This window comes from Lycorma delicatula, chromosome 10, assembly GCF_047948215.1.
Source record: "Lycorma delicatula isolate Av1 chromosome 10, ASM4794821v1, whole genome shotgun sequence".
Taxonomy (NCBI): Eukaryota; Metazoa; Arthropoda; class Insecta; order Hemiptera; family Fulgoridae; genus Lycorma; species Lycorma delicatula.
This window is the reverse complement of record NC_134464.1, coordinates 116719553-116943545: the sequence shown is the minus strand read 5'-3', so window position 1 is coordinate 116943545 and position 223993 is coordinate 116719553. Positions and strand designations below refer to the sequence as shown.

General features: G+C 30.1%; 1 protein-coding gene across 1 annotated transcript; it reads right to left on the bottom strand.

Moving 5' to 3' along the window:
* Positions 1–319: 319 nt before the first annotated feature.
* On the bottom strand, positions 320–119497 carry lin-28 (protein lin-28 homolog). Its single transcript, XM_075376416.1, has 4 exons — positions 118978–119497; positions 11890–12035; positions 8060–8232; positions 320–587 (listed from the first exon to the last, which is right to left on the bottom strand). Exons 1-4 carry the CDS (start codon positions 119006–119008, stop codon positions 320–322), a joined length of 618 nt encoding a protein of 205 aa, XP_075232531.1. The 5' UTR covers positions 119009–119497.
* Positions 119498–223993: the final 104496 nt, after the last annotated feature.

Below are 223993 nucleotides of genomic sequence, written 5' to 3'. Positions count from 1 at the left end.
CATGATCCAAATCTTTGAGTCTGATTTGTAAATTTTGGTTTGCAGTTAAAAAATATTACAGAAAAATTTAAGGAACTTTTTTTGAGTATTTCTTACGTTATTTTTCCACAGGAAATATTTGCTTTGTATTCTCAACACCAGGTTGTTAAATTTAAAGTTCTTTCTAAAATTTATTATAAATAAACCTATGAATAGTTATTTACCTAAAATCGCCTTATCATGTATTAGTTTTCTTAACTTATTTTAAGGGAATAAAAATTTTAATGAATTTTCATACCGAATGGTTACCTTAAATTTATTACTTTACTTAACTTCTTATTTACTTAGTTGTTGTTTTGGATGTAATGCCTGGTATACTTTCATCTGGTCCCACCTGTCCATTGTTTTGTCCATCAGAAGATGTACCAGCACCTGCTTCTGATGTTTGTTGTTCAGTCCCTTCAGAAGATGAATTAGTCTTTTTATTACGTTCAGGACAGTCTGCAATTAAATGATCTTCCGATTTACAGTGATGACATCTTTTTGGTTGTGGTCCTAAATTACACTTTGCTGCAATATGATTAGCAAATTCACCACAATTATAACACCTGAAACATAATATTATTTTTTTGTTATTACAAATAGATTTATTTATTTTTTTGTATATAATTTATTTTATAAAACGTAAAATTGAACTGTTTTTCTTTGTATTTTTGTTTAACAGGACACATATATGTTTGTACTTATAAACGTTTGTACTTATAAATGGATAGGCCTAAATTTTTAAATTATTTTATACTGACTATATGTAATTAGAAATACAAAAATTTATCTACAATTTCCCTTCAACTTGAGATGGCTGGGCAGTAAGCAGTTGCATACATTAAGTAATCTGAAAATAAAATCAAAAACAAGCTTTATGGTGGTCAAAGTATATGATTTAGTTTAACAATCTAGGTAATTATTAAGATATTTCATTTGGCTTATAATTTAATTTTTCTTTAGGGATCTTTATGGTAACAGAATCTTCATGGAAGGGCAAATAACATGACTCAATTAATAGATTGTAACATAAAAAAAACTAACAACACAGTTTTCTGATGCATGGCTTACATACAATGTTTTTTTTTTGTTTATTTAATTCAATGATTCTAACTAAAGCGCGCATGCATACCATATTTAATTCGTGCAGGTGTGCTGGTACTAGCAGTGATGGTCGGCACCAAATAAACTAATGTAATTTCATAATGTAGATAAAACAAATTTTGCTTGGACGGTTGGCAGACTGGTGTAGCCGTAAGGCTTAATGCACCAGGTTTCGAGTCAACCTGGCTATTAAATTGGAGATCCAGCCAGGCCGAATTACTTTATTACACTTAAAAAACTGTTAAATAATATTCAGTTATTTAATTCTACTGATCACTTGTGGCACTGCAACATAGCAAATGACTACAACAGCATTTTTTGGTGTGGGAGTGCGATTTTGCAAAAATTTTTTTGCAGTTATTATTTTTTAACAGTTAACTCAGCGTCAAATAATAGGCAGGCAGGAGTAGGCTTCGTGATGAACAAGAAGATAGGGAGGAGAGTGGAGTATTTCAAGACGCATAACGATAGAGTCATTGTAATAAGGATAAAATCAAAACCTAAACCGACAACAATTGTTAACGTCTATATGCCTACAAGCGCCCATGATGATGATGAGGTAGAATGTGTATACGAAGAGATTGATGAAGCAATTAAACACGTAAAAGGGGATGAAAATTTAATAATAGTTGGAGATTGGAATGCAAGCATTGGAAAAGGCAAGGAAGGAAATATAGTGGGTGAATACGGGCTGGGCAAAAGGAATGAAAGAGGGGACCGACTTATAGAGTTTTGCACGAAGTATAATTTAGTAATTGCCAACACACAATTTAAAAATCATAATAGAAGAATATACACTTGGAAAAAGCCAGGCGATACTGCAAGGTATCAGATAGATTATATCATGGTTAAGCAAAGATTTAGAAATCAGCTCGTTGACTGCAAAGCTTACCCCGGAGCAGACATTGATAGGGACCATAATTTGGTGATAATGAAATGTAGATTGGGGTTTAAAAACCTGAAGAAAAGGTGTCAGATGAATCGGTGGAATTTAGAGAAGCTTGAGAAAGAGGAGGTAAAGAAGATTTTTGAGGAGGACATCGCAAGAGGTCTGAGTAAAAAAGATAAGATAGAAAATGTAGAAGAAGAATGGGAGAATGTTAAAAAGGAAATTCTTAAATCAGCAGAAGCAAACTTAGGCGGAATAAAGAGAACTGGTAGATAACCTTGGGTTTCAGACGATATATTGCAGGTGATGGATGAACTTAGAAAATATAAGAATGCTAGTGATGAAGAAAGTAAAAGGAACTATCGGCGATTAAGAAATGCTATAAACAGGAAGTGCAAACTGGCGAAAGAAGAGTGGATTAAAGAAAAGTGATCAGAAGTGGAAAGAGAAATGAACATTGGTAAAATAGACGGAGCATACAGGAAAGTTAAGGAAAATTTTGGGGTACATAAATTAAAATCTAATAATGTGTTAAACAAAGATGGTACACCAATATATAATACAAAAGGTAAAGTCAATAGATGGGTGGAATATATTGAAGAGTTATATGGAGGAAATGAACTAGAAAATGGTGTTATAGAGGAAGAAGAGGAAGTTGAGGAGGATGAAATGGGAGAAACAATACTGAGATCTGAAGTTAAGAGAGCATTAAAAGATTTAAATGGCAGCAAGGCTCCTGGAACAGACGGAATACCTGTAGAATTACTGCGCACTGCAGGTGAGAAAAGCGATTGATAGATTATACAAACTGGTGTGTAATACTTATGAAAAAGGGGTATTTCCGTCAGACTTTATAGTAATGATACCAAAGAAAGCAGGGGCAGATAAATGTGAAGAATACAGAACAATTAGTTTAACTAGTCATGCATCAAAAATCTTAACTAGAATTCTATACAGAAGAATTGAGAGGAGAGTGGAGGAAGTGTTAGGAGAAGACCAATTTGGTTTCAGGAAAAGTATAGGGACAAGGGAAGAAATTTTAGGCCTCAGATTAATAGTAGAAGGAAGATTAAAGAAAAACAAACCAACATACTTGGCGTTTATAGACCTAGAAAAGGCATTCGATAATGTAGACTGGAATAAAATGTTCAGCATTTTAAAAAAATTAGGGTTCAAATACAGAGATAGAAGAACAATTGCTAACATGTATAGGAACCCAACAGCAACAGTAACAATTGAAGAACATAAGAAAGAAGCCGTAATAAGAAAGGGAGTCCGACAGGGATACCTTGTCGGACTTACTTTTCAATATTTAAATGGAACTAGCAGTTAATGATGTTAAAGAACAATTTAGATTCGGAGTAACAGTACAAGGTGAAAAGATAAAGATGCTACGATTTGCTGATGATATAGTAATTCTAGCAGAGAGTAAAAAGGATTTAGAAGAAACAATGAACGGCATAGATGAAGTCCTACGCAAGAACTATTGCATGAAAATAAACAAGAACAAAACAAAAGTTATGAAATGTAGTAGAAATAACGAAGATGGACCACTGAATGTGAAAATAGGAGGAGAAAAGATTATGGAGGTAGAAGAATTTTGTTATTTGGGAAGTAGAATTACTAAAGATGGACGAAGCAGGAGCGATATAAAATGCCGAATAGCACAAGCCAAACGAGCCTTCAATAAGAAATATTATTTGTTTACATCAAAACTTAATTTAAATGTCAGGAAAAGATTTTTGAAAGTGTATGTTTGGAGTGTCGCTTTATATGGAAGTGAAACTTGGACAATCGGAGTATCTGAGAAGAAAAGATTAGTAGCTTTTGAAATGTGGTGCTATAGGAGAATGTTAAAAATCAGATGGGTGGATAAAGTGACAAATGAAGAGGTATTGCGACAAATAGATGAAGAAAGAAGCATTTGGAAAAATATAGTTAAAAGAAGAGACAGACTTATAGGCCACATACTAAGGCATCCTGGAATAGTCGCTTTAATATTGGAAGGACAGGTAGAAGGGAAAAATTGTGTAGGCAGGCCACGTTTGGAATATGTAAAACAAATTGTTAGGGATGTAGGATGTAGAGGGTATACTGAAATGAAACGACTAGCACTAGGTAGGGAATCTTGGAGAGCTGCATCAAACCAGTCAAATGACTGAAGACAAAAAAAAAACAGTTAACAAATGTACGTAAGAAAAAATATAACCTTAATTAGGTGAAATCTCAACATACTGAGGGTGACCTTGCTCTACAGACGCACCGCACCCCCTTGACCTGTTAAGTTGAAAATTTAATGGCATCAGTGCCCCATATATAGAATTAATCTGACCAAGTTTGGTCGAAATCGGCCCAGTAGTTCTGGAGATATAAGGTGATTTAGAGGCCAACACCAAACACACGTACATATGAACATTAACATCTGGAAAATTTCCATCTGGTTTTTTTTGGGTCCTTAGGTATAAAAATGACAAGATCCAGTGAAAATCGCCTATACCCAAATCAGACTGATTACAATATTTTTCCTTCTAGAGCTACAGCTTTGCTATACCACTAGATAGGAAATTAAAATTTATACATCTTTATTTCAGTTATATTGAATATATGTATAACTTGGAAGCAAAAATGTAATGGAATGATTTAATATTTTTACAGTTTTTATCTCTTCTTTATCTTATGTTCTCTGTATACTTATATAAAAATTTACTTTTGCAAATATCTTATATCACATTTTTATTGCTTACAACATTTGGCACTGAAAATCACAGAATATGACTATTTTTATAGTGGACCAAATTACATTTGGTTCAGATTTTCAATAAAAAAAATAACATTTTCAAGCAAAAATGTTTTATTTACATCTATGAAATTATAACCTACCTGGTTGGTCTAACGATATGCAAATAGTTGTTATACACTGTTTAACAGTTGTTAAATTGCATTAAACAGCTAATTTTCAAAATTCAAAGCTTTGAGATTTGAATTACCCAAGATACTGGTGTACTATGGGTGGTTGTGGGTTTGAATAACCATACATCTCAAGAATATTCAGCCTGAGTCAAGGCTACAGTTCATTTACATGTCATACACATCATCCTAATTTCATTGAGTCATAGGGTTGCTCAGTGAACAAGATTGACCATATAGCAATACACACATTAGTAATAGAAAAGTATCAATTTTTTTCATATTAATCTGTATAATCTAAAGTGAATAGTTTCAAAGAATTTAAATTAAAGCTTTTGCATGAGTGAACCTATTTAATAGAAAATTAAGCAGTGTGGAAGAATGTGTGGTGTTACCAGAAGCTATAAACAATTTAATAAATTGCTTCTGGTATCAATATCTCCTAGTTGCATTTATAAGTTTTATAACAATACATTAGAAAATATAGGTGGAATGATTTTGTGAATTTTTTATGTTAAAAAAAGGTTATATTAATTAAAGCATCAGAGTGAATTTAGTTGTTTTACATTTTTTATTTATTCTGTATCTTATAAACATTTGATAATAATTATTATTTTATAATATTTATAAAAACATTTCAGTGTATTATTTAATTTGATATTACTTAGTTGAAATACAAAACAATCAACAAAATATCTTTGTTTACCATTGCATCCATCTTTTTTACATTGGCACCAAGATTCTTGGTATTTAATTTGTCAAAAGAAACAAAAAAATTAATACATAACTGCAATTTAATTGGAATTACTAATCAATCCATCCCTTATATTTATCTAGTTGTGTTAAGATTAAACTGGACTACTAATTCTAGTATTATGTAACTAATTGTTTTGTGTATATCTTTTCCTCTGAAATTGAATTTAAAACAGTTTTTATGTGATAATTAGCTAGAAAATATTGATTCAGTTGTAACAGTATTTTGGCCCTTTATCATGACTAGTCATTGTTTGTAGTTTTTCTATATAGTACATTTTGACTGGATATCAGTGAGAGATTCTTTATTTTTTATTTACAGATGTGTGTGTAAGTCAACACATTGACACATTTAACTAAACAACATTAAACAACCAAACACATTAAATCAAATCAACACATTATATTATGTAATATGTGTATACTAGAATTATTTACAGGATCATTACCATTAATATTAGATCATCAATTATCTGAATATTCATCAACCAAACAATCTGTTAACTGAATCTGATTTTTCAATCAAAATGTAACTGAAATAACTTATAACGTCTAGCATTTTATTGAGGCATTTCAAAGCAAAAGAATGTGGCTTTTGTTACAGTCAAAATCAATTTGATCATCCCACAAGAACTTGTCATCTAATAAAACAACCAGAAATTTCACTCTGTGGGCCACAGAAGTACCAGTGTTATCATTAATGGGAATTTTATCTGTGCAGTTAGCAATGTTACGTTTACCTGAGAAGCACAATGAACGTTATCCATATTAAACGAGATGGTTACAGTCCATCCAGTGAATAATTTTTTAAGCTGCTATTGTACAATTTTCAATTCCTTTTAAATAATTATCTTCAGATAATTATATATATATAGATACAATTGTATCATCTGCAAAAAGAGTATTATTCTAAGGTATGTAAAAAAACTTTTTGAGTTTGAATTTTTAAAAAAATACTTGTTTGATTATCTGTTGTAGTTTCAGAGATACTATTTTTTTTTAAATTGCTGCAACCTTTCTCTGTATTGTGTGGAAGAGATCATGATTATAAGTACTCAAATTTTAACTATGATATAAAGTCAGACCAAGTGATTATCATAAACATATCAAATTTACAGATATTGTGCCAAGTAGATAAAAGTTAATTAAATGTTATATTTCATACTTATGTTATTTATACTTTAATTTGAGAGCCTAATCTTTTGATCAATTAAGTGACAACACATTTTTTACATTAAGATGAGAAAAACAAAACAAAAAGCTTTAGAATGCAAAAAAAATTGATTGATACTAATGGTCTGAAGAATCACTGACAGGTGGAAGCAAAATGCCTGAATGCTACGCAATACTACAGCATTGTATAAAGGTATGGCCTCACATTGAAACATGCATCAAAAGGAACATCATTCTATTATTTGTTTTTTTTATGATAAATCGTTAAAACTTATTAAAATTAATATATGAATGAACGTTCAGTGTGGGATTGCATATATAATACTACAAGTGTATGAATGGAGTAGAATAATGTCTGCAACAGACTCTCTCATTCAGGCCTCATGAGTAGGAATGTTAGAGGCTACTGCAGCATTTGATACCATGATGAAGGAATATTAGCTTAATATTGAATTAAATAGTTACCTGTCTGGACTAAAAGATATTAAATAAACTATGTGTTGATGGTTGTGAGAATGCTATTTTTTAATGCTTTGAGATAGAAGATTATGGTTTCCTTGGAAGAACTGTAGCTGGAGATGAAGTCAGAGTCCACTACAACTAACCAAAAACCAAGAAATTGAGCAAGGAATAGTGCCTAGCTTCTTACTCTGTTTCTATGGCAAACAACCATTGGTGGGAAAGATTGACTCTGACTTTGTCTTAGATGAACAAGAGATCATTTTGGATTACTTCTTTCTCATGGCAGATCACAGCCACCAGTCCAAACTGGGCAGATTTCCTCAAATTACACCTATCCATGGAATCAAGTCAAATAATATGGACGTATGACAGAGCAAGTGTTTCCTTACAACATAACAATTTTCAGCTCCATACTGCCTGTTTAATTGTGAGCACCATTCAAGATATCTTTCTAGTGTCTTCCAAATCCACTATAATTGCTACACCTTTTCCTAGTCATTTTTATTTATTTGGACCACTCTAAGTGTAGAAGAGAAAGTCTCTTAGATCATAATAAGGAAGAGGTGGTACAGCTGCTATGCTTTCAGCTGAAAGGCTTCTTTCTAGAGATATTTAGAAATATCTAAAATGTTGGAATGCTTGTGTTGCATCATATCTTAACTAATATTTGTTTTACTCTCCCACCCAGGTTTAATTAAAATTTATAATTTCTATAAAAAACAAAATAATTTTACAAAATATTTTATTTACCTTATTTTTCGGAAGCGTTTTTTTGTTACAGGACGTCTATGTGATCCAATACAATCAGCACCTTCAGGCCCTGTGACTAGTGTAGCTTCTAAACCTTTGTCTGATACTTTACATTCAAATTCAATTTCTTCATCATCTCCAAGACTTCGAAATCCTTGCATCTGTACTACACTCTGTAAAAATAATTATTGTGAGAATAAAAATAAAATAGCATATACATCATAATATTAAGATAAATTTCCATAAGAGTAATATGAATTTAGGAAGTTCATCACATAATTTTGACAAATTATTGATAAATTCAAATATATTGAAATAAAAATATGTATGTATTTTCTCCAACAAAGTAAATAAGGATTACATTTTACAAATATATAAAAATGACATGATTAATCAGCAGTTTATATATATAAATATATATTCATTACATAATTACTTTGTCATATTTATTATCAAATTTCATCATTACTTCTTTCTATAATGTCTCCATTTTATTCTAAGAATATTTGAGAATATTTTATTTCTGAGTAGTTGTAAAAATAATTAAATTGAATGATATTGCTCTGTTTATTTAATTGGAATTTATGAATATGTAGTTACAAGTAGTACTATTACAAGCAGTTAGTTATACTCTGTTTGTTCTGGAAAAACTTTAGTTCTCTGTTGTGAAGATTTACAAGTAAGGTCAGGTGAAGGAAGTATAGAAAAATTAGTTATTTGGGGATTATAGTATCAGAGGGCTGAAAGAAAAGGATGGCAAAGGAAGCTTTTAGTAAGAAGAGGAGATTACTGTTTAGTAAAATTCTGAACTTGTAGTTAAGGAAGACGTTAGCCACCAGATGCTATACATGGGAGTTCTTGTTGTACAGATGTGAAGCATGGATGATGAAGACTTTTGGGTGAATTGAGATTTTTGAGATGTATATATGGAGAAGGATGAAGAAAGTAAGATGGATGGAGAGGAATAAGGAAGTAATGAACACGATTAAAGAAGAAAGAACACTTATACGGGAAGTACATAAAAGAAAATGAAACAGGTTAGAGAAAGTGGAATCTTGACAACTGCATTAGAAGGGTTAGTAGAATGAGAAAGGAATTGAGAAAAAAGAAGGATAAAGTTAATAGATGAGGTGAAAACTGGAAAATACAAGGGGACGAAGAAGGCTTGGGACAGCAGTGGCATACAGTACCTATCACTAGGCAGAACACTAGATCAGTGGTAGTCAACCTTTTTATACTACCGTCCACTTTTGTGTCTTTATTAGTAGTAAAATTTTCTTACCGCCAATCAGTTCCACAGTAATGGTGATTTATAAAGTAGGGAAGTAACTTTACTTTATAAAGCAGAGTTATAGCAAGTTAAAAGCATACAATAATTACTTACCAAATACTTTGTCAGACTTTTGCTGTTCGACAGAATAAATCTGTATAAAACAACTTACTGTAGGTAAAACTATCTTTTTATTTATACTTTGCATACATAGAAGCATGAAGTCTAATGAAATTATATGAATTAATTAAATTATAAATTAATAATTTATAGTTTTTACCACTTTTTGCAATTAATTGTGAAATGCGATAAGCGGCAATTAATCTGTCTTCATTCACTACATGTTGTTTTATAAGTGATGCAATAATTGTTGAACAATTATGAAGTTATATATATATTTCCTGAAAATATTCAATGGACTTGTCCTTATCATTTGGATGCTTTGTAGAAAGATGTTCTCGCCATTGACTTGGCTTCATTGCCTCATTGGATAATGTTTTATGACACAATAAACATATTGGATATTGTTTATTTACAACAGATTCTATGAAACCCATCTGCAGATACTCTGGCAAATAGCCATGAACGTATTTCTTTTTTTGAGAATGGGCTCACAATATTTTGTTTGAAGCTGTAGGCACGTGCTCATTCTCACAATCTAACTGCATACTGACCAGATGCATGAGCTATTCTGGGATGAGGTTCTTTTGTTTGTGGTTGCACTATAGCGCCATTTAGTTTTACTTACGTAACATGAACTAGACTTATGCGCGGGTGATACAAGTATATTTTCTGAAATTTTAATTGTCACAGGGAATTTTATGAAAACCTAATTTAAATTTTTTTAAATAATGCTATGAACATTTTTGAAAAAGTCAATTAAATTAAAAAAAAGGAAAGTGTTACAGTATCAGACAAAATCCCTGCCGACAACCATGAAGGCTGGAACGTCCACTAATGGGCGGTAGAGACCAGGTTGCTACTGCTGCACTATATGATGATACTATGAAGAAAATTTTCTAAAGGTTCTCAAAAAGTTGAGGAATTGATATATGGATGATTCAGAAAGGATTTACATATGTGAAACAAACAGAAAAAAAAAATTTATATGTCATTTTATAGAAAAACAAATCTGTTTGACTCCACAATAATAGTCTCGCAACAAATTTCTTCACCAATGTTGGCAACATACATTTCTAAATGGTTTCTTTCTGTAGTGGGAAACATATTAGTTGAGTCTCTTCAAACAGAAGTAGTATGATAATTTAAAATAATTTTCATAGCCTGTGTGGTTTGAATCCTTCAAATACCTTAAACTTACTATGCTGAATGTTCATGGACAGCACAATAGTTGATATATTTTTGTACCCTTATCAAAGTTAAAATGGTATCATCCTTTTTTGTAATAGATCATTCATTAATTGTATCATGTTTTTGGCTATGCTTAACATTGTATTCAAAGTTGCTTAAGATAATCAAATTAATACTTTCATTATCAGTAAGTTGTTAGTTCATCATTACTAAGGTGCTTTAGATTTCCTTGGTACCATTTCTAGCTTGTTAATTGGTTAAAAATTACCAACTTCATGTATTTAATAAGATAGCAAAAATGCTCTAGAAAATTAGAAGAGAATCAGTGTTGCAGGAAGAAAAACAGGTTAAAGGTTCATAGATGACTTAACATTTTTAGTTGGTATAATTCAAAATTAGGAGAGATTATAATTAATAAACGAAAATTAAATTAAAAAAAAAAAAAAAAAAACTAATGGCAGTAGCTACAATAATAAACAAGTTGGTCTACAAGGAAGAATTGTACTTGGAAGTATGTTAACAAAACATTACAAAAGTGAAAAAGAAGTAAAAACTAGAAGACACAGCTACGGAACCATTTAATAAATATAAATTATTATGTAGTAAGATAGGGTTGGACTTACAGAAGTATCCTGTAAAATGTTTTCTTTGAACTGTCATTTTACATATATGCAAAATTTGGGCATGAAGGAAAATGAAAAAAGAGGGTAGACAATGAAAAATAAAGAAATAACAAAGAAAGGAAAACAGGAGCTCAAACAGAACAATTCAGAATTTTGAAACAACTGGCTAAGATAAACCATGAAGGAAAATTATTGATTAAAACAATACTAGAAGAATTACAAGTATTTGCAAAGATGAAACATGAAAAAAGTGAAAACTATAGATGATTTTAAAGGAAATAGAAGTTGTGAATAATTCAGAAGTTTGATTAGAAGTAGAAGAGAAACGAGACAGCCATGGTTCAACTGTTGTTCCAAGATGGATAATCATGTGATGAAGGTAATCTATGTTATGCAGTGACTGTTAAAGAAGTTCCTTCGTATATTTTTGCAACATCAATATTGATAAATATTTTGTCAAAATGCATTTTAAGAGCAGAATAAGTAATAAATATCTATGCAATATTTGCTCTTCAGCAAACAAGGTTAATTTTTAAAATGTTTGACTATGTGATACCTATGAACACGTAATTAATAATAGCAACATACATGAAGTTCATTAAACTTTATATATTCTAAAAACAAACCTGATGCACAAATATATCTTGACCACCATCGTCAGGTGTTATAAAACCCCATCCTTTTGCAACATTAAACCATTTACATTTTCCTCTTCTTTTTTCTGCACCTACTCCTTCATCACCTATACTTCCACTGGTGCCTGCTGGAGAACCTATAATCAAATTAGAAGAAAAAAAATTACATTCAATTCACCTTAAGGATATAATTTTACTTATAGTGTATTGTACTTCAAGTACAATTGTATTTGGTTAATGTTACTGCTTTTCAGTCACTAATAATGTAATTTGATTTTCAGAACATTGTTCCCTCATTGGATTTTGATGTACTGAGTATTCCATAAGCTCTTTCCTTAATTACAAAATGGTACGAGTATATTGTAAGTAGACAAATGGTGAGTTCATAGCATTTTACTCTTATAAACATAAAGTTTTGGTGACAATATCATTTAACTTCGGAATTCATGACTATTATTGGTGGACCTTTAAATTCACGTCAGTTTGATTTTACGCTTTATTAAACTTTGATTTTCTGTTTGAAAAATATTTTGGAGCATAGGTATCCTAAATGGGTACTTTCTGCCCATTTTTATATTTAATTAAAAGAACAGCAAAAAATCCTAGCCTGTTTTTTTTTTTAGTCAGTTAATCTACACATAAATTTAATTCATTTACTTATGAAATGGTATGGAAATTTTATAATGTAAAGGGTGGAGCAGAGGAAATGCAAGTTTTTCAATATTGATAACTTCAGTTTTTTAATCATAGAAAAAAAAGTTTTACATTTAAGAATATTTTTATTGCATTTTCAAAATCAGTATACCTTAATTAGGTTCGGAAAATAATGTTAATAAGATGACGTCCTTTTTGTCAGATGCAAATTCGGAGCCTCTCCTCAAAGCTCTGCATGGCTTTCTCCAACATTTCATTCGACACAGCTTCAATTTCTTGACGAATGGAAATTTTCACGTCTTTGATTGTGTGTGGCTTGTTCATGTACTCTTGGTTTTAGGTAGTTCCACAAAAAGAAGTCGCAGATCGATAGATCAGGAGAGCATGCTGCCTAAGAAACATCGCCGAATCGCGAAATGACATGTCCAGGAAACATTTGTTGAACCACTTCAATCAATGCTCTTGCCATGTGAGCTGTGGCACCATTCTGTTAGAACCACATTTCTCTCAAGTTCACCTGATGCCTTTCCAGTTTTGGATGCAGGAAGTTGTTTAACATGTCAATGTAGGTTGCTGATGTCACTGTAACTGCAGTTCTTCCCTCTTCAAAAAAGTAAGGACCAACAAAACTTACCTTGGAGACACCCCACTACACTGTTACTTTCAAGCTGTGAAGAGGTTTGTGGTATAGTTCACATGGGTTCTTTGATGCCCAGTACCTACATTCTGTACATTAACGTAGCCATCCAAATGGAAATGGACTTTGTAACTCATCATTATTAGGGTTTGCATCTTCCGTAAGAATGACGTTCATTATGCCACAAAATTCTTTGCGTTGCACAAAATCCCTTTCAGGTAGCTGCTTGATGATCATAATTTTGTACGGGTGAAATTTGAGATTACTGTGTAAGATGGGATGAAGCGAACGACGTGACATACCCAGCACTACACCCTGTCGCCTAGCGGATCATTTTGGACTAGCAAGAACTTCCCTTCTCGCTCTGTTTACATTTTCCGGAGTTCGAACTGAACGGGAAAGGCCAAGTGGTTTTTTTCTTCATCACAGATCCAGTACTTCTAAACGCCTCTACCCATCAGAGTATGGCGTTTCGATTTGAAACTGCACCTTGACGTTCGACATTAAAATTTTAACGGAAAAGACATTGAACCGTGACCACATAATCATTGTTTCTAAAAAAAACTACTGGACAGCAAACACATGATGTTCTACACTCCATAGCAACTAAAACTGCAATAGTCTGGGCAGTCCTCAGAGGTTGCTGAAGATCAATAACCCCATTCGCTGCTGAGTATTAGCGGTTTAAAAAACATACATTTCCTCTGCTCCACCCATTATAAAAAATGATAATCCTGATTGGGACATTAACCCAGAACCTTCCATATGAAAGAAATGGGATGCTATCATTCTGTCACTGCAAGTATCTCAATGTTCTGATTTTGGAGGTGCATACACTATATATTTGAAAAAATTCTGGCAGAAGAAATGTAATATTTATTTCTGATGATGCCTGATCTTGTTAAAAAATTACTTCTGTGTGCATATTTTTCTCTGAGCTTTTGTTTATGTGTATCAGGACAATGTATTTTTGTTTTAATTATCTTTATTTTTCATTTTTGTTGTTATAACCACATATTAGATATTTTGTAGTGTTCACTAAAAATTAATATCAGAACAAGAATATTACCTGAAGAGAAAAACAGCAATATTAGTCATTGAAGATTGCTAAAGCAATTGAAAACTTTCAACTTTTAAACATTTTATTGAACATATTTGTTTCAAATTGTCATTTGAAAATTAATGGTTTTTACTGCAAAGTATAATGAAAAATCATTGCTGATATAATTTTCATACCAGTTGTGGAATGACACATGTAGCAGTAGTAGGTTTATATCTGTAAACTGTAATGTTTTTATAAGATGAAGTTAGAGTAAAATTATTAAAATACATGGGTTTAATTCCTTTTTGTGAGTACAACCATCCCTTGAGTGATGATATGAATAAATTAAAATGGTATATGTGTTTGGTTTGCTTCTATGGTAAACCTTGCTTATATCCATTTTTCATGAATGGAGCAAAAGTAAGCATAACGTCTTATGTGAGTGTAAAAGTTTTTTATTACACAACAAATGAATAGATTGCATTGTTGTCTCCATTTCTTTCTGTATTAGAGATTGCCATTTGTGATTATCTGCTGTTATCCTTAACAACTAATTCATATTTTAAATTAGTTAAACCTTGCTTGTAAAGAAACCTTACCATATGTATCCATGAAACTGTGCGACTTAGGGCATTTGACACTCTGTAACATCATACCTCCGATGTTAATGTTACTGAACGTGCAGAGTTGCACAGTTTCATAAAATAATGTATATCATACACATTAATAAAGTTTGCTTTATTACATTAAAAGGTTTATACATTAAAAGAAAGTTTAATAATAAGTTTTGCTTTAGAAATTAATCTAAATTTATATACATCATGTATCACAATGTTTTTCCGAGACTTTTGTAACCTGTTCTACTCATGAAAACAATGGAAAAAGATCAAATGAACACATGTTCTAAAAAACTTCGTTTGCGAATTATGGCTAGTGAAAGATTTTACTCAGATTTCAGCTACCCTGGTGAAATGAAGTCGCAGTGAAATTTTTAAGATGTTAATTTAGGGGCAGAATTAGTGATTTCTTATGATTTTTGACCTGAAAAATCTAATAAAATAGGTCCTAGAATCGTATTTTCAGTATTTTTTGAGAAATCTATGATGAAAACGAATAAACTGGGGTGAAAAAACCCTGTTTTTTATGTTTAACGTAGAATAACTTTGTTTAATGGGCAGTAAACACATAAACTTTTTAAAAAACGTAGAAAATTTAATTCAGAACAAAATGAAGTAAGTTGAATAAAACGAAGAAAGTTAAAAAAATTGGAATTTTATTTTGAAACGGTATATTAAATCGCATTATATGTACGTCTATAATAAATGTTCAAAAATGAGCCCGCCATTTTTAACACATTTCTTGGCACGCATTTGTATTGCGTTTGTTGTTTTTAGTTCTTCAGGGCTGTCATTAAGTTTTTCAGCCGTATCCATAATTCGGACAATTGATTCCTCACTAGAGTATACTTTTCTTTTGTATATAACATTTTTCATCCATCTCCAGACGCAAAAATCTAGTGGTGTTAGATTAGGCAATCTTGGTGGCCAGGAATGTGGACCTCCAAAACCGATCAATTTTTCAGGGACATGATGATTTAAGTGACTGCAAAACGGCTCAAGAGAAGTGAGGGACGCACCATCGAGCTGGAAGTATACTTTGCGTCTCAGCACTAGAGGAACATCTTCAAGGAGCTGCGGCATTTATTCTTGATAAAAATGCGAGTAGACATCAGCATTTAAGCGGTAATATGAACGATCCACACAGCTCATTGAAAAGAAGGCCGCACCATACATTAACGCTAAATCGGTGTTGAAAATTGCCTTCCACCATTTCACGAGGTTTTATTTCTGCCCATATACGCTCATCGCATAAGTTATTCACGGCATTCCGAGTGAAATCTGCCTCGTCGGTAAACAAAACATACTTAGAGGTGATTTGTATTCCACCAGTTGTAGAACTCCAAGTGAAGCGGACCGCCTCCTGGGTGTAGATGTCGAACTGACTGTTTACAATAAAGATAAAACTTGTTTTTTTTTTTTAATGTCCTTCAAACCATCGAACTCGAAACAATGATCCGTTTAGAAAGACGTCGTGTACTGACGCTCGGACTGCATTGATAATAATTTCATCAGTAACAGCGTCGTATTGGACAGATGTTCGTAGCTAATACTAAGTAGTGAATCTGTTTCCTAAAGAATGCGAAAGTTCGCGATAATTGTTGTAGGATCTGGAATCCAGCGATTCGGAAAATGTATTTCATATTCTACAGCAGTAACTGTAGCATTACCATTACACAAACCCAAAATGAATACGTATTCCTGTGTTGTAAATAAGTAGTACATTACTTCAATGGCAACCTGATCACGTTCAACCTAAAATTCACAGAAAACCTTCGCTAACGACCGCACAGTTCACAGTACCCGATATACAATGTTCTTAAAGAATTATTTAAACACTACACAGTATTGCGCATTGTTGATCAACTGTTGTTATTTTATCGCTAACTTTGAAATAATAATTTTTCAAATAGTTTATTGTATTTCTGTAATTAATAAAAAAAATTTATTTAAGATTTTTTTATTTTACAATTTTGTGTAATTTCTAGTTTTTTTTTTTAAATTTCTTAAATGCAATTTTTAACAGTAAATTTTTTTACAAATTTTTTACATCTCCAAAAAATGTATTTTTTGTTTAATTATTTTAATAAGTATTTTTCTGATAAATATAATAACGTAGTGTTTCTAAATAAGATTCAACATTTTCTAACTTTTATTTGATTTAATTAACTTATCTTACACAATTTTGTTCAGAATTGAATTCTCTACACGTTTTGTGTGTTTATCACCCATTTAACAAAGTTATTGTACGTCAAACGTAAAAAAATTGGAGTTTTTTGCTCCAATTTGTTAGTTTTCATTCTAAATTTCTCAAAAACTACTGTATATACGGTTATGGTATCAATTTTATTCGATTTTTCGTTTCAACCATAATAAACCACTAATTCTGGTCCTTAATTAATGTCTTAAAAATTTCAGTTTAAGCTCATTCATCGGGGCAGCTAAAATACGTGCGAAATTATTTACTAACCGAAACTCGCAAACGAAGCATTTTAGGACATAAGTTTATGCGAACTTTTTTCATTATTTTCACTAGTAAAATAGGTAATAAATGTCTCAGGAGAACATCGTGATACACTTTGTATAGAATTTCATTTTTAAGTTTAATATGGCGTGTTTTTTTGAAAACCGTATTTTATTATATTAATATATTTTGAATATTTATTTAGAGGAAATTATTAAAATTTTTTTTTTTTAAATAATATTTAGAAGGAAGGTTAAAATATTACTGCGTATAATGAAATTTACTAATAATAGGTATAAAAACTACAGTAACTTTTTTCATGGTTGTTAATGTTGTTATGCGTGCCAGATGTAATAAAGAAGGAAGTTATAATCCTTATACTTTGAATGAATATTACAAAATACTAGTTGATATGGTTTTTTTTTTTTTAACTTAATATAATGTTAGATTTAATCTACATCTAATTATTATTAGTTTTTTCTTTTTTGGTTTCTAGATATATTTAGTAATGATAAATTACAATAACTGAAAAAATAATCCTCTGAATAATCAGCAGAATGTAATTTACTAAACTGCTCTTTAGTAAGACATTTCTTATTATTAGAGGTGGCAGAAATGTACGTAACGTACTATTAAAAATATTATTATATATCTTTCAGTATTTATTATTTGAAAATGTGAGTTGAAATATCACTCAAAAACATAACTTTTCTGATTGGCATTTAACTTTTATCAGTGCATGAATTCTTTTGTATATTTGAATGAATAAATTATCAAAAATTTATAGAGGACAGTATAAGCTACAATTTGACAATCCTTGTCGACTCAAAAATCTAGGAACGACTTTCTGTCTTAAACTCCTGTTGCTTCTTCTTTACCATTTTGAAACCCCATACATGCCGGATTAAGATCAAACGGGGTTCTAGACACTTCACAGTAAAAGACTCCCTCTAAATCTATACTATTATATGATGAGAAAGAGGGTTATTGTTTGTTCGGGATTTTTTTTTTGTTTTCACAGTCATTTGACTGGTTTGATGCAGCTCTCTAAGAATCCCTATCTAGTGCTAGTCATTTCATGTCGGTATACCCCCTACATCCTACATCCCTAACAATTTGTTTTACTGCACAAGTTTTCCCTTTTACCTGTTCCTCCAATATTAAAGCGACTATTCCAGGATGCCTTAATATGTAGCCTATAAGTCTGTCTCTTCTGTTAACTAAATGCTTCTTTCTTCATCAATTTGCTGCAACACCTCTTTATTTGCCACTTTTTTCACCTATTTTATTTTTAAAATTTTTCTATAACACCACATTTCAAAAGCTTGTAATTGTTTTTCTTCTCAGGTACTCCAATCGTCCAAGTTTCACTTCCACATAAAGCTACGCTTGGGATAAACAAAAAACTACTCGATCAATCGCAACCAAATTTTTATCCATGTTTCTTGGCATAACTGAGCAGGTTTTGAGATATATTTCATCTAAAAAAAAAGAACTATGTGTATATATATATATACATTATATATATAATATGTATGTAGTAGTGGAGGTTTGTGGGTTGAAGCTTTAATGAATTGAATTAATGAACTGTGAGTCTCTAACAGTGTGTGAGCTGGGTTTCAACTGAATGATTCAAATCAATCAACTGAATAATATTACAAAAACAATATAATTAAATTTACCTTAAATAAAATAATATTAAATGAATTTAAGAAAATTCTGTTTAACAATAATGGGCTTCCCATGGGAACTAAACGTGGAGAGAGTGGTGAGGTATGGGAGCACCTTGTGCGAGGTTAAACCAATCATAACCATCAACTGGTAACAAACGGGTTGTCCCTGGGGCGCTGTTTTGGGAGGTGAAATGGGGTGCTCTTATAATATCTCTGCTAACAATAGTACGATTTTCAAAATTCAAACGGGGCATTTGTTAGTAGATTGAAGGCTAACTTTTGCATGCATCAGGTATACTCTTGATCTAACAGATCATGGTTATTCGGAAATATAATGTTTGCTTGTTTTTTTTATTGCATCATGCGAGAAGCAACTGACCGATTACTTTCAAATTTGCAGGATTAGCCCAAGGAAGGTTTTAAGCCATTGACCGAGGCCCTAGCTCCCTTGAAGGTTTAAGATATTAAAAATATTCATTATTTCTTCGCCCCCAAGGAGGGTGAAGTTGTGAATTAAAGATAATCATTAAGGAAAAAATAGATTAATCCTTTTACTTCACTATTATATTTCTGCCACCATGGCAAAGAAATATGTTAGAATCTTTCGTTGTCAAAGGTGTGTCTATTTTAGTTACTATTATTCTATCTTTTGAAATTTAGTTTCTTTTTCAGGTTTCTGAAAATCCTGAATACTTTAATTGTTATTTTTATCACTATTATTCTCGCAACTATGAGGCTAACAGATAGTGCGGGTGTCCAGGGGGTGGACCCCCTGGGTAGATGGGAATGGCGACTGAAGCAAGTTTTGCGAGTGTCCAAGGTGCCAGTCCCCCTTGAAAATTGGGAATGATGAGCAAAGAGAGCTTTGCAGCCATGAAGTAGACCCCTTGGCCCCAGGAGGCCTTGAGAAGCCCCTGTTGATTCCGGGATTCGGTTGGGCTGATCTGAGCCCCAAGGGTCCAGGTTGTGGCTAGATGGGCCAGCTAGTATAATTATAAATTCAAGAAAAAAAAATTTAAGATTTAATTAAACAAAAAAGTTTCATAATCAACAGAACTAAAATTTAAAGTAAAATATGAAATAAAACTTGTCTAGAACATCTTTTTTCTTCACCAAAATTTTCAATTTTATCATCAAACTGTAGAATTATCTGATTTGATGCACAGAAGGTTTAACAAATCAAAACCATCTTGCTGCAAATCAAAACCATCTTGCTGTTAATGTTTCGAGCAACCTTTTATATAATAAAATAATATAAATTTATATGTTTTTTCAATCCAAATTTGCAAATATTTTGGGGCTCTAAAATCAAAAAAAGTAATTGAAATTGTCAGTTCTAAGGTTCAAATCCTAGTAAACGCAGTTACTTTTATATGGATTTAAACAATAGATCGTGGGTACCGGTGTTATTCAGAGATGAGTTTCAATTAACCATACATCTCAGGAATTGTCGACTTGAGACTATACAAGACTACATTTCATTTTCATTTATACATATCATTCTCTGAAGTAATATTTTATGGTGACCATTCCAGAGGTTAAACAGAAGAAAGAGAGAATGGGAACTGAACTAATCAGTGATTTTAATTTATTCTGATCCTCAAATTTGTTTCCTTCCGGAGAGTAGTCTGCCGAGGACAAACTTACATAGAATATTGTATGGTAGTATTTGGAAGTATCTAATTTAGTTAAAACAGTTTACTTAAACTTTGCTGGAGGAATTAATTATCGGTATTTAATTTTTTATCAAATTTTATTATTTGCCTGATGTGATACATTCATTTTTAATCAGTAATGTCTCCGAATCAGTAAAGTGGAAGGGAACTCCACTGATCATTATCGAATAACTCCTATTGCTTTACTACACGTGCTGCATGGATAGAAACCTATCATTGTCTTATTATACCTCATTAATAACACCAATATTTCTAATAAGTATTATATAATCCTTAAGAATACCAATTTGTATTTTGATTATATATTCATACATATACATACATACAGGACTGTTCTTGTATGAACTGTTTATAAACTAATTATCATAATAAAGAAATGTGATACATTCATTTTTAATCAGTAATGTCTCCGAATCAGTAAAGTGGAAGGGAACTCCACTGATCATTATCGAATAACTCCTATTGCTTTACTACACGTGCTGCATGGATAGAAACCTATCATTGTCTTATTATACCTCATTAATAACACCAATATTTCTAATAAGTATTATATAATCCTTAAGAATACCAATTTGTATTTTGATTATATATTCATACATATACATACATACAGGACTGTTCTTGTATGAACTGTTTATAAACTAATTATCATAATAAAGAAATTATAGTACTATGAACTTATTTGTAAGAATTTTTTTTTAATAATATTCTTCTTTCACCAAGTCAGTTAGTTAAAAATATAATTACAAAATCATATTTTAAAATAAACAACTGAACGCTTTTAAATTTATGAATTTTAAAGGTGTCAGTAACGTACTAGTGTATACAGCTTTCGGATCGTAAGTGGTTAATATGTTATTTTACTACACTGTTAAAGAAGTTTGGTTATAGTAGTGGTCGATACGTGCATAGAGGAAGAGAAAAATACTGTTGTTGTGTGTGCAACTGAGTATGCGCGCGCACCTACCACGTTCAGATATCAGTGAATGGGTTTGGTTGAAGGAATGTAGCGACCATATCCTTTTCTATCCTTTTTCTTTTTCCTTCTTCTCTTAGTTTACTTTTTTCTTTCCTTTACTACTCTCCCACCTTTTTCTCTTTCCTTATTTTTGATGTTACATCACATCACAAATCTTCCCACCAAAAGGCACAAAAACAAAAATAATACAAATACGGCGACGACACAACCGCATAGTTTTAAAATGCGTGCGTGTTCATTTGTGTTTACCACGCATTTCACGCTTACTGCTTACAAACGCACATTCACATACAAACGCATTCATTTTAAGAGCTTGCGTTCGTTGTTACTTGTATGATACTCAACTATAAACATATACGACACATTGCTCCCAACATTCCAAACAAGTTTTTCTCTTTTTTTATTTCTCCTTAGTACGTTAATTTTTTTCTTCCTTTTTTTCGATTCTTTTATATATTACGTTAAAAACTTAATCTTGATAATCAGGTTTTTACGTATTCTAGTTTTGATATAAAACATTTAAATAGTCGTACCGTAAAATATTAGTTTTAGTTCATCTGTTAGTAACCATTCTTTGATTTTATTCATTCTAAATATTTCCTAGCTATTTTTCCTTCTTTTCTCATTCGGGTGGGCCTTGAATTTACTGCATTAAAATAGTTTATAAACTATGTAACTCGACATGTTTGATTTTATTTACATATTTCTGTAATTGAAATCTTTCCTAAAAATAATTAATCGAGCGAGACCTTTTTTTATTTCTTGGACGCTTTTAATATATTTCGGTTAACTCTGAACTAATTTTGTTCAACTATCCGGCTGTATTCTACAACTGTTTTTTTTTTTTTAATTAGTTATATTTTAGATAGATTTCATAAGAAAGCTACCTATTGAAATGGGTACCATGATTCGACTACTGGAAATTTTCGACATATCTTTGCGTTTCACATTCCACAGACCCCAAAACCACCGTCAGTTCAAAAGTTTATATATATATATATATATATATATATATATATATTTCACTTTCTTGTGGACACGACAATTGCCACAATTTTCAATCAATTACTTTCAAATTTATACATAAAATATAACGACCCAAAAACTCGGTCGAGTTAGTTAATGGGCAAAATCGGATCATGGGGGTGGAAATGAGAGGGCTTTTTCGAGAAAAAAAACAAAATATCACTATAATTTTTTTATTAAATAAAATATCGAATTCGTTTAAAGTTCCTACTATTCTCTGGACAAGGGCCTAAAACCTATCTAAGTAAACCTTTTTGATATTACCAACCATAGACCCAGGGGGTGGAAAAATGGGGTTTCGAAGACAAAAAATATCATACCTCCCTTAATAGGCACAGTATCGAATCGGTTTAATGGTAGGTAATCATCTAAACATTACCTAAAACTTTTTTCTGAAATAATTTTTGATATAACCAACCCTTAAGGCAAGGGATGACTAAAATATAGCTGGAATTCTGGAATTGTAAGAAGATGGAGCTTGTATGATAATCAGTTGAAACTTTTTTCACATGTAATCATTGTCGTATTGAGTAAATGTGAAGTTTTTCTTAATTTTAAGGTGGAAATCTTTTTAATCCCCTACTTAGCACCGGTGAAATCTACCTCCACCTTTCGGCGTGCCGAAATGGATTTTATTTTTTGAGTACGAAATTACTCTGTTTTTGTTATACTATATAGGCCTACCACTACTACCACCACTTCATCCCTTGCTGGCATCTGGATTTGGATCGAATCCTAAGTCCGTATGCTGCTGTGTGTGCCAACGATTGTCCGGTTTCATTAATAAGACGCTTCCATGCATGGCGATCCATGGCCGTTGTCCTGGTCTTATTAACGTTTTATCTGCGGTTTTTTATATCATCATCGATCTGCTTGAACCACGTTTTCTTTGAAGCTCCAAACAATATGTCCAATGAACGACCCACCAACGGGACTCTCCAATAGGTGGGTCGTTCATGCCAGAGGAATTTATATGGTTATCGATTCCCACTCATTCTGCAGACGTAGTCGAACCAACCGTCGCAGTTTTCTTCCTCAACTGTTGGCTGTTGATCGCAGCGGTGGCGGATATCCTAATTTCGGATTTGATCGCGAAGTGAGACTCTGATGAAATGGCGTAGGCATCGCGTTTGGAACACTTCAAGTTTGCTAAGGTTTGTCATAAGTAGTGTCCATGTTTCTGCTCCATATAATAAAACTGGCAGGATCAGGGTTCGGAAAAGACGAATTCGGGTCTTCAGAGAGATGTTATTTTGTTTTCACAAGCACCACTTCAGGGATGCAAATGCTGTGATTGGCTGACAGTTCGACTGTGGATTTCCGCCGTAGTAGCTATTTTCTTCTCCTGGATAAGTTAGAAGAGAGTTGTAAGAATATAGGCCTATTTATTTAAACAGTAATATTAAATTTAAGAGAGAGCAGGTGAAATTCCGCTCCCAAACATTAAGGGTTTTGTATTAGGAATATTATAAGATTACTGATGTACCTTCATTTTTCCCTGTTTACCCTCCGGTAACTACCGTTTAGATAATTCTTCAGAGGATGATATGTATGAGTGTAAATGAAATGTAAGTCTTGTACATTCTCAGTTCGACCGTTCCTGAGATGTGTGGTTAATTGAAATCCAATCACCAAAGAACACCGGTATCCACGATCTAGTATTCAAATCCGTGTAAAAATAACTGATTTTACTAGGACTTGAACACTGGAACTCTCGACTTCCAAATCAGCTGATTTGGGAAGACGCGTTCACCACTAGACCAACCCGGTGGGTTAAGATTACTGATATTTATTTAACTCTATTCATAATAATTAAGATACATCGAGGTTATTAATTTTATCTACCGATTATAATTTTTCTATTAGAATGTTGTTTAATTTTTGAGACTTTTTATAAAAAAGAAAAAAACTGAAGAAAATTAAAAATAGAAACTCTTTTTGACTAATATTTCATTTAACTTGATATTACGTACATTTGAAACATATAAAATGCATTTTTAAATATTTTTCATTAAGAGTTTTGCGATTATTAATTATTTTTTAAACTCAGGGATGGTTTAATAAAAATTGTATTTTTGATAAGCAGAATAAGAAATTTGTTTATTAATTAATTTTACACTTAACAACGATATAGCTGATGCCAAATTATAGGAAAATGAGAAAATATTATGTACCGTATGAAAAAATGCCAAATCTGATCGGTATTCCACAACTTTACAGATGAGTCGGTACAACTATTCCACGAAGGTCAGTATTGAAGCTAATGACCGATGATAATGAAAAAAATGAAGAGGGGTATCTGAAGAAAATTAATATGCATATATACTGTATGTGCTGGGTAAAGGATAAAATATATCCTGAATAAAGTGTAGTTATTTTTTTGAATCGTGAATTAGGTTGATTGGTTTGACGATATTTTCCATTAAATTCTATTCTTTGCTAGTCTTTTAACTTCAACATAAATATATCGATACCCAAAACAGGATTGTACATGGTTACTACTATATCCTCATTAAATGTATCGTAAATTCTAATCTTTGTTTTCTTTACACGTCCTATTATCAAATTATTAAACCTTAGTGTCTTAATACATCGTCCGCCAATCTGTGTCGTTCTTTATAGGAATCTTCCTCGTATTTTACTTCTCTACTTCTCCTTAACTCTTAATTTTGAATTTTATGAATCTACCTAGCTATTAAACCCCCCCCCCCCCCCAATACCAGGGAATACTATAGTGCCACCAAAGACCTCTAATCGTTTTCTTTCTGTTTTTCTTACTCTCCGGTACAGTATTCTATTCTCAAACTTTTATAGCCCAAACAAATATTTAAAAAAAATTAATTTCTAATTCTTAAATTTATATTTGAACTAACAAATTTATATTTTGAATAGAATTTCTTCTTCCTTTTGTCAATTTGCTATTAATGTTTTCATTATTTGGTCCATTTTTTGTAATTCAAAAAATTACTGTTCTTGTGTATGACTCCTCATAATACCGGGTGATTCAAAAAGGACTTGAGAACTTTAAAACATAAAATTTTATTGAGATAACATAAAGTTTCGATTGAAGTATCATTTCATAGAAAAGCACATTGTCAACCGACATTCACTTTGGTTCGATATGGCTTCCGTTTGTAATGCGATATATATCGGACCTGATGTCGATCTCATTACAGACTATAGCCAGCATGTCGGGCGTTACCTCTGCAGCTGCGGCGTTAATTTGAAGTCTTAGCTCAACAAGATCATCAGGTAAAGGCGGTACATAAACCCGATCTTTAATGAAACCCTCGCAAGAAAAAATCTAGCAGGGTCAAATCTGGGAAGCGACGTGCCGTGCGGTTGGATCTTCACAACCGTTCTACCGACCTGGGAATCGTGTATTAAGAAAATTTCGGACTTCTACACGGTGAGGTGATGCTCCATCTTGCTGATAGTAACGGCTTACATCCTTGTTGTCATCATCTAACTGAAAAATTAAAAAAAATTGATACCGTTTGATAAACCACACCAGATAAACGATACCGTTTGCAGTTTTGTCTGGAAGATGAACAATCTGCCTCGACTAAATTTTGGTACCAAGAGTAAATTATAATGCCTTTTTTCTTCTGTTTATCCAACCGGAACAACCGTAAGGTATTACTTCAGAGGATGAACGTAAGTGAAGTGTAGTCTTATATAGTATCAGTTCGACCGTTTCTGAAATAAATGTGTGTTTAATTGAAACCCAACCACCAAAGAACACCGTTATCCATCTAGTATTCAAATCCGTATAAAAGTAACCGTCTTTACTAGGATTTGAATCTTAGAACTCTCGGCTTCGAAATCAGCTGATTTACGATGACGAGTTCACCGCTAGACCGATCTAATAGGCATTGTAATGCCTACTAGGAAGCTTCCTACGAAAATTACGTTGAACTGCTGTTGATGACTGCAAAAAATCAAAACACACAGCGAGCATGTTCCTCACCAGTAAATGTAACCATTTTTCGGCAACACCGGTGGCCGAATTCGGTACGCGAGTCAAAATTTGATGTGCTTGCTATGAAATGAAATAAATCTCAACTAAATCCTTTTAAGTTATCTCAATAAATCTTTTATGTTTTTAAAGTTGTGAAGTCCCTTTATAGGATTAAATATTAATCAGAATTAATCGGCTGTGAATACCGCTGAGGTTAGTTAATAATCAAATCAACGGTAAATACTTATTTTCTTAAATAAGATTTTCACAACTTATATACCGGTCACTTAAATTATTCCTAACTGAAATAAATTATACTAAAAAAAACCGATAATAAAGTAACAAATCGTTGATCTTAAAATATTCATTACAAAAACGATTTGTTAGTAAATGATATGTTTAGTTTTTTATTTTTCAAACTGTGAAATAAAGTATTTTTTAGTGTTATTGAATATATAATCCAGTAAGAAATTAAAAGATACTGGTTAACAGTTGGGTACTTCTAATATTACCTCTCTTTTTTATCGTTGATATAAAACGATTTATTAAATATAAAACTCGTTTGAAAAGATGTTATGCGATTAGTAATGTCACAGTTTATCATGTTTAAAGTTTGATAACATTTATCAGGGTGTTCGAAATACACAGAGGAATAAAAAAAAAGCTGAGGAAATATTTTACTAAACGTTTTGCTTTGCGTCTTTATAGAACTTAAAATTTAATTTTTCTACCGCTAATAAAAATAAAAATTGTTTTATAACTCTTTATTTGATTTTTAGTTAGAAATCACTTTCATTTCTCGGTAAAAAGTTTGAAAAAATTTTCAAAATTTCCCTACGCCTCCGTAATTGCATTACATTGTTTTGAATTACTCCGTAGTTATTTGATAAAAGTTGATAAATAATTTGATTTATTAAGAAATTAAATTCTATTGTTATTATTTTTTTTAATACAATATTAAACAAAAACAAAGTTGTTGTTAGATGGCAGAATAAAAGTTAATGATGTTATTTAGTTATGATTTCATAACTTTTTAATTTCTCACACGCACTGTGCAACAAGTTATCATCTGGCATTAAACGCACTATACTCCCGTACGTACTAGTTCACGCATTTGCCGCACGAGTAGTTCCGTAAATCAGGCCATCAATTCAAGGTTGAATTTTAAACGTTACATTAGGTTAAAATGAAATGCGTAATTTAAAATTGCTGTTCATGTCAAATAATAATTACCGTTCATTTTCGTATGTAAATAAGCGTATTTTTATAAAATATGTCGCTATTTGTAAAGATTTTTACCATGTGTAATGTATATAAGTGATGCAAACATTTCAAAATTATAGTATTAAAAACCGATTAACGATTAAACAATAATTGTGGAATATTCCATTATGCGTGTTAATATTTATTTATTTATCGATTACTAACCTTTCTAGTTTATTTAATTTTTATGGTAATATTAAAACTACCTGATATCTTTCACAACAAGTTGGAAGTTTAGAAATTATGATAAAAAATATCGTTATTTAATCTTATCTTGTTCCAAATCACTTTTCGGTAAATCTATACGGTTTCATTATTTAAAGTTGTTTTTTTTCCGTAAATACGAAGAAAAAATAAAAGTATTTTTACATTTTAACTTACCATGAATTTACAACACTTTAAAACGCGCAACAAATTTGTAGAATTAAATGTTTAATTGCCTAATAAACCTTTTCTCATTTTACTCGTCAAATTTGGACGTTTTTGGAGCAATGAATTTCCATTATCAATAGCTGTTTAACTAATAGTTATCCAGCTAGTCAGAAAATAAAACTATTACATTAATTTTCATACGATAGATAAGCAAATAACGTCATCATTGATTTTTTGTCCAGACACTTTTTTTACTGCCTGGCGACAGGTCCCTTACGCCGTAGCTGTCTCCATAAATTCCAGTCCCGAGTGTTTTCCTCAGTCCCTTTGTAGTTTCCAAGCTCCACCTAGTATATTAAGGTCATCCTTCTTCTTCTTTATTTTCTTTCTCTTTCTACCGACCCTTCCTATACATCCGCATCCTGTGATCACATGAACTAACCAGTTTACTTTTATTTTGTGTATTTCCCGCTTAAATGCTCTTTCTTTTTTAATCCTGTTTATTATTTTTTTATGCCTCACTTTATCTGTTAATTGCTGTATACCTACATCTTAAAAGCCTCAATCCACTTCGTTTCCTTCTTCTTGGAAGTTCACGCTTCACTTCTCTACAATACACTCCATACATATCATTTGGCTAACCTCTTCCATAACTCTATGCTTATTTTTTCCATCCTTTTTTCAATTTTCCTTATCACTAAAAATTGTTTTCTATGTTGTGTGCCATCAGATAGAATTAGCATATCATTAGAAAATCTTATGCGTCTTATTTTTCGTCCTTAAATACTTATTTCTTCTTTTCTTTCTTCATTATATTCCTTATCGTATCTTGAAAATAAATATTGAACAGCGTCGGTGAGTGGTAGCATCCTTGGCTAACATCTTGACTTAGACCAGCGCAATCAATCACATTCTCATTGTTAACAACGAGAATATGATCTCGCTGTTGTTACTTTTCACGTGTGTAATTCTTTAATTCTTTATCTGTCTTTCTATTTTATTAAGAAAATATTTATACTGATAAAAACAAACAACTGTTATTTGGTCGCGGATAAATATATATATTTTTTTTAATAATAACTTTAGTGATTTTTATGTTGATGTGGGATAAATGAACTTTTGCAAGAAGTTAGTAGCTTGCAGATTGTAAATAAGTATATGTGGGCGAAAAATAAGATGCATAAGGTTTTCTGCCGATATGATAATTCTATCTGATAGCACACAAGATAGAGAATTTTTAGTGGTAAGGAAAAGTGAAAAAAGGATAGAAAAAATACGCTTAGAGTTAAAAAAAAAAAGTTAAGAGTTATGGAAGAGGTTAGCCAAATGCTATGCGTGGAGTGTCTTGTTGTAAGGGAAAAATCATTGTTAATTTATTTTTTTATGATTTATATAATTTATACGTCATGGGTAAAATACTACTTTCTTTTTTTCTTTGTGTGATGGAAAAAAAGGAAATTTCTTAACCGTAACCAGGACCTGTAATAATAGTGTATTCTTGGTATAATACTAGGAGAAGATCGTTTTAGATCGATCTGGACTTATCTTGTAAACTAATCAAAGCATCTTGATTACTTATTCGCAATTTCTGGTCCCATTAATATAAGTTTGATCCTACTGATGCCTGGATTTGTACACCATCCTCGGTATGATCTGGGAAGAAGATCTGTGAATCGATCTGGAAATCTTGTTTCCTTTCCGTAATTAAACTTAACGGTATGAAGTGAAATCGAGATCCCAAATTTTTTTTTAAACGGAAAGAAAAGAAAAATAGAAAATATTTTATTGATAAAAAAGTAAAATATAATTTTATGAACAGTAACAAACAATGTAATATTAAATTTGTGTATATCTCTGTGTTTAGTGAGAAGCCGGTTATCCGAACACCAATTTTACAGAAGTCTAACTATCCACACTGCTTACATCCGCACTAGGTTTTTTTTTTAAAAAATTGATACACTATTTTAAAAATGTAAAATCCTTTTCAAATAAAACTTTCCATTATCAGGAAATGTATTTTTATCAATCGCTGTTTTTATTGGATTTTTTAATTGACTTTTTACAGTTTTTATAACTCAAAACATACGTAAATTTAGACCAATGTTAAAGTAATTATAAAATTTACTTCTGTAAAGAATAATGGAAATGCATTCACACATAAAATGCAATTTGCATTCAAGGCCGTCACACGCAAAAACTCAGTTATCCGGATTGGCCCTTGCAAATGTCAATCCGGATATTCAATGTTCCGCTTATATATATATATATATATATATATATATATAAACCGAAAGGAAAAAAAAAGTTGTCTAAGTTATAGTGAAACTATTAAAAGGTTTTATAATAGAATTTTATTTTTAAAGTTTAATAATTTAAAAAAGTTTTAGGTTTAAAGGTTAGTTGGAAGTTAATATTTCCTTGACAAACAGAGGTTAGAAAAGTCACCTTAGTAAACATGTCAACAAAAAATCAAAACTAAACAACTAATGTAAAAATATTAAATTTCTATATTTTACATTAATTAACGTAAAAAAAAATGATAGTATTTATGTAATAACAGTTTTTACGGTTTTCCTTTTTATTTTAATTCAAAATTTAATGATTGTTTGTACACATGGAATGCATTATTAAAGTTAACTTCTTGCGTCATAGATTTACAAATTAGTCTATTACATTACCGCTATTGTAGTAGTATTTTTTTTATCAGTTTATTTTTGCTTATATATACGCGTTCACTCTAGGTCATTAAATGACCTTCTTTAAAGTCAATCTAGTAGTAACCATAAACTCTACTTGTAATTCTGTTATTTAATTAATTAAATCTATATCACTAAATTAATTCAAATTTCTCTGTATATATTAAATTAAAACATTATATAATTTAATACGTTTTAAAAAAATTATGAAGCAGCGTTCCATCCCTTTTAATTTCACGGATAATTCGAGATACTACATACATAATGTGACAAATTATAATTCTAAGGGATCTACAATACGCACCCTTGAAGATCAACGATGTATCATAAGCGGTACTTATTTTCATCGGTTCAAGAGTTATAGCCAAATAAAACTTTAATTAATGAAATATTTGGTTCTTACAAGGGGAAGGCACGTCGGTTCAAATCAGATTTCTTCTTTTTTTAACTTTTTTTAAAAATTTAAATACATTGATTTATTAATAATTTATTAACCACCGATTGAAAAAAAACTTTTACGATAAATAATAATTCAATAATAAGAATAAAAAACAAAATTAAAAGATATCAGAAGTTATTAATGAAATAAAATTTTATGTACTTTTCATTTTAAAAAAATGTGTATATGTAATTTAATAGGCTTACAAGGAAGTCATGTCGTGTCCTTATAAGATTTTTAAAATACATATTGTGAAAAATATAAACATATTTTATTTCCATTTTCTTTTTATTTATTTTCTGTAGTTTTCTTTGATTTATTTTTTAAGATAAATTTCAGTAATGAAATACATTTTTTTTTTGTTTTTCAAAAGGATAAGGGAATAATACAGTTTGGCTTTTGATTTTTTCCGTTTTTATAAAGAAATTATTAAGCTTTAATCTTATTGATCAAAATATAACGTGAGTAGATTAAAAAATAATACAATAATGAAAAATGAAACTATAGGAAAAAAAACCGGTTGATTTATTATCAGTTGGTGTGAACAAAATATAAAATCTCTTTTGGATTTAGTTTTTGTTTGTTCCAGATTGTATATAAATTCAAAATATAATTTATTATTTTTTTATAAAATTTCCCAAAATCGCATACATTTTACTGGTCATTTTAAAATCCCTAGTAATTTATATAATCTTTATTATCATTATGTCAAGTGAAGTATTTAAAAACAATCTTTATTTTATAATAAAACTAGCATTTTTTCTTTAAATCAGAAAAAGTTATTATTTATAAAAGATATTTTAATGATAGTTTGATAATAATACAGATATATATGAAGATTAAAATAACAACAACAACAATAATAATAACAATAATAATAATAGTACTGTATTCATTTTTAAGATTTTCACCAGAATATTTGAATTGAATTTTATTTCAATCAGATTTGTTATTAGGTTTTCTCTTCGATGAAATATTTATGCGTAATATCCTTGTTAGATTTACGGGTAAATTACGACAAACTGAAAGACTACACAGATTACGAAAACAATATCATCTTTTTCTTGGATTAAGTTCAAAAAACGTTATCAGATAATCAGCGTTTACTTGCATAAATTCACATTCAGCGGAAACCGAAAAAAATCTTAAAATCCTACGCTAGCAAAAACAATAACTCAGAGCTCTCAATAAAACCCGTTTTTAAATTTATCTAAGGAAATTTATTTATTTAAATAAATATATATATATATATATATATATATATATATATATATATATATATATGATGAGGATACTACATGACATCCTTGTACGCCTATTTAATTACATATACACATTTTTAAAAGGACATGAAATTTTATTTCAATAATAACTTCTGATTTTTTTTCATTGTTATTATTGAATTATTATTTACTGTACATTTTTTTTTTACAATCAGAGATTAACAATAACTAATAATTATTAATTATTTATTAAATTAAAAAAGGAGATGAAGTCGGATTTAAACCGATGTGTGTTCCCCTTTTAAGATTAAAATATTTCAATGAAATAAGTACCAATGAAAATAAGTACCACTTATGATATAGCGTTGAAAAGCTCTCAATGAGAGCATATTACTGGGGAACGGAACGAAAGATTGGCGGGAGTTACAATATTTCTCCCTTTTGGGAGAAATATTGGACGATGTCCCTTGCTGCTGTATCTTTCTATTATCGGGCGGATTTCATCGGTTATTTAGTGGAGGTTATAAATTTTAAGTTTTATTTATGGACGGATTTGGTAATTTGCGTTCCTATTCGTATGGACCATGGTGTAATTTATTTACCGGTTCTGACCGTGATAGACTAAAGTTTTGATCCTAGTAATCGCCTTTGAGCGTGATTCCCCTTCAGTCCATCCGCTGAAGTACTTTCGGTACCAGCACCTATGGGCCAGCAGGAGTGCGCCTACCGAAGCTCTAGTTATTTGGAGGGAGAAATGCGCCCCGTTCTCCGGAGGGAGTCGCATATGCTGAGTAAATGAAATTGTGGTCTCTTCGCGGGACGGTGTGGGGTGATGTCTAGCTTTTTATAGTTTTAACAAAATTTAATTGCGAAAACGCTCACTTTCGCGTCCGGAATTTTTGTGCGATTTCCATTTATAGGTTACGCAATATAGAGGCTCCTAAGCTTGGTTTGTCATTTTTTGACTCTTGTACTGCCTCACGTTTAATACGGCATGGGGCCGTTTTCTTATACCCTGTGGCGTACGGTCCTCTCGGCAGATGTCCCGGAGATGGCCGTGTTCGGACACGACCGCTCTCCCGAACAGTCTGCGTGCCTGCGCCACCCCCACCTCGGATACGGTGTGTACTCCCGCATCGTAGCGAAGAGTGACGTTTCTAATGGACCACGCTGCTCCAAATATCGTCCGCAACGCTAGGTTTTGGACGGCTTCTAATTTCTTTTGAAGCGTGGAGTTCAACAAAGCTCCCCATGCCGGGTAAACATTTGTTAGAATCGGCAGGACGTATAGCCGAAAAATGAGCAATTTGGTCGCCGGTGGATACGGGCTGGCACTGTTCAGTACCGGGTATAGTGAGGCCCTGACGGCCTTTGCCCTTTGGGTCACATATTTAACACGTTCTCCTAAGGTAAGCCGTTTGTCCAGGAGTCCTCCCGGGTACTTGACTGTTTTGCCAAAGGGGATTTTCTCTCCTGAGATTTCCAGCCGCCTGGCTGGAGCACGTGTCTTGTATGTGAACATCACTGCAACCGATTTTTCACCGTCGACCTTGATTCTCCGCATATCGAGCCACGGCTCTAATAGATCCAGTTGCCGTTGTAGATTACGATCGCGTAATCTACACTTCCGGATTCATAATAATATGTCGTGTAGTCTGCTCTTTTGACTCCTTCTGACAGCGGCATATCGTTGACATAGGCCGTGTACAAGAACGGCGAAAGCACTGCTCCTTGGGGGATACCAGCGGCTACGTCTCTGGTGGAGGCGTATTACTGCAGTTAAGAAAAAGTCCAAAATTCATTTTTTTTGTTGGATTTTCAGCTTTTTTGGACACAGCTTTTTTGTTCAGTCGATTGCAACCAGAAGGGGAGGTTCGCAACTAGATGTTACAATAGTCCTAAATCCAAAATTTCAACAATCTACGGGTAATCGTTTTTGAGTTATGAGAGTTACATACGTACGTACGTACAGACGTCTTTTTATTTTGTATTTTCTATCAGTGCTATTAATAACAGTTCATTCGAGTGGAATTTTCTATCCTTCATAGTATTGTCACTAACATTTATAGTCAATACGTTTCGGGGTACCTCCATTCTCAAAATTATTTTTAGCACTCGGTCTTCCTGATTTGGGATCGTCAAATAAATAGCGATGTTAAGCTCCTCCCATTGCCATTCCTATTGTCATGGCCTCTTCTGCTTTGTCCCTCTCGCTTTAACGGTTATACAGTTTTTGAAGCGCATCCTTCCGATATCTTCTTATCCATTAATTATGTCCTCTTTAATTTTAGCTTGAATATTTCCATGTTTCATTGAATACTAGCAGACCTGGCAATGCTTCGCTATTGCTAGATTTGAGTATATATATATATGTATATAGATTAAATGAACACGTAATCTATAGAATAGATTTCACGTAATATATATTCTGAATATAAGCCAAGTCGGACCATAAATGTAATTTTTTCAAATATCTCAACCCCAGGGTCATTTAGCGGGTCCTTTTTTTGCAAAAGTATTTGTTTCTATGCAAGCAACACATATTCTGAATATGAGACAAATCGGAACATAAAAACAATTTTTCGAAATATCTCGATCCCAGTGCCATCTAGCAGGTCCAAATTAATTTACAAACCTTCGCGGGCGTGCGCACAACTCACCAAAGTTTCATTGCCATGCCATCAGATGAATGTTATAGGAACGCATACGGGACAAACAAACAAACATTCATTTTTATTTTTATGGAAGATTTAAACGGTTTCTTTTTTCTGCATAATGTAATATTTTCATAGATTTTACCATTTCGCAATCCGTGAAAATAATGTGGAGAGAGAGAGAGAGAGAGAGAGAGAGAGAGAGAGAGAGAGAGAGAGATGTAGTACTTCTCAGTAAATATTTGTCGATTGTTGTTTGTATTACCTGAGCTCGAAAAGCTCAGCTAACTGTAACTGTATGAGGCCGGTCGTTATCGTGAAGCAGAATAATGCCTTGAGCCAAGATCCAGGTCATTTTTTCAACAGTACTGGGTTTACTTTGACGATAAGCATATCATAGTAGGCTGCATTATTTGTTGTTCATTGATCGTCTAGAAAATCGACAAAACTAGATATTTTGCATCCCAAATGATAGAGAACTCATGCTCTTCCATTCTACGAGTTGTCTTTTTGATTCCGGTTATATAATTGTGAATCCATTCACATTACAAATTACAATTTCGTTCAAAAAAGCATCACCTTCCGGTGATAACATTATTTTAGTATGTACACATTCGAAGTCTAGTCTCTTATGTTGATCTGTTAAATCTCTTAGAAACCATCTTGCGCTTGTTTTACGGTTCATGAGCTTGCCGGTAGTAATGGTATGAACTGTACCAATACGTCAGTCATAATCTCAATTTTAATTCGTCGATCTTCTCGGATGAAAGCGTCTATACGAGTTTCAAGCGGGAGTTAAAACTTAATTTGGACGTCCAGAATGTGGCGGTTGTCAGTCACTGAGAATTTTAACCGGTTTTTCACATTCGGAAAGCAAAAAGCGAATCACCGCACGCTGTTCAACTAATTCGCAAACTTCAAGAGGACTCGCCGTTGTAGAATGAGATTTTGAGGTTATAAAAATAAAACTTTACTCGGACAACTGATCAAAAGTCACCGTAGGGTTACTAACTAACCGTTTTGAAATTGTTCCTCTTAACCAACTATTTTGCTTCTATAGCCGTTTTTGGGTTTAATAACTATTAAATAACCCTTATAATATGTTCGGGCTGATGACTTTCCGAGATATTTGAACTTCACTACTCTTGATGTTTCATCCTTCTGAGATTACAATTTTTCTGACCGATTCTTTGGTGTTCTGGTATTTTTACTTTCCTGTTCCACAGAAAAATATTTTTTAAAAAGTTCTAAATTGATTTAGTTTAAAAAATGTCATTATAAAATTTTAGGTTTCAAATTTTAGGGTAATTTTTAGGGTATTTATTTTTAGGTTTTATTTATTTATTGTATATAGTTAAGTGCCATAACTGTATGCTTAAAGCGATTAACAAGTCACAGGTGCCGGCCTCCGTAGCGCGAGTGGTAGCGTCTCGGCGTTTCATCCGGAGATCCCGGTCAGGCGTGGCATTTTCACACACGCTACAAATCATTCATCTCATCCTCTGATGCAATACCTAACGGAGGACTCGGAGATTAAAACTAAATTAAAAAGTCACAGTTACAACAACAAGACAACTCAGGTAATTTATGTCTTGTAACAAAAAAATATGAATTCTTTTGACAAGAACAACAAATTTCCACGCTAGGTTTACTTAGGAAAGTGAGAAATGAAGTGATTTCCCGTTATTATCTTAATTAAGGTTATATAATTCTGTTTTTTATACAACTTTTTCCGTTTTGTTTGATTATACGAGAATAAATTTTAATCGGCTTTTCCCCTTCGGAAAATAAAAAAAACGAAAGCTTTCTGTTCAACTAATTCGCCAGCTAGCTAAAGTCCTTTATTTTTCCGCTTAGCCTCCGGAACCACCGTAAGGTATTACTTTAGAGGACGATTGAGGACGGTATATAAATGAAGTGTAGTCTTGTACAGTCTCAGGTCGACCATTCCTGAGATGTGTGGTTAATTGAAACCCAACCACCAAAGAACACCGGTATCCACGATCTAATATTTAAATCAATTTAAAAGTAACTGCCTTTACTAGAATTTGAATCTTAGAACTTTCGACTTCGACATCAGCCGATTTGCTATGACGAGTTCACCTTTAGACCAACCCGGTGGGTCTAACTAAAGTCCATCAAAAAGATATTCAACTCTAAAAGTGATTCCTTTCCTTTTTCATTCCCTGTTTTATTTGTACTTTAAACGTTATAACAATAATATTGTTATATTTTTATATATTATTCATTGTTTTAGTTACGGGAACCCTTCAAAAATTTATAAATATAAAAATTTAAAAAATAATGAAAAGAAAAAACAAGCAAAGAAGTTGAAACATATCATGTTATTTATATTCGCATGCGTAAAACATCCGGGAATCTAAGTTTCGTAACTACTGTTACGAGATTATAAATAAAATGTTAAAAACACGTATTATTATAAAAATTATTTTTTATTATCGTTTGTTCCTTCATTCGTTTTCCCTCAAAGGAAATGGTTAAGTTTATAAATTCATTCATTTTTTCCTTTAATCTTACTAATGTTAGCTTATCTAATAATTGATAGAATTTATTAGATCTTTCTGTCGTACTGTACAAGTTATCTCCCATTTTTTGTGTTTTTTTTTTTTATATAATAAGGGAAGGAAGTGTGTCCTGGTTGTTAGTAATAATAAATATTAGATAAGATATGGTCGCTCTATATACATATATATATGTATATAGAGCGATATATATATCTAAGTGGGGTAAAAATACTTATACAACAAGAGGCAGACCTAGACCTACTGAGAATTAACAACAAACTAAATATGTATACGCAGGCGCATTCTCAAACATTGGGACACGTGTATTGTTATAAGTGGTACCTTTTATAACCTTCTCGCACGTGTATACAGCCATACAAACACAACATTTTTCTCACCGGTTCTTGAGTTTATTTTCTCTTTTTTTATGTTTTTGTTTTAAAAATTATTATTGGAATTTAGTTTTTTTGTGATTTCCATTTAGTTAAAATAGCGTGATATCTATCTATCTTATACCGATAACAATAACTAGTTGTTCCACCGTAGAGTCGTATCTAAGGAAAACCCCTTTTTGGAAGTTAAAAAACCCCTAAAGAATAGAAAGAAGAACTGTGTAATTTTTATAATTATTACTTATTGTAATCGGATGATGAATTGATAAAATTTAATCAAAATTCTGTTTCAAAATATTAGATTTAAATGTTATAAATAAATAAAGATAATTTAAATAAATAGGAAAAAGTTAAAAAAAAAAAAAGTTAATGCATCTAAAATAATTAACTTCCTGTATTGAATTATGAAAATTTAGAATAAATAAAGGTTGGAAACTCACTAAAGATATGAACGGTATATATTATTGGACAGAAATATCCAAAGAGAAACTAGAAACAACATTTTTTAATTGTCAGATAAGCATATATAAACATATTTCATGTAATAATAGTACATGTAAACATGTACTCAAATGTAGTGAGCTAATACAAAATGAGATTTTGCAGAATTTTGAAAAAATTGACCCACCACTTGACAAAATCCCACCACTTGGAGATATTGACTCCAAAGTTTTATCAACAGATAGTACCATATAAACGAGTCTGTTCAAAATTTAAATCGGTTTATCGAGTCAAAATTTATTAAGCTTCAAACATGATAACACAGGTACATACAACCATTACCCCTAGTTTTTTTTTTTTGGGGTTTGGGTCATGAAACGGCGAGAAATGCAAAAAAAAAACATAACCCATTGTTTTATCGATTACCATACTTTCCTTCTTGTAGCGTAGCTGTAGAGCTATGATGCTAGGAAAGTAAAAATTAGTGTCGCAAAATAAATTTTTATATTTGATGTAAAATAGCTTCGTTAAATTGTCGGTAAATAAATACAGTTTACGTTTCAAGGAATTTAATTCCGAGTAAATTTATTTAAATAGTGTCACCTAATCGTGAAGAAATCTTTAAGAAGTTTGGATTTTATTAAAAACATAACAGATCGAAACTAGGTAGAAAAATATTTAATTTTAATTTTAAATCTAAACAGAAACAATTTCAATATTTTAAAATATCTATCGTTCTTTATATCACAAGGCACTCCAAAAACAATCTGTTACTTTGTTATTTCCTCATTCCAGGTTTATCAGAAAAATTGAGGTTTGAAGTAGTTTCCCATTTACTTCTTCACCGAATCGAATAAAGTTGTTTATCAGAATGACAAATCTGTTCTAATTATTTATTTCTTTTGTAACTTTCATTTTGTATACCAATCAGGGTTTACTATATCGTAGGGGTAAACCCCTATTCGTTGTAATTATACTGTTATATTGTCATTAATCAATTCATCTATGATCTCGCTTGTTTTTTTTTTTTTAATTTTAATTGGAACACATAAAGATGATATTTCTGTGCAACATTTACAGACTTTTTTTTACGCTTTAGCGTAGTTTTTTTAATTAAGCAGGTATAAAATGTTTTAAAAAAATTGGGATTAAAAAAAATAATCAATATAAAATAAAATAAGAAAAAAACAAATATAAAATAATAAATATTATTCATTTTAATTTACTTTTAAAGATCCAGCGAAAGATTTTCAATTTTTTGTAATAACATTGGTTTATTTTAGTAACCTATTTGTTAGCAGTTTAACCGATTAAAGATAGAGGAATCAAGAAAATAAATTGAATTATTTCCAACATTTATTTTCATCCACGTGGAATCGGGTTTCCTTGAAGTTTTTATTTTCAGATAGCGAGTTATTTTTCAAAGAATACATTAATTTTTTACCTTGCACTCTCTGTCACAGTTTATTTTTATGGCTTGAACGCATAAAGCACCTGATGTGAAAGAGGCTCTAGACAGAGTTGGTTCTCTGGTAGTAATTTTTATTATGCTGTTAGGGCCTGCGGTGAACGGAATGGAAAGTTCCTTAGCAGGGCTGAATATCAGCTATACTAGTTACTTTTCTGATGAGTTTGAAACACCCGTTTCATTATGTTGTAAATAAATATCGAGAATTGTTTTATTTTAATCGCTAATCGTATTTCTAGTAATTGTAATATAATTTCATCAATGAAATTTACAAAAAAAAAACTAAGAAAGGCTTAAGAAAAATACATATTTTTAAATAATGATTAATTTATAAGCCCGTGAAATAAGTAAAACTTGTTTTAAATAAGTTTTATTAACCGTTAAACTAATAATATTTTTCCACTATCCAATTAAAATTAACAATCGTAAAACGGAATGAAGTGATGTTAAAAAAAATTACGAAATCTTGATAATAGATTTTCTGAACCACCAAGAACCCACCGATAAGTGTTGCTTCAGAGGATGAGGTGGATGCCATTTTTGTACCGCGTGAAAATATCGTGTCTGATCGGGATTCGAACCCGGGATCTCAATATAAATAACCGTAAAGGTACAATAACGTAAATATGTAATGGAATGAAATATAGGGAAAGAATAGTTATATACAGAGTGATGATAAAGTATTCGGCGCATATTAGTGTTAAATAAATAACAAAGCAATATACTTATAAGTAGTTGTGTCTTGCGTATAGGCACTGTGGAACTGCATCACCCCTATTTCCATTTAACATTATCGATAACATTTAATATAATAGTCCAACCAAATTACACTTACACAACAAAAAAAAAATTGTTACCTAGAATTTTATAAGCGGAAATTGTAAAAGGGCTTATCATAAACGTAAAAAAATAAATACGTGAGCGGGGGTGGTGAAGCGGTGATTTGGGGATAAAAAAAGAATTTTCCACTAAAAAGTTTAGATCGTGCAAAAATCCATAACTTTTGTAGAGGTCACTTTTTAACATAACCTCAAAAATTCCGAGAAAATTGCGGACATTTTTTTTGTCGTTCTTTATTTTTCATTTCGGTAAAAATAATTTGATATTGATGAAACTTGCTAAAAGTATTGACCAAAAACTTTTTTTGACGTTATCTTTCGCCGGAAATCGCAATAATACCATTTTTCACCTCTTTTCAACCCCCCAAATCGACCCTCCACCACTCCCGCTCGCGCATTTACTATTTTTACGTTTATTTTAAGCTCCTTTACCATTTCCACTCGTAATAGTCCAGGTAACAATTTGTTTTCCTCTAAATGAGTTATTTCGATCGGTCTATAATGAGTCCTTTTTTCTTTAAAGGGGTATAATATGTAATCCTTAAGCTTAATGTCAGTTTATGAAAAATACAAAAATCATTGTATGGAACTGTGCGATTCACAGTTCCAGCGGCGTGGTGTTTGGCTGTTGTGCGCATGCGTACATAGGAAGCTGCATGCGAGAATGCGAGGAAGAGATAGCAACGTCGCTTTCACAATTCCGACCTTGGCGTGCTGGTGGAAGGTATTTTTTTTTCCACGTGTGTACGGAACGTTCCTTGTTCGTTCCCTTTTCTAGTTTAGTCGGTGGAAGGAATAAGAAAGCGGTTTAGTTGTTTTTTCAGTAGCGATCAGAAGATGGCTGAAAGCAATGTCTCTTTGATCGCCAAATTTGTCCAAAAACACGCTGGAAGGGCAAAAGAGAAGGTAATTAGTAAAACCTAATAATGCATTTGTTTTTGTGTGCGTAGAAATTTAAATTAAACACCGTTGGACTATAATGTTTTTAAGCGGACGTTTTATTACATTATTAACCAACAATACTAAAAATTATTATCGGTATTGACAATTTATTATTTATTCGGTTTTACCAAATACGGTTTTTAAGTGTAATGCGCTTAAAACCAGTGTACCGTATTCTTGAATGTGATAAAGCGTAGAATTAAATTATTATCCTGCATCCAACTATTCTATTTATTTAATTTTTTTTTGTTGGTTCTTTTATTTTACAGAAAACTTTAACCGTGGCCTTGAAAAGGCTCAGAAAAAATATTCTGTTGCAGCACCACCATTAATTTTAGCTACGAGTGACCGCTGCTTATAAACATGTTTTATTGTTAATTTGGGAATTTAAAACGGTTTTGTTACCAACAATTATTAACTTTAACAAGTTCCACATGAGCATCTTATGTGGCGCGTAAAATGTGTAGACAAAATTCAACTTCACGCCAGGCATTACGAAAAATATCTGTAGTTATTCCAGTAATCGTACTTTCGATTCTTCTTTTACTTCATTGATGTTGACAATTCTCGTTACGTAAACCCTGTCTTTGATCCCTAAGAAAGAAATCGAGTCGGTAATATCAGGGGCTCGAAGCGGCTAGGAAATTGACCGTCACGGCAATCCAATTTTGAGGAAATTGTTCTTGTAGGTAGTCCCTCACATGTAAACCCAGTTAGGTGGTGTGCAATCTTGTCGAAAGTAAACTTTGTGTTACCGATGTTCAATTTGTCGGATCCATATCATATTATGAGGATAGTGTCAGGCGTGCCGTTTTCACACACGCTACAAATCATTCATCTTTATCCTCTGAAGAATGCCTAACGGTGAATCCGGAGATTTAAAATAAAAAAAAGTGTCGGATCCGTAACCACATCGGTTCGAATCCGACTTCATATATATATAATTTTTTTAAACTTTTTTTAAAATTTAATTATATTCATTTATTAATAATTATTAACCTCTGTAAAAGTTGTTGAATTAAAATGAAAAGTACATAAAATGCTATATTAATAAATCAATATGTTTAAATTTAAAAAAAAAAAACGGAATTAAGTCCGTACGAACCGATATGCCTTCCCCTTGTAAGATCCAAATATTTCATCAATTAAAATTTAATTTGACTATAACTCTGGAACCGATGAAAATAAGTACCACTTTTATATATCGTTGAAAAGCTCTCAATGAGGCCTTATTACTGCAGTTAAGAAAAAGCCCAAAATCCAAATGTTTTGAATTTTGGACTTTTTTGTTCACATTTGGTCCAGTCGATTGCAATCAAAAAGGGAGGTACACAATTAGTTGTTACAACAGTCCTAAATCCAAAATTTCAACATTCTACGGCTAATAGTTTATGAGTATGTGCATATAAATATGCACATACGTTCTGTTTGTACAGATGTCACGCCGAAACTAGTTAAAATGGATTCAGGAATGGTCAAAAATGGATATTTCCATTTATAATGGTCAATATTCCTTTACTTCAGACAAGGAAGTAAAAATGGAAAGATAAGCATGCTTCATGCTTATCTTACTTAAGCTTCTCATGTTTAAGTAAGGGAGAAAATTTGGCAAGCCCCAAATTATTCCCCGTTTATCAAAATAGAAAAAAGCTATCTTTTTTTATTGCATATTTTTAACCGATTTTTTTTTTGTGCCTTCCTAGGCATAATAGTAAAGCAATCAATCCAAAAAAATAAAAATATTTTGGGGGCAACATTGGGGCTAGAGGAATAACCAGTTTTTAAAAATATTGATTTTTAGAACTTCAAAAAAAATTTTATTTTTTTTTTGGTTTATCTTCATGGATCCATAATTTGTCTAGTATATAAAAATAAATAATCGATAACAGGAAAATATACCAACTTTGTTATTAGCATTCTTTTTGTTTTGTTAATTTTATACGGGATAAAGACGTACAAAGTTAAATAATAATTAAAAAGGTACGTTTTTTAGATTTAGTTTTACTTGATATTTGAAAAAAGGTTTTGTAATGAAATTAAATTGTATTGGCTTTATAAAAATAATTAGATTAAAATAAAAAACCTCTTAAATTTTATCATTAACATGAAGCGAGTTAATGAACTTAAAATACATCGGCAAAGAAATAAGCTTTGCGTATTTCTATCGTTGATATTTACTAGTACGGCATATTAGAATAAAATTACGTATCATATAACGTCGGTTTAATTATCGATTGTCACAAATGAATTGTTATTACAGACGTGGAATAAACGCAGCAGCAGTACGTTGTAAATAGGTTGAACGCGACCCGCATTCTATTGTCAAAAATCAAACATTGGTAAACAAAAATCTGTATAATATATGAACAACTGTGTTGCTTCTATGAAACGACGTGATGTAACCTGCGAGACTAATGTTTATTGCGCATGCGTATATGATAGTATACGTGGTTTGTTCTCCGTTGCTACTGTTGACTTTCATTACACTGTTTGCTTTTGTTAATTGCAGTTACGTGTTTATTAAAATCTTAATTGTATATTTTAAATACTAATTTACATATGTGTAATCAGTATTAACTAATCAATGCACTGCACAATTAAGTTTATAAAGTTAATAATAATAATAATTGAAACTTTTGTTTAAAACATGTATTTGGATGTAATTAAGGTATGTAAAATTTACATCGCTTACCATTAATATTTAAATTAACGATGTTGTAAGTATGTATTTATGATAGTAATTAATACATTTGATACAATAAGTAGAAAAAATGTTTATAATGTATTTCTTTCAACAAAAACAGGTGAATTGTTTTTAAAAAACGTACCAGACATTTCTTATTGTTATAAGTAATTTTATGTATCTAAGATACATGTAGTACGGATGACATGTGTTTAACCTAAAAATAATGATGCTCATTATGCGTGTAATAAACGGAGCGAAGGTGTTTATAAATGATCATCTGCATTTTGGATTTAGGTTATATTGGCATATCGATGCTCCACAGTTCGTTTTATCTCGATGAAAAAGGCAGTGGAAAACTATTTTCCTCAATTTTCTTTGTAAATGTGGTATTGAATGTTTGCTATTAAAAACAATAGCGATTGCAATTTTGATAGCATTAATATCTCATTCATTGTTGTGATATGTATTAAGTAAAAATTTATATTTATTACATTTTAGAGTTATTAATTGCACAAATAGGAGATAGGAGAATACCTATGAATTAAAAGTAATGAATTTAGTGAGTTGTTTATTAATAGAAGAGAAACATTTTTTTATTGCTTAGAACTCTCTATCTGTCAAAATGTCTTATGTTTGTGAAGTATATAAAAGCATCTAAGTTAGATGAATACTTTGTGCTTTCTCTGAGAGTAATGATTTCACTTTATTTTTAATATTTGCATTAAATTCTTATTAATCTTAAAATTTATATATCACTTTTGGAGGCGACTTGTATCTCAAGTCACATACGAGTTCATGTATAATATATATATAAGATTTTAAAAAAAATCTCAGTTTGAAGATCTATAGAAAAGAAAAATCTGATGTGTACTCACATTATTTCCTTGTACGCCTATTAAATTACATATACACATGTTTTTTTTTTTTTTTTTTTTTTAAATAAAAAGTATATCAAATTTCATTAATGACTAATGATATTTTTTCATAATTTTTTTATTTCATTATTGAGTTATTATTTATCGTAATATATTTTTTATAATTAGAGGTTAATAATTATTAATAAATCAATATATTTAGATTAAAAAAAAGGAGATTACGTCTGATTCGAACCGATGTGCCTTCCCCTTGTAAAATCCAAATATTTCATTTAGCTATAACTCTGGAACCAATGAAAATAAGTACAACATATGATATATCGTTGAAAATCTCTCAATGAGGGCTTATTACTGCAGTTAAGAATAAGTAAAAAATCCAAATATTTTTGATTTTGGGCTTTTTTTGGACATTTTTGGTCAATCGATTGCAACCAAAAGGGTAGGTACACAACTAGATGTTACAACAGTCCTAAATCCAATATTTTACCATCCTACAGCTAATAATTTTCGAGTTACACGAGATACCTACGTACGTACAGACATCACGCCGATACTAGTCAAAATGGATTCAAGGATGATAAAAATGGTTACTTTACTTCGTACAACGAACTAAAAATTAAACCGAATTTCTTTAATTTTATAATTATATATTTTTTTCTTTTAATTTTACATCTCTATATTTTTTAAGTAAAAAATTCCAATGGCAATAATATCATTTGAAATAACTTTCATTAGAAGTTTTTTTCTTATTTCGACTGGGAAAAAACGATTCCACCTTCTATCGTTCAAGCAAATTTTTCTTTGTGCTAGAATGAGATGAGAATTTTTAAAATAAATCCAACGGAAAACATTAATTGAAAGAAAAAACTTAATCAACTTTCATAAAAATAAAACTTTTAAATTAATTTATTGTGTTTTGGGAACCATCTTTCATTATTTACTTGCTTAGGATTTATTTTAATAAAATAAATGAAAAACTGTTGTATTAATTTTTTAGAATTTTAATTGACAGTTACTTTTCCGATTATTAGATAAAAATTGATAATTTAATAACACTGGGTATTTCAGTTTGTGACAAAAAAGAATACAAATTTGAGAGACAAATGTTTTTATAAAAAAAAATTGTTTTTATTTTAAATATAATTCATTTTCGGTCTCCTCGTATTTCCTTTACCTTTACTTCACTTGATTAAATTCATTAACAAATTCATGTATAAATTTTTATAAAAATAATTGTTTTTGTTTAAAAAATTTTATTTATAATCGCATCAACAATTAATGTCATTAGTGACTTATCATCTACTTCAAGCTTTAGGACTTTCGACCTGTTGCGAATATAAAGTTAATTTTCATTCCATCTCTTCTTGGGTCTTCCAATATTCCTGTATTCTACCGGGCTGTATGGCATTCAGTGATTTATGAGTGTGATGTAACTGTACCGGTAAATGTGTAAACTTGAATAGATTCAGGCCGTCCATTCCTGAGATGTGTGGTTAATTGAAACCCAATCACCGAAGAACATCGGTATCCACGATCTAGTATTCAAATCCAAATAAAAGCAAAACTGCTATAGGTTTGTACAAATTTTACACGGGATTTTTAGTACGAGTATTAAAACCAAATTTTTGAAGAAAAGTACGGTACTACTTTCGGTTGCATGTTTGATTTGGGGGTGGGGGTGAAAATTAATTTTCTTTTTCTTTTGAGGTATGAGGAGTACGAAAATACCATTCACTTACATTCGGGTTTCTTTGTATGTACAGTGTTTATCAAAACCGACTGGGTTGGTCTAGTGGTAATTCGTCATCGCAAATCAGCAAATTTCGAAGTCGAGAGTTTTATGGTTCAAATCCTTTTTAAAGCAGTTACTTTTATACGGATTTGAATACTAGATCATGGACACCAATGTTCTTTGGTGGTTGGGGTTCAATTAACTACACATCTCAGGAGTCGTCAACCACACTCTCACTCTCACTCTCACTCTCTTTCTCTCTCTCTCACTCTCTCTCTCTCTCCCCCTTTTTTCCTGTTTAGCCTCCGGTAACTACCGTTTAGATAATTCTTCAGAGGATGAATGAGGATGATATGTATGAGTGTAAATGAAGTGTAGTCTTGTATATTCTCAGTTCGACCGTTCCTGAGATGTGTGGTTAATTGCAACCCAACCACCAAAGAACACCGGTATCTACGATCTAGTATGGAGTCGTCAACCTGAAACTGTACAAGACTACACTTTCATATATCAAGACTATACATTCATACATATCATTCTTTCATGCTCTGTAGAAATACCTTACTGTGATTCCGAAAGCTAAACAGAAAAAGAAAAGAGTATTTATGAAAACCGTTTCATGAATTCAAGGGCTGATTCCCCATATTAAAATAAAGAAATAACTTTATTTTAATATATGTCCGGAGAAGATTTGTTCGCCATCTGCCATTTTGTATTTTTAGCATAAAAACTTATTTTCCAGGAATGGTTAATTGTATATAGTTAAAATTTCGTATACTAAGAGGTTTTCTTTTATAAAAAATGAATTTCATTTCTCCATCCATTTTAAAGTGGCGGTCATATAAACTTTTTAATTGTTAATATCTTTGCCACCGCTGATTTATTTATATATGTTACAAAAAATATGTTAATCGTTTTATTACAAAGAAAGTTACACCTTACTTATTCAAATCTGTTAATAAATAACAAAGTAATGGTAAAAATTCTTGAAGTGAGTCACTTTAGATTAAAAACCAGTTTTTATTTGCTCCAGAATAAAATTAAATAACTCTACACATCTCAACCGGAATAATTTTATTAATATTTATTGAAAGATAGAAAAAACAGTTTGTTTAATAACCTATGTGTGTTCATTAAAGGAAAATCGTGTAATGCAAATTGTTTTTCAGTGTAATTATGATTTATAATTATAATATTTTTAAGATTTCAGTTAATTTTTTGTTTTATTGTAATATTTTCAATATCGTTAAGTTATTAAAATTTGTTACATAATAACATTACATAATAATTTTGGACTTTTTAATAATTCATTTATATAAATCGATAAATACAAATCCAGTTTTTCTATTATTAATAGGGTGTTGTCAGTGTCGTAATTTTTTTCGTATAACCCGAATTTTATTATAGAGTTTTAGAAGAAAAGCACGGGATTACTTTCGTTCGCTTGGTAAGTAGAGTGGACGGGGGTGAAAATGAATTTTCTTTACGTTTTAAGGTATGAGGAGTACGGAAATAACATTCGTGTACAAAATTTTGTAGCAAGAAAATCTCCAAAACCGCTTAATCAATTTCATCAAATTTAAATATGCCGTAGTACTGGATCTGAAGTTTTGCTTGTGAAAAGTTGATGAAGATTGATTTTGTCGTTTTTGAGTTACGTTTTATTTAAAATCCATCAACAGACAACATAACCTCAATTTCAGATTATGTTGACAATGTAGAGGTGTATTTTTCATACTCGCATATGAAATAAGTCACAATAGTGTGCGAGTTAAAACTTTATGTTTTTTTGTTTAGTCTACTCGTTAATCTAACGTATGTTCTCCGTAAATCAGTGTGTTTCTGAATGCAAATAGTTAGGGCGTCGGAAGTTAAAACTAGGTCTTCTTACGCAGAACTGCGTAAGTATTTTTTCGTAATAAATCTAATGTGAAGGAATTAATCGACAATCTCATAATTTTCTAATGAAGATTTAGATGATCCGATTAGTGTGTGTATTTATGTTATGTGTGACGATATTTCAAAGTCGAGAGTTCCGTCGTTCAAGTCCTAGCAAAGGCAATCGGTTATTTTTACATCCGAATACTTGATCGTGAATACCGGTGTTCTTTGGTGGTCGGGTTTCAATTAACCACACATCTCAGAAACGGTCGACCTGAGACTGTAAAAAACTACACTTCACTTACACTCATACATATCATTCTCATTCATTCTCTGAAGTAATTACAAGACGGTGATTCCCGGAGGCTAAATAGGAAAAAAGGAAAGAAAGATATTACGTGTGACGGATGTGAAATACAATAAACATTTTTACAGATTAATCTTTATCGGTTAGTCTAGTGGTTAATCTCGCCATCGCAAAATCAGCTGATTTATAAAGTCGGGATTTCTAAGGTTCGAGTCTTTGTAAAGGCAGTTTGCTTTTATATCGATTTGAATACTAGTCTGTGGATAACGGTGTTCTTTGGTGTTCAATTAACCATACGTCTCAGGAGTGGTCGGCCTGAGTCTGTTCAGGACTGTATGTATAACGTTATATTTACCCTTACATTTGAAGCTGCAGGCTCGCAAGCCGCTAGCAGAAATTACATTTGCCTTTACACACACACACACACACACACACACCTAGATCTGGCAGCAGGCTAGAAAAATTGGTTGAAATCTAATATCTTTGTCGGAAAATAAGTTAATGTAGTATTTATATGTTCATACGGTAATATGAATAAAACAAAATGTCTGCATATAATGATATTAATATCAATGACGTCATAAAAATCCAAGCTTCGCTTTAACATTACTGTATAATACATGTTGGGTATTATACTTAGTAATTGTTAATATATGTTAAGAAGTGATGTCGGTTTTGTCATAAACAATCAGGAATACAAATGGAACAAGATTTATTAATAAAATATTAACAACATATAATCATTTGCTTCGTTGTTAATTAAAATTAATCGATTAACAATTTTCAGTGAAATTGGCTAGTTTGATTATAAATAATGTTCGTTTGTATTTAAAAAAAAAGAAAACGTAGAATGGTTTCGGTAACAGAATAGAGTATAATGATTAAAATAGGAAAATCTGATGTGAACACTACATGATTTCTTGTGCGCTTATTAAATTACGTATACACTTTTTTTTTTTGATGAAATGTACATAAAATTTTATTTCATTAATAACTTTGATATTTTTTAATTTTTTTGTTGTTATTATTGAATTGTTATTTATTGTAAACAATTTTTTACAATCGGATATTATTGATTATTAATAAACCAATATATTACAATTAAACAAAATTAGATGAATTCGGATTTGAACCGATGTGCCCTTCCTCTTGTAAGATCCAAACATTTTATTAATTAAAATTTTATTTGTGAATAACTCTGGAACCAATGAAAATGTGGTTATGCTATATTAAGCGCTTATGATATATCGTTGAAAAGTTCTCGATGAGGACTTATTCATGCATTTAAAAAAACGTCCAAAATTCAAATTGTTTTTGAATTTTGGGCTTTTTTGTATACTTTTGGTCCAGTCGATTGCAATCAAGAGGGGAGGTGCACAACTAGATGTTACAACAGACTTACATAAAAATTTCAAATCCTACGGCTAATCGTTTTTTAGTTATGCGAGATAAGCAGGTACGTAGAGACGTCACGCCGAAACTAGTCAAAATGAATTCGGGGATGGTCAAGATGGATATTTCCGTTGAAATCTGAAAATCAAAATTTTTGGCGATCACAATACTTCCTTTACTTCGTATAAGGAAGTAAAAAATTAAAATTATAACCACACTCTGTCTAACGCTTGCTAAAAATTGAAAAATTGTTTGGGTGTATAAAAGGTAAATCATGATGGGGTAATACATTGAGATTGTAGATACGTATATTTTGATGTAATATGTATAATTATTTATTTATTGGCGGAATGAAAAACAATTATGTAATAAAGCTTCTCTCTTTTCTTCTGCGGTAAGCCGATCGTTCAAGATTAACTTCCATATAAAGCTACGCTCCAAACGTACTTTCAAAAATTTGATGTAAGCAAATTATACTCGTATTTCTGATTGAAAGCTCGTTTCGCCTGTGCTATTCGGCGTTTTATATCGCTCCTACTTCGTCCATCTTTAGTAATTCTACTTTCCAAATAACAAATTTCTTCTACCTTCGTAATCTTTTCTTATCCTATTTATATTTTTATATATATATTCAGCCCGGTCCATCTACTTTATTTCTACTACATTTCATTAGTTTCGTTTTGTTCTTGTTTATTTTCACGCGGTAGTTCTTGAGTAGGACTTCATCCAAGCCGTTCATTGTTTCTTCTAAATCTTTTTTACTCCCGGCTAGAATTATTATATCATCAGCAAATCGTAGTATCTTTATCTTTTCGCCGTGCACTGTTACATATATATAATCCATATCGTTATATTATAATCCTGTATTTATTTATATAGTGTAACAAAAAGGTTTTTACCTGGCTATTCTTTTTCGGATTCTACACACTAAAATGAACAAAAAATTTTTATGAAAAATATGACCATTTTCCCTTCGGTGAAAATAATGCCGACTAATTTTTAAAACCAAAATATCATTTTATTTAAACGAAATTCTTAATCATTTTAACCACAGATGAAACTGAATTCAAAAATGAATAGTCAGGTAACCTTTTTGTTAAACGCTACATAAAAAAAATACAGAGTTGTTAGTAATACGGTATAGCTTAATTTTCATAGTATTAATTGGTGATAATTTCCTAATTTTTATCTTGTTATGAGAAGCAAAATATTTCACCAGTGATGTTTTACTGAAGAGAAATTTAATTAATACATTCTATAAGAATGAAACAAATTCAAGTTTGATTAAATAATCTGTAAAATCTTTGGTTCGATTCAAGGAAATTTATTGTATTTATTTTAAAATAGAAAGTTGATTTATAAGTGAAATTTTCAATGTAAATGAAGAATACGGGACTCAAAATCAGCCGAGCCTGTAATTTGGCATGAAAATTAATTTTTTCTATTCGTCTTCTATGGTCCACGTAATAAATTTTATTTTAGATTTACTTTTTGGCTTTAGTATTTTGTTAATATTTTTTTCAATCTTTCACCTTGAGTTCGTTTTTGTTTTTCTGTTCTAAGTTTTCCTTCTTTTTGATTGAGGAAACTCTATAAATTTTATATTCTATTTTTTAAAGATTTTTTCTACGTATATTTCGTACTACTTTATGTCTTTTTTTTTTAGTTTTTTTTTAAAGTAAAGAAGTTTTCTGTTTACGTTTTAAAGATTAGTTAAATATTTTCTGGGTCAACATGTTTTCACTGATTCTTTTTAAATCTAAAAAATAAGCATTTCTCCTCTTTTGTATAATTTTTTCTTGTATAGCTTTTCATTTGATTTTAATATATTTTTATTGTCTTTCTACTTCAGATATTGTTATTTTTTCTCTTTTTTAAGGATTTTTTTTCAATTCTTGATATATTAGTTAGCATCATCGTTTCTAATTAATATAATCATTGTTAAGTTGTAGTGCTTAAATTTGACATTATAAGATATAAATTTTTTTATCGTATTTGTTTTTGGATAAATTTTATTGTACGTAAAATAATATTAACAAGCTAACTTGATAACCGTTTTTTTTTTTTTTATGGTTTAGACTTTCATTGGAGCAATTCCATTCACTGTTGCGAAGATCATTTCAGAGAATGTTTTTTGTTTACCCAATATTCTCTCATTTTTTTAACCTTCTTTAATCTCTGTTCGTCTGTGATATAGTAATTTCAATGTTTCGGAGTTTTGATTTTTAATTTTGTTTTCTTGTTTTTAAGGATAATTTTTTATTCCCTTTTCAAAATCTGTTTTGTAATTTTAAGTTACGGTTTGGTTTTTTTCTGTTTCTTTTAGCCAGTTTTTTTTTACTTTATTGTTTTGTTGGTAGGTTAGTACTTTATTGGTTAGCCTTTCTTCTGAGAGCCTTGCTAGATGACTATAGACGGCTACACTTGTTTTCCTCATGATATTCAGTAAGGGTGCGTTCGTTGCAGTAAGGATTTCTTTAGGAAGTCGATATTTTCCATCGAATATATTTTTTTTTATTAATAATTGTTCTTAGAATTCTCCTTTCCGCTTTCTGAAGTTCTTCTGTTTTATTTTTGTTTTTAAAATTGAATAGTGTTTCACACGGATACGTTACACTTCTGATCGTGTTACTGTGTTGTAGTGTCTAATTTTTGTATTTATTGAGAGAGACTTTTGTATGCGGGTCATACTAGCTTCTGAGCAAGTCGGAGTTTATTAATTCTATTTTGGATTGTTAGTTTTTCATTTACGTTTCTTTATATTATTTCTCCGAGGTATTTATATTTCTCTATGGTTTTTATTACTTGTTAGTGGTTAAGGGTGATGCGATTCGGTACATTCTTGATGATGGTCATTATTTTAATCTTTTCATAGGAGATTTACAATCCGATTTTCCTTTCTATGTTTTGGAAGGTTTCTAATTGTTTTTTGGTTTCCTTCCAACTTTCTGACAGTAATGCAAGGTCATCCGCGCACGCTAAACAATTAACTTTTATTTGCTTCCCTCTTCTAAGTTCTTTGTTCGGCTTTTCCACTCGCTCATAATGTTTTTCCAACACGCAATTGAAAAGAAGTGGGGAAAGCCCGTCAACCTGTCTTAGCCCTGTTTTTATCTTGAATGGTTTGGAGAGCTTTCATCTAAATTTTATTTTGAATTTTGTGTTTTTAAGTGTTGCTTTAATCATATTTATTAATTGTGTGTGGAGTTCAAATTCTTTAAGATTGTTTAGTAAAGATTCTCTATGGGTATAGTCATACGCTTCTTTTAAAATCTATGAATGATATTATTAAATTTTTATTTATTTCTTTTGGTGATCAATTATCCATTTTAAATTTACGATTTGTTCCGGACAGCATCTTTCCGGTCTCAAACCTCCTTAATATTCTCCAAATTCCTTGTCTAGTTGGCCTTGGATTATCCATAAAGAATTTTAGAAAATATCTGTAGGTTATATCGAGAAGGGAGATTTCTTTTTAATTGTTGGGATCTGGGTTTTCGTTTATTACGGTTAAAATTAAATTATGTGAATATCTTTTTAATTACATTACAAGTATTTGTTGTTTGAACATTATGCTTCGTATAACTTAATAAAAATTGATTAGGAAGATTTTTTTGTTTTTACTGATGAATTAACTTACTTAGAAGCTTACAAAGAAGCTTGTACATGGGGGAATATGACAATGGAAATTTGTAGCGTATTTAATGTTTGGTAAATAATTTAAAATAAACTTAAGGGTTTATTAATAAATACTATTATTTTTTGATATTAAAAAATATTTTGGTTTTATAAAATTTAATGAATTCTCTTTGTCAATTTAGCTTATTAAAATTAAAAATCCTATAAAGGAAATAATTTTTCTTTTTAAATCTTGTTTTAAATAATACACATTTTTGTTACTTCAGCAGCTTAATAAATTAAATAATTTTGTTTTAAGAGTTAAAATTAATTAAAAAGAGTTCTTACTTATTCTGATTAGTACGTAAATTTTGTATTTATTGATAATTGATTACTTGATAATAATTTTTAATGCACGATTGGTCTTGAAGTTTAAGATTGTTTCAGTAATGGTGTTACAATTCTGAAGTAAACAGGAATCACAGCTGCTCTATTATTATTTTTTAAACATGCGTTAGTTGCAGTAGTATTATAATAGTTGAATTGGGAGGCGTATAGCTGGAATGGAAATCTAGTTTAAGAAACGGAAGATCTATGTTTGTATGTAACAAAAAAACTACGCGTTCGGCCAGGTTAACCGCTGAACTATTCTCTATTCCTTTTTCTCTTTTGTTTCTATTTCTTTCGTTTACTCTCTCTCTAACCTTCTTGTTTCATTTACTGAACCTTTCTTTATCATCCTGTTTTGTTCTAGTATTATATTCTCCCTAATATTCTTCTGTTTTAAGAAGCTTGATACAACTAAAGAAAACTATAGTCTACTAAATCAGCTTTATTATTATTTTTTTTTTTACTTTTTTTTCATCTCCCCATAAAGATTAAATCTAAAACTTCAACTGGTTCTTCTTCATCTACTCAGTGTTATTTTGTATATTTTCTATATTCAATCGTACTATTTTTAATTATTACTTTTTTCTAATCAAATAAATCATTTAATTTACTGGTTACAACAAAAATTTATATGTAGATCCTTAAATCTGTCATTAAAATTCCTATAATTATGGAAATTTACTTACCTTTATATTCTGATTAACTAAAATAGGCCTACACGTGACAACCTTTTCTTAGGTCCAAAGCCGCTAAAGAAATTGTTCTACAACGAGAGAACAGGTACCTCTTAGCCAAAAATCATGGAAAATTTTATTTTGATTATATGTACTTTATGAAACATTGGTTGAAGACGGTTTAGCAGAATAAAAATAATGTATTTACTTGAAGAAATCTTAATTTTTTAATTGTGCCTTTGTAGAATACCGAGAAAAGTTGGACTAATATTACTCTGATATGTATGTTCCTTTAACTGCAACAGTCGTATTTCTTTTTGTTTATATACGGTTTTTGTTTATTTCTAAGAAAGCAATTGCTCTCTTAGAAATAAACTAGCATTTAACTACTTCTTTGTGCATTTATAGTTTTCAAATTTTCCTTGTTCATTTTTTAAGTATTAATCTTGTCTAAATTTTAATATATTTTCGATTGATTATGCTTTACAAGAGGAACTCTTTGCACTTTCATCTTGATTGCACACACACACACACACACAGAGAGAGAGAGAGAGAGAGAGAGAGAGAGAGAGAGAGAGAGTGAGAGAGAGAGTGAGAGAGAGAGAGAGAGAGAGAGAGAGAGATGTACGCTTATTTTTTTTTAAACTTACCTTTATTTATTCTTATTTTTACCGTTGACGGACATAAGCACAAATTCTGTCAAGAGGATGATAGTATTTTTGATGTTTAAAGGCTCAATCAAGTAATGAGATCTGAGCGCATCGTCTAATGGAAGTTAGACATAGTAAGAGTTTTTGTGTGAACCTTCGGTGTTACAGGAAGTTGCGGAAAGCACGCTTCTGCGAATCGATTAATTTAATAGTTGAGAGTTGTAAGTAATGATAGGTGGTCGTGGTTGGAAGAGGCTATACGAAGGCGTATACTAGGTTGTATAAATACACTGATGGATATTTCCGCCGAGGCATTTGCGTCGGTGGTATCCTGACAGATGCCAAACTGATAACTGTGTTGTGTTATCAACTTTAAAAAGTCTAAAAGACGACCTTCGGTAAAGCCCATCGAAGCTAGGAATGGAGAGGGTGGTGTGGATGTGACTACTGGGATCGTCACATGGCGGGTCTTCCCCCTACGGGGGTCAAAATATCAGGAAATTAAAAAAAATAAATGGACATATGATTTATGGTTTTGAGCGTATTCAAAACGAGATGAACAGGGAAGATTGGACAAATATAAATTTGGTAACGCTGTAAATAAAATATGTTATCTTAAAGTATAACATTATTAAAATCAGTTAACCTAAAATTTCTGCGTAACAATCATCGAGTGATCTTATACGACGGTATCTTTTTTGTTTGTGCATACTATTTCATTAATTATATACAGTTCATGTTTAACAAAGGGGAAGGTATTTTTTATCTTTTACCGTCTAAAGCTCGCAAGAGTTAGGAAAATATCTGGTTACATTACTGTGGTTATAAAATATTTGATATCAATTAAAACTTTGTGATTTTGAGTGCACTGCGCATCTTACAGTTAAATCTGTTTTCCCTACATCCCAAGTTCACAGGTGTAGATTTCATTTGGGATAATCTTTGTACGGAAAAATTGTTAATCTAGGTTTGCGCGATATTTATTGCTAACACAATAACGAAACTATCGACTAGTTGAATTCGTTCTTTGAATTATCTTTCCTACTACCTGCAGAAGTATCGGATGCTTATACGGAAGTTATTAATATTGCCCTAGCAAATGACTAATGCATTACTGATTTCTCGGATTATATTATAGATACTTACATTGACATCTCCAATTTACCCCTCAAGTATGGGCCATTGAGTCTACTAATGAGACGTTGTTGACAACAACAAATAAGATGGAAACTTTTCACGTGCGTTTCAAATCACTGTTCTACTAAAATCCCACCTATTTTTATACTTCTTGAACGTTTGAAAGAATTACAAAATGAAACTTATATAAAAATTAATTGTGGAATGAAATCAACGGCTCCAAAAGAAAAGCCGAATCTGAACCAAAATTGATACGAATACACAAACAGAATAATTTCCCGCCTACGATATATTACAGTTGGCTGTAAAATCACTCCCAAGAGATATATAAAACATTTTTTAATGCGACGTTACCATTTTCTACTCTTGATGAATAATTTGTGCATTTGACAAATAATTCTGATTCGTGTTTTTTTTTACATTATTTTTGTTCGTTTGTATTTTTGTACTATTTATTATCATTTTTTGTGCTTGTGTGTCTTACCCGTTTTTATATTTCTTTTTAACGGTTTTCCTGAGAGATTAACGTCCATATTCTTTAATTAATTCCCTTTGTATAGCTATTGCTTATTCTTGTTTCATTTACATATAATGTATGGTTTGAGGTACAAAGTTTCTTTTATTTCATTTAATAAATATCGTTTTCTCAACTTCGTCTTTAAAGTTATAAAGCTAATTTTTTATCAACCTATGGAGGGGCATAAAGATGAATCGGTTTTTATACACTTTTGTATATTATATATCTTACCTAAGATGGTAAAGAATCGTTTTATAACCTGATGGTTTGAAAAAACCATCGAAGCGGCCTGAAGATTTAATATTAAAATGAAATAAAATTCCAACGGTTAAATTTGTCTTTTAGATCACGGAAGTTAAATTACGTTACGTGCATCATCTATTATACCAATTGATATTTGCTTAAAATTTAAAGGTATTTATTAAAAGCTGAAAAGTTAATACTATTTTTAAATACATTTAAATAAAAAACTTTTAGAATAAATTTTGCAGAAATTAATTTAGAGGAGTAAAATAGTAATTAATATTATAATCAAAAATGTTTTTTATTAACTTTAGTGCTAAATGAAAGAAAAATCTGATGGGGACACCACAAGATTTACTTGTACCCATATTAAATTACATATACACATGTTTATAAAAAGAAAAGAACATAAAACTTTATTTTATAAATAACTTCTCTTATTTTTTCATATTTTATCTATTATTATTATTGAATTATAATTTATTGAAAAATTAGTTTACAATTACAAGTTAATAATTATTAATAAATCAATATATTTAAATTAAAAAAAAGGAGATGAAGTAGGATTTGAACCGATGTGCCTTCCCCTTGTAAGATACAAATATTTAATTAATTAAATCTCATTTGGTTATAACTCTGAAATCAATGAAAATAAGTACCACTTATGATATATCGTTGAAAAGCTCTCAGTGATGGCTTATTACTGCATTTTTTTTTTGTCTTCAGTCATTTGACTGGTTTGATGCAGCTCTCCAAGATTCCCTATCTAGTGCTAGTCGTTTCATTTCAGTATACCCTCTACATCCTACATCCCTAACAATTTGTTTTACATATTCCAAACGTGGCCTGCCTACACAATTTTTCCCTTCTACCTGTCCTTCCAATATTGAAGCGACTATTCCAGGATGCCTTAGTATGTAGCCTATAAGTCTGTCTCTTCTTTTAACTATATTTTTCCAAATGCTTCTTTCTTCATCTATTTGCCGCAATACCCCTTCATTTGTCACTTTTATCCACCCGTCTGATTTTTAACATTCTCCTGTAGGACCACATTTCAAAAGCTTCTAATCTTTTCTTCTCAGATACTCCGATCGTCCAAGTTTCACTTCCATATAAAGCGACACTCCATACATACACTTTCAAAAATCTTTTCCTGACATTTAAATTAATTTTTGATGTAAACAAATTATATTTCTTACTGAAGGGTCGTTTCGCTTGTGCTATTCGGCATTTTATATCGCTCCTGCTTCGTCCATCATTAGTAATTCTACTTCCCAAATAACAAAATTCTTCTACGTCCATAGTCTTTTCTCCACCTATTTTCACATTCAGTTGTCCATCTTTGTTATTTCTACTACATTTCATTACTTTTGTTTTGTTCTTGTTTATTTTCGTGCGATAGTTCTTGCGTAGGACTTCATCTATGCCGTTCATTGTTTCTTCTAAATCCTTTTTACTCTCGGCTAGAATTACTATATCATCAGCAAATCGTAGTATCTTTATCTTTTCACCTTGTACTGTTACTCCGAATCTAAATTGTTCTTTAACATCATTAACTGCTAGTTCCATGTAAAGATTAAAAAGTAACGGAGATAGGAAACATCCTTGTCGGACTCCCTTTCTTATTACGGCTTCTTTTTATGTTCTTCAATTGTTACTGTTGCTGTTTGGTTTCTGTACATGTTAGCAATTATTCTTCTATCTCTGTATTTGAACCCTAATTTTTTTAAAATGCTGAACATTTTATTCCAGTCTACGTTATCAAATGCCTTTTCTAGATCTATAAACGCCAAGTATGTTGGTTTGTTTTTCTTTAATCTTCCTTCTACTATTAATCTGAGGCCTAAAATTGCTTCCCTTGTCCCTATACTTTTCCTGAAACCAAATCGGTCTTCTCCTAACACTTCTTCCACTCTCCTCTCAATTCTTCTGTATAAAATTCTAGTTAAGATTTTTGATGCATGACTAGTTAAACTAATTGTTCTGTATTCTTCGCATTTATCTGCCCCTGCTTTCTTTGGTATCATGACTATAACACTTTTTTTGAAGTCTGACGGAAATTCCCCTTTTTCATAAATATTACACACCAGTTTGTATAATCTATCAATCGCTTCCTCACCTGCACTGCGCAGTAATTCTACAGGTATTTCGTCTATTCCAGGAGCCTTTCTGCCATTTAAATCTTTTAATGCTCTCTTAAATTCAGATCTCAGTATTGTTTCTCCCATTTCATCCTCCTCAACTTCCTCTTCTTCCTCTATAACACCAATTTCTAATTCATTTCCACCGTATAACTCTTCAATATATTCCACCAATCTATCGACTTTACCTTTCGTATTATATATTGGTCGTATTATTATATCTTTGTTTAACACATTATTAGATTTTAATTTATGTACCCCAAAATTTTCCTTAACTTTCCTGTATGCTTCGTCTATTTTACCAATGTTCATTTCTGTTTCCACTTCTGAACACTTTTCTTTAATCCGCTCTTCTTTCGATTTTGGATTTATTACTGCAGTAAGAAATATCCAAAATCCATTTTTTTTTATTTTGGCCATTTTTTGGACACTTTTACACTTTTGGTTCAAACTAGATGTGAACAACAGTCCTAAGTCAACAATTTCAAAAACTACTTGTAATCGTTTTTGAGTCATGCGAGATACATACATACGTAAAGACGTCACGCCGAAATAAGTCAAAATGGATTCAGGGATGGTCAAAATAGATATTTCCGTTAATATCTGAAAATCGAAATTTTTTGCCATCACAGTACTTCCTTTACTTCGTACAGGAAGTAAAAATCAGGCTTATTGCAGTTCACCCGGGTAATTGGAAAATGAAATATAATATATTTGCATTATTGCTTATAATTATAAATATAATCTAACCAAACTTAACCTACGTTCTCTTTGCTCGCTAATCTTGAAAAAACGAGCATAGGTTAAGTTTGGTTAGATTAAAATCTCTCTACAAATGGTAATTTTCCAATTAGCCGAGCCCTAATTGATTTTTCTTTTCGCCTGTGACGTATACAACGACATTAATTTTAGAAAAAGATGTTTTAGGTTATTTATTTACTCGATTTTTGTTAAAATTATTTTTATACTACTGACAATGTTGAGGTTTGAACTATAGTAAACATTCCGGGCGCCATAAGAGAAAGAAAGAAAATTTATAGTGAATTAATATTGTACAATTATTGTTTTCGTAATATTTTTCATTTCATTGTTTTCGTGAGTTACAAAAATTTTTTAAAGTAAATAATATTAATATTTATGTGGAAGATAAAACTTTTATAATATAAAAATAACAATGCGTCCAAAACGACAAAACATTGGTCGACACACAATTAGCCATATAGCTCGGGTGAAGCCGCGACGTTATAACTAGTAAGGAATATAGTAAAATAACTTTTTTTTTATTTTATTAAAAATACTTTTTAACTATAACAGTTTTTATTGGACTAATAAGCAAAATTTTAAATTAAAAAAACTATTTTCGTGAAGAAGGCGTTATATCTATTGTATTATACGTTATCTGTTGTATTTTCCATGTATATATTTTTTTCAAATACGCTATAATTTTGTATTATCTTTCACAGGAACCAGATATATTTATTCCTGAAAAAAGAAAATTTAATTCTTTAAAATTTTTAAATTGACAGTTACGTCGTTCCCTCGAATGAGATTTAAGAAATATTGAACTTTCATATTTTGTAACAGTTCAGATAAACAACTGCTCATTCACCAGATACAGTCGTAAAAAATAATCGTAAATACGGTTGATGTAGTTCAAAGATGTAATTATGATTTTTTAAAAGGTTCTAAAAAAAGATCAGAAATTTAGTGTGAGAATTAAAACTGATAACGAGTTTTATCGTAAGCACGAAAAGAGAGAGATAGTGAAACAGGAAAATGTATAGATAACAATGGTCTGTTAATCGTTGTTTAACAACATAATACTGTACGTAAATAATCTATATATTCATTGATAAATTAATAATTTTTAGTAAAAAAATGTAGTAGAAAATATGTTGAATATTTTAACTTTTTTTTTCTTTCTTTATTAACTTAAATATATACAGAATATTTCTAAAATGGTGAGCTGACTATACTTTTTTCGGATTCTGCTTGAAAACTAAACAAAAAATATCCTTAGGAAAAATGGTAATTTCTCCTTCGTTCTCCCGCTGTCCGCCATTTTGTTATTTTTACATAAAATTTATATCTCGAGTTCGGATTAACGAATCGCATTATTATTTGTTAAGCGTTTTGGTAATAAAGTGTTAAAATTAGTAAAAAATCAGGATTTAAATACCTTTGCAAATTACAAAATGGCAAACATGTTTATTTATAAATCCGTTATATCTCCATAAATATAAGTTTTATTAAAATGTATGTTGCTAAAATATTAAGCCTTTTATTTTGAACAAAATGACATTTTATTTTTTTAAATCGGTTAACAAATAGCCGAGTTACGGCAGAAAATTTGGATGTTGTAATTTTATGACTGTTTTCATATCCTCCACTTTACGTTCAATTCGATTAAATATTAATTGTTTTTATTCATTGTAAATTAGTATCAAATTAAGTAAAAATTTTCTCATAATAATTATGACAAAATTGAACATGAATTTTCTCCCATAACTCAGCTATTTGTTAACCGATTTTAAAAACTAAAATGTCTTTTTTTTCTTAATAAATGGCTTAATATTTTATCAATAACATATATTTTGATATAACGGATTGAAAAATAAACATGACTGCCATTTTGTAATTTGCGAAGGTGTTTAAGTCCTGAATTTTTCATATTTATTACCAAGACGCTTACCAAATATTAATGTTTCATTTATCCCAACTTCAAATAAATTTTTATATAAAAATAACAAAATGGCAGACAGAGGGAGAACAAAAGAGAAATTGCCATTTTTCCTAAGGATATTTATTGATAATTTTTACAAATAGAATCCGAAAAAGTATGTATTATGAAAATTAATCATTTTCATCATTTTTACAAAAAAAAAAAGTGTAAAACTTTTTTCATTATTATACAGTTGTGCATTTATTGAAGACACGATCGATATCACTTACTCTTTTAGTGAGTGACCATAGCTATATAACAATGGCTGTTGCTGGTCTGTAGGCCTGATGACCTAGGGGTCGCTCCTCAAAATTCTTCTTCTTTTCCCTCCGATTCCCTTTACCCGAACAATTAGTACCGTACCTTACTCCTCTACTTTGGTTGCACAATTGAGCAGTTCGAAAATAAAGATTCATGCCTATAAAAGCAAAGAGTGCTAGCACAGAACTACAGCTGCTTAAATTAAAGATCCACAGCAACAAACCGCAAAGTGTGACGGTGACGAATGGTGTCTATGCCAAAGAATAGTTGAATTGAAGCATCGGTGCTAGATTTACAAACTGATCTCATCAATTTTTTTCCAAAAAGATTTCTTTTGTTTAATAAAAGAGACATGGATTTTATAAAAAAAAATATTAATGTCACGAATAATTTTAGCGCAGAAGTTCGGGGAATTAAAAACAACACAGAAATTGTTCTACGGGTAGGTGGTTGTGATTGAAATGTTTCGGATATTGATCGATGGACTGAATTTTATAAACCAATTAATACTATTAATACAGATTAAACGGTTTAAGTATCAATATAATGTTTAAGGTTTTAATGGGCTGCGATTCATTAAAACCAAAGTGGAAATTATTTAAGAGAATTTTAAGTCAAAACTATTTTAAGAGAAAGTTAAGTGGAAATAATTTTAAGAGATGATCATGTGGAAATTATTTTGGATATTCCAAATCATCACCATTACTATTAATGTGTGTGTGTGTGTGTGTTTCGCATGCGCGTGTGTAAGATAAATAGAGAGCGTGGCTGTGAAGAAGGATGTCAGCCGGATAAGGCATGAAGAGATGAAAGGCGGAAACTAGAAACTAGAGTTGTAGAATGGTTAACAGCTGCTAACCAATTCTCGATTAGTTAGGTTGTAGTTAGGGACAGAATAATGTGCGAGGGGTTTGTGAATGAAAAATAGAGAATAATTAACTTTCCTTTTTCTTCTTTAGAATATAATTATTCATATTATCATCAAATGTAAAGGGGGATAGACTTTAGTGAATAAAAAAAAATTATGTATAAAAAATTCTGTAAGCTAACAATTTTATTATTAATTATAGCAATTAATGTTATAAGTTTAGCATACTTTAGTAGCCGCGTAATTATTATATACAAAGTTGTTAACAAAAAATTGCTATGTAAAGTTTCCTTAAAACCGTCAACAGTTTACGTACTGAAATATTTATGTTAATAATGAATTATTTTCATTTATTAGAATTGAAAATTGTTTATATATATATTTTAATAAAAATAAAATCGAAAAAGAAAAGAATCATTTTAGGATCCGCAAAACAAAACCTGGGATAATAAAAACTAATTCAGAAATATACAATAACAAAAAAGTATCTAAAGTTTTTGGACACCTTTCAACAAAAAACAAAAGTTGATAAAGAATTCTTTAAAAAAACTAATATTAACATTAGAATTCTTTTAAAACTAATAAAATAAAACTTGGTTTTCAGAAGTTAAAAAGATTTAAGAAAAAAGAGATCCCGGCAGAGGTAATTCATATACGAAATGTTTTATGGAAAAAATTCCAAATATTGCAATATTGGAAAATAAGACAACAGGACGAGATAAAATAAAAGATTTTAATGCTTTTCATAGTGACCGAATAAAAAATAAGACTACAAAAAAAAAAATCTGCATTAAAAACATATCAAAAATACGTGTTTTTAAATTAATTAAATTTTTTTCTATTAGAATTTACAGTCAAAAACAAATATCCAGAAACCTGCCAACCCTTAATTTGGCATTGACTTCAAAATATCGAAATTAAAAAACGGATTGAAAAACAATTAGTTTTTAGTCTTTCGTCCCAATTTTTTAAAAGTATTTTTTATTAATGAAAATAAACTTTTCCATCTAGATAGCGCTACAGTAGAGTTATAGTTCTAGAAGGGAAAATACTGTAATCGTTTCAGTTTGGGCATGTAGGGTTTTTACCGGATCTTGACGTTTTCACCTAACGAACCGAAAAAACCAGATGGAAATCTTTCGGATGTTAATATTCGTATGTACGTGTGTCTGTTCGGTGTTGGCCTCTAAATCACCTTATATTTCCAAAACTACTGGACCGATTTTGACCAAACTTGGTCAGATTACTTCTATTATATATGGGAGACATTGATGCCTTTAAATTCTCAACTTAAAAGGTCAAGGGGGTGAGAGTGTAGAGCAGAGTCATCCTCAATATCTCGATATTTTTCCCAATTAAGGACATATTTTTGTTAGGTACATTTATTAACAATTACAAAATAACAAATAATATTTGAAAAATCGCACACCACTACAAAAAATAATCTAAACTTTGAATCTTTGTTGTGACCGCTACGTTTGTTGGTTTTTTTTCATTGTGGTTTCTTCTACTGTCGTGTAATTACGCATATAAATTAATTTTTACTTAATTGGGAGCCCCAAACCCCACCAAGCGGCCGGACTCGACCAAAAGTCATGCGATTTTAAATTTTTTCTTCTTTCTTTTTTTATTGTAAACAAAACTTTTTTAAAAAGATTTTTTTATACAGTTGAACTTTGACTACTACTTTTGGATTCGCGCAAAATTTTGATGGAAATTTTTTAAATTTGCGGTTTTAACTTCAAGCCAATATTATTACTGTGTAATTATAACGTAGGATTTTTTCAGGATATCATTAATATATTAATTAAATTTTATTTATAAATTGCCGCGTGACGGTAAAGTCCTACAACTTTGTTGTCGGCTTTTTTTAAAACAAATTACATAAACCATTTGCATGGCTTTCATTACATAATAATTAAATATATAATACCACTTAAATAAACATACATTTTCTAAATTCTTGTTTAATATGAACAAACATTCCGTTAGGAATCTAACCCGACGATTTGCAATCTTTTTTTTTTAGTTTAAGGATTTTTATTTAAAATACTCTTGTGTTAATAACGTAGCACCACTAGTAAAAAATCTCTGACCGAATGAATTTTCAAGCCCAAATCTATTGAATATCTCGTTCAGTATAGCTGGAAATGGGGAAAATTTGCAATCATTGTTCAATAGCTCTTCAAGTGGTCTACTCTCAAGGGGTGACTTTCAAGGGGGAATTTCAAAAAAATTAGAAATTGGTGTTTAGATATTTACATGAAGATTAGACACACCAAAAATCATGTTGATAGCATCGTTTTTACTTCCTTGTACGAAGTGAAGGAAGTATTGTGAACGCGAAAAATTGTTTTTTAGATTTCAGCGGAAATATCCGTTTTGATTAGTTTCGGCGTGATTTCTGTACGTGGGTATGTATCTCGCATAACTCAAAAACGATTAGCTGTAGGATGTTGAAATTTTGGATTTAGGACCATTATAACAATAAGTTGTTTAGCTCCCCTTTTGATTGCAATCGACTGAACCTAAAGTGTCCAAAAAAAGCCGAAAATCCAAACAAATGTGGATTTTGGACTTTTTCTTAACGGCAGTAATAAGCCCTCATTGAGAGCTTTTCAACGATATATCAGAAGTGGTACTTATTTTCATTGGTTCTAGAGTTTTAGCCAAATAAAATTTTAATTAATGAAATATTTGGATCATACACGGGAAGGCACATCGGTTCGAATCCGACTTTATCTCATTTTGTTTTTTTTATTTTTTTTTAAATTTAAATATATTGATTTATTGATAATTATTAATCTCTGGTTGTAAAAAAAAAATTTACGATAAATAATAATTCAATAATAACAATAAAATAAAAAAAAATTATGAAAAAATATCAGAAGTTATTTATAAAATAAAATGTCATATACTTAGGAAATAAGGATGTCATGAGGGGTTCACATCAAATTTATTTAAAGAAATAGCAAAATTTCATTTTTTACTCTATTTCAAAAAATCCTTTCTTCTTGTGCACTTACACCGTAAGAACTTGTACACCAATTTTTATTAATTTATCTTCACTAGGTTTTGCTGGGAGTTGCTTATGAATCATCCACGACATGTGTTTTATATTCTACGAATTTCTGTGTAAAAATAGATAGCTAATTACTTTTTAAGAGATAGTATGGTTCGTTTAAAACAAAAATCAACAGTTTTTTGTCGTAATAAGTCGTTTAAGGAACAAAGTTTTTTCCAAAACTTATTCTTCTTAAATGTCTCAACTAATTTATTTCCGGTGTATCGTCAATAAAAGCTTTATACATGCAAATTATGTTAAAAATAGATACAACAATCTGATCGCGTGATTGGAAGACACTAAATTTATTTTAATCTTAATAGAAGTAATGTGAGAATAGTTTATAGAATACAACTAACATACCGTTTTTCCTCTTTACTGTCTATTGTTTGAAGTCTATTAGCAATGAAATGACCAGTTTTCATGAATTCAGGTCCATTGCTTACAATATCTATCGTTTTATTTTCTGTTGTTAGGTCAAACTATAGGGACTGAAAAACCTTTTCTTAAAATGTGTTTTATTATTTGGTATAACAAATTTTTTTTAAGATACGTACTGGGAAATTAAAGAGTAAATTAATAGTAATTCTGTAAGACTTAACTTATTTTATACTAAAATTAACAAATTGAGTCCTAGAATAAAATAAAATAAACTACAAAACGGAATTATTGATCGCAATTGATTTTAGAAAGTTCAGCCAGAGTTAAATTAATTTGAATTTATTCATGATGATGACATAAGCATTATTTCTATCGGGCAACATTAACTAATAGCTGACAAATTGATATTTCAGTATATTCCTTACTTAATATACATATACGAGGGTAAGTCAAAAAGTAAAGGGATTTTTTGATTTCCCTCCCAGTCACATGTATGGCAGCAATGAGTTTTCGGTTATAATTCAAAACGTCTATCAGCTTTTCATTGAAAGTATTGTTTCATTGTTAGCTATTTGTGATTGTGTTTAAAAGGAGTGCTCCTTTGTTTGATTGAACCAAGGAAGAAATTTCTTTCCTTAGTTCAGAATGGTTGAAACCATCATAGATTATTCGTCGAATTCAGCAGCAATATGGATATATCCTTCATCTCCCACAGCAAAGAAGTTCAAAACTCAGATCTGTACAGGAAAGGTTCACTTTTGATTTATTTCACACCTAAAAGTCAATCAGTAGACAGTGACAACTGCTATGAGACACTGCGTTACTGAAGCAAAAAATCAAATCCAAAAGACGAGGTTAACTTTCTTAAGGGGTGATTTTGCTTCAGGATAATTCTCAACCTCATACGGCCAAAAAGACAGTCCTTTTCCTTCAAGATTTCGGTTTTGAGCTGCTGAACCACTTTCTATACAGTCCGGACCTGGCTCCAAGCGATTTTCATCTTTTTGGCTCATTAAAAGAAGAGTTGCGAGGGAATCATTATCGATCTGACGAAGAGGCAATAGAAGCGGTGAAAATGTTTCTGCACATCGGACCGAAATCTTCTATAAAGGAATTCAAAAGCTTGTTAAAAAAGGGATTAAGTGCGTAGAAATAGGGAGGGGATTATGTTGAAAAATAGTGCATGTATGTAAGAGTACAAAAATATATATTATTTTTTTGAATTTCACATTACTTTTTGATTTGCCCTCTTGCGCGCGCGCGTGCGTGCGTGCGTGTGTGTGTGTGTAGAATGATTCACCAAGAATGTAATAAATAACCTTTGAGGACATTTTTTATGTGCTGAAAATTTGTGTACAACCATAAACAAAAATGATGTCTGCGTATTTTTAATTGGAAAATTTATAAACCATCGTTAGATAACGACATACATTATTTAACTCATTTATTTAAATGTTTAATGCTGTTCAAATGCAATACAAAACGTTTATTTGTTGGATTCACCTGTCAGTATTGCCAATATATGAAATAAATAATTTCAAACAGATTTTCGATAAAATTAGTTTTTAATTAGCTTTAAAGATGCCTAATTAATTGTTTTATTGATGTTTTATTTCGTTCTTTTCTATTTTAGCTCCTGAAAGACCGTGTTCCAATCATCACCTTTGTAGTTTTCTATTTGCCCAATATTCTCTCATTCTTTGAACTTGCTGTTATCTTCTTTCTATCGACCATTCTTGAGCATCTTTATCTATTTTCCTTCCTTTTTCAAGAAAACTTTGTGACTATTCAATTTTCTCTTTATAAAATTTTATGTCTGATATTTCATTTCCTGAGATGTTTTGGATTTTTAGATGGATTTTGACCTCTTTCAGTTAATTTCAGTTTTCCTTTTATAAAAATAATTAAATATTTGTTTTGTAAGACGGTTATTGAAAATTCTAAAAAGGTATCCAAACAAAAATAATTTTCGTACTTTCATTGTTGTTATTAAATTTCTTCGTTATTCTTAATCTATATAATTGCCATTTTCATAAACTGGGTTTTCAGATTTCAGCGGAAATATCCATTTTGACCTTCCTTGAATCCATTTTGACTAGTTTCGGCGTGATGTCTGTACGTTACATAAATACGTATGTATCTCGCATTAACTCAAAAAACGATAACTAGGATATTGAAATTTTGGATTTAGGATTCTTATAACATCTAGTTGTATACTAGATGTAATTGCAATTACATTTAGTATACACTATGTAGTTGCATTACATCTAAATTGCAATTGACTAGACCAAAAGTGTCCAAAAAAGCCCAAAATTCAAAACAAAATTTGATTTTGGTCTTTTTCTTAGCTAGAAAAATAAGCTTTCTTCAGAGTTTTTCAACGATATATCATAAGAGGTACTTATTTTCATTGGTTCCAGAGTTATAGCGAAATAAAATTTTAATTAATGAAATATTTGGATCTTACAAGGGAAGGCTCAAATCAGACTTCATCTCTTTTTTTTTTCAAATATATTGACTTATTAATAATTATAAACCTCTCATTGTACGAAATAAATTACCATGGATAATTCAATATTATCAAAAAAAAGGAAATTATGAAAAAAATATAGAAGTTATTAATGAAATAAAATTTTACGTAGTTTTCATTTTTTTTAAATGTGTACATACAATTTAGTAAGCGTACAGGGAAGTCATGTGGTGTCCATGCCAGATTTTTTTTAATTCTTACATTTTAAATTTAAGTTTAGGCATTAATAGGCATAAAGGCTATTGCGATTCTATAAACCGTATTATAGTGCTTAATTTTTAGATTTTTGGAAAGGAATTTGTTATTGTAAATATTTTTTATAATTCCGTATGCACTTTCGAATTTGGAGATTCTGTTTCTAATCGCAGATTTGTTAAGGCGATTCTTTTGGATTATTTCAACCAAATATTTGTATTCTTGAGTCGGCTCAATTTGGCTTATTTCTGTTCGCACGGATTTCGGAGGGTTTTTCTAAAACAGAATTAAAAATGATCGGTGATAATCCATTCTCTTGTCTTAGCATTCATTTTGAAAGGTTTAGAAAATTCTTCCCTAAATTTTATTTTTGAAAATGTTCTGTTTAAAGTTTTTTTGATAGTTCACAAATTCCAACGTCTCGAATTAATTTATTAAAATTTTTTGATCTACGGAATCATAGGTTTTCTTAAAATCTATAAACAAAATCACTATATTTTTAGTGCTTGAATTTCTATGTCGAATTACTGATTTTAAATTGAAAATTTGCTCTGAACATGAGTGTCCATTTTTAAAATCTCCTTGATACTCTCCTAAATTTCTATCCAAACTTTCTTCAGTTGAAGTTAATAATGTTTTAAAGAAGATTTTATACACAACCGGTAACAGAGAAATCCCACCATTGTTATTCACATTTTGCTTATCAGTGCGATTTTCCATTCGTCAGGAATTTTTCCCAGTTTCCCAAATTTTGTTAATAAGATTATGGTTGTCGTAAATTATGTTTGGTTTCGAAAATTGAAACATTTCTGCTGTTACAGAATCTTTTCCGCTTGCTTTATTGTTTTTGGGACTTTAAATAGTTATTCTAATTTCTTCTTTTGTCGGTGGATCTTATTTTTCAAAGTTCGGCTTTTGATCTTTAAAAATTAATTTTCCTTTGGTTCTGGACGATTTAAAATTTGGATGAAATATTTTACTGTTTCACGGTATGTTTTATTTGATTTTAATTTTTATTAATCTTGATTTTTTTTTTAATAAGATATAAAATTCTTTTGTCTCATAATATTGAAAATGTTGTTTAATACGTTGTTAAAAAATCTGCCACAATTGGATTTATTATGTTTTTAATAATCTTCGAAATTCTTTCGAGTTTCTGTACCCTTTATTTATATTATTTTATTCAGAATCAAATTCTCTACACGACTTTTGTTTAAAATATTTATGTATTTATTACTCATTTAACAAAAATATTTTACGACAAACATATAGTAGTGTGTTTTTACCTCAATCATTTGTTCTTTTACCCCAGATTTTTCGAAAACTAGTAAAAACACAGCTCTTGGTGCTATTATTTTCAATTTTTTAGGTCAGATTCCGTACGAAACCCCTAAATTTACCCCTTAATTTGAATAACAAAAATTATAGATTAGTTTAATTTTACCGAAGGCGCAGAAATGATTGTGAAATATTTGGTCAACCGACGATCGCTAACGAAGCGTTTTCGAACGTACGGTTGTATGAATTTTCTTCTTTATTTTCACCAGGAGAACAAGCCCTGAAAGTTTGTTACATTTTTACTCCGAAAGTTTTTATATTTAAATTTTTCTTGTAATAAGATGCTCGAAGGGAAAACAGTAAAATTTGAGTAACATAATACAAACTTAATATCGTATAAAAAATGAGACGTGTACAGAAGAAGGAAAACGAGCTTATAGATAGAATTGGAAGTAGGTTTAAAGATTGACTAAAACGTAAAAGATTTAAGTACATCTGTAGCCATTAATAGAAATTGGAAATGATATTGACGTCAGGAATGAGAAACTAAATTTAGTCTGTAAAAAGCGGTGGTTTGGCGTCGGAAACATTTCACCCTTACAGTGATTAGAAATTTAGTAATCGCCATTTTAAAAAGGAAAAGTTTGAAGAATATTGCAAATATGTCTGTCGTTTCACCAAATTTTACAGCAAAATTTTATAAAAACGGGAATGCGTACTGATTTAATTGTATTACAAACAATAATGCCAAAAACGTCAAGTTTAAACTGCGATTTTAGTCGGATTAAATTAATATTTACAATTTAAAACGCTACAGAATAAACCTAGAACCTGGTATTAATAACAGTTTCTATATCGGTTAAAAATATATGTTGTCACACTTTTAGGTTTATTCGAAGTGTGAGATATCAATTAAAATTTAAAAAATAATAAACTGGCGCTTGTTATCAAACGTAACTATTTTATTAACAACGTTGTTTTAAATGATAAGTTTATTACATAAAACAGAATTTCTTTAAAGAAATACTGAGAATTGTATATAAGAATTTTTGTTGATGAATTTGATATTTAATAATTAGCTTCATAATAGTTATAAAAAATGTAACCAAGGACGGTCTTATTTTACTCGATAATGATTTTTCATTTCGTTAAAAAAAATGTCATGTTCTACTTTATTAACTGCAGAATAAATAATATTTTTCCATTTTTTTAATATAATTTTAGCTTTATTGAAGCAACGTTTCTCCAATTTCTATTTTAATAAAGAACTCTTTGGAGATGATATATGTTCGTATTAGTGTGCTAAAAAAGGGGGAGGGGAATTTGTAGAGTAATTAAAAATAATTTACAACATCTCAACAAAATCAAAATCCAGCATTACAATACAGTAACCATACCAGAAAGCTTGTACGGGTCAGAATCATTGAAATCAGGTGAAATAAGTACAGTATTAAGAAAAAACAAGAAAATTTTAGGACCAATAAAAAATAAATTAAACAAAATCAGAAGTAATAATGATCGTTTAAAAAAAAAGAAAGATTAGACTGAGAAAATATCAGATTCCATCAGAAAAAAGAAGGATCAAGTTTTTCGGCTGCCTGTTTGCCGAAGAATTTGATTCTTCAGCGACAAGCTCACGAAACAAATCTTCAACCACAATTTCAACAAAAAGGATGGAAATCAATCGACTTCAACAGTTATAAAAAAATGTTACAGTTATGCTACAGTATTTACTATTATGTTTTTTTAGTGATTTTGTGTTGCGTTTTATGATTTGTTGTGAATTGAACTCATTATTACCTTTCGGGTAGGAAGAGTTAGGGTCCTTCGTTTTGAGAAAGTTATTTAGTCTTGTTTGAGACTTGGCTAGATTTGTTTAATTTGGAGTTTATGTTGGTCATTTAGTACACCACTGGGAATGTCACTTGTGGCTTTCGCATCAGCGGCATCCTGGCTGTGGTCATTGCTGAGGTACTGAAAATGACCTCCCGTAAAGCCAATAAGGGCTATGTACAAAGAGGGTGGTGTGGCGACCGAAATCGTCAAATGGAGGGTGTTTTTCCCTGCCGGGTCGGTTGAAAAAGATGTAAAAGAAATGAAAATATCAGAAAGAAGTAATTCAAAATAGAATAAAATTTTTGAAAACCGGTACAAGATTTAAAGGATTTCCTAGAGAAATAGGAAAAAGAAACGAAATATTTCTAGTCGGCAGAAGGCATAAATAAAATGAAATAATAAAAAATTATTAAAAGACTAGAAAAGAAAATGTCCAGAAGAAGAATGAATGCAAATGTTGTTTCACGTGATCCTCAATCTGCTAAAATCGACGAAAAAATATTTAATTTGACAAGGACGAAATTGTACTTGAAAAAATAATCAATTTAATATAACTTCTGAAGAGTGAAAAGTAGTCGTAATCCCTTCACATACAACGTTTATAACTGCTATTGTATGCCTGCTGCTCGATAAGACAAGACTTAATCATTCTTTTGGGAGAATTACTTCACCTGCTTCGATGCGATATTTAATCGTATTATTTTCTTAGAAATATCACTTCATTCTCGTAGTATAATAATTGTTTTAAAAGAATGATATTAGCATTTCCTTGCTTAACAAAATAAAAATATAACTTTTAAAAAAAATATTTATTCCTGATTAAAATAGTTATTAATTAAATAAAAATAAAAAATCTCGAAAACGAGTATTTCAAAAGCGGGTGAGAAAATTAAGTTAACAATTACATGAATGTAGTGTTAAAAAATTATTTTTGTGCGTTTCACACGGTCGTAAATTCGAGTTCTCAAAGTATAATAATGTTATATAATTTTTCAAAAATGATTTCAATTTTGAAAAGGAATTTCTAGTTTACGATTTTTTGTTGATTAAATAAAAGATATTTTTCAAAGAAGAAGTTCTTTAACTATCAATTTTAATCGCTAGATGGTGGTAGTATGTGTAACAATGATAAATATTCGACAACGAAAATTGATGTTTCTTGAAAAAGGAATTGTGCGAAAGACTAAAATTTCACGTTATTATTGTTACTTTAAAAAATATATATATGTATACACACACCACACACACATACTCACAAAACTATCATATCCATCACGGCTTCGCCCGCGCTATATGGTTACTTGTTTCCGGTTGCGGTCAGGGGATATTTAGCCGGTCATGGCTCGCTTCGCTCGTCCTTCCCGTGTAGCCAGAAAACTCTGCTGCCCCTTGGACCCCGTTGTGTTCATTAAATTCGTGCTTGTGAGGATAATATTGATAAATAAAAATTAAAATCTATTCGGTTTGTAAAATAACTATCAGTACATTGTAATTTTTTCACAACAATATTTTGGCCAGTAGAGCCTTAACTTTGAGTGATCTAAGAACGTGGGTCTCAATACAGTCGGCCTTCACCTTACAAATATTAGTTACAACTGTTTACCGGTCCTTCACACGGGTAAAACATGTATTTTGCCCGGATCTTATATTTATCCGACAAACACCGCTAGTCAATGACCGTACATAGTTTTTCATTTTTTTTTTTTAATTACTTCTATATTATGTTTTTTAGTCAAATTACCGGAGGCAGGTGCAGCCAATCACGTCATACATACAGTAAGATTGGCTGAGTTCGTTGAGCAGCCGCGCCGTACAACTTTGCAATCCTTAAAAAATTCCAATTCAAAAATACTCGGAAATGGTTTTTAGATATTTATTTTTGAAGATCCCCTCAAGTGAATATCTGTATAAGTATAGTCGGAAAAGGGGAAAATTTGCAGTCATTGTTCAAATCTTTTTATCTTTCTTCAGCCCTTTTCAAGGTTAAATTTAAAAAATTTAGAAGTTGATTTTTAGATAATTACATGAAAATTACACACACCAAAAATCAGGATGATATCTACATCTTTTACCGAGAAATTAAAAAAATAGTAAATTTCATTGTACTCCATTTTAACCTTTTAAACTGTAAATTTCAAAACATCATTTCTTACTATACACGTAAACCTTAAGGAAAACGTGTATACAAATTTTCATCAATTTATTTTCTTCATTAGTTTTTGCTGGACGTTGATTAGGAATCGGTCAGTCAGGACAAGTTGCTTTATAGGTACTGGTAGATAATTTGTTTATTTATAACAATTCTACTGATAATTCTTTTAAAAAATTATTAAAAAAATGTTAATTTACTTATAATATTTTTCATATTATATTACAACTAATATGAAACAAAAACTTATACAAGATATTATGCTAGCCGGTTGTAGAAACATTTTACCTTATTCGTTATATACAGATACCCAACCTAAACTGAACTAAACTATAGAAGAAAGTATGTCGGAATAAAAAAAAACACGGTCTAACCTAGGAGGGGTTGGTCGAGTAGTTAGAAACTTAATGGCGGTGTAGCTTTTCATTTTTAAAATGTACTGTTTCGACGACTACCTGTGCGTCAAGATTTTGTGTATGTGTGTACGCACGCGCACGCGCGTGTATGTCTACATCGATACCTAAACCCTTATTCTTTCCTTCTTCCATTTTATGTTTTTGTCGTGCGGTAAAGATATGCAAGATCCAGAAAAAGAAAGTACTTTGTTTTTTCACGTTATATTTATTATACGGTATTTCTATTTAAAATAATATTATATATCTTTTTAATAATTTAATAATCTTTTCTTTTCTATCTTAATTAGAAAAATTAATAATATGAATAATATTTTTAATATTTTAAAAATATTTGAATAATATGTTGTTTTATAAGTAAATAAAATAAGAGAAATAATGAAAATGCCCGTATTACTAACATCCTGTATTAAATTTAATGTTTCCTGTTAAATAATTTTAATAAAAAATAATTTATTACATTATTTTTATCGATAAATTTTATTTATTTATTTTTAAAAAACGTGTAGCTCAAAATGATATTTATAATTGTTTATAAAGTTTTATAAAAAAAACCCTAATGTGTATTTATTGTAAATTTGTAAATTGTAAATTTATTGTAAATGAAATCTAACTAGAAAATAAATAAATATGGGACGAGGAACCCTTGAGTGAAATAAAACTTTATTTCACTTTCTAGTTAATTTTTTTTTTTTTTTTTTAAACTATAACCATCTCCATAGCATTTAAAACGTAAAAATGTTAGCTTTCTGATAATCCTTACTCTTTAGTATTTCTTGCAGAAAAAAAAACAAATATTTTCACCCGATTCCTATAAAACTATAACTTTATTTACAAGTAGTAGATCCGGGAATGTTTCGCGATTGCCAATATGTATACTAAAGTTCAAACCTACCAATCTCACTTCTATATAAATCATTAAAAAAAGCTGACAACACAGTTGTAGGATTTTCCCGGTCAACGGTTTTTTCTGATGCACGGCTTACATACATATACACATACAATTAAAAAATGTATCATTTTACTTAAATATAATATTTTTTTGTTTATTTAATTCAATCATTCTAACTAAAGCACGCGCGCATACTGTATTCATTCGCGCGGGTGAGGCGGTACTAGCGGCCACTTTAAATACTTTTTTAACTTTAAATATTATTCATTTATTTAATTCTACCGCTGATCTGTGACGTTACAATATAGTAGACGACTACAACAGCTGTACGTCAGTGTTATACTAGCGCTCCTTGTGGTGAAAGGGGATACAATTGATACAGTATGCACCCTTAGATGCTAGTTTATTTAATTCATTTTACGGGGTGGGGGTGCGATTTTGCAAAAATATTTCTTGGAAATATTATTTTTTAACTGTTAATAAATGTGGCTAATAAAAATAACACCTTAATTAGGAGAGATCTTGAGATATTTTGGGTGACTTTCCTGTACAGCCTCATCTACTTGGCCTTTTCAGTTGAAAATTTCATTGCAAAAATGCACTATATATAGAAGTAATCTGTCCAAGCATAGTCAAAATCAGTCGAGTAGTTCTGGAGATATAAGGTGATTTAGGGTGCGACACCGAACACACACGTACATACGAAGATCCGGAAAATTTCCTTCCGGTTTTTGAATTTTTTTGATTTCTTAGGTGTCATAACGTAAAGATCCGGTGAAAATTTCATGTGTCCAAATTGGACCGATTATAATACTATCCGTTCTATAGCTATAGATTTGATGTACCACTAAACAGAAAAGTAAAAGTACAAATAAATAACCTAAAACTTCTTTTATTAAATTTATTGTCGTTATATATATCGAGGGATACCTTCTATATCGATCGTTGTCTACGCTGATATCGACTTCCTCAGATGTGAAATATTATGGAACTAATAACATGCAAACACCCCCGAGATAAATAATAATAAATTATGAAATTTTCAGCGAAATCATTGAAGTACTTTTTGAGTTATCGAAGATTGTATTTTAGTTATGTAGATAATTATCGCTGTATCTTTATATATTTTAAACGATTTTAAAATTATGTCTCTTTTTTAATTTTATTATCACCGCTTACAGATTATTTTTTAAAAGTTGGTTCTATCCGAATGCCTTCCCTTAAATATAGGAGCCTTAAAAATGGAAAAAAAAACTTTTTCGAAATCTCAGATTTTTTATGCTCAAAACGTATTTTGTTAAAAAGTCATTAAAAAAACTTAATATCCCTCCCTTGGTGTAACAGCTTCCAAATATTAAAAAAAAAATAATAATAGTTTTATTCAGAGAAATTAAATACTGAAAAAGAAAACTGTTTTTTTATCAAAATGGATGATTTGTCTTCCCAATTAACTTTCTAACTTCAAGTTTGGCCTCGCGTATTATTTTTAATTAGAATGATGAGGTATAAAAATTTATTGTATACAATTTTATTAAATTTGATTGAGTTGTTCTTTCGTAAATACTAGAAATATAGAAAAAAGATAATAAAAACTTAAGATTATTAATGGGCTTATTTAATCAATTTTTTATGGAATTTTTTTTTAACTTATCCATATATTAAAAAAAATCAAATTCAAATTTAAAAAAAAATATCAAACTAGTTTATTAAAAAAAAAAAAAAAATTGAAAAAATTAAAGGTATTTCTAGTTAAATATCAATCTTTCTAAGTCATTATTAAATAAATTGATTTTTAGTATATACTGAAAATTATTTTTGATTTGCGTCTTCTTAAAATTAAAAATTTAAAGAAAATTTTGGAAAAATAAATTATTTTTTATGGGTTTGTTGCCGGTTTAATTTAACCTCTATCACAGAAGTAGGAAAAATGATTAAAAAAAATATTAAGTAATTTTTTGTTCTAACATCTCATTAATTAACTTTTTTAAAGGTACTTTAAGCAATTCTTTATTTTACGATATATAACAATATTGTAGCCTCCGTGGCGAAAGTGGTAGCGTTTCTGCCTTTCATTCGAAAGTGCTGGGTTCGAATCCCAGTCAGGCATGGCATTTTTTTTTATACGCTACGTTTCCATTTCCCACGCATAAGTTTCAATCTTATCTGGTGATATCATCAAGCACAATATATATATATATATATATATATATATATATATATATATATATATGGATGAATTTGTTTCAAAAATTTTGTAATTTTTTTCCGGTTGAAAAATTCAATGAAAATTTTTATAATTATTTTTCTTTATACAAGAAAACAAGTATAATCAAAGGTAAAAATAATTTAATCTTTTTTTTCATTAGTGGTCGGGAAGATTTTTTCAATCTACATGCAAATTCGAGAAAACGTTTCAAAACATTGTTGCCAAGTTTGTTTACTTTATTAAAAAGTTTGTTTAGTATATATTTTTTATTTAATATATTCGTTTGCCTACTAGTTAAAAAAAAAATAATTCCAAATTTTTAGTTGACTGATGAAATAGTTTCGATTCTACAAAAAAAAAGAAAAGAAAATGAAGCTTTCAGTGAGCTTTTTATTAAATCGTGTAATGAAGTGAAGTTGAATTGATAAAAAAAAATTTTTATTGTCGGCTTTTTCTGTTTTTTTTGTTATTCTATTTCTATTTTGAAATTTTTTTTCTGTTCTTTGAATTCAAAGAAAGATATTATCTTTAAATAAACTTAGTAATTACGTCTTAATAAAAAAAAATTTAAATCAACAAAAAATTTCGTAATATCTCTTAATTTTAAGACTTTGAAGTCCCCTCTAAAAAAAAAAACGACAAAAAGAACAGATAATGTTATATTATTAAAATAATGGGAAAAGTACCATAAGTAATTAATTAAATTGAAATGTAACAAAAATTTAACTTAAAATTTCTATTATTAGATTTAATATTTTTTTTTAATATGACATATAAAGAATAACTTAGCAGTAAAAAATGTTTAAATAAATAAATAAATAAAATATATAAATATTAATAAATTTTTATTATAAAATTAAAAAAAAATTTATAATATTAAATAGACGACGCCATTTTGCGTTAAAAGTAGGCGTACATAAAATGGCTGGTATAAATTTGATATCATTTAGCTACGGCAATGCTGTATCCCCACCATTGATCCCGCATACGCTGTTGTTTTTCTTCCGCCGAAATTTTTTTCTTTCATTAATATTCTGTATTGGTCCCAGTTATATTATTTTTACCCGCCATTTTTTTTAAATTTTATTCTTACCGTATAAAATTTGTATTTGTTTACTTCTTTTGTATTTCCTTATTTAATTTATAAATATATTTTTTTTATATTTTAAACTGAATTAAATAAAAAGTTACAACCAAAAAGATACGTTTTTAAAATGATAGTTTAATAAGGTATAAAATTATTATTTACAGAGTGTTCCACGAAGAAATGGAGAAACTTTTAGGACATTTATATTCCACTGGTGAAAATAATGAAAAAAGTTCATAAAAAACATAGGTCTGGAAATGCTTTCGTTATCGAATTACGGCTAGCGAAAGATTTCGCCTGGATTTCAGTTCTAATAAAAATAACCGTACTGTAATTTTTGAGACCCAAATTAAGGAGTAAAGTTTGTGATTTATGTAATTTGAGCTGGGAAATAGGATAAAACAGATCCCAGAACTGTAACTCCAGTAATTTTTAAAATATCCGATGTAAAACACAAAATTCGGTGTCAAAAACAAGCTTTTTTTTAGGTATGAAGTACTTCGTTATTCTATTTATCATTATTTTGCTTTGCTATTCTGTAATAGGTTTGTTTTTGTGTTAGCATTTATCATTTTATATATTTTATTTTGCTATATTAACAATAATGTTTATTAGGTAGAAAAAGAGTAGTACAATTTACTGTCTATTTTTCGTCTGTTTTGCTTCAATAAAAACAAATTTTTAAAAGTTTTTATAGATTGTACTTACATTTTTTTTCAGACTTAAATTCTCTACAAGTTTTGTTACTAGATCTTCCGCATTTATTAGCCATTTATCAAAGCTATTGTACTACAAACATAAAATATTTGATGTGGACTCCACATGACTTCCTTGTACGCCTATTAAATTACATATACACTTTTTTTAAATGAAAATTACATAAAATTTTATTTTATGAATAAGTTCTGACTTTTTTCTTTCCTTTTTTTCTTTATTGTTATTATTGAATTATTATTTATTGTAAAATTGTTTTTACAATCGGAGGTTAATAAATTATTAATAAATCAATATATTTAATTAAAAAAAAGGAAATGAAGTCGAATTCGAAACAATGTGCCTTCTATAAGATCCAAATATTTTATTAATTAAAGTTTCATTTGGCTATAACTCTGGAACCAATGAAAATAAGTACCCCTTATGATATATCGTTGAAAAGCTCTCAACGATGACCTATTACTGCAGTTAAGAAAAAGTCAAAAATCCAAATATTTTGGATTTTGGGCTTTTTGGAAACTTTTGGTTCAGTTAGTTGCAATCAAAATGGGAGGTGGACAACTAAATGTTACAACAGTCCTAAATCCAAAATTTCAACATTCTGTGGCTAATCGTTTTTGAGTTATGCGCAATAAATACGTACATACGTACTTATGTACGTACAGACGTCATGCCGAAACTAGTCAAAATGGATTCGTGTATGGTCAAATCGGATATTTCCGTTGAAATCTGAAAACCGAAATTTTTCGCGATTACAATACTTTCTTTTACTTCGTACAAGGAAGTAAAAAAACTTATTTTTTGACAACTTATTTTATGTTTTACCTACTTATGTACTGTATGTATCAAGAATGAATCTATGGAAGATGCTTTAACCGAATGATACAAATGCCAAAAACATGTAAGTATAGCATTATCCTATATGTTTTTTCAGATCCAATGAAAATTATATATGGTTTAAATTGTCTCTTCATTTAGTATTTTATTGTTGTGTGTGTGTGTTTTTTTTCTTCCTTGTATGAAGTAAAGGAAGGATTGTGATCGTGCAAAATTACGGTTTTCAGATTTCAACGGAAATATCCATTTTTATCATCCCTGAATCCATTTTGGCTAGATTCGGCGTGGAGTCTGTACGTACTTTTTTTGTTTGATGATATCGCCACATAAACTTGAAACTGTAGCGTATGAAAAATGCCGTGTCTGACCGGGATTCGAACCCAGGACCTCCGAATGAAAGACCGAGACGCTACCACTCGCACCACGGAGGTCGGCGATACATACTTACGTATATATCTCGCATAATTCAAAAACGATTAACCGTAGGATTTTGAAATTTTGGATTTAGGACTGTTGTAACAACATCTAGTTGTGCACCTTACCCTTTAATTGCAATCAATTGGACCAAAAGTGTCCAAAAAAGCCCAAAATCCAAAAAGGTTTGGTTTTTGGACTTTTTCTTACCTGCAGTAACAAACTGTCATTGAGAGCTTCTCGACGATGTATCAGAAGTGGTATTTATTTTCATTGGTTCCAGAATTATAGCCAAATAAAATTTTATTTAATGAAATATTTGGTTATTACAAGGGGAAGGCACATCGGTTCAAATCCGTCTTCATCTCCTTTTTTTTTATTTTAAATATATTGATTTATTAATAATTATTAACCTCTGATTGTAAAAAAAATTTCATTAACTAATAATTCAGTTATAATAAAAAAAAGTGAAATAATATCGAAAGTTATTAATGAAATAAATTTTATGAACGTTTTATTTTAAAAGAAATGTGTATATGTAATTTAATAAGCGTGGAAGGAAGTCATGAGGTGTCCGCATTACATTTTTTTTTTGTTTTTTGTACTTTTTAAGAAATGATAATACATGATCGTAAAAATTACTGAAAACATTTAATTTTTTTTTTTTTAATCTTTTATTATATTATTTTGTTTCAGAAATGTAACAAAAAATCTAAATCTCAAATCTGACCGTTTTATACAAACATATAACAATTTTTTTAGAAAAATGTTAAGACAAATACAGAATCAAATTTATATTGGGGATATTTTTTTTTCATTTGAGCTAACTTTAAAATGATCGAATTTTTGGTTTTATGTTACGTCTATAATCTTTTTTCAAGTATAATAGTAATAGACGTAAAGGTAAAATTAGTAGCACTGTATTATAATACATAATGAATGAGCCGCGTACTTAAATATTTTATTAAAACTTTTTACAAATTACATCCTGAAAACTAATCAAGTATAATATTCTATAGTTCATCAAAGTTATCTTATCGAAAGAAATTTTCTGAATAAACAACCAGTTATAAAAGAGTAGAAGGGGTATTTTAGCACCTCCGTTTAATAAACAACCAACCCCCCCCCCGCCCCCTGCATCGGACCAACTACGTAAAAACTGTACAAAGATAACTTTGGTATACAATATGTTAAAAAAAAAACCAATTAAAAACAGTAGCTGATTAAATTTTCTTTCCATAAATATTAATTATATTATATCAATAAGTTATGAATTGTATGAAATATAAATTGCCGATTTTCGTGGCAGTGTGGTAACCTCTCGACATTTCATCCGGCGGTCCTGGGTTCGAATCCCGGTCAGGAATGGCATTTCTCATACGGCATATATTTTCCACTTACAGATTTCCACGCACAACCTTCTTTGTAAGCTTCTGTAATAAATTAATTGATCGGTTAAAACAATTACTTCTTTTAGATAATCTAATTACGAAAGAAACACACTTTTTTGAGTTATAATATTAAATTACGTATTAAGAACGGATTTATTAAACCTGAAGTTGTAGAATTTCTTATTAAGGAAGTAAATTTCACAAAGGACAAATGATGGGCGAGGATGTAGTCTGGGTCGCCTAGGTATCGCCATTACTAGTGAGATGACCAGGACTCTGAACCGCTCATTGAAGCCCCGCAACAAGTACATGTATCATGGGAGGGGTTTTAGTCGTTAAGAGCCCGACGCAAGAAGTACATGTTGTATTAGGGGAGGGGTTTTAGTCGGTGAGAGCCCGACACTGCTGTTTGTGCAAGCAGGCAGCGGTTGGAATAAATTTCCTCTCCTCTGACTAAAAAAATTGGTTATTTTTACTTCTTTAAAAAAAAAAAACGTACAGTTTTGAATCGCTTTTTCTATTTTCATTTTATCCCCGATAGTAATATGTAACTGGTATATATATTTAATCCGTTTTAATTTGAGATCTGTCTTTTTAAAAAGCTAAGAATGATCTAAATTTATAGCTTTCGTTGAGGTTTGATTTAAATAATAGAACATAATTCTTAATTATATTCCGTTCTGTCGATCTCCGCAACGAAGTGGTAGCGTCTTAGCATTTTATCCGGAGGTCCCGGATTCGAATCCCTCGGTCATGCAAGATATTTTAAGCTTCAGGCTTATGTGGTGATATCGTCAGCCCCACAAAAAAATTAATTCTCAGTTTTGTAAAATTGTGATTTAAGTGTCCTTCATAAACATAGATTCAAAGTATATAATTTCATATGATATGCTTCAGAATCGATAGATTATTATTGTAGTAGATTGATCTGTAGTAACATAATCTAGTAAAATTAAAAATGTTTTTTTAATTTATTTTAAATTTAAATTAAGTAAATTTAAATAAATCTACATACCCGATAAATTTTGATCAAAACATAAATTTAGTTTTTACATTTTTTTTATAAACGTTAACAGATCGTATCTAATTAATAAATAAAATATGCGCGCATGTAAAAAGTAGATATATAAGTATTTTAGCTAAATTAATATATCCAAAAATCATATGGTAGAGTTCTGAAAGAAATTACTCGCCGGATGAAGAATCATTTTTTAATGATAAGGTCAAAACTGAGGCTACTGTTTATTTTTCAGAGTGGACAAATCAAATTATAAAGAGAATATTAAAAAGTCGGGAAAGTCGTTAGTCTTAATGTATCGAATTGGAAGTGACTTCATTGAAAAATAAGAAAAAAAGTTTTTTTTTTCACGCCGTGAACTTTCCGAATAGTCCTTGTAATTCATATTGCATTAAAACTTTATTACAAGTCTAGATGTAATGTTTTTCTGAATAAGTTGATCAGAGAATTAATAAAATTGGAGAAACAATCTATAAAGATTTTTCTCGGGAGGGGGGAGGAGAAATAGAAATATATAAAAATTAAAAAAACCATTAGGGAACTCTAAAAAAGGATTTTCAACGTTATTTTGCATATATGTTTTTATTACTAAAGATTTCTAATGCGGTATGTAAGTAATTATTATCTATTTTAAAGATAAAATTGTGTTTTACCTAATGATATTTCAACATAACGTGCTCCTAAAAGTCAGTAACCTAATATTATCTAAGTCAGTTTCTTATGCTAGTAACCATCGTTATGTTTATTTATTCGTAATCTAAATATATATAATCATTTATTTGTTGCGATAAAATTATATTTGAGTAAGAGGTAAACGGGTAGAAAAAATACGCATTAGATTTGCAATGCTCCTTGTTTAAGTAATATAAGGAAAATTGTTGGACATAATCTAACAATAAAGATCGACATGACTTTTGATTCCAGTAACGGGCGTTGCGTTGCTCCGCGAGAGCAGCCATGAAGTAGGGAAGACACTATCTAAGGTTTGTTCCCAAGCCAATGTGTCGGGTCCTGTCTTGTCGGTAATGGAGTTTGACTCTTCTGCGGCTGAGGTTGCCCAGCGGGTGTCTTGTTGCGGCCCACGCAGACGACGGGCTCGTGCTGGTCGATGGATGCTCGCGAAGGAAGATCGAGTTCAGGACCATTCGTGCATTGCAGGGTACTTGGGCCGTGGGCTCATCAACACAAGATAACTTTCAGCCCGGAGAAGACCACAATGATGCTCCTCAAAGGCCGATTGGCGGAGAGTCGGCAAGTTCGAGAATCGATGTCAGACCGTCGAATAAATTACACTCGGGTTCAGAAGTAGCACTTCGGGGTGTATCTTGAAGACAAATTTCAATTCAAGAGGCGCCTTTAATACGTCGAAGAAGAGATCTGCAGTGCCTTTTTTGGGATCTGACGTTCGGACAATCCGGATTGGGGGTCTCAATTTTAGAACCCTAAGAATTCTGTACACGGGCTTGCGGGAAGCGATTATGTTGTATGCTGAACCAGTTTTGGCGGATAGAATGAAATTCCGTAATTATAGAGGTATATTTTTGAGGGCCAGACGGCTATTATTGTTGACGCTATCGGACAGTTTCACGAGAGGCGATCTTGATGATTGCGAGAGTGAAATCAGTTGATATTCTAACACTTGATAAACAGGAGCGGTATGTTGCTAGGAAGTTTGATTAGTTGACTTCCGAAAAGATTCGTGTATCGAGCAACACGGTTATGATATATGGCAGGCTAGTTGAGACTATTGATGGGCGATATACGCACGATCTCTTCTCAGACATTAGAAGCTTGCGGGGCGCCTCATGGTTTCCCCTAACCAAGTATGTAACTCGGTTTCTTACCGGTTTGGCCTTCAGGAGTAGGCTGGCTGGGTACGGTCTGGTGGATTCGAGTCTGTGCCCGCAGAGAAAGGTGCAGGACTAAGCCTTCAATGTATTGTATGAGTACGCCAAATACGACCTGGAGCGCACCGCAGTAATTTATCGACTGCTTATCGTCAGAGCAACGCTTGACATCGGTCAAAACTAGAAGTACTGGGCTGAATGGTCGGTGGTTGCAGAATATATATGGAATTGGTAGTAAGCTCAAGAACAGAATGGTATATTGAATTTTTTACTTTTTTCAATTTGTTTAATGTTATAGGCGTTTTATCAACGATTTCTTTCTATCAAAAGATTTTTGAAAGTGTATGTTTGGAGTGTCGCTTTATATGGAAGTGAAACTTGGACGATCGGAGTATCTGAGAAGAAAAGGTTAGAAGCTTTTGAAATGCGGTGCTATAGGAGAATGTTAAAAATCAGATGGGTGGATAAACTGACAAATGAAGAGGTATTGCGGCAAATAGATGAAGAAAAGGAGCATTTGGAAAAATATAGTTAAAAGAAGAGACAGATTTATAGGCCACATACTAAGGCATCCTGGAATAGTCGCTTTAATATTGGAGGGACAAGTACAAGGAAAAAATTGTGTAGGCAGGCCACGTTTGGAATATGTAAAACAAATTGTTAGAGATGTAGGATGTAGAGGGTATACTGAAATGAAACGACTAGCGCTAGATAGGGAATCTTAGAGAGCTGCATCAAACCAGTCAAATGACTGAAGACAAAAAAAAAAAATCAACGACTTGCAATTTTTCAGAGTAAATCCGAATTAATGGGCAATCAGAAATTAAAAATACTTCGAAAATATGATTAATTTATAGGTTTCGGTCTTATAAATCCGTAACTTTTTAATTATCTGTAATAGGAACAGAATTATGGAAGTTTATTTATTGCGCGCCCACGAGTTACGCTACCTATGTATGATAGCTATGGTGCGATTTTCGTGTTTATTATAATGTTTGCTAGCGCCCTTAGTTTTGCTCGTAGAAAAAAGTATCCGAGGTTTGTTTATGCAAAATTTCCTCAGCTATCTATTGATGCATTTTAATTTTACACGATTAAAAATAAAGCCGCTATTTGCAAAAAAAACTAAAAGTTTTTCATTAATTAGTTAATTAACAAATTAAGTACTTAATCGTTCATGTCCGCTAGGGCGCACTTTTATTCTGCATGTTTTTCCAAACCCATTCCAGTAATTTATTTTCTGTAGTAAATCTTTTCGAGGATAAAATCTCTATTGATTCAGGTATTAGTAAAATGTATTTGAATAGTGAAAAATACATAAAGTATCACAATTATAGAAAGGAACCCGGTATTAAAGAGAAATGTTACACTCCAACATATTAGTAAATTTTTCTGAAATAAACATTAAACAAATTTGTATATAAAAAAAATTGAATGATAGAAAACTTCTGTTTACTAAATTCGTAACTTAATTGAATTTAGCACGTACATATTTTTTGTAAATTTTAAAAATTGTTCTATAAGTTTATTATTGAGTAAATTTGATTTATATTTTAATATATATATATATATATATATATATATATATATATATATATATTTATTATTATAATATATATTTTAACATATTAAAATGATACAGAATTAAAAAGGATGATGGGAAACTTGACACCATATTATCCAAATATAACATGAAAATAAAAACGGAGAAAATAAAAATAATGGTAGTGATTAGGCACGATACGGAATCTGATAAGATAAGAATGGACATTAATTAGAGTATGTACGAAGGGATTCACCTATCTTGAAAGCAGATTACGTCAGATGGTGATCCTTGAAGGAGCTTATTATTAAAATAAAACAGGCGAAATAAACATTCAGTAAGAAATTTAAGTTATTCACCTCAAACAATATAAACAAAAATTCAAAAAGAAATTGACGAAGACACTCGTATGGAGTGTTTTCCTATACGGCAGAGAATCGTGGATGATATGAGCAGAAGGGAAAAGGAGAATAAATGCATTTGTATAGTGGTGCTAACGACGGATGTTAAGTATTACATGGAAAGGGAAAATAACCGATGAAGAAGTATTACGAAGGATTAATGAGGTGCCATGTTTACGAAGCTTATTAAATAAACAGCGAAACACGTGGGTAGGACATGTACTACGGCGTAACAGTTTGTTGAACACCGTAATAGAGGGCACATTTGGAGGAAACAATTCAAGAGGAAGACCAAGACTAGAGTATATTGAACAAACCGTACAGGATGTTGGGTGTAAAACATACATGGAAACAAAAAGATAGCCCATGATAGAATTCCTTGCAGAAATAAGACTACTGCAAATCAATCCTAGGATTATTATTCCAAGAGAAAGAACACACTTAAGCGGAAAACTTCAAAAGTGAAAACGAAATAAAAATAAAATAGTAATGGTTAAGGAAGCGTTTAACAGAAAGAAACGGTTATTACGTATGAAAATAAGAACTGAAATTAAGAACACTATGATAAAAGGAAAAAGAAAGGCTGAAACCTTTGAAAAATGATCGTGGAAGAAATAAGATGAATAAATGGGCAAAGAACAATAAAAAAATTAATAAGTAATTACGTGATGAATAACATTTGATTTTTTAACAGAATAATTAATAAGAAAGCTAATTGATTATGACACGCTTGAGAGAAGAATGAGTGGTTATAATAATGCGTTATAAGAATCGTTAAACAGCACAAAGAAGACAGGTAGAAGAAAAAGAAAACTTATAGACGAATTGAAACTTAATGGGGGCTAAGAGATAATAAAATCTTAATTTGGAGTGTTTGGAGATTGAGTTTAACACGGTACAAGCAACCAATTCCAAGGCAAATAACCATGTGACGATGATGATAGTGTGCATAGCTTGAAGTTTTAAAGCGAATAAAAAGAAAAAAGCTAACAAAGTATTTCATAACTTTACCGGTGATGCAAGTCTTTCTTTTTCCTGTTTAGCCTCCGGTAACTACCGTTTAGATAATTCTTCAGAGGATGAATGAGGTTGATATGTATGAGTGTGAATGAAAGTGTAGTCTTGTACATTCTCAGTTCGACCCGTACCTGAGATGTGTGGTTAATTGAAACCCAACCACCAAAGAACACCGGCATCCACGATCTAGTACTCAAATCCGCGTAAAAATAACTGGCTTTACTAGGAGTTGAACGCTGGAACTCTCGACTTCCAAATCAGCTGATTTGGGAAGACGCGTTCACCACTAGACCAACCCGGTGGGTTGGTGGCGCAAGTCAAGTCGTACAATACCATGCGTAGTTTTTCGTTGCCCTTCCGGCTTCGCCGAAAAATCTTTGCAATTCAATCATTAAATGTCTTATTTTTATTTTCATAATAAACATTTAAATACGAGTATAAGAAACAAAAAAAAGATTTAAACAACACAGTTTCAAAATTTAACATAAATGTGTTATTTTGGGGACTACCTTACTCTGTGAGGAAAGGTTATTAGAAATATTTTTATGAACAAATGATGCTTAATAAAAACAATAATAAATTAAAAAAGAGAATTATTTAAAAGTATTTTATGATAGTAATGAAAAAAATTGCTTCTTAATTCGGGTACTTGGTACGTACATCGGGGCCAGAATTACTTAAATTTGGATTTCCATCAAGTGACAAAGAAATAAAATTAATAATAGAAATTAAAAGAGTTAGAGCCAAAATAATAATAATATATTTTTTAAAGATGGAAAATGGTCTTTTTTTTTAAATATTCACGTATAAGTTAAGCTTAAGAAATTTGCTTACGTAAAGTTTTCTCTAAATGCAACACTCTAGAATAAAAAATATTAAAAAAAAAGAAAATTTATATTAAAAACCGAAGGGAGATAGAACAAAAGAACAAAAAATATATTTCTATTTTAAGAGGTAGGGGTTGTTTTGTTGATTATTTATACATACAATGTAGGTAAAAAATTTCCCTTAGTAAATTTTTTCTAAAGTTCACCTATATGTTTGGAGCGTAGCTTTATATGGAAATGAATCTTGGAGATCGAATGACCTGAGAAGAAAAGATTAGAAGCTTTTGAAATGTGATGCTATACGAAAATGTTAAAAATCAGATGGGTGGATAAAATGACTAATGAAGAAATATTACGGCAAATTGATGAAGAAAGAAGAATTTGGAAAAATATAATTAAAAGAAGAGACAGACTTATAGACCACATATTAAGGCATCCTGGAATAATCGCTTTAATATTGGAGGGATAAGTAGAAGAGAAAAATTGTGCAGGCAGGCAACGTTTGGAATATGTAAAACAAACTGTTAGGGATGTCGGATGTAGGAGGTATACTGAAATTAAACGACTTGCACTATGGAATCTTGGAGAGCTGCATCGAACCAGTCAAATTATTTAAGACAAAAAAAAAGTTCACCTGAAGAAACTCGAATTTGTTTTTTTTGCAATATCCTCCACTCGATTAACTAATTTAAAAAATAAAAACATAAAATAATCAATGTCCCACATACAGAAATATCTGAGCCAAATTTGAAGAAAATCGGTTTGAATAATTCTGACATAAATGGCCCAAAGCAGTGTGATACATATAAATACATAAGTTTACGCATACATAAACGTGTTTTTTTTTTCGTTTAAATGAACCAGTTGAATCCTGAAACATAAAGATTAAACCCGTTATCCCATATTTGACACGACACTTAATAACTTAATATTTGACACTTTAGACTTAATAACTTGGAGAGGTATAAATGTGGATCCTAAGTAAATTAAGGTCGAATGCGATTTGAGAATATAACTACAATCTTGTTTGTTTATTAGTGATAATTTAACTCCGAATCGATTGGTATTCTGGGAAGGGGAATAATAGATAGGCTGTCCTGTAGAAACAAGTAGAAAATACTACCTTTTCATTGTAAAACAAGATTTAAATATATTCATTTTTTTTTCAATGTTAAAAAGAATTTAAAGATGTAAAATACAAAAAAATAATTCTACGTAGTGTTTCGAAATTGTTACGTAAAAACCTTTTGAAATTTCATTTTATCAATTCTAATATTATTTTAATGTTATATTATTAATAATATAGTAATAGTAATATTGGTAAATCTCTAATAATTTGATAAAAATTTGATTCATCATCCATTACTACTACCAATATTGCAAGAGTTTTTTTATTAACAAAAGTGATATTCCCAGGAAAACTTTATCCTTCATCAGCTTCGACTTCTTTTTTTACACTAACACGAAGGAAGGGTAATTGGTTAAATGTGTTAAATATATATATACACAGACTGTATCACGAAGTTCTTCAGGGACTTTCATAATCCATTGTACTAGTGAAAATAATGAGAAAAAATCAAGCATGTCTTAAAATGATTCGTCTGCCAGTTACGGCTAGTGAAAGCTTTTGCACGGATTTCAGCTACCTGGGTAAAATTAGGTCATACTGAAATTTTTATAAATTTAATTAATTAGTAATTTCCTATGGTTTTTAACTTGAAAAAACGAATAAAACCGATCCAAAAAACGTATCTGTAGTAGTTTTTAAGAAATTTTGGGTGAAAACTAATAAATTGGACCAAAAATCCCTGTTTTTTATGTTTAACGCTCAATAACTTTGTTAAATGGGGAATAAGCATATCAAATTTTTAAACAAAACTTTTAGAGAATTTAATTCTGAACAAATTTTAATTCTGAACTATGTAAGATAATTTTAATAAAACAAAGGGAAGGTAGAAAATTCGAATTTTATTTAAAAACAGTACGTTACTGCATTTATTAGAAAAGTTCCTGTTTAACGTTAACAAGAATAAATTCTTATTTATATATCTTTATTTTATAAAAACAAAATGTACTTTTAAGAATTTCCGTTAAAAAAAAGAGGTCTCGTTGGTAAAGGATTATTGTTGAGTCTAGAGATCTATAATCAATCGTTTGATCGATGGAATAGCTACGTGATCGGTTATCACGTCTTATTGAAACCACGTATCTGTATATATTTCAAGTTTCTCTGTTAATTCAAGGAGAGAAAGTACTTTAATCATTCGGAAATATTGCTCTGACATTATGATAACGGCATTTACATCATTATTCTCAAAGAAATATCGATGGACTGTTTAGAGGATGCTATCGCACACCATAAAATAAATTTAGAACTGTATAATGATTATTAATGCATGTAATTGGGATCAAACGAGAATTGTCATCTATCAAACCAGAATTTTTGTTTATTCATTTATCTACTTAAGTGGAAATGTAAACCATCTCTCATTAGGGTATTTAGTTGGATAATTATTTTTATCAGTTTTGTATGGTGCGACAAATCTTTTCCGTAAATTTTCGATCTTAAAGTTCCTTCCTGCCCTTTCTGATAGTTTTTTCCCTTAAATAAAATATAACACCAGAAAGTTAGTACCGAAAATTGTGGATAAAATATCATCATCATTATCATTCACTAAAGGATACGCCTTGTCGATTTAGCCACGTCACTCTCATCTCCGCTTCAAGTCATTATATGAACCAAGGCCCGTCTTTTCTTTAACATTATTGATGATGGTCGCTCTGTCTATCTCTAGGTTTTTTACGCAAAACCTTGCCCTGAAATACATTCGTCAAGAACTGGTCGTGTCGTATTACATGTCCTATCAATTTTGCTCTTCTTCGTAGCAAGGACCTCCTCTTAATCACTTCTGCTAACACTTGATCATTTATTTTCCTATCCACCCAGCTTGTTCTTGTTATTCTCCTCCAAATTCACATTTCCATTGCTTGTAGTCTTCTTCTTTCTGCTTTTCCATGCGTCCATGTTTCACACCTATAAGTTAGAACACTCCAGATATAAGTTTTAGCGAATGATTCCTTATTTGCATGCTCATATGATTACCATTTAGTATATTCTTTTTATCCTGGAAAGCTCGTTTTGCCAGCGCAATTCTTCTTTTTACTTCTGTGGTACATTTATTATCGCTAGTGACGGTGCTTCCCGAATAACAAGAAGTGTCAACCTTCTCTACAGCAGTACTGTCTAATTTAATATCAACCTTTGTATCTTCCTACAATCATAATCTTTGTCTTCTTATTAATTTTCAGTTTAAGTTTTATTTGTACTTTATGAAATATCATATTAGTTTAATTTTACTCTATATTAACATTGATATGGTGATCGTATCAAAAGTGTAGTAAAAATGTTTTTTTTAAAAATCTTTACATTTTACGATGAAACTAGTTCATCTAGACCAAAACAACATATGTACTCGTATGAATGTACTTATGTGTATCATACAGCTTTTATCCTTATATCTCAGGATTAAGCAATCCGATTTTATTTGGTTTGGCTCGTATATTTTTATTTATGGAACATTATTTTATTATTTAAAAAAAAAAAATCGTTAACCGGGAGAGATAAAAAGAACAGATTTCGATTTTCTTCAGAGGAATTTTAGAGAAAACTTTACTAAATTAAATGTGAACAGCGAATGTAATAAAAAAATTTGTTCAAAAAATAAATTCTACCTCTGGAAATATATATTTTTATTCTTTTGCTATTTCTCGGTGATTTAAATATTTTTCAAAAAAATTTTGAAAGTTTACACTTTATACATAAAGCTATCAAGAAATGTCTACAATTTGTTTAAAATTATCTAAAATGCAGAAACGTTTTATGGAATTTTTTTTCAGCCTGTTTTGAAGGGATGTTAGATTTAAAGAAAACTACTTAAGCAAATTTGTTAAGCTTAATTTATATATGAATATTTTTTGAAAAACGTTTCTTGAAATTAATTTCCCACTTTTAAAAACTATACATTCTATTTTTTTCTTCTTTATCTCAAACTCTTTTAATTTTTATTGTTAATAGCCGGGAAAGTCATGCAATACTTTGCCAACTTTTTATATATATAAAATTTTATTTCTACTTTTTTAATTGTACTACTAAAGCTCCTATTACCCTTTTCGGTCCTTAAATTTCCTTAATTATAATATATTTTTCTTCTTTTATATTATAAATGTATTTAATAATACATTCTTCTTTTATGTATTTAATTTTTTAGTAAGTGTAGTATAATTTTGTAAAGATTTATCACAATATGGGCTCTACCGAAGTTTTTTTGTAATAGATTTCAGTAATAAGAAGATTTGTCTCTTGCTCGTATGTTTTTGTTTAAATTCATTATGTTGGTAAGTAGGGTTTACTACATACATTGATCAACTGTTAATGAAAAATTATATTTATTAAACTCCGTGACGATGTGGTAGCTTCGAATCCCGATCAGGCATTCTTTATACGCTATAAATTTCCATTTTCATATTCCCACGTACAAGCTTCTTTATAGACCTCTGTAATGATTTAATTCGTCAGTAAAAAAAAAAAAAAAATGACTATACATAGACTTTTTACGTCATCGTTTACTGGTATTGCATTATTATAACGTAATGATAAATATTCTGTTCTCGATAAAATTAATATTCTAGGTATTTTCATTTAAGTAAAATTTTAAAAAAATTATTTGGAAAATTTAGGCTAAATTTATAAAATGATTCCTATTTTCTGGGAAACTAAATATTTTCTCAAGCTTGTTAGAAATTTCATAATGCTATTTCTCAGGATCCCTTTTCTGTCTTTGGTGCAACTTTCTCGCCTTTAGGTGGTTGAAAATTTAAGTACGCCTTTTTTTATGAGAAAATGTTTCGTAAGACTAATCAAGTTTTAAATAAAAATAAACCAAACAAAAAGAAAAAGTAATGCTTAACTCAAAAAAAAGTTTTTTTATTAAAATTGAAATATAATTCAGTGTCTGTAAAATATTAGTGGAATTTTTAATGATTATCGCTTCGGAACAAAGCACTGTACAGGAGATGAACTATAAGTCAAATGAAAAAGAAATATTCCAATTCTTGCCTGTTGAGTAGATTTCGAGGTGTGCTCTCGTTAAGTGCCCTGCAGACGTCTAGTCGATTATCAGTTTCTTGCCGTACATAGCAGCGAAAAACCGGCATAATAGAAGAAACAGCTTCAGTGATCCTTTCTTTTAAACGATCCAGATTTCGAACTTGAAAGAAATTCACTTGTGCTTTTTTATGTAACCCCAAAAATAGAAATCGACGGGGGGGGGGTAAGGTCTAGAGACCCTGGGGACCAGGACATCCACCCTTAACATCCAACCAATCGCTGAGGAAATGTTTCGTTAAGAAAATCCTGCACGATATGTTGCAAAATGTGGAGGAGCTCTGTCTTACTGGAAAATGGAGTTCTCCGGTATTTGGAGCGCTGCATACCCTTCTAATATATCTAGGAAGATGTTCCTCGTTATTGTTTTTTTTTTTCAGCATAAAATAAGGGGCCAATAACTCTGTCTCGTTCACTAGCAAACAACACAATTAACTTTTTCACTGTCACGCTGATGTTCAATAACGATATGTGGAGATTCAGTACCGTTATATATATGCCGGTGTACTCGTCTAGAAACATGAAACGTTGCTTCATCACTGAAAATGAACTTGTTTAAAAAAATCATCATCCTACTGTAACCTATCCAGAATGTTTACAGTGAAATCAAATCGCTTCACCTTTTCCTATGGATAAAGCTGTTGTAACACCTGAATTTTGTATGCGGTGGAACGTAACCGTCTTTGAACATACTGTGAATGGTTGTTCTAGAAACGCCCAACCATGTAGAATACTAACCAATTTCCTCGGGCTACTCAAGAAAATTGTTCGCACTGCTTCAATTGTTTCATCAGACATTGATGGCCATCCTGGACGTGTTTGCTCCAGTAACCTGCCTGTTACTCTCTCTACAATGCTTTGTTCAGGAGTCATAACCGTTTAAACACCTACTATTATTTTACGGAGACAAGTACTTTTTTTCATTTCTTCAAATTTCGTTTTTTTATATAAAGAATTAATAAATGATTGATAGTTTTTCTTCAAAAGTTAAGAGGACTGAAACAACTATTTTATTTTATGATTTAATGAAATCGAATATCCATATATAGCCTGGATCGAAAACGAATTTTTTTTTGGGCTTGATGATATCACCACATAAGCTTGAAGGTTGTGCGAGGGATATGGAAAAATGGAATTTTTTTTAGCGTATGATAAATGCCATACCTGACCGGGATTCGAGTCCAGGACCTCCGGATGAAAGGCCGAGACGCCATCATTCCGACACGGAGATCGACATGTTTTTAGAATTGTGCTTTTTTTACAAATTATTTATTAATAAGAAAATTGAAATATTATTAAATTTATAAATTGTATTTAAAGATATTTTTCCTAAAAAAAAACAAAAAAAAAAAAATTGATGATAGATTTATAAATCTTTAGTTTATATTTTATTAATATAATAGGAAATATCTTAGGATTCAGATATCTTAGAATTCAGTTGTAAAATCCAAATATTTATCTTCGGTAAAATCATATAATTTAAATCAAATGCTACTGTTTTTTTTTTCTATTAGATTTTAATAAACGGAATTGTTTTTATAATGATTGGCTTGAGATTAAACAAAATCAATTACCACGAGTTAAACTTATAAGGCAGCTAAAAATTGACACGATATTAACAAAAAAATATCATCCACCACATCACAAAATGTAGTGAACTGTTGTCATTAAATGATAAGTTATAAAAATGCAGCTGTTAATTTTTGAAAATTAAAAAAAAATATATTTTGTATAAATAAAAAGTATAAACAGATTTGGATAGGAGAGTTGTTTTACATAAATTTTAATGTTATTTTATAAGTTTCTGAGTATTTTTCGAAGTCGAGACTTCTAAGGTTCAAATCCTAAATCCTAGGAATGGGAGTTACTTTAATACGGATTTGAATAGTACATCGTGGATAACGGTGCACTTTGTCGGTTGGGTTTCAAATAACCACACGCATCTCAGGAATGGTCAACCTGGGACTGTACAAGACTACACTTCATTTACAATCATATATAATACAATCCTCTTAAGTAATACCTAACGTTGGTTCCGGAGGCTAAACAGAAACAAAGAGAGTATTTTTGTGGGAAATTTTCAATTTTTTGAAAATATTTTTTGTAAATTTTAGAATTATTTGGTTCTGTTTTTATAAATAGAAAATAATATTCGGTCTAAATTAAACAAATATTTATAACGAGATATGTCTGTTAACAGGTAAACATTTAAAAAAAGAAATCGAACATAATTTTTTTTTAATAAAATGTATGTATTAACCAACACCTTAAAAAAAAAGAGACTAAAAACAGTTAACGTGCGTGTTAGTTACTCATGAATTATTGACTATTGGACAAGCTGTGACAGTGTAAAGGAGTGAACCTAATTAGGCAGGTGCAGATTCTACTTTTCAACTGAAAACATTAATCATTCTTATTCTCACGTTTCATCACAGTTTTATTGATAGATACTCGAATTATAATCGATGTATTTGACAAAACGCAGGATGAACTGTAGCCTTCCAACCCTACAAATGAACAAGATGACGTAGCTTTGTAATTGTAAATTATACACTCGCTAAATAAAAAAATAAATAAAAACGACTTATAACACGAAAAATTTGATTCACATTAATTTTATTTTCATTATTATAATTAGCCACCATTATTTATTTATATCTTGACCGAATAGTTAACTTAATAATTCGGTTAATAATAATGACAATAAAAGTCAAGGGTGAATTTAACTAAATTTTTAATCACTCTTCTGTCAACTTATGCAATTCTATTGCAAAAAAAAAACCTGAAAAAGAAGTAATATTTCTCAAATACTTTTTTAAAATTAACTCAACTAAGTAAACTTCTCAAACAGTGAAGTTCGAACTTGAACGAAATACACTTGTGTTTGTACATAATCTCAAAAACAGAAATCCACGGTGGTAAGGTCTGGAGACCGTGGGAGCCCAGGCAATTCACCATTTTCGTTCTACCAATCGCTAACGAAAAGTTTCGTTAAGAAAATCCGCACAATATGTGGCAAATTGTGGTGGAGCTGTGTCTAACTGGAAAATATAATTCTTCAGCATTTAGGGCGACCTTTTGCTACGTTTTGGACACTTTCTTCATATAACCCTCATCAAATTTATGAATTCTACCATAATTCTGTGTAGCAGCTCTCAATACCTACCAAACAATATACTGTTTAGACTTGTTTAGTATACTATGTATACTAATGTACTATGTATACTATATACTATAATGTACTTAATCGTTACATTATCTCATTCGGTTTTTACATCTCTCGTACAAAATTCGATGCTGCTGTTGTAAAGTTTTTTTTAAGGGAAACAAAAATTAGGGAGTTATTATTCAAACCAAAATCTTTGAACGTCAAAACTCTATTCGATAATATAAGATTATGAAGTTTTTTTTATAGAAAAATTTTAAATAAATAAAATTGACGTAAAAGGACTTGAATAAAACAACATTTTTGGAATACAACAAACAAACGGAAAAAAGAGAAAGGAAGTCATATGTAATTAGGTCCCACGAAAGAAAGAAAATTAATTAATTGGTTATAATTAAATAAATAAAGGGAAAAATCTACTGGCTAATGAAAAAAAATGTTTAAAATATAAAGGTAATATAATATGCATACATACGTCGACGTGAACATGTTTACACACTTATGTCGTCAAAATAAATTCATAGGGGCTGTCCAAAAAATTACATATACATAAAATTAAAATTTACACCCTCCCCTTCCGACCACATGACATTCCTACACATTAGAGTTTTTGTATGATCTATAAAGTATAATTTAGAGTAGAATTAAACTAAGAAGCAAAATATATTTTTTATGAAGAAATTAGTTTGAATTAATTTCCAGCTGTTTATTATTTATTATAAAAACATAACTATTAAAAATACGCAAATTTTTTAAACTAATTTATTTTTTTATATGTTCAGGTAATTAATTTTTTTTTTTAATTCTGGGAGTGAATAAGTCTGGAAAATTTATTTTTTTTATCTTTTCTAGTTAATTAATAAAATAGAAATAATAAAGGTAGAGTATAAATACTGGTATACTATCAACAGGTGTTTATTTCTTTTTTTTTAAAGTAAATATAATTTAAACTATAGTTCTGCCTTTACATATTACGTATTTTAACTAGTATTAAATGGGATCTTTTGAAATATAAGATATTTAAAAAAAAAATAAAAATGTACTTGGACTTTTAAATTCGTTTGTTAATATAAAAATGTAAATATATTAAATTTGGTTTTAATTTTTCTTATTTTTACACGACTGCCCAAAAAGGAGTGTAATATATTTAGGGTGTATGTATGTATGTTTGTTCAACCGTAGCAGCTCAACGGCTGAACCAATTTTGATGTATGACTCCGCGTTGGAATCTTTACAATACCGGGTTTATCGCAGGCTCTCGCAATCACTCTCTCTCTCTCTCTCTTTATATATATATATATATATATATATATATATGCAGGCGATTCAAAGGAAAGGAAAATAATTCTAAAGCTTGAAATAAGGAAAAAAAGCCATACAAACAAATGTCTAAAAACACTTTGTTATTGAGTTAGGACAAGGGAAAAATTTCGCGCGGATTTCAGTTCCCCCGGTAAAATTTCAGTTTATAAGGGATAAACTTTATAGTTTCTTATGTTATTTGACCCGAAATATTGAACAAAATAGACCCCAGAACTGTATTTCCTGTAGTTTTCATGATATCTAACGTAAAACAGAAAAATTTGGTGACGAAAATATTTTTTTTAAGTTTGAAGTATAATAGATTTGTTAAATGACTAATAAATTCGTTAAAATTTATTATCAAAACGTGTAGAAAATTTGTTTTAATAAAGTCTATGAGAAAAAAATCAAATTTTATTAACTACAAACTTAAGAAAAAAATATCTTACGAATTTGTAAAATTAAAGACGGTTTTTTTTAATAATTATTTAGTATAGTAGATTTAGACCTTAGAAAAATTAAATACTTTTATTTACTTTTAAAAAATACTCACTGTGGTTTTTATCCTATTACACGACTGCCCAAAATGTAGTGTAATCTATTTAGGGTGTATGTATGTATGTTTGTTCCACCGCAGCAGTTCAATACGCGATAGAATCCTTACGTTATCAAGAGTGTCATAGACTATATAAGTTTGCACACACACACACACACACACACACACACACACACACACACACACACACACACACACACATATATATATATATATATATAATATTTAAAACAATTGAAAACAAAATTATACTATATACAAGCACTGTATGAAAGATTGTCATCCGCACGCTTTTTAATTATCCTATATTAAAGAGCATGTTTGTCAGCAACGCAAAAAAATTTCGGTTTTCAGATTTCAACAGAAATATCCGTTTTGAGCATCCCTGAATTCATGACTAGTTTCGGCATGACGTCTGTACGTATGTATGTATCTCGCATAACTCAAAAAGTTAGGGGTGGGATGTTGAAATTTTGGATTTAGGACTGTTATAATATCTAATTGTGTTTCTCTCCTTTTTATTATAATCGTCTGGACCGAAAGTGTCTAAGAATGTCCAAAATCCAAAAAAAATTTCGATTTTAGACTTTTTTTAACTGCAGTAATAAGCCCTCATTGAGATCTTTTCGACAATATATCATAAGTGGTACTTATTTTCATTGGTTTCAGAGTTATAGCCAAATAAAATGTTAACTAATGAAATATTCGGGTCTAACAAGGGGAAGGCACATCGGTTCGAATTCGACTTCATCTCTTTTTTTTTAATTTAAAACATAACAATTATAAACCTCTGATTGTAAAAGAACTTTTGCAATAAATAATTCAATAATAACAAAAGAAAAAAAATATCAGAAGTTATTAATGAAATAACATTTTATCTACTTTTCATTAAAAAAAAAAAATGTATATATAATTTAATAGGCGTGCAAGGAAATTATGAGGTGTCAACATCAGATATTTTTTTTCGGCAGTCGTGTTTTGTAAATTTTAATATATATTGTTATATATTATTGTTTTAGATAAAAATTGAATCAAAGAAAATAATTTTTAAATGAATTTATAGATAATTTTCTATTTTAGCTATTTTTTATTTTTTTTTTAAATTGTGTATTTGAAATTGTAGTGAATTTTTTTTAAAAATAATTATTTTGATTCAGTTTTTATCTACAAAATCGATAAATTTTTATTAAGTAGTTTACATGAATTTGTTAAGTGATCGACATAAAACCGAACCGAGCTCAAACTGTTTGCGTATTATCTTTAACGCTGCTACCACTAGCGCTACGATTGGTTATGTATGTTACTATTCTCGTCTGTTTTAGTTGTAAAATGTTCACGTTTCAATGGAGCAGTTTCGTTCTTTGCAATTGTATTTATTAAAATGTCTTATTCTATCGAGGAAAGGGTTGGTACAATGGACTCTTATGTACGTTTTGGGTACTTTCAAGATATTTGTGGAAAAATTTCAGAATACCAGTATCTCAGCAAAAAGCAAACAGTTTGGTTAAAAAATAGCCTACAACGGCATCGATTTAAAACGCTAAAGCGAAATAGATAACCTTTCGTTAAAATTCCAGAAGCCTTAGCCGATATCCAAACAATTTATGCCGGTGGGGAAAAAACTCCTCGTAAGTTATCACAACAAGATGGAGTAAAATACACATCTTGCCGTAAGAATTACATTTTTATTCTTATCGTGTAATAACTGGACAACTTAAAAATACACACAAACCGAAAGGTCTCAGTTACTACGATCGGCTTCTCAAAAAGATGATCTGAGGGCAAATACAATGGGTGGTATTTCAAGTTAGATGAGGCACAGTTTCTTTTATCTGAGCATGTTAATTCGCACAAAACGATGTAACAGATGACTGAAATTCGTTGTATGGTGTGCTCATTCTGGTAAATGTAATATGCGGCTAATATTTTTTGTCCGGACTGTCAATAAGGAATTGTACCTTTCAATTATTAAAGAATTCTACGCTCAATTAACGGATCATGAAAAAAAATAATCCTTCTTCCAACGAGATGGACCAAAGTGCCGTACATCAAACCGTTCACTAACACTCGTTCTTGCGTCTCTTACAGAAGAACGAACTGTCAGCAGAGTGCGAGACCCTCTGCGTTTTCCCCCAAAATGATCTAATTGCGATTTTTTTTCTGAGGATATTTAGTTTATGAATCGATCTCTATGATAGTGTGATAATGATAATGATAGTGTGTGATTCATCACACTATCGATTGGTTGAAAATGAACCTTCAACAAGAGATCGATGGTATTAACAAAATTTACGTAAGTTGACTCTCAATATCATTGGATCAAAAAAGTACATCTCTGAGCAGGGCGCTTCCTTTGAAATTTTGGAAAAATATGGTACTAGTAAATATGTACACTTTTGCTAATGTAAATACAAAATTTAATTTTTAGTATTTTTTTTTTCTCTTTGTATCCATAAAGTTTAGATTTCGCATCTGTGTTTAGTCTGTAACAGTTTGGTTTCAAGTTTTCACAGAACCCCCATCATGTAACCCCAAGATTAAGTATGATCTAGTTGAAAATGCCTCTTTCTTCTTCATATTATCGTAATTAATGACTACGCAATACACAAAAACACGCGCACGTGCGCGCGCAATCATATATATATATATATATATATATATATATATATATATGTATGATAAAAGACATATTTTACTTAAAAATATTACCTTTTTTAATTTCTTTGGTTAATCAATCAACTATACAAACATATAAATTAAATACACTACGTTTCATTTAAAATTCACTAAGCTTCTTCAGGTGACAATACATATTCATACACATATCATACAAAATTCACATAAATTCCCATAAGAGAATTTTGTATGATGTGTGTATGAATGTATATTGTCACCTGAGAAAGCTTAGAGAATTCTAAGTGAAACGTTGTGTACTTAATTTATAAGTTTGTATTGCTGATCGGTTAACCCAGGAAATTAATAAAGGTAATATTTTTAAGTAAAATGCGCCATTTTATTATATTTAATTCTATCCAATCAAGAGTTTTAAATAAATTACATTTAAATTAACATACATATATATATATATGAGCGCGTGCGTGTGTGTGTGTGTGTGTGTGTGTGCGTGCAAATTTTATTATGAGGCGATGACGTGTCTCTTTAATAAAAATGCTGTTGTAAAACTACGTTGTATTTATTGATGATTCATAATTTTAGGAATTGTAGAAGTTACAGATATAACAGTATTAAAAGGTATATACGACTACTTATTTACATCTTATGTATTACACATCATTAAAATTATAGAGAAAATATTTTTAAACGGATTACTAGGAATTAAAAATTATTAGTTCCAAATAATTTTACGTAACGTTTCCGGAACGTTTCGTAGAATTGACTTGTTACATACTTCTTCAGAATAAGAAAACGATGTTTTAGGACCAGTTTTATTGTTAGCGGATAGGGTTTGTGTCTTGCTGAAACGCTTATCTTTCTCCCCTCTTCAAACTAAATCATTTTGGAGCTGCAGTTCACTAATATACTTACTGGATTATAATTATCCTGAATTAATAATGGCACGCATAATTCTCTGAATTATAAATATTTGGGTTGATTTTATTTTTGTTATTTAGATGAATTCCTTTTACGTTTCTCCATCCAAACCCAAAAGTTTTTCTTATTAGGAGTAAGAATCTTTTTTTGATTAAAATAAGTATAGAAATGTATCTGATTCAGTGAATATTTTTCTAGAAGAATTAGTTCTGAAAAAAGCTGACAAAAAGTATTTTTAATGGAAAAACCAACTTTTGACGTATATTTTGTTCCATCTATGAACACATTTTTTGGTAATAATGGTTTTACATAGTTAATGTGACAACTAGTTTCGTAGTTGGTACGCGTTACTATGGTAACTACTTCTGTTGAGGACGATTCTCTCGTTACAAGTATTTTAGTAATCTCCGGAACAAGAGTCCTTTTTCCATAATCCTTTTTTTCTCCGTAGCTACCTTTTAAAATCCGTTTTGAGTATATCTATCTCAATTATATTTCTATCCAGAGATTTATATATTTAAATTAGATCCCGCAATTTTCCTTTGACTTTTAAAAGATAGACCAAGTAAAATATATTGTTTTTCCAGTCGGTTAGGATTAAACGTTACTTGATCAGTCTCCCCCTTTATTCCTTCAGTCACACAAATATAACACGATAATTTCTTATAGAATTTCACTTCAAGGTGTACAAATGACCGAGGCAACATTTCTTTATTAATTTTCATGACTGCATAGGATTTATATTGCATAATGTACTTTTTCACCAAATTCGTACCTGTATGAAAAATGTTTTACGGGAACTTCGTCCAGATTTAGAAATGGAATTAATTTTCCACGTTTAATTTTAAAATGAAATAAATTGTTAAATGTAAAGTATAATTAAATTATTGATATGCTTACGTGTTTTTTTAATTTCTTTATGTTAAAAGACAATGAAAAATAAAGAAGCAATATAATAAACCTCTGAAATAAATTTTTTTTTTTTAAATTAAATTTATAAAAATAATCACGTAATATGATTTTTTTTATAAAAAAATCTTATGTTGAACCACGTGACTTCCTTGTACGTCTTTTAAAATACATATAAACTTTTTTTGCAGCACTTCATTTAAACTTATTTCATTTGAAAGTGAGATATGATCCACCAATTCTTTAATAAAGTGGACAGTTATACAATTTCATTATAGTGGACACCACATTGCATCACATGTTTTTGGGGCGTCCGTATCATCATTTTTTATTAGTTTATATATTAATTTTGTTTCACGTCGGTCAAGTAGTTATGTGGTGTAAGTGAGAACGTATCCATGCACACATCGGTTCGAATCCGACTTCAAAAAACATGTATCTTCTTTCGATTTTTTTTTAAAATTTAAATAGATTGATTTATTGATAATTATTAACCTCTGAAAAAATGTTTGAATTAAGATGAAATATTTGGATCTAACAAGGGGAAGACACATCGGTTCGAATTCGACTTCATCTCCTCTTTTTTTTATTTAAATATATTGATTGATTATTAATTATACCTCTGATTGTAAAAAAAATTACAATAAATAATAATTCAATAATAACAATAAAAAAGAAGAAAAATATCATAATTTCTTTATGAAATAAAATTTTATGTACTTTTCATTTAACAAAAAAAAAGTGTATATGTAGTTTAATAGGGGAACAGTAGGGGTAATTTAATAGGGGTGTCCACGCCAGATTTTTACTTTCCGGGTATAGCTGTTTGATTATTTGCAGCAGCATTAGTGTAATGAGAAAGTAAAGCGATCGGACAGAATTTTGGGTATACGGATTTTTGCAAAATTCGATGTTTCAAGACTTTAGTAAAAACAACACAGAAATAATTATTGAAATTTCCGAAATATGTATGTATGTAAGTACGTGTTGGCATATTTTTGATGAATATCTCTGAACCGGTTCAACATAGATTTTTCAAAAATGGGTCAAAAATATTACTATATATTGGACATTGATAGAATTAAATATTGATCAAAATTACAAAAAGGAAGGGTAGTTTTCACTTATGTTAAATTTTGAATTTTTGTATGTAAATCTTAGAAAATTGAACGTTATTCTATGATTTTTAAGTTATTTAATAACTTAAAGCTCGTATCTCGAAAATCCGTTGAACAAAAAACCTTAAGTTTGGCTTGTATATACATATATATATATACAAGCCTGATTTCGACCACCTCAGGCAAGGAGATCCCTTATTGAATAAATATTCCACAGAATCGGGCCGACTTGTTTAAGATTTAATTACCTAACTTTCAAGTCCCTAAAAAAATAATAAAGAGGGCTGAACGTGAACCCTGCTTAGAATATCAATTTGTTTTGAAGTTTAATTTTCAAGATTAAAAATCCATTTCTATTTAATACTATTGTAGACGAAATAGAGAACTTTTTAAAAGATCTGACAATAAGGTTGTACTTTCCTAGTATTAGTCTCATTTATTTTATTTATTAAGTAGTGAAAAAATAATTATACTTGAAAAAGTTACCTAAGATTTCTTTTTTTTTTTTAGCGAGGGTGATTTATCGTGACTTTTATTGACAAATTATCATTTTTGTTTAAATAAATCAAAACAGGTTTTAACAATTAAAAAAAGCAGTATTTTTTTATTTTTTTCTGCTCGCCACCTCTAAAATCACCTTCCGATAGATTTTGTTGATTTATCTATGTTTACTATGTTAAATAAAAACATTTTAAAAAAATGTACTACAAATGTACAAACAATAAAAAGTTAAGATTTTTTTTTGGAGCGGGATTGTTTTTTTGGGGTGGGAGTGATTAACTTTTTTAAAAGTTTTGAAAAATTAAAAAAAATCGAAATTTTTAATCTTCGATCGGTTTCCCTACCCGCAATATTGCCCCAAAAGGATAAGTAGGGTCGTACTCTTGCACGCATCAAGCAAAACCGGCCGGACTGATTGTAATAAAAAACATTTGCAGATCTACACCTTAAGGGGCTTGGACATTATCTCCGATTAGTTTAATATCTTAACTATCACGATAATCACGTGATAGTTAAGATATTAAAGAACCTTTTACTTCACTGTATTACTGTTACCGTGGTAACGGAGAAAGAGCTCCGAGTTCAGATTTATATACTATTCAAATAACCTAATTTGTAAAACATTTTATTAATTTATCATTATTAAACTATTATTATTAGTTTAAATCGGCACATTTAGCGAACTTTTATGGGTTTTTATGTTTATTATGATTTTGGCTGTCGATATTCGATCGAAAAATGTTGTAAATATATGTCTTCAAGAAAGAGAAGTAATCTTTCTTTTTATTCAAAGTCTGCTAAAAGAATGAGATTTTCTCGGTTAATTTACGACCGAGAGCGCTACGTCCAGACTTGTAGCTGTAACTTCGTCTACAGCAGAAGCGTATCAGAGCTTCAACGTCAAGAACGAGAGAAACGTTGCAGGAAAGAGAGCTTTTCTGGTTCTAATTGTTATCTATCATTATTTTTCTCTTAACCATGAGGATAACGAACACTGCGCAATCCACTGACCGACCGTCAAGCTTGAAACATTTTTTATGTTCGAGTCGAATTTCAGAATAATTTCTCAAAATACTTGAGTCGTATTTCAAGTAAAAATAATTTGTAATTCTTTTAACTTATATGTGAATGTAGAGGAGAAATCCTTATTCTGAATTTAGTATTTTTTTTAAAACTTTTTATTCGAAATACAGACGTGTTTATCCATTTTTAAGAAATTTCAAAAAGGAGGTCTGCAATTGAAACTCTTATGTACATTTTATGAAAACCACATTAACGACAAAACGGATGGATTTCGATGATCTTTTTATAGGGTGTCTTTATGGTTTTCCAAATTTGATAAGTGAAAAATTATTTAAACCAAAAGTTATACGGTGACATAGGACGTAAAATTGTATAAGACTTACTGAACGGGTTATAATTATTCAATTTTAAATACGAAAAACACTGTTACACATGTGCTTCTTAAGTACATACAACAACAATAGTAGTTTTGTTGCCCGTAAAACAAAATTTATAGATACATCAAAAATTCTTTTGGACGATCAAAATATTTTTTTCTTTAACGCAAAATCAAATCTTGTTTTTTTTGCTTTGAAGCTTCCTACGGCAAGCATATTTTTAAACGTTTATTATGCTTAAACTAATTCCCGTCTGAAATATATCATCTTTTGGAATCCCTTCAAAAAGTCAGAACGAGTTTTCAAGTTATAACAATGTTCTATCAGATCATTATCATCTGGCACGTATAAGTATGAATCGTATAGGTTGATATTTAGAAAATTAAAAATGTTAACTTATCGATATATACTGAGTATCCAGTTAAAAAAGGGAGAAATGTTCAGAACTTGTTCTACTGGTGAAAATAATGAAAAAAGTTCAATAAACTTAGGTATGAAAACGCTTTGTTTTCAAGTTACGGCTAGCGAAATATTTCGCCCGGATTTCAGCTCTTCTAATAAAATGAAACCTTACTGTAATTTTTAAGACCCAAATTAAAGAGTAAAGTTGGTGATTTCATATGTAATTTGAGCTGCAAAAATGGATAAAACAGATCCCACAACTGTAGCTCTTGTAGTTTTTAAGATAATCAAAGTAAAAGACAAAATTCAGTCGAAAAATACTGCGTTAAACTATTTACGTCTATTTTGCTTCAATAAAACATTTCATATCGCACCGCATGACATTCTTGTACGCTTATTAAATTACATGTACACATTTTTTTTTTTTTTAATAAAAAGTACATAAAACTTTCTTTCATTAATAACTTCTGATATTTTTTCATATTTTTTTATTATTACTGAATTATTATTTATCGTAAAATTTTTTTTACAATCGTTGGTTAGTAATTATTAATATAACAATATATTTAAAAGAAACAAATTAAAAAAAAATGAAGTCTGATTCGAACCGATGTGCCTTCTCCTTATAAAATCCAAATATTCCATTAATTAATATTGCATTTGGCTCTAACTGGAACCGATGAAAATAAGTATCACTAATATCGTTTAAAAGCTCTCATAAGTGAGACCTTATTACTGCAGTTAGGAAAAAAGTCTAAAATCCAAAATTTTTTGGACACTTTTGGTTCCGTCGATTGCAATCAAAAGGAGAGGTGCACAACTAGATTTCACAACAGTCCGAAATCCAAATTGCAACATCCTGCGGCTAATCTTTTTAGAGTTATGCGAGATACATACGTACGTAGAGAGATCACGCCGAAACTAGTAGAAATGGATTCAGAGATGGTCAAAATGGATGTTTCCGTTGAAATATGAAAACCGAATAACCGAAAATATGATCGCGAAAACCGATTTTTCGCGATCACAATACTTCCTTTACTTCGTACAAGGAAGTAAAATCCGATGATTAAGTTTTTATTGTCTGTATTTACGTAACGTTTCTTAGAATTATATTCTCTCCAAGTTTTGTTACTAAATCTTCTGCATTTATTAGTCATTTAACAAAGTTATTGTAATACAAACCAAAAAAAAATTATTTTTCGACACCGAAGTATGTGTCACATATGATATCTTGAAAACTACTGGACATACAGTTTTGAAATTTGTTTTATCCGATTTCCCAGCTCAAATTACATATGAAACTACCAACTTTACTACTTAATTTGGGTCTCAAAAATTATAGTAGGGCTTCGTTTTATTAGAACAGCTGAAATCCGGGCAAAATCTTTCGCTAACGGTAACCCGTAAACAAAGCATTTCCAGACCTATATTTTACATGAACCTTTTTCATTGTTTTCATCAACTGGCCATGTCCTGAAAGTTTCTCTGTTTCTTCATGGGACTTCTGTATATGAGTACAAATTTCGGAAGAAAAAGTAATACTCAATTATTCTTAAACATAAATAATATTCAACTCTGTCATACAACACAAACAGAACTGTTTTCGTATAAACTAACCCAATACTTCGATATACGTGAAATTGCCTTATTTAATACATCATATATATATTAAAAAAATCCGATGTGGACACCACATGACTTCCTTGTACATCTAATAAATAATATACACATTTTTAAAAGTACATAAATTTTATTTCACTAATAACTTCTGATTTTTTTTTCATATTTTTTTTTTTTTTGTTATTGAATTATTACTTATTGTAAATATCTTTTTAATAAATATTTAAATTTATTATTAAGGATTATTAATAAATCAATATATTAAAAAAAAAAAAAAAAAAAAAAACAGAACAATAAAGGAAATGGAGTCATGGAGTAGGATTCGAACCAATGTACCTTCCCCTTGTAATATCCAAATATTTCATTAACATTTTGTTTGGCTATAATTCTGAAGCCATTGAAAAGTACCACTTATGATATATCGTTTAAAATCTCTCAATGAGGTCTTTATTAATGCAGTCAACCAGAAGTCCGAAATCCAAATTGTATCGATTTTGGGCTTTTTTGGACGCTTTCGGTCCAGTCGATTGTAATCAAAACGGGAGGTGCACAACTAATGTTACAACAGTCTTTAATCCAAAATTTCAACATCTTACGGTTAATCGTTTTTGAGTTATGCGAGATACATACGTACGTACAGACGTCACCATCCATCTTGAATCTATTTTGAATAGTAAAACTATTACAAAATGGATTCAGGGATGGACAAAATGTATATTTCCGTTGAAATCTGAAAAGCGAAATTTTTCGCGATCACAATACTTTTTTTACTTCGTACAACGAAGTAAAAATTGTGCTGAAAACTTATTTTCAATCCGTTTGGGGCGTCCTACTGGACGGATATTGCTTATTTTTTATATTCTACTCAGAATGAGCCAAAGATATTTAATCAATCGTCATTGAATCGCAAATTTGAATCTCCTCTGAGAAGTCCTAATTTAATCCTTAACTGAGAAAATTTCCGTGGTTATTGCTCATAGGAAAATCACTTTGAAGGTCTGTCGATGCTTGATGACATTTCTGTGATCCATTCTGAGCAGATTAAAAAAATTAGTCAGATCTGTCCAGTAGAACGTCTGTACGGACTGAAAATAGGTTTTGAAGATGTATTTTACCTGTGGTAGGAAACGAAAATACAAACAAGGGAGTTGGAATGGAAACGTGTTGTAAATGGAATAGGTTTTTAGATTTTTATTTTTAAATATATATATAATATTACTTTAAACAATTAAACGATTTTATTTTACAGAAAAAATATTAATTCTGTCTATATATATTTTTAAATAACGTTAACTATTTACAAATAGTTACAAATTTAAAAAGCTTAAATTTTCTTATCCCGTTCAACCTGAACATAAATATGCGTTTAAATAGTTTTCATTTATACCTTCTGAACTGTGATTTATTTTATTATCTTTATGTTTTGTATCTTCATTTATTTCTCTTAATATTACTTCAACACGTAAAATTTAACTATATCTATTTTTTTGTTTGTTTTGTTCTATAGTAGATTTTGTGTCGTGACTCTGATCAAAGCTTTACAAGTTTTTACTTGATCCATCTTTCTTTCGCTAATCAACAATTTTTGTTTTCTTGTTAACGTTGTTTTCAATACATGAAACGTTTAATTTAGTAGTTAAGCTAAATTTTAGATAAAAATTAAACTCAAATTAAAATTAATTTATGTAAAGTAAAATAATTAAAATAAACTTTTGAAATAATAGATAACCACGTATACTAAATGTAAAAGTAAAGATAAAATTCTATAATAACACATTTTATATTATTTGTATTATACTATTGTTTGTTTGTTGTGTTATAATATTGTTTTGGTATTACTTAAGGATTATCATTAGGTGGTCCTCTTTCAAGTCATACAACTTACGTATAGCTTCATTGTAGAAGCTGATTTTAAGTAAATAAAGAAATTAAGCAAATAAAAAATCCGATTTGGACGCATCACTTCCTTTACGCCTATTAAATTACATATATATTTTTGATTACATAATCTTTTATTTTTGATTTTTTTGTTATTGAATTATTATTTATTGTAAAACTTTTTTTACAATCAGAGATTAATAATTATTAATCAATATATTTAAATTAAAAAAAAGGTTAGAAAAAATAATAAAGGGAAATGAAGTCGGATTCCAGAAGATATGCCTTCCTCTTGTAAGATCCGAATATTTCCACTTATTAAAGTTTTATCGGGTTATAACTCTGGAACCAGTGACAATAAGTACCTTATGATATATCGTTGAAAAGCTCTCAATGAGAACTTATTACTGCAGTTAAGAAAAAGTCCAAAATACAAATTTTTTTTGAATTTTGGGCATTTTTGGACACTTCTGATTCAGTCGATTGCAGTCAAAAGGGCAAAAGCACATCTAGATGTTATAACAGTCCTAAATCCAAAATTTCACTACTCTACTGCTAATCGTTTTTGAATTATGCGAGATACAACATATGTATGTACAGACATCACCCCGAAATTAGTCAAAATGGATTCAGGGATGATGAAAATGGATATTTCCGTTGAAATCTGAAAACCGAAATTTTTCACGACTACAATTCTTCCTTTTATTTCAAGGGAGTAAAAAAATGAAAGTAAAATATGTTACCAGTTTTCAACTATTTAAAAAATTCTAAATTTTTGAAGTCTGCATTAAATTAAGAATTATTAAATTCATTTTTAGTCTTGCGACAATTTAAAGAACCGATTCGATTTTTTTTTTAAATCGGTAAATTTATTTGCATTAATTGTGAATAGTCACATAAAATTTCAAACCTGATTGAAAAAACAAAAAAATTTTCCTACCAGTTTGTCCTTCATCCAAGGACTTGAATCTAGCGCGTGAATCATAGATCTCCATCTTGTTTTTGACCAACATCCTTTACCTTTTCATCAGTTATTCTTTAATTTTGACTAGTTCTTCTCTTACTTAACATTGAACTGTTTTCTCTCTCTTCCTTTTTATCTTGTTTAATTTGCTTCTCGAATTTTGTTTTATTAAAAAAATGTGTTCAATCCATCTTTTCATATGAAAATATATATATTTTTTTTTTTTTGTCTTCAGTCATTTGACTGGTTTGATGCAGCTCTCCAAGATTCCATATCTAGTGCTAGTCGTTTCATTTCAGTATACCCCCTACATCCCCAACAATTTGTTTTACATACTCCAAACGTGGCCTGCCTACACAATTTTTCCCTTCTACCTGTCCTTCCAATATTAAAGCGACTATTCAAGGATGCCTTAGTATGTGGCCTATAAGTCTGTCTCTTCTTTTAACTATATTTTTCCAAATGCTACTTTCTTCCACTATACCCGCAATACCTCTTTATTTATCACTTTATCCACCCATCTGATTTTTAACATTCTCCTATAGCACCACATTTCAAAAGCTTCTAATCTTTTCTTCTCAGATACTCCGATTGTCCAAGTTTCACTTCCATATAAAGCGACACTCCAAACATACACTTTCAAAAATCTTTTCCTGATGTTTAAATTAATTTTTGATGTAAACAAATTATATTTCTTACTGAAGGCTCGTTTAGCTTGTGCTATTCGGCATTTTATATCGCTCCTGCTTCGTCCATCTTTAGTAATTTTACTTCCCAAATAACAAAATTCTTCTACCTCCGTAATCTTTTCTTCTCCTATTTTCACATTCAGCGGTCCATCTTTGTTATTTCTACTACATTTCATTACTTTTGTTTTGTTCTTGTTTATTTTCATGCGATAGTTTTTGCGTAGGACTTCATCTATGCCGTTCATTGTTTCTTCTAAATCCTTTTTACTCTCGGCTAGAATTACTATATCATCAGCAAATCGTAGCATCTTTATCTTTTCACCTTGTACTGTTACTCCGAATCTAAATTGTTCTTTAACATCATTAACTGCTAGTTCCATGTAAAGATTAAAAAGTAACGGCGATAGGGAACATCCTTGTCGGACTCCCTTTCTTATTAGGGCTTCTTTCTTATGTTCTTCAATTGTTATTGTTGCTGTTTGGTTCCTGTACATGTTAGCAATTGTTCTTCTATCTCTGTATTTGAACCCTAATTTTTTTTAAATGCTGAACATTTTATTCCAGTCTACGTTATCGAAAGCCTTTTCTAGGTCTATAAACGCCAAGTATGTTGGTTTGTTTTTCTTTAATCTTCCTTCTACTATTAATCTGAGGCCTAAAATTGCTTCCCTTGTCCCTATACTTTTTCTGAAACCAAATTGTTCTTCTCCTAACACTTCTTCCACTCTCCTCTCAATTCTTCTGTATAAAATTCTAGTTAAGATTTTTGATGCATGACTAGTTAAACTAATTGTTCTGTATTCTTCACATTTATCTGCCCCTGCTTTCTTTGGTATCATAACTATAACACTTTTTTTGAAGTCTGATGGAAATTCCCCATTTTCATAAATATTACACACCAGTTTGTATAATCTATCGATCGCTTCCTCACCTGCACTGCGCAGTAATTCTACAGGTATTCCGTCTATTCCAGGAGCCTTTCTGCCATTTAAATCTTTTAATGCTCTCTTAAATTCAGATCTCAGTATTGTTTCTCCCATTTCATCCTCCTCAACTTCCTCTTCTTCCTCTATAATACCATTTTCTAATTCATTTCCTCCGTATAACTCTTCAATATATTCCACCCATCTATCGACTTTACCTTTCGTATTATATATCGGTGTACCATCTTTGTTTAACACATTATTAGATTTTAATTTATGTACCCCAAAATTTTCCTTAACTTTCCTGTATGCTCCGTCTATTTTACCAATGTTCCAATGTTACCAATGAAAAAATATAAAAGCAAAAAATGATAATTGAAGAATATTAAAGAAAAGAAATCTTCCTTTTTCAATTCCCTTCTTTCTTTTGCAACTTGATTCTTCATCCGATTCTTTAACTAATATTGTTATAAATAATATTATTTCTTATATCTCTTATTTTAAAAAGTATAATGAAACCTATTCTGTGCTACATTTATCTTCTATATCTTTTGATGGCTTCTTAAGCATTTTCTACCACCATCCTCTTAATTATCGATAATAACTTTTGTGAAATTCCAGATAATGTAAATATTCATTTTTTTATCCTTAACTGGATTTGAATTAAGAGAATCCTACTTGGAATAATATTAACTTTTTTATACTTATTAAAAAAAAATAAAATTAAAAATAGCCTCAAATATGGTATTTTTGTTTACTTTATTATTTAATAATAATTATTATGTGTTGTACTTTTAAACAAAATCAAATCACTTCCAAAAATGATTTCCCTACTATATGATATTATTATAACTTTCTATTCATCAAACTTTATTGTTAATAATAATTATTACATTGTTAGAAAATATATTACTCTTCAGTGACCTCTCTAAAACCCTTTCCCGTCCAGTTAGGGTTCCACCCCGTACTTGAACTTAAGTTGTATTGTAATGTAACGATATTCCATTAAACAATTTTTAGTTAAAAGTTATTTACTCTAAGGAGATTTTTTTATACTATTACAGTCAACTTTTCATTCGTTTGTTAGTATTTCTATACTAACAAAAAATAAATAAATTCTTTTATTTTTACCACTATTTGTAAGAATTCTGTTTGAAACAAATAAACCAAAAGGGAAAATTTTTAATTTTATATTTTTGTTTAAAAAATTATAAATTCAAAATAAAATTACAGATTTAATATTAATATTTAGTTATTAATAAATGGACATTTAGTTGAAAGGAAGAATTATTTTATAATTCTAATTATAATTATACAAAAAATCTGGTCTTGTGAAATGATTACTTTGTAAAAAACAAACTGGTATTTATTATTAATTATAAAAAAAAACAAAAAACATTGAAATGCATAAAAATAAAACGTTTTTCTTTTAAAATTTTAAGAAAAATTGGTTCTCAGATTATGTATTTTTGATTCATACATAATTTTAAAATATTGCATATTTCAGAGTAATATGATTGCTTCTACAAGAGATCTTTATAAGTTTATAGTAAATTATTGCTCAAATATGCCATTATTATCGCATCGGTATTATTAATCTGTTCTTTATTGATCTCCAGATATAGTAAGCTATAAATATAATAATTACTCTAAGGGGATCGATTCATCTCCTCAATTTTAAATCAATAAAGTTACAATTACATTTGGATTCCTCCTGAATATATCAATATTAATCGATAAAATAAAAGTTATTAATTATTTTTCTATACAATACTGCTTGAAGATAATATTCGAAAATGTTAAATCATTCTGATAATTGAATAAACTGTATTTACGTCTGTTACAACTGGAATTTAACGTATATAAAAACTTCAGCATAAATTTTCTTGTCTTTAAGGTGATATATTTTAATAAGGAAATTTCAGCAATTTAAGTGATCTCATACTTAATCAAAAATCTAAAGATCATATATTATAAATGAAAAATTATTTATATAAAATAAATTGAAAGCAAAGGGAATTAATCTTCTATGTAAAAACATAAAATAGAGATTTCAAGATATAAAAAAAAAATTTCATTTAAAAAGAACATTCTGTTACAATGTAACTTCTTGGGAATGAAAATAATCTTTTAATTTAGGTAGGCAATGGCTTCGACCTGAGTCTGTACAAGACTTCACTTCATATACATTCATACATATCATCCTCATTCATATCTAATAATACCTTACGGTGGTTCCGGAGGCTAACAGAAAAAGAAAGTTAGTCGATGGCTAAATCTGGATACCGGTATTTTTAGCGGTTGGATTTCAATTAACCACACATCTTATGAATAGTCGAACCTAAGGTTGTACAAAACTATACCTCATTTACATTCATACATATTATCTTCTGAAGTAACATGTTACGGTAGTTTCGGAGGCTAAACAAAAAAGAGAGAGAGAGGTAGCCAATGGCTAGTATGAGCCATGTAAGAAGGTGGCCACTATGGATTTTCTGATTAAAATCCTTCTAAATCCGCAATAGTATACAGTAAAGATTTATATTTTTAAATATTTACGGTTCAACGGGTATTTAACATTATTAAAAACAAGTGTTTAGAGCATTCGTTCTCAAAATGGGCGATAAAGCCTCCTTGTGAGCACTGGAGGCCTTCAGAAGGGATGGCTAGAAGGCCCACAGAGAATTGGAGGCGTTCAGACGGTCTAGGAAGACAATACCTAATTTAAAAAAAGGCAAATATTTTGCTTTCCTGATATTTCAAACTAAAATTAAATAACTACTACGCTAGTACAACAAATTTAAAGGGACACTTATATTTTATGACACAAAATAATAGTATTCAAACTACTTTAACTTTGCGACCAAGAGGCTTAGAGAGACAAATAAAAAAAATTAAAGCTGGAATACTCTCATTTTTGACAGTATAATTCAGACTTCAAAAATCATCAAATTAAAAAAAAAAAAATCAGTCAGAAATTACTCTCATTTAACAATAAAGTTTCAACTCAGAAATAGGATACGCCACGTTTAAAAATTTTGGGGGCGCTAGAAAATTTTTGATTTTCAATGTGGTCGGTGGGCGAAAAGGTTTCAGAATCAATGATTTAAAGTATGCTTTATATAATTTGGAAGTTTTTATTGCAGAAAGTCATTTTTTAATGTTGCTACAAAGTATGTTACGTCAATTATTAACGCGGGAAAAATTTTTTTTTTTAATTTATCAATGTTTGTTATTTGTATCAATTGGAATAAAAAATTTAGACAAAATAATAAAGATATTTAGTTTATTTGACATAATTTTTAAAATATAACTTTTTCCTTTTTTTTATATTTTTAATTTATATAAATATGACCTTAATTATTAATAAAATTAATAACACACTAAACTAAATCTTACTAATTCTTTCAACAATACAAACATTTTATAAATGCATTTTCAAAAAAAAAAATACCGTTTTCATTCACCGCTTGTGTTCATTGTAACCGCTTTCAGCCCCCATTTTGGTGGAGGGTAGTGGAACTTTTATTTCCCTCCTCTAATTTTCTATATCACCTTTTCAACTACGATATATAATCGAGCGTCCAATTGGCTTCAATATTATTCATAGAAATTTAGTTTCAAATAATTTAAAAAATTCTTCCCTTAAATTAAATTTCTTACTAAAAAAAAATTTGTATTTCTTCCACGCGGTTTCATATTTTATACTTTTAATTCTAATAAAGGAATATTATTACATAAAATCTAAAGGGCTTGTAAACTTGTTGTTTGGGGAGGGGATTTTAAAATATCAAAGCCGTTATTTGTTTAATGTTGAAAATCTAAAACTTTTTTGTCGTATAGATTTATTAATATTTCACAGAAATATTTATTTTCTACATACAAATAGGAGAATATGTAGAAATTATGTAATAATTTATAATAGAAAGATTTCAACAGATTCTTTTTAGCATTCCTAACTGTAATAAATCACGGGACAATTCTGAAGAGCTTTTCAATAGAATTTATATTGTAAAATAAAGCGAACCGTTACTTTCCCAAACCAGGCCTTTTGTTAACAAATTGGAAGTATTTATTTTTCTTAATATCTATTAAAAAAAAAAGTTATAATATTTTCTATTAAATTCTTTATTTTTACTATTTTACGACTTAATTTTATTTATAATAAATAATGTTATTATTTAATATTTAATTTAAAACTATTAATGTTGTCTTTTAACATTAAAATGTTAATGTAATAAAAATTTAATGTTTAAAAAAAAATATTAATATTCTATTCTTTTTTTTATTTTATGTTTTTTTTTTTAATATGAAATGTAAATACATCAAATATTTTTGTATACAAATTGTTATTAGAATATTTACTATTTAGGCTAATAATTTTTAATTATATTTAATAAATATTTTATTCTTGAAATACAATTATAAATTAATAAATAAAATGATAATTAAAAAAAATATATATTATTTATTTTAAAAAATAATCAAAGATTATTACATATAATTTTTGAAAATAATTCTATTTTTTTAAGGATTTAATAATCAAAATATGTAAAGTTAAGTTTTTTAAATTATGTTAGGCTATTTATTTATTTAGTTAATTTATTCTATACTCTTCGTTAAACGATTGTAAATATTTTAATATATTTTATTAATAAGTAGAAAAAATAAAAAAATAATACAATTTTTTACCACGTGATGATTTTGGCGGCATGCTTAATATTATTTTTTTTAAATGAATATAAAAATTTTAAAAAATAATTCAAAAGTAAATAATTTTAAAGGAAAAATTAAAAAAATTAAAGTTATAAAACTTACCTCCACGAATTGTTTCTTCTGTGTCAATCATACTTCTCCAAATGTTTGGTTAAAACTTGTATTATAAATATATTTTAAAATAATTTATGAATCACTTAACGGTATTAATTACGAGGTAGGAATTAATATGCACTTATTAGGCCTATTATATGATTTTTTCCGACTAGAATTTCGTTTAATGAACACAATATTATCATTCTTCGTTGGTACAAATAATTTTTTTGTTTATATATATTGATACAACTTAGCGACATAATTTATTAAATTATCGTTAAAATAATAAATACGTTAATGTTATTTTGGTTATCGTTACTATTTAGTCGCATTATATATTGGAATGATGATTGGTTATAGGGCTGACTAAGCGTCCCATGTGGAGATGGCCCGAACGTGGCGGCGTTACGGATACTGGTATCCCACGATGGCTCTCGCGCGCCGACTGAAACACTGTGTACAGTTCAGTTCGATTCTTTCAGTTCGTTATATCTTTCTTGTTTCTTTTTATCTTCTGTCTTTCTTTATTTCGCTGTTGTCCTCCACGCTCGTGCTGCCCTCCTACAACACTCTCTTAGCTACACGCGCTTATATACGCACCACAACATATCACTGAAGACTCATCGGTCATCAAAATACTTGTTATTTTTCTAACGTTCACGAATGATAATAAAAAGAACGAAAAGTAATTATCTATATATATATATAAATACAATTTATAAATATATATTTACTTAATTTACGGTATTATCCTCGCATTAAATTTAACGTTATTTCACTGTGTTTAAAACTTTACACATTTAGCCAGAACAAAAAAAAAAAAAAAATTAAAAACGTTATTACTTCTTAAAATAGGTTACACTCAGTTATATGCGAGACTGTTACACTAGGTATTCACAATTCGGGTTTGGGACGCCTTATAGCCGGCTACCTGGCTACCTAAAACTAACCTACCACTACAAACCTTATCCGTCCCTTTACAACCCCCCATTACCATTATTTTTTCTTTTCCTTTTTTCCCTCCCCTAAAAGGACTATGACGTCAAAACTTTCCAAGAATAATTCTACCCTGACGGAATTAAGGATGTATGATTTTTATAAATGTATCCTTGTGTAAGTGTATATATATATATATATATATTGATTTATTAGTAATTTAAAAATAAAATAAAATTTATAAATCGATTTAAAATACTAACATAGTGTTATTTTTTAAACATATTTTAACTAATTTTTTTTAAAATGATCATATGAAAAATGAACAATTTAAGCCTGAATTCATATTTTCGACTTTCAACTTTTTTTTAATCTAATTATTAAATTTTATAAGTGATAAAATTTAAGTGTAATCATCTTATAAATTTACTCAGAAAAAATTTAATTCACATAATCTTATTTTGTCAGTAAAAGTAATAATAATAATAATAATAATAATAATAATAATAATAATATTATTATTTTAAATAATATTATTATTATTTTAAGTGAATATATAATTTATGAAAAAAAAAACTAGATATTTCATAAATCTAAAGTTATCAGATTTTTAAAAAATATAGATTTCCGTAATTTTCAAACGTATTAAAAACAAAATCTGAGGTGGATACCACACAACTTCCTTGTACGTCTATTAAATCACATATACACATTTTTAAAAGTACATAAAATTTTATTTCCCTAATAACTTCTGATTTTTTTCCATAGTTTTTTATTGTTATTGTAAAACGTTTTTTTAATCAGAGGTTAATAATTATTAATAAATCAATATATTTAATATATATTACAAAAAAAAAAAAAAAAAGGTAAAAGACAGGAGGTCTGATTCGAACCGATGTGCCTTCCCCTTCCAAATATTTCATCAATTAAACTTTTATTTGGCTGTAATTTTGGAACCGATGAAAATAAGCAGTACTTATGCTACATCGTTGAAAAGCTCTTAATAAGGGCTTATTGCTCCGGTTAAGAAAAATTCCAAAATCCAAATTGTTTGCATTTTGGCCTCAGGAACCACCGTAAAGTATTACTTCAGAAAATGATATAAATGAAGTGTAGGGTGTGGTTAATTGAAACTTAGCCACCAAAGAACACCGGTATCCACGATCTAGTATTAAAATCCGTATAAAAGTAATCGCCTTTACTAGGATTTGTACCTTAAAATTCTCGGGTTCGAAATCAAACCCTAGGGGCCTAGGGATCCTTTAGAAACAATCTTAGGAGCATAACTCGTTATTTGCCTTTCCTTTCTCTGGTAAATCTATTTATACATCCGACAACCTTTATAATTTGCCGGGTGAGACTCATGGCAAAGCGCACAGATGGCTGACGTGCTCCTTTCCTTCTGGCAATCGACAGTCCTACGACCGCCTGCATATTTAACGCACCGTGTACAGTAGTTTTTAGTATGACCGTACTGTTGGTACCTCATACACTGTACGATTCAATTTTACACAACAATTAATTATACAGTTTTTCAGATACATCTTTGTTTTTACTTAGGGTTAAAAATAAATTAATCAAAATAATTTCGTAAAAATTAATTTTTTTAATTATACGTCAGTTTTTTCTTTTTTTGTAATGAACATATCGATTTATAAAATATATCACTCTATTATCCATGAATAGATCGATAATATTTAGTAAAAAAACATAAGTGTAGCATTACTTTGTTACGAAACATTCTAAAATTTTAAGGTTAAAAAAACAACTTATTTTTACATTTTGAAAGTTTCTTATTTTTTTTAAATTTTGATACTTTTTTATAGTCGTATCGACAATTAAAGTCATTAGCCACTTATCAGTGCAATGTAACTGAACAAATAAATGTGTGGTCTTGAAAAAACTCAGGCCGACCATTCCTGAAACCCAACTAACTACTACTAACTGTTAATTAAAACCCGACTACCAAAGAACACCGGTATCCACGATCTAGTATTCAAATTCGAATAAAAACAACTACCTTCATTAGGTTTTGAACCTGAGAACTTCTATTTTGAAATCGGCTGATTTATGACGACGAGTTTACCACTAGACCGACCCGTGGATCTTATGTAATTGTTGTAATTTTAACGGGTTTTAGTAAGATTTTTCTTGATAAAACAAGATATAAATAAATTTACCGCTTTCTATTTTATATCTCCGTGAGGGGTATGATTCATATAAAATTGGTTTGATTTAGTTTCAAAGAGTTTTAATTTTATCAGTATTAATTTAAGCGAATAATTAAATAGATATTTATATCGTTTAAAGCATTTCTTAAGCCATTGTTTCTCGATAACAAGGGTCAAATTAATTTATTACTTTCTGGCCAAGATATAACTCGTATAAAATTTGTCTATTATATACTCCGAAGAGTTTTAATGTTATCAATATTTATTTATCATTGTCAATCGCTAAATAAATATTTGTCCATCGAAGGAATAGTTATTAAAATTGATAAACGTGGAATTATGTTTTTCAAACAGAAGTTTAACTAAGAATTAATAAATTAAAGTTAAACAAATAAAGATCGGGTTTGCGATAGAGTAATACGAATAAAGTTCTTTTTTCATTTTGATATCGAGTAATACAAAATATGTACTACTTTAGTTTCTGTTTTTAATGAATAAAAAATTAATTACTTTCCCGGATAAAGTAATATATGCTGCTATAACCGTAATGGGAAAGTATATAGATTGGTAAAAAATTAATATTTTTTAAGCGGTCTTTCCCTACGGTGGACAGGATATATTCAATTTTTGCAAAAATTGGAAAAAGGGGTAGCGTTTTTTTGGCCGGAATAAAATTTCAACTCTTTACCGGGTCACTTTAGCAAAAATGTTTTCTTACAAAAGTTGAATTGTTTTTTATCAAGATCTTAAATTATTAAAATTCTTTATTACTAGATTTGATTTGATTTATATATATAAATATACAGATTAAATGAACGCAATTGAAAGTTTGATAAAACTTTCCTCTGTATATCATTTACTAACAAATTAATTAATCCTGAAGGTTTCATTAGTATATCTTCTATCGATGTAATTCATTTTTTTATAAGATTCTATCACAAATTTCTCTCTCATCTACTTTTCGCGAGACCTATTCATTTTGTATTTTAAAATGTTTAATTTCTTCATTTTTACAAATAAAATTACGTGAAAAAACCGCTCTGGTTATTCAATACGGTTTTTTTTATAATGCGAGTTAAAAGATAGGAATATTACAAGTAAACTATCACGATTAGCTCTTCTACAAAGATCGTTCGTGTATCAATAGAACTAATTTTAGTTCAATAAAATGTATCGATAAACTCGATTAATTTCAGCCGACCTTCGAGGCTGAGTAGGTAGCGTTTTGGCATTTCATGAGGAGATCCCGGGTACGGCACGGCATCTTTTCATAGCTACAAATTTCCACCGGGATAATGACCGTAGTTGTAGATGCCCGATCTTTCATAACGTAAAAAAAATTAAAGTTAAAACAACTATTTTATGATTTTACTACTTTTTTAGAAAGAGGATTAAGTTATGTTTTATAGATATGGAAAAGGCATTCGACAGAATAGAGTGGGAAGAGTTATTTGAATTCTGAAAGAAAAGAAAGTCGATTGAAAGGATAGGCGACTGATCACGGAATTGTATATGAAGCAAAAAGCGGCTGCGAAAATAAACGAGAAACATCACAAATTTGGTTAGAGGAGTGAGGCAAGGCTGTGTTTATCACCGATATTGTTCACCCTTTATGTCGGTGAAATGTTGAAAGAGATATTGAATGGCAAAAAGGATAAGCGTAACTGGAAGAAATATAAATGTCAGATTTGATGACGATCTAATGATTTTAGCTAAAGACACAAAGAATGATGAAAGTATTAGAAGTAGAAACGATGGAATACGGGATGAAAATAAATGTGAGAAAAACAGAAGTTCTGAAGATGAATGAGAGAGAAGATATGAATTTTGTAATAGCAGAAGGAAAAATTGGACGAGTAAAAAGATACAGATATCTGAGGACTGAGGACTGGAGGAGTAAAAAAGAGATTAAGATGAGAATCGCAGTGGCAAAGGAAGCCTCGTTTTATAAAGAAAAACCAACTCTTCAGCAACATGGATGTCAACCTGCGGTAGAGATCGGTAAAGTGCTTTGTGTGGAGTATACTTTTGCACGATAGTGAAACATGGACGCGAGGAAAAAAGGAAAAAGATAACTTCGAGGCTTTGGAGGAGGATGGAGAACATAAAATAAATGGACCGATTAAGTAACGAGGTATTAAAAAGAATAAATGAAGGTAGAACAATATCGGCTACTATCAGGAGGAAAGGAAACCGGATCGATCATACAATAAGGGGAAAAGGAATAATGAATATAGATCTTGAAGGCTCCGTTGAACGTGAAAAAAAGAGGAAGGAGGAGGCTGAAGTTAATAAATGACATAAAGGGTAGTAAAGGTTATGATAAGACGAAATGAAAAGCAAGGGACAGAAACAGATAGAAACAACAGTGGTGCCAGGGACCACCAAAAGGCAGAGTACCGCATTATGACCAATTTATTTTAAATCTAATAAATTAGTATATTTCTATATTATATAATCTATCTCCTGTATAAAATTAAAAATTTTTGTTCGCAATAATAGTAATATATTTATGTATAACTTGGTGCAAAATTTGTCACTGCTTTTTTTCAGGTATTGATTTTTAAAAAAAAACAAAATTCTTCCATTCATTTTGAATAAATCTGTTAAGTATTATAAAAAATCATAAATCTACATTAGTTTAATTTTCATTACGTAAAGAAATTTCTTAACAAATTCATCCCAAATGAGGAAAAAGGAAAAATATCTGTACAAAACTAAAGTTTCCTATTATTCTTTTTATGAATTTCCTTCTTTTACTTTCCTGGCATCATAGCTCTAGAGATATGCTGCAACAAGGAAGGAATGTATGGCAGTCACTAAAAAAAAAAAATGGGGTATTGGTTTTTTTTAATTTCTCGACGTTTCATATCCCAGGGACCCTAAAAACAAAAAAAGTAGGGGGTATGTCCGTTCGTATGTATGTGAGTTGGCGTATTTGAAGCTTAAAAACGTTTGACTGGATAAACCGATTTTGATGAAATTTGGCACAGAAACTCTATATATGGAATTTTTTTAGTATAGGTTTGGGGCTCAATATCTGTAGGGGGTGGGGAAAGGGTTTTGAGAATCAATTTCTCAAACATAACCCCACTTTATATTAAGCTCAGTATATGAATACTTGATTATTCTACCATTTAAAAAATAAATTTGCATCCAAATTCTTACCGCTTTCCAAAAATCGAAAAAAGCTATCTTCTTATTTATTGCATATTTTTTAATCGAGTTTGTCTTTTTAGGGATATTAGTAACGGGTAAATAACATAAAAAAATACTTTGGTGGTAATATTGGGGTTGGGAGAGCCGATCACAGTTTAAAAATTTAAAAATATATTTAATTCATTTAAACTTTTAATAATAATATTACAATAGTTTTTCATTACAATTCACATCCACCCACAAAAAAATCTTAAGTATCTCCTTTATCGGTTGTATATTTTTCAGTGGAATGTTTTTTTTGTTTCTTCCATTTATTCGACCTAACATTGCTTGAAGGCTAAAATGAAGTTCTACTGAAATTTTTGGAAATTAAATTAACGAATAAATTAAATTGTCGCATATGATTTTTAACCTGAAATTTTAATAAAACCTGTTCTGGACTGTATTTCTAATAATTCTTGTAAAAAAAGAAAAAAAAAGTTGTATTGCAAAACAAATTTTTTAAGTTTGACGTACAAAAAACTTCATTAAATCGATTTTCATTAATATAATTTAGAAACAAAATTTGTAAAGAATTTAATTTTGAGAAAATCTGCGTCATTGAACAAAAAAGTTCAAAAAATTTGAATTTAAAAAAAATGAAACTACAAAATGTATTAGAAAATTTCTTTTTTATAATTTTACATCGAAAAAAGAATCATTTCAATAACAAAAATATTTAAAAACAAAACTAATTATTAAAATTAAATAAATTAAAATGTATTACAAACTTACTATTATAATAATTATTCAAAATGTCCTCCTTCCTTCTTCAGAACATGTATTGAAATTCTTTCCTTTCTTTGTGAAACACTATATATATTTTAGAGGTAAAAATATTTTAAAATATGATATTATTTTAACACAGATTAAAATAGTACAAAAACCGTTTAAAATTGTTTAAATTACAAAAAAATTACTATAGGTTAGAAAAACCACTGGTTCAATATATAGGCATTTTTTTCTTTTTATTTTTTGTTAAAGAGGTGGGAAATCCCATTTACGGACGCCTAAGCATCGTCGGGTTTACTAACAGGTTTCGCAAGATGTTTATAAGATTAATATGCGTATGTAAACCTGCGCACTACCGACTAAACCACAACCCCTAGCTACCACCCTTCCTGGAACCGCTAGTGAAGCATTCCTTCTGGAAGGACACGCCCACTCATATACGTCATAGTGCAATCGCATCACAATAGGATTATCAATATATGGCTAAAGCGTATTAATTCCTACAAATATATGCGCATAAAATTGTTGCCTTACATGTCCTGTCTCTTTTTTTTTACGATTGTGATGCAAATAAAGTAATTAAAATAAAATAAAGTAACTAAGTAAATAAAAATTATTTTTTCTGAAAGTAACAGTGTTCATGTTGTAGTATTTTCTAGGGGGGAAAAGGGTTAATGTATCATTTGTACAGCTGGATATTACTTGTATTACACAAAAGGCTTATCATGTCAAACATTTATTCGGTTCAATAAATAGGAATAATGGGATACCACTTCACGCCTTAATTTCCTTAGTAAACCTGGAATAAAACGCTTGCTGTTTTTGGTAATGAATACGAGTATGTAATTTTCACGAGTAACTTGTGTTTTATGTCCGTTTTCCGACAACCGTTAGATTACGGCATCCGATATACATAAAACTTTTTAATTATTTTTAATTTATTGAACTAAATTATTTAAATAAATTATTTTTCTATTCTTTTTACACGCTTCCCTATTACACAGTAGACATTATTTTCTGTCGGTTGATGCACACACTTTGCGTGTTGATTTTTATAAAAATAGAACTCATAATATCTATCAGTAATATTATTAAATATTTGAATTTTATTTTCAATGTGTAGAAATTTTTTTAGATTGTAAAAATCAATTTACATGATAAAAATTAGCGTAAGGTTTTTATACTTATTAATAAATTAGAAGCTTTGCATTATACAGAATGTATCAAGAAGTTTTCCGCGGACTTTCGTAACTTATTCTACTCGCGTAAAAAATGAAAGGTCATATAAATACATATCCTAAAATGCTTCGGTTGCGAGCTACGGCTAGTGAAAAATTTGCTCAGATTACAGCTACCCCGGTGAAATGAGGTCGTACTGAAATTTTTAGGACGTTAATAAACGAGCAAACATAGTGATTTCTTATGGACCCGGGAAATTAAATGAAATAGGTTCCAGAACTGTATCTGCAGTAGCTGTTGAGAAATCTGGGGTGGAAACCAATAAATTCAGGTAAAACCCCTTTTTTTAAGTTTGACGTACAATAACTTTGTTAAAAGGGTAATTAACACGTAAAACGTTAAAAAAAAAGTTGTAGAGAATTAAATATTGAAAAAATGTTCTAAGATAAGTTGAATAAAATAAAGAAAAGTTATAATACGTATCGGTTTATAATAAATGTTCAAAAATGAGCCCGTCATTGTCAACGCATTTCTTGGTACGCTTCTGTAGTGCTTTTGTTGTTACTTTTAGTTTTACAAGGCTGTCCTTAAGTTGATCAACCGCATCCGTAATGGAGACAATTACTTCCTCACGAGAATAATATTTTTCATCCATTCCAAGACGCAAAAATTTAGAGGTGTTACATTAGGCGATCTTGGTAGCCAGGAACATGGACTTCTACGACCGATCTTCTCAGGGAAGTTATGATTTAAGCGAGTGGAAACGGCACAAAAGAAGTGGGGGGAGGGCGCTATCATTATGGAAATATACTTTGCGGCTCGGCGCTAGAGGTACATCACGAAGCAGCTGCGGCAATTCTTCTTGAAGAAAATTGAAGTAGACCTCGGCATTTAAACGGCCAGATAATATGAACGGTCCAAACAGCTGATTGTGAAGAAGGCCGCACCATACATTGACGGATGAACCGGTGCTGAAAATTACCTTCCACCGTCACATGAGGATTTACTTCTGTCCATATACGCTCATTGAATAAATTATTGACGCCGTGGTGACTGAAATTTGCCTCGTCGGTGAACAAAACATACTTGTAGAGTTGTCACCAGTTGCATGCAGAACTCCAAGAGAAGCGTACCGTCTCCTGGTTGTAGATGTTGAACTGTCTGTTTACAATAAGGATAAAACATGTTTCGTTTAAGTGTCTTCCAAACCGTCAGATATGAAACTCCGATTCGCTTAAAAAGACGTCGTGTACTGATGCCTAGACTGCGCTGAACTGCGTCGACAATAATTTCATCGATAACAGGGTCGTATTGGACAGATCGTTCGTAGCTGATACTAGGTAGTGAATCTGTTTCCTAAAGATTGCAAAAAGTTGCACTAATTGTTTTAGGATCTGGAATCCAGCGATTCGGAAAACTTATTTCCTATTCTACAGTAGCATTACCGTTACATACGTACACGCAAAATGAATCTGTATCGATATTTCTCTGTTGTAAATACTCGTAAGTACGGCATTACTTCAATGGCAAACCGATCACGTTGAAATTCAACTACTCAGAAAAACCTCGCTAACTACAGCACAGTTCACAGTAGCCGACGTATTTAATGTACCTTCCAGAATGATTTAAACACTAATACAATATTACGCATTGTTGATCGGCTTTTGTTATTTTATTGCCGACTTTGATAGAATAATTCTTAAAATAATTTATTGTATTCCTTTATTCATAAAAATAATAATAATAATAATCCAAGTAGTTATTTTTATTTTTATTTTATGATTGAAGTGTAATTTCCAATTTCTTTTAAATTTTTTAACAGCAATTTTTAACTGTAAATTCTTTTTTTACAAATTTTTCACGTAACCAGAAAAGAAATTTGTTTTTGTTTAAATCAAATAAATGTAGCGATGACTGTTTCTAAATAAACTTCGAATTTTTCTATCTGTTTTTTTGTTTTATTCAGTTTATCTTACTCCAGTTTGTTCGAAATTAAATTCTCCAAGTTTTGTTTGAATTTTTTTTTTGTTTCTGTTACCCATTTAAAAAGTTGTTTTACGTCAAACATAAAAAACTACTTATTTACCCCAGATTTCTGATAAACTACTGCAGATACGGTTCTGGGAGCTATTTAATTCAATTTCTCAGGTTATCATCCATAAGAAATCACTAATTTTGCTCCTTAATTCTCAGAAATTTCAGTACAACCTCATTTCACCTAGGTAACTGCAACCTGAACGAAACCTTTCACTAGCCGTTACTCGCAAACGCAGCATTATAGTACGTATGTTTATCTGAACTTTTCCCGTTATTTTCATCAGTAGAATAGGTTATGAAAGTTCTGGAAAAACTTCGTGATACATTCTTTATATTTCTGGAACAGTACTATATTTTTCATCAGTTAAACTTTGTAATATTTTCTATAGCATAATAAAGATTTCAGTCGCTTTTAAACCAATCCTTTCATGTTTTCGGATTGTTGTTATTTAATTTACCGATACGTTTAAAATTATTTTTTAAATACTAAGATATTTAAACGAAAGTAGCCCACCGGGCTGGTCTAGTGGTTAAGTTGTCGTTGCAAATCAGTTGTTAACAGCAGATTTTCGAAGTCGCAGTACTTTAGACTTCAAATCCTACTAAAATCTAGTTGCTTTTACATGGATCTATATACTAGACAGTATACTTTGGTGTTTGGGGTTCAATTAACCACACGTTTCAAGATTTGTCCGCCTAAATCTGTATAAGATTTTCACCTAATTTGTATGTCATATAAATCATTTTTTTTTCATTGGGCCGTGGGGGTAATTACTTATTTTTCAGTATTTGAACAGATTACAACGTGCAAATTAGGAAACAATCTGATGTGGACACGACATGACTTCCTTGTACGCCTATTAAATTACATGTATTTTTTAAATATATATATTTTTTGTTATTATTGAATTATTATTTATTGTAATTTTTTTTTTTTACAATCGGAGGTTAATAATAATTATTAATAAATCAATATATTTAAATTAAAAAAAAGGAGATGAAGTCGCATTCGAACCGATCTGCCTTCCCCTTGTAATATCCAAATCTTTCATTAAATAAAATTTTATTTGGCTGTAATTCTGGAACCAATGAAAACAAGTATTGCTTATGATATATTGTTGAAAAGCTCTCAAAGAGGGCTTATTACTGCAGTTAAGAAAAAGTCCAAAATCCAAATATTTTGGATTTCGGGTTTTTTTGGACACTTTTGGTTCAGTTGATTGCAGTCAAAAAGGGAGATACACAACTAGATATTATAATAGTCCTAAATTCAAAATTTCAACATTCTACGGGTAATCATGTCACGCCGAAACTAGTCAAAATGGACATTTCTGTCGAAATCTGAAAACTAAATTTTTCGTTATTGCAGTACTTCCTTGTGCGTACGAAGTAAAAATCAATAAAAAAAAAATTAAAAAAAAATTACGAAAGCGGATTTTCTTATTTAAAATATCTTTTATAATAAAATATTTCTGTATATATTCTTCTTCAGGGAAAAGGTACTGATTTCAGTTATTTCATTACTTCATAATTAAATGTAAAATCAGACGTATCAATTTTTGAACTGTTAAAAAGTTCATCAGAAGCACGTTAGTTTATCAGAACAGTAACTTTTACATTCTTAATCTCAGTTAGAGAAAGATAAAGTTATAAGAAAAGAAAATTTCAATGCTTAATTTTATTTTTAGTTCACTACTTTTTAATTTACCAAGTAACTTGAAATTTTATACAAATACTAAATAAACAAAACTTTCAGATTATAAAAAATAACTCCGTTATAACTTGATTAAAAACGATGCATTATTAGACGTATCAGTATTAGCTACTGGACCTCGTAACCGGTATGACACGAACTAAAACATGTACTACGTATAACAAGTACTAATCACATCCATGTAAGACGCACACTCAGGTTTAGAGAATTGAAAAAATTCCAAAAAAAAATTCTAATGTTTACAAAATCGCCATATAAGAATGAATATATAATAATATTTGTTATTTTCCTAATGTCACTAAAAACGTGTATACTGAAAATATTTAATTAAAAGCAGAGAAATTATATTAGGTATTTATTTACCTTAATTACCTTAATTTACCTTATTTACGTTAATTACTATCATTAGTGCTTGATTTTCTGTCATGTATCATTGCAATTATCTTCGTAATCACATAACTGCAAATAACCGTCCTCACTTCGATGAAAAACTTTCAAAATACATTTCTTGAACGATTTTGTAATCAAATATTTTTTTTAACCAAGTCATAAATAATAATTCGCTAACAAATCTTTATGAAAGATTATTTCTTAATTTTCCGGATGGTGTAATCTCGTTTGTCGTGTTGACCGACCAGTTTGTATAATGTTTAAGGAGTTAGATTTTCTTTAACTAGTGTGGTTTAAACTACTTTGGTTTTATGAGAATATCTGGAAGTCGAAGAAATAATATCATTCTACCAAGAATATTATAATGTAATTAGTAGAATATATTTTTAGAATGTTTTCACTGGTTTCAAATCATCCTAATCTTATCGAATCTGTTTACAAAGTTGTCAAAAAAATAGTATTTTTCTGTAATTTTTTTTATTTTTAGAAGAAAAATTTGAAAAATGAAATGTAATTTTTTAATTTAACGGAACAAATATTGAAGATTTCCTTGGATTTAAAGTAATTTTGAAGCTAGTTATTAAATTTCAGACTCACTGGTAAAGTTATTACGCTTCGATATAAGTAATCATTTCTGTAATAAATTTTGTTTAATTATAAAATTAATTTTTTCACATATTTTTATGATCTCTTTACGTTTTAAATAATACTGAAGTAAATTATTTGATTGTATTAAATAAATTGTGTGTGTTTTTCTACTTAGTGTCATAGAAGAACGACGTAATAAAATTGGTTTAAATAACTTATTAAAGTGTTTTTTTTTTTTGTATGAAATATCTACGTAAACTTTAAAGTGTTTAATGTGTGGCTCCTCTTTTTAAGAAAAGTTTATATTTTGATATTTACTCGCTCAGGATTTTCAAAAAATATAATACCTGACTAATGTGCCTTCCAAGCGTTCATGTTTCACTGATGGTATTATATCTCCTTTAATTTTATCTCTACATAGTAATTTTGATTTAGTTGCTCTACTATTTCCGCTCTATTGTCTTCTCTGAATATCCTCTGAAGCCAGGTGGTTTCGTTATTAGGTTCTTTTGTCTTGTACCGTGTACTCTACAATCCTCTTTAGCAGTTTCATAATATATATTTACATACATATTTGTTCCATTGACGTAACCCCCTTCCCGTTATTATATGTATTGATTGTATTACAGCACCTTCAGATTATAGAATACTTTTAAAAAAATCCTCCTGAAAAATTTTTTCGTTCATTATAAATAGCGACTAGAACAAAATGTTTGTTTACAGTTCTTTTTTGTCGGTTCTTGATTTCAAATAATTTTTACAACTCGTCTTTTACCCTTCACGAGACTTATGATAGTAATAGAAAAGGGTAAACGAAATAAATTGCAAAAATTTCCTTTTATTTCCTATAGCTGTATTGAAATAAGGATAAAAAAATAATTATTTGTTTTTGTAGAATTTACTTATTTTTCCTAAATTTTACATTGCAGTCTGTTGAATTACTGAACAATAAGCAACCCTCTACGGCCTATTGAGATGAGGATGATTTATATGACATGTAAATGAGGTATAGACTTAGGCCGAGCAATCCTGATTACACCTTCAAAAACACATTTGTCGGTATATTTACACTTACAAGCCTGGCTGCGTTCAGATGTCGTGGCATCTCTGCAGAGTACTGTTGATATCATGTCATTGTGCTGTTAATCTGTAAGCTGGTATACATAAGTATATAAAATAATGTAAAGAAATTAATTAATACAAAATTTTCTTTGTAATCAACATTTTCAAATAAAAACTACCCAAAAAAGATTTGAAAGAAAAAAAAATTTATTTAGGTTTTTCTAGTTAATAGTAATTTTACTTAATAAAATACATTCCATTCCCTTATTGATAATACAATTATAGTATTATAAATTAAGCAGAAAATCACGACCAATAAGAACAGATAAAATAAATCTGATGTGGACATCACATGGCTTTCTTGTACGCCTAATAAATTACATATACACATTTCTAAAAGTACATAAAATTTTATTTTAATAATAACTTCTGATTTTTTTCAATTTTAAAAATTTTTTAATTGTTATTATTAAACTATTATTTATCTATTTTTTCTTATTTTTACAATCAGAGGTTAATAATTAATTATTAATAAATCAATATATTAAAATTAAAGAAAAAAAGCTAAAAAAGAAAAGAAAAAAGTTTGATTGGAACGAAGTGCCTTCCGCTTGTCAGATCCAAATATTTCATTAATTAAAATTTTATTGGGCTTTAACTCTGGAACTAATGAAAATAAGTACCACTTATATCGTAAAAAAAGTTTTACGATTCCTTTTACCAACTCTCAATGTTGGCTTATTACTGCAGTTAAGAAAAAGTCCAAAATATCTTTTTTTTTGGATTTGTGCTTTTTGGACACTTTTGGTCCAGTCGATTGTAATAAAAAGAGGAGGTGCGCAATTAGGTATTACAGCAGTGCTAAATCCAAAATTTCAACATCTTACGGCTAATCGTTTTTCAGTTATGCGAGATATATACGTATGTAGGTACAGACGTTACGCCGAAACTAGCCCGTATGGATTCAGGGATGGTCAAAATGGATGTTTCCGTTGAAATCTGAAAACCGACATTTTTCGCGGTTACATTACTTCGTTTATTTTGTACAAGGAAGTAAAAAGGAAAAAAGCTGGCAAAATTTTGTATAACTTTCCACATTACTATCGAAGAGGAAAATAATTATAATTTAACAATAATTTTATCGTTATATTTTACAAAATATATATCTTAAAAAATTACTTTGTAACTTTAACAATTCTTGTAAACTTAAAATAAACACATGTATAGACTTATATACAGTATACACAACTATATGGATATATACATGTATAGTAATATATGTAGTACTGTTACAATAACATCGAAAGAAAATTACCTAAAATTTTCTTAATATATACGATTAAATCGTAATAAATAATCTAAATCGTAAAAAAAAAAAAATTGAGAGGTAGGTACTCTCGAGGATATTCTACGTGAAAGTTATCATCTTTATGACTTAAAAAAATGAAAACCGGTGTTGCAAAATAATTGAATTGTTTAATAGCTGGGTGCTATTATATAAATATGCAACTTTACGAAAGAGAGAAAAAATTAGAAACAACAGTGGTATAGAATAATTCCTGGTGTGAAGTATGATGATTTGTACTTCCGAATATGTATTTAGTTCGGTTTATATTCATTTATACTTAACTTATTTAAACTTTTATTACTTATACTTAATTAATTATTTATATTGAAGATTAACTTTTACTTATTCATATTTACCGGTACATTTACAATTATACGCCGGACTGCGAACAGAGTCTTGGCATCTCTGCAGGGTAGTGTTGACATCTTGTCACTGTGTTGTTACTCTGTAACTTGGTATTTAGATAAATAATAAATAAATACAACGATAAATTAACTTATTTTTGAAAAGAGACTGTCGACATAATATTCTTCGAATAGCAATTTCTTTAATTTAAATTTTGTTAATAAAAAAAAATAAAATAATATGAGAATGAATAATTTTTTTTATAAAAAATGGATTAAAACATTAAGTATATACGTAAAGAATTACAGGGCGTTTCATAATGCTCTTAGGTGTTACAAAAATGCAGTACAAAAAAAGTATTTCACTTACCTAAATAAAATACGTACGGGGTGATGCATGGAGTCAAACAGTTTTTGTTAAAATCTATAAATGTTCAATATGTGCTCCTCTGGTGACACGGCACACATCAACACGAAAGTCTAGCTCTTGCCAAACTCGTTCTAACATGTCATTTTCGATAGAGTTGATCGCATCGATTATGCGATCCTTTAGCTCATCGATATCGTGCGGCATCGGTGGGATAAACACCTTATCTTTCACGTAACCCCGGAGAAAGAAATCACATGGCGTGAGGTCTGGTGATCTCGGTGGCCACAGCATAATGCGTTGGTCTTCTTCAGACGCACGTCCTATCCAGCGCCGAGGTAATGTTGTGTTAAGGTACTGGCGAACCTCGTTATGAAAACGGGCAGGACAACCATCTCGCTAGAAAATGAAGTCGTTGAGTAGCTGAGGCGTAAGCCATAATTGTAAAATATCTAGGTATATCGTGCCGGTTACTGTCGTTTCCATAAAAAAGAACGGCCCATTCACTGCCTCACGATAGATCGCACAAAAAAGTTTACTTTCGGAGAATCCCGAATGCGTTCCATATAAGCGTGTGGGTTTTCAGTTCCCCAAACTCGCACGTTATGACGGTTTACTTTGCCGCTAACATAGAAAGTAGCTTCATCGCTGAAAATTATCTTGTTTAGAAAACCTTCTTCTGACAACATCTTTTCTGTAACTTTAAACAAAAATCGAGCGTACGTGTTTTACCTCCATCAGAAAGACGCTGGATTAATTGAAGACGGTACGGTTTACGGAGAACTCTCCACACTGTTGTTTTCGGAATTCCTAATTCCCTGCCTGCAACAGCAGTCGATTTTGACGGGCTGCGAACGAATCTTGCACGAACAGAATGAAATTCTAACGCACAAAACGACTTGTCGCTTCCCGTGACAGCCATTTTTTCTACTGTCGACGCCTAGCAAGCAAATGGCTTACTAACTGCTTAGTATATGTGAAAAAAACTATTTAAAAAAAAACTATTATATATTTAAAAAACTATTTATTTGTACGAAAGTACTCTTTCGTACAGTACTTGTTTTATTCTTATGAGTGAAATAGTTTTTTGTTAATGATTTTTCAAAACTCCGAAGAACATTATGAAACGCTCTGTAAAAAAAAAAAATTATTCTGCTCTTTGAGTAAAATTTTAAGTTACGTTATCCACGATGACCGTATTGACCGTATCCCCATCTCCTCGATCAGTTGTAATCAAATAAAATTGCATCGTATCCAAATGTCATCGTTTTACAATTCATACTATCGTATTCATTGTATCATTTTACAATTTCATAATAATCATTAATCCAGTCGGAAGATATCAAACAAAATGATAACTGATGAAAGAAAAATATCTTTATTATCCCACATTACTAAATGAAATTGGCCAAACACATAACCAAAGTAACTTGCTAATGTAATGGAATCATCCAATTAGTACAAGAAATAGCTGCCCAGTCCAGGCTTCACAGCCAGGCATCGCTTCGTTCTGCTTTTTGGGGCGTAAAAGAAGATTAAGTTTTTGAAAACTGCTTCATTTATCGTAATCGAGTAAAAATAGATAAATTTAACTTTAGTTATAAAATCCACTAAAATTTTACAAAATAACTTTAACTTTTTTCCACATAACCCATGAGGTACAGCCAAATGTGAGTATTTTTTTTTTATAGTATTGAAACTTTTTCAAGACACGATTAATTTTTGTGAGCCTCACATTAACTGCGTGTTACAAAAAATTACTGTAAATAAAAAAATTTTAATATTTGTTTTTCCGCTGCTTTAACTATTCATATCGATTTCGTACTTTTACTTCATAATTTTAACATTAGCTCTTGTATTGCTAGCAAATACGTTGTTTGAATTTTTAAAATTGATCGTACCGTTACGGAGATAAAAGTAAATTTCAGAAAAATAACGGATAACCAAATGATTCAGCGTAATTTTTTTTATGCAAACGTTGGTAAAAAATAGGCCGTTGGAATTTTAAAAATTGGTCATACCGTCCCGTGGATATAACTGAATTTCGGAATAAGTCAATGACCGGAAAACCGAATAAACGAGAGTATAAAAGAAAAACATAAAAACCACCCTTGCAATAATAGAAATTTTTTGCCGAATTAGATTTTTTTTTGTTTACCTATGCGGTCCTTAATCTTGTATTTCAAAGAAATCAACTCCTTTTTTATAAATGAAATCCATATAGATGACATTTTTTTAATGTTATATTAAACAACTTGATGGGAATCTTCTAAATATTCGATAAATAATGAATATGAGAATTAAATGAAATCAGAAAAGGATGATGGAGGTAGAAGATACAGTTTTCCAGTTGTATCATGGTTAATTGGAGTAATTACTTTTTGATTATACTTCATTATTTTATGAAGAAAACCAATCGCATAATAAAAGACTTTATTATTAATATTTATTTCGCATTTTTTTTTAAAGTGATAAAATAGTTTTGTAGGCACTTTTGCCTATTTTAACGAATAAAGTTGATTAAAATGAAAATTAATTTTTTTAATTTACATTTATAGAACTAGTGAAAAAAACCTGATATGGACATCACATGACTTCAATTACGCCTATTAAATTAATAAACATTTTTAAAAGTACATGGAATTCTATTTCTCTAATAATTGCATTTTTTTTTATTGTTATTATTGAATTATAATTTATTCGTAATTTTTTTTTCTTTACAATCAGAGATTAATTTATTAAATCAATATATTTAAATTAAAAAAAAGTTAAAAAAAAAAAATTAATTAAAAAAAGGTAAAAAATAGAGGAGATGAAGTCTGATTCGAACAGATGTGCCTTCTTCTTGTAAGATCCAAAATTTCATTAACTAAAATTTCATTTGGCTATAACTCTGGAATCAAAAAAAATAAGTACCACTTATGGTATATCGTTAAAAAGCTATCTATCAATGAGGGCTTTTTACTGCAGTTAACAAAAAGTCCAAAATCCAATTTTCTTTTTTGGATTTTGGGCTTTTTTGGCTATTTTTGGTCTAGTAGATTGGAATCAAAAGGGGAGGTGAGGTGCATAATTAGATGTTATAATAGTCCTAAATTCAAAATTTCAACATCATACGGCTAGATACAACATCATTTTATGTGAGATATATACGTACGTACGTAGCGTACAAACGTCACGCCAAAACTAGTCAAAATGTATTCAGGGATAGTCAAAATGGATATTTCTGTTGAAAATTGAAAACCGAAATTTTTGCGACCACAATACTTCCTTTAATTCGTAGAAGAATGTAAAAAAACAATGAATTGAACTGAAAATTTATTAAAAATTAGTTAATAATATATTCATACATTTATTTTTAAATTGAATACCGATGAATTTTTTCCAACAAAAAATTATAGATAAATATTAATTGAAAAGATATAAATTTACTATATTAATTATATTATCGACAAATAAGTTAAAATTTATATACATATTTGTACGTAAATAGTTGTTTTATTGTGACGATAACACATAATATTTAAAATAATGCAGCCGAACGTTAAGGTCACATAAGTCAGTTCTTTAGTCCAATATCTCTTCTTATCAAATCATTACTGATATAAAATTACTGCGTTTTTATATTTTAAAATTTATTTCTAATAATTTTAAAATAAATTAAATGGATTATTCGATATAAAAATTTAACAAAAATTATATCCTTATTATTTAAATAAATTTCTATATTGCATATATTCGTGTCAACTTCACAAAAAAAAAAAAACTTCGTAATGATATACCGTAATGAAAACTTAAAATTTAACTACTATAACTGGACTTAAATTAAATAAGTACAAATGTAAAAAAAACGTTAATTTCTTTTCTCATGAGATATTATTGGATTTATTTTTAACAGGTTGGGTGCTATATACAAAACCGTAATATTTACTACACTGCTATGTAAATGTTTTCCCGCTCAATTTTTTTTTCAATTTACACATTTTTTTAAATAGATTTTCCTATCTGAAGTCCTGCGTAATTATAATAAACAAAAGTGAGACATACTTTAGGGCCTCACAGCATTTCAGTGCGTGAGACACAAATTAGTACCTAGAAGAAAAAAGATAAATTCGCAAAATTAGAAATAAATGGGGTTTGATAATTATAATACACTGTTTTATTTAAGGATGGAATAATGGAAAAAAACTATTTCAGTCATCTAAAATAATGAAATCCAAGAAAATAGGTTTATGTAGTTCACAACAACGTACATTGAAAAAGCTTTACATCCGATTGTTTTACATCTCTCAACTTTATTTTATCCCGCTATATAATAACATTATTAAAGAAAAAGTTTAACATGAAAGAAAATATTTCTCATGAAAGTAGCAGTATTTAAAGATATTTAAAATAATTTGTGTTGACTATTTACTAGTTTTGAAAATAATAATTCAGGCATATATGCATAGTCTCTCCAAAACTGGATTTTAACTTTTTTTTCTTCCTTGTACGAAGTAAAGAAAGTAATGTGATCGTAAAAAATTTTGGTTTTCAGATTTCAATGGAAATATTCATTTTGACCATCCCCGAATCCACTTTGACTAGTTTCACTGCGACCTCTGTACATACATGTTTGTATGAATATATGTACATACATACGTATGTATCTCGGATAAGTCAAAAACGATTAGCCGTAGGATGATGTAATGTGGATTTAGGACTGTTGTAGAATCTAGTTGTGCACCTCCCTTTCTGATAGCAATTGACTGAACCAAAAGTAGCCAAAAAAGGCCCAAAATCAAAAAACAAAATTTGGATTTTGGACTTTTATTAACATGAGAAACCTTCGTCCAGAGCTTTTCAACGATATACATAAGTGACTACTTATATTCATTGGTTACAAAGTTATATCCAAATGAAATTTTAATTAATGAAATATTTGGGTCTTACAAGGAGAAGGAACATCGGTTCGAATTAGACTTCATCACCTTTTTTTTTAAATTTAAATACATTGATTTATTAATAATTATTAATCACTGATTAAAAAATTACGATAAATATAATTCATTAATAACAAAAAAAAAAAAAAAAAAACATGAAAAAATATCAGAAGTTATTAATGAAATAAAATTAAATGTACTTTTCATTTAAAAAAAAATGTGTGTATGTAATTTAATAGGCGTAGAAGGAAGTCATGTGGTATCTTCATTATATATTTTTTTCTAGAGGCATCAACAATTAAAGTTATTAGCGACTTATCAGTGTAATGTAACTGCTCCGGTAAATGTGCAGTCTTGAACAAACTCAGGCTGACCATTCCTTAGACGTATGATTAACTGAAACCCAGCTACCAAATAATACCGGTCATCCAAGATCTAATATTCAAATCCGAATAAAAGGAACTACATTTATTAAAATTCGTTCCTGAGAACTTTCGACTTCAAAATCTGCTGATTTACAAGGACGAATTTACTATTAGGCCAACCGGTAGGTTAGTATCTTAATTTGTTTATCGACCTAAATAGCAAAACTTCGATAAAAATTAAATTTATTCTTTTAAAAATCAGCTGTTATTTTATAACAATTTTCTTTTGTTTCAAATTTTTATTTACAATTGGTTATATCTTTGTAGGAACCTTAAGTAAATTATATCACATATATACACGTTATACAGGAATCTCCATTGAAATTTCTCAAAAATTATATACGTCTGCTGCTGTACAGATTATGGAGTTAATAAGGTCCTAGACGTGTAAGCGATTAAGTCTTCTAACATCCTTACCGTTGTCTGGAGATTTACGGGCAAGAAGTTAACGTGGTCATTTAGCCGAAGTTCATATTTCAAACTGAAACGTAGTATTCTTCCTTGACATACCGTAGATCCAAACGTTCGTAGATCTCATTGCTTTTAACAATCCACGGCGCCTCAGCTATACACTTCGAAAGTTTGTTTTGAAACCGCTGTATGATTTCAACATTTGATTTGTTTGCCGTGACCCATACTTGGACGGCATAAGTCCATATTGATTTCAAAATTTCCGAGTATAAAAGTAGCTTATTAGAGAAAAATAACTCAGACCTCCTGCCCAACAACCAGCATATTTTCTTGAACTTTATGTTACGTTGCATTCTCTTCTCCTACATATGAACTTTGATCCAGGTGATGACCCAAACGATGATCCAGGTGAAAACCCAGATAATAATAATGATAATTATGAAAAATTTGTAATTTTTTGGGGAAATAGTTAAGTAACTTTTAAAAGCACAAAGAAATCGTTATAATTTGCTCTTTTACAATATGACGTTTTTGTTCTAAAAAATTAACACAATAAAGATCCTTAGCAGTTGGAATTCACTATCACGTTAAGGCATCAAAACGGGTATTATAGTCCAGCTGCAAGTATAACTTAGGCCCAAAATCGGGTGTCATAAAATTCAACCTGTTAAAAACAGAAGAAATTTAGACGTAATAATCAAGTAATTTGAGATTCCTTGATTATTAGGTTTAAATTTCCTCTTTTCAGAGGAATTTCCTCTGTTGATCTAATTGTAAGTTTTTATCAAATAATTTAAGAAGCATAAATTTTTTAAATGATAAGTTATGCTGTCTTTATAAACTGTTTAAAGATATCTGGATTATTTTTTTCTCATTAATGGTTAGCATTGGATTTTTATACCAAAATAATATATCTTGATATCATTCTATGTATTTTCGTAAGAATTCAGGAAAAAATTAGTTGGAAATTTGAGATAAAAGTAATAAATATGTTATTCCATACTGCCTTATATTGCGATCGGTAGAAGCCTTTTTTCTATATTCCTTTTTTCCTGTTTTTATCAACCATATCTTTTTTTTTTATCAAAACTCTTTATTTTTCTTTTTGGAATTAGTAAGTTGTTTTTAATTTGATACCTACTTCAATAAGTAAAAATTAAATAAGGATCGATACAGAACTTCTTTCCTCTTATAGGACGGTTTTTTGAAATCAATTTAACTTATTTTAAATATGTATTTTATACATTATGTAATCATGTATAAAAAAAGAATATATATTCAAAATATATTGTCATAGTATTGTGGTAAACTAACTCGAATTTGGTTAGTGTATTATAACCCACCGGGTTGGTCTAGTGGTGAACGCGTCTTCCCAAATCAGTTGATTTGGAAGTCGAGAGTTCAAGCGTTCAAGTCCTAATAAAGTCAGTTAATTTTACACGGATTTGAATACTAGATCGTGGATACCGGTGTTCTTTGGTGGTTGGGTTTCAATTAACCACACATCTCAGCAATGGTCGAACTGAGACTGTACAAGAGACTTCATTTACACTTACACATATCATCCTCTGAAGTATTATCTGAAAAGTAATTACCGGAGGCTAAACAGGAAAAAGAAAGGAAGGCTAGTATATTATACATTTTGATAATTAGCCTAACACTGAGGGTTACATTCAATTTGGATCAGTGGTCTTTAAATTATAAAATAATTTACTGTCAGAAAATATTCTAAAACGGATGAAAACCGTATCAGTGTGTTAATCGACCAGAAAAGCTTTAAAATTCTCAAAATATTCAATGTATAGATAGACATTGCACTTTATTTAAATTTAGGATTATTTCAGTTTATAGTATATTATTATAATTTCTATTGATATAATAAAGAGCCATTAAATTTTCTTAGGACTTTGTAACGCTGACGAATGGATGCAATTCACACCGGCCATTTACAATAAATATTATCCACAGGCGCACTTGCATTCTTACTAAGACAAACCTACGTCTCGTGGTGTGTGTGTGTGTGTGTGTGTGTGTGTGTGCGCGTGTGTGTTAAAAATGAAAGTAGTCAGTTCGGAGGGTAAAGTGAAGTTGTTTGTTTGATAGCCGAGGGAGAGTTAGAATGTAAAGAACAGTATACTATTGTTAGGGGTAGGTTTTTCCCCAGGGGAGACTAATCAGAGAACTCCAGTAAATGCAAAACCCTCTGTCGTCGTTCTCATATAAGCGGGGGTGACACCCTTTCTAAAAATGACTAATTCTTTTGTGATTGGTCCAGATTTCCTCCCAATCACGCACTCTACTCAATATTATAACAAGATTTTAAAAGTAAAAAAAAGAGGAAATTACAAAGGGTATGACACGTGCGACGCCATGCCTTTTTTTAATGAAAAAATACGTACAATTTCATTACTTTATCACAAAATGGCTGTTTTATATTAAGGTTTATTATTTATTATTATTTTTAGTATGTATAAAATTTTATCTTCTTGACAATACTGGTAGTTATTAAGTGTTTAAATATACTTTTATCATAGTTTAAGATCAAAGCGTTTTTTTAATAAAATGTTTATGGTAATCTTACTTTTTTATGATGCAAAATAAACATTAAATGGATAAAAATTATTATTAAAGTTCAACTTTAAAAGAGGTCTTCAAACTAAAATAAAAACAACTTTCTAGATCTAATTGTTAACTAGGAATCGATTTCCAAATTTGAAACTTAAAGATTATATAAAAAAATGTTTAGTTTTTACTATTACTTTGGAATTCTGTGTTAAGTTTTTGTTATATTTTTTATGCTTTAATTATAAAAGTATATAAATCTACAAAAGCGCAGCCCGTAAAAAAAAAGAAAAAAAACAAGAAAAGTAAGAAATATAAGAAACCTTAATAAAAAACTAAGAAAAAGAATATAGAAAAAAGACGTAAAGAGATTGTTGCTACCTACTATGACTTAGGCTCTATCGATGCAGAAGTATGTGTTCTCTTTCTTTATCCAACTTTTTTTAAATCATTTTATTGAGTTTTTGTGTAAATAATAACAAAACGACTTCAGGCAATAGGTTACAAAAATAGCTACTTATAGGTAGACGTTACAAAAGTCTAATATTGAGCGACGATGTTGACAAAGAAATTAAACCGTCTGCAGGACAATGTAATTTTTTTATTTAGAAAATCTTTACCATAATTTAATGGGGAAAAAACCGCCAACGTAACTATACAAAATATATATATATATAAAATTTGAATTCGGCAAGTGCACATATCAACATTTTTGTACAATAAATAACAAAAAAGGACTAAGAATATCAGTCAAAGAGACACAATTCGTAAGAAACATTAAAAACACACAAATATACGTACAAACAGAAATAAGAAAAGAAGAAATAATCAAAGAATTCTGATATCTTCGTGAATTTATACAGAAAAATTTATTAGAAAATTAGCAATAAAAGATATGTTTCAAATTAGAAAAACTTATGGAAGAATAAAAAAGCAGGCAAGCAGTTGTAGGACTTTCCTGTCACGCGGCTTCTTTTGCACGACTTACACACACAACTTAATTGAAAATATTTATCATTTTATTTAAATATAATATTTTTTGTTTATTTAATTCAATGATTCTAACTAAGCGCGCGCGTATTTCACATTCGCGTGGGTGTTGAAATACTAGCGGTCACTTTAAATACTTTTTTACACTTTAAATATTATTCATTTATTTAATTCTACCGTTCACCTGTGATGTCACAACATAGCAGAAGACTGCAGCAACTACTTGTGATTGCTATAAGCGCTTCTTGAAGTGGCAGGGAGTACTATTGACGCAGTATTTCCACTTAGCCGCTAGTTTATCAGAGAATTGTTTGGAGTAAGGTGCAATTTTTTCAAAAAGTTTTTATTGAAAATATTATTATTTTTTAATTGTTAACAAATGTGTCTAAGAAAAACAAGATCTTAATTGAGAAAAATCTCGAGATACGGAGGGTGGCCTTGCTGTACAGCCTCACCCCGTTCACCTTCTAAGTTAAAAATTTAATGACATCAATGCCCTCCATATGTAGAAGTAATCTAACCAAGTTTGGTCAAAATCGGTCCAGTAGTTCAGAGGATATAAGATGATTTAAGCGACTACATCGAACGTACACACGTACATACGAACATCCGGAAAATTTCCATCCGGTTTTTGAGTTCCTTAGGTGTCAAAAGATCCGGTGAAAACCGCATATGCCCGAATTAGACCGATTCCCTTCTAAAATTAGATTATTAGACTTTCCATTATAAAACTGTAGCTCTGTTATAGCGCCAAACGAGAAAGTAAAAATGCTTACCAGAAAACCCGAAAATAATACCCTATTAAAACCAGAGGGTTTATGTGCATGTAATGCTTAAACATGAACACGAATATGAAAAAAATAGAAAAGAAGGAATTGAAAAGAATTAGAATAATATTAAGTCCCATAAAGGATAGAAACATATTTAAACGTAGAACCAACAATAAAATATATAAAAATGCAGAAAAAATTATAGACATATTGAAAAAGCAGAGATTGTTGATTTTTGGTAAACTTACCAGTCCCTCCAATATTAAAGCGACTATTCCAGGATGCCTTAAAATATGGCCAATAAGTCTGTCTCTTCTTTTAGCTATATTTTTCCAAATGCTTCTTTCTTCATCAGTTTGCCGCAGCACCTCTTGATCTGTCACTGCATCCACCTATCTGATTTTTAACATTCTACTACAGCACCGCATTTCGAAAGCTTCTAATTTTTTCTTCTCAGGTACTCCGATCGTCCAAGTTTCAATTCCATATAAAGCCACGCTCCATACATATACTTTCAAAAATATTTTCCTTACGTTTAAATTAATTTTTGATGTAAGAAAATTATATTTTTGACTGAAAGCTCGTTTCGCCAGTACTACAGAACACAGAGCTTCTGGTTTGATTACCGTGTTGTAGAGTTGTATATCTTGGCATCCTAGGATAAAGTTTTTTGTTATAGATCTTTTTATTGAGTTGAAAGGCTAATTCGAGTTTGTTTCTTCTGGTTTCCATTGTCTTTTTCTCGAGGGAATTTCGCTGTTCAATTCTCCAAGATATTTATTTAAATTCTTTGACTATTCTGTCTTTTGTTCTCCAGTTTTAAGATGCCTTGGTGGGTTTTTGATATTTGTCATTATTTTTGTCTTTTCGAAGAAGATTTTGAGACCTATTTTCACTGCGTTTTGCTTTATTTTTTAGTTTACCTGTAGACATTTTTTTCTTTTTGTTTTTTTTTATCACCTAAAAATAAAATATTACCTTCTTTCTACTTGTCTCATTTACCTGAAGAAACAATTGAAGAAATGGACTTTTAAATTAGTATCGTTTAACCGGAACGGAAATTCATAGTTGTCAAGGAAATGTCCACTTATCACATACAAATTTTCTCGCTTGGATGACGCCGTATTTATTTTCTTATGACAATTTAATTTTATGTAAAGGAGAAAAATCACTCACGCAAAACAGCATATATATACACACACACACACATATATATATACACACACACACAACACACACACTTGAAATATGAATGGCCTGTATGAAACTTCTATGTACGTAAAAATTTTTGCCAAATGTTAGTTGAAAAGAATTATTATACATAATAATTCCTAAAAAAGCGAAAACTCGGTCATTACAAAATTAGTAACTAAAAATGATTAATAATTAATCTAAATGATAAAATTAATTGGCATATATCCTGTTCCCCCATAACCAGAGATGTGTTAACGGAAACTAGAATCTGTATGTTATTGAATTTAGCTAGGAGTACTTCACTGGAATATTTTATCTTCAAACCTATTTTTTTTTGCAATTTCTTGTCTTTTATCGAATAGTAATATTTTTATACAGTAAAGTGACTACGTGAAATACCGTAGTTTAGAATCCTTTCTTTAATAATTCTCACTGCTGGCGTTTTACTATATACCTTTATTATGCAAGTATATATATCTACATAATACACACACACACACACACACACTCTCTCTCTCACTCCCTCTCTCTCTCGCTATACATTTAAGCTGGAAAAAGTAAATTACAGACATATACGTAAGTGTGTGTATGAGCTTAAGTGCTCGAGCTCGCGTGTGTGAGTGTGAGAGAAAGAACCAGTGGGAGTGCATGTTTTAACCGATTAAAGATACTTTTGATAAACTCCTCGTAATTTCGTTGTACTTAAACTTGAAATTTAGCTATTTACGAGGGGGGACTGAATGTAATGGACCCTGAAACATAACGGGAAAACAAAACGTCGAAAAAGCGACATTTATCTTGTAGTTTCATTCCACCATTACAACATTCAAAAACTCATTGACCCCCGCCCACTCGTTTTCTGACAGCCGTCATTATTATGGAGTCGATTACGCCTGTTACATCAACGCATCTAAGGCTCCCGTAAAATTTGTTCTCGGTAGGTGCCACGCAATATTTACATGAAAGACAAAAACAACAAGGAAAGAAATGTTGCAGACAGTTTCTAAAAACGTTATCGTGACGAGGGAGATAACTTTCTTTTCAATATTTTGACGCGCCACTAGCAAAAATGGCGACTCCTGAACAAAGAGCCGAACAAATTTTACAGTTTTTTAAATGGGAATTTATAGTTACAGTTCTACGTGTTCTACGTTCATAGTTTAATTGTAATCCTCCGGGTAACAATATCATTCATCGATGGTTTATAACATCCGGTTGTCTACGTAAGGGGTCAAAGGGTGTCTGAAATTAATTTTGAACGTGTCAGGGAATCTTTCCTGAGTAGTCATAAAAAAATTTGTTAGGAAGGCCATTCATGAACTAGCGATGCCGCTGATGACGTGTGGAATGATCTTAGGAAACGCTTACGTATTAGTCCATATCGTTTACAGGTTTTGAAGCCTACCGATGACTGTGTTGTGCATGCCGACTTCGAGATCGATATGTTGCAGAACGAAGATGGATGACTTTCTTCATTGTATTCTGTTTAATAATAAATGAAATCTTATCTTTGTGGAAAAGCTTAACTCGCATAATGTCCGTATCCGGGTGTCACGAAATTCCCAAAAACTCTTACAATGCAAAGGGACTCTCCAAAATTAATCTTTTTCTTTGCAAATATAAAATAATGCTATTTAATTAATCCGGTGAAAGGTTCTTCTACGAATTATCTCTATTTTATTGAAATTCAAGATGATTTGTAGGTGTAAACTTTAGACAAAAATAAGATAATTCCATTATAAGGTAAACCGTAAAACTTAAACCGAGACTGTGTCGTATTGTACCATGACGTTTATCGCGTATTAATTTTGGGGTCTCCAAAAATATCACGTTTTATTAGATAAATCATTTCCGCATTTGTAAAATTTATAAAATAATTTGAATTTTGTTTTCGTCTTCAATTTATACTTTTCTGTAAAGTATGATAATCTGTAAAAAAAGGATACAGGTTTTTCATTTCTTGAAAAGGGTAATGTTCAAACGTATGTATGTACCGATTTTGATGAAATTCTGTACATAGACTTGGGGCAATTGTTGGCAAAATATTTGAATCAATATCTGCACTGTTGGTGGGGGGTTTTGTGGATAAATTTCTCAAAGTTTTTTGAACATGACTCTACTTAATATTAAACTTAGTACATACGTATATTAAACTAAGCCCATTTTAAAAATAGATTGCCTAAAATTTACTCCCTTTCACAAAAATCGAAAGATTGATTTTTTATTTGTCATATTTTTAACCGAATTTATTTATTGTCTTTCTAGGCGTAGTAAAAGTGCAACTGTACAAAAAAAATACTTTGGGGCAATAGTTTGGTGAATGCCGATCAAAGTGTAAAATTTTTTTTGAATTTTTCAAAAGTTTTTTTGGGTTTATTAAAGTTTTAATAATACAAAAAGCATAATAAACTTTTAGTTGCGTATATATATATATATTTTGTTTTGTCTTCAGTCATTTGACTGGTTTGATGCAGCTCTCCAAGATTCCCTATCTAGTGCTAGTCGTTTCATTTCAGTATACCCTCTACATCCTACATCCCTAACAATTTGTTTTACATACTCCAGACGTGGCCTGCCTACACAGTTTTTCCCTTCTACCTGTCCTTCCAATATTGAAGCGACTATTCCAGGATGCCTTAGTATGTGGCCTACAAGTCTGTCTCTTCTTTTAACTATATTTTTCCAAATGCTTCTTTCTTCATCTATTTGCCGCAATACCTCTTCATTTGTCACTTTATCCACCCATCTGATTTTTAACATTCTCCTATAGCACCACATTTCAAAAGCTTCTAATCTTTTCTTCTCAGATACTCCGATCGTCCAAGTTTCACTTCCACATAAAGCGACACGCCAAACATATACTTTCAAAAATCTTTTCCTGACATTTAAATTAATTTTTGATGTAAACAAATTATATTTCTTACTGATGACTCGTTTCGCTTGTGCTATTCGGCATTTTATATCGCTCCTGCTTCGTCCATCTTTAGTAATTCTACTTCCCAAATAACAAAATTCTTCTACCTCCATAATCTTTTCTCCTCCTATTTTCATATTCAGTGGTCTATCTTTGTTATTTCTACTACATTTCATTACTTTTGTTTTGTTCTTGTTTATTTTCATGCGATAGTTTTTGCGTAGGACTTCATCTATGCCGTTCATTGTTTCTTCTAAATCCTTTTTACTCTCGGCTAGAATTACTATATCATCAGCAAATCGTAGCATCTTTATCTTTTCACCTTGTACTGTTACTCCGAATCTAAATTGTTCTTTAATATCATTAACTGCTAGTTCCATGTAAATATTAAAAAGTAACGGAGATAGGGAACAGCCTTGTTGGACTCCCTTTCTTATTACGGCTTCTTTCTTAAGTTCTTCAATTATTACTGTTGCTGTTTGGTTCCTGTACATGTTAGCGTATATATATAAATGAATTTTTGTATGTTTGTTCGTTTGTTTCGTATGCGTTGCTATACCATTCATCCGATTGCGTTGAAACTGGTGAGTTTTGGTGCGCCCGCCCGCGAAGGTTTCTGAATTGGTTTGGACCCGCTAGGTGGCGCTGGGTTCGAGATATTTCGAAAAAAAAAATTTGGTCTTTTTTGGCTCATATTCAGAATATGTATTACTTCCATGGAAAGAAATACCTCTCCAAAAAATGGACTCGCTAGGTGGCGTTGGAGTTGAGATATTTAGAAAAATGATTTGGGTCATATTCAGAGTAGATATTAGTTAGTGAAAAGAAAAATCTTTGCAAAAACTATATCCGCTAGGTGGCACCGGTGTCAAGATATTTACGAAACAATAAAATAAATATACAAACAGACTTTCTTCTTCTATATATATGAAACACCATGTTCATATGTGTGTCCGCTATAGACTTAAACACTACTGGGCAGATTTACGCACGGGAAAAAGGGAAACGGGGAAAAAAGGAAAATTGAAAAGGAAAAAGGGAAAAGGGAAAAATGGAAAGGGGAAAAAGAGAAAGGGGAAATTGAAAAAAGGGATAAAGTGAAAGGTTAAATTTTGTGAAGTTCCGTAATGTTTAGTTTTTAATTGTTTTATGAAACTTTCAATTGTGTTCATTTAATCTATATATATATATTCAAATCTAGCAATAGCGAAGCATTGCCGGGTCTGCTAGTAATATTATAATAAAATTTCAAAATAATTCACCCCACCCCTAAAAAAGAAACTTCAGAAACTTAACTTTTAAAAAACTTTTTATGATAAATTTTTATATATTTTTAGTGAAATTTGTTCAGTTCCTTGCATTTAATATAGTAAACATAGAAAAATCGAAAAAGTTTCTTGGAAGATGATTATGGTGGGAGGGAGAAGAAACCAATTCCAGGAAAGTATTGTAACTTTGTTGTCAGCTTTTTTTTTTTTTTAAATCGGGCGAATTATTCTTGAAATATCATCAATTATTTAATAGAAATATTATTGAACCACGAATTTTATAGTAAACGATTGCCGAGTAATATTTATGTATATAAATTATTTCTCTAAATTGAAAAAAAGGCTAATTTTACATTTATATTTATATTAGCTTTTCATATACGTTGGCCATTTAATTATTAAAAAAACAAACGAGTGTAGAGAAATGATTATTTATTCAATAAAAATGAAAATCACTATTTTTCAACATAATACCCGGCTACATTTAGGCACTTGTTCCAATTTTCTTATTTTAGTACGAATCAGTTATTCATCTCGAGATCTGAGTTATTCTTACACCGTATCTTGACCATTCGTTGTTGCTAAACTCTATGCCAGGTAAAAACTCTTTGAGAGAACAAAAAAATATATATATAAATGTGACGGGACGAAATCGGTACTATAAGATGGATGGATTGATGTTGGCAACACCTCCCGACCCGAGTTTTGAATAGCTTCTTGTATCTTTTGAACGTTATGGGATGGGCGTTATTATGCAAAAGAATACGCCTTTTAAGAACATCGGGACATTTCGTCTATATTGTATTTAACTTTAATTTTTTCTATATCACAATAGTACTCCCTGTTGTTCTTCTACATAATTGCAATAAATTGGGCCTTCATTGTCAAAAAATACCGTTAATGTAACTCTACATCTAATAGGTTTTGAATTTTTTCCTTACGGGTGAACTCGAGTGTTTCCATTCTGTAGTCTGAAGTTTGAAATCCGGCTCAAAATGATATTCCAAGTTTCATAACGAGTTATTGTGTTATATAATTATCATATATTTATATTAATTATCATATTAGCGGGAGGTATCCCGCTAAAAAATCGTTATTTAGTGTATGCATGAATATACTGAACTTAATATTAAGGAGGATGCTCATTTAGCATTTTTAAAAACACTGCCCCAAAATTCTCCCCTTCCCCAAAAATCGAATATAGTTAACTTTATTTATTGCATATTTTTAAACTGATTTTTTTTATATCTTCCTAGGCATAGTAGTAGTGTAAGTGACACGAGAAATATACTTTGGGAGCAATATTAGGGGTGGGGTGGCCGGCAAAGTTTAATGTATATATATATTTTTTCACTATATAAGAATAAATAACAAATACCAAGAAAGTATTATAACTTTGTTGTCACCTTATCATCTTCAAACAATTTATTTTTGCAATTCTTTTGAATTATTTCGTATAGCAATATTGTGAATCTCTATACAAAATTTCATCAAAATCGGTTTATCCAGTCAGACGTTATTAAGCTTAAAACACACAAACGTACGTACCTATGAACATTACTTTTTTTTACCGGCTCTCTGGGTCATGAATCGCACAATAGATTTCAGCAATTTCTCAAATTTTTATACGTCTTATCTATGCGAATAAGATCATTAGTACGATTTTTCAAAACGTCAATTGAAACTTGCACTGTTTTTCCGCTGCGATGAAAAGTAGTGACATTCTAGCCGATTTAAACTGTTTTAAATTGAGTCATCAGCGAGCCACTTGTGGGAACCCGCGGGTATGCGTTATTGTGGGAAGGAGGATCACCGGACGGATGAGTGTGCAGCTCGCGAGTGAGTTGCTGTCCTGGTGTTTACAGGCTCTGTGGAAAGTGACTGTTGCCCAGTGTCTGGCTTTTCAGTTTCTCGTTCGGGAGCGTTCCGGTTTATTTCAATACCGTGAATGGTGGGGTAGCAATGAGGTGCTGGACAGCCCCTTGTAGAGTCGGCGTCTGTCCACGCTTATGTGGATGGCCGTCAATGATGAAACACGGAGACTGTGGTGCTCCGGAGCTGATAAGACCGAGTGCGGGCAGGTGCGACCTGTGTGTCGTGTTTGTTAGAGGCAGGCGCTTCCCGGCGGAAGTGACCTTCGGGTTTCTTCCGTTTGAGGCAGACGATTCACGACCGAGTCCCGGCTCGCAGGGTCGCAGGGCACGATTTTGTCGGACCTGGTGGCTTTGCATTGGGTGTTAGAGGCAGGACAAGAAAATTAAGATCCTACCGGCGGGTCTCCTTGTCATGCCGGACTTACAGTCGGTAGGCGGGTGGCTCGTTAGAGTAATGGACACTCCCCCGGGCTGTGTTTATGCTTTACGTGGATCCGGCCCGGAGGAGGAAGTGAAAAAAAAAGTTAACTGTTTGATCCACTTATGAAATTTAGTACGGTTAAATAGTTTTTAATATACGCCAGTTTATTTCGGTCGGTTTTACACCTACAGAAAACAACAATCTTATCAAAGCACATCATTTTTTCACGGTACACGTTTCAAACAAAAGAGTACATTTCAGGTACATTTTGAAATAATAATAGAAATTCTTTACAGGTTATAATAATGGAAATTCTTTTCAAACATCGGATATTTTCTATGCAGGTGTGCCAACTTGAAGGTCTTACAGTTTCACTTTATTCCGGTAAATAATTTTTCCGCTGTTGCCAATTGTCTCTTTAATTTTTCCCTCGTAAAACTGAGGCAAAGGAGGTTTTTTTATTTCAATAAAATTGTTTAGATTTTTTTCCATTTCCTTGATTTGTGTCTTTTCCACTAATTGTCCGGACTTACGTATGAACTTGTTTAAATGCAGTTTAAAGATGAATTTAATTTAAAAACGTAGCGATTTACACATCTGAAATTGTAGAAATAGTTCCTACTTCTTCCATTTTAAATGTTGAAAAAAAAAAATGAAATGAAAGAAAATCTTTTTATAATTTATTTCCTCGGAGTTAATCTGAACTTTATAAAAAAAAAAAAAAATTTAATATAAAATCTGTGGACAAAATAATAAACATTTTTTAAATCAGAATTAGTATATATTAATTATTCTATTCCTTTACTAAATTGATTCCTTAAGATTCAGCTCTTCATATTAGTTGTTTTTACAGTCAAACTTTTTTCTCCAAATTTAAAACGCTGTTCATTTAGATTTTTGCAACAAATATTACTATTGTTTAATATTTTAAATTCTCAAATAAATATTTCTTTGCAACTATATATATAAAAGTATATTTTTTCTCTTGAAAATGGGCAGTTTTTGAGATCTGATTGATCATGATGTTTCCTACCTTCTCATTGATTTTACTAGACGATTGGGTATTTTAGCAATTGTTTAATTATTAATGTTTTACTTTTTTATTGTACCTCAACAGTATTCCAGACGATTCAAAAAGGACTTTACAACTTTAAAAGCATATAAAAATTTATTAAGGTAACTTACAAATTCGGTTGAGGTCTCATTTTATAGCAAAATACATCACGTTTTGATTCACGTAGTTCATTAGCAACGAATTCGGCTATCAGCGTTGTCACCGTTGTTATTAAAAATGGATACATGTACTGGTGCTCGCTGTGTATTCTTTTTCACAATTTGCAGTCGGCAACTGCAGTTCAACGTAATTTTCGTAGAATCCATTTGTGAACTACCTAGCAGACGTACAAATTAACTCTTGGCACCAAACCTTCGTTGAGATACTTCCAGGAGGCAACCGTATATGGTATCATTCATCTGAACATGCTTCAAAATTTTCTAATTCCTCAGTTAAATTATGATGATGAAGATGGACGCCGCCATTATTATCAAGAGCGGTCACAACTTCACTACTACCCAGTAGTCCGAGATTTTCTTGATATTCGATTCCTAGGTCGGTGGATCGATCGTGAAAATCCAATCGCGTGGCCACCTCGCTCCCCAGATTTTACCAGTCTAGGTGTTTTTTTACTTGCTTTATTTTAACTCACAATGTTTTTTCAATTTTTTTTGTGTTTGTCCTCAAATCTTTCATCCTTAATTTAACATACTTGCTGACATTGCTGATTGATGAAATTTTACACAGTTACTAAGATCGGGTGATAAAATATTCCACCATTACTTTTGCAAATATCCTCCGTATGGGAGTAAATTAAGGGTGCGGGTGTAAAAAATTAAAAAATCTGCAAAATGGCTATGCGGGGTTTTAAATCAAAATTTACCTACTGATTAAACTCATCCAGTGTATGATAATAATTTGATTATTGTATGACTAAAAAGTATAAAGGAAGTTTTAAAAATATTTATAATATTATTTGTTATGGGGTTTCATTAAAGATCGGGTTTATGAACCGCCTTTGCCTGCTGATCTCGTTGATCTAAGACTTCAAATAACGCCGCCGCTGCATAGGTAACACCCGACTTTCTGGCTAAAGTCTGAAATGAAATCGACTTCAAATAGGACGTATATCGCATTATAAGTGGTAGCTATATCAAACCAAAGTGAATGTTGGATAACAAACTTTATGTGTTTTTCTATGAAATGAGACCTCAACCAAATCGGTAAGTTATCTCAATAAATTTTTATGTGGTTTTAAATATGTGAATTCCTTTTTGAATCGTTCGGTATTTACGATTGCACCTTTCAGTGGCATAGAAGAATTTTTCTCTCTCTAGACAATATAACACAGATTTTTTTAAGTTAAAATGAGAAAACAGTTTTTTCAATAATATCATGATATGTCGTTGAATAAAGGCATATTACTGGAGTCCAAAATCCAGATGTTTTTTGATTTTGAACTTTTCTGTATACTTTTGGTCCAGTCGGTTGGAATCGAAAGGGGAGATGCACAAATAGATGTTACGACAGTCCTAAATTCAAAATTTCAACATCCTACGACTAATCGTTTTTAAGTTACGCGAGATAAATACGTACGTATAGACGTTACGCGGAAATTAGTCAAAATGGATTCAGGGATGGTCAAAGTGGATATTTCCGGTGAAATTTGAAAACTGAAATTTTTCGCGATCACAATACTTCCTTTATTTCGTACAAGGAAGTAAAAATATTCGGGTTTCAAAAAAAATTCAAAAATTCATTTTAGCCCTTAAAATTCAGAATTTCAATAAAGTATAAAAATTGGTTTTTAGATATTCAGATGAAGATTACACACATCAAACATCAATTCGATATCTTCATTTGTTATCAAGAAAAAAAAAGTAAATTTCATTGTTACTTCATTTTAACCCTTTAAACCAGGAATTTCAAAAAATCCTTTCTTACTGTGCACTTTCACACTATAAGAAGAACGTGTACATTAATTTTAATCAATTTATTTTCTACTAGTCGTTGATTATGAATTACTCACGACTTGTTTTATATAATTAAGTGTAGATTTTAAGATTTATATCCACGAAGTTATATTTAATGAAATTTAGACCACTATAAATGGACCTTGTTTAACAAAACATCAATCTGCAGCTTTATTTTTATTACTTTTAATTTAATTAGAAGTGTAAAATTATTTTATAATTGTTCTTTTAAGAATTAAATTATAAGTTTTATATAAATTTTGAAACATTTTTCGTCATTTTATCCAATATTTTTAAAACAATGGAAGTCTGTTTATCAATAAATTGTACGACTTTTAAAATTTTATATATTTTAATATTTTATGTTTTTTAACTTTCTTTGACGGTCTTATTCAGATCGTATTTCGATTCGCTTTTTCGGTTATGTAATTCCTATAGGCTACATTATATGTATATTTTCTTCTTGATGGCCTCACGGTATTTGAAACTGTTTTCTCCTTGAGTTGAAGTTAATGCTTTCATATTTTTATTTTTACTAGTTTTATTGGTAATAAAGTAAGTGATTTCAATGGTGTTTTAGTGTTCCCGGTTACCTTTTTTTTGATTTATTTTTTTCTTTAACCTATTTTATTGTTAACTTTAACGTTTTTTTTTTTTGGTCAAGTTGTTTTGACTTTTTTTTATTATTCCTGCCGGTCTCACTATATTTCAATCCTTCAAAGAAATCGGTATATAAAATATAAAAGTAATTAAATTTGGACATTTATTACAGTTTTATGCTGTTTTTTCTTCCTTCTTATTTTGCTTGTTACGTTATTTAACAATACGCGTTGTTTAATATTTCACCTTCTTATTAAAAACTTTATTCATTTTATATTTAACACAGGCCACCTATTACCGATTAAGTTTGATGATTTTTAAATAACGTATACTTTTTTGACGTTCGTATGGACATTATATATCGGTAAAGTTTTAGTTTTTATTTCCCGATATTATAAAAAATCGTAGACGAAACGTTTTGTCATGTAAAAAAAAAAAGAAGGTATATACAGAATGATTCACGAAGAATGTAAAAATCTTTCAGGAAATGTTCTACTAATAAAAATAAAGAAGAAAGTTCATATAAGAATAGGTTCGGAAATGCTTCGTTAGCGAGTATAGGCTGGCAAAAGATTTCACTCTGATTTGTGCGCCTTCAATAAAATTAAACCAGACTGTAATACTTGTGACTCAAATTAAGGGTCAAATTTAATGGTTTTATTAGAAATTTGACTCAAAAAATTGAATAAAAAAAAGTAAAAAATTAGGTTGAAAACACGCTGATTTATGTTAGGCATAAAATAACTTTGCTAAATGAATAATAAACAAGTAAAAGTTTTAAACAGTTCTTCTAGTGAATTTTATTCTGAGTAAAATGGTGTGAATTAATAGTTTCACGGAAACTCGATGAAAACGTAAGAATTTTGAGTTTTATTAAAAACACAAAACATGTCAAAATGTGGCAGATTTTAACCAAGTATTAAACAAAAAAAATTCTCTTTATTACAAAACAAAAAAAAAATAAATATTTTAGAAAAATAATAAGTACAAATACAAAGAGTTAAATAAGTTGCTAGTATTATCCTCCAGCACAGTGTATCTGTCTGAAGAAACGTTTTTGGTGCTTTTCTGTATTTCAAAAGGTTTTTTTTTATTAGTTGTTCTGAACTGAGAATTTTAATAACTAATTTACTATTTTATTGCACTTTTTTCATATTTTAACAATTTCAAGGGGGCACCCCTCAAATATAGTAATCCAGAGGTTAAGTCAGATGATCTTTGGTTGGTAGGTCTACCACGTCCGATTCACTTGTTTAAAAATGTCGCATTAAGTGCTACAAAAAAGAGTGGAGTCGCTCCATCGTACTCGACAATTATCTGCCTTCTTCTTATCACAGGAATATCTTCTAATATATTTGCTCAGTTATTCTGCAAAAAGTTTAATTATGCAGAAACACCCGAATCATTCTCATCGAAAATAAATAGTCCCAATATTTTTTTTTGCTTATAATACCTCAACAAATGTTTAAGTGGAATCTATGTTGGTATCCGGTTTCGAGATGCCGTGAGAATTTTTGTGACTATACGCTACTTTTACTTCCTTATACAAAGTAAAGGAAGTATTGTGATTGAGAAAATTTCGGTTTTCAGATTTCAACTGAAATATCCATTTTGACCATCCCTGAGTTCATTTTCATTAGTTTTGGCGTGACGTCTGTACGTACGGACGTATGTAACTCAAAAACAATTAGCCGTAGGATGTTGAAATATTGGATTTAGAACTGATGTAACATCTAGTTGTGCATCTCCCCTTTTGACTGCAATCGACTGGAACAAAAGTGTCCAGAAAAGTCCAAAATCCAAAAAAATTGAATTTTTTTTTTCTTAAGTGCAGTAATAACCATATGGGTAGATAAAGTGACAAATGAAGAGGTATTGCGACAAATAGATGAAGAAAGAAGCATTTGGAAAAATATAGTTAAAAGAAGAGACAGACTTATAGCCTACATACTAAGGCATCCTGGAATAGTCGCTTTAATATTGGAAGGAAAAAATTGTGTAGGCAGGCCACGTTTGGAATATGTAAAAGAAATTGTTAGGGATGTAGGATGTAGGGGGTATACTGAAATGAAACGACTAGCACTAGATAGGGAATCTTGGAGAGCTGCAGCAAACCAGTCAAATGACTGAAAAAAAAAAGAAGAAGAAAAGTAATAAGCCCTCATTACGAGTTTTTCAACGATATATCAAAAGTGATTTTCGTTGGTTCCAGAGTTATAGACAAATAAAATTTTAATTAATGAAATACTTGGAACTTAAAAGGGGAAGGCACATTGGTTCGAATCCGACTTCACCTCCTTTTATTTTTAACCTTTTTTTTAATTTAAATATATTGATTTATTATTAATTATCTGATTGTAAAAAAAACTTTTGCAGTAAATAAAAATTCAGTAATAACAGTTAAAAAAAAAATATCAGAAGTTACTAGTGAAATAAAATTTTATGTGCTTAACATTTCAATCCAAAAATGTTTACAGAGATTAATAATTAATAATAAATCAATATATTTAAATTAAAATAAAAGTTAATAAATTACGAATTTATGTACATGAAGTCGGATTCGAACCGATGTATGGTTACGGATCCATCACGTTCTCACTTACCACATAACTACTTGAGCGACGTGAAACAATATATAAACAAATATAAAATGGTGGTACGAACACCACAAAAAAATGTGATGCAATGTGGTGTCCACTACAATTAAATTGTGTAACTGTCCACTTTATTAAAGAATTGGAGGATCGTATCTCACTTTCAAGAGAAATAAGTTTAAATGAAGTGCAGCCAAAAATGTGTATATGTAATTTAATAGGCGTACAAAGAAGTCATGTGGTGTTCAGATCAGATATTTTGAATTAATAATTCCACATCGAGTAAATGTAGCTTCATCGGTAAGCAAAACCTAGGATTCATAGGAAAACATAGGATTCCAAAATGGAATCCTATGTTATTAAAATTATCCAGAATCCGGTGACACAAATTTAAACGTACATACGGATCTATAGGAACTTATTAATTTACTAATTACTAATTAATTATTAATTTTGTATCTTTTGTTGATTAAAAGGATAGAGTCTTTCTTTTCGGAGTATGCGTTATACGTTTGTGTTAAACAAATATGGTATAAAATTCATCTAATACTAGTTGGTATTGACAACTTTTGAAATAAATTATTTAAAAAATTTTGATAAAATTAATTTTTAATTATCTTCAAAGATAATTAGACTTTGTTTTATTTGTTTTTTATTTTTAAATTTTGAATATGAAAAATTTTGTTTCATTTAATACATAAATCTGCAGTATTTTGATGTTGTTTTGTTTAATAAATTACAAAAATCCTTCGTTTGTATTCAGTTTCGGTGTCACTGTCGCTGTCTGTTACATTTTTAATAAAAATCAAATTCATTATACCTTTTTTCATAAGTTGACTTCACTTACATAGAATTAAACTCTACAAAATTTTTCGCAAAATTTTGTTTGTTAACATATAATTTAAAATAGTTAAAAAAATTTTACTCCGAATTTTACTAACAATTTATACTTCAAACTTAAAAATTTTGCGTTAACAATTTTTTATGTTTTACAATAATTTGCTCAAAAGTTTTATTACATTTTTGTGTTATATTCAATCTAGGTAAACCCTTATGAAATCATCAAATTTTACCCCTTTATTTAAGTTTTATGAATTTCTGTATGTCATGATTTTACCTCTGGAATAGAAATCAGGGTGAAATATTTCTCAAACTAAAATTTGAAAACGATGCGTTTTGGAAGTCATGCTTAAATGAAACGTTTTCTTTATTTTTACTTTTAGAATATATTCTGAATTTTTTTTTTTTCTTAACACTGTGTATTATTATATTTTACAATACATTACATCACATCCATTTAAAACATATATATATATGTTTTTCCTATACCTGAGAATCATGAAAAGCGTTATTCGGTAAAAAACAACTTATACATAAAAATGTGTTTGACATCTAATATATTTCAGATAACGGTTTGACGTAGAAATTTAAAATTTGGTAATTCGGCTTCTACATAAGGGATATTGATTTTGGTAAAATTTTATAAATGAGTCAGTCCATTGGATTGGATGATACGGACATAGAGGGTGACATCTAGATAAGAACATCAGAATTATACATTTTTTCTTACATTTTATTAACTTTTTGATACTACTAATATTTGGAAAAAATTTATTCAAAATATTCTATTAAAAGATACAAATCTCAGACAATGCTGATATTTATTAATTATATTTTGATTTAATCGATTCTGTCTTTTGTGTGTGTGTGTGTGTGTGTGTGTGTGTGTTGACGATTTTTTAAAAATAAAGTTTGAGGAGATAAAGAAGTTCAGTTACATTTCATATCTGTGAATTGCGTTAACATAAATACTTGAAATCTTACAGGGTGTGACTTCAAGGTGTATTTATTGTATATATTAGATATTGATAGTATTAGATGTTTGAAGAGATTTGCTTAGGAGATGAGTAAATAAGGTTGAGGTATAGGACCTCGATAAAATTCTCACAGAAGCAAATTTTTTATCTTATTTATTTGTTGTCTGTTGCAAATAAACAACATTTCCATAACAAATTTTTTTGAAAGGCACATAGTTTTTATTAATTATATTATAATCTATATATTAATTTTTTTTTAAATATCGTTTATGGATGGCAAATGTTAATTAAAAAAAAAATTCAATAGTCGCGCAATACTTTGCCACCTCTTTTAAACAGTGTGTTAATTTTTTTTTAATGCTTACATAGTGCTAATATAAACAGTCCAGATAGTTGGACATCTGGAAAATCGGTGTTCGGATAATCTGTATTCCACTGTATTATAAATTAGATGTGTAAATAAATTAAGTAAATATTTTAATCTGATATAGATATAAATATGAATGACTATGTGAACGGGTAGGTATGCAAATCCTTAGACAAACAAAGAAACTAATCAAGCCTATTTGCTTGGATGGATCAAGGGAAACCGTTATAAATCATTAATCAGAGCTACATCAGAAAATACGCAATTAATTATGAAATTTCAGAAAGTATAGATGTGGATAAAATTCATTTTATTAATTTAAAATGTACAAAAAAATAAGACAAAATGTAAGACGTAAAAAAATATTAGATTTACTTTTAAAACTTTTAATTTTGCAGATTTTAATTAATAAACTAATGAGCTCAATAAAAACCGATTTTCAATTATGTATTTTTATTGCGTACGTAGTCTAAACCTCGACTTAATTACGTATCTTACTAATTAGTAAGATACGAATTAGATTAAAATTACCATTTAGGTCACTATCAACTAAGGTTTGAATTTTTAATGTATTTCAATTTACACTACGTAATAATTTCGTCAGTTTTCAACACTCAAATTACAGAAAAACATTTTTTTAAAGTAAAAATACCTTTTGAAAGATCTTTTTTTCTTCGGTTCTTAGTAAAGAAAAAAAAGATTTTTGTACGAATCACAAAAATGAAAGTTTATATAGATTTTAAATACTGATTATATTCAATAAACTTTGTTGATATTTGGTACATTATCTTTTAAAAAAAGTCATATACTAACTGAAGCGGTTAACGGAGTATCGAGAATTTGGAATCGCTCTTTCGAGAGCCCATTCTAAAAATGTTCTCGTTGGAAAAATAGGATTTCAATTCTTCTTTAAATAGAATATGACGTTTAGATACGCAGCAAGGTTAAGAGAGTATTTTGTATAGGAATGTTTAAAAAAATTTAATTAAAATAAATTTAAATGTAATTTTTTTTTAAATTAACAAGAGTAATGTAAATTATTCCTTAATAATTTTCCTTATATTTAAGGAATGAAATAAAATACGTATAATTATGTATAATTTATTGATTGAATAATAATATTATAGTATTTAATATTTTAATTTATGCGAAATATTTAAATTATAATGTATGTAGCATTAAGTTAATCATAAGGCTATGCATACAACCCACCGGATTGGTCTAGTGGTGAACGCGTCTTCCCAAATCAGCTGATTTGGAAGTCGAGAGTTCCAGCGTTCAAGTCCTAGTAAAGGCAGTTAATTTTACACGGATTTGAATACTAGATCGTGGATACCGGTTTTCTTTGGAGGTTGGCATTCAATTAACCACGCATCTCAGGAATGGTCGACCTGAGATTGTACAAGACTATACACTTCATTTACACTCATACATATCATCCTCATTCATCCTATGAAGTATTATCTGAAAGGTAATTACCGGAGGCTAAACAGGAAACAAAAGAAAGGCTATGTCATACATTATTAAGTAAACACATGCGAAAACATACATTTATATAAATAAAAAAAAAACATAAGCTTCGTTTTGTGTTTCCTAATAACTCAAAAACTGCTTAACCAATTTCGTTGAAAATTTCACAATTTATTATTATTTGCCCCGGGAGTATTTACATGGTATTAGTTTCATAATATTATAATAATTTAATATTAAATCACATACTAACTGTCTGAGGAAGTCGATATTGTCGTAGACAACGATAGATATAGAAGGTATATCTCGATATATATACGACATTAAAATTAGTAAAAAATGTTTTAGGTTATTTATTTATAAGTTTCTTTTTTTATAGTAGTGAGATTGGTAAGGCTTGAACTGTGGTAAACATTCTGCAATAACTATGCATTGTCGAGTCCACTAGTAAATAGGTAATAATTATTTAGTTCTCGTGGAAATGTGTAAAAAAAAATATAAATATGCAGCTGCTACAGTTATATTATTAGAAAATACAAGATCATAAACATATTTCGAACAACATAACCTTAAATAATTTCTATGAATTTCACTGAATCATTTAAATCACTTCATCATCACTCTCCATTAAAAAAAATCCGTTTCGGCGAACCGGAAGACGGATGTAGATTTCGTCGGTGCTAAGTAAGGGATAGAAAACTCACGCGTTGTGGTGAACGCGTCTTCCCAAATCAGCTGATTTGGAGGTTGAGAGTTCCAGCGTTCAAGTCCTAGTAAAGACAGTTACTTTTATACGGATTTGAATACTAGATCGGGGATACCGGTGTTCTTTGATGGTTGGGTTTTCAATTAACCACACATCTCAGGAATGATCGAACCGAGACTGCACAAGACTATACTTCATTTATACTCATATATATCATCCTCAATCATCCTCTGAAGTAATACCTGAACGGTAATTCCCGGAGGCTAAACATAAAAAAGAAAAGTAAAAGATAAAAAAGACTTCCACATTAAAGTTAAGATAAACTTCAAATTTTCTCATTTCGACAATAGATGCATGTGAAAAATGTTTCACATGTTCAGCATACAAGTCCCATCTTCTTACATTTTCAGCAATATTTTTGTCATCCCTTACCGTAAGGGTTGGTCATAAAAATTGTTTCAGAAAATGTTTTAGGTAATGTTTAGAGGACTAACGACCACTTTAAACCGATTTGATACTGTGTCTTTATAGTATCTTGGTGATATTAAAAAAATGTACTTGTATAAGTTTTAGGCCCTTATCCAAAGATTAGTCGGAACTTAAAACGAATTCGATATTTTATTTAATAAGAAAGTTATAGCGATATTTTGTATTTGTTTTGGTCATCCCTTGCCGTAAGAATTGGTTATATCAAAACTTGTTTCAGATAAAAGTTTTACGTAATGTTTAGAGGACTGTAAAGTGCTAAATTAAAAAAAAGTGGTAATGTTACTGTTTAGAGTAATGTAAAGTGGTCGTTACCACTTTAAACAGATTCGATACTGTTCCTATTAAGGGAGGTAGGATTTTTTTTGTCTTCGAAACCCAATTTTTTCCACCCCCGGGCCAGTGGTTGGTGATATCAAAAAACTTTATAATATACGTTTTAAGCCCTTATGCAAATAATAGTAAAAAATTTAAATGAATTCTATTTTTTTTTTCTTAATAAGAAAGTTATAGCGATATTTTGTTTTTTTTTCGAATAAACCCCCCATTTCCATCCCCATGGTCCGATTTTGGCCGTTAACAAACTTGTCCGACATTTTTGGACGTGTTATTTTTAAGGAACAATTTGAAAATGATTGGCGCAAAATTACGGCAGTTACCGTGTCCACAAAAGAGTGAAATTTATATAAATTTATAAACTTTTCAACTGACAGTTGTTTTGGGGTCTGGAGGATGTGAAACGCGAAGATATATCTAAATTTTCCGGAAGTCGAATCGTGATACCCATTACACTAGGTAGCTTTCTTATGAAATCTACCTAAAAGAATGGTGCGTGGGTGTTTGTTTCACGTTCTCACATTTTTATTTTAGCTGCTATTGGCGCAGAACAGACCAATGGTGGGGCGCCGGGCGGCGGCGCGTAGCGCACTAACGATTTATACTTCTTGATTAGAACGATTGATCTAAAATTATATTTGTCTTTTGGGGATAAAAAATTAAAAGATTGGGGTTAGAGCTGTGTTGAAAAGTCACAACTCAAGAACAGCTAAAGATTTTTATAATTTTGAAGCTTTTTATTGTAAAGGTTTTTGTTGTTAGTACGCTAAATCCATGAACGTTATTTAGTTACAGTGGCAAAAAAATGTAACAAAACGATATGTAGTGAAACATAAATCATGTTTATGTTTCATTACATGTTTAGATTACATAAAAATAATCTTGCTAAATTTAAAAAAAAAAAATTGTTAAATATACATTAAAATTTAACTTTCTTATCAATGATAAAATTGAAAATTAACAATTGTTCAACTATTAAGTTAAATCTCTCTTATGAAAGAAAAAAATAATGTGTTTAAGCGGAGTTCATTTTTTATTAACTTATTACCTTGAGATTTTGTATGGCATATCACTTGGTGACAGTAACAGACCGCATGAAAGAATCAGATTGTTCTATCATTTAAGGAAATACTAACACAATATTATTATACTATTTTAAGAAAGTAATATAATTGATTTTTATTGCCATAGGATGTGTGATACAAAATGCAAACTTATGACCTCCCACTGGCGCATATCTTTTCTTATTGTATTAGTTCCATACAGTAGGAATATAATATACGATATAAATTGTAGAAGTTAATATCTGTTTAGTTAACTAAACATAATCATACAGTTTCTTACTTAAAATTGGTTACAATTTACCTGTTACTATGACATTCTTGCTGGTCGGTTGCTATGGAATTGATTTTTATTTAGATAAAAAATTCGATTCTTGTTAGATGAAATATGAACTGCTCAATTTTTATAAATAAATAAAGTACTTGCATAAAAACAAGGTTTATTGGAAATAATTATTTACACAAAAAAAATGTTATCAAAATGTAATATTTTTATAAAAATTTAAAAATTGCTCTTCGTCAGAAATTTGAAAGAAAATATGAAAAATGTAAATTGTATTGTAAAAGGCTATGCAGTAATAATTACTACGAACTAACAAATAAAACTGAAAAAAAAATGTTTATTTTTCATTTATGTTCCATTAAAAATAACACTTTTGACAATACAGTACTGAACAAACTAATCACACAGGAATGGACTCATACTTTCTTCCAAATTTGATGGAACATTGTTTGTAACATGCAGTAGACTCTTTTTAACTGAAAACTCTTTTAGTTTTTTTTTATTAATAAACTAGCATCTCTCGGTTGCAGCTTTGCCTACGATTTATGTCTATGAAAAAAATTAGAAAATTTTAAAAATAAAAAATATTTTTTTAGTAATTATGTTAGGGCTGTTGCTCAATATAATTTTCATTTATTATAAGCAGATTTTTAGTGGTAACTAAAGTTTCATCCTTCAAAGAGGATTGTAAATAGTGTAATTATTGAATATTAGATTAATCATTTCTATTATCTACTAAATAAATATATTAAAATACTGCTGCCACTTTACTCCTAAATAAAGGTAAATGTATTGTAGTTGCGTTTGTTTAAATGTTGTATTTGAACTAAATTCTTGATTAGATGATTTTTGACTATTATTTATTAATTGTTGCAATTTGTACTCTATAGTACACAAGTCTTCTTCAACTTGTATACGACCCGAAACTTTTTCTTTCTTTCTTTTCCTGTTTAGCCTCCGGTAATTACCTTTCAGATAATACTTCAGAGGATGAATGAGGGTGATATTTATGTGTGTAAATGAAGTGTAGTCTTGTACAGTCTCAGTTCGCCGTTCCTGAGATGTGTGGTTAATTGAAACCCAACCACCATAGAACACCGGTATCCACGATCTAGTATTCAAATCCGTGTAAAAATAACTGACTTTACTAGCACTTGAACGCTGGAACTCTCGACTGATTTGGGATGACGCGTTCCCCACTAGACCAACCCGGTGGGTACGATTGAAAGCTGAAACCTCGCCAAAATATTTCAATTCAATTTCTGATTGAATAATTTCCTATTTGCTTCGCGATTCAAGAAGATTCCTTATTTAAATTTGTAAGGTAGGAATATCACCTTGTGAAGGATCGTAATTGAGAGTAAATGTGCCACTCTTAATTATTGGTCTTTACTATAACTCTCTTTGTCTAATTAATTGCTCCCTATCCATAATAATAGTAATAACTTAAATTAACAGTGTGAATTATTAACAAAGTAAATTAAATATGAAATGAATCAAATTTTATTAGATAATGGATGAGATAATGTAAATTAAATGTAATAATAAATTAAAAAACATATTACGTAAATTATGTAGATCAAATGGCTGCGAGCCTATTAATTAAGAGTTTTTATTATTCACAACTTGTAAAGTAGATTAATTATAGAATGAATAATATCTTTTCAGTTGTTAAATATATAAAATAGTTATCATTCCCTTTAATTTTATTATCAAATTAATTTGTTTATTAGTAGTTCAAATTGTTGTTTTGTAGACAATGACATTAAGTTTATTAAATCACATCTATAGAAGTCGATACTGTCATACATAATAGTCGATGTAGATAATATCTATCGATACAGACAATGATATTAGATTTACTAAAAGAGGTTTTAGGTTATTTATTTATGTATACTTATTTTTTAGCGACCTTTCAAATAAAAGTACGTACGGTATTACTTTCGGTCGCACGATGTGATTTTGGGGGGAGGGGGGTGAAAGAGTTATGAAGAGTACGAAAGTATCACTCATGTTTAAAATTTTGCGACTCGAAAAGCTTCAAAATACCATTCATGTATAAAATATTTTGGCTCAAAAATCTTTAAAACTATTAGACCAATTTCATTGAAATTTAGATATATGTAGTAGTTTATCCGAAGATGTCCATGTAAAACGTTTATGAAGATCGGTTGAATCCTTCTTCGGTAACGCTCAATTTAATGCAAACAACATAACCTTAATTTGAGGTTACATTGACTGTGTACTGGTGTATTTTTACTTCCTTGTACGGAATAAAGGAAGTATTGTGATCGCGAAAAATTTCGGTCTTCAGATTTCACCGGAAATATTCATTTTGACCATCCGTGAATCCATTTTGACTAATTTCAGCGTGACGTCTGTACGTATCTCGTATAACTCAAAAATCATTAGCCGTAGAATGTTGAAATTTTGGATTTAGGACTTTTGTAACATCTAGTTGTGCACCTCCCGTTTTGATTGCAATCGACTGGACCAAAAGTGTTCAAAAAAGCCCAAAATCCCACCAAAATTGGATTTTGGACTTCTAACTGCAGTAATAAGCACTTATTGAGAGCTTTTTAACGATATATAATAAGAGGTACTTATTTTCATTGGTTTCAGAATTATAGACAAATAAAATTTTAATTAATGAAGTATTTGGATTTTGCAAGGGAAGACACATCGGTTCAAATCTTCATCTCCTGTTTTTTTTTAATTTGAATATATTGATTTATTAATAATTATTAACCACTGATTGTAAAAAAAATGTACAATAAATAAAAATTCAGTAATAACATTAAAACAAAAATACCAGAAGTCATTAATGAAATAAAAATTTTACGTACTTTTCATTTTTATAACATAAGTATATGTAATTTAATAGGTGTACAAGAAAGTCAAGTGGTCTCCATATCAGATTTTTTTATATTAATAACTTATGTAGTTGTGAGATTGGTGAGACTTGAGTAATAAACACTCCTGGAATCACAATAAATCTACAGTTATAATTTTTTAATGATTGATTCACTAGTTTTCACAGTTATCAGGAAAAAACAAAAAATACGTTGTTTGTTACGAAGTTGTGAGATGAGATAATAAAAACCCAAATTTAAGCATTAAAACCTGATATTTAATTCGTAAAAATTATTAAATTATTAACTTCATTAAAATTTAATGTAAGAGGACTTTAAATATATAAATAAATTAAAATATGGCAAACACGTTTACTTAGAAAAATACGCATACGGAGTTTCCGTGTCCTACAAATTAATTTTATGTGAAATTTCAAATGAGATCTCATGACCTGATGTTAATATTACGTCAGACCCCAATTATGATGTTACGGGTAGTTTTATAAAGGGCTCGAAAAACGTGCATGGTAGTCAAGTAGTTTATTCTTGGTTTTATTTTTAATAATATTTTTGAAACAAAGAGATCATTTTTTTTTATCATTTTTTTTTTTACCGATATTAATAATTTCCTTCTGTAATTATCTTATAATAATGGGGAAAGTAAAAAAAATTGAATTCTTTTTCCTTTGATGATGAGTCATTTATTATTTTCACACGGAAAGTTAATGAAAATCAATTTGAAACGGGCTTTAAGTATAAAAATCTAACTTTCTAGGGTCTCTTTCACTGATTTACTCCCTAATAAACTTCATTTATCGCTCCCTTTTCTTTTTTCTATATATTTATTTTCCCCTAACTGCTGTTTTTTGTCTCTTTTCTTCGATCGTTCACCCTCATAGATATCAAAGATGGAAACCGGCCTAAAATGTTATCACTCCTTCCAGAAAATGATTCGGTCCGTAAATATATTTGTACTCAGCTTCTCCCCCACTCTTACTTATTTATCGTTGAACAGATTTACCTAATAATCAACTTGCGTGTTTATGCGTATTTGAGTGTGCACGCGCGTTCCTTTGTGTGTTTTCTTAGGAATAGTGAGTGGATCTATATTTGTTATATAACGAAAGGGGATGTTTTGTTTGCTTGTCACATTAAATTTTATAATAAGTGTTTTCAGTGTAGCGTTACATTTTTGTGATATCCTATACTCCATCCCTTAATGTTATTATATTTTTTTACAACTTTTACCCCTTTTTTAACTTTACGTTAAAAAACTATCTTATGATAACATGAGAGAATTCTAAGACAGGTTCAAACTTCACCATTTTTTACAAAAAAAATTAATATTTAAAACGCACCAATATATTTATTGGAATTTTATATTTTATGAATGAATTTGAGTTTCACATGAAGAATTAGAAGATAAGTAACCGAGTGTCGATGTTGTTTATGTGATTCGATGTTCCTGAAACTGACGCTTGTGTCAAGATTACAATATAATTATACAAAAGCACAAATAATTTTTTTTTCTTGATGCTATCGCCACATAAGCTTGAAGCTTGTGCGTGGGATATGGAGATGGAATTCTATAGATATGAAAAGTGCCATGCCTTACCGGGATTCCAACCCGGGTCATCCGGATGAAAGGCCAAAGATATTACCACTCTGCCACGGTGATCGATGTTTAAATATATATATATATATATATATATATATATATATATATATATATATATATATATATATCATAGTTACTTGTCATTTTCTCGTTGTACATATATCTTTGTAATCCATCTAAAGTGATGCAATAACAGATCGGTGTTTCCTCACAATATTTCTATGAAGAGGCAGAATTAGATTTATTTACTTTAATACAGGCAGAAAGGTGTGGTGATTCGGTTCTTCAGAATGGTGAATTCAAGACTTAAATATAAGAATGCGTCGCCAGGCCGGTTTGTCAAGTTTATGAGAAAAAAATTCTCTTTAACCTGTAAGAGAATGCAGCTCCCAAACAAAATTTTAATAATATACTCTCTATGAATCCGTAGAAAAAAAATTATAATTTTCTTATCGTTAACATTTTATTTGTATTTTTATTAAAAACCTTTTAATTTTAATTTCACTACATTATCTTAAATTTTCATTCAAATATTTGCATAAAGATTTAAAAAAAAAAGATTTCTTTATTTTGATTCGGAATTTATAATTTTGGAAAATTTATACTTTTTTGTAAAAAATACCCACAAAAATATTTTTTTTTTTTAAATATTAAAACCAAGGGAAATAGAGTAAAAGAAACAAAAAAAAACAAAACATATATTTTTCACTTTTAAAAGGTGACTGATATTTTTTAGATTATTTATATAAGCGATATAAATAATAAATTTACCAAAAAAAGTTTTTTTCTGAAGTGCCTATAAAGAAAATCAAAATTTTTTTGCGATGTCTCGCCACTGTGAAATAATTTTTAAAAGTTTTAATATGATCAATGCCAAATGTATACAAATATTTGAAGGAAATCTATTTGGTAAATTAAATGATATAAGGCCAAAAGCAGTACAGCACACATAGTAAATGTATACAACATTTACCCGCTACTATGTTGAATTATAAAAAAAAATGTTCTTTGTCTGATTTGGTAAATATGTATTCTATTTTAAAAATTAGTAACTTTTTATATTAGAAATATTGCATATTCGTAAATACGAACACAAAGATAAGTTAAGATTTTTAATTTTATAATTATCGGTGTACCCGATTCATACTTTTGGCCACCAAATAAAGATTTGTCAGCTCATTTTTGTTTCTTTAATACTTGATTTTTTTTTTTTTTAGGAAGCTCCAAGAGATGACGTTTTACTTTTAACAGAACGGTACGTAAGTATAATAAACATTGTACAAAATTAGCGTATATACAAAATAGAAAATTCAATAAAACTTTTTCGTGACTGATTTATATTCATTAATTTTACGTGAAGAAACCACTTATTCATGCAGTTTAAATAAATAATCGCATTTCTTGAGCTGATTTTCAGCGGAATTTATCGAAGGTAAATTTTAAAGGTAGTACGAAATAAAAGAGGTTTTTATTACTACCGCGATTTTTCCGTTTGCAATTTTAATTACTTATAACTAAAAAACAAACGTATTTATACAGAAATTGTTTTTATCATCGTCATTCTCGTAAAAGTTTACATTAAAATCATGTATCGCATTACTACCTTCTTGTTTAAAAAAATATGATTGAATATGGCGAATCCAAGATACCAGATAAAATTTTCAAACACTCCATAAAGTAAAAATGTTGTAACTATGTATATAGCACTTTTTTCTATCTCCTAACATCTCGTGGTTTTTAAATGTGAAGCCGTTTTCATACTTTAATGGAAACGGAACGGCTTTAAAACTTTATACAAACAATATTAGTTTTATATATGCTTCTTCTTTTTCCATTCAATGTTAGTGAAAATACAACTATTAAGAGTTTCTACAGTTATTTTTTATTGTAATGACGTTGTGTGATGGTTTTTTTTATAGTTAACGTTGTCAGTTAGGTATCGAAATCGGCGCTTTATGTAAGATTTTGAACATTTCTTTGAACAATTTATTCAGATAAATTGGATACAGGTTTATTCTTATGTAGTCGTTAGGATTTTTTTTTATCGAACAGTGAATAAGTTTATTTTCTCTACAAGAATAGAACGGCAATCCGGGGGTATAGTAAACAAATATGGTATCTGGTAGATGATGTTAAAAAAATAATGTCGTATGAGCATCTAAACCGTAATTTGCTAAAAAAAGTTATACAGTAAAAGATTTACAAAAAAGATCATAAATACAAGCGTTATCTACAAAAAGATAAGCAAATTTATAACCATCATCAGAATAAATCTTACACGCTGATTAAAATAAGTTTACTAAATGATTTTTGTTCTTTTTGCTTTTGTATATTAAACTCTTTCACTTAATTTTAGCTTAAAAAAATACTGTAATTTTAAATAACTGAATTACACTTTTGTAAAAAGAATGATTACATTTTTCAAATAGTTAAATAAGTTTGGGAGTCAGAATTACGAAGTCTTATTTTTTTATTTTTTGTAGTCTATAAATTACCATGAGGTATTAAGTCATTTATATTACTTAACGTTAAAGTTCAACAAAGATAAAATTAAAAATCTAATATGGACAACACATGACTTCCTTGTACGCCTAATAATTTACATTTACACATTTATTTTTAAATGAAAAGTACATAAAATTTTATTTCGTTAAAAACTTCTATTTTTTTTTTATTGTTAATATTGAATTATTATTTACTGTCATTTTTTTACAATCACAGGTTAATAATTATTAGTAAATCAATATATTTAATTTAAAAAAAAGAAGTTAAAAACAAATACAACGAAATAAAGTCGGATTCGAGCCGATGTGCCTTCCCCTTCTAAGATCCAAATATTTCCATTAATTTAATTTTTATTGGGTTATAACTCTAGAACCAATGAAAATAAGTACCACTTATGAATGTCACTGAAAAGCTCTCCGTGAGAGCTTATTACTGCAGTTAAAAGTCCAAAATCCAAAAACGTTTGGATTCTGGGCTTTTTTGGACACTTTTGGTTCAGTCGATTGCACTCAAAAGGGGAGGTGCACAACTAGATGTTACAACAGTCCTAAATCCAAAATTTCAACATTCTACGGCTATCGTACATGTCACGCCGAAATTAGCAAAATGGTTTCAGGGATGGTTAAAAAGGATATTTCCGTTGAAATCTGGAAACCGAAATTTTTCATGATCACAACTTCCTTTACTTCGTACAAGAAAATAAAAATTTTAAAAACCCGACGTTAAAAAATAAATAAAAATTAAAAAGGATTAAAATTAGAAAATTTTAAAGTTTGTTATATTTATAGCTCAAAAACGTTTGGGGGACGTGACAAACAATTAAGTGAAAAAACTAAGTCTATAGATGCAATAGATACGAAGAAGATCGTGAACATACACCGCACAGGTGAAACGTAGGTTTTTTTTCGCTTCGCTACGATCGGGGGTTCAAAATTAATTTCATTTAAATAAATTTGAGGATTGAATTCAACATTAAAATTATAAAGTAAATTTTAAAACTACAGAAAAAGAATCGTAAAAGTTTACGATTTACTTATTTAGTTATTAAATCTGCAGGTTTTCAGTCTGGATTTTATAATTTTGATCGTAGTTATATATGCATCGATCAATAGTGAGATATTTTGGAACGATAAACGATTAACAGCGTTCTTTTTTTTAATAATATTTTAATCTGAAGAGAAATAATTATTTTTTTTGTTGTAAAGAAAAAAAAGGTCATTTTAAAAGTGTAATATTAGCCTATATAATAAATATGTGCATTCAAAGATCTGTTACAGTTACAAATTATATACACATTCTTTTTTCTACTACTATGAAATATTCAGTAATGTTGTTTTAACCCTCTCCAGTTTCTTTTGTGTTAATATACTTTAAAACATTCTAGAAGCCGTATTTAAATGTTTATTAGGTAAATATTATTGTAAAATTATTTTAAAAAAGATTTATTATTTTATTCTTATTTTTACACTTCATTGTAGTGTAAAAATAAGAATATAAATAATAAAATAAGTATAAAAATAATTTTACACTACATTTTTACAACTGTAGATTTTCAACTGAATAATAAAGGTAAATTATACGAGTAGATAATGATGTGTATTTCTTAAGCGGTGTCAATATTCGAGTAGAAGTCGCTGACCAGTGCTTTAATCATGACTAAAAAGTAGAAAATAAAAACATGATTTTTTAATTTTTAAAAACATGCTTTTTTTATTAAAAAAAGCAACAATTTGTACTAAAAATTAAAAAACAATCTCGTTTTAAGAAAATTATTATTTTGAAATTTTCTATTTATGCATAGTTAAAAAAAGCGTGGGGCGCGCCCCACGCTTTAGTCCTGGAAATTGTTTGACTAACTGTGAATTAATCAAATTGTTTCTTATATAGTAATGCACTTAAAACATTTAATAAAACTGGCAATATTGTGATTCCATTAAACTGTAACTTAAAATAATTATTAATTTCAATATAAATGTATAATTTATAAAAAAAAAACTTTATTTTTTTACTTTTACAAAGCTGTAACGTCTTTTCCTATCCGGTACTAATCATCTTGCTTTACTTTACCACGTTTATCCACACGTTTATACTTAAGAATTTGCAATTTTGTTTAAAAAAAATGAACATATATTAATAAAAAATAAGAATATCCACTTTTACTAAATAAAAGAACAGTTTTCGTATAACTTAACACGATATTTCGACGTACCAGAAAGAGCCTTATCATGAGTCCAGTGCTGTTTTTAGTAAATTATCAAACGGTTTGAAAAATCTTCGTACTAAATTTTTTTTTATAGTTAAACATGATTTACCTCAGAAAAAAGAAAAAAATTCGTAGTAACGAGATAAATATTAAAAATTAAAAAAAAACGACTGCCAAACAAACATTGATCTTTAATGTAGGATAATTAAGACCGTTCGTGTGACAATTTTGTACGTATATGTATTTAGTATAATTTTTTTCGAATGTTTTAAATTTATTCAAACATATATAGAGAGTCTCTATATTACAATCTAGTACGCGGGATCATACATCTAAATCAGTTTTCAGCGGTTGAGCTGCTACGTGGAACAAAGTACTTTGATAAACTCTAAATACATTACTTTCTTTTCTGGATAGTCACGTAAAAATTATGAAACTGTTTTATTTTCAAGAAATTTACTTTAAAAAAAATTTCTATTTATGGATGACTAATAAATAAAATGAAAAGCGTGGTGTACGCCCCATGCTTTTCATTTTAACAATGCATAAATAGACAGTGTTTTTAAAAGAAAATCTTCTGAAAACTGACTTTTTTTTTAATTTTCTAGAACAAACTGTTTTTCTAATAATAAATGCATATTTTTAAAGATTAAAAAAAAATATTTTTTTATTTTCTAGTATTTAGGCATAATTAAATGAAATTGTTATTAAATTACATCAAATTATTTCATTGTTTGTTTCCTCCACAGAACTGAGTTGTTTGAAATCATTTTTGAAGTTAAATTTTCTTAAGTTATTAAATAACTCTTTGTAAGGTGTTAATTTTACCGCTATTCTTTTTCATTAATTTAAGTAGTATTTAAGTATTTAAACTGATAAGTAAGTTTTTACATTTAGTTGTTTAAATTCTTCAGTAACAAAAAAAAAAATTTTATGCAGTTTTATTCTATAATTGAAGGATTAGTCTTTATTATTATTATAAATGATACCAGTTATTTATAACTAAATCAAATATTTGCGTACATAAATTTTAGAAGGAAAATTTACTGTGAAATATGAAATTGCCATTTCATCTCATCCTCTGAAGCAATTCCTAACGGTAGATCCGAAGGATAAAAAAAATTACACTAGCTAAGTTAAAATCCGCTTCAACAGTCACTTGATACCAAGAATCGACAATCAAAGCCAATCGGATCGATAGCTACATATTACCGATTCAGCTACCGTCCTCAAGATGTTCCCCTTATCAAAGACAACTTATACAGAGACTCCCACGAAGAACGGAGAACATTTCAGGATATGTTTTACTGGTGAAAATAACGAAAAACGTTCATATAACGCTTTGTTTAACGTATACGATAAACAATACGCTATACATACGCGTTACATATACGTTTTGTTTAACTTTGTATAACGTTTTGTAACGCTTTGTTTTCGAGTTACGGCTAGCGAAAGATTTCGCTCGGATTTTAACTCCTCTAATAAAAAAAAAGCCCGATGGTAATTTTTGGGATCCAAGTTAAGGAGTAAAGTTTCTTATGCATTTCGAGTTGGGAAATAGGATGAAACAGGTCTCAGAACTGTAACTCCAGTACTTTTTATGATATCCGGCGTAAAACACAAACTACGGTATGGAAAAACAAGTTTTTTTTTAGCTTTGTACTATAATAACGTTGTTAAATCATTAATAAATGCGGAAGATTTATTAAAAGAATTTATAGAGAATTTAATTTTGAGAAAAGTAATATAAATATAGCCAATAAAAAATTAAAAATAACTTTTAAAAACGGGTTTTTATTGAAGAAAAACAGATAAAAAAATATACAGAAAATCGTATTATGCTTTTTTTACCTAATAAACTTTTCTTTTTTTTTAAACAAAAACTCTAATCACCGACAATAATTTTTAAAAGAAATAGAGAAATTTATTAAAAAAAATATTTTAGTTGTGTATATTCAATAATTTACACAGGTAAGACGAATTAATTACGTAAAACAACTAAATTGAAATGTATTTCACCGTAAAAATATTTAAAAAAATAATTTCATCGTGTAGGTTGGCAATACTAATAGTTGGTCAACAATGAAAATATAATTTATAAATGTTCTGAGTAAAAATATAAAAATATATGAAGTTAACAATGTAATATTGCAGTGTCACCCTACTTCGATCGCTGCGTAAAATTTCACCATTTTATGACGTCGGGAAATGAGTTTAATTAAGGTTACAAAATTTGAGGACACGATTGAAAGTTAAAGAAAACCATGTAATAATAATAAAATAAAATAATTTCCTTTTACAGAATCATACGTTACAATATTACTCTTTTGATTAATCTTTAAATAATACCGACTAAAAAATTTTAAAAACCCTGAACTTTCTTCGATTTTCGTTTATCGTTTACATAAATATATGCTCAAAAAACTTTCATTAATGCCTTTTGAATTGTGAATTATCTTGTAGTTATTTTTTATCTTTAATAATTTTGTAAATTTACCTTCATACTATTTGATATGTTTGTATTATAAATAATTGATTTGAACTTTAATCACACCTATTTTTTTTTAATGTATATTTCTGATGCTGTTTTGATCGAGGTTGATCAACCCAGGATAGGAATAGGGACAATTCCTATTCTTTTTATCTGTAGTGTAGCATACCTATCTATTGATATGATCTAAATAATTTGTCTGATCAGAATAATAGGTTAAATTTATTTAAAATTAAAAAAAAAAAATGTATAAATAATTGAAAGTTAAAGGTAAAACGTATAGGAAATATTTTACCAATATCCGATGTCATATATGCAATCTAGTTAGATGATAAATATCGTTGCAAATTGCTGTCACAGTTTCATAAAATATATATAAAACTTTACCATGATAAGTTTTACGTGTTTTGATTGTCTGATTTATTTGGCTGTCTTTCATTTACCTAAAAGTTCTCTCAAATGACAGAGAGGATTATTAGATAAACGTTAATGTAACAGTTTGTTTTTAGACCTCCGATTCGATTATTTATTAGATTATAACTGATGTATTCTATTATAAACTCGCTTAAAATTTTGAAGAAATATTCATTTTAAAATTAGCGATCGTTGTTATTTTTTACAAAACGATTATTTAGGAGCAAGTATGACTTTTATCTACATGTAACGCTATGGACAATTTCATCTTCAACTCTTTGCAAAAAATGAAATCAAAACACATTTTGTTAAGTTAATTTTAATTCTGTCATTTTACTTCTAAATAGCGTCATTTTTTCCCCATCATATTAAATGCCTGAGAAGTATTTTTAACAAACAGCTTTGTTAAAATGACTAATAAGTGCGAAAGATTTAGTTACAAAACTTTTAGAGAATTTAATTCTGAGAAAATAAATGTAAATACAGCCAATAAAAATAAATAATACTTGGTATAAATACATATATATTGTGAAAGAAGGAATTTCGAACAGTTACTGTAACTGGGATTTGTTATTCTATTACCGTTTATCATTTTCATTTTTTATTCATTTTTCATTTCACGTACTTAATTTTTTTGTTTTGTTATATTAAGGATAATTTTTATTAGGTACAGATTAATACGATGATTTTGTTTATCTTTCGTTTGTTTTCTTCAATAAAAACCCGATTTTTAAAAGTTTTTATTTAATCTTTATTAGCTGTATTTTTCTTTTTCTTCTTTAGCCTCCGGGAATTACCATTCAGGTATTACTTCAGAGGATGAATGAGGGTGATATGTATGAATGTAAATGAAATGAAGTCTTGTACAGTCTCAGGTTGACCATTCGTGAGATGTGTGGTTCTATTGAAACCCGACCGTTAAAGAACACCGGTATTCACGATCTAGTATTCAAATCCGTTTAAAAGTAACTGACTTTACTAGGACTTGAACGCTGGAACTCTTGACGTCCAAATCAGCTGATTTGGGAAGACGCGTTCACCACTAGACCAACCCGTTGGTTTTTATTAGCTGTATTTAGATTGATTTTCTCAAAATTAAATTCTCTACAAGTTTTTTCCTACATCTTCCGAATTTATTAATCATTTAACTAAGTTACTGTATTACAAACCTAAATAAACTTGTTTTTTTACTCCAAATTTTGTGTTTTACGTCGGATATCTTATAAACTACTTCAGTTACAGTTGTGGGAACACCTTTTATCCTATTTCCTAGCTCAAATTGCATAAGAAACTACCAACTTTACTTCTTAATTCTGGTCCGAAAAAAAAAGAAGAAATCCGGGGGAAATGTTTCACTAGCCGTAACTGGAAAACAAAGCGTGAACTTATATGAACTGTTTTCATTAGAAAATGTCCTGAACGTTTCTATGTTTCTTCGCGACACACCCTAGAATTTAATACATTTTAATGTTTATTCGTGCTTAAACATTTCTTTCACATACAAGTTTAAAGTAAATTTAAAACAAATTAATTTTTAAAATACGTTTTATTATTTTTTTAATCGTAACCTCGTAATACGAGGTCTGTAAATTAAGTAATGAGACCGGTTCAGAAAAACATTTTATTTAAAATCCAATTATACATGGACTCTATCACCTTTGAAATAGTTCCAAAGGAACTATTTCAAAGACACGGAAACGGAATATCCTTCAGAAGGTCGTTACATTTTTTTAAATGTTTTCTGCTGGTGTTATTTGAGGTGTTTTTTTAAAGTCGAGAACAAGAAAAAGTCGCAGGAGTTCAAGTGAGGTGAATAAGGTGGTTGAGGAAATACAGGAATGGTTTTCTTTGCCAAAAACTCATTAATTGAGAGTGCAGTGTGACAAGGTGTATTGTCATGATTCAGTATCCGGTTGTCTTTGATGGTGGTTTCACGCGAGCGACTCTTTTCCGAAGTCTTTCAAGAATTTCTGGGTAAACATATTGATTTCAGTCAGTCCTGTAGGCAAAAACTCATTACGGACAACACCATTAGTATCAAAGAAACAAATTGCCGCGGTTTTGATTTTTGATTCGTCATGTTTGCTTTTTTTTTGGGACGTGGTAAGTTTGAAGTGTGCTACTCCTTGCTCTGGCGTTTTGTTTTTGGGTCACACTCAAATATCCAAGTTTATCATCATCAGTAATAACATTTTTTAGAAAATCAGGATCAGTTTCAATTCGTCCTAGAAGATCGCGGCATACTTCCACCCTGTTGTTTTTCTGTTCGACAATGAGCTTTTTTGGAATCGATTTTGCACTAACTTTTTACATGTCCAATTCATTTGTCAAAATTTTATGGACTGTGTTACGGTTCAAATTAAATTGTTATGCGATCATTCTGACAATTAATTGCCGGTCATACTGTATCAAGTCTCTGATTCGGTCAAAATTGTCGCCACGTTTTGGTGTTTATGGTCTTCCAGAGCGTGGAGCGTACTCAACTAATTCCCGGCCATCTGAAAATGCGTTAAACCACCTAAAAACTTGGGCACGGGACAGAGCTTCATCTCCATACGCCCTTTTCAATTTTGAAAAAGTTTCAGTAGCATTCTCACAGAGTTTAATACAAAACTTGATCGCACGACATTGCTCATAATTAGTCACTCATTTTTGTTACGCACAACAAAAACTCGTTTTACGAAATGTTTGTTTACGTTTCAGGTGGCAACAATAGATTAAAAATATTAATACCTAATATAAATTAGCTGTTCATATAACCATATTTTTACTAGTAACTTTACAGTTTTGCCACTTTGGCTGCCAAAAAACTAATTTCATTACTTTATTAACCAAGAAAAGTAAAAAATTACTTTTTTTTTACAAAAAAAAAAAATGTTCGCATAAGTGTGTCTAATTTCACCCTCCAGTATTCAAAACTTATGCCGCTGGATCAATAATAGCTTCAATAAATACTTTGTTAATGTATTCAATTATATTTTTATTACATATACATTTTATTACAGATTTAAATATAACTAATTTACTTTATTACTATATTCGTATCTACATTCGTTTCTCTCATTATTCAGATTAATCAGTATATATATATACACAATATTTATACTGAGGAATGTTTTTGGATAGTATTGCTAGTAATGATATATCTTCAACGTATAAACAATTCGTTAGACCAGCTGGACGGTAGTATACTATGTTAGGTAAACTAGGATAATAGGCCAGCGCAGTAGGAACTCCGCTACATGATTTTAAATGATATTAACCAAAATTCTTTATCTGTCCCCAATTTCGTATATTGTTATACCCTTATCCCTAAGACTCGTGCTACATATCATTTCAGAAGGGACATTATATACACTCGGACCTTTGCCCTATTTTTTATTTTTTTTCAATTCTGGTCAACAATGATTATTCAAGCAGAAATGTAAAACGTTACACAAATGGAAAAAAATCTCCCAGCTGTATACTTTTAGAAAAACATAAGTAGCTTCGACACTATGGTAATCTTTTTTTTGTTTATATTTTTATTGTTATACAAATACTGATCTTTTGAATATATTTATTATAAAAAAAAATAAAAATAAATTGCTTATTGAGTAAAATATTCAGCTTGAGGGCACGTTTTTATAGGATATTGTTTTTTTTTTTCTATTTGACTAGACTATTAAAAAAATGTACTTTTATTAAGTGGACACATGCTGCTTTATTTCATATTATTTTTAAATATTCAATCAAGATTTCCAAATATTTACATTAACAATGAAATAATAATTCGATAAATTGGAAAATAAAAGATTTTCATTTAAATTTATGAAGTTTTTCTTTACAACAATTCATGTATATTATGTATATTAAAATTTTGGTAGATAGTTAGTCTAGTATTTTTACATGGATTTGAATACTAGTTCGTGGATACCGGTGTACTTTGGTGGTTGGGTTTCAATTAACCACACATCTCAGGTATGGTCGAACTGAGAATGTACAAGACTACACTTCATTTACACTCATACATATCATCCTCTGAAGAATTATCTAAACGGTAGTTACCGGAGGCTAAACAGGAAAAAGAAAGATAGTTAGTCTTTATAAATCTATTTAAAAAAAATGTAATCCAAATTTATTTTAATTGAAATAAAAATGTTAATGTCATTTAAAAAATATTATATACAACTAAATATTTTAATAAATTTTTCTTCTTGTAACTACTGTGTATTTAAAAAAAGCAAGCGTTTTCAAACAGCAACAAATTTAAAACATTAGAGAAAAGTTAAAAAAAAATCTGATCTGAACACACATGACTTCCTTGTACGCTTATTAAATTACATATACACAATTTTTTACTGTATTTCATTTAAAAGTGAGGCACGATCCTCCAATTCTTTAATGAAGTGGACAGTTACACAATCGCTGAAATATTAGTTTTTATTAACATCAAATATTTATACAATTATTAATTCAACAATTTTACATGAAATATTAGGATAGAGTAAAAGTCCCTTTATTATTCGTATTACTAGATCAGTATTATTTGTATCTTTGCGAGTTGCTGATTAACAAAAGTTTCAGATTTCTGGTGTGTCGTATAAATAAAAGTTAATAATAATTAAACTATTACGTTTAGTGAACTCTTGAATACCGGTTACAAATGTTAATTTCGACCTTACGGTGTAAAATATTAAGTTTTTATTATTGGATTATTTGGTGAATAATCAAAAATAAAAAAGAAACAATCGTACAGGAAAAAGAGAAATACATGAAGAAATATATCACAAAAAAAAGGACAAGAAGATGAATATGAAGAGGAAGAAAATGTTAAAACCAAAGAAAGAATAAAAAGATTACGAGAAGATGATGATTATAAAGAGAGAGAAAATTTGAAAACTAGAGAACGTGTACATAAATTAAGATCAGTAGAATTATATCAGACCGAAGAGGGAATAAATTATTGGCAACAAAAAACAAACGAAATGATGATCAATTCTAACTTAAGTACAATATTGTCCAACTATATCAGCGTAATGAACTAAAAGTTAAAGAAGATTTTTGCAATTTATTAGATCGGGTATATATGCCTCAGTGTATGTGTTGTTCTTGTGAGGGTCTATTTTTCAGTCACTCAGTATTTAACTTTAATGTAAATAAAACTAAACAGAAATTCCAGAATAATGAAATAAAATTGAATAGAAATTAAACTAGAAAATCCAAAAATAATACAATTCTAAATTATAATTTTCAATTAATATTAAATAATCAGATGTTTCACCAAATCTATTACATATACCCTTATGTAATAATGCCTATTAAATTACATACACACATTTTTAAAAGTACATCAAATTTTATTTCACTAATAATTTTTTTATATTATTTTTGAATTATTATTTATAGTAAAATGTTTTTTTACAATCACGGGTAAATAATTATTAATAAATCAATATATCTAAATTAATAAAAGAAAAGCTAAAAAAAGAAAAATAAAAACAAAAAAGAAAAGGAGATGAAGTCTGATTCGAACCGATGTGCCCTTCGTTGTGAGATCCAAATATTTCTATAATTAAAATCTTATTGGGCTATAATTCTGGAACCGATGAAAATAAGTACCACTTATCATATATCGTTAAAAAGCTCTCAATGAGGGCTGATTACTGCAGTTAAGAAAGAGTCCAAAATCCAAATATTTTGGATTTTGGACACTTTTGGTCCAGTCAATTGCAATCAAAAGGAGAGGTGCACAACTAGATGTTACAATAGTCCTAAATCCAAAATTTCATCATCGTACGGCTAATCTTTTTGAGTTGTGCGAGATAAGTACGTACGTAGAGAGATCACGCCGAAACTAGTGGAAATGGATTCAGAGATGGTCAAAATGGATGTTTCCGTTGAAATATGAAAACCGAATAACCGAAAATATGATCGCGAAAACCGATTTTTCGCGATCACAATACTTCCTTTACTTCGTACAAGGAAGTAAAAACCGATTATTAAGTTTTTATTGTCTGTATTTACGTAACGTTTCTTAGAATTATATTCTCTCCAAGTTTTGTTACTAAATCTTCTGCATTTATTAGTCATTAAATCTAAAGATTTAATGTTAAACGTTAAATCTAAAAACCGAAATTTTTTGAGATCACAATACTTCCTTTACTTCGTACAAGGAAGTAAAAAGAAGAAGTTACATAGATACATTAGAAAAGGTTTATTATATAAAAATAAATATTAAATATGCTTAATGAATTTTTGGAAAGAGATCATTATTTGCAACTGCTCTTTGTTCTTAATTAAGGATTTAACAATGATACTCAACACAGTTTTAAAACAAAAATGTGAACACTGTTTATATTGTTTGTTACTGTGTTTAAATTTTTTATACTGTAATTGGACGATCTTCCGTATCGTTTGAAAATTCTTAAAGTATTGCGATCAAATATGCAAATTGATATGTAACTTGCATCTTTCATCACGTATATATGAGAAAAATTAATATTGCTTCTTTAAAGACGTAAAAATTGATTCTGCATTTGAATATAAATATTAGTCCAGGCGGTGTCTGTTTTGAAAAACATATATATTATCGCTAATTTTTGTTTTAATGCCTTCAGAATATAATCAGAAATTATTATTTCGTTATGCGCCAGTTGAAAAAAGGTGCTCCCATTTTTATTAAAATGTAAAAAAAACGCAAAAATATCCATTTTTTCATCCTATTTCTCTAGATAATTCAATAACTGTTAATTTTAGAGAAACTATCAACCTAGAAAAAAATTTTGTTATGAAATTTTACACACAATATCATCGGTCGCAAATCGAAAAATACGTTTTTATTGATGGAAAAACAGTAAAAACTGTTAAAAAATGAACAAAAAAAAGAAGGGTTTGTGGGATTTTTTTCGTTCTTATATATAGGACCTTCAGATTATATCTCAAATAACGTCTTGGTATCATAAAGCAACATACCAAATTTCAACAAAATCGGTCGGACAGTTTGTACAATAATTTTGCAATCCAGAATTTAAAAAATGCGATTTTTCCAAATTGTGTAGTCTGAAATAAAGTCTCTAGATACTTGAAAATTAGGTCATATATAAAAAAAACACTCACACCTTCAAATGCATTTTGAAAATTTTAAATCTGTTAATAAAAAGGGCGTAGGAAATATTTCTAACATACTTGTAACTTTAACTAACAAATTTTTTTTTTGTTTTTTTTAATCGATGTCTTATAAAGCTAAAAAAAGCTAAACTATCAATTTATCGATAATTTATTCCAAAAGTTGAAAAATGGCGGTCAATCTCCGGTTTGATCGATTTGTATCTCCGGAGATAATTAACGAAACTTTTTTTTAAAGACGCGTCTTTACGAGTACTTTAAGCGATGCTTTTTAAAATTAATTTACAAAAAAATTCAGAAAGATATTCATTCAATCTGTTTAAAAGAAAAGAATTCAAGTATATTTCAAAAGTTTCCTAGGTTCTCCTAATTAATAGATTTAAATTTTTCAAAATGCATTTGAAAATTAGTATTCTTTTACATGTGATTAAATTTTCAAGTATCTAGAATCTTTATTTCAGATTCAACACAATTTGAAAAAAATCGTGTATTTTTTTAAAAATCTGAATGGTATAATTATTGTGCAAAAACTATCATACCGATTTTGTTGAAATTTGGAATGTTGTTTTTATCATATCAAAAGTTTCTTTTAAGCAAAATCTGAAGGTCCTATGTTTAATATAAGTACTAGAAAAAAATTCTCAAAAATTTTATTAATTTTTTTTTTGTCAGTTACTGCTATATTTTTGCATCAATAACTTATTTTTTGATTTGCAACCAATAATATTGTGTGTCAAATGTAATAAAAAAACTTTTTTCTCTCTTGAAAGTTTCTATAAAATGAATAGTAATCGAGTTATCTAGGAAAATAAGAGAAAAAATGGATATTTAATAAAAATTTAAGCACACCTTTTTCAACTGGCGCATAACAAAATAATCATTTCTGATGATATTCTGAAGACATTAAAACAGAAACTAGCGATCATATCGAAAAAGTCCAACCCAAAATAGATACCGTTTGGACTGTACGTACACATAGTACGTTTAAAATCCATAGAAAAACACAGAAATAAAAAATTTTAAAATAACATAAAATATAAATATATGTATTTAAATTTTCAATTAGTATTTATTTTTGACCAAAGCGGATCAGCTTTTTCTTTAAATAACATTACTTAAATACAAGATATATTTCTGAGTAAGGCAATTATTTTGACGAAAATGTTAGGGTTAAAAGAATATTAGCAACAAAAACAAACAAGGTAGAGTTTTTTGTTTGCATATTTTATTCTAAAAAAATTTAATTTAAATGCCAACATTATAAAAGAAAAAATATTTTATCTTTTATAATGTTGGCATTTAAATTAAATTTTTTTAGAATAAAATATGCAAACAAAAAGCAGTTTAGGATGCAATTCTTAAAGTAATCTATTTTAACATTATCCTTTTAATATTATCCTATTGAAAATTGTTACCAATCGCACATTTTCTTATCGTACCAATTCTATTGTTACACCTAACGTTAATTGCAACAACTGAAATTTACTTATAAGATGCATATTTAAAAATACCGGGTGATTCAAAAAGGACTTCCCAACTTTCAAAGCATATAACATTTTATTGAGATAGCTTACAGATTCGTTTGAGGTCTCATTTTATAGCAGAACACATCAAGTTTGGTCTTAAGTAGTTCACTAATACAGAATTTGGCCACCAGCGCTGTCAGTGTTGTTAAAAATGGATATATTTAGTAATGGGGTGTGTGTTTTAGTTTCACAATTTGCAGTCAACAACTGCACTTCAACGTGATTTTCGTAGAGAGTACCGTAGGAAACCTCCTCTTTCTTTTTCCTGAGATGTGTGGTTAATTGAAACCCGACCGTTAAAGAACAGCGGTATCCACGATCTAGTATTCAAATCCGTATAAAAGTAACTGCCTTTACTAGGACTTGAACTCTCGACTTCCAAATCAGCTGATTTGGGAAGACGCGTTCACCGCTAGACCAACCCGGTGGGTTGATAGGAAGCCTCCTAATAGGCATGCAACTTGCTGTTCTTTTAGACAGGTTGTTCTTGTTCAAGACAGAACGGCCCGTTTTTCTTCCTGTAGGCAACCGTAGATATCGTTTACCTGGACGCGTTTCAAAATTGTTTAATTCCTCAGTTAGACGATAATGACCGAGCTATGAATGCCATTACTATTAGAAAAACGAGGCACCACCTCACTACCGCCTACTAGTCCGAGATTCTCTTGATACTCGTTTCTAAGGTAGGTGGATCGGTCGTGAAGGTCCAATCGCATGGCCACCTCACACATCAAATTTTACCTCGCTAGATTTTTTACTTGTGGTGTTTAATTAAAGATCGAGTTTATGTTCTACCTTTGCCTGTTGACCTTGTTGAGCTAAGACTTCAAATCAACGCGCAGCTGCAAGTATAACGTCCGAATTGGTGGCTACAGTACGGAATGTAATCGATTTCAGGTGGGATGTAAGTCGCATTACAAATGAAAGCTATATCGAACGAAAGTAATTGTTGGGTGACAAACTTCACATGCATTTCCATAAAATGAGACGATCGAATCTATAAGTTTTTTCAATAAATTTTTATATCCTTTAAATTTGTGAAGTCCTTTTTGAATCACCCGGTACATAAATGTAAATCTCGTTACTACATAAAGAGACACCGTCTTTTCGTTTGTCTCCGATAACCGCAAAAATTATTGAACCGATCATTACGAAATTTTAATGTAATTTTCTTACGACTTCCAGAATGCTTTCTAAAGTTAAAACTTCACCGTTCCCACTACTATATAAATCATAAATAAAAAAGTAGAAATAAATAACCTTAACTTCCTTTCTTAATTTAATGTCATTGTCAATATCAATAGATATTTTTTATATCATTGTCATTGTCTTTGTCAATATCGACTTCTTCAGAAATTTATTATGTGATTTACTAAATTTAATATATCATTGTCAGTGAAAAATCAATTTGCATTAGTATCATAATACACCAAAAAGAAATTAATTTGATAAATAATTGAAGGAGATTTCGACTATTTGCATATTTAATAAATTTTTTGTTGGTTTGAAACGAATTGAATTTCTATATCGATATATTCTACAGAAAGGTATCGCGTTTTAATAAATTTAACGTCATTGCCCGATCTGGCGGCAACCCACTAAAACTAATTTTCAAGCGAAAAAAGTATTACTGCCTAAGTTTTATATACTGAACTAGGAAGTTCCATCAGGATAAGCCATACACATAATCGACATTGATTTGATCTTCAGTTTGGTATTAATATCTTCATATCGTCTAGGTCGGCGAGGTCAGAGATAGAAAAACTTTGAGTTCTTCTAGAATTTATGATCACAGACGCATGAATCTTCACCAGAGTGTTCTCAAAGACTTAAAAAGAAACGTTTACGCTGGGCTCAAAATCGAGTTCAACCTTTGAAAAATATGATAGGTCTCAAATCAGCTTTTCATTATCACCCTGAAATTGACTATCTGACTTTATTAAAATAAGTAACGCGATTAAAATGAAAAAGAAAAAAGCATTGAAATACCGAAAAATGAAATAATGAAATTTCCCACGTCGCTTAAGTACTTCATTATTCTTCTGATTTCATTAAAAATCTGATTTTGGGAACAGATAATTTACCTATACATTTTATTTTATCCGATAAGTTGTGAATACAGATTATTCTAAGAGGAGCTGCCCTTCCATAATTACTAAAAAGCTATTTCCAATTTTTGAAGTTCTATATGCATACAGTGCAGACAAAGCCCCGCGGGGTTGCTAGTAAAACTTATAATTTAAATGAATTTGAAACTTAATACAACAGTATCGAAGAACAACATGTCTTGAAGCATTCAAATAAGAAAAATTCTGTTACCAACAATTGAATGTTGGCAAACACACACGCGCGCGCGCGCTACTTAGATGTCAAATTTGTAAGATTAATTTATAATTAATCACTTATGAACCAAAGATTTATTTATTTGATTTATTAAGTCATCAATTTATTTTTTAAACGTTTTTTTTATTTACAAAATTCTGAAGCAAGAGTAAAAATATAATAAATTGTCCTTAATTTAAGTAGAATTATTTGATGGAGTCTAACGAAAGATATATCGTTTTTATGAAGAGCGGGCATGAAAGGATATGGTCCATTAGCCCCGTGGAAATTGGTAGCGAATGAAAGGTGCCTGATCGGGATTCGAACCTGGAACCTCCTCACCAAATACCGAGGTACTACCTACTCAGTTACGGAGGTCGTTAAAAAAATTATTTTCTTTAAAATATGGAAAAAACGTATTATTTTATTGATTAGACCAATTAATTAGAATTTAAAAATATGAATTATAAATTTATTTTCTAATAAATAAAACAAATAATTCAGTATCTATAATTTAATCGTGAGTATCACTTCTCACTATCTCTTTCTATATTAATTTTTACGTAAAGGAAAATCCGTATGTTTCATTATTATTTTTTTTTTGCATATTTTAAAGAAAATACATTTACACCATAACTTGAATATTTTATAATTTCCTGGTTTTTAGACTTCTCCTTTACATTTATTACCTTCTATAATCGTAATAAATTCATATACTTTAGTAATTAAACTTAATTAAAAATTTCAAACTTAATTGTTTTATTGATATAATATATTTCGGATTTTAATTCAATGATCAACGATTCAATGATTTTATGTAACCTTTAAATACATTTTTTTTTTAATATAATGCTTACTTTTATAAATGTATTTACAATATTTTTAGAGATCTGAAACTTATTGCTTAAACAATAGATGATCCTCTTCAGAAGATGATCCATTTAGATGGAAAAATCAAGTATGACAACAGGCGTAATTATTAACAATTTATTGAATATAAGTTAAGTAGAAAAGTACAACCATTCGTTATTGATATGCACAAACACATCTGACCAATTAGCGTCGCATTGGTACATCTTAGGAATAGTCGTCGACTTGAGACTGTAAAAGACTACACTTCATTTGCATTCGTACGTATCATCCTCATTCATCCTTTGAAGTAATACTTTATGGTGGTTCCGGAGGCAATTATTACGCTTATATTACACACCATAATTATATGCACCCTTGCAATAAGGTTTTTTTTTTATTATTCAAATACTAGCCGGTCAGGGGACTCCGTCTCCTAGACCCCTACTATGTTCATTATCCTCATGCTTATGAGAATAATACTGATAAATAACAATTAAAGCCTGATCAATTTATAAAAACTTATCAGTGTATCGTAATCTTTTTAGAACAAAAGTTTCAGGATTGGAAACTTTAAGTGATCTGAAGAATGCAGGTTTCACAATAATAGGTTCCCATCATAAAAATAGTAATTATAGCTGGTTACCCGTCCTTTGTACGGATAAAAAATTACTTTATCCGACAAACACTGAGAGGAGTTGACCGTACATTTTTTATTCTATTCTTTTTTAATGTTTTTTAATCAAGTAACCGGAGGCAGGTGTAGTCAATCACGGCCCGTCGCGCCCCACTGTAGCCAAACTATAGCATTAACTGTGTTGGTCCAGCCGCTGCACCGTATATATTCGCACCTTTAAAACTCCTTTATTCGATTACTGAAAGAGATATTGGAAAAACATACGTATTTTTTCTGTAGAAGATTTAATTTCAAATGATTTAACAGGTTTTCGAATTCAATTTGACCAACAGTTTGGCAATAGTAAAGTTGAATATCGGCGAGAAATAGAAGAAGTACAAAGAAAATGGGGCTGAGGGTGGCATCAGCTTACTCATCAGTTTCGATCGACGTAATTATGGTGGCAATGGGGATGCCGCCATTGCACCTTTTAGCGAGGGCTCGGTCTAGAGTGTACGAGGGGGAGGATAAGAAAGATATTCATGCAGTCACGATGACAGACTGTCAGGTCGGATGGGATGCATTCATCAAAGGTAGGCAGATGCATCCCCTAATTAAGCGAACAGAGCCGTGGGCCGAGAGGGGATTTGGTGAACTGAATTTTTGGCTCACCCAGTTCCTGTCCGGCCACGATGGATTCCGACTTTACTTTAACGGAAGTACGAGAGCTGTGGATCACTTCCGTACTTACTGCGAGGAACTGGATACGTCGGAGCACGTATTGTTCCGGAGAGTCAGCGCCGGGAATGAGCGATGACAGTGAATATCGCGCCTGCGGAGGACATCGTCGAAACCATGCTCGAGAACGAGAAGAATTTTAGTACTATTTCACGGTTTCATTTTAAGAATACTGCAGACTGAAGACAGAGAAGAGAGGAGTAGGCCCGACTGACATGAAACAGGCCGGTTTGACGAGGGGGGTGAAAGACAGCCCTCTGCGGAGCTGTCGTTCGTCCGTGCTTGCAAGGGTGGGCGGCAATGATGAAGCACAAGGACTCTGGATCCCTCTCCCTCAAAAGCACCTTCCGGGGCTGCGTGTTGCTTATTTGTAGATCAAGCCCCGGGAGGGGGGAGCGGTGCGGTGCAGGTTTTTTAGTTTGTAGGGCTTAGGCATACACGTACTTTAATAACATCTTGCGGAACCTGTTAGCGAGTCCAACACTCAGTGCGTAAATGGCATTCCTAAATGGCATTGTGGCCTAAATGGCACTCAGTGCGTAAATAGCATTGTTCTCATCGAGAACAAAAAAAAAGCGATATAATCTAATTGCTACTGAAACAATTAAAACGGCATTTTAAAACGATGAAGCATCTTGTAACGGCAATAGTTATATGTTTTTTCAGATATAAAAACTATGTTTATGCCAAATTTCAGTTAAATCGGTTAAGTAGTTTTCCGTGAAAGAGTAACAGATTTATAAACCCAATAAATTTATATATATATATATATATAAATAATCTTAGATAAATATTCAGTTGAAAGAAATTAATCAATAAAACTTTCTAACACTTTCGGCTGTTACACCATCCTCAGAAAAATTATTAGAATTATATAATTTTTATTAGCAGATTTATGTTTAAATCATTGATTAAAGGACTGAGATCATCTTCATAAAATATTCAATGTAGAATTGTACAATTGAAATTAAATTTCTGAGGATGTTACAACAGCCGAAAACGGAAGAATTATTTTATTGGTTTTTGTAATTTTTTTTAAGTTTTAATTTTATTATTTACATCTTTGTAGAAAATCTTCAATGATACTTATATAATCGTATAAATAATAAATTAATAGTAATGATTTATAATGATCGATTATATAAGTAATCGATAATACAACTAACCAACTTATTTGACAGCTTAGTAATAAGGAATATATATATATATATATATATATATATATATATATATATATATATATATATATATATATTTACGAAGTGGAGTTATACCTAAGTGGGGGGTGCGAAAATAAGATATAAAGTCAGGGAGAATAAAAAGGGAGTGAAGTTATTATTTGATTGGTCGATTTTAAATGGGTTTGAGTTTTTGCAAGTATTTCTTATCGAGTGGGGAGAAGTGGGTGGTTCTATTGCAATGAGGGTTAGAGAGATGTACACACGCAATAAGCGTGCGGGTGAAGTTAGAAAAAGACAGGTTTTTTTTATACCTTCTGCTCGTGTTTACTTCGTTAAATAAAGAGAAAAAATGAAGTGAATCATCGTTGTTTTGTTGTAGTATTATGTTGTTTAAAAGGGATTGGAATAATCAAAATGAAGGGAAAATAAAATGGCGTTTCCATTTTATTCTTTAAATAGAGTAAAATTAATATTTACTTCTTTATTTTTTGACTTCATTTAAATAAATTTTCTCCCGATTAAGAAAAATAAATAATTAAAACAAATGAAAATAATTTCGCTTAAAAAAAGTTAATTCTTTCACAAAATACATTTTTTTCTTTTGATTTTGTATTATAATGAATAATAATTTTTTTCTTTTAATTAAAAATTTTCTTTAATTTTGGCTGGATGTATGTATGTATCTCACAGCGATATCTTACAAATGCTTCGACCAATCGAGTTGAATTTTTAATAGAAGGTTCTTCTACGAGCGATGTTTAGGGTTTTTATGCGAAATTTCCTCAGCTATTTATTGGTGCTTTTTATTTTTACACGCATTTAAAAATAAAGCCACTATTGGTGTAAAACTAAAATTTTGTCCTTAACAAATTAAATAGTTAGTTATTCGCTCATGTCAGGGCATTCGTATTTTACGTACTTTTCCGAACCCATTCCAATAATTTATTTTCTGTATTGAATTTTTTCGAAGTAAAGCCTTTTTGAGTCTTTTTTGACTCGGCTAAATTAATTTGAATCTTGTATGTAGCAGAATGTCTGGGACCACTAAAAAAACGCGAAATCTAAGTACTTGAACGCAAAGAAAGAGAAATATCATCAGGAAAATCCTAGGCCCAAGGAAAATCGATGTTAAATACAAACTCGCACCAACAATGAACTCTACACACGCTGTGAAATACTCACAAAAATAATCTGGAAACGCACATATATAAAATTCAAATGAACAGTAGATGGAGCGACGATATTCGTAAAAATATGCAAGAAATATTACCGATGAAAAACTCAGACAAGAACACATTTGGATACAAAATCAAGAATTTCAATGAATTTTCAAGTCATGCGGGAAATATTAAATTATTTTGGTTGGAGATAAATAATTTTTTTATATACTTAATAACACAAATGATACGATAAAAAATTCGTCAAATTTTCTCGAATATGTTGATTGAAAATGCAAAAACTCTTGCCGGCCCGATTTCATACTTTAAACAGCTTCATAAATCCTAATAATTCATGATCCATAATTATGTGTTCTACTTCTTGACTTTCTTTTGAAAGACGATAATTCACAATGCAAATAATATGAGTGATCATTCTCTTATTTTTAAATTTATGACAATATCAAATGATTCAATCATTGAAAAGAATTAATTAGCTGAAAAAGTATTAACGATTCGTAATTTTCTTTGTTTCAGAAATTAATTCAATTCTAAAAAAAATTTTGTATATTTTTAAAATAGCAAAACAAATCGTAAATTTCGTTCACAAAATTGAAATAGGTTTTAATAATTTTTTAATTCAATAAGTTATTTTTTTCAAAGTTAATTAACACAATTAGAGACAGTACTGGTATTTATGATACTGGTGACATAAGAAATGATTTCGTCACTTTGAATTATCAAAATATCAAGGAAACATTTTATTTAAGGTAAAATTACATATGATTAATATTGTGTGACTTTTTAACTATTAGGAAAGTATGATAAATACACTGGTATCAATAGAAACCTACGAATGATAATTAGTTCACGTAATAAAGTGTGTAACATCACTTTAAATTGTCTCAACGACCCGTACATAATGTTGATCTTTGATCAACACTTGATCTGTTCATTAAGTAATCTTTTTATTGAAATCAGAAATTTATTATTGTTCTTTACAGATTTTTTTCGCCGTAACGGACAAAGTTGAACTTATTGTTGAGATCGTGATACATTTCCATAGAACAATAAATAATAATGTTAAGTGTAAAATATTGAAGTTTCGTTCAAATTTGTTCTTAAAAGTATGAAATCGGGCCGGCAAGAGTTTTTGCATTTTCAATCAACATATTCCAGAAAATTTGACGAATTTTTTATTGTATCATTGTGTTATTAAGTATATATATATACACAAGTATATTTAAAAATTGTTTATCTCAAATTATTACTCTATGATTTTGTAATTGTTTTGTATTAAAAAAGTTGTATCGTTTAGTTACAATATTAGTAGAGCAGGAAGAAATATCTAACGGTGTATCTATTTTGTGTTTGAAAAAATGAAGTAGGAAAAATATATAACAAATATTATCTCGCCTTTCATACATATCTGCACTTTTTTAATTAGGACAATGTCTTTTTAAAAAACTATAAATAACTAAATTTTTGAATTTTGATTTTCAATTTTTAATCTTTTTAATTGACGGAAAACTCTCACCGAAACCTTAACAATTTTATTATTTTTTATGAACTAACAAAACAAGTCAGCATCTTGGCGTCCGAGGAAAGGAAACAGCTACATTCACAAAAAATGGATAAATTCTGGAATAAAGAGATTAAAAACCAACGTAAAATTATTTATGGAGTCCATAGATGGCCTAAATTAAATATATATATAAAATAATCAAACCAAATAAAAGAATTAATTTGAAAATATAAGGAACGGAATTACAATAAGACATCTGCTTCACAAAACACATACACACGTAAATTTTAGAATCGATATTCATAAAATACAGAATTTATTAACTAAATTGTTAACTGGAAATATAACTACTTCCTTTTTTTGACAAAAAGTTGGGTAGGATTATCACAACAGACAAATTATATTTCATAATTTAAAAAAATCTTGAATTTATTGCTTAAAACAATTTATATGATCGTAGGCCTATGTCAAAGAAATTAATTAACTTTAATTTTATATGCAAATTAGATAACAGATTTTTTTATTTTATTATCTAAAATTCACTCTAAGTTAATTTAATTATTAATAATTTAACAAGAATAATTTTAAATAAACTATTAACTGCTTGATTAAACAAATTACAATAAAAATGTCTAGTTCAGCTGTCTGATTAGTTTTGATTTTATACGGTAAAGATTTAAAAATATAATTAAATATATAAATATAATTTAATAATGACATATAATCAACAACGTATTTATGAGCTTAAACAATTAAATCTCAGAAGTTGTTTTAAAAATTAACCTGATTTAATTAGGTCTATATACTAATATAATGTTTTGGCTACGTTTGTCTGTATTTACGCACGAATATGTTTACATAAATTAATTAGTTTTCGATTTTAAATTATTTTGTTTTCTTTTTTCTGTTAATTTACCATTAAAAAAGAACAATGTCAGTGTAAAAGTATTATTCAATTAATCTAGGTTTATTGAACTTATGCAGGTTCGGATTTGTGGAAAGTCTATGACTTCTCGTTTAATGAATTAATCACCTAAAGAAATTCAAAAAAAAGATTGGGGTCTCATAGGTTATACGACCACAAATATATATATATATATATGATGTGTATGAGGTTGATAAAAGAAAATAGTCCAACTACCTGGCACGACTATAGTTCCCGATTGTTGACGAGCATATAAAGGAATACCGCAAATCGAAGGTATGAATTATAGACATTTCCAGGTAAAACATTCGCAAAATTTCGTTGACCCACAAAGTGTGGCACCTAACACACACACACGGCGGAATGAATCGCTTTGGGCTTCTGCCAAGCGAAGAAACAAGAAGGAATGTGGAACAGATAGAAACATTCTAGAGTCCTATCTGTGTGAGTTTTTGTGGCGCCAAAAGTACAACGGAGAAGATTTATTTTTGCAGATCTTGCAGGATATCGTATTTTGGTTCCTAGAATAAATGTTTTGTATAAATGGTACCTTTTTTTTGTATAAATGTTAATTTTAATAAAATAACTAAAAAATAAAATGTTAATAAGTAAGTGGTGGTCGTATAACCCATAAGACTCAAAAGAAGTTTTTTAAATAAAGTTACAAAAAATTACGAATTTTTGGTTACATCATGAATTTTTTGCTGCCTTCAGTCAAAAATGTTTTGATTTTACAGTACTGAAAGGATTGCATCGGTTAAGATATCACGTGTAGTAAAATACGGACTTTTTTTAAAATTAATCTTAGTAAAAGTAACCTTATGCAAATGATTTCGGGACTCTACCAATCATCATTACTATTATTAATACACTTAAATTGATCTTGTAATTAACAAATTAAGAGAGAAGATCTTTAATTATAAATTGAAGTTAATTTTTTAATTATAGTACAAAGATTTAATTTAAATTTCATGCAACAGGATCTCACTGCCGAATATTATCCGCCTTGGTTAGGTACCTTCTTTAGGAGTAATTAATTTTGTACCTAAATTGCTGGTTCATTGCACTAAAATAAATATATCATTCTTTAATGTTTAGAATGAACGATACAAAAAGGTTATGTGTCACTATACATCACCATACAAATGCTTGTATATTACATTGTTGAATAATATATATAATTTACTATATAATATAATAATATTATAATATATATAATTTATATGTTAACATAATGAAGTGTGAATTTAGTCTAAACAATATAATAATTATTAGTGATATTCTCTAAACGTCAGCTAGTGAATTAGCCCAACTGAATTGTAACAACTTTATACGTTACATGAATAAGAAGAGGGACAGTTAGTTCTTTATTTAATTAATGAGGAGGAAATGATACACGAGTCTGAACACCCACCTACATGTTTTAATATTCGAATTAAAAATTTAATCTTGGAATCTGGATACGGAGGGATAAGAAATTTTTGAACCTTCTTAATACAGTTTTTTTAAGAAAAACATATACCTTCAAATTAGAATGTACGAGTATTAAAAATTTTGTAAGAAAAAATATACTCGATAATAAAATATAATAATTTACAGTAAGTTATTAATTTTTATTTTTAACAAAAATTTCGGCCAGTTAGGAGATCTTTTTATCATTTCTTCCGCACCTCTTATTTCAAATAAAAACTGTAAAAATGAACTAATTTAATTAAAATCGTTATCTTATATATAAGCCCGAATGTTTGTTTGTTTGTCTGTCTGCCTGTTTGTACATTCTCGCATCACGCAAGAACGAATTGACCGTTTGCTTAAAAAATTTTCAGGATTTATTCGTGTTATCTCAGGAAAGGTTTTAAGCCATAGATCGAGGGTTTAACCCACTTGGGGGTGAAGTTAAAGATATACATTAAAGAAAAAATAAATTAATCTTTTTAATTCATTATTATATTTCTATCAACGTGGCAACAGAAATAAATTGTGAAGTTTTCCTCGTCAAAGGTATAGTTACTATTATTCTGTCTTTTGTAATTTAGTTTCTTTATCAGGTTTCTATAAAGCCTGAATACTTTAATTATTTTTAACGTAATTTACTTTAATCGTTCATTAATAATAAATTATTCGTTTTTTTTGTGGTGTATTTAACCGACGGTAAAAGATTTAAATTTAACCCAACGGGTCGGTCTAGCGGTGAACTTCCCAGATCAGCTGATTTGGAAGTCAAGAGTTCCAGCGTTCAAGTCCTAGAAAAGTCAGCTATTTTTACACGGATTTGAATACTAGATCGTGGATACCGGTATTCTTTGGCGGTTGGGTTTCAATTAACTACACATCTCAGGAACGGTCGAACCGAGACTGTACAAGACTACACACATACATATCACCCTCTGAAGTATTATCTCAACGGTAATTACCGGCGGCTAAACAGGAAAAAAGGATTTAAATTTGCACCCCATGAGGGAAACAATCACTGCTGGGGTTCAGGAATGGCGAACGATGCAAGCTCTGCGGAGGTCCAGGGGATGGAGCTCCGTGGTTAGATGGTAATGGCGAGCGAAGCGAGTTGTGGAGGGTCCAGGGGCCGGTTAGGCCTCGCTTCGCTCGCCTGATCAGCTTAGAGGACCCGGAATTTACCGGGAAGGGCCGGGGTCAGCTGAGGGAGCTAAGGGTGTAGGAGGTGGAGCCCCGACCGGCTAGTATAAAATGTTATGAAATACTGTAAAAAATTTTATAATATTTTTAAAATTATTTCCGTACTTCATTTTAATTTTTTGTTTTTTAAATAAATTATTCCGATGACATCAGTTGATTATCTACCTTTACATATCTTTGTAAATTAATTTAATTAAAAATTATCCTTCAAGAATTTATCATAAAAAAATGTGATAAATTACGTTGAATGATAAAATTTAGTTGAATTTGCGATAAATTTTCCATTATTTTTGTAGAAAATGACGTATTATTTTATTAATAAAAAAATCATACTAAAGGAATAATTTTCAAACTAAAAGAAAAATTGCTCTCTCGGATTGTGTTTTTTCTCCAATTAAAGAAGAATCTGATGATTAGCTTCGAAAGATCTTTACAAAAAGATTTTTAATCAATTTGAAAATGGATATTTAATATTTAAAGTGTACCACGTCTTATATTGTTATACAACTCGTTAAAGATTTCTAATTGCAATATGAGATAACGCAATTAAACCGGTTTACTTACCGATTGCTACTATCCGAACTTATTCTTCTGTTTCAGCGTTAAATTTATTTTCTCATTTTTATTCCATAAAAATTACGAGTAAATATCAGTAATATTGATTAAAACAGATGATGAATTAAATTCACGGTATCATTTTTATTATCTGTTGTTAATTAATACAAAATTAGTGTAGGTATATAAATTAAATATTACATGAAAATTTATTGACTTTTTTAGATTATATGTTAATATATTTTTTAAATTTTTATACGCAGAACAAGCTGTGGTAAACAGTTATTGAAATCAGATACTGCAAATATTGGGTTGCGAAAAAAGTTTCTTCGTATTCTTCCGGTTGATGGTTTTAGGAACGCATTGTTCTGATAATATTAATAAAATCTGGCTATAATTACATGCTTTTGAATGGTAAACTATCATTAAGTATTTTTAGAAAGTTTATGATTATTCAAAAGTTATTGCGTCTTGAAAATGAAGAAGAATTTCGATACATTTTGTTATTTTATTACAAAAAAAGTAAAGAATGCGTCGTCGGCTGCAAAAAAAAAAAATTGTGATGTTTATGACAAGATAGTTCAAGCGTTTTCAATCTCGAAATTTGATGAAATAATTTTAAAAAACGAGCAAGACCTGTACTTTAAACATCGATCCCACAACAGTTTTAAACTATTTGAAAACCGGGTATAAAAAAAGAAGAAGTTTATGTGCCACATGAAGTTTTAAACAATGAAAAATTTAATGGATCTAATTTACACCTGTGAATCGTTGCTAGAAAAAAAAACATAATCGAATCGTTTTTGAAATGGTTCGTTACAGGCGATGAAAATTAATCGTGTAGGGAAAGATACCCGCCTTGTGACGATCCCGGTCACCATACCATCCCCTCCGTGATCGTCTTTTAGACTCTAAACTTGATAACGCAATACAGTCATCAGCTTGGCCTCTGTCAGGATGCCACCGATGTAAATGCATCTCCTTCGTATGGCCTCTTTAAACCACAACCACCTACCATAACTTACACTCCTGAACTATCAAATTAACCGATACGCGGAAGCGCGATCCCCGCGCCTTCTCTAACACAGAAGGTTTCACACAAATCTCTTTGTATATTTAACCTCGATTAGACAATGCGCTCAGATTATTACTTGATTGAGTCTATAAACATCAAAAATACTATCCTAATACCAACAAAACAAGTGTTGATCGCAACAATGACAATTTGTCCTACGATTCAATTTACTCAAAGTCCGATTGGTTTACTTAAAAATCAAAAAACAGATTCACAAATTTAATAAGCCTCTAATGAAAACATACCCTGTCTCTCTCTGCTCTGGTCCGCTTTCGGAAGCGAGGTCAATGCTTACACCTTCCCAAACTCGTAGCTCCATCAAAGAGTTCTCCACACATCTGGATCATTCTAAGCAAAAATCAAGCCGGGACATGGTGCTAACACGCCTATCTTGGCGAAGTAAGCATCTAGACAGGCTCCTAGCCACCCGGGGTGTTATTCTATCCATACATCTATAACAGCCATCCTCCGCAGGGCTAAGAATTAAAAAAAGCCAGCAACTATGTTCCATTCCCTTTCGGTTTCCCGATTAACTAGTAGATCAAAACCGCAGTTGATCCTCGCAAGCACTTTGGCTACTTCGGTACGTTGAGCTTCATACCTGGGGCAGACATATAATATATGGCGCACATCATCAATAGACTTACATTCCGGACACAAGCCTGAATTAACCAAACAAAATCTGACCGACCTATCTCGAAAAGCACCGTGCTCAGAAAGAAATTGTGTAATATGTCATCGGGGGAACCTAACTGTGTGTTTCACATCAGAAAAAATTAATGCGTGTAACGGCCATCGGGCGATTCAGTCCACCTGAACCTGACGTAAATGAAAACACTGATCGTCTATTTCTTTTATGCACCGTACTGATCGTCTCTTTCTTTTATGCGCCCAGAAGTAAATCGGCCTGCCTTCTTAGCATCATAAGAAATTAGCCTCGGTCGCTAGGATATCAATGGGCTTAATACCAGAAATAACAAGGATCGCCTCTCGAGAGACCAGTCCTACAGGCACCAATCACAGATAACAATAGGAGACGCTCTCAACAAAATATTCCTATAACATTTCTACCTCATTCGATGACCCCAGACAGATGCTGCAGCATACAGCATCATGTATGACAATAATGTACAAAAAATATCGTAATCAAAGCAAGTTGAAGCTCCACAAACTGTGATAAAGAAGGATTGACGTTAAGAGAAATGATGCTATGTATGATCGGAAAGGAATTGTTCTTTATGAGCTGCTGCCGTCTGGTCAAACGATTGTCTAACCTCCACTGTCTATAAGTGGAAAAATTACGCCCAGAAATCGAAATAAAATGACTAGAATTATCAAACATGATAACGCCAGAACCCACAATTCTTTGATGACCCACTGAAAAGCTTACTTAGCTCTCTCTTTTTCTGTTTAGCCTTCGGAACCATCGTAAGGTATTACTTCAGAGAATGATATGTATGAATGTAAATGAAGTGCAGTCTTGTAGAGTCTGAGGTTGACCATTCCTGACTTGTGTGGTTAATTGAAACCCAACGACCAAAGAACACCGTTATCCACGATCTAGTATTCAAATCCATATAAAAGTAACTGCCTTTGTTAGGATTTGAACCTCAGAACTCCCTACTTCGAAATCAGCTGATTTGCGATGACGAGTTCACCACTAAACCAATCCGTGGATTAAAAGCTAGCTTGGCCGAGTTTTGATACACCCACCGTATAATCCTGATCTTGCACCGTCAGATTACTATTTGTTATAATCTCTATAGAACTCTCTTAACACAGTTAAATTTGACTTCAAAAATGCCTGACAAAATCACTTATCGCTGTTTTCGTCTAGAAAATTTACAGTGACAGGATTGTGATTTTTAACTCAAAAATGGCAAAAGGTGGTCGATCAGTAGCAAATATTTGGTTTAATTAACTTCATTCCAAATATTAAAACTTTTTGTTTAACGTGTGAATTAAATTCTAAGAAAGTTTTATCCTAATTCTTTATAAGAATGCGTCCGCTTAAAAAAAAAAAAAAAAAAACTTATAAAACAATCTGAATTTCATTAGAGAATTTTTATGTTTTACATGCAAAGTTCTTGAATCAGTTTTTTTGTTAATTAATATTAATATATGATCGGGTAGTTCAAATTCAAACAGCAAAGAAGCAGTTTAAAATTATTACTGAAAAAAAAAAATAAATAAAAATAATTACAAATTAGATTAATTATTTTTAATTTTATAATAGTGATATCAAACTTTGTCCGTGTCTCATGGGAAAAAATGATTAAACACTTTTAAATTTTTTTTTTTTTATTATTTAATTTTTGAATCTGTTTTTGGGGTAGTGAGTTCCCTAAATTCCCCTAAAAAAGCTAATAATTTTGCTTTATCTTCTAGTTTAATTATTTATCTATTCTTTTGATTTTTATTGACATTAAAATGTAGGGTTTTACATTTTTTTCTTGTTAGTTTTAGATAGATTTCATAAAAAAGCTACGTATTGTAATGGGTACCATGATTCAACTTTCGGAAAATTTCCACATATATTCGCGTTTCACATCCCCCAGATCCCAAAATCACCGCCAGTTCAAAGGTTTATAAATATGTATATATATATATATATATATAATTTTTTTTTTTCATTTTCTTTTAGACACGATAACTGCCGTAATTTTACACCAATCACTTCCAAATTGACATATAACTATAACGACCCAAAATCTCGGTCGAGTTCGTTAACGGCAAAAATCGGATCATGGGAGGTGGAAATGTGGGAGTTTTTTCGAAAAAAATAAATATCACTATAACTTTCTTATTAGGTAAAATATCGAATTCGTTTTTAGTTCTTACTATTCTTTGGATAAGGGCATGAAACTTATATAAGTAAAGTTTTTTGATATCACCAACCACTGGCCCAGGGGGTGGAAAAAATTGGGTTTTGAAGACAAAAAAAAATCATACCTTCCTTAATAGGCACAGTATCGAATCGGTTTAAAGTGGTCTGATAGTCCTCTAAAACGTTTGTTTGAAACGAATTTTGTTATGATCAACCCGTACGGCGAGGGATGACCAATATGTAGCTGAAATTGTAAGAATATAGGGCTTGTCGTATGCTAAACATGTGAAAATCTTTTCACATGCAGCCATTGTTGTATCGAGTAAATTTGAAGTTTTTCTTAACTTAAAGGTGGAAATCTTTTTTATCTGTTACTTAGCATCGGTGAAATCTATCTCCGCCTTCCAGCGTGCCGAAAGGGTTTCTTTTTTTATTTAATTTGGGAACCAATTTTTGGGTTAGGAAATTCCCTAAATTCCCCAAAAGAAGCTTATAATTTTGTTTTTTTCTTCTCGTATAACTATTTATCTATTCTTTTGATTTTTATTGACATTATAATGTTGGATTATACATTTTTTTACTTGTTTCTAAATTTCTCCTTAGATTAAGGAATAATTTTACTGTTTTGACGGACAGTTAAACAGAACATAATTTTTGTTAGACTTTTAAATCTATAAATTATATCAGATATTCCTCCAGGTAATTTAAAGATAAAATTAAACAAAAGTCTTTTGAAATAAAACTTAAAATTAGAATAATTCGCCATATAATCATCTCACTTAAATAAAGATCAACGTTTTTATATAATTAAATCTTATAATTATTTTAAGGAACTTTGGCAGTCTTTATCTTCATATCAATCAGTTACCGTCATTCTATTAACATATAGTATTTTGTATAGGAATAAATAAATAATGAAGCATATTTTATTGTTGGAACAGAGCATGTGAAACAGATTAGTTTACAATACTATTAATTTCAAACAAGTTCCATATGATCATCTTTTGCGGCGCGTTAAATGTCTAGTCGAAATTCATTATCATGCCATATATTACGAAGAAATATTTTTAGTTACTCCACTAATTACCTCTTCGATTCTTCTTTTTACTTCATTGATGTTGACAACCTTCGTTGCATGCACACTGTCTTTAGCAAACTCCCAAACAAAGAAATGAGTAGCGTAACATCATGGGATCGAGGTAGCCAGTAAATTGGTTCATCACGGGCTATCCAACGTTGAGAAACCTATTCATGTAGGTAGTCCCTAATATGTAAACCCTCGTGTGGTGGTACGCTGTCTTGTTAGAAATAAACGTGGTGTTGCGGATGTTTAATTTCTGATACTGTATACTCCTGTAACACGTCTAGATAACTGGCGCTAGTTGATTCGGTGAAAAAGAATGGTCCGATCACTTCATAAACAGTCAACGCACCTCATATGTTAATTTTCGGGCTATCACGTTATGTGACAGCGTGAGGGTTTTCAATATTCCAAATCCGACAATCATGACGGTTAATGTGACCAGAAACATGGAAGGTAGCTTCGTCGGAGAAGATAACGTTTCGTTTTCTAGTTATTAGTGAAACAAAATTTTATGTACTTTTAAAAGTGTGTATATGTAATTTAATAGCCGTACAAGGAAGTCATGTGGTGTTCACATGAAATTTGGTGAAACATCTGATTATTCTTGAGTATAATTGAATATTGCGTGTTAGTATTTTGTGATGAAGACACATAAACAGTACTGTTCACACACCCCGATTTGAACTTCCTTGGTTCTCTATTTCTCCTGTATAAATACATTATTTTTTTATTTTTTTTTATTTATGCGTTTGTTTTAGTATACTTGATAATAAATATAAAATTTAGTAACCTTCTTCTGTTTCATTTTTATTTCTAATTTGTTGATTATTACATCTTAATTTAAAAAAAAAACAAACATAGTGTTACATAGATATAAGACTTACATTTATTTAAAGAGTAATAAAGAGACTTTTACTCTATCCTAATATTTCAGGTAAGATTGTTGAATTAATAATTGTATTAATATTTGATGTTAATAAAAACTAATATTTCAGCGATTGTGAACTGTCCACTTTATTAAAGAACTGGAGGATCGTATCTCACTTTTAAACTAAATAATTGCAGCAAATATTTGTAAATGTAATTTAATAGGGGTACAAGAAAGTCGTGTGGCGCCCACATCAGATTTTTTTTTAATCATTAAAATGAATTTAAAATTTAAATTAAATTTCTAAGAAGCGGTTCGAATGATTTTGATAAATCTTTAATATATTTATTTTGATGTAGAATATTTCATTTTTCTTGTATTTTCAGTACTTGCGTTAATTTATTTATTTATTTTTTTTTTTTTTATGTTGGCCAGATGAAACTCAATTTTATAATAAATTCGACTTTTTACAATAACAATTACATCTTAAAAAAAATATCTTGATAGATTTATAAAAAAAACTACTTGGACAAGTATAATATTAATACGGACTCTTATAATATTCATACGGACGGACTCTTCACCGAGTATAAAAGGAAAGTTTAAAATCCAAATCTAACTTTTATTTATTATTTTAATCTTTTTTTTAAATTAAAAGTAGACAGTTTTAATTTATAATTAAAAAAAAAAAGATAAGTATCCTGTTATTAAGACCAAGCGCCAAATAGGTCGGTGTAATATAAAATATTTTCGTAATCCAGTTATTAAATGTATAGTTATAAAGATGTTCTGAATTTCATCTAATATTACAAAAACTATTCCAACTAAAATTTACTATTAGCTATACCTACAGCAGCGTTGTCCCGTTCATTTGTATAGTCGCACGTGCATGTCCGTGCGTGCACTCACGTGTTGTGTGGTATTGTGATGGCTGATTTGACAAGGGACAGCTAGGTTATACAGAATACCCTGCTTACATCGGCTTGGCCGGGCCGGACAGCAGCTGTTTGACCAGAAGTTGTTTACTTCAGATTTTCAAAATTAACATCGTTGTTGTTCCCTTATTCCATTCTAACGTCCGCACGCTCCCTTTCTTCGTCTATCCTTCTCGTTATTTAATATATGAATTTGAAAGCTGTGCTTTAAATGCTAGATCCCAACACCTGGACTATGCATTTATCGTTGTTGAAAATAATATGCATGAATTGTTGAATTGCACTGAATAAAAGTAAAGTTTATCCGAAAAAAAATTCCAATTTATTAATAGTTTTAATTACTATTATTATTTTTCTACCTTTAATAAATCGGCTTTAAGTAATAGATATACTTTCTTTTTTTTTTTTGTCTTCAGTCATTTGATTGGTTTGATGCAGCTCTCCAAAATTCCCTATCTAGCGCTAGTCGGATTACTAGTAGGATTTGAACCGATGTGCCTTCCCCTTGTAAGATCCAAATATTTAATTTTAATTAATTAAATATTTGGATCTTACAAATATCTCATTTGGTTATAACTCTGGAATCAATGAAAATAAGTACCACTTATGATATAACGTTGAAAAGCTCTCAGTGATGACTTATTACTGCATTTTTTTTTGTCTTCAGTCATTTGACTGGTTTGATGCAGCTCTCCAAGATTCCCTATCTAGTGCTAGTCGTTTCATTTCAGTATACCCTCTACATCCTACATCCCTAACAATTTGTTTTACATATTCCAAACGTGGCCTGCCTACACAATTTTTCCCTTCTACCTGTCCTTCCAATATTGAAGCGACTATTCCAGGATGCCTTAGTATGTGGTCTATAAGTCTGTCTCGTCTTTTAACTATATTTTTCCAAATGCTTCTTTCTTCATCTATTTGCCGCAATACCTCTTCATTTGTCACTTTATCCACCCATCTGATTTTTAACATTCTCCTATAGCACCACATTTCAAAAGCTTCTAATCTTTTCTTCTCAGATGCTCCGATTGTCCAAGTTTCACTTCCATATAAAGCGACACTCCAAATATATACTTTCAAAAATCTTTTCCTGACATTTAAATTAATTTTTGATGTAAAGAAATTATATTTCTTACTGAAGGCTCGTTTCGCTTGTGCTATTCGGCATTTTATATCGCTCCTGCTTCGTCCATCTTTAGTAATTCTACTTCCCAAATAACAAAATTCTTCTACCTCCATAATCTTTTCTCCTCCTATTTTCACACTCAGTGGTCCATCTTTGTTATTTCTACTACATTTCATTACTTTTGTTTTGTTCTTGTTTATTTTCATGCGATAGTTCTTGCGTAGAACTTCATCTATGCCGTTCATTGTTTCTTCTAAATCCTTTTTACTCTCGGCTAGAATTACTATATCATCAGCAAATCGTAGCATCTTTATATTTTCACCTTGTACTGTTACTCCGAATCTAAATTGTTCTTTAAAATCATTAACTGCTAGTTCCATGTAAAGATTAGAAAGTAACGGAGATAGGGAACATCCTTGTCGGACTCCCTTTCTTATTACGGCTTCTTTCGTATGTTCTTCAATTATTACTGTTGCTGTTTGGTTCCTGTACATGTTAGCAATTGTTCTTCTATCTCTGTATTTGAACCCTAACTTTTATAAAATGCTGAACATTTTATTCCAGTCTACGTTATCGAATACCTTTTCTAGGTCCATAAACGCCAAGTATGTTGGTTTGTTTTACTTTAATCTTCCTTCTACTATTAATCTGAGGCCTAAAATTGCTTCCCTTGTCCCTATACTTTTCCTGAAACCAAATCGGTCTTCTCCTAACACTTCTTCCACTCTCCTCTCAGTTCTTCTGTATAGAATTCTAGTTAAGATTTTTGATGCGTGACTAGTTAAACTAATTGTTCTGTATTCTTCACATTTATCTGCCCCTGCTTTCTTTGGTATCATGACTATAACACTTTTTTTGAAGTCTGACGGAAATTCCCCTTTTTCATAAATATTACAAACCAGTTTGTATAATCTATCAATCGTTTCCTCACCTGCACTGCGCAGTAATTCTACAGGTATTCCGTCTATTCCAGGAGCCTTCTGCCATTTAAATCTTTTAATGCTCTCTTAAATTCAGACCTCAGTATTGTTTCTCCCATTTCATCCTCCTCAACTTCCTCTTCTTCCTCTATAAAACTATTTTCTAATTCATTTCCTCCGTATAACTCATTGCTTATATATGTTTTTTCTTCAAAAACTTGTATAGAAATGGAAAACGAAGAAAGTTTTTTTTTATATGTAAAAAATTCATTTTAATTAATATTATATACTTTGTCTACAAATTTGAAGATTAACATCTCGTTTCATAATAAGGTAAGCAAATCGAGGTACTTACGTATTAGCCCGTCGACCATAACCGTAATCATCCCGTAACTTTGAAAATACTTCATTAACATATCATATAACTTCATTTCATTAACATATTTTACATATTAAAAATATAAGCACTACTGCTTACAATTATATATATAAATTAACCAAACTTAACCTACGCTCGTTTCGCTCGCTAACCTCGACTAATTAACAGTAATGTTTTGGGTTATTTAAATAATAAATAATTGGAATAATTACTGAATTTATTATTTAAATACTCAAAACATTATTGTGTTAATTAGGAAGAGTTTGCGAGCTTAGGTTAAGTTTAGTTAAATTATATTAATAAAATAAATACATTTAAATAGTTATAAAATTGGTAATATAGGGTGATATTAACAATAAGCCAAAAGTTGAAATTTATTTGGTAGACGAGCTAATACGTAAGTACCCAAATTGAGAATAATTTTAATTTATTTCTTAACGTATACAATTGCATATAATTACTTTTAGAATTATAAAACATTAAAAATATATTATTTTTTTTATTTTTTTTTAATTTAACTGTTTGATAACAAATCTTTTATAATTGTCTTTGTCCATTTTACTTACATTTTGAACTAACAGTTTTCTGAGTTATCGGCCATTTTTTTTTTTTTTTTTTTTTGGTTAAAGTAGTATATAAGGCACTTAGAAATTTATATATATATATAAAGTAGAATATGAAGAATAAAACTAAAAAATTCTGTATAGAAATGACAAAAAGAAATTTTAAAACACTCTTTCAGAAATATTTGGACGCTTATTTATATTTTCAAAACATGTAAATATTAGGAAAAAAGATGATGTTAGTTGTAGGATTTTCACATATACACACACAATTTAAAATATTTACATTTTTATTTAAATACAATTTTTTTTTTTTTTTAATATTATTCAATGATTCTAACTAAACCGAGTGCGCGCGTACCGTATTTCTTTTGCGCGGATTTAGCAGTACAAGCGGCGACTTAAATACTTTTGTACACTTAGAATATTATTCATTTATTTAATTCTACCGCTCACCTGTAACATCACAACATAGCAGACAACTACAGCAGCTGTACGTCAGTGCTACACTAATTAATCAGCCTTTATATCGAGAGGTGGTACTAATGACGCATAGTACCCACTTAGCCACTAGTTTATTTAGATAATATTTTGGGGTAGGGATTCGATTTTGCAAAAAAATATTTTTGGAGATATTATTTTTTTAATTTGTAACAAATGTGCCTAAGAAAAGTAAGACCTTTATTAGATAAAATCTCGAATACTGAGGGTTACCTTCTTCTACAGCCTCACCCCTCTTGACGTTTTAAGTTCAAAATTTAATGAAATCCAACGTCCCATATGAAGAAGTAAAAATCGGTCCAGTAGTTCTGAAGATATAAGGGGATTTAGAGTGCGACACCGAACACACACACTTATATACGAACATCCGGAAAATTTCCATCCGGTTTTTTGGTTTCATTAGGTGTCAAAACGTAAAGGTCCTATAAAAATCGCATATGCCCAATCGGAACGATTACAATACTTTTCCGTCTAAAGCTGTAGCTCTGCTAGACGGGAAAGTAAAAGTAAAAAAACGTTTTAATCTCTTACTCTAGATGAAATATAAACAATAAAAGACAGAGTCGAAAATATAGTTGAGGAATAAGTTTGAACAAAATGATATTATTTTGAAAATAATAAATTCAATTTTAATTTTTCAAATTAGATTTGAAAATATATTGAAATTAAAAATCAATTACCGGTACTTACATATTAATTAGTCCGTCGATCAATAAATTGCAAACTTTTGGATTATTGTTAATATCACCCGATATAACCATTATTGTCATTTTTATAACCATTTATGTTTATTTATTTTATAAATATAATTTAACCAAACTTAAACCTTCGCTCGCTAACTAATTAAAAACAGTAATGTTTTGAATATTTAAATTATAAATTCAGTAATTATTGAAATTATTTATTATTTAAATAAACAAAACATTACTGTTAATTAGTCGAGGTTAGCGAGCGTAGGTTAGGTTTGGTTAATTTATACCTATAATTATAAGCAATAATGCTTATATTTTTAATACGTAAAATATGTTAATGTTCCAGTAACTTTTAAGTATTTTCAAAGTTACAGGATCATTACGGTACGGTCAACGGGCTAATACGTAAATACCCAATAGTTCTATATTTGCGACAGATTGATATAGTAGCAGAATAGTTTTTATATCAGTCATCGAGATGGTAAATATATTTTTAATTTTTCAAGGTAAAATTTACACTTTAGTCTACATGAAAGTGATTAACCTAAAGAAAAATAAAATAAGCAGTAAATAAATGCAAATTTATATATAGAGAGGGATTCACGAACAATGTAACAAATTTGCAGGACATGTTCTACTGATGAAAATGTTCATCCTTCGTTAGTAAGTGTCGACTGACGAAAGATTTTGCACCGATTTCTGCAACGTCGGAAAACTTAAGCTAGACTCTAATTCTTGATAGCAAAATTAATCGGTAAATTTAGTAGTTTTATATGAAATCTAACGACCAAAAAAGTAGACAATAAAAAAGGCTCGGAACTGTACCGTTAATAGTTTTTAAGAAATCTGAGCTAAATGACAAAAATTTGGGGTGGAAAAATATACCATTTTGTTCGGTAATTAGCTTTGTTAAGTGGGTAATGAACATATAAAATTTGGCAATAAAACTCGTAGGGGAGTTGATTTTAAGTAAAATAGAACCTATAAAGTCACTAAAACTAAATAAAAACATTAGACTTCCTAAATTAATATAAAAAAACTACCCGTCAAATTGTGGAAAATTTTAAGTGAATATTAAACGAAATAAAATGTATAAGTGGGATTTCAGTGCACACCCCGAAAAACATGATTCTCTAAAATAAAAAATAATAGTTTAATTATACAGTATGATGCACAAAATGTTCCAACATTTTGTTTTGGCGATTGTCGTTTAGGTTAATTATTAACACCTTTTATGTCGGCAGAAGTGACAGCAGTTCATGAATATTAGTTTCTTATCTTTCCGAATGCGCTGTTTGTGAAGCATTTCAAGATGGCTGACAAAGGACTGACTGTTGAACAGCGTGTAAAGACTGTGTTGTTTTTAAACGAGATAAAAAGTCTGGTGCTTACGTAAAGACGGTTTCGTTCCCCTTTTCCAACTCTGTGGTCGCCCTCATTTAAAACAATACGTATACTTAACGACGAAAAAATTAATAATCATGGTTATTTGAGAGTAAGCGCGAACGGTTTACCGATGTTCTTTCTCCACAAAATGTTGAAGCTGTCAGAATAGCGTTGTTGAGGAGCCCGGGTTAATCAACAAGAAAAGCAGCAGCACAACTTGGGATTTCTAGCCGATCTGTGTAGCGAATTTTAAAAATCGATTTGTATTTATATCCGTAAAAAATAACAGTTTTGCCAAAATTAACGGTTGATAAACTTCAAAGGTTGGCGTTCGCTGAACGGGCCTGTACCGAGACGTATTGTAGAACAATGTTTGATTTTCAGATGAGGCGCATTTTCACCTAGACGAAGTTTTTAACAAACGAAATATGCGTTTTTGAGCTTCCGAAAATCCACACGTGCTTCATGTAAACGTGCATCACGCTCCAAGAATTACTGTATGGGACGCTATCTCAGTCGTGAGGTAATAGGGCCATCTTTTTTTGGACAGTGAACGGTGAACTTTATCTAAACGTGCTGCAATAATTTTGTTCCTCAGTTTCTTCAAAAGGGTTTCGATTAGAAAACGTGTAGTTCAGGCAGGATGAAGCCAAACCGCTAATGTTAATATATAATGTACTATGTGCGTGAAACTTTTAACGCAAATGTCTTTTCAAGCGGATTTTCTAATCGTTTTACGTGTGGATAGAACTGGCTCCCGAACAGTTCTGATTTGAAACCGTGTGATATTTTCTTTGGGGATTTCTATAGGAAAATATTTTCTCTAAACATCCTCGAACAGTGGTGGAACTGCAAATGCTGATCATCAAGGCGTGCAACGAGATAACCGAGGATATTTGTTGTCGTGTTATTAACATCATATTCAGAAAGATTCAGGAAGGGAAGGAATATAAGGTATGAGATTTGGTCTAATAAGCAATATTGATGAGTGAAGTACATAGAAAATGTTAAAAGAATAAGTAGATGTTTTATAGATGAAAAAAATCATTCGACCATATCAAATGGGATAAATTAATGGAACAAAAAGAAAAAAACTAAGTTTGAAGGATACATGATTAATTATAGAATTGTATCTGAATCAATAGAAAATGGCCTTAAAAATAAAGAATGTTGAAACTGATTTGACTTTGAAAAAGAAGTAAGGCAACGATCCTGCCTATTACCGGTTGGTGACAACATTTATATTAAACATGTTTATGATTAATATGTATTAATAAGTAAAAAACTGTATCGGTGTGTTTTTCATACGCGGTTACGTAGTGAGTAACATAGTACAGTCAATTTGTATTTTTATTTGAAAATCCTTGCCTACCGATTGATGTTTTTTCCATACGTTAGGGGAGATGAGGGAAGCTTAACTCCAGATTTTTAACATCCACCTCCAATAGATTTTTGAAAAACTCATAAAGTTTTGAAATGCGTTTTTCTCTGAATCTATGCATTTTAAAGAAACGTTTTTCAAACAAAAATATGTAGAGGACATTCTCCTCTACAATTAATGTCTTTAAAGTTATGCCGTATAATTTGAAATTGAAATACTAGGTGGCGCTGAAGTTGTAAAAAACGTGTTTTTTCGGTTTTTTCACCGGAAAAAAATTGTTTTTCGTCTGTATTGCATTTGGAAAAGTTGTTAATCTCAAAAAAAACAGACAACTTTTATTTGAACAATTTTCTTGTACGACTTACCGTTTTGGAGCTGTAGCTTGTGAAAGTGTGAAAATGTTGTAAACGGGCACGTGTTCGAAACCGGTCTACTCGTTTACAACGTTTTTTACAACTTCAGCGCCACCTAGTATTTCAATTTCAAATTATACGGCATAACTTCACAGATATTAATTGTAGAAGAGAATGTCCTCTACATTTTGTATTTGAAAAACTTTTCCCTAAAATGCATAGATTCAGAGAAACCCGCATTTCAAAAGATTTTTGAGTATTTCGAGTTTTTCAAAAATCTATAGGAGGGGATGCTAAAAGTCTGGAGTTAAGCTTCCCTCATCTCCCCTAACGTATGGACAAAAGATCAATCGGTAGGTAAGGATTTTCAAATACAGCCTATTTTGATGACAAATTGCCGGTACTAACGGTGGTGAGTAAGTTTAAATTTGATAATGTATGTAGGGTCTGCTCGTTATTTTTAATTATTTCATCAAATTACAGTTATAATAATTTAATTTTCTTATAACAGAAAATATATTTTAAAAGGGGAGCACGGATTGAAAAAATTGAAAAAAATCGATTTTATTTTTTGTTACATAATGTAGTTTGAAATTTCCTCTTAAAATTGGTATATAAATTACATCTCTATGACAACTAGAGATAAAGAAAATATTTTTTTATGAAGGCTGTACTCCAGGGAATTGCACAGTAATGCAAAACGTTATTCATATTGAATATTTTTGTATGTTCATTTGTTTGATTTTATATCCTATTTTTATTTCCCATTATTTTTAAGTCGTATGTTATTTATATTTAGGTGGCTATCCTAATTAACCACTCATCTCAGGAATCATCGCCCTGAGACTATACAAGGCTACACTTCATTTACATTCATACATATCATCCTCATTCATCCTCTGAGGTAATATTTTACAGTAGTTCCTGATGCTAAAACAGAAAAAGAGAGAGGTGGATATCCTACGCATCAACTGAATTCTAAACACTGTTTTATGTAAGAATTGTACGTTTACAAATTCGTGACTGGTAGTGTTCGTTTTAAAAGTAATTCTGTGAACCGAGTTTTAGTTTTTTTTTGTGTTTAATTTTGTTTTTATAACGTGGACCGATCCCAGAGAGTTTTAAAAAAATGAAAGTCAGTTTAAACGAGCAATAAAGAGTACCGAAGTTGAAGTTACCTAACAGAGACTTCTTTCTGCAGTTACAGTAAGAACAGCCAGTTCGTGGTAGCAGTTCTAAGGAAAAACTTTGTAATAATCTACTGGAATATGATAAAAGGGCCTTGATTTAGAATACGTGATTATCGACATAAAATCATTTAGTACTGCTTTGAATGAAGTAGGCGCCTGTAGGATTTGCAGTCATATCCTATCAATTGAAAAACTTATTGCTGGCCTTGCTTGCAAACTGAATGTTTTCTGCCCAGGTTATGAATGCAAAACAAAATTAACTAATCGTCAAACATTTTTAGAAGAAGTAAATGATTTAAATATAAGATTAGTTTATGGACTTCGAGCGTCGGTAAAGACTATACTGCAGCTCAGATTTTGTGTGGAATGATGAACCTGTCGCCGCCACAAGACTAATATATCGACCACGAAAAATGTTTAGGTCCTGTATTAGAAAATATTTGTAAGCGGTCAATGAAAAGTCCTGTCGATCAAGAAGTTAGTATAATAAATTACAAAGATTTGTGTACGGTCGTAGATGGGTCTTGGCAGAAGCATGGATGTCTCTCAGTGGCATTGTTTCTCTCACTTCTGTCGACAATGGAAAGGTGCTAGTCATTTCAATAATGTAAAAATACTGCAACCGTCCTCATAAATTAAAAAATATTCATTTACTGATATTTCAAGTAAACTACCAAGATTCGAGCGGTGCCATGTAGGTTGTACATGCTCAGGAAATGTTTAAAAGATCAGACAAAATTTACGGCGGGCAGTGTATGAATACTTAGTTGATGGCGACTCTAAGGCGTTCCTGGCACTCTCCCAATCCATTCTATAAGGGCCTTATTGAGAACTAAAGAGACTGGAATGCATCGGCTATATAGAAAAGAAGATGGGTAGTTTGCTAAGAAAATTGAAAGCCAGAGGGAACAAGCTCGGTGACAGTAAGTCAATCGGTGGTAAGGGTAGATTGACTGATGCCGCGAATCAGCAGATACAGACTTACTATGGACTTGTTATTCCGGGGTATACCAATAGTATACCAGCCGTGCAGAAAACAGTACGGGCTGAATATTTTCACATCGCATCTAACAATGAAAATGCTACATCACCTTTGGCCAAAACCTGAAGATGAACATCAGTAGCGTAAGTATAACATATTGAAAAAAGAAGACAAAATGTGTGATTTATTTAAACATTTCCGCTTATCACAAGCGGTAATGAGTGAAATAAAGCCCGTATTAGGTGATCTCTCAGACACAAAGTTATTAGAGAAATTTAAGAAAGGAAAACCACAAAACTCGAATGAGAGCCTCAATAATGTTATATGAATGATCATACCGAAAAGAACTTTTGTGGGAATTTCTACTTTGCAAGTTCAATGGAAGAAATCTTAGTAAAATTAAGGTTCTTGATAAAATTAAAATTAATCCAGCTTCATATACTGTTAATGCGATGAAAAATCAAAAAAAGTGAAAAGGCCTTGTTGGAATTTCAAAAAAGCAGTACGATAAAAACGCAGTCTCTATAGGAAAAATCTAGAAGATTTTCAGAAAAAGGAGGAGGTCCCAGAACAATTTTCTTATAGTAGTGGCCAATATTAGGCAGTAACTCAAGTTATTTTACATTTCTTCTTTTTATGCGATTTTCCGAAAATTTGATTTTTTAAATTTTATGTACCTTTTTCTCAAATTCTAATAAAGTTACAGCAATGAAATTTCTGTGGATTATTAAACTCATATAGATGAAACTTTTACATGTACAGTTTTCAAAAATATTAAAAAATAAAAAAGTTAAAAAAATATATATGTAATTTTTTTGCGCCAGAAATTGTCTTTTATTAAAAAAAATGAAGAAATTAAAAAAAAGTTAATTTCTAAAAATCCTACACGTAAATATATAATAAATGGATGACCTTTTATTTAAAAAAAAAATAGCATTCTTTCTGTTATAATTCTGAGAAGGTACAAACGTTAACAATAAGTAAGATAGGAATCGATGCTCCCTTATTATTAAATAAATAAAAAAATATACGTCCTTGGTTTCTCATTTAATTTATGTTTTACATATATTTTTTGTGCAAAAAGTTATACATAATAATATTATATAAAAAATATTATACAAAATAAAATAATATTTTATTTTATAAAAAAAAAACACCATGTTCTCGGTCTTTCTGCGCAAGAATTTGTAAAATGTTTAATGATATTTACAATTGCATCGACAGAATAATTTGTTTTTATAAAATAAAAAAAAAACACTTTTATTTATATTTTAAATAGATTGGTGGGAAATTATTTTAAATACTTCGGTAATTTATTAAAAATGGCAATGGAACCATTTATAAGGCTTTTCACGTAAGCCGCAAAACATTGAGTTTAGTTGTACGAAAACCTTGTTTTATAGAGATAGATATGATTTTTTTTAAAGAATAAATGATTAATCTTTTCAGTAAACATTATACATTCGTAAGTAAAAACAAAAATATAAGTTATTTAACTTTTTAAATATCTGCTCGTACGTGATTCATACTTACGGTTACCATAGATAATCTGATAGCTTATTTCTGTATTTTGAAAATTCGTTCTGAGTTGAGGATATCCCGAGATTATATTGTACGGGAATATTATGTAAGCATAATAAATACTTGATAAGATTGATAAACATAATTTTTGTTTCCTAATATGCGATACATGATTTTAATCTGATTTTTGATTCTGAAAACGAGTATGAAATCAGGATGTTTCTATCATCCACTATTTTTGAAAAATTTTTAAATTTTAATTAAAGGATTTTTTTCATTTTTCAACGTTTTAGCATTTTAAGCTCCTATATTGTATCTTGTTAGCTCATTTTTATTGTTTAACTTTGTTAACATAATTTTTAGGCTATAAATAAACAATACTAGACAAAGAATTAAATCATATCACAGTCAAATATTATGACATATGTACCTATGGTTTGGCGTGAACTAAAGAATCATGTAATCGATTATTACTTTTGTTTAAAAAGCGTGTCAAGAATTTCTAAAAAATCTAAACGTACTGTAAAATATTTTTCATTGCAATCTGCAATCAGGCCTGTACTTCACAGTGAAATTATTCCAGTTCCTGAGCCGCTTGTGAATGTATGTTTTGAAAGCAGCGATGAAGAATCAGGCAGTACTGAAGAAGACAACAATGATTTTGATTTTGAATTGTCTTCCAAGAAGCCACATCTTATATCAAAAGGTGAATTAAATGACTTGGTTAGGGATTTAAATTTATCAAAAAATCAAGCTGAACTGTTAGGATGAAGATTAAAAGGTCGGAATTTACTTTTAAAAAAAACCAAATTGTTTTAAACCAAAAAACAATTTGGTTTATTGCACAAATATTGAAGCTTATGTTGCACTTAGGCACGTTCATAAACCTGAGGACTGGCACCTTTTCATAGATTCGTCCAAGTATAGTTTAAAAGTGGTTCTAATACATAACGGTAACAAATATTCTTCGATACCAATCGCTTACGGTATTAATTTGAAAGAAACATACGATATAATGAAAGACGTTCTTGAAAAAATAAGTTATAAAGTCATAGCTGGAACATATGCGGTGATTTTTAAGTTATAGCTATTTTTTTACGCGTGCAGTTAGGCTATACTAAGTACATGTGTTTTCTTTGCAAATGGTACAGCCGAGCTAGGGATAAACATTATGTTACTAAAGAGTGGAAGAAACGAGACAACTTAACTCCAAATAGGAAAAATATTATTCTTGAGCCCTTAGTCGAACCCAAAAGAATATTTTTACCCCCTCTCCATATCAAGCAAGGGTTAATAAAAAATTTGGTAAAAACAATGAAGAAGAGTAGTCCCGGATTTTTGTACATCAGGCAGAAATTTCCGAATGTAAGTGAAGGAAAAATTAAAGAAGGAATGTTTTTGGTCTTCAAATAAGAGAGTTCATCAAAGATGACGTATTTAACTCGATGTAAAATAATGTGGAAAGTGCAGTGTAGAAAGTGCATCTTGGCGTTCATTTTGAGACGTTTGCAAAACGATTTCTCGGCCAACAGAAATCCAACAATTACCATGATACTGTTAATCAACTTCTTACTTCATACAGAGATAGGATGTAATATGTCTTTGAAAATACATTTCCTCCACTCACATCTGGATTTTTCTCCGGATAACCTCGGAGAGGTAAGTGACGAACACGGTGAACGTTTCCACTAAAACATTTCGATGATGGAAAGTTGCTATAAATGGAAATGGAATATTAACATGGTAGCCGATTACTGTTGGACATTAATTCGGGATGTGCCTGAGGTTATTTATAAAAGAAAAACATCAGCGAAATCATTCTAACACAGGTGTGGCCATGCAAAATTATAAATTTTACCAATTTTAACTATATTTTCCCTTTTTTTTATTTTATTTTTTTTTAAAGCGTAATTTATTTAAAAGTAAGGATGATAGAAAAATTGTTTTTACAGCTCTGTAATGTACGCAAAAAAGCAATTAAAGAAATAGTATCGTACTTAGAGAAACATGAAACAATTTTTTTTTTGTTTATCAGTGTTTTATTAAGATGTTTCAAACCAAAAAAAGGATAGTATTGCAAACGGATTTAATTTGATCATCATAAGAAAATTTTCCATCAAGAGAAACCCCCAGAAATTTCGCTTTATAGGCGACAGAAATTCTATTATTAGTAATAATGGGAAAACTACTTTCCCAATTAAATATGTTACGTCTACTTAAGAAGCGGCTATAAAAATGAATATTACTTATTTTTTCCCCCATTTATATATTAATTTATTTATCTATTCTCCTAGGCTAGATAAACATTTTCTTCAGCATCTATTGACGTTTGTTTAAATGTTTTTTCAATTTTTGGCCGTAATAGAGTTTACAAATTTTCCTCATCTTTTCTTAGCTCTAGAGTTATGCTACAAGAAGGAAGTATTGGTAATCAGTCACAAAATTCAGTCATTTTTTTTTATATTTCTTGACATTTTATGACCCAGGTACCCAAAAAAACTGTGGCGGAGGGGGATAATATCCATACTTGTGTACGTATGTTGCCGTGTTTGAAGCTTAATAATTTTTGACTGGATAAAACGATTTTATTGAAATTTAGGACAGATATATGGGACAATTTATTGGTAAATGTTTGGGGGAGGATCAATATCTCCAGTGGAACGGGGGAGATGATTTCTTTGAGGTCAATTTTTCCAAACTTTTTCAAAGATAACCGCTTTATGTATTAAGCTCAGTACATGCGTGGATGTTTATCTTACCATTTTTAAAAGAAATTTGGCCCAAAATTTCTCCTTCCCCAAAAATAAAAAAGCTATTTTTTTTATTTACCGTATATTTTTTAATTCGATTATCTTCCTAGGGGTAGTAGTGTAAGCGACTCAAAAAATAAAAAATTAAATACTTAGTGGGCAATAAAAATAAAAATATAGTTTTTTTTTTTTTTGGGTTTAATAAAATTTTACCAATAATTTTACAACGAAATCTCATCATAATTCACCCCCTACAACCAAAAATCAAATCTCAGGTAACTTTTTATTTGTTGTTCTTTTTTTAAGGATTTTTTTAAATTTTTTTACTTCCTTGTATGAATTAAAGGAAGTATTGTGATCGTGAAAAATTTCGGTTTTCAGATTTCAACGGAAATACCCATTTTGACCATCCCTTAATACATTTTGGCTAATTTCGGCGTGACGTCTGTCATACATACTTACGTATGTATCTCGCATAACTCAAAAACGATTAGCCGTAGGATGTTGAAATTTTTAATTTAGAATAGTTGTAACATCTAGTAGTGTACCTCCCCTTTTGATTGCAATCTACTTGACCAAAAATGTCCGAAAAGCCCAAAATCCAAGTTTTTCCAGTTTTTCCAAAATCAGTTGTTTCCAAAATCCAGTTTTTCTTAACTGCAGTAAAATAAGCCCTCATTGATAAATTTTCAACGATATATCTTAAGTGGAATTTATTTTTATTGTTTCCAAACTTATAGACAAATGAAATTTTAATTAATGAAATGTTTGGATCTGACAAGAGGAAGGCACATCGGTTCGAATTCGTCTGCATTTTTTTTTAAACTTTTTTAAAAATTTAAATGTATTTATATATTAATAATTATTACCTATGATCGTAAAAACAATTTTACAATAAATAATAATTCAATAATAAGAATAAAATAATATATTTTAAAAAATCAGAAGTTACTGGTGAAATAAAATTTTATGTTCTTTTAAAAACGTGTGCATGCAGTTTTATAGGCGTACAAGGAAGTCATGTGATGTCCACATCAGATTTTTTAAATTTTATGTAACATAATTAACGTAAAAAAATCAAAATATTTTCTTGGAAGATGATTTTGGAGGTGGGACAGCAGAAAAAAATTTAAAAAATACGGATATTTCGAATTATTAAACCTTTTTTTTGTTTCAAATGATAATTTTACTTTTACATTAAAATTTCATCGTAAATTACACCCGCTCTAAAAAACAAAAAAAAAAAAAAAAACATTCTAGGTAACTTTTTCCACGTATCATTATTTTTCCGCTGTATAAGAATAAGCAACCAACGCCATGAAAGCATTATTAAAGCATTAAAGCATTGCCTCATGCCGTATTAGACGAACCGCCTGTTCCCGGCGGTATAATAAATGATAAACCAGGCTTAGGAGCCTCTATATCGCATAACTTATAAATGGAAACCGCGCGAAAATTCCGGCCGCGAAAGTGACCGTTTTCACAATTAAATTGTCAAAACTATTAAAACCTATACAACACCCCACACCATCTCACGAAGAGACCACAAACGGTATGCATATATTTATTCATATATATTTTTTTTTTCAGACTAAAACTGAGTATCCTAGGACTTAACCAACCAAACAATGAAGAAGAAAACCCGTCTCAAATCTGGCCCAGAAATGGAACAAAGGTAAGTAAAAAACTGAGATTACAGATTGGCCACAAAGTGACCCAAATAGCAAGAAAACGTTCCTCTTGGCGTATTAAGGCGCGTTTTTGTTTTTCTTAAGTGATGTTCGATGTTACAATCCCAGTAGGTACCCCAGAGAAGAAAAAATAATAATATGCACTGGACTACAGAAACGGGATTGTTTGTTGTAACCCCCGTGCCTAGGGAAACTATTGCCTTTTCCTTTCCTATCCTAGAAAACAAAACAAAATAAAATAAATCCTTTTTTTTGTGTGTGTGTTTCTGTTTCTATGTGTCAGATTCCACCACCAACTCGACACAGGCACTTGACTTGCGGCCACACGGTACCCCCAACCTCTTCCCGGATGCACATATGTCTGGATGATTTATTAATTACGTTTATGTACTCCACTTCTTACTACTTTAAACATCAAGGTGATCGCTGCTACCAAACCGCTAGCGCGAAATTAAACCCGATTGTAAATTCCTTACTTCCTTTTACCTTTCAAGAAAGAAGAAGATGGAACGAGCCAAGCAGCCACCAGCCGTAGACCGAAGAAAGAAGAAACCTGCACTTTCCTCCGTTCAGCCCTTTAGGGCCACAGGAATTTTTAAGGTTAGTGGCGTATAATTCGATTACTGCCAACTCACGGAAAGTGTAGGCTAAAGAAGAATGAAGAGGTCAACAAAAAAAGAAAAAGAAGAAAGAAAACCAACAACGCGACTCACCCCCACGGACCGGAGTCCGGTTGAAGAGCCCAGCAGAGAAACAGCACGAAGGGCAGCCACAAAAGAAGATGAAGATCTACAATCCTCTTACCCATCCTCCTCAAAACTTACAATTTAATTCAGCCAGCACATGCGATTCCCTCCGGAGAAGGGGGCGCGTTGCTCCCTCCAAATAACTAGGGCTCAGATAGGCGTATTCCTGCTAGCCGATAAGGTGTTATTACCGAAAGGACTTCAGCGGACGGACTGAAGGGAAATAACGCCGGGAGCACGAGGCTCAAAAGCTTAGTCTCTCACGGTCAGACCCGGTAAATAATTTTCACGTCGGTCCATACAGGTAGGAACGCAAAACACCAAATCCGTCCATAAATAAAACTTAAAATTTATAACCGCCACTAAATAACCGATGAAACCCGCCCGATAGTAAAAAGATACAGCAGCAAAGAACATTGTCCAGGCTTTGCGATCTGTAGGGGAAAATATTGAAACTCCCGCCGTTCTTGCGTTCCGTTCCGAAAGCATTACAACTTTGTGGGCATATTTTATTTATAATTTATTTATTTAATGGTTATAAATATATTTAGTTCTAGCTACAATACAGTATGTAATTGAAAACATTAACGTAAGTCTACTGGTTATAAATTACAATATTTTTCTATTTTCGAATAAAATGTATGTTTTGTTTCGTATAACAAATAACGATAGCGTAGGTAGGTCTGCTTAGGAAATAAAAGCTCTTTAACAATGCACTTGTCGCACATGACTGTTAGTGTTTAGTTAACTATTCTCTTTTACAAAGTTGGAAAGATTTTACTTTTTCTTTCTTTCTTTTCTATCGCCTGCTACGTGATTAGGTACTCCTTATCTGACATGTTTGCTGAACATATTGTATTGAAATAGGGAGAAGGTCTTCTTTGTCATAGATATTTTTTTATTTTTCTCTTATTTCTTGTCACTGTGTCTTCCCCTTCATCAACTCATAATTTGATGCACGTGTCTTTCATCCCTCTTTTGTTGATTAGTTTTAGTCCCTCTTTATTTCCTTTAAAAGCAATGAGAATCTGTTTTTTAATCGTTAAAAATTATAAATATATGTTGTATAGTTTTAGATTTGTTTTGTTATATTATTGGGAATATAATTTTAGAGTTAGCTGATGAATTTCTGCCTTATAAGTTAATAATAATAATAACAAAAGCAAAAAACAAAATTGTTTTACTTTCCTGACGACGGTTATTTTATTCTTATATAATGGAAAATAAATAATATACAAAAAAAGTTTAAAAGATTTTTTTTTAAATCGATATTTTTAAACTTTTATCGGTTCCCACACCCCCAGTATCGCCCCCAAAGTATTTTTTAGGCCATTTGCACAACTATTATGCTTAGAAACACTTAAAAAACATATTCGGTTTAAAAATATGCAATAAATAAGATTTATTTTTTCGATTTTTGGGGAAGGGAAGAATTTGGGAATTTTTAAAAAAATGATAAGCACGTACGCATGCTATGCTTAATTTAAAATCGGGTTGTGTTTGCAAAACTTTGAGTAAATTGACTCCAAAGAAACTATCTACCACATCCCCTGGTGATATTGACCCCAAACTTTTACCAACAAATTGCCTCATACATTCGGGTCTCTGTAGCAGATTTCATGAAAATTGGTTTATTCAGCCAAAAGTTAAGTTTCAAACACTCCAACACGCGTACATTTGTACGAATATCACCCCCCAGTTTTCTTTTGTTTTTTAGGGTCCCTGAGTCATGAAACGTAAAAAATGCAAAAAAAACCCATATACAATTTTTGATTGATTACAAATCTTTCCTTCTTGCAACGTAAGTTTTATAATGGCAGGAAAGGTAAAAACAATCACCCGTCTATTATACACATATCTTTAGAGAAATGTAAAAAGAAGTGAACTGGAAATATCTTTGTGTTTTTTTTTTTAATAAAAATGTCGACATGAATTGTACAATTTTCACGGCTACGCAGTCAAGTTATTTAATTCATTTTTACACTAGAGAGTTTTTCATTTCAATCATTTTAAACACTATTTGTATTTTTATGATTAAATAATTCTTTCTTTTTTTTAAATCGTTCCTTCTCACTTTTTTTGCAAAAATATTTATTTCTAATTTTATGATACATATTTAAATAAATAAAAATCTGATTATTTCGAAGCTTGTAGAGGACTTAAAAGTTGAACGGTGGGACTATTGTTTTGTGTTCTTTAATGAAAAAAATTTTTTTTTTTTCATTTTTGGGGCTCCGATACTCACGGAG

Coding starts and splice junctions, on each gene's coding strand:
- lin-28 (XM_075376416.1), bottom strand. CDS start 119,008: ATGATTGACACAGAAGAAACAATTCGTGGAG. Junction 12,036..118,977: donor AGAAGAAACAATTCGTGGAG/GTAAGTTTTATA, acceptor ATTTGATTATAG/GTTCTCCAGCAGGCACCAGT. Junction 8,233..11,889: donor AAGATATATTTGTGCATCAG/GTTTGTTTTTAG, acceptor TTATTTTTACAG/AGTGTAGTACAGATGCAAGG.